Source organism: Dendrobates tinctorius, unplaced genomic scaffold (genome assembly GCF_039654945.1).
Source record: "Dendrobates tinctorius isolate UK_male_01 unplaced genomic scaffold, ASM3965494v1 ptg000063l, whole genome shotgun sequence".
Taxonomy (NCBI): domain Eukaryota; kingdom Metazoa; phylum Chordata; class Amphibia; order Anura; family Dendrobatidae; genus Dendrobates; species Dendrobates tinctorius.
Window position 1 is genome coordinate 11,241,201 of NW_027361731.1, and position 261,449 is coordinate 11,502,649.

General features: G+C 46.9%; 2 protein-coding genes across 6 annotated transcripts; both read right to left on the reverse strand.

Annotated features, from left to right (window-relative positions):
• Positions 1-100,293: 100,293 nt before the first annotated feature.
• Positions 100,294-224,800, reverse strand: LOC141094197 (uncharacterized). 5 transcript variants are annotated; one of them, XM_073579966.1, is made up of 12 exons: positions 224,759-224,800; positions 215,851-216,000; positions 215,542-215,721; positions 215,335-215,458; positions 215,154-215,251; positions 187,659-187,808; positions 187,350-187,529; positions 187,143-187,266; positions 186,962-187,059; positions 186,673-186,763; positions 167,188-168,249; positions 100,294-101,885 (listed from the first exon to the last, which is right to left on the reverse strand). In XM_073579966.1, exons 1-12 carry the CDS (start codon positions 224,783-224,785, stop codon positions 100,414-100,416), a joined length of 3,756 nt encoding a protein of 1,251 aa, XP_073436067.1. In that variant the 5' UTR covers positions 224,786-224,800; the 3' UTR covers positions 100,294-100,413. The 5 variants fall into 5 exon arrangements, with proteins under 5 accessions (XP_073436067.1, XP_073436065.1, XP_073436063.1 ...); XM_073579964.1 differs by lacking the exons at positions 167,188-168,249; positions 186,673-186,763; positions 186,962-187,059; ... (1 more) ...; positions 187,350-187,529; positions 187,659-187,808 and adding exons at positions 114,980-115,070; positions 115,269-115,366; positions 115,450-115,573; positions 115,656-115,835; positions 115,965-116,114 and having other exon boundaries at positions 100,294-102,272; XM_073579962.1 differs by lacking the exons at positions 167,188-168,249; positions 186,673-186,763; positions 186,962-187,059; ... (1 more) ...; positions 187,350-187,529; positions 187,659-187,808 and adding exons at positions 114,980-115,070; positions 115,269-115,366; positions 115,450-115,573; positions 115,656-115,835; positions 115,965-116,114 and having other exon boundaries at positions 100,294-102,275.
• On the reverse strand, positions 119,431-126,027 carry LOC141094346 (gastrula zinc finger protein XlCGF66.1-like). Its single transcript, XM_073580183.1, has 5 exons — positions 125,816-126,027; positions 125,510-125,686; positions 125,303-125,426; positions 125,122-125,219; positions 119,431-119,527 (listed from the first exon to the last, which is right to left on the reverse strand). The coding sequence occupies exons 1-5, from the start codon at positions 125,891-125,893 to the stop codon at positions 119,495-119,497; spliced, it is 510 nt and encodes a 169-aa protein (XP_073436284.1). The 5' UTR covers positions 125,894-126,027; the 3' UTR covers positions 119,431-119,494.
• Positions 224,801-261,449: the final 36,649 nt, after the last annotated feature.

Below are 261,449 nucleotides of genomic sequence, written 5' to 3' on the forward strand. Positions count from 1 at the left end.
TTGACAAAACTCTATCACATTGCATAGGTTCAGACATTTCTTCAAAAGGTGGCAGCGCCTCCCGTGTAGTCTTGCGTTCACGTAAACGCCGATCAACTTGAATGGCTAATTACATAGAATCGTCAAGACCAGAGGGAACAGGATATCCCCCCATAGTATCCTTTAAAGTTTCAGACAAACCCTTCCATGTAGTAAGGACCGCCACTTTTGGAATTTCTGACAGTATAACTCTGCAGGATCCTGGCCCATGGTTCAATGCCAATAGGGCTCTCTCAGCTTGATCAATAGCATTAGGTTCATCATATAACAACCCCAAGGCTTGAAAAAATGCATCCACATTAGTCAAAACAGGATCTTCAGGTGTCAAAGAAAACGCCCAATCCTGGGGATTGCCGCACAGCAAGGAGATGACATTTTTAACCTGCTGCGCAGAGCTCCCCGATGAGTTAGGCTTCAAGGCAAGAAATAATTTACAATTATTCTTAAAATTCAAAAATTTAGACCGATCCCCAAAAAACACATCAGGAGTAGGGATCTTTGGTTCAACAGCATGTGAATGAGTGAGATAGGCGGAAATTCCCCGCACTTCAGCAGCGAGCTGCTCCACACGATAAAATAATTGCTTAATCTCCATCAAGGAGAAAGAAAAAAAAATCCTCCTACGGCCCCAGAGAAAAAGAGGAGAAAATATACATATAAAAATAAAAAATTCTGACACTTTTTTTTTTTTTTTTTACAATTCTCTCTTGCTTTTGAGTACCCTAGAATCTGCGGCATGGCTGGTGATTCTCTTATGAATGAGTCACCGAGGAGGAAAAAACAAAAAAGCAAGCTAAGCCCAGAAAACCAGAGAGGTTGGTAACTAGTGGATTGCAGACCCCTGATCCTATCACACAACTAGCAGTAGCCGTGGAGCGTGCCTACGGTGGTTCTAGATGCCTCGTCACGGCCGGAGAACTGAATAAGCCTAAAGAAAGAAAGGGAAAATCTAAACTGCCCCAGAGCAGACCCCAAAGCAATAGACAGCCCCCAACATGTATTGTCGGTGAAACAAGATGAAAACACAAACACAGATAGAAAAATAGGCTGAGCAAACGATGGGGCCCTCACTAACTAGAAAGGACAGGAAAGAAAAGCTGCTGTCTGCAATTACGCAAAAAACCCTGCCAAAAAATGTCCAACACGTCTGATAGAAAAAGGCCCTGAAGTCGCTAGACTTCAATTCCCTATATCAGCACTCAGGTATATTCTGAAGACAGAGCAAAGAGATCAACTGATCAGAGACAAAATGGGGATTCAGCCCAGTCCCAGCCAGGGCTGGCTGAACACAAAAACTAAGTAAACCAGACAAACCCATATGAACAATAGCAGAGAAAACTTAGCTTTAAGAAGGCAGGAACCAAACTGGAAACCAGAAGCCACAGTCAGGAGAAATCACCAGCAAGAAACTAGGGAGTCAGCTGCCTTAAATCTAATCAGAAACTCCTGATGTCCAATCACAATCCTCTTCCTCAGGTGGCCGGTCTCTGCCATTTAGATCAGCTTCATTACCTCCCTTCACCAACAGAGGGAGTCCAGATAGAGAACTCACTACTCCTCTGTCAGCACAGCCAGCTCCATAACCCTCACCAGAAGCCAGAGGCAAACCCGAAAGTGAGCTCACAACAGTATTTTTACTGAGTACTGTGACCTCAACAGACTCAGTCCTTTTGTATTTATGTTTATTTGGCATTCCTGTGACTTAACAGAGATTGCTTTGCGCACCTGGGTGACGTTAACCCTGCGCGTTACCGCCATATTGCTCCTGCCACTACTTAGCAGCGGTTATATCACCTACTGCACGGTGGACCCCGAGCGGCGAATGCACTTTATTATTATTTTTATTTAGTGCGCTCTGCCGTTCCTAACACTTTGTTTATAAGCCACTCCAGTGTCAGGAATTGATAGCATGTGAAAACACGGGTATTACATACCTGGTAATGTGTTTTTTCATGAGAAATGACGGCACCACGAGAGAGGGAATCCACCCTTCAAGGACAGGAAACCTTCAATGTCAAAGGGGCGGCTCTCTCTCCGCATCAGTTGTTTTACAGAGCACGAGGGGAACTCTGCAGATTAGTGTATATATAAATAATACATCCTTTATACTCCTAATTACCAACACCCAAGGGAGTGCCTAATGCTAATAATGCACCAAACTAATATTGTCATCAATAGGGAGGGAATATAAGGGTGCCGTCATGTCTCATGAAAAAACACATTACCTGGTATGTAATAACCGTGTTTTTCCATCATCCATGATGGCACCACGAGAGAGTTACAGAGATTTGTAGTGGGCTTTTAGACCCTCTGGAATGGCTCTGCCTGCACTACTATACGCTAGCATAATGGCCTCTCTCACCCATCTAGCTATTGTCTGTTTAGAGGCTTTAAGGCCCTTTCTTGACCCCTGGAACGAGATAAATAAGTCCCTCTGCTTTATCCAAGGTCTCGTTACCTCTAAATACTGCAAGAAACCTCCTAACATCTAGGCAATGAAGCCTCTCCTTCTTCTGGTTACTAGGGTTAGAACAAAAAGATGGTAAGATTATTTCCTGAGCCCTATGAAACCTTGACACCACCTTGGGGAGATATGCTGGATCTAAAGCCCCCGTTACACTAAGCGATGTCCCAGTGATCCCACCCCAATGATTCGACATGATGGGATCGCTGGGACATCGTTAGACAGCCCCAGCGATTAGGACCAGTGACGCTGGACGCTGCTTTCCAAGGTAAACATCGGGTATCTAGGAGCCACGCGACTCCTGGATACCCGATGTTTACCTTGGAAATCAGCGTGTACGCCGGTTTCCAAGGTAAACAACGGGTATCCAGGAGCCGCGGCTCCTGGATGCCCGACGTTTACATTAGAAACCAGCGTCCAGCGTCGCTGATCGCTGGTCTCTCGCTGCCACACGCAGGGAGGCCGGTCACTTATCCCCGTCACACACAGCTATCTCGCTGGCGTGTCACAAAATCAGCAATCTCGCTAGCGAGATCACTGTGTGTGACGGGGCCCTAACTTTAATACAACGCTATCGTCCATGACCTGAGTGTAGGGAGGGCCTGCTGATAATGCGTGTAAATCCCCAATCCTACGGGCCGACGTGACTGCCACTAACAAGGCTGTTTTTAATGTTAATATTCTATCTGATGTCATGTTTAACGGCTCAAAGGGACTTTCTGTCAAAGACAATAAAACTAAATTTAGATCCCAAGGAGGGGGAGTAGGAGATGGGACAGAGTCAGCTCTACTACAGGCTCGGATAAACCTGGTCACCCACATATTGTTTGCCAGGTCACAGTTAAATAATGCTGCCAGGGCTGAGACGTGTACTTTGAGGGTACTGACGGCTAACCCCAACTCAAAACCCTTCTGTAGGAGTTCCAGTATTGCCACTATTGGGACCTCCTCTTCCCGTATTGTCCAGAGACAGATAAGAATTTCCTCCATATCCTCTCGTAAATCTTGGTAGTTACTGGCTTCCTGCTACTGAGTAAAGGGGATATTAACCCAGCTGAGAATCCCTTTTTCTCTAGTAGTGACCTCTCAAATTCCAGGCTGTCAAATGCAGCCTGGACTTCTGAGGGTGACTGAAGGGACCCTGCGTTAGAAGGTCCTGGTCCTCTGGGAGCACCCATGGATCCGTCACTGACATCACTCTCAGCCAGTGGAACCATGGTCTTTTCGGCCAAAAAGGGGCTATCACAATCACCCTGGTTTTGTCCTCCCTGATCTTCCTCAGAACTGCTGGTATGAGGCATATTGGAGGGAAGGGGTACAGGAGACCTGATGTCCACTCTATCCTGAAGGCATCTACTGTCAATGGCCTGTCCGCTGGAATTAGGGAACGGAATTTCTGAACCTTCCTGTTGGTTCTTGAGGCAAAGAGATCTATTTTGAGTTTGCCCCACATGTGCACTATCTGATGAAATATGGACTCTTTTAGGGACCATTCTCCTTGCCTCAAGTTATTCCTGCTCAGAAAATCTACCTTCAGGTTGTCTACTCCTCGGATATGCAGGGCTGACAATGAGAGGAAATGGTGTTCTGCCAGAGTCATGATCCTTTCCATTATCTGCATCAGTGTCCGAGAACAGGTGCCCCCCTGGTGATTTACATACGTGACCGCTGTTTGGTTGTCCAATAGAACTCTTAGATGGTGTCTTCTTAAGTGTGGTAACAACCCCTTTAGCGCCCTTTCGATTGCCAGGAGTTCCCAATCATTTGAGGATAGATTTCTTTCCTCTTGGACCCAGGGATCCTGGAGAGAAAACGTGTCTAGGTGAGCTCCCCACCCCCAAGGACTGGCATCTGGTGTGACTACTTTGGAGGCCATGTACGCCCAGGGTACTCCTCTTGGGGCTGAATTGATCTGTAACCACTAGAGTTGAGCGACTTTTGGTTTTTTAGGGTCGCGTTTCGTTTCGTGAAACCCGACTTTTCCAAAAGTCGGGTCGAGCAAGATCGTCCGATTATAGGGAAAAGTCGGGGTCGTCCCGAAACACGAAACCCAATGTAAGTCAATGGGGAATAAAAGTCGGCAGTGAGAGGAGGACAGGAAACACACCTACAGTGCCCATTTGAATGCCAAAAGCATCAATTTTTCTTTCTTAAGCTTGTCAACCTTAATTAACTTCATAATACAAGTTACGCACTGAAAAATGGGGGTTATTTGGCTACAAACTGTGGGGGGGGAGGGCTGGCTCCAGGTTTTCATGTGCCCTGGGCGAAAGAGCGCCCCTTTAACACATACCACAACTCATCATGCTCCGATACGGCAGAGAAATAGCGGTATAGTACAATGAAAAATACCTCACTTTTTACATCTCATGACGAGGCCCATCTATTTCTCCATACAGAATCATTGGTCCCATATAATGTTTGAAACAGTATATGATGAGCTCCACATAATGCTACAGTATATGTTGGTCCCCATGGATGAAGCTCCACTGTCTTATGGGCCCAAATAATGCTCCAAACATAATGGGCCCCATTTCTAATGCTCTAGTGTATAATGGGCCCTGTAAATGCTGCTCCAGTGTCTGATGTCCACCTTTGGAATGTTCCAGTGTATGGTGGGCCCCATCTATCATTCTCCAGAGTATAGTGCTCCCCAAAAATTGCTGTCCCAACATTGAAAACAATCAAATAAGTCTCCTCGCTAGGGAATCCCTGTACTTGTCTGGACAGGTGCTGAAAAAAGCAAATCTGTGCATGGCCTGCATACCCAATGCTAAAGATAGGGTACGCAGGTCGCATGCAGCGTCATGCGCCCATAGCTGGAGCTGACCGGAGGAGGCGTGGCAGGAGGCGGAGCTTCACAGCGAGCGTCCGCTGCGCCTCCAAACGCTAGTGTGAAACTAGCCTTACCGGATTCTGAGCCTACCTGGGGGCATGTCTACCGTTTATCTCTCCCAGATACTAAGGCTATGTCCCAATACATCAAGGAGAATTTGGACAGACGGTTTATTAGGATGTCAGTGTCTCTTGCTGGGGCTGGGCTCTTCTTTGTTCAGAAGAAGAACGGGGAACTTCATCCGTGTATTGATTATAGGGGGTTAATGCTATCACCATCAAGAATAAATACCCTTTGATGTTCATCTCAGAGCTCTTTGACAGACTGCGAGGGGCAAGGGTATTTTCCAAGTTAGATATGCGTGCTGCCTATAATCTGATTCGTATTCGTGAAGGTGATGAATGGAAGACCTTGTTTAACAGGCGGGAAGGTCATTATGAGCATCTGGTAATGCCGTTTGGTCTCTGTAACGCTCCCACCGTCTTCCAAGACTTCATTAATTGCATCTTTTGGGAGTTACTATCCTCCTCGGTAGTAGTGTATCTGGATGATATACTTATTTACTCTCCAGATATTGACAATCACCGAAGAGATGTCTGTAAAGTCTTTGAGCTGTTACGTGCTAATTCCCTTTACGCTAAGTTAGAGAAGTTGTTGTTTGAGCAGGAATTTTTGCCTTTCCTTGGGTATATTATCTCGGCCAAAGGGTTGGCTATAGATCCTGCCAAACTGGAGTCTGTGATGAACTGGCAAGAGCCGCATTCCCTTAAAGTGGTGCAGCGCTTTATGGGATTTATCAACTACTATCGCCAGTTCATTTAAGAGCAGTCCTGAAGAAATTTGGACTGTCGGGCCCTATATTATCCGCAATCTGTGCCATGTACTCGACCCCCTGCTCCAGGGTTTTGATGTCTGGCTTCTTGTCCGGCCCGTTCCAGATCACGAACGGTACGAGACAGGGGTGCCCGCTCTCGCCTGTTATTTTTGCGCTGTGCATGGTGCCGCTTGCCGAGCGCATTAGAATGTCGGCGGGCATTTCTGGGATTAGGGTTGGACAGGTGGAGCACAAAGTCTGTCTATACGCCGATGATGTCATTCTATCCTGTGTAAATTTAGAATCTTCGTTTTCTGCGATTATTTGTGAACTTGGGGAATTTAGCAAGATCTCATACTATAAACTGAACCCCACAAAATCCCTGTTGTTTCCGGTGGTGGTTCCTTGTGCGGCAAAGACAAGGCTGGAGGCCATTTTTCCGTTTAAATGGATGAGAGAGGGTATTCCATATTTGGGCATTACACTGACGGGTTCTGAGCAGATTGTGGATAGGAACTTTACTAATTTGGAAATACAGCTTAAGAAACAATTGGAGCAGCTTCATGCTGTCCAGACCTCCTGGATTGCAAGGATTAATGCCTTCAAGATGATTGTCCTACCTAAAATATTGTACCTACTCCGGTGCATACCAATGATAATCCCTAAAAAAAGAATTCTAAAATTACAAACTATGGCATATAGTTATATTTGGTCATATAAAAAGTCTAGGATCTCCAGGGCCCTAATGTATTTCCCGTATAAAAAAGGGGGACTGGGGGTACCAAACTTGTTAAAGTATCATAAAGCCGCTATAATGACGGGACTGAGAGACTGGTGGCAAGCGGACAGAGACCATAAATGGCTTCAAATAGAAAACTATTATGCTACCGCCAGGTCTACCCGATATGTTTTGGAGGCTGAAGCTATTAAAACTACTAAATATTCCCCACTTTTGCCAACTATGAAAGCTGCGCTACATCATTGGAGGACAGTGGTCCCATCTCTTATTAAACTATCATGCCACTCCATATCATTAAAGGCCCTTGAGATGCATATTCCATACCTTAATCTTCAGTCATGGGTTGCTGCCGGAATTGTGAGTCTGGGAGACCTAGTGGGGAGTGGTGGGTTAATCCCGTTTGACCAACTGGCTGCTGAGTTTCCGGCCACCCGGAGGTGTTTTTACCAATACCTACAAATATGTCATATGTTGCATAATTCACCGGACTCGGTTTTTTTCAATTCACAACTAAATAACACAGTTAACGGTTATTTTCTGCTGCCTGATTCTGGCCCGAGAGGTATCTCATTATTATATAGAGCCCTGAATGACCCACCGGATAATACAAAACTGCCCTATATGATCAGGTGGGAGCGGGATCTGGGTTTTCTCTCTGAACCTGTTGACTGGGAGGAAGGATTGTGTGAAGTTGTACGGATCTCTTCATGTGTGAACCATCTGGAGCAGTTGAAAAAGACGCACCTGAGATATACCAGTTCCCGGTCCGAACGGCACATTTTGGAGCTGGTGGGTCTGGTGAATGCTGGAGAGGGTGTGGGATGAGGGGTACTCTTGAGCATACTTGGTGGTCCTGTCTGGTGCTCCAGCCTTGGTGGAGGGGTGTTGATTTATTGATCTCACAAGTCTTGGGTATCCAGATGACTCTGACCCCAAGCCAGGCCATTTTACACATTGGCCTGAACGAAATTCCTCATATTCTTAGAGGTACGCTGTCACATATTTTGATAGCTGCTAGAGTGTTGACAGCGGCTAGATGGAAAGATCCCACCCCCCCAGAGGTTGCAGGACTAATTGATAGAATTAACACTCACTGCCAGCTTGAACTAGCACTAGCTCACTCGATGACTGCCATAATAAAAAGACAGAACATTTGGCACCCCTGGATACATAGTAGACACTCCACGGTTGCCCCGCTCCAGCCTGCTTAGCCGTATATAATTAAGATGCCGGATATTAGATATTGGATGTTGTTTGTTTTCTTTCCTTTTTGGAATATATTACTGTACTGCAGAACACTGAGACTTATTGTGTGTACTTGCTGTTACACATAGTTCTATCGATGCCACTAATGCCTGTTCCTCCCCTCACCCCTTCCCCTCCCCCCCTTCCTTTCCTGTTTTTTCATTTGTCGGTCCCCACTTTCTGCTCCTTATTTTCTCCTCTCGGTCCCCTAGTTTCATATATATGGTGGTTGTAACTATGGCTGTCATTGTTTTGACTTGTTTTCTTGTTCAACCTCAATAAAAATAATTGAGAAAAAAAAAAAAAAGGGTCACGTCGAAGCACTAAGATCCTTTATGCTTTAACCGAGCAGGTACTATTGCACACTTTCCACACGGAGTGACCTTTTTACGATCCTTTCTCGCAGCATTGCTCCGCCATTGTTTATTAGCTGTGGTTCCTCCATCACCGCACAGTGGACCCCGGGTTGCGATCTGACCTTCTCAAAATTTATATTTGGTGCGATCGCAAACCCTAACATCATGTTATCCGAAACAGTCAGAAAATTAACCACATATTTTCAGATCCAAGACTTCAAACTATATACTTTGTGTTAGGCGTCGGATTTCTGCGTTTACTCTGCAGGGATCCAGACCCTCATATTCTGCAGTCTCCTGCTGTTTATCTACTGCAGAGGAGATTGCAGAGGAGATTGCCTTGCAGCAAATCTCTCCTGAGGCTAAGTCCTTCTGTCCTCCTACTGAGAATGCTCATGGGACGATCTCCCATTGGAGATCGGGAGTCATGTGCTCAGGTCCTGCTCCAGATCTCATTGGTCCATCTCAGAGATCTGGAAGCTTGCAGAAGGTCCCGGCTGCTATAAAAGGTGTGCATGGCTGTTGCGCCATGTGCTAGTATAGTCTTACTTGCTGCTGTGTGTATGAGGACGGATGTATGATTCTGGTGAATGACTTATTATGAAACCCCTTCCCTCTGATATTACGTATGTGGTTAGGGACTGAGTCTAGAATCAGCGCCAGCGCTCCTCTGCTGCACCATCCACAGCTGCTAGCGTCCGACATTGCGCATGCGTCATAGCCTTGTCATTTAGCGGCAGTGTCCACGCCCCGCTACACTAGCAGCCCTCGTTAGCGTCCACAGCTGCGATGCCGCACACACGGTAGGTCTAGACGGACGTAGTGCCGCCATCTTGGGCTACTCCTGTGACCTTTTATCGTGTGTATTTGTTATAAATGAGTCACCGAGGAGGAAAAAACAAAAAGCAAGCCAAGCCCAGAAAACCGGAGAGATTGGTAACTAGCGGATTGCAGACCCCTGATCCCATCACACAACTAGCAGTAGCCGTGGAGCGTGCCTACGGTGGTCCTAGATGCCTCGTCATGGCCGGAGAACTAAATAAGCCTAAAGAAAGAAAGGGAAAATCTAAACTGCCCCAGAGCAGACCCCAAAGCAATAGACAGCCCCCAACATGTATTGTCAGTGAAACAAGATGAAAACACAAACACAGAGAGAAAGATAGGCTGAGCAAACGATGGGGCCCTCACTAACTAGAAAGGACAGGAAAGAAAAGCTGCTGTCTGCAATTACGCAAAAAACCCTGCCAAAAAATGTCCAACACGTCCGATAGAAAAAGGCCCTGAAGTCGCTAGACTTCAATTCCCTATATCAGCACTCAGGTATATTCTGAAGACAGAGCAAAGAGATCAACTGATCAGAGACAAAATGGGGATTCAGCCCAGTCCCAGCCAGGGCTGGCTGAACACAAAAACTAAGTAAACCAGACAAAAACCCATATGAACAATAGCAGAGAAAACTTAGCTTTAAGAAGGCAGGAACCAAACTGGAAACCAGAAGCCACAGTCAGGAGAAATCACCAGCAAGAAACTAGGGAGTCGGCTGCCTTAAATCTAATCAGAAACTCCTGATGTCCAATCACAATCCTCTTCCTCAGGTGGCTGGTCTCTGCCATTTAGATCAGCTTCATTACCTCCCTTCACCAACAGAGGGAGTCCAGATAGAGAACTCACTAATCCTCTGTCAGCACAGCCAGCTCCATAACCCTCACCAGAAGCCAGAGGCAAACCCAAAAATGAGCTCACAACAGTACCCCCCCTTGAGGAGGGGTCACCGAACCCTCATCCATGCCACTGGGCCGATCAGGATGGGCCCGATGAAAAGCATGAACCAATCTATCGGCATGAATATCAGAGGCAGAGACCCAAGAATTGTCCTCCTGGCCATAACCCTTCCACTTGACCAAATACTGGAGTCTCCGTCTAGCCAGACGAGAATCCAGTATTTTCTCTACCTCATATTCCACATTACCTTTAACCAATACAGGGTCAGGAGGTGCCGCCATAGGAACTACTGGCTCAACATATCTCTTCAACAGCGACTTATGACACACGTTATGGATCTTAAATGTAATAGGAAGAGCCAATCAAAAAGAAACCAGATTAAAAATCTCCAAAATCTTGTAAGGTCCAATAAACCTTGGCTTGAACTTTGGAGAAGCCACCTTCATAGAGATATTCTTTGATGACAACCAAACCATATCACCCACTTTTAACCAGGGACCTATGGTCCTATGCCGGTTAGAAAACCGCTGGGCCTTTTGCTGGGAGAGAGACAACTTATCCACTACTTGGTCCCAAATCTGCTGCATTCTCTCTACCACAGTGTCAACACCTGGGCAGGCTGAAGATTCCACTTGCCCTGAAGAAAATCGAGGATGAAACCCAAAGTTACAGAAAAAGGGGGACATCAAGGTGGCAGAACTAGCTCTATTATTTAAAGCGAATTCGGCCAAGGGCAAAAATGAAACCCAATCATCCTGATCAGCAGATATAAAACATCTCAAATAGGACTCCAAAGTCTGGTTTGTTCTCTCCGTCTGCCCATTGGTCTGAGGGTGAAACGCAGAGGAGAAGGACAACTGAATTCCCAGCTTGGAACAAAAGGCTTTCCAGAATCTGAAAACAACTGAACTCCTCTGTCCGATACAATGTTCTCAGGAATCCCATGCAACCGAACCACCTGTTGTAAAAACAAGGGTACCAACTCTGAGGAAGGTGGCAACTTTGGGAGTGGTACAAGATGGACCATCTTAGAGAATCTATCACAAATCACCCAGATAACAGTCATTCTCTGAGAGACATAAAGATCAGAAATAAAATCCATTGAAATATGGGTCCATGGCCTCTTAGGCACCGGCAAGGGCATCAACAACCCACTAGAGCGAGAACAGGATTTAGACCGGGAACAAGTCCCACAGGACTGCACAAAATTCCTGACATCACGAGATAAGGCAGGCCACCAAAAATACCGACTCACCAAATCTCTGGTACCAAAAATACCTGGATGACCAGCCAATGCGGAGCAATGAACTTCAGACATCACTCTCTTCCTCCACTGGTCAGGAACATACAATTTTCCCATAGGACAACGCTCAGGTTTGTCCTCCTGGAATTCTTCCAGAGCACGTCTCAAATCGGGAGAGATGGCAGAAAGAACTACCCCCTCACCTAGGATGGTAGTAGGCTTGGTCACAATAGGAGAATCAGCAAAGAAACTCCTAGAAAGGGCGTCTGCCTTAACATTCTTAGTGCCTGGAAGAAAGGAGACCACAAAATCAAAACGCGTAAAAAACAAGGCCCATTTAGCCTGTCTAGAATTCAACTCAAGGTAAATCAAATTCTTGTGGTCAGTGAGGACCACAACTTGATGTCTAGCTCCCTCCAACCAATGTCTCCACTCCGCAAATGCCCATTTCATGGCTAACAATTCCCGATTCCCCACATCATAGTTGCGTTCAGATGGGGAGAACTTTTGGGAAAAGAAGGCACAGGGATTCATTTTAGACATCACTGGATCTTTTTGGGACAAAACAGCTCCTGCACCAATCTCTGAAGTGTCTACCTCCACCTGAAAAGGAAGTGAGACATCAGGTTGCCGCAAAACCAGAGCAGTAGCGAACCTCCGCTTCAGCTCCTGAAAGGCCGAAACAGCCTCTGAAGACCAATTCAGCACATCAGCACCCTTCTTAGTTAAATCAGTCAGTGGTTTAGCAATACCAGAAAAATTAGCTATAAATTTCCGATAAAACTTAGCAAAACCCAAAAACTTCTGGAGAGCCTTCAAAGAAGTGGGTTGAACCCAATCATAAATGGCCTGTACCTTGGCCGGGTCCATTTCAATAGTTGACAGAGACAAAATAAATCCCAAAAATGAAATCCTCTGTACACCTAAAAGGCACTTCGATCCCTTAACATACAAGGAATTCTCCCTCAAAATCCGGAACACAGTCCGAACATGTTCCACATGAGAATCCCAATCCCTGGAAAAGATCAAAATATCATCCAGATAGATGATCAAAAACTTATCCACAAAGTCCCGGAAAATATCATTCATGAAGGATTGGAAGACAGAAGGGGCATTAGTGAGCCCAAAAGGCATCACCAGGTACTCAAAATGTCCCTCCGGAGTATTAAACGCCGTCTTCCATTCATCCCCATGCTTGATGCGAATAAGATTATACGCCCCCCTGAGGTCAAGCTTAGTAAACCAGCAAGCACCTTTAACTCTGGAGAATAAATCAGAAATCAGGGGTAACGGATACTGATATTTAACCGTAATTTTGTTGCGGGAACGATAGTCAATACAAGGCCTTAATGAACCATCTTTCTTGGCCACGAAAAAAAACCCAGCACCTAAAGGCGAAGAGGATGGTCTATTATGACCCTTCTCCAATGACTCCTTAATATAAGATCGCATAGCCTCGTGTTCGAGTACAGATAAATTGAAAAGTCGACCCTTGGGAAATTTACACCCAGGTCTCAACTCAATTGCACAGTGATAACTCCTATGAGGAGGCAAAGACGCAGACTTGCTCTCACTAAATACATCATAAAAATCAGCCAAATAGTCAGGAACATCATGCGACTGGGGAGAGGTGGAGAAAACAGGAGTGTCGCCAAGAGCACACCGACAACCCCATCTCACCACAGACACAGATTTCCAATCCAAAACCGGATTATGGATTTGCAACCAGGGAAAACCCAGAACAATGGTATCATGTAAATTATGCAACACCAAAAATCTGCAGTTTTCTTGGTGGTCTGGTCTGGGTGGTCTGGGGTGACCCGCATTATCACCTGGGTCCAAAACTGAGGTTTATTCTTCGCCAAAGGAGTAGCATCAATACCCCTCAAAGGAATAGGCGTCCGCAGAGGTGTCATAGGAAAAACACAACGTTTAGCAAAATCCAAGTCCATCAGATTCAAGGCCGCTCCTGAATCCACAAAAGCCTTCATGGAAAATGTAGATAAGGAGCAGATCAGAGTAATTGCCAAAAGAAACTTAGGTTGTACACAACCCACAGCAAATGTGTGTGCAAAACATTTCTCTCGTTTAGGGCAGACAAAAATAACATGAGAGGCATCTCCACAGAAAAAACACAGCTTATGTGCCTTCTAAACTCCTGACGTTGCGCCCTTGACAAAACTCTATCACATTGCATAGGTTCAGACATTTCTTCAAAAGGTGGCAGCGCCTCCCGTGTAGTCTTGCGTTCACGTAAACGCCGATCAACTTGAATGGCTAATGACATAGAATCGTCAAGACCAGAGGGAACAGGATATCCCCCCATAGTATCCTTTAAAGTTTCAGACAAACCCTTCCATGTAGTAAGGACCGCCCACTTTCGGAATTTCTGACAGTATAACTCTGCAGGATCCTGGCCCATGGTTCAATGCCAATAGGGCTCTCTCAGCTTGATCAATAGCATTAGGTTCATCATATAACAACTCCAAGGCTTGAAAAAATGCATCCACATTAGTCAAAACAGGATCTTCAGGTGTCAAAGAAAACGCCCAATCCTGGGGATTGCCGCCCCACAAGGAGATGACAATTTTAACCTGCTGCGCAGAGCTCCCCGATGAGTTAGGCTTCAAGGCAAGAAATAATTTACAATTATTCTTAAAATTCAAAAATTTAGACCGATCCCCAAAAAACACATCAGGAGTAGGGATCTTTGGTTCAACAGCATGTGAATGAGTGAGATAGGCGGAAATTCCCCGCACTTCAGCAGCGAGCTGCTCCACACGATAAAACAATTGCTTAATCTCCATCAAGGAGAAAGAAAAAAAAATCCTCCTACAGCCCCAGAGAAAAAGAGGAGAAAATATACATATAAAAAAAAAAAATTCTGACACTTTTTTTTTTTTTTTTTTACAATTCTCTCCTGCTTTTGAGTACCCTAGAATCTGCGGTATGGCTGGTGATTCTCTTATGAATGAGTCACCGAGGAGGAAAAAACAAAAAAGCAAGCTAAGCCCAGAAAACCAGAGAGGTTGGTAACTAGTGGATTGCAGACCCCTGATCCTATCACACAACTAGCAGTAGCCGTGGAGCGTGCCTACGGTGGTTCTAGATGCGTCGTCACGGCTGGAGAACTGAATAAGCCTAAAGAAAGAAAGGGAAAATCTAAACTGCCCCAGAGCAGACCCCAAAGCAATAGACAGCCCCCAGCATGTATTGTCGGTGAAACAAGATGAAAACACAAACACAGATAGAAAAATAGGCTGAGCAAACGATGGGGCCCTCACTAACTAGAAAGGACAGGAAAGAAAAGCTGCTGTCTGCAATTACGCAAAAAACCCTGCCAAAAAATGTCCAACACGTCTGATAGAAAAAGGCCCTGAAGTCGCTAGACTTCAATTCCCTATATCAGCACTCAGGTATATTCTGAAGACAGAGCAAAGAGATCAACTGATCAGAGACAAAATGGGGATTCAGCCCAGTCCCAGCCAGGGCTGGCTGAACACAAAAACTAAGTAAACCAGACAAAAACCCATATGAACAATAGCAGAGAAAACTTAGCTTTAAGAAGGCAGGAACCAAACTTGAAACCAGAAGCCACAGTCAGGAGAAATCACCAGCAAGAAACTAGGGAGTCAGCTGCCTTAAATCTAATCAGAAACTCCTGATGTCCAATCACAGTCCTCTTCCTCAGGTGGCCGATCTCTGCCATTTAGATCAGCTTCATTACCTCCCTTCACCAACAGAGGGAGTCCAGATAGAGAACTCACTACTCCTCTGTCAGCACAGCCAGCTCCATAACCCTCACCAGAAGCCAGAGGCAAACCCGAAAGTGAGCTCACAACAGTATTTTTACTGAGTACTGTGACCTCAACAGACTCAGTCCTTTTGTATTTATGTTTATTTGGCATTCCTGTGACTTAACAGAGATTGCTTTGCGCACCTGGGTGACGTTAACCCTGCGCGTTACCGCCATATTGCTCCTGCCACTACTTAGCAGCGGTTATATCACCTACTGCACGGTGGACCCCGAGCGGCGAATGCACTTTATTATTATTTTTATTTAGTGCGCTCTGCCGTTCCTAACACTTTGTTTATAAGCCACTCCAGTGTCAGGAATTGATAGCATGTGAAAACACGGGTATTACATACCTGGTAATGTGTTTTTTCATGAGACATGACGGCACCACGAGAGAGGGAATCCACCCTTCAAGGACAGGAAACCTTCAAGATCAAAGGGGCGGCTCTCTCTCCGCATAAGTTGTTTTACAGAGCACGAGGGGAACTCCGCAGATTAGTGTATATATAAATAATACATCCTTTATACTCCTAATTACCAACACCCAAGGGAGTGCCTAATGCTAATAATGCACCAAACTAATATTGTCATCAATAGGGAGGGAATATAAGGGTGCCGTCATGTCTCATGAATAAACACATTACCTGGTATGTAATAACCGTGTTTTTCCATCATCCATGATGGCACCACGAGAGAGTTACAGAGATTTGTAGGCTTTAAGGCCCTTTCTTGACCCCTGGAACGAGATAAATAAGGCCCTCTGCTTTATCCAAGGTCTCGTTACCTCTAAATACTGCAAGAAACCTCCTAACATCTAGGCAATGAAGCCTCTCCTTCTTCTGGTTACTAGGGTTAGAACAAAAAGATGGTAAGATTATTTCCTGAGCCCTATGAAACCTTGACACCACCTTGAGGAGATATGCTGGATCTAAAGCCCCCGTTACACTAAGCGATGTCCCAGTGATCCCACCCCAATGATTCGACATGATGGGATCGCTGGGACATCGTTAGACAGCCCCAGCGATTAGGACCAGCGACGCTGGACGCTGCTTTCCAAGGTAAACATCGGGTATCTAGGAGCCACGCGACTCCTGGATACCCGATGTTTACCTTGGAAATCAGCGTGTACGCCGGTTTCCAAGGTAAACAGCGGGTATCCAGGAGCCGCGGCTCCTGGATGCCCGACGTTTACATTAGAAACCAGCGTCCAGCGTCGCTGATCGCTGGTCTCTCGCTGCCACACGCAGCGATGCGTGCTGGGCAGCAGGATACCTGCGATCGAAAACAGCCCTGGCCGCTCGAGCACGATCAGCGATAACCAGCAGGGAGGCCGGTCACTGATCCCCGTCACACACAGCTATCTCGCTGGCGTGTCACAAAATCAGCAATCTCGCTAGCGAGATCACTGTGTGTGACGGGACCCTAACTTTAATACAACGCTATCGTCCATGACCTGAGTGTAGGGAGGGCCTGCTGATAATGCGTGTAAATCCCCAATCCTACGGGCCGACGTGACTGCCACTAACAAGGCTGTTTTTAATGTTAATATTCTATCTGATGTCATGTTTAACGGCTCAAAGGGACTTTCTGTCAAAGACAATAAAACTAAATTTAGATCCCAAGGAGGGGGAGTAGGAGATGGGACAGAGTCAGCTCTACTACAGGCTCGGATAAACCTGGTCACCCACATATTGTTTGCCAGGTCACAGTTAAATAATGCTGCCAGGGCTGAGACGTGTACTTTGAGGGTACTGACGGCTAACCCCAACTCAAAACCCTTCTGTAGGAGTTCCAGTATTGCCACTATTGGGACCTCCCCTTCCCGTATTGTCCAGAGACAGATAAGAATTTCCTCCATATCCTCTCATAAATCTTGGTAGTTACTGGCTTCCTGCTACTGAGTAAAGGGGATATTAACCCAGCTGAGAATCCCTTTTTCTCTAGTAGTGACCTCTCAAATTCCAGGCTGTCAAATGCAGCCTGGACTTCTGAGGGTGACTGAAGGGACCCTGCGTTAGAAGGTCCTGGTCCTCTGGGAGCACCCATGGATCCGTCACTGACATCACTCTCAGCCAGTGGAACCATGGTCTTTTCGGCCAAAAAGGAGCTATCACAATCACCCTGGTTTTGTCCTCCCTGATCTTCCTCAGAACTGCTGGTATGAGGCATATTGGAGGGAAGGGGTACAGGAGACCTGATGTCCACTCTATCCTGAAGGCATCTACTGTCAATGGCCTGTCCGCTGGAATTAGGGAACGGAATTTCTGAACCTTCCTGTTGGTTCTTGAGGCAAAGAGATCTATTTTGAGTTTGCCCCACATGTGCACTATCTGATGAAATATGGACTCTTTTAGGGACCATTCTCCTTGCCTCAAGTTATTCCTGCTCAGAAAATCTACCTTCAGGTTGTCTACTCCTCGGATATGCAGGGCTGACAATGAGAGGAAATGGTGTTCTGCCAGAGTCATGATCCTTTCCATTATCTGCATCAGTGTCCGAGAACAGGTGCCCCCCTGGTGATTTACATACGTGACCGCTGTTTGGTTGTCCAATAGAACTCTTAGATGGTGTCTTCTTAAGTGTGGTAACAACCCCTTTAGCGCCCTTTCGATTGCCAGGAGTTCCCAATCATTTGAGGATAGATTTCTTTCCTCTTGGACCCAGGGATCCTGGAGAGAAAACGTGTCTAGGTGAGCTCCCCACCCCCAAGGACTGGCATCTGGTGTGACTACTTTGGAGGCCATGTACGCCCAGGGTACTCCTCTTGGGGCTGAATCGATCTGTAACCACTAGAGTTGAGCGACTTTTGGTTTTTTAGGGTCGCGTTTCGTTTCGTGAAATCCGACTTTTCCAAAAGTCGGGTCGAGCAAGATCGTCCGATTATAGGGAAAAGTCGGGGTCGTCCCGAAACACGAAACCCAATGTAAGTCAATGGGGAATAAAAGTCGGCAGTGAGAGGAGGACAGGAAACACACCTACAGTGCCCATTTGAATGCCAAAAGCATCAATTCTTCTTTCTTAAGCTTGTCAACCTTAATTAACTTCATAATACAAGTTACGCACTGAAAAATGGGGGTTATTTGGCTACAAACTGTGGGGGGGGAGGGCTGGCTCCAGGTTTTCATGTGCCCTGGGCGAAAGAGCGCCCCTTTAACACATACCACAACTCATCATGCTCCGATACGGCAGAGAAATAGCGGTATAGTACAATGAAAAATACCTCACTTTTTACATCTCATGACGAGGCCCATCTATTTCTCCATACAGAATCATTGGTCCCATATAATGTTTGAAACAGTATATGATGAGCTCCACATAATGCTACAGTATATGTTGGTCCCCATGGATGAAGCTCCACTGTCTTATGGGCCCAAATAATGCTCCAAACATAATGGGCCCCATTTCTAATGCTCTAGTGTATAATGGGCCCTGTAAATGCTGCTCCAGTGTCTGATGTCCACCTTTGGAATGTTCCAGTGTATGGTGGGCCCCATCTATCATTCTCCAGAGTATAGTGCTCCCCAAAAATTGCTGTCCCAACATTGAAAACAATCAAATAAGTCTCCTCGCTAGGGAATCCCTGTACTTGTCTGGACAGGTGCTGTAGCTTGCTTAACAGCTCGCCAGCCGTTCTCACGCCCAGTATGGATTACACGTGATTGCACAAAGGTGAGAAAGGGTACCGTATCCCCAGATAACATGTATGGATAGCGTACACATTCAAAATATATGTCTCAGGAGGCAGGCTCAGACGGTGTTAGGCCCAGTATGGATTGCACGTGATTGCACAAAGGTTAGAAAGGGTACCGTATCCCTGGATAACATGTATGGATAGCGTACACATTCAAAATATATGTCTATACAGCATGAGGCAGGCTCAGACGGTGTTAGGCCCAGTATGGACTGCACGTGATTGCACAAAGGTTAGAAAGGGTACCGTATCCCTGGATAACATGTATGGATAGCGTACACATTCAAAATATATGTCTCAGGAGGCAGGCTCAGACGGTGTTAGGCCCAGTATGGATTGCACGTGATTGCACAAAGGTTAGAAAGGGTACCGTATCCCTGGATAACATGTATGGATAGCGTACACATTCAAAATATATGTCTCAGGAGGCAGGCTCAGACGGTGTCAGGCACAGTATGGATTTGACGGCCCAGATTACACAGCGGAGGAGCAGGGAGAGGTAAAGATTGCAAATGCTGGGGCCCTGCCCAAGCAAGGGGGGCCCACTCGTGGGCGTCGGTACTGGCACTGGGCCCCTCATAGTACAGCGGTGTGTCTGACGGCGGGTGTGCACCACCACTGTCAGAGACACTTGATTGCACTATGAGGGACCCTGTGCCAGTGCCCGCGCCCAAGAGTCAGCCTACCCACCTGTCCAGGGCAACGGCACTCGCACGGTGTCATGCGGTAGGTGGTGACCCCGGCCATGGGGGGGGAGGCAGCACAATTAAGGAGTTTTAGAAAGTGGCATATGTTGATGTTGGACATTCAGCTGATGCAAAAGGCGAAATAGGTGAAGTACCAGGAAGAGGTGGACCAAAGCAAGCCATTTTTCTGTCACCCTATGTGTCATCAGGGGAAGGTGGGACAAAATCCTTGGAAACCCATGCGTGGTTCATTTTAATGAAGGTTAGATCATCCACATTTTGGGTTGACAGACGGGTCCTTTTTTCTGTCAGGATTGATCCAGCTGCACTGAAGACTCTTTCCGATAGCACACTTGCAGCTGGGCAAGCGAGCTCCTGTAAGGCATATTGGGCCAATTCAGGCCAGGTGTCCAGTTTAGCGGCCCAATAGTCAAAGGGGAATGACCTGTGTGGGAGAACATCGATATGGGAGGAAAAGTAGTTTGTTACCATAGTTGACAACTGCTGTCTCCTGTCACTTTCCATCGATGCAGTATTACCAGTTGTGTGAGCGGTATTTGAAAAATCAGTCCACAACATTGTCATGAAACCCCTGTCTCCAACGCCACTTCTGCTGTGTGCACCACGAACACCTCTGCCAAGCTGCCCCCGGCCCGTACGGCTCGTGTGAGAACCATCACTGCTGCTGTGTGCTGGGAATGCCTCAAGCAACCGATTTACCAGAGTTGCTTGTTTATTAGCCAATATTAGGTCAAGGTTCTCCTGTGGCATGATGTTTTGTAATTTGCCTTTACAGCGTGGATCCAGGATGCTGGCCAACCAGTAGTCGTCATCGTTCATCATTTTGGCAATGCGGGGGTCCCTTTTTAGGATCCGGAAGGCATAATCTGACATGTGGGCCAATGTTCCCGGTGTCAATGATGCACTGCGAGTGCTGGGTGGAGGAGCACTTTCTGGCAAATCCACATCCCTCCAGTCACGCACAAACCGTGTACCAGACCTTGCCACGCCAACATTTTCACTTGCCCCACGAGATGCATCCTCCTCCCCTAAGTAATCATCCCCATCATCCTCCTCCTCCTCCTCTTCTTCCTCCACCTCGTCCAGGAGAGGTCCCTGAGCAGACAATGGCTGAATGTCATCAAGGATTCCCTCCTCCTCTTCCTCCTCATCAACATTGGCTGCAGACGCCTGCTCCTTAAGGTGCGTCAAAGTTTGCATGAGCAGACGCATAAGTGGGATGCTCATGCTTAGGATGGCGTCGTCTGCGCTTACCAGCCGTGTGCATTCCTCAAAACACTGAAGGACTTTACAAAGATCTTTCAGCTTCGACCACTGCACACCTGTCAACTCCATGTCTGCTCTCAAAGTGCCTGGCCATGTATCCTCCCACAAATGCATTATGGCCTGCCTCTGCTCGCACAGCCGCTCCACCATGTGCAGGGTGGAGTTCCACCTTGTTGCAATGTCGATAATGAGGCGGTGGTTGGGAAGGTGGAGCAATCGCTGCAGCTTCTGCATACGAACGGAGTGTACAGGCGACCGGCGGATGTGCGCGCACAGTCTTCGCACCTTCTGGAGCAGGGCTGTTAACTCCGGATAATTTTTGAGGAAGCACTGCACCACCAGGTTCAAGGTGTGAGCCAAGCAAGGTATGTGGCTGAGTTTTGAAAGGGCTATGGCTGCCACAAAATTACGGCCGTTATCACTAACTACCTTGCCTGCCTCAAGATGTACACTGCCCAGCCATGACTCAGTTTGTCGCTTCAAGTACTCGGCCAGCACCTCGGCGGTGTGTCTGTCGCCCAAAAACATCATCTGCAACACAGCCTGCTGACGCTTTCCACTAGCTGCTCAATAGGGGGAAACATCGTGTGCAACAGTGGCAGCTGCAGATGGAGTGCTCGTACGACTGCGCTCTGTGGACGAGCTTTCGCTTCTGGAGGAGGTGGAGGAGGAGGAGGGTCGAACGCCTACAGCCAACTGTTTCCTATACCGTGGGCTAGGCAGCACTGTCCCACCACCGCTGTCCCCTGTGGACCCTGCATCCACCACATTAACCCAGTGCGCAGTGATGGACACGTAACGGCCCTGGCCATGCCGACTGGACCATGCATCAGTTGTGAGGTGCACCTTTCCACTCACTGACTGCTTGAGTGCATGGACAATGCGGTCTTTCACAAGATGGTGGAGGGCTGGGATGGCTTTGCGAGAGAAGAAGTGGCGACTGGGTAGGTCATAGCGTGGTACTGCATAGGCCATGAGTTCACGGAAAGCTGTGCTTTCCACCAACCGAAAGGGCATCATCTCAAACGAGATTAGTTTGGCAATGTGGGCGTTCAAACCCAGTGTACGAGGATGAGAGACTGAGTACTTTCTTGACCTACTCATAGTGTCTGGGAGGGTGAGCTGGACTTGAGAGCTGCATATGGTGGAAGTAGCGGTGGACAGGGCGGACTGAGAGAGGGTTGATGATGGTGATGGAGTTGGTGTTCTTTCTGATGGCCTAGAATCAGTATTTCGTTGATATAACAGTGGGATTCCCTGACTGCTGTGGTCTTGCAACGACACCTCAACATTTGCTGCTGTGCTAACCGGTGGGCTTACAGTGGGAGAAACAATGTAGCGTTGCTGACTACCTTCGTTGTGATCAGTTGCACATGTGGCACTTGAGGTTTGGTGTTGTGTCCACGCTTGCAAGTGCATGCTGGTTAAATGTCTAAGCATGCAACTGGTATTCAAATTTTTCAGATTTTTCCCTCGGCTAAAGGTCTTTGCGCACTTCTTACAGATAACCTTGGCCTGATCATGAGGATTTTGTTCAAAAAAGTGCCACACTGCACTCTTCCTACTTTGGCAGACATTTTGCGGCCTAGCACGCTGTGATCTTTTGACCCTCTGGACAAGCTGTCCAGCAACTCTTTTGATGTTTGGAACCTGTCTTTGGAGTGCTCCGGGCCTGCCAGATAACAGCTGTTGCGATGTCGATGTCTGCTGTGGATGCTCCTCATCTGAGCTATTGGAAGCAGCACCCTCTTCCCCCAATGGATGCCAATCTGGGTCAACAACTGGGTCATCCATCACCTCCTCTTCTATGTCATGTGCACCTTCCTCTGTGTCACCGTGTATGGTGGTATAGTGTGCGGGAAGGGGCACCTGAGTCTCATCAGGGTCAGAATCTGGCTCTGTACACTGCGAGGACAATGTAGTGCTCTGAGTGAATGTACCAGCAGAATCATCCATCAGCGGCTGTGCATCAGTGCACTCCATGTCAGATTCATCTTGGCCTGGGTAATTCACCATTTCACTTGATAATCCAGGCATGGTATGTGAAAACAGCTCCATGGAGTAATCAGTAGTATGGCCTGCGTCATCCTTCAATCTTGGTTGGGGTGAAGGACACAAGGAAAGGTGTGGTTCATGAACATGAGCCTCCAATGACGACTCAGTGCTTTTACTTTTTACAACTGAAGAAGAGGAGGCGATAGAGCTGGAGGCTGAGTCAGCAATGTAAGACAAAACTTTTTCCTGATGCTCTGGCTTTAAAAGCGGTTTGCCAACTCCTAGAAAACTAAGCGTTCGAGGCCTTATGTAGCCAGACGATGACGCAGGGTCAGCACCTCCTGCATTCGGTCCTATTTTGCTCTTGCCACTACCATCAGATCCACCACCAACACCATCATTACCAGCTGCCAACCCCCGCCCAATTCCACGGCCTCTTCCACCAGCCTTCCTCATTTTTGGTAGAAATGTAGACAAAATCCAACAAACTATATAGTAATGTAAAACAAGGTACAAGGTGTCTATAGGGCAGGGGAGATTTTGAATTTCTGCACACACTTGTGGACAGTGGACACTTTTGGATTGTGTGAGGCCCACTGATATCTGAGCGCTATGTGACAGGCTCGATGGCACTGCTGTGACAAAAGTGACTAGAGGATAAGGGAGATTTTGAATATCTGCACACACTTTTGGACACTGGACACTTTTGGATTGTGTGAGGCCCACTGATATCTGAGCGCTATGTGACAGGCTCGATGGCACTGCCGTGACAAAAGTGACTAGAGGATAAGGGAGATTTTGAATATCTGCACACACTTTTGGACACTGGACACTTTTGGATTGTGTGAGGCCCACTGATATCTGAGCGCTATGTGACAGGCTCGATGGCACTGCTGTGACAAAAGTGACTAGAGGATAAGGGAGATTTTGAATATCTGCACACACTTTTGGACACTGGACACTTTTGTATTGTGTGAGGCCCACTGATATCTGAGCACTATGTGACAGGCTCGATGGCACTGCTGTGACAAAAGTGACTAGAGGATGGGGGGGCGTGGCCTGGATCTCACACAGGGAGGACGTGTTTTATGGCAGCTCCCGCTTCCAGCCACAAATCCACCTTATTTGGCCCAGACGAAAGTGGCAAAAACGATTTTTGAAGTACCCCGGGCTTGGAGGAGAAGGTGATGGGCGGTGGGGAGAAGAGAGGGGCTGCTGATCTCTGCCGTGACACCGGAGCGCAGAGCGGCCTCGTGGAGGGTGCTGCAGCGCTGGAGAGAGACGGGCGCCATCTTTACATACCCCTGAGCACAAGGCCTGGAAACCGGACCGCAGGAGACTCTCGATAGAGGCGTGAGACCGCGGAATAAGGAGCGGTCTCGCCCGTTGGAGTAAAAAGGCGGTGAGAGGGAGCCCCCGGTGAGCTGTCTGTGGGACCTGCGGGGATCATTAGCGGTACGTGCGGTGGAGGAGGGTGCTGGCTCTGGGCCAGACGGGTTGTTGACGGCCCCCTACTTTCACTGAGACATTTCCCAGGGACTGAGTTGTTTTTTGAACAAGGGATATCGCTCTCCCCATATAGAGGAGCTGCTGTCAGCAGATTTATGAGCCATTGGTGAGGAGGACATTGTGTCTTTTCTGAAGCGCCACGGTGGGGAGTTGGTGTTACCTTATCCCTACCGGCTCCAACAGATCCCCACGGATGTTTCCATATATTAACCCCTCGCCCTCCAAGTTGCATGGGGCTATTTTCATATAGAAAAATGCACTACTAGACTTTTCTTGACGCACGGGTGGTAAATTAAAGGCGCGCTTTAATCAAGCAAAATGGTCAAAACTAACAAAGAGCATGCAAAACCGTTGGCTGCAGAGGCGTATAGAAGCAAACAGGGTGAAATGGATAAATTTTTGCAAAATAAATCTGCTTCGTCTAAGCCTAATGCTAAAAGGCTCCCTGCAGAGGTTGTGGAGGAGGAGCATGTCGAGGACTCAGACTCCAGTGATGATGCTTCAGGCAGCGATGTCACTCAATCAGATTCTGGGAAGCTTTCTAGATCATTTTTTTAAAAAATTATTAGCACAAGCTATAAAACCATTAGTTAATGAGATATCTGGTATGAGAGCGGACTTGCTACACATTGGTAATAGAGTGGAGTCTTTGGAGTCCTCTCAGTCCTCTATCATTAGCCACTCCAATGCCATGAGAGAGCATCTGGACTACCACAGAGCACAGCTTAACAACTCTTTTCTGGCTCTCGAGGATCAGGAAAATCGGAGTCGCAGGAAGAACATACGGATAAAAGGCTTACCTGAAAGTGTTTCCACAGAAATATTGGAAAAATCTACGAAGGAGATCTTCGCCCTCTTAATCCCACAAGAAACATGTGATCGAATTATAATAGAGAGGGTGCATAGATCACTTAGACCAAAGCCGAAACCAGCGGAACCTCCGAGGGATGTGATTTGCGGCCTATTGAGCTATTTGGATACAAATGCTATTTTGTCTGCCTCAAGAGACATTAAAAATCTTTCTTATGAGGGATCTGCTATTCATCTTTATCAGGATGTTGCGCCGTCAACCCTTGCAAAAAGAAGAGTCCTGAGGCCCCTCCTGGAGGTGTTACGCTCACGTAAAATCTTATACAAATGGCTGTTTCCGTTTGGTATATCTATACATGGAGATGGTAGGCAAATAATGGTTCGGACCCCTGAAGATTTAACCAAAGTATGGGACACTTTTGGCATTGCCCCTATGGATATTCCTTCCTGGCTACCTCTGGACATGGATCATCGCACACCTCCCCCTGTCCATGCCTTTACCGGAGGGCAGGGTAATTGGGTCTTGGGAAAGAAACGCTCGACTCCTAAAAGAGGGAAATCTGGAATGGAAAAGGAGATACCCCCCTGAGCTTTCTTGTGCTTCTCTCGGTTGCATTTTTCCAATACTGGAGCCAGACCTCTTGGTCCACTCGGACATGATCTATCTTATTTCAGCTTGCTAAGCTTGACATTTACTCATGTGTTGATATCATTCAATTGCCGTATAAGTTAATATGTGCCACTTGTGTGTCGGAAATGTTATTTCCTGCTCTGTTATGGGAGGTATGTTTGACCCCCTACCTCTGCTACAGGCAGGTAGTTGGTTCTTGTTATATTTCTCTTGTTTTATCTTAATAATTTTTAAGGTTTTTGTTTTTTTTTCATCTCTTTATTTTTTTTTAATTTCGGTGGTTTGATGACAGAGGAATCTTTATTATTACTTCCTTTACCAAACTATGGGTGACAAAGTAACCTTCGCTACTATGACAGTGGCCTCGTATAATGTAAAGGGCTTACGATCCCCAAGTAAGAGAAGCCAAGTAATGAATCTTTTGCATTCAAAGAAGTCTAGTATAGCTTTCCTGCAGGAGACACATTTTAAAAAGGGGAGAGTCCCAGATATGTCTAGATCTCGCTACCCGACCTGGTATCACAGTGCGGGCGGTTCAGCGTCATGTGGAGTGAGTATTGCTATAAAGAAAAATGTTCCCTTTATTTTGAGTGATTGTTTATCGGATTCAGAAGGCAGGTACATTATAATTAAGGGCTTTTTGGCCAACACTAAGATTACCCTATGTAATTTATATGCCCCAAATAGGAACCAGATAGGTTGGCTGTGTAAAACATTGAATGTTCTAGAACTTTTTGCTGAGGGTCTGTTGTTGGTGGGAGGGGATTTTAACGTATCTTTAACCCCTTCACCCCCAAGGGTGGTTTGCACGTTCATGACCGGGCCAATTTTTACAATTCTGACCACTGTACCTTTATGAGGTCATAACTCTCGAACGCTTCCATGGATCCCGGTGATTCTGACATTGTTTTCTCGTGACATATTGTACTTCATGTTAGTGGTAAAATTTCATTCAAATAACTTGCGTTTATTTGTGAGAAAAACGGAAATTTGGCAAAAATTTTGAAAATTTCGCAATTTTCCAACTTTGAATTTTTATGCCCTTAAATCACAGAGATAAGGCACACAAAAAACTTGATAACTAACATTTCCCACATGTTTACTTTACATCAGCACAATTTTGGAACCAAAATTTTTTTTTGTTAGGAAGTTATAAGGGTTAAAAGTTGACCAGCGATTTCTCATTTTTACAACACCATTTTATTTTTAGGACCACATCACATTTGAAGCCACTTTGAGGGGTCTATATGATAGAAAATACACAAAAGTGACACCATTCTAAAAACTGCACCCCTTAAGGTGCTCAAAACCACATTCAAGAAGTTTATTAACCCTTTAGGTGCGTCACAGGAATTTTTTTGAATATTTAAAAAAAAATGAACATCTAACTTTTTTTCATAAAAAAAATACTTCAGGTTCAATTTTTTTTATTTTACCAAGGGTAACAGGAGAAATTGAACTGCAAAAGTTATTGTGCAATTTGTCCTGAGTACGCAGATACCTGATATGTGGGGGGGAACGACTGTTTCGGCGCATGGCAGAGCTCAGAATGGAAGGAGCGCCGTTTGACTTTTTCAATGCAAAATTGGCTGGAATTCAGATTGGACGCCATGTCACGTTTGGAGAGTCCCTGATGTACCTAAACAGTGGAAACCCCCTACAAGTGACCCCATTTTGGAAACTAGACCCCCCAAGGAACTTATCTAGATATGTGGTGAGAACTTTGAACCCACAAGGGCTTTACAGAAGTTTATAACGTACAGCGGTACAATTAAAAAATCATATTTTTTCCACAAAAATGATCTTTTCACCCCAATTTTTATTTTCCCAAGGGTAACAGGACCCTAAAAGTTATTGTGCAATTTGTCCTGAGTACGCTGATACCCCACATGTGGGGGTAAACCACTATTTGGGCGCATGGCAGAGCTCGGAAGGGAAGCAGCGCCATTTGACGTTTTTGGCTGGAATTGAGATCGGACACCATGTCGCGTTTGGAAAACCCCTGATGTACCAAAACAGTGGAAACCCCCCACAAATGACACCATTTTGGAAACTAGACCCCCTAAGGAACTTATCTAGATGTGTGGTGAGAACTTTGAACCCCCATGGGCTTCACAGAAGTTTATAACATAAAGCCATACTATTAAAAAATCATATTTTTTAAACAAAAATGATCTTTTCACCCTCAATTCTTATTTTTCCAAGGGTAACAGGACCCTAAAAGTTATTGTGCAATTTGTCCTGAGTACGCTGATACCCCACATGTGGGGGTAAACCACTATTTGGGCGCATGGCAGAGCTCGGAAGGGAAGCAGCGCCATTTGACGTTTTTGGCTGGAATTGAGATCGGACACCATGTCTCGTTTGGAAAACCCCTGATGTACCAAAACAGTGGAAACCCCCCACAAATGACACCATTTTGGAAACTAGACACCCTAAGGAACTTATCTAGATGTGTGGTGAGAACTTTGAACCCCCATGGGCTTCACAGAAGTTTATAACATAAAGCCATACAATTAAAAAATAATATTTTTTCCACAAAAATGATCTTTTCACCCTCAATTCTTATTTTTCCAAGGGTAACAGGACCCTAAAAGTTATTGTGCAATTTGTCCTGAGTACGCTGATACCCCACATGTGGGGGTAAACCACTATTTGGGGGCATGGCAGAGCTCGGAAGGGAAGCAGCGCCATTTGACGTTTTTGGCTGGAATTGAGATCGGACACCATGTCGCGTTTGGAAAACTCCTGATGTACCAAAACAGTGGAACCCCCCACAAATGACACCATTTTGGAAACTAGACCCCCTAAGGAACTTATCTAGATGTGTGGTGAGCACTTTGACCCCCCCAGTGCTTCACAGAAGTTTACAACGCCCGGGCGTGAAAATAAAAAATTCGTATTTTTTCCACAAACATGATCTTTTAGTCACCATTTTTTTATTTTCCCAAGGGTACCAGGAGAAATTGGACCCCAAAAGTTGTTGTCCAATTTGTCCTGAGTATGCTGATACCCCATATGTGGGAGAAAACTACTGTATGGGCACACGTCGGGGCTCGGAAGGGAAGTAGTGACGTTTTGGAATGCAGACTTTGATGGAATGGTCTGCGGGTGTGATATTGCCTTTGGAGAGCCCCTAATGTACCTAAACAGTGGAAACCCCCCACAAATGACACCATTTTGTAAACTAGACCCCCCAAGGAACTTATCTAGATGTGTGGTGAGCACTTTGACCCCCCCAGTGCTTCACAGAAGTTTACAACGCCCGGGCGTGAAAATAAAAAATTCGTATTTTTTCCACAAACATGATCTTTTAGTCACCATTTTTTTATTTTCCCAAGGGTACCAGGAGAAATTGGACCCCAAAAGTTGTTTTCCAATTTGTCCTGAGTACGCTGCTACCCCATATGTGGGAGAAAACTACTGTATGGGCACACGTCAGGGCTCGGAAGGGAAGTAGTGACGTTTTGGAATGCAGACTTTGATGGAATGGTCTGCGGGTGTCATGTTGCCTTTGGAGAGCCCCTAATGTACCTAAACAGTGGAAACCCCCCACAAATGACACCATTTTGTAAACTAGACCCCCCAAGGAACTTATCTAGATGTGTGGTGAGCACTTTGACCCCCCCAGTGCTTCACAGAAGTTTACAACGCCCGGGCGTGAAAATAAAAAATTCGTATTTTTTCCACAAACATGATCTTTTAGTCACCATTTTTTTTATTTTCCCAAGGGTACCAGGAGAAATTGGACCCCAAAAGTTGTTTTCCAATTTGTCCTGAGTACGCTGCTACCCCATATGTGGGAGAAAACTACTGTATGGGCACACGTCAGGGCTCGGAAGGGAAGTAGTGACGTTTTGGAATGCAGACTTTGATGGAATGGTCTGCGGGTGTCATGTTGCCTTTGGAGAGCCCCTAATGTACCTAAACAGTGGAAACCCCCCACAAATGACACCATTTTGTAAACTAGACCCCCCAAGGAACTTATCTAGATGTGTGGTGAGCACTTTGACCCCCCCAGTGCTTCACAGAAGTTTACAACGCCCGGGCGTGAAAATAAAAAATTCGTATTTTTTCCACAAACATGATCTTTTAGTCACCATTTTTTTTATTTTCCCAAGGGTACCAGGAGAAATTGGACCCCAAAAGTTGTTGTCCAATTTGTCCTGAGTACGCTGACACCCCATATGTGGGAGAAAACTACTGTATGGACACACGTCGGGGCTCGGAAGGGAAGCAGTGACGTTTTGGAACGCAGACTTTGATGGAATGGTCTGCGGTTGTCATGTGCGTTTGGAGAGCCCCTGATGTACCTAAACTATTGAAACTCCCCACAAGTGACCCCATTTTGGACAGTAGACCCCCCACGGAACTTATCTAGATGTGTGGTGAGCACTTTGAACCCCCAAGTGCTTCACAGAAGTTTATAACACTCGGACGTGAAAATAAAAAAATCATTTTTTTTCCACAAAAATGATATTTTTGCCCCCAATTTTTTATTTTCCTAAGGGTAACAGGAGAAATTAGACCCCAAAAATTGTTTTGCAATTTGTCCTGAGTAGGCTGATACCCTACATGTGGGGGTAAAACACTGTTTGGGCGCATAGCAGAGCTTGGAAGGGAAGGAGCACCATTTGACTTTTTCAACTCAGAATTGGCTGGAATTGAGATCAGACGCCATGTTGCATTTGGAGAGCCCCTGATGTGCCCAAACAGTGGAAACCCCCAATTCTAACTCCAACCCGAACCCCAACACGCCCCTAACCCTAGCCCTAACCCTAGCCCTAACCCTAGCCCTAACCCTAGCCCTAACCCTAGCCCTAACCCTAACCCTAACCTAACCCTACCCCAACACACCCCTAGCCCTAACCCTAGCCCTAACCCTAATGGAAAAATGGAAATAAATACATTTTTTTTATTTTATTATTTTTCCCTAACTAAAGGGGTGATAACGGGGGGTTTGATTTACTATTTATGGCGGTTTTTATGTTTGGCGGCTGTCGCACGCTAAAAGACGCTTTTTATTGTAAAAATAGTTTTTGCATCACCACATATTGAGAGCTATAATTTTTCCGTATTTTGACCCACCGAGTCATGTGAGGTCTTATTTTTTGCGGGACGAGTTGACGTTTTTATTGGTACCATTTTCGGGCACGTGAAATTTTTTGATCGCTTTTTATTCCGATTTTTGGGACGCAGAATGAACAAAAACCAGCGTTTCATGAATTTCTTTTGGGGGGGGTGCGTTTACACCGTTCCGCGTGCGGTAAAATTGATAAAGCGCTTTTATTCTTCGGGTCAGTACGGTTACAGCGATACCTCATTTAGGTCTTTTTTTATGTTTTTGTCGGTTTTATGCAATGAAAACTATTTTATATAAAAAATAATTATTTTTGCATCGCTTTATTCTGCGAGTTATAACTTTTTTATTTTTTTGCTGATGATGCTGTGTGGCAGCTTGTTTTTTGCGGGACAAGATGACGTTTTCAGCGGTACCATGGATATTTATATGCGTCTTTTTGATCTCGCGTTATTGCACTTTTTGTTTGGCGGTATGATAATAAATCATTATTTTTTGCTTCGTTTTTTATTTTTATTTTTTAAGGGGTTCGCTAAAGGGGTTAACTAATGGGACAGTTTTATAGGGCAGGTCGTTACGGACGCGGCGATACCTAATATGTGTACATTTATTGTTTTTTTTTTTTATTATTTTAAAAAAATGAATTTATTGGGGAATATTTTTTTTTTTTTTTACTAATTTATTTGGCGATTTTTTTTAATTTATTTTTACACTTTTTTTTTAATTTTTTTTTACTTTATTACATAGTCCCAGGTGGGACATCACTGTCCTGTGACAGATCGCTGATCTGTCACATCACAGATCACTGTGACAGATCAGCAATCTGTCACAGGCAGTGCACAAGGCTTCCTCATGCCTGCGCTTTGCAGGCACTGAGGAAGCCAGCTTCCCCAGGCCCCCGAAGGCCCCCGTCGCCATCTTGGATTCGGGGGCCTGGGGGATAGGAGTCCCCCGCAGCAGCGCTGCACATTGCGCTGCCGTGGGGGGCTCAGGGAAGCACGGAGGGAGCCCCCTCCCTGCCGATGCTTCCCTTTAACTCCCGGTACACCGCGATCGCGTTTGATCGCGGTGTGCAAGGGGTTAATGTGTCGGGGGCGGTCCGTGACCGCCCCTGACACATTGTGCCGGGTGTCAGCTGTGATAATCAGCTGACACCCGGCCGCGATCAGCGGCGCTCACCACGTGGGCGCCGCTGATCGCGGTAGACGTACTATCCCGTCCCCGGTCATACGGGCCCGGGTACCGTGGACGGGATAGTACGTCTCATGTCAGGAAGGGGTTAAACCCAACTTAAGATACTTCAACGGGCAGGTCGGCTCTTTCTCAAAGGGCGCTGAGAAGATTACACCTTTCGCTACAAAAATTGCATCTGATAGACCCTTGGAGAACACTTTTTCCTTCGGGCAGAGATTACACTTTTTATTCCCATCCGAATAATAGCTATCACAGAATTGATTACCTATTGATACAAGCAGCTAATCTCCAATTAATTAAAAAAGCTAATATAGATATCATCTCTCTCTCAGACCACGCTCCCATTTTTCTAGACATAGAGATAAAAACTTTACCACGGCCGGCTGGGTCATGGTCACTGAATGAGACACTGTTGGACTCGGATTCACACATTGAAAAACTGACAAACACTCTTGACTTCTTTTTTCAAAATAATTTGCACTCAGGCCCGCCTTTGCCTATGGTATGGGAATCACATAAAGCAGTAATGAGAGGGGAATTTATAGCCCTAGGCTCCCATTTGAAAAAAGAGCGAACAAAAAAGGTTGTGTCTATTCTACATCAAATTAGTTCCTTCGAGAGATTACATAAGAGATCTCAGGTAAATAAAACATTATCTGAACTGACAGATTTGAGAACCTCATTAAAAAACCTTTTAAACATTCAATCAGCAAAAATCTACATGAGAAGTAAGCAGAAGTTTTATCTCCATGGCAATAAAAGTAGTAAGCTTATGACATACCTACTTAAGAAACAAAAAGAAAAAACGTTTATTAGACAACTCAGAGCTTTAGATGGCTCTTCAATTCTCGGGACTGCAGATATTGCCAGGGAGTTTAAAACCTTTTACGAAAATTTATACAATTTAAATACACCGGATAGCATGCAGGAGCCAGTCACAGCCTTGGCAAAAATAAAAGAATTCTTGACCTCACTACATCTCCCTAAAATAACTCTTGAAGGCCAGTCCTTGCTGACTGCTCCAGTTACCCCCAAAGAAATTTTAGACACTCTTTCTACTATTCCGAACGGAAAGGCACCAGGTCCAGATGGTCTTCCCATTATCTATTATAAAAAGTTTATAAAACCACTGTTGCCTCGCCTGGTGTCTCTGTTTAATTCCTATCTAGAAGGCTCCAGCTCCCTCCTAGACAATCCTTAGAGGCATACATCACAGTCCTCCCTAAGGAGGGTAAAGACCCCAACCAGTGCGCTAGCTACAGACCAATATCACTGCTTAATGCAGATATTAAGATGTGGGCTAAAATATTAGCGGGCAGATTAAGTAATTTCTTACCTAAGCTAATTCATGCAGATCAAGTTGGTTTTGTAAGAGGCAGGGAAGGGAAGGATAATTCTACTAAAGTCATTCAGTCTATAATGTTTGCTAAGACTCGGGGAATACCTTTGATGCTTCTGTCGACGGATGCTGAGAAGGCTTTCGACAGAGTGAGCTGGAGGTTCATGGAACAAGTAATGATTAGGTTTGGCTTCCCCCCTCAATATATAACAGCGGTTCTCTCGCTTTATTCCCAACCGACGGCCAAGGTTAGAGTCAACGGTACCCTGTCAGATAGTTTTGGGATTAATAACGGGACTAGACAGGGTTGTCCCTTGTCACCATCTTTGTTCATTTTAGTTGTAGAAACTTTGATACAAAGCATCAGACAAGACCAACGTATAGAGGGGTTGTCGGTGGGTCAAGGGTCACTCAAAACTCTAGCTTTCGCGGATGATCTGCTTTTCCTTATCTCCAATCCATCCCGAGCATTCCCAATTATCCTTCAGGCCTTTCATCATTTTGGTCTCCTTTCTAATTTTAAAATTAATTTGTCAAAGTCTGAAGTGCTGAGCGTTGGTCTCCCTCACTCTCAGACCTCCCCTATTCGTACGCAGATTCCATTTTCTTGGGCTACTAGTTCTATTAGATATTTGGGAATAACGATAACTAGAGATCCCGCCAACCTATTCCAAAATAACTACATTCCCTTAATTCAAAAGGTCAAAGGCCTGATGCAGAAGTATAGCATACCCACTTTATCCTGGATGGGTCGTATTAATGTGTTTAAGGCATATATAATGCCTACTATACTATATACCATGAACATGGTTCCGATTCGGATTCCCCTGGCATTTTTTGGAACGTTAAAATCCCTTATTGGAAGATTTATTTGGAAATCTAAAAGGGCTAGGTTGCCATATGCAGAAAGGTACAAACAATTCAGCAAAATGCCTCAAGAAAAGAAGGGATAGCAAACACATACAGTCATGGCCAAAAGTATTGACACCCCTGCAATTCTGTCAGATAATATTCAGTTTCTTCCTGAAAATGATTGCAAACACAAATTCTTTGGTATTATTATCTTCAATTAATTTGTCTTAAATGAAAAAACACAAAAGAGAATGAAGCAAAAAGCAAAACATTGATCATTTCACACAAAACTCCAAAAATGGGCCGGACAAAAGTATTGGCACCCTCAGCCTAATACTTGGTTGCACAACCTTTAGCCAAAATAACTGCGACCAACCGCTTCCGGTAACCATCAATGAGTTTCTTACAATGCTCTGCTGGAATTTTAGACCATTCTTCTTTGGCAAACTGCTCCAGGTCCCTGATATTAGAAGGGTGCCTTCTCCAAACTGCCATTTTTAGATCTCTCCACAGGTGTTCTATGGGATTCAGGTCTGGACTCATTGCTGGCCACCTTAGAAGTCTCCAGTGCTTTCTCTCAAACCATTTTCTAGTGCTTTTTGAAGTGTGTTTTGGGTTATTGTCCTGCTGGAAGACCCATGACCTCTGAGGTAGACCCAGCTTTCTCACACTGGGCCCTAAATTATGATGCAAAATTTGTTGGTAGTCTTCTGACTTCATAATGCCATGCACACGGTCAAGCAGTCCAGTGCCAGAGGCAGCAAAGCAACCCCAAAACATCAGGGAACCTCCGCCATGTTTGACTGTAGGGACCGTGCACTTTTCTTTGAATGCCTCTTTTTTCTCCTGTAAACTCTATGTTGATGCTTTTGCCCTAAAAGCTCTACTTTTGTCTCATCTGACCAGAGAAAATTCTTCCAAAATGTTTTAGGCTTTTTCAGGTAAGTTTTGGCAAACTCCAGCCTGGCTTTTTTATGTCTCCGGGTAAGAAGTGAAGTCTTCCTGGGTCTCCTACCATACAGTCCCTTTTCATTCAGTTGCCGACGGATAGTACGGGTTGACACTGTTGTACCCTCGGACTGCAGGGCAGCTTGAACTTGTTTGGATGTTAGTGGAGGTTCTTTATCCAACATCCGCACAATCTTGCGTTGAAATCTCTTGTCAATTTTTCTTTTCCGTCCACATCTAGGGAGGTTAGCCACAGTGCCATGGGCTTTAAACTTCTTGATGACACTGCGCACGGTAGACACAGGAACATTCTGGTCTTTGGAGATGGACTTGTAGCCTTGAGATTGCTCATGCTTCCTCACAATTTGGTTTCTCAAGTCCTCAGACAGTTCTTTGGTCTTCTTTCTTTTCTCCATGCTCAATGTGGTACGCACAAGGACACAGGACAGAGGTTGAGTCAACTTTAATCCATGTCAACTGGCTGCAAGTGTGATTTAGTATTGCCAACACCTGTTAGGTGCCACAGATAAGTTATAGGTGCTGTTAATTACACAAATTAGAGAAGCATCACATGATTTTTCGAACAGTGCCAATACTTTTGTCCACCCTCTTTGTTATGTTTGGTGTGGAATTATATCCAATTTGGTCTTTAGGACAATTCTTTTTGTGTTTTTTCATTTAAGACAAATTAAATGAAGATAATAATACCAAAGAATTTGTGTTTGCAATCATTTTCAGGAAGAAACTGAGTATTATCTGACAGAATTGCAGGGGTGTCAATACATTTGGCCATGACTGTATAAAACCTCCCAAAATGCGCATATTATTAATAATTACTTGAGGGCTAGGAAATATACAAAAATACCTCCCAAAACCAACATAGCCTGTACTACCATAGTTCATATGTGTACCAGTAAATAAACTATAAAGTGCATAGTGCAAATATAAATAACTTGAATATATCAATGTGCCAATGGTGAAAAACAGGCAAAATAGATCTTAGTGCCTGGGGGAAGAAGCCTTAGCTGTGAAACGCGCGTCGGGTTTAGAGGACGGGATGAAAGCTCCACATAAGGTGAATTGCTCTCCCATTCTAAAGCTTATTTGGTGTTAACACTTTCTTTTATTATTCTAATGAGCATATACTCACCATTCTTAGTCTTAGCACTATTGTGGCATTTATACTTGGTCTTTTGTCCCCCTTGGCTAGGATCTATTATGCCTTGTTTACCATGGGCCTATTGATATATCTGTATCTGCACTAAGATCTACCGTATTTTGCCCCTTTTTACCACTGACACATTGATATATTCCAGTTATTTATATTTGCACTATGCTTTTTATAATTTACTGTACACATATGATCTATGAATAAAAGAAAAAAAAGAAAAAAGTAGCACACACCAGCATAACTGCCATATGGGGAAAATATCATAATATAAGCAATATAGCAATAAATTGCCCCATAATACAGTACTGTGGACTGTAAAGAGACCAATTGTCAAACTGACATAGGGGGAGGGGGAAGATAAACAACTTCCTGACGACATTAAAGGTCAAAATGTAAAATTGCTTTATTGGACACAGGGCAAGGAACAATACAGATTTAAAATAATAGCTGATAGCTTGTCACAGAGAGGTCAAAAACACCGTAGTCCACACATGCTGCTTCAATGTATCCCATATAGGGAGGACAAGAAAGTGAGACCATCATTCAATATAATATATAGAGGCATAGCCTACTCAATTTAACAGTGGTAACACATAAATACACTACAAATGACCATGTAAGAAACAGTAAATACATCCTACATTACCTAATATGTGCTTGTGCCCACAGACAAGTGGAAAGACCCGGTGCCCGCCCCAACGCGCGTTTCGGGAACCTTCGTCAGGGGGCGCTATGACAGAGTGGTAATAGGTGCTATAAATAGTACAGAGACCGGAAGGGCCAATCAGTGTACAGGCTGGATGTAAATCAACGCTGCCCAGGCAACCAGAAATCCGCCCCCCCGCACAGCAAATGCCCGGCTGTGACGTCCGGATGACGCGGGGCCCCACGTGACCGGACGCCCAAAGCCGCCATGCGCCGGCCAGGATGAGGGATCACCTAGTCACTTTGAACAGGATAAACCGCACATGCGCATAAGATACATACGAGTGTGGCCGCCATATTAACTAAGGGCACCAGTGCCCTGGAAGAGTGGAGAAACACTGACCGCTGAAATTCATGTCAGTATACTTATACTACCCACACTGAAACAAAATAGGGTTACTGGTGCCTTAGAGGAGAGGACAAATACCCTATAGGCAATACAGAAAATCCACAGAGGCATCACACATGCATTATAATAATAAAAAACAACAGACATGTAGCTACATAAAAATAAATATTGCGGACAAAAGAGACAGTATATATGTATACACACACATGGAACATAAATATTAGATACATCTGACCAAAGCCCACAAAGGAAGGATAACAAATAAGTATACAAAAAAGTTACATAGACAAGGTACATGTTAGCAAAAGATGTTAGTTATGTCATCATAGCAAGTTAAAGAGAATGTACATAACATCAATAATAATAATATGGAAACAAAAAAGTAGAATATTATTGCATAAATAGAGTATGGCAGAAAATCATCAAATATCAACAACAACAAAAAATATATATATACTGTATATATATAAATACTGCCCTATTCAAGATGGTCAGTACAATATGCAAAAAGTCAATTACATACAAGTCTCCTCTTATAAAATGGCATGGATAGCTGTGTAAGAGCCAGTCATACCATACAATAAAACATATCAAGCAAACATGTATCAAGTCATAACAATTCACGAAATATACAGATGTGACATTCGCCTAATAGCATATCCACAATATCTGAATCATACAAATGACACATTATTAATGGAGTAGCACTCTTCAGGAATTCCATAGATCTAGATGAGAAAACAAATCTAGGTTCACTTCATCCGTGGGCCAACGAACACTCAGGACTCCAAAAGTACTCATAAAGACAAATACTAAAAGAGATAAAAAATAATAATAATTAAAAACATGTGTCAAGAGAACAGCTATAAGTGGAAAAACCACAAAATGGATTCCTACTCCAAAAATGGGGCGAAGCTCAAATTTTCATTTAACCCATGAGGGTGCACAGTTTTTAAAGTCCAGATCCACCTGGATTCGAGGCGCGCTAGCCTGGAGGACAATTTACCACCCCTAATACCAGCATCGATCATATCAATGCCTCTGAAACAAATCAATTTACTATCACAGTTATGAAACAGCTTAAATTGCCGTGGAATTGTCTTTAACGTGGATGCGTCCGTGTGGTCAGCTGCCGCCTCAATACCCAAGATGTGTTCTCGCACACGCACCTTGAATTGGCGCGATGTCAGTCCTACATAGATGAGCTTACAAGGACAAGTGGCATAGTATATAACATGACGGGTCTCACAGGTCATGGTTTTTTTAATCCGATAGACCCTGCCGTTTGAATCCACAAAGGTAGAAGCTCGATCTATGTTTGGACAGGCGACGCAATGACCACAGGGACAACACCCACGTCGGTTGGATCCAAGATCCAAGAATGTAGTTTTTGGTTCTCCTACATACAAGCTATGAGTTAAATGATCTTTTAAATTTTAAGCTCTCCTAAAGGACATAGATGGCTTTTCAGGTATTATTTTTGAAATGATAGGGTCTACTTGTAAGATGGGCCATGATTTTAGGACGGCCTTACGTATACTATCAGCTCTAGAATTATAATTAGTCACAAATCTAATCTGCTGTGACTTCGCCGCCAGGGCTCCCTGTCTATTACCATATAGAAGGGAGGCTCTGAAGGGATTTAATTCAGCACCTGGATCTGACAAATCGTGGATCGGGTCTGGAGATGAGATTCCACAACTGGCCGCCACAAAGATATATGCTGTCTGGAAGAGGAAGTAATCTCGCTTCTGGACAAACATGTCCTGGAAGAGGTTCCGGTGAAGGAAAGAAAGGAAGGTTTTTACTCCCCTCTATTTCTTATAAAAAAAAGCCGGACAATTCCTGGAGAACGATTACAAATCTGAAGGGCCTCAACAGGTATTTGACAATTTCGTCATTCAAGATGGAGACGATAAGATCAGCAGTGAAGCTCCTCTTTCCTCAGTGTTATATGGCAGTCCTGGACCTCAGGGACGCTTTATTACCACGTCCCGATCCGGCAGCAGGATCACAGGTTTCTCAGGGTAACAGTACGAATGGGGTCACAGTTACATCACTCTCAGTACAGGGCTCTGCCCTTTGGATTAGCGATAGCCCCTTGAGTATTCACAAAGTTGATTTCAGAGGTCACAGCGCATGTCAGAGCAAAAGATACTCTGATAACACCATATCATCAAATTGATGTCCAAAGAATATATACAAAAGAATGTCACTTCAACTCAGAATATATAGCAAATCCTTACTTATAATAAAGAGGACAAAACGAAGAGATCCAAAAAATAATTATTTTATTTAAGATTCAAAAATATAAAAACCAGACAAGGTACAAACAATTCAGCAAAATGCCTCAAGAAAGGACGGGATAGCAAACACATATACATCCCCCAAAATGCTCATATTATTAATAATTACTTGAGGGCTAAGAAATATATAAAAATACCTCCCAAAACCAGCATAGCCTGTACTACCATAGATCATATGTGTACAGTAAACCTAATATATAAAGCTCAAGTGTGTGTCTGTATGTATGTGTGTATGTCCGGGATTGGCATCCGCACCGTCGCAGCTATAGCCACAAAATTTAGCACAGTCACACGTCTGGACCCCGAGAGTGTCCTAAGCTATGTTGTGAGGTGAAATTTTAACCCTGCGTGTTCCAATTCACCAAACAATTTTGCCCCTATCTACATAATAGGGAAAAAGTGTGTGTGTATCAATATATATGTATATGTATGATGGGTATATGGGCACGGGACTATGGGATGGAGGATATGTATGATGGGTATATGGGCACGGGCCTATGGGATCGTGGATATGTATGATGGGTATATGGGCACGGGACTATGGGATGGAAGATAATTATAATTTGCTATAACTAACCACAGTTAGTTACTATGCCCGGGCAGCGCTGGGCTCTTCAGCTAGTAAACTATAAAATGCATAGTGCAAATATAAATAACTGGAATATATCAATGTGCCAATGGTAAAAAAGGAGCAAAATAGATCTTAGTGCAGATACAGATATATCAATAGGCCAATGGTAAACAAGGCATAATAGATCCTAGCCAAGGTGGACAAAAGACCAAGTATAAATGCCACAATAGTGCTAAGTCTAAGAATGGTGACTATATGCTCATTAGAATAATAAAAGAAAGTGTTAACACCAAATAAGCCCTAGAATAGGATTCACCTTATGTGGAGCTTTCATCCCGTCCTGTAACCCCGACCTGCATTTCACCGTTAGGCTTCTTCCCCCAGGCACTAAGATCTATTTTGCCAGTTTTTCACCATTGGCACATTGATATATTCAAGTTATTTATATTTGCACTATGCACTTTATAGTTTATTTACTGGTACACATATCATCTATGGTAGTACAGGCTATGTTGGTTTTGGGAAGTATTTTTATATATTTCCTAGCCCTCAAGTAATTATTAATAATATGCGCATTTTGGCGGGATTTATATGTGTTTGCTATCCTTTTCATTCTTGAGGCATTTTGCTGAATTGTTTGTACCTTGTCTGTTTTTTATATTTTTGAATCTTAAATAAAATAATTTTTTTATGGATCTCTTCATTTTCTTCTCTTTATTATAAGTAAGGATCTGATAATACCATACCTGGACGACTTCTTGATAGTGGGAAGAAATTTCCCTCACTGTCAAGAACAAGTCAGAAGAGTGAAGGAAACATTACAGACACTGGCAGGGGCATACCGTCAATAGTAGCAGACCACGCAGCTGCAATGGGACCCGGAGAGGTGAGGGGGCCCGTGACGGCCGCTGCGGTTTGGCAGCTGTGCTGTGCTGACACAGTACTATCTCCTTTAATTAAATGTAAGCGACGGCCACTGTATACCCCCTGGTTGGGCCCCTTGAAGCTCCCCTTTCCTTGTTTCCTGGTCAGCAGTTGGCTGAAGCCTCTGGCTGGATTTGCATAAGAATGCCACGCCTCCTGGCAGCCAGAGAGCAGCATGCATTTCAGGAAGCAGGAAGCAGAAAACATTCATCATGAGCCTCTCTAACTCAGGGACAGGGACACACACAAGACGGTGACTCAGTGAGCCCCGCTGGGGTGGATTTTTTAAATTAAATGTGTCCCCTCACTGTGCTGTGTGCGATATACAGCGTCCTCTGTGTGATATACAGCATCCTGTCCTGTGTGCGATATACAGCGTCCTGTGTGCGATATACAGCGTCCTGTGTGCGATATACAGCATCCTGTGTGTGATATACAGTGTCCCGTGTGCGATATACAGCGTCCTGCGTGCGATATACAGCGTCCTGTGTGCGATATACAGCGTCCTGTGTGCGATATAAGCATCCTGTGTGCGATATACAGCGTCCTGTGTGCGATATACAGCGTCCTGTGTGCGATATGCAGCGTCCTGTGTGCGATATACAGCGTCCTGTGTGCGATATACAGCATCCTTTGTGTGATATACAGCATCCCGTGTGCGATATACAGCGTCCTGTGTGCGATATACAGCGTCCTGTCCTGTGTGCGATATAAGCATCCTGTGTGCGATATACAGCGTCCTGTGTGCGATATACAGCGTCCTGCGTGCGATATATGCGTGCGAGCGATATACAGCATCCTGTGTGCGATATACAGCGTTCTGCATGCGATATACAGCATCCTGTGTGCGATATACAGCGTCCCGTGTGCGATATACAGCATCTTGTGTGTGATATACAGCATCCTGTGTGTGATATACAGCGTCCCGTGTGCGATATACAGCGTCCTGTGTGCGATACACAGCGACCTGTGTGTGATATACAGTGTCCTGTGTGCGATATACAGGGTCCTTTGTGTGATATACAGCGTCCTGTGTGCGATATACAGCGTCCTGTGTGCAATATACAGCGTCCTGTGTGTGATATACAGCGTCCTGTGTGATATACAGCATCCTGTGTGTGATATTCAGCGTCCTGTGTGCGATACACAGCGTCCTGTGTGTGATATACAGTGTCCTGTGTGCGATATACAGCGTCCTGTGTGCGATATACAGCGTCCTGTGTGCGATATACAGCGGCCTGTGTGCGATATACAGCGGTGTCCTGTGTGCGATATACAGCGGTGTCTTGTGTGTGATATACAGCGTCCTCTGTGCGATATTCAGCATCTGCTGGCAGCCTGGCACTTTACATTTACAATGGCTCTGGCTGCACTTTGCACCTTAGGGAGGGGGCCCTGCATGCACTGCAGGTGTGTGTGTGTGTGTGTATATATATATATATATATATATATATATACACCACTGAGCCACCAATGATTTATTCTGCCTTGCTAAATGTCTGTGATATATATTGACAATCAATCAGCTACTTGTTGGCCAATAGCTGATAGCCCATTTTGGCATTTCTTATGCTCAGAGGATGATCAGTATAGATTGTTTGTGTGGATAGATTATTATTGTTCTCCGCAGCACATACATGCTGAGAACTGAAAAGAATCAAAGACTAGCTATAAAATTAATTGTTTGACCTACAACATGCAGGCCTGGAGTTAAGAGCACCTGTTGATTTTTTTTTTTTTTTAGGTGGGGGGCCCCATTCAGACTTTTGCTATGGGGCCCCATGATTTCTATGTATGCCCCTGGACACTGAGATGGCAGCTGAACCTCAAAAAAATCCAAGCTGGAACCAGCAATGATACAGAATTTCTTGGGGCTAACAGTGGATTCAGTGGTGCAGGAGTGTCACCTCCCAGAGGAGAAAGAGGAGAAAATCAAACAGTTAATTGTGACAACAATCAAAAAGCCAGAAATGACTCTAAGAAGAGCAATATCGTTGTTAGGGTCTCTAACATGCATACCAGCGGTAAAATGGGCTCAGTTCCATGCAAGGGAACTGCAATGGTGTGTTATGCAGAATGACCTAAAACTTCAGAAGCGAAAGCTTATCCTCCCGGACTCTGGACTCCAGTTACTCATGTGGTGGTTACAGATCAATTCAGCCCCGAGAGGAGAACCCTGGGCATACACGGCCTCCAAGGTAGTCACACCAGATGCCAGTCCTTGGGGGTGGGGAGCTCACCTAGACACGTTTTCTCTCCAGGATCCCTTTGCCCCGGAGGAAAGAAATCTATCCTCAAATGATTGGGAACTCCTGGCAATCGAAAGGGCGCTAAAGGGGTTGTTCCCACACTTAAGAGGACACCATGACAACCAAACAGCAGTCACGTATGTAAATCACCAGGGGGGCACCCGTTCTCGGACACTGATGCAGATAATGGAAAGGATCATGACTCTGGCAGAACACCATATCCTCTCATTGTCGCCCCTGCATATCCGAGGAGTAGACAACCTGAAGGTAGATTTTCTGAGCAGGAATAACTTGAGGCAAGGGGAATGGTCCCTAAAAGAGTCTGTTTTTCATCAGATAGTGCACATGTGGGGCAAACTCAAAATAGATCTCTTTGCCTCAAGAACCAGCAGGAAGGTTCAGAAATTCTGTTCCCTAAGTCCAGCTGACAGACCATTGGCAGTAGACGCCTTCAGGTTCGAGTGGACATCAGGTCTCCTGTACCCCTTCCCTCCAATATGCCTCATACCAGCAGTTCTGAGGAAGATCAGTGAGGACAAAGCCAGGGTGATTGTGATAGCCACTTTTTGGCCGAAAAGACCATGGTTCTACTGGCTGAGAGTGATGTCAGTGACGGATCCATGGGTGTTCCCAGAGGACCAGGACCTTCTAACGCAGGGTCCCTTCAGTCACCCTCAGAAGTCCAGGCTGCATTTGACAGCCTGGAATTTGAGAGGTCACTACTAGAGAAAAAGGGACTCTCAGCTGGGTTAATATCCACTTTACTCAGTAGCAGGAAGCCAATAACTACCAAGATTTATGGGAGGATATGGAAGAAATTCTTATCCATCTCTGGACCAATATGGGAAGGGGAGGTCCCAATAGTGGCAATACTGGAATTCCTATAGAAGGGTTTGTAGTTGGGGTTAGCCGTCAGTACTCTCTAAGTACACGTCTCAGCCCTGGCAGCATTATTTAACTGTGACCTGGCAAACAATATGTGGGTGACCAGGTTTATCCGAGCCTGTAGTAGAGCTGACTCTGTCCCATCTCCTATTCCCCCTCCTTGGGATCTAAATTTAGTTTTATCGTCTTTGACAGAAAGTCCCTTTGAGCCGTTAAACATGACATCAGATAGAATATTAACATTAAAAACAGCCTTGTTAGTGGCAGTCACGTCGGCCCGTAGGATTGGGGATTTACATGTATTATCAGCAGGCCCTCCCTACACTCAGGCTCCTGGATACCCGCTGTTTACCTTGGAAACCGGCTTACATGCTGGTTTCCAAGGTAAACGTCAGGTAACCAGGAGTCGCGCGTCTCCTAGATACCCGATGTTTACCTTGGAAACCAGCGTGTACGCCAGTTTCCAAGGTAAACAGCGGGTATCCAGAAGTCGTGCTGCTCCTGGATACCCGACGTTTACATTAGAAACCAGCGCCCAGCGTCACTGGTCCTGATCGCTGAGGCTGTCTATGTGACAGCTCACCAGCGATCAGCCTAACGATGTCCCAGCGATCCCATCATGTCGGATCGTTGGTGGGATCGCTGGGACATCGTTTAGTGTAATAGGGGCTTTAAATCCGGCATATCTCCCCAAGGTTTCATAGGGCTCAAGAAATAATCTTACCATCTTTTTGTTTTAACCCTAGTAACCAGAAGGAGGAGACACTTCATTGCCTAGATGTTAGGAGATGTCTCCTGCAGTATTTAGAGGTAACGAGACCTTGGATAAAGCAGAGGGCCTTATTTGTCTCGTTCCAGGGGTCAAGAAAAGGCCTTAAAGCCGCTAAACAGACTATAGCTAGATGGGTGAGAGAGGCCATTATGCTAGCGTATAGTAGTGCAGGCAGGGCCATTCCAGAGGGTCTAAAAGCCCACTCCACGAGAGCCATGGCGACATCATGGGCGGAGAGAGCAGAAGGTTCTATCGACCAAATCTGTAAGGCGGCCATTTGGTCCCCTCTGTCTACCTCCTTCAGGCATTATAGGTTAGACCTGTCTGCTGCCTCTGATCTCACATTCGGGAGAAGGGAGACTACAAATCTCTGTAACTCTCTCGTGGTGCCATCATGGATGATGGAAAAACACGGTTATTACATACCTGGTAATGTGTTTTTTCATGAGACATGACAGCACCCTTATATTCCCTCCCTATTGATCACAATATTAGTTTGGTGCATTATTAGCATTAGGCACTCCCTTGGGTGTTGGTAAATAGGAGTATAAAGGATGTAATATTTATATGTACACTAATCTGCGGAGTTCCCCGCGTGCTCTGTAAAACAACTGATGCGGAGAGAGGAGCCGCCCCTTTTATCTTGAAGGTTTCCTGTCCTTGAAGGGCGGATTCCCTCTCTCGTGGTGCCGTCATGTCTCATGAAAAAACACATTACCTGGTATGTAATACCTGTGTCTTCACATGCTATCAATTCCTGACACTGGAGTGGCTTATAAACAAAGTATATAGTTTGAAGTCTTGGGTCTGACAATAGGTGGCTAATTTTCTGACTGTTTCGGGTAAAATGATGTTAAGGTTTGCGATCGCACCAAATATAAATTATGAGAAGGTGCGATCGCAACCCGGGGTCCACCGTGCGGTGATGGAGGAACCGCAGCTAATAAACAATGGCGGAGCAATGCTGCGAGAAAGGATCGTAAAAAGGTCACTCTGTGTGGAAAGAGTGCAATAGTACCTGCTCGGTTAAAGCATAAAGGATCTTAGTGCTTCGACGTGACCCTTTTAAATGCTCCACTTAATCCCAGTCAGACAGGACCTTGCTCGTGGACCAATCTGGAACTGCATCACCTGAGCAGTTGACAACCGCCCACTAATGAGAGGATGCCACCCCATGAGCATGCTCAGTAGAGCAATTTCTGAACATAGCCTCCGGAGTGTCTGCTAGCCGCTGCTTATTGCTGGTTACCATAGCTTTGGCTGGAAGGCCAGCAGTAACCAAGAGAACTGCACGGGTCTGAGCAAGATGCTGACACTGACGTCTTTGCTGAGCAGCCTCCACTGCAGCCGAAGAAGAATGGGAGACCACAGAGGCAGACAAAGCTTGGGATCTACCCTGTGCAGCGATAGAATCCCAGCGTCTAACATTACCCCCCACTAGGCTCCCCCACCAGCGATGTTTGTCACGTTCAAAAGCTGCAATAAGCTGGGAGCACGAATGTGCTCAATTGGCTCCCCGGTCCTATCCTCTGGCCCATGACCCTTTCAGTCTACCAAAAATAATTATTTGTCACGCACTACCTTGGGCACAAAAATGTCATTGACCTTGAAATCATTTGAGGACGTATCCGAGTTCCTAGCAGTAGTCCCGGACGACCGGGCCATATATACGGGCTTCAACAGAGAGACATGGAAGGTGATGGCGATGTTCAGATATGGAGGAATGCTGAGTCGATATACCACAGGATTCACCTGTTCCAGGACCTTGAAAGGACCCAAATAGCAGGAAGCAAATTTAGTGGACTCTACACGCAGCCTGATGTTACGAGCAGAGAGCCACATTAAATCGCCAGGGGCAAAATCCAGAGCGGGACGACGATGAGCGTCGACGGAGACCCTCATTCTCTCCTTAAAGACCTTAATAGCATCCTGCGTACGATCCCAGATGTCATGCGCCTCCACAGCCCAATCCACCACCCTAGGATTGGAAGACGACATGGACACAGGTACACGCTGGTGCTGACCGTAATTAGTCATTACGGAGGAACGGCGTCTGCCCAGTGGAATCACCGACAGAGTTATTCAAAGCAAACTCCTCCCAGGGCAGCAAGAATGCCCAGTCAGAATTTCCTGGCAGAAACAAAGTGCTGTAGGTACGTGATAAGAGTCTGGTTGGCCCTCTGCACCAGCCCATTTGTCTCGTGATGGTATGCTGAAGAGATATTGAGCTCTATGCTTAACAGCCAACAAAGCTCCCTCCAGAAACAAGATGCGAATTGGGCCAATGTAGCACAGGAGCTCTAATGAAATGGGACTTCACTGAAGCAAAAGCCTTGGAGATCTCCTCTGACCACTGTTTGGGATTAGCTCCCTTTTTGGTGAGGGCTACCAACGGAGCTACCAGGGTAGAGAAGTGAGGGATGAACTGGCGATAGTAGTTGATAAATCCCATAAAGCGCTGCACCACTTTAAGGGAATGCGGCTCTTGCCAGTTCATCACAGGCTCCAGTTTGGCAGGATCTATAGCCAACCCTTTGTCCGAGATAATATACCCAAGGAAAGGCAAAAATTCCTGCTCAAACACCCACTTCTCTAACTTAGCGTAAAGGGAATTAGCACGTAATAGCTCAAAGACTTTACAGACATCTGTTATGAATGAGTCACCGTAGGAGGCAAAAACAGAAATACTAGCTAAGTCCAGAAAATCAGAGAAGTTGGCAGCTATCGGATTGCAGACCCCTGAACCTATCAACAACAACTAGCAGTAGCCGTAGGGGGTTCCTACGGTGCCCTAGACCCCTCGATCACAGCCGAATAACTAAATAGCCTAAAGACAGAAAGGGAAATCTAAACTGCCCCAGAGCAGACCCCAAAGCAATAGGCAGCCCCCAACATATAATGACGGTGAAGCAAGATGAAAAAACACTCACAGATAGAAAGATAGGCTGAGCAAAAGATGGGGCCCAAGCTAACTAAATAGGACAGGATAGAAAAGCTGCTGTCTGCAATCCGCCAAAACCCTATCAAAACAAGGGCCAACAGGCTGATAGGGAAAAAAGCCCTGAAGACGCTAGGCTTCAAAAAGACTATATCAGTACTCAGGTATTTTCTGAAGACAGAGCAAAAAGGAATTCAGCTCACCCCAGCAGGAAATGGCAGAAATCCAGAAAAACAAGGCAAAACAAAACCAAAACACAAATGCAAAAAGCAGAGCAGAAAAGTTAGCTTTTGAGGAGCAGGAATCAGACTGGTCTCCTAGAATCCCTCAGAGAGGTCACCAGCAAGGCAGAAGGGCGTCGGCTGCCTTATATCCAGTCAGCAATTCCCGTCACCCAGTCATCATCATCCAGCTCAGGTGCTTGGTAATCAGCCTCACTACCTTCCTTCACCAGAAGAGGGAGTTCATCAGACCTCAATGATGAAGGGGAAAATGAACTCACAACAGACATCTCTTTGGTGATTGTAAATATCTGGAGAGTAAATAAGTATATCATCCAGATACACTACTACCGAGAAGGATAGTAACTCCCAAAAGATGTAATTAATGAAGTCTTGGAAGATGGTGGGAGCGTTACAGAGACCAAACGGCATTACCAGATACTCATAATGACCTTCCAGCCTGTTAAACGCGGTCTTCCATTCATCACCTTCACGAATACGAATCAGATTATAGGCACCACGCATATCTAACTTGGAAAATACCCTTGCCCCTCGCAGTCTGTCAAAGAGCTCTGAGATGAGCGTCAAAGGGTATTTATTCTTGATGGTGATAGCATTTAATCCCGTATAATCAATACATGGATGAAGTTCCCCGTTCTTCTGCTGAACAAAGAAGAGCCCAGCCCCAGCAGGAGACACTGAGTTCCTAATAAACCCTCTGTCCAAATTCTCCTTGATGTATTGGGACATAGCCTTAGTATCTGGGAGAGATAAACAGTAGCCATGCCCCCAGGTAGGCTCAGAACCCGGAAAGGCTAGTTTCACACTAGCGTTTGGAGGCGCAGCGGACGCTCGTCATGAAGATCCGCCCCCTGCCCCACCTCCTCCGGTCAGTTCTACCTATGGGCGCATGACGCTGCCTGCGACCTGCGTATCCTATCTTTAGCATTGGGTATGCAGGCCGTACGCAGATATGCTTTTTTCAGCGCATGCGTCCTTTTGACGGTGCGCCGGCCGGCACCAAAATACAATACTTTGCGTTTGGCGCTGCGCCTCCAAACGCTAGTGTGAAACTAGCCAAAAAGGTCTATAGGACAGTCATATGGGTGATGAGGCAGAAGAGTCTCCGTGGCTTTTTTTTGAGAACATGTCTGTGTTGTAACGAAAGGAAGTGGAGGCACAGATCGTGAAGTGCACATTCGTTTATTGCTATATTTGTGGAACCACGGGACCACGGTCCAGGGGGCTCCGAAGGGGGCATGACTATGTGAGCCCTGGTCACCCGTAGTAAGACCCCTCAAACAAGATCAGAATGGATTGACCGAGGGACACAGTTGCTACCTCCAGTTAGACCCCGGACACGTGGAAGCTGGCCCAGCAGAATTGGTGCACAGACAAGGATAACAAGTAGCAGATAACTTCACAGACAAGAAGCGGCAGGATGGGATGGAGCTGTCTCAGGCAGTGCAGACGTCATCATGGGTAACTGAGTGATGGACGGCTGAGCAGGATAGTACTTGCACAGGCAGCACCGGTATCGTCCCAGGTGTGGAATAGCAAGCCGCTGATAGTCTAGGAAGACAAACAGGATTATCAGGGATACTGGCTGGACACTGGAAAGACACAGCTGGTCACAGTCACGTCAGAACACTAAACCGGAACTAGCAACAGGAAACACTTGTTGCTCCAGTGCCCTCTCCAAGGCAGAGGGGCCAGAAATAACACACACAAGAATACCATTAGTTATCAACTTTTTTGAAAAATGCTCGCTGTCTCTTTAAGAGACCTCGAGCGAGCACGCGCGACCTAAGCGTCATACCTGGTGATGTGCTGGCTGCCCGCCAGGAAGCAAGAGCAGGGGAGAGAGCCAAGGTAGGGCAGCAGGGAGCAGACTGAGAGCGGGGATCCCGATGGGGGCCCTGCGGAGGTATGGGTGACACAGCGAGGGGACAGGGACCCCGCGCGGGCACAGGTGTTACAGTATCCCCCTTCTTACGCCCCCTCTTTTTCAAGCCTGCGTAAAATCTCTCCAATAGGAGAGGAGCCTGGATGTTTTCTTTGGGCTCCCAAGACCTCTCCTCTGGACCAAAGCCCTTCCAATCCACCAAGAAGTAGGTTTTACACCTTACTTTGTGGCCAAGATATCTTTTACCTCAAAGACATCCTCTTCACGAACAAGATCAGGAGTGGTACCCAGGTCCTTAAAGAAGTAGCTCAGAACTACAGGTTTGAGGAGGGAAACATGGAAGTTAGGCTGTGACTCGGTGAAAGCTTCCTGCTATTCTAATCCCTTCAGGGACCAAGGCTTCCCGGAGTTTAGAACTTCCAGTATAGCCACTACTCGCTGTGTTTTCCTCCTCTGGCAGCTTGCAGCTTGGATCCTGTGTGAAGCTCAAGTTCCTTCTTGCACAATCCTTCATTGATCCTAATTTGCTGCAGTCTTCCTGGGGGAAAACACTCTGCTGTTGGTTGTATAAACTCACACAGTCTCTCAGCTTACCACCCTGCTCTGAAAGCATGGAAGGCCTAGGGGCTGATTCCCTGATTCCTCTTAGCTTTGCTCCTGGAGCAAGCACATGTCATGGCTTCCAGGAGCGGTCTCCATTTTCTCCTTCACCTTCTTCTTCACTGAAAACAGCAACTTGACTCCTCCCTCTCCCAGTTAGGGCATGTCTGCAAATCTCTAAGCTTCAGACATGTAAGGGAATGAGGTAAATTGTGTGTGTGTTGTGGCCTCTAGCAGAGAAAGCATAACTCTGATTGCTTACAAAACACATGCAAAACAGTACATATTTAACCCTTTTGTGGCAGTAAAGACATAGGGTGCCACATTCCCCCTAGTTAAAGGTAGCACGTCCTCGGGCTACACACGGAACATAAGCATATAACAAAATGACAACATTTAACCTGAGTTGAGTGAACAGTCCCAGTAACTGAGTTGAGTCGTGGATTACAGCCCAAAACCACATCTGATTGTTTGGATCTCCCTGAGTGCAGCTGCAGGGCACACAGACCATAAAAGAAAATTCACTGCACTGGCTGTTTTAGATGGCTTCCTGCCAAGGCACGATAAACAGATTTTTCTTTTCAAGTTTAAGAGTCTTTACAAGAGTTCTTATAGTTGAAGAAGGCATAGTAACTACTGAAATCTCACATTAGTCCATGTGGGCACAACTTCTTTAACATTTTCAATAACGTTACCTAAGGCAAAGTTCAATGTAAGTACAACTCAAAACTAAATTATTAATCTTAGTCTATTTTACAAATCATTTCTACAGCGAGAAAGGTTTTGGTCCTGTGTGCTACGCTGTGATCTGTGCATGATAGGAATACTAGGCAACTTTCTACGAATCTTTGAACCTACCATGGGTACAACAGGTTCACTGCTGACTGTGGGCAAGTTTTCTGATTCTTCCTCATGCAAAGCGTTAGTGGTTGGCATTAGCGACTCATTGCTTCCAGAACAATTTGGTGTCTCTGGTAAAGACCTTTGTGGGAACACCATCACTGGAACTACCAATGCATTGCTAACTTGTAGCCAAGAACTAGGGAATTCACCTAGAACAGTGCGAATCTTTGTATCAGTCTTTTCCTTTAACTGAGGATCTTCCTTAGTCTCAACTCTTTCACGCAATTGTGCTGGACATACTTTCAGATTGTCTCTGGATACGGTAGTACACGTTTTTGGAGATAGTACACACTTTGCTGTTGTCATAGCTAGATGGTTGAATAGTGTAAGGCTGAGCCTCCCATTGGTCATCTAACTTGTGGTTTGTTCTCTTTTTCTTTAGCACTTGTTCACCTGTTGGTAAGGGGGTTGCCACAGCATGTCTATTGAAGTTCCTTTCCTGTTTTTGCCTAGCTTGAGCAAGACCTTCTTCTACACATTGCTGAACTTTTTGATACTGCAGTTGTCTTTCTGTATTCCAATCCATGTCCAATTGGCTGGATATGGTTTCAGGAGTTAGGACTCCCATTTCCAGGTGGATGGGGAGTTTACCTGGATGTGCACGCATCAAGTAATGTGGGACATATCCTGTTGCACTGGTTGGGATATGGTTGTACATTTCAATCAAATCAGGTAATTTCTCAGACCATTGGTTCCTTTCTTCCAGTGGTAGGATCTGCAATAAATTGATCACCAGATGATTCAGTTTTTCGCAAAGACCATTGCGTTGTGGATGTTATGGTGTAGTTCTGATCTTTTTACATCCATAGAAGGAGCAAAATTATTGGAAGACCTCTGCTTCGAAGGCTGGACCTCTGTCTGTCAGCACTTGACCTGGGTAGCCATGGGGTCTGCAGAAATATTCTGAGTCCCTAATCTGTGATGATAATACCAGCAACCGGCTTTGGAAAAAGATGATATTCCCCTCCCTCCAGTAAATAGAGGAAAGTGCACTACATTAAAGAGCTTATATTTATCTGCTGCCTTAGCATTGTATGAGACTTTTCTGAGTCATCTACCAGGACATCAAGCTTGTCCTCGGACGAGTACGAGGTGAGCGCCATCGTGGGGTGTTAGGTGGTATATGGCAAAAGGTATTACCTGGTGAACTGGAAGGGTCATGGCCCAGAGGATAGGACCTGAGAAGAATATTCGTGCTCCCCTGCTCATTGCGGCCTTTGAGTGTAGCAGGAGTGAGGGGGCCCTGGGGGGGTAATGTTAGGTGTCGGATTCTGACCTCTGCACAGGAGGAATCCCCAGCCTTGCCTTCTGTGGTCTCCCATTCAGTCCCAACCACAGAGGTGGCTGCTCAGCAAAGGCGTCGTTTCTGTCGTCTTGCTCAAGCTAGTGCGGTCAGGTTGGTTGCTGCTGCCACATCTGGTCCAGCTCTAGCAATCGGCACTAGTCAGCAGCGAGCAGTTCCAGAGTCTAAGTCCTTTTTGCAGCCTACTGAGCATGCCCTTGGGAAGACCTCTCATTGGAGGTCGGAGGTCACATGCTCAGGTCCTCAAGCAGCTCGGATTGGACCATCAGGAAAGTCCCGGAAGGACGCTGCTATAAAAGGTTCGCATGGCCGTTCGGCCATGCGCTAACATAGACTCTGATGGTTAGTTCTGTGTGTGATGACGGATGTATGAGACTGGTGACTGACTCATTATGAAACTCCTACCCTTGGTTGTGTATGAGTTAGGATTTAGGAAGATAGAGTAAGCGCCAGTAGTGGCATATTCTATGTGCCACAGATCATCCTGTTCTCCACACGAGTGTTAGCGCCAGTCAGCACAAGGCACCACTGGACGCATGTGCAGCAGCGTTCCTCGAAGCGGCGCCATGCGCAAGTCAAGCGCTTACCTCCCCGCTCTGGGTGATTAGTGGCATCTGCTAAACTGGTTCAGTGTGTACGTGGTGCGATTATATTATTTAGTTCAGGCATTGCGGTTGCGGTATCGAACGCTAATGGGACTAGAGGGACTCTAACCCTGCGTCCTTCTTGGGGCAGAGTCCTGTGTCTCTCTTAACCAGTGTTCACCTTGCCAAGCCCTGTGGGGTTAACAGGCTCCGGCACTTGTATTCTGCGGCTCTGTGCAGTAACAGAGTTCGCTTCTGTACACACCGGGTCCGCGGTTACCCTGCCGGTGTTCAGTCTGAGTTCACCATTACCGAGCAGCAGTATACCATCTCTTCACGGTGGACTCCAGGTTGCGAACGCACCTTATTATTATATTTTATTTGGTGCGTTCCGCCAACCCTAGCAATAACTTAGCTTGTAATATGCGATACATTATTGACTGGCTGCACAACAGACATTCATATACAGACACCTCACTAGATGCTGATTTTGCCCACCCCCTAAATTTGTCGGCTATTTTACATACGCGCTTCTCCTCCCTACCCCATTGGTTTAAGACAATCAGTTTTATTCAGGGCTACTATCTCAACCTGGAAAGCGGTGAGGAAAAAGTATAGCCTCTCTTTTAGAATATCCAAGTATTTACCTTTGTGGTCAAATCCCGAATTCCCTCAGGGTATAGAAAATAAATTGTTTATTGACTGGAGACAAAAGGAGATTGTTAACGTCCCATACCTTCTCCACCCAACGGAAGCTAGATGGTTGACATGCTCTGAAGTGCTTGAGAAGTATCATCTGCCGCCATCTCACGCCCTTCAGTAAGAGCAAATCAAACGCTCAGTTATGTCTAATCTACAAGATGTTACATTTGAATCGAGCCACAATATGCTCGACGAGCTACTCCAATACCCTACTGGGACCCCCTCCATCTAGGGACTGTGTGATGGTTAACACAGGAGGAAGAAGCCACCCATCATCATCATCACAAGGGATTCACAATTATAAAGCTTGGACTACTGTCCTTGTTGTTCTACTGTCACTGCCCAATGTGTAGGCATAGACATAGTATCTTCAAAACATTAGCCCTAGGGGCTGTATCATGGTTGACGCAGGAAGGAAGCCTCAAGAGCCAGACAATTATGAAAGTACTAGCATGGTAGTTCCATTGCCCAATGTGCAGGCATAGACATAGTGTCTTCAAAACATTAGCCCAAGGGGCTGTATCATGTTTGATGAAGGAAGCAGGGCAGGTCTGAAGGGCCAAACGATTATGATGAAGCTAGGTCTACTGGCACAGTAGTTGCATTGCCCAGTGTCCAGGCATAGCCAGTGTCTCCAAAAATTAGCCCAAGGGGCTGTATCATATTTGATGAAGGAAGAAGGGTCTCATCACCAGTGCCTCCGTTGGGAAATATTAATGAACGGAACATTGTTTTTAGCTTATTCACCATGAGGTACATGTGGCAGAAGCAGGATTTCAAAACTTGTATAAGAAGAAGAAAAGGGGCTTAATAATAATAATAATAATAATCTTTATTTATATAGCGCCAACATATTCCGCAGCGGTATAAAGTTTAACAGTTTGAAAACACAAGTCATAAGTAACAATGTTAACAATACAATAATTAAAGCAAAATAAGACGAAATAAGACGACCCTGCTCGTGAGCACTTACAATCTACCATGAGGTGAAGGAGATACAAAGTACAGGTGTGTATTTGCAATTGTATATTTACAATGAAGGTCCAGCCATCTTGAGGGAGTGAAGGATGGATGGAGATAGTGAATGGGCTATACACGCACACTTACACATAGAATGACTTTGATTAGTGAACGTGATAAGCCGCTCTGAACAAATGAGGGAGCGCCTAAAACTATGCAAATTGTGGTTAGTCCTAATTTCTTGGGGTAGAGCATTCCAAAGGATAGGAGCAGCATGGGAGAAGTCTTGGAGTCGGGAGTGGGAGTTACGGATTAGTGCAGAGGTTAGTCGAAAGTCGTTTGCAGAGCGCAGCGATCGGCTAGGCTGATAGACAGAAATGAGGGAGGAGATGTAGGGGGATGCCGCACCGTGGAGAGCTTTGTGGGTGAGAACAAGTACTTTGAATTGGATCCTATAATAAATGGGCAGCCAGTGTAAAGACTGACGAAGAGCGGACACGTCCGAGTTCCGATTAGCCAGATGGACGACCCTGGCTGCTACATTAAGTATGGACTGGAGAGGGGATAGTCAAGTAACAGGGAGGCCAATTAATAGAGCGTTGCAGTAGTCCAGGCGGGAGTGGATCAATGCTACAGTGAGGGTTTTTGTTGTTTCTATGGTGAGAAAAGGGCAGATTCTAGAGATGTTCTTTAGGTGTAAGCGGCAAGAGCGGGCAAGAGATTATATATGGGATGTGAAGGAGAGATTGGTATCAAACATAACACCCAGACAGCGCGCCTGCTGCCGGGGAGTTATTGTGGTACCACCCACGGAGAGGGAAATGTCAGATTTAGGGAGGTTAGTAGACGGCGGGAGCAGAAGAAGTTCAGTTTTGGAGAGGTTGAGTTTCAGATAGAGAGTGGACATGATATTGGAGACTGCGGACAGACAGTCACTGGCGTTCTGTAGTACAGAGGGGGTAAGGTCGGGGGAAGACGTATATAGTTGTGTGTCATCAGCATAAAGATGGTACCGAAAGCCAAATCTGCTGATGGTCTGTCCAATTGGGGCTGTGTAGAGAGAGAAGAGAAGGGGGCCAAGGACTGAGCCCTGAGGTACCCCGACAGCAAGAGGAAGAGGAGATGAAGTGGAGCCAGAGAACAAAACACTGAAGGGATGGGAAGGGATGGACGAGATCAGCAATTGCAAAAAAATAAAGTTTTGGGTGACTTTAGGTTGGGATACTGTCATCTGGAGGGCTTAAATACTGATGTGAAATCGAGTCCTTGTTAAATTTTATCAGAGTCAACCTGTCTGCATTCTCTGATTGAAAACGAGATGCAAAAAGGAGCAATAAACCTCTATTCAATAATAAACAATGCAATATTTTATTATTTCAATTATAAAAATATATAAAAAAAATATTCTATAAAATTTACATCATATGGACACAAAATATATAAATTGTTGAAGGACACAGACAATAAAAATCTGAGGCAACAGAATTATATATAAATGACCAGGTAATAAGACCAATAATTCAAATCCAAGCTATAACAATTAGAACATAAGTTTGTATATAAATATACCGTATATACTCGAGTATAAGTCGACCCCCCTAATTTTGCCACAAAAAAAATGGGAAAACTTATTGACTCGAGTATAAGCCTAGGGTGTAAAATGCAGCAGCTACTGGTAAGTTTCAAAAATAAAAAGATACCAATAAAAGTAAAATTAATTGAGACATCAGTAGGTTAAATGTTTTTAAATAGCCATATTGAATCAGGAGCCCCATATAATGCTCCATACATTTCATGATGGCCTCATAAGATGCTCCATACAAAATACACCCCATATAATGCTGCACAAAGGATAATAAAGGCCCCATAAGATGCTCCATAGAATAATATGCTCCATATGCTGCTCCATAAAGGTTATGGCCCCATAAGATGCTCCATAGATTATGCCCTCATATGCTGCCCCGATAAGATGCTCCATAGATTATTCCCCATATGCTGCCCCATAAGATGCTCCATAGATTATGCCCCCATATGCTGCTCCCATAAGATGCTCCATAGATTATGCCCCTATATGCTGCCCCATAAGATGCTCTATAGATTATTCCCTCATATGTTGCCACCATAAGATGCTCCATAGATTATGGCATCATGTGCTGCCCCCATAAAATGCTCTATAGATTATGCCCCTATATGCTGCCCCATAAGATGCTCCATAGATTATGCCCCTATATGTTGCCCCCATAAGATGCTCCATAGATTATTCCCCCATGTGCTGCCCCCATAAGATGCTCCACAGATTATGCCCCCATATGCTGCCCCCATAAAATGCTCCATAGATTATGGCCCCATATTCTGCCCCCATAAGATGCCCAATAGATTATGGCCCCATGTGCTGCCGCTGCTGCTGCATTTAAAAATAAAAAAATGACATACTCACCTCTCCGTTGCTGGGTGTCTGGTGTCGGTGTCGCTACTGGCACGTGAGACACTCACCTGTCCTGCATTCATGGCTGCTTGCTGCTGTCTGGCACGTCATCTGTCAGTGACGTTCAGACTGCAGGGGGCACGGCGCGCACTAACCACGTCACCGCGCCCACTGCTGTCTGAACGTCACTGACAGATGATGTGCCAGACAGCAGGAAGCAGCGATGGATCGGGGGACAGGTGAGTATCGTTATACTTACCGGTCCTGGCGCTGTCTTTTCAGCCCCCAGCTTCGCCGCAATCTCCCTTCCTTCCTTTAGCGGTCACGTGGTACCGCTCATTAAAACTCATGAATATGTGCATATTCATGAGTTTTAATGAGCGGTACCACGTGACCGCTGCAGGAAGGAAGGGAGATCGCTGTGAAGCTGGGGGCTGAAGAGACAGCGCCTGGACCGGTAAGTATGACCTGACACCCCCGCCCCCCCGGTGTATATGACTCGAATATAAGCCCATAAAAATGGGCTGAAAATCTCGCCTTATATTTGAGTATATACGGTATCTACTGCATAAAGCAACCAGTGCACTCACACATATATATTATCCTGCACAATGTCCTTTTTTAGTTATATGTTCAATCTTCTTTTTGAAATTTGGTTCCTATATCCCCTTTGAATGTAAAAGTATATTCTTGGTGCCATGATGACATAGATGATATGGCTGCACAACTTGAGAGATGGAGTGAAAAATTGAAAAAAGGAGAAAAAAAGAAAAACAGAAAAAAAGTCCTGTGATGAAGAAATCTTTTCCTACATACTATATAACTTACTAGCTGAAGAGCCCGGTGCTGCCCGGGCATAGTAACTAACTGTGGTTAGTTATAACAAATTATAATTATCCTCCATCCCATAGTCCCGTGCCCATATACCCATCATACATATCCTCCATCCCATAGTCCCATGCCCATATACCCATCATACATATCCTCCATCCCATAGTCCCATGCCCATATACCCATCATACATATTCTTCATTCCATAGTCCCATGCCCATATACCCATCACACATCCTCCATCCCATAGTCCAGTGCCCATATACCCATCATACATATTCTCCATCACATAGTCCCATGCCCATATACCCATCAGACATATTCGCCATCCCATAGTCGAGTGCCCATATACCCATCACACATTCTTCATCTCATAGTCCCATGCCCATATACCCATCATACATATCCTCCATCCCATAGTCCCGTGCCCATATACCCATCATACATATCCGCCATCCCATAGTCCCGTACCCATATACCCGTCATACTTATCCTCCATCCCATAATCCAGTGCCCATATACCCATCACACATCCTCCATCCCATAGTCCCGTGCCCATATACCCATCATACATATTCTCCATCCCATAGTCCCGTGCCCATATACCGGTCATACATATCCTCCATCCCATAGTCCAGTGCCCATATACCAATCACACATCCTCCATTCCATAGTCCCGTCCCCATATACCCATCATACATATCCTCCATCCCATAGTCCAGTGCCCATATACCCATCACACATCCTCCATCCCATAGTCCTGTGCCCATATACCCGTCATACATATCCACCATCCCAAAGTCCCGTGCCCATATACCCATCATACATATCCTCCATCCCATAGTCCAGTGCCCATATACCCATCACACATCCTCCATCCCATAGTCCCGTGCCCATATACATATCCGCCATCCCATAGTCCCGTGCCCATATACCCATCACACATCCTCCATCCCATAGGCCCGTGCCCATATACCCATCATACATATCCTCCATCCCATAGTCCCGTGCCCATATACCCATCATACATATCTTCCATCCCATAGTCCCGTGCCCATATACCCATCATACATATTCTCCATCCCATAGTCGAGTGCCCATATACACATCACACATCCTTCATCTCATAGTCCCATGCCCATATACTCATCATACATATCCGCCATCCCATAGTCCCGTGCCCATATACCCGTCATTCATATCCTCCATCCCATAGTCCCGTGCCCATATACATATCCGCCATCCCATAGTCCCATGCCCATATACCCATCAAACATCCTCCATCCCATGGGCCCGTGCCCATATACCCACTACAAGTCCCATCGGGCGATGCCTGCTACCATGACGGTGATTGACACATTAGCCAATGATGGGACAGTAGTAGTCCCATCATCCGGCCTATGTGTTGAATGTAAAAAAAAAAAAAAAAAATACATACTACATACATACTAAATACATACTACATGCTACATACAACATATATACTACATGCATGCAACATACATACTGCATATATACCACATGCATGCAACATGCATACTACATATATACCACATATATACTACATGCATGCATACTACATATATACCACATATACCGGGGGACTGTGCCGACTGCCCGGGGGTCTGTGCCGACTGCCCGGGGGTCTTTGCGGACTGCCGTGGGTCTGTACCGGCCTGCCGGGGGGCTGTGCTGGCCTGCAGGTGGTCTGTACCGACTGTCCGGGGGTCTGAACGGCCTGCCGGGGGTCTGTACTGGCCTGCCGGGGGTCTGTACCGGCCTGCCGGGGGGCTGTACTGGCCTGCCGGTGGTCTATACCGACTGTCCGGGGGTCTGAGCAGGCTGCGGGGGTCTGTGCAGGATCGTCCGATGGGACTACAAGTCCCATCGGGCGATGCCTGCTACCATGACGGTGATTGACACATTAGACAATGATGGGACAGTAGTAGTCCCATCATTCGGCCTATGTGTTGAATGTAAAAAAAAATAAAAATACATACTACATACATACTACATACATACTACATACATGCTACATACATACTACATGCATACTACATGCATGCAACATACATACATACTACATGCAACATGCATACTACATATATACTACATATATACTACATGCATGCAACATACATACTACATATATACTACATATATACTACATGCATGCAACATACATACATACTACATGCAACATGCATACTACATGCATGCAACATACATATATACTACATACAGTGGGGCAAAAAAGTATTTAGTCAGTCAGCAATAGTGCAAGTTCCACCACTTAAAAAGATGAGAGGCGTCTGTAATTTACATCATAGGTAGACCTCAACTATGGGAGACAAACTGAGAAAAAAAAATCCAGAAAATCACATTGTCTGTTTTTGTTTCATTTTATTTGCATATTATGGTGGAAAATAAGTATTTGGTCAGAAACAAGCAAACAAGATTTCTGGCTCTCACAGACCTGTAACTTCTTCTTTAAGAGTCTCCTCTTTCCTCCACTCATTACCTGTAGTAATGGCACCTGTTTAAACTTGTTATCAGTATAAAAAGACACCTGTGCACACCCTCAAACAGTCTGACTCCAAACTCCACTATGGTGAAGACCAAAGAGCTGTCAAAGGACACCAGAAACAAAATTGTAGCCCTGCACCAGGCTGGGAAGACTGAATCTGCAATAGCCAACCAGCTTGGAGTGAAGAAATCAACTGTGGGAGCAATAATTAGAAAATGGAAGACATACAAGACCACTGATAATCTCCCTCGATCTGGTGCTCCACGCAAAATCCCACCCCGTGGGGTCAGAATGATCACAAGAACGGTGAGCAAAAATCCCAGAACCACGCGGGGGGACCTAGTGAATGAACTGCAGAGAGCTGGGACCAATGTAACAAGGCCTACCATAAGTAACACACTATGCCACCATGGACTCAGATCCTGCAGTGCCAGACGTGTCCCACTGCTTAAGCCTGTACATGTCCGGGCCCGTCTGAAGTTTGCTAGAGAGCATTTGGATGATCCAGAGGAGTTTTGGGAGAATGTCCTATGGTCTGATGAAACCAAACTGGAACTGTTTGGTAGAAACACAACTTGTCGTGTTTGGAGGAAAAAGAATACTGAGTTGCATCCATCAAACACCATACCTACTGTAAAGCATGGTGGTGGAAACATCATGCTTTGGGGCTGTTTCTCTGCAAAGGGGCCAGGACGACTGATCCTGGTACATGAAAGAATGAATGGGGCCATGTATCGTGAGATTTAGAGTGCAAACCTCCTTCCATCAGCAAGGGCATTGAAGATGAAACGTGGCTGGGTCTTTCAACATGACAATGATCCAAAGCACACCGCCAGGGCAAAAGAAGGAGTGGCTTCGTAAGAAGCATTTCAAGGTCCTGGAGTGGCCTAGCCAGTCTGCAGATCTCAACCCTATAGAAAACCTTTGGAGGGAGTTGAAAGTCCGTGTTGCCAAGCGAAAAGCCAAAAACATCTCTGCTCTAGAGGAGATCTGCATGGAGGAATGGGCCAACATACCAACAACAGTGTGTGGCAACCTTGTGAAGACTTACAGAAAACGTTTGACCTCTGTCATTGCCAACAAAGGATATATCACAAAGTATTGAGATGAAATTTTGTTTCTGACCAAATACTTATTTTCCACCATAATATGCAAATAAAATGAAAAAAAAACAGACAATGTGATTTTCTGGATTTTTTTTTCTCAGTTTGTCTCCCATAGTTGAGTCTACCTATGATGTAAATTACAGACGCCTCTCATCTTTTTAAGTGGTGGAACTTGCACTATTGCTGACTGACTAAATACTTTTTTGCCCCACTGTATATACTACATGCATGCAACATGCATACTACATATATACCACATATATACTACATGCATGCAACATACATATATACTACATGCAACATGCATTCTACATGCATGCAACATACATACTACATATATACCACATGCATGCAACATGTATACTACATATATACCACATATATACAACATGCATGCAACATATATATAATACATATATACTACATGCAACATACATACTACATATACCACATGCATGCAACATGTATACTACATATATACCACATATATACAACATGCATGCAACATATATATAATACATATATACTACATGCAACATACATACTACATATACCACATGCATGCAACATGCATACTACATATATACTACATGCATGCAACATATATATAATACATATATACTACATGCAACATACATACTACATACATACTACATATATACCACATGCATGCAACATACATACTACATATATACCACATATATACCACATGCATGCAACATACATACTACATATATACCACATATATACTACATGCATGCAACATGCATACAACATATATACTACATGCATGCAACATACATATATACTACATGCAACATGCATACTACATATATACTACATGCATGCAACATTTTATTCACAAATTTGCCCATACATGTATATTTAACCAGTCTGATATATACCATAACTATATAGACATTATTCACACAGTTGGATACCCCAAAAAAATATTTTTGACTCCAAAATATGGTATTAAAATTATTTTATTATTTATTAAACAACATATTAAAAATATATATTAATACATTATTGAAAAGGGAAAAGTACATCTAAAATGAGGAACTAACAGAAGCCATAGGTTTATCCACAAAACCACCATAATTCAATATTAATGTTATTAACATATGCTCCTAAATCACTGTTGTGCAATGCAGGTAATCATACAGATTTGTAACAGCATGAGGCTACAGCGGCTGTAATTGCTATGAATTCAGTGCAATACTCAGAAAGCTACCAGTTAAACCCTCTTGACCGCCACTTAGTGCACTAAAAAGAGGACTAGACGCTGACCCTATAACCACATGTATAAGGCTGCCAAACCGACAAGCCACAATAAGTATATATATAACAGCGTACCATCCTCCCCAATCGAGCACCAACCTTAAGCACCGTGTCCTTAAGTGAGCATACCTAATGGTGTGTGGAATCCCCCGGGCGTTCCTCTGCCCCGACGCACGTTTCGCTACCGCTTCTTCGGGAGGCGCAGTCATAAAGGGGGTGTGCTAGTTTAAATAGTCAGACTCTCTATCATGATTGGAGGAATGATGTGGGCTACAGCGCATGTCCAAATTCTTCAGTATCAACCCAAGACTAAACGTCCAATCATCATTTCAGATCATTACGGCACATGCGTCAGTTTGCCGTCCCTGCTCTCAAACAGGGGAGGTATCCGGCGATCACGTGATCCGTGATGCCGCGTCATCAATTAAGATGACGCGGACCTCACCTAAGAGCACTAAGGAACGCCTTCTACCTCTCCAGCTGGGATCCGAACCACGCATGCGCACCACTAAGATGATGATAGATGGACAGAATGTAAACTCCATTAACAAATACATTATGTGAACCTTACTAATTTATAAAACGGGTGCAATAGTGTTGTATATCAATAGGTATATTAAAATAGTATAATAGTATATATACATCATGAACTCTGTTTAGTACATATAAATTATTATCACCATATGAATTATTACTAAATATTTTATATGGGACAGTGCAATTAATACAAATAACAATCAATCATTTTTTTCATAAAAACTATACAGTGAATATATGTGAAAATAAACAGACACACTATAGAAGAATTTTCACACAATGTTAGCCCAAATCAATATAATACATATAAAATATCAATATTAGTGTAGCACAACGGAAGGGTTTTATTTTCTTGATTGACGCGGATTAGCCAATTTCTTGTCTCTAACCACTCTTTCTTGAAGAGAAATATCAGTCTCACAAACAAATGCCATAACAGCTGATCTTCTTCACTAAAAACTTAATAAAAAACAGAACAAGTTAAAATCAATAAGAAAAACAAACAAAAAACAAAATCTAAGACCCCCTACTCCTCAACTCCAATGGAACCCAAGATACAATATCTATTACAAGAATGCTCCAAAACCAAAACTTTCATTGAGCCCTTGTGGGGCCAGTGTACCCAATCTGTATATCCATTGACATTCTTTTTTCGCTAACCTTTTACTGATGTCTCCCCCCCTCGGACCAAGATCCATAGAATCAATACCCTTAAAGCACAATGACTTAGGATTACTCTGATGAAATTTTTTAAAATGCTTGGGGAGGGTTTTTAAAGAGACAATGTCATTGTTATTTTTGGCCTTCTCAATGTCCAGACAATGCTCTCGCACCCGCACTCTAAGCTCTCTACTAGTCAGGCCAATGTAAATCTTTTTACATGGGCACTCTGCAAAATAAATTACTCCTTTGGATGAGCAAGTTATATGAGTTCTAATTTCAAAATTCCTTGTATCATCAGAGTTGCGAAAGTGTAAACTTTTTTTCATGTTTGCACATCCTTTACACATCCCACATGGGAAAAAACCTTTGCGTTCATTCTTTCTTTTAGTTATTTCTTTTCTTTTAGGATTATATGAACTATGTGTTAACATATCCCTCAAATTTGGGGCTCTTTTTGCGACAAAAGAAGGGCCTGAGGGTAAAATATTTTTAAGAACTGAGTCAGTCATCAGAATTTGCCAATGTTTTTGAATAATATTTTTGACATCAAACCATTTATTATTGTAATTTGTAATGAATCTTACCTGCTGTTCATCATTCCTATTATCTTTTAATGGAACATTTTAAGTAAAAGTTGCTCCCTAGGGGTGTTTTTAGCTCTTATATATCCCTTCTGAATGGCTCTTCTTCCATAACCTCTATCTTGAAATCGCTTCTTCAAAATGGTAGACTGTTCTTCAAAAAGGCCCTCTTCCGAGCATAATTCGCAAAAATTGTCCGATAGGTATCCCATTAATAGTTGTTTTGGGATGTGCCGAGGCTGCATGCAGCAATGAATTCATTGCAGTAGGTTTTCGAAATGCCGTTGTAGACAATTGCCCATTTGGTAAAACTGTAATGGATAAGTCCAAGAAATCAATCGTACGTCCGTATTTGTATGTTAATTTGATATTTTGGTCATTATTGTTTAATTGGCACATTAAAGACATCAATTCATCAATCGGACCATCCCATATGAACATTATATCATCTATGAAACGGATCCAATTGTGGATCCGTTCCACTCCCCTGATTTCCTCTTCTTGGAATATTGTCCTTTCCCACGCTCCCATAAATAAATTGGCATATGAGGGGGCACAAGATGCCCCCATAGCCGTACCTTGTTTTTGTAGGTAAATTTTGCCATTGAACATGAAGGCATTATGGGTAAGGACATATTCCAGCAATTTCAAAACAAAACCAGCCAAATCTTTATCCAAATTACTATGGAGTAGATGTTTATTAACAGCCCTTAGTCCATCCTGGTGTCTAATGGAGGAGTATAAAGCTTCAACATCTGCTGTGACTAAAATCATTCCTTCAGTAATCTGCATATTCTCTAAATGGCCAAGGGCTGCAGTGGTATCCTTTATATAAGAGGGCAACTGTGTCACAAGAGGTTTGAGAAAAAACTCAATCACATTACAAATAGTTTCACAGAGCCCTTCATTAGCAGCCACTATGGGTCTCCCTGGAGGGTCCAAGGAATTCTTATGTATTTTTGGAATAAGATACAATGTTGCCAATCGTGGGTTGATTTTAAGATGGATATCCAACAATTTCTTAGGGACGATGTTGTTTTCAACAGCTTCAGTAAGAATATCTATCAATTCTATTTTAAATTTATGAACTGGATTAAAGGTAAGCAACTGATATTCTTGAACATTACTTAACAATTTGTTTGCTTGTGCCTCATACATTTTGTTGGGCCAAATGACTATGTTGCCCCCTTTGTCTGCCATCTTGAAAACAACATCATCCCATTCTTTTAATTCTTTCAAAGCTTTCCTTTCCTGTAAGGATAAATTATTATATCCAAATTTATTTGACAATTTTAATTTTTCAATGTCAGATGACACTAATTTGGTAAAAGTATCTATCGCTGGTACAATTGTCAATGAAGGAAACTTGGTAGATTTATTGATCAATTTAGTTGGAAATCTACTTACATTAGAGGAATTTTCATCAATCAAGGACTCTAAAATCTCCAATGCCTCATTTTCCTCCCTACTGGAAAAATCATCATAGATGTCTTTCTTATGATGTAGCTTTTTTAATACCAATTTTCTCAAAAATAGGTGAGGTCCGCGTCATCTTAATTGATGACGCGGCATCACGGATCACGTGATCGCCGGATACCTCCCCTGTTTGAGAGCAGGGACGGCAAACTGACGCATGCGCCGTAATGATCTGAAATGATGATTGGACGTTTAGTCTTGGGTTGATACTGAAGAATTTGGACATGCGCTGTAGCCCACATCATTCCTCCAATCATGATAGAGAGTCTGACTATTTAAACTAGCACACCCCCTTTATGACCGCGCCTCCCGAAGAAGCGGTAGCGAAACGCGCGTCGGGGCAGAGGAACGCCCGGGGGATTCCACACACCATTATGTATGCTCACTTAAGGACACGGTGCTTAAGGTTGGTGCTCGATTGGGGAGGATGGTACGCTGTTATATATATACTTATTGTGGCTTGTCGGTTTGGCAGCCTTATACATGTGGTTATAGGGTCAGCGTCTAGTCCTCTTTTTAGTGCACTAAGTGGCGGTCAAGAGGGTTTAACTGGTAGCTTTCTGAGTATTGCACTGAATTCATAGCAATTACAGCCGCTGTAGCCTCATGCTGTTACAAATCTGTATGATTACCTGCATTGCACAACAGTGATTTAGGAGCATATGTTAATAACATTAATATTGAATTATGGTGGTTTTGTGGATAAACCTATGGCTTCTGTTAGTTCCTCATTTTAGATGTACTTTTCCCTTTTCAATAATGTATTAATATATATTTTTAATATGTTGTTTAATAAATAATAAAATAATTTTAATACCATATTTTGGAGTCAAAAATAATTTTTTGGGGTATCCAACTGTGTGAATAATGCATGCAACATGCATGCTACATATATACCACATATATACTACATGCATGCAACATACATATATACTACATATATACTACATGCATGCAACATACATATATACTACATGCAACATGCATACTACATATATACTACATGCATGCAACATACATATATACTACATATATACCACATGCATGCAACATGCATGCTACATATATACCACATATATACTACATGCATGCAACATACATATATACTACATGCAACATGCATACTACATATATACTACATGCATGCAACATACATATATACTACATGCATACTACATATATACCACATATATACTTCATGCATGCAACATACATATATACTACATGCAACATGCATACTACATGCATGCAACATACATACATATATACTACATGCATGCAACATACATACATATATACCACATGCATGCAACATGCATACTATATATATACCACATATATACTACATGCATGCAACATACATATATACTACATATATACCACATGCATGCAACATGCATACCATATATATACCACATATATACTACATGCATGCAACATATATACCGTATAATACATATATACTACATGCAACATACATACTACATACTACATGCATGCAACATACATACTACATATATACCACATGCATGCAACATACATATATACTACATACTACATATATACCACATATATACTACATGCATGCAACATACATATATACTACATGCAACATGCATACTACATATATACTACATGCATGCAACATAAATATATACTACATGCATGCAACATGCATACTACATATATACCACATATATACTTCATGCATGCAACATACACATATACTACATATATACTACATGCATGCAACATACATATATACTACATGCAACATGCATACTACATGCATGCAACATACATACTACATAAATACCACATGCATGCAACATGCATACTATATATTCCACATATATACTACATGCATGCAACATACATATATACTACATGCATGCAACATACATATATACTACATATATACCACATATATACAACATGCATGCAACATATATATAATACATATATACTACATGCAACATATATACTACATACATACTACATATATACCACATGCATGCAACATGCATACTACATACAGTATATACTACATATATACTACATGCATGCAACATACATACATGCTACATATATACCACATGCATGCAACATACATACTACATATATACTACATGCATGCATACTACATATACAGTGGGGCAAAAAAGTATTTAGTCAGTCAGCAATAGTGCAAGTTCCACCACTTAAAAAGATGAGAGGCGTCTGTAATTTACATCATAGGTAGACCTCAACTATGGGAGACAAACTGAGAAAAAAAAATCCAGAAAATCACATTGTCTGTTTTTTTTTCATTTTATTTGCATATTATGGTGGAAAATAAGTATTTGGTCAGAAACAAGCAATCAAGATTTCTGGCTCTCACAGACCTGTAACTTCTTCTTTAAGAGTCTCCTCTTTCCTCCACTCATTACCTGTAGTAATGGCACCTGTTTAAACTTGTTATCAGTATAAAAAGACACCTGTGCACACCCTCAAACAGTCTGACTCCAAACTCCACTATGGTGAAGACCAAAGAGCTGTCAAAGGACACCAGAAACAAAATTGTAGCCCTGCACCAGGCTGGTTAGACTGAATCTGCAATAGCCAACCAGCTTGGAGTGAAGAAATCAACTGTGGGAGCAATAATTAGAAAATGGAAGACATACAAGACCACTGATAATCTCCCTCGATCTGGTGCTCCACGCAAAATCCCACCCCGTGGGGTCAGAATGATCACAAGAACGGTGAGCAAAAATCCCAGAACCACGCGGGGGGACCTAGTGAATGAACTGCAGAGAGCTGGGACCAATGTAACAAGGCCTACCATAAGTAACACACTACGCCACCATGGACTCAGATCCTGCAGTGCCAGACGTGTCCCACTGCTTAAGCCTGTACATGTCCGGGCCCGTCTGAAGTTTGCTAGAGAGCATTTGGATGATCCAGAGGAGTTTTGGGAGAATGTCCTATGGTCTGATGAAACCAAACTGGAACTGTTTGGTAGAAACACAACTTGTGTTTGGAGGAAAAAGAATACTGAGTTGCATCCCTCAAACACCATACCTACTGTAAAGCATGGTGGTGGAAACATCATGCTTTGGGGCTGTTTCTCTGCAAAGGGGCCAGGACGACTGATCCGGGTACATGAAAGAATGAATGGGGCCATGTATCGTGAGATTTTGAGTGCAAACCTCCTTCCATCAGCAAGGGCATTGAAGATGAAACGTGGCTGGGTCTTTCAACATGACAATGATCCAAAGCACACCGCCAGGGCAACGAAGGAGTGGCTTCGTAAGAAGCATTTCAAGGTCCTGGAGTGGCCTAGCCAGTCTCCAGATCTCAACCCTATAGAAAACCTTTGGAGGGAGTTGAAAGTCCGTGTTGCCAAGCGAAAAGCCAAAAACATCACTGCTCTAGAGGAGATCTGCATGGAGGAATGGGCCAACATACCAACAACAGTGTGTGGCAACCTTGTGAAGACTTACAGAAAACGTTTGACCTCTGTCATTGCCAACAAAGGATATATCACAAAGTATTGAGATGAAATTTTGTTTCTGACCAAATACTTATTTTCCACCATAATATGCAAATAAAATGAAAAAAAAACAGACAATGTGATTTTCTGGATTTTTTTTTCTCAGTTTGTCTCCCATAGTTGAGGTCTACCTATGATGTAAATTACAGACGCCTCTCATCTTTTTAAGTGGTGGAACTTGCACTATTGCTGACTGACTAAATACTTATTTTCCCCACTGTATATAGTCGTTGACCATCTTGTTCAACTTCTCCCTCCTTGACATTGTTACTGTTCCAGCTAGTCCCTATTGAAGAGCCAGTTTATTGAAGATGACCCAGTTTGTGGAAATTTTACCACCACCTCTTTTGAACCTGCTTCGTGTGTCTCTCCTCATCAATGCATGCTGTTGCACACAGCTGGTACCTCTGCTAGCAGTGGTGTCTGAGGGTGCTGTTGCCATCAAATGATCGACAACGGCCCTTTTGAAGGATTCAATTGTGAAACCCCTAGGTGACTGCAACAGTAGCGAAGGAAATTTGTCCATGTACCGTGGGTCTTGAAAGGTGGCCAACCAGTATAGGTTGCTATTGAAAATGTGGATTACGCGAGGGTCTTAGCACAGACAGTCAGATACGAAGTGTGCCATGTGTGCTAAGCTGCAAAGAGGCAAATCTTCTGTGACCTCAGAAGGAGGAACAATACCCATCCTCTCCTCACATTGACTCTCCTCCTCCACCTCCTCCTCTCCAGCCCACCCATGCTGGACAGACATGAAGCTGGGGTTGGGATTCCCCTCTGTAGCATGAGGTGTCCCCTTGGTTCCAGTGCAAAAGAAGTCCTCTCCCTCCTCGTTTTCATCATCTTCATCCCCCAATGTTGCCTGATGATATTGGCTGGGTAGGATCACCCATTGTGAAATCTTGCTCCATACGCAGCTGCTGGGCACACAAAGATTCCATTTTTAGATTCTGCAGTGATTTTTTCAGCAGACATAGGATAAGGATGGTTGCGGTGATAATAGCCTGATGACCGCTCACAAGCTTGGTGCAGTACTCAAAGTTATCAAGCACCACACAAATATCAGCGATCCACACCCACTCGACAGTTGCTTTGTGTCTTGGCTGAATCTCAGTGTGACGGGCATGTTTAAGCTGGCATTCAGCAAGTGCCCTCTGCTGCTCACTTATCCTTGCCAACATATGATATGTTGAGTTCCGCCATGTTGGCAGGTCACAAATGAGTCAGTGGTTTGGCAAATTAAATTGCTTTTGAAGCGCTGCAAGACCGACAACAGCGTTTGAGGAATGGCAGAAATGGGCGCAAATACAGCGCACCTTCTTAAGTAGGTACAGCAAGTCTTGGTAGGTTTTTATAAATTTCTGCATCACTAGGTTCAGCACGTGAGCCATGCATGGCACGGGGACCAGCTTCCCGAGCTTTAAAGCCGCCAGGTTACGCCCATTGTCGCAGACAACCAGACCAGGTTGGAGTTGCAGTGGGGAGAGCCACTGATCAGTCTGTTGTTTTAGTCCTTGCCACAGTTCTGCTGCAGTGTGTGGTGTTTCACCTAAGCAGATCAGCTTGAGCAGAGCATGTTGCCGCTTTGCCGATGCGCTGCTGCACAGCGCCCAACTTGGGAGTGATGTGGAGGGTAATTCAGCATAGGATGATGAGGTGGAGGAGGAGGAAGAGGGGAGACAGGATGTCAGGATCCTAGGACTTTCCGGTCTGTTTTGAATGAACTTTTGCCCTTGGTTAAGATGGAGTTTTCGGTCCTGTCGCATCACTTCCTCTTAGCTGCCCTTAGTTAAGATGGAGTTTTCGTTTACATCACTTCCTCCCCAGCTGCATAAAAACCCGCCCCTAAGCACAAGCAAATCGCTTGAGTATATTGATTCCTGGTGTGCTCCTGCCCTGCCACTCTCCCAGATCTTGTGACTCTGGAACAACCCTGCTTCCTGCTTGAGACTTCACCTCTCTGGACCTCTGGATACCGCTGGACTTCTGGCTACCGTACCCGGTTAGTGTTTGTGCCCACTGAAGGTCACCTTACTGGATCTCCACCGGACTCATCATACCAGAGGCTCGCTACAACTGGACTTCTGTTTGCTAAACTGGTTAGTAGTTGTTACCCGGTGCCCGCTGAACATTATCCTGCTGGACATTTGTTATACTCTGGACTTTGCCTGCAATACCCAGTTATATTCCGTACTCAGTGACTCTTAATAACTTACCATCCTTGCTTCACTAAGCGTGTCTCTGCCGTCATTGCCCTACGCCATTGAAGTCCTTATACCATACATAAGTATTATATTATACTCAAGCCATTTTTAGAGGACTTCGCTGGGGCAATGTCAGAGGCACGATTAGATCAGCTATACTCCATGATCCACTCCTTACAGCAGGACATGGATGCTGTGCACGCCAGGCTTGGAGATATCGAGGGACGGCTGAATCATGACCACCAGTTCCTGGGTACAGCTATGCAGGAGCTACAAGGCAAGGTGGAGGCTCAGGTGACCGACCGTACCTCGCCCGGATTTGCTCCCAGTATGCCTAAATTACCTCCCTTCCGCTTTAATGGTGAGCGCAGTCAGTTCCGTGGCTTCATTAATCAGTGCATGCTATTCTTTGATGTGAATACTGACTATTACCGATCGGATCGATCTAAAGTATTATGCATAATCATGCTGCTGACTTCACGTGCCCTGGCCTGGGCTAACCCGATGATTGAGACCAGGGACGTGCGGTTGAACTGCTTAGAGGATTTTCTAACAGCTATGGCACTGATGTTCGACGATCCGAACCGCCGTAATACTGCTGAAACGGCCCTCCTTTCTTTACGGCAAGGCAAGCGGCCAGTGATTGAATATGTCACCGACTTCAAAAGACTGGTGGTGGACACTGACTGGGGTAACAATGCGTTGTTGTCGGTATTTAAAAAGGGACTGTCCGGTGCCATCAAGGACGAGTTAGCCCATGCCGAATCACCCGATGATCTTGACCTGTTCCTTCAACACTGTGTGCGCATTGATACCCGTTTAACAGAGCGCAGACAGGAAAGATGGGCAGCACTTAACCGGGTACCTGACTTTCCGTCACCTACCAGGGAACCTGTTCCTAAGACACCACGAGAGCCTGCGGAGGTTCCCATGCAAGTGGACTCTGTACAAAACCGAGAGAACCAGGAACGCCGCGAACATCGGCTCCGTGAACGGCTATGTTTTTATTGCGGCAAATCAGACCATTTCCTTATTGACTGTCCAAGGCGTCCTAAACGTTCCAATAAGATCTTGGCGGCTGTAGCCGAATATGATAATACCGACATAGAATCTGAAGCCTCCGAAGCTAGTTCCCACCTGGATGCGGTATTTCCCTCCACAGTATTATCCACTGCAGCTAAGGACTCTGAAGGGAGATCCACCCACTGCTCGCTCCATATACAAATAAAATGGAAGAAACAGCTAATTTCTACGGCTGCAATGATTGACTCTGGGGCTGGGGGGAATTTCATGGATCTCTCTTTTGCTAGGAAACACGGTATCCCGTCTCAACAGAGAGCATCACCAGTTACCATGGAAACCGTGGACGGGTCCCCATTGACTTCCGGACCCGTGGATAAAGAGACTGTACCCCTCGAATGTATGATCAAACCAGGTCAGCAGCAGACCCTTGTCTTTATGTTAATTTCATCTCCACATTTTCCAGTCATTTTAGGAATCCCCTGGCTTCGGGCTACCAATCCAGTCATCAACTGGGAGACAAAAGAGATTTCCTTCCCATCCCAGACTGCTCCTGCCGTAAAACCAACTGAACCGGCTCCAACAACGCATGCTATGGAGGACAATGTACAGGTACCCGTTCTGCCCCCGGTCTATCATGACTTTCTCGACATCTGCAATAAACAGAATGCTGATCAGCTCCCCCCACATAGACCTTACGATTGTCCTATAGACTTATTACCCGGAGCGGAGATACCGTTTGGACATGTGTACCCGTTGGCGGCCCCAGAACTACACGCCCTAAAAGAATATATTGATGAGAATCTTGCCAAGGGTTTCATTCGTCCCTCTACCTCACCCGCAGGGGCACCTATCTTCTTTGTAAAGAAGAAGGACGGAACTCTGCGCCCTTGCATAGATTACCGGGAGCTCAACAAGATCACCATCCGGAACCGGTACCCATTGCCCCTGATCCCCGAATTATTAGAAAGGGTCCAACAGGCTACAATTTTCACCAAGTTAGATCTCCGAGGGGCGTATAACCTGCTCCGTATCCGTCCAGGGGACGAATGGAAGACAGCATTCAGGTGTAGATACGGACATTTTGAGTATTTAGTCATGCCCTTCGGCCTTTGCAACGCCCCCGCAACATTCCAACACTTGGTGAACGATATATTCAGGGACATTATGGACCAGTTCATGGTCATCTACCTGGACGATATTTTGATTTATTCTAATTCTTTACAGGAACATCAAGAGCATGTCAAGACGGTCCTTGCTCGCCTACGTGATAACCGCCTGTACATCAAGCTTGAGAAATGTGAATTTCATTGTACTAATATTCAATTTCTAGGGTATGTCATGCCCTTCGGCCTTTGCAACGCCCCCGCAACATTCCAACACTTGGTGAACGATATATTCAGGGACATTATGGACCAGTTCATGGTCATCTACCTGGACGATATTTTGATTTATTCTAATTCTTTACAGGAACATCAAGAGCATGTCAAGACGATCCTTGCTCGCCTACGTGATAACCGCCTGTACATCAAGCTTGAGAAATGTGAATTTCATTGTACTAATATTCAATTTCTAGGGTATGTCATTTCTCCACAGGGTCTAAATATGGAAACCAGCAAGATAAAAGCAATACTGGAATGGCCGGTACCAGGTACCATCAAAGAGGTGCAACGATTCGTCGGATTTGCCAACTTCTACAGGCGTTTCATCCGTAATTTCTCAGAAATTGTCCGCCCTATTACCGCATTAACCAAGAAGGGTCAGAGGTTTGTGTGGTCCGTCCAGGCTCAGGAGGCTTTTGACCATCTCAAGGTTTGTTTTACATCAGCACCAATTCTGATTCACCCAGACCCCTCACTTCCGTTCCTTGTAGAAGTCGATGCCTCTGATTATGCTCTGGGAGCAGTTCTGTCCCAGAGAACTGGGGACAAAGCTTTACTGCACCCATGTGCTTTCTTTTCTCGACGGTTGTCCCCTGCGGAGAGGAATTATGATGTTGCAGACAAGGAGTTGCTGGCGATCGTGTCTGCTTTCAAAGAATGGCGGCACCACTTACAGGGAGTGGCACAACAAGTGGTGGTACTCACAGATCACCGCAACCTGGAATTTCTGAAATCTGCCAGATGTCTGTCCCCACGGCAAGCCAGGTGGAGCCTTTTTCTTAATCAATTTAATTTTGTTGTCACATATCGACCAGGTTCCCGTAACGGAAAGGCTGATGCCTTATCCCGTCTCCACACCTCGGACCCTGTGCCTTCATCATCATCATCTCAAACCGTGTTGTCTGATTCCAACTTCATCGGAGTGATCCAGGACCAGGACTTATGGAAGGACATCAAGCAGGCCTATGATGGTGATGTATTCCTTGCTGCCCCCCCGAGCGACGTGGCACTTGTTCTTCGGAATGGTGTGTGGTTACGAGAACGTCGCCTGTATGTCCCGGAGGCTGTAAGACTTCGAGTCCTTAAATTGGTTCATGACTCCATGGTGGCAGGACATAGGGGGGTACAAAAAACTCAGGAGTTCTTGACCCGGTTCTTCTGGTGGCCTACCTGTATGAAAGACGTGAAAGACTACGTCACATCATGTGTGATCTGTGCCCGGTGCAAGGTCCCTCGTATGGCTCCTACAGGCCTCCTCCAGCCTTTACCCGTGCCGTCTCGCCCCTGGGGGTCCATCTCCATGGATTTTATTGTGGATCTGCCTCCATCAAGTGGCAGCACTACTATCCTTGTAGTGGTAGACCGGTTGACCAAAGCCGCCCATTTCATCCCCTGTACTGGCCTCCCCTCGGCCGCAGAGACTGTTGACCTGGTAGTACGGAACGTATTTCGTTTACACGGGGTCCCGGATCAGATCATCTCTGACCGAGGTGTTCAATTCACCTCTAGGTTCTGGAAGGGGTTTTGTTCTGCACTCCAAATTAATGTGTGTCTGTCTTCTGCCTACCATCCTCAGACGAATGGACAGACGGAACGGACCAACCAGACCCTGGAACAATACCTGAGATGTTACGTGAGCCATCTACAGGACGATTGGGTGAAGCTCCTTCCTCTGGCAGAATTCTCCTACAACAACACCCAGAGTAGTTCCACGAAGGTAACACCCTTTTTTGCAAACCTGGGTTACCATCCAAGTATTCTGCCTAGGTCACCGGTCGCAGTCCCTATACCCGCGGTTGGAGACAGGGTGACGGAGTTGCAACGAGTTCAGGAGGTCCTGAAAGACACCTTGACAACTGCTCAGCGACGTTACAAGGACTCGGCAGACGCTCATAGGCGACTGGCACCCTCGTACCAGGTAGGGGACTCTGTTTGGTTGTCCACCAAAAACCTGAAGCTTGGTGTCCCTTCACAGAAGCTCGGGCAAAAATACATCGGCCCATTCAGGATCTCCGGGATTGTGAACTCCGTGGCCTGTCGGCTGAAGTTACCACGGACTATGAAGGTACACCCGGTCTTTCATGTTTCTCTGCTCAAACCGGTAACTCCTAATACCTTTCAGGGACGTGTTGTACCACCTCCTCCCCCGGTGATGGTAGATGGCCAAGAAGAATTTGTCGTTGAGGCCATTCTCGACTCCCGTCTCCATCGGCGACGGCTGCAATACCTGGTTCGCTGGCAAGGCTATTCACCCGAGGACGACTCCTGGGAACCCGTTGATAACATCAACGCATCTAGGAAGATTGCTCAGTTCCATCGGAGGTACCCGGACAAGCCCGGTCCTGTTCCGTCCTGAGGCCGTTTTTTGGGAGGGATGTACTGTCAGGATCCTAGGACTTTCCGGTCTGTTTTGAATGAACTTTTGCCCTTGGTTAAGATGGAGTTTTCGGTCCTGTCGCATCACTTCCTCTTAGCTGCCCTTAGTTAAGATGGAGTTTTAGTTTACATCACTTCCTCCCCAGCTGCATAAAAACCCGCCCCTAAGCACAAGCAAATCGCTTGAGTATATTGATTCCTGGTGTGCTCCTGCCCTGCCACTCTCCCAGATCTTGTGACTCTGGAACAACCCTGCTTCCTGCTTGAGACTTCACCTCTCTGGACCTCTGGATACCGCTGGACTTCTGGCTACCGTACCCGGTTAGTGTTTGTGCCCACTGAAGGTCCCCTTACTGGATCTCCACCGGACTCATCATACCAGAGGCTCGCTACAACTGGACTTCTGTTTGCTAAACTGGTTAGTAGTTGTTACCTGGTGCCCGCTGAACATTATCCTGCTGGACATTTGTTATACTCTGGACTTTGCCTGCAATACCCAGTTATATTCCGTACTCAGCGACTCTTAATAACTTACCATCCTTGCTTCACTAAGCGTGTCTCTGCCGTCATTGCCCTACGCCATTGAAGTCCTTATACCATACATAAGTATTATACAGGACTTATATGATGAGGCAGAAACCCTGATTGAGGTTCAGCCGGCTATTCGTGGCGTGGGTAGGATATGTGATGGTCCAGTTTGAGACTTTGTCCCACCCTCCACCAGGTTGAGCCAGTGTGCCGTGACAGATGTATCTGTCCCTGGCCACAAGTACTTGTCCACATGTCTGATGTAAGGTGGACCTTCCCGGTTACGGCACTGGTGAGAGCACGCTTTAGATTGTTTAAGACGTGCTGGTGTAACGCAGGGATGGCACACCGGGAAAAATAGTGCCGGCTGGGAACCGAGTATCGTGGGGCAGCCACAGCCAACACATCACGGAAAGACTGTGTCCCCACCAGCCTAAATGGCAACATCTCCATGGCTCGCAACTTGGCAATGTGCACGTTCAGTATTTGTGCTTGTGGGTGCATGGCTTGGTATTTACACCTCCTTTCATACATCTGGGGCACAGACAATTGGACGCTTTCCTGGCACAAACAAGTGGATGAGCTTGTTGTGTCCTGTGTCTGTGCAACCACACCTTGTGAGCAAGAGGTATGATGATCACCTGCTTCCTGGCCAGCAGATTGGGAAGGACGGGTCACAGGCGACGTGGCAATGGTTTGACCCTCAGACACTGATTTGGTACTCTGTTGTTCAACCCACCGACTAGGGTGCTTGGCTGCCATGTGTTTCCACATACTGGTGGTGATTTGGTTGCCTTGGCCTCTGCTCAGCTTCCTATGGCAGATGCTACAGATGACATTTGGTTCAGAAGGACTACGGAAAAAAATTTCCTGCCAGAGGCTGAACGCACCCTTGCCTTGACTTGGGGTGCAGAGGGATTGCTCTTGGCAACAGTTGACACACTTCGCACTCTGCTCACACCAGTAGCCCTTGGTGCCTTTGTTGGTGCTACGTATCCACCTTCTTCCTCTGTGCTGGCTATGCGTGCCAACGGTTCAGGTCAGATCGGTGGTCTCATCAACTACCTCGTAGTCCATGTCATCCTCCTTACGTGTTGATATTGGTGACTGCCCAGATGGCAACTGTGTGTCATCACCATCATCCTCCATCTCTTCACCCGGTATATCATGTGGATGAAAGTGGCTTTCTTCTGGCCGTGGGATTTCAAATATTTGGCCATCATCAACAGACGATACCTCACGTTCCTCTTCAATGACGCGCAGTGAGAGGCCAGAGGCAACAAAAGGAAATGGCCCAAACAGATCCTCAGAGTGGCCAAGGTTGGGGTCAAATGTTTCCTGCGACTGTTGATGGGGTGATGAACTAGGAACAGGTTGAGAATAGGCTGTCCCAGAGTTCGCTGTATGGACAGGAGACTGTTTTGTCATGGATGATAGGGTGCAGCTAGAAAATTGCGTTGAGGCCTTATCAGCCATCCAAGACAGTATCTGCTCTTGTTCTTCTGGCTTCCAGACCCGTTTACGTTCCAGACAGGAAAATTTCGTTAGGAACCTAGATGCATCAACCTTCTTTGGTCTGTTATGGTTGTCCCACTCGGGTGAGACCCTTCTTAATTGTCTGTTGCCAAATTATAAGTGAGAGCATGTACATGCAAGAAAGAAATACACCAGATGTGTTAGTGTCTAAAATGGGTTCATCTCCTTTATTACAGGAAAATACAGTCGGTTTTTAAAGAGAAAAAAACAAGGTGCTTGACAAGTTATTGCCTCATGGCTTATCGGTACAGGAACAATGGCTTTTAGTCACAATATAATGCCTAGAACTTTCGCTATTTGTTCTTAGCAGCTGCAAGCTGGTTATGCAAATATCCATTACAGGTCAAGTTATTGGCAAGCGTAGCAAACAATACACCAAGAATTACTGAATCATAACGTGTTAGCAGAAATAGCTTTTAAGATCTAATTTTCAGTATAGTATAGTACAGTATTCTGCCTAGTACTGCTTTGTGTTTTTCAAACAGCACCACAACAGCACAAAAATATTGCCCTGAGGTTCAAGGCGAGATTACACCCCCCAGTAACCACACAAGACAGCGGTGCTGCCACTAAAAAATTGCCCTGAGGTTTAAGGCGAGATTACGCATCCCAGTAAGCACACAAGACAGTGGTGCTGGCTGCGTGTCAGTTGTGCAGTATTGTGCGTCCTATTCACTGTGAACACAGCATTGAAACAGCACAAAAAAACAAACCAAAAAACTGCCCTGCAGGGGTAAATGCGACCCCAAAAATAGCTGGGAAAACTATCACTACTCAGTCCCTGACCTTCTACTTTCAACCCTGAAAAGCTTTTGGGTTTTACAGAGGATTTCTGGATTTGCACAAACAAACACAACTCTCCCTAGCAGCTGCTCACACTCCCTACACTAGCTGTATTCTACCACCAGGTTTCATACCTTTAAATGATCATCACTAGTGTTGAGCGATACCACCCGATACTGAAAAATATCGTATCGGAATGGATCGGCCGATCTAAAAAAAGTATCGGTATCGCCGATTCCGATCCCGGAGGTCCCATTCAAGTAAATGGAACAGAAATATTGGAATTAAAAAAAACCCTTTCTTTCCCTGTCGGTTAAATCTACATGGAGAAAAACAACTAATAATAATAATGTAGAATGTATTGTGGGAGGTGAAGGAGACATTAAAGCCATAGAGCTTTAGCCCAATCAAATGGAATAGCAAGATTTTTTTTTTTTAAAGACGTTCGTAGTTACAAAGATATTGACTATGTTAAAGTCTTTAATTTTTTGTCAGATATGTATGTTTCACTACTTCCATGCTCTTCACCTTTTTTACTTCTCCCACACTTTCTCCTTCATCATCTTCAGCAGCAGCAGTATATTCTTCTTCTTCTTTTATTCTTCTTCTTTTATTCTTCTTCTTTTATTCTTCTTCATATTCTACTTCTTCATCTTCTTCCTATTCTTCTTCATCATATTCTTATTTGTGTCAGGCATTCCTGTAGTAGTTATCTATAAAAGTTTGAAGATTACACCTTCCGTTCAGCCTGTCACAAAAGATTTACAACAGGATTTGTCCGCGTTCAGTTTGGCCTGCAGCAGCAGGCCTTTTCCAGAGCACCACGAGGAGGAACGGACTCACCCCCATACACTGCTGTGATGGTGTGATATGTTATGTGGATGTCATTTTTTGTATATTTCTATTTTTAACAATTCGAGATATTTTCATAGTGTTTTTCTTATTACATTGTAAGCCTACAGCCTCACTGTATCTGTCTCTTGATGACCCCCTGTAGTGCATTAATCCCTAAGGCCTTTTGTTCTCCTCTGGGAGGTAACTTGTTTGACTACCCCTGGACAAGGAAAGGGGTGGGGGAAAGAACAGCAGCTGGACAACAAGTCAGTTCTGGTAGAGACAAGATGGTGAAAAGGCTGCTTTTCAGAGAGAAGGATCCATTATTATCCTCTGGTGCTAGAGTGTTTTGGAATCTCGTTTCCCTGGACATTTTATCCTGATACTGCACTGCATTCTTATTCTGGACTATCTTATCCTTTGTGTGGTGGACTGAATATGGACCTTTTCGTATTTTTGCCTGTAATAAAGGTCTTGGAATTGTTCACTCTTCGCTTGCTCTGTTGATTGTGTGATACCAGAGAAGGACCCCGTGACAACTGGTGGCAGCAGTGGGATCAACAGAGCGTCACCCAATGGAGAACCACCCACAGAGTGAATACAGAAATTGGACTGTATGCAGTTTACAGGAGAGAGCCAGAGACCTGGGCCTGAACTACCAGGGACTGACTAAAGAGGCCTTAATCGATCTACTGGTGGGCGCTAGCCCGGCCACCTCCTCCCAGATGTCTGAAGGACGAGCACTGGAGACAGGGATCCCCATCCAGAAAAGCCAGTGGTTGGTGTGGTATGAAGAAGAGATGGCGGTTCTGAGCCCCGGCGTCTCTCAGGAGTACAAGGAGGAGGCTGCCCGCCGGGCACAGTGGAGACAGGAAGCAATGGAGCTTGAAAAAGGGAGTAACGCAATGTGGAGTGTAACCCCAACAATCCGGGAGCCTGTACGGATCACCCGGACAGAGTTTAAGCCATTTGATGAGGCTTCTGGAGATGTGGAGGGGTTCTTCAAAGACTTTGAGCAGCAGTGTGCTGTGATGGAGGTGCCCCACTCTAGCTGGATGCGTTTGTTAGTGTGGCTCCTGAACGGAAGCATGGCACTGCGGAATCGGGATTATAACATTGTAAAGCGGACTATCCTGGATTACCATGCTATCACCCCAGACTCATATAGGGCCAAGTTCCTAGACCTCCCATGCACCACGGGGGGATCGTTTAGGATGTATGCACATAAGATGTCCGAGGCATGTCGGAGATGGCTGGAAGCAGAAAACGCCTTTACTGTGGAAGATGTTATACAGGCGTTCCTTATAGAACAATTTCTTGCCAAGTGCCCTGCAGAGGTACGGGAATGGGTCCGGGAGCGCACGCCATGTACCGTGGATAGAGCTGCAGCCCTGGCCGATGAAGCCCTTACTATCCGGCCGCAATGGAGGAGGCTTCTGGACAATGAACCACGGCCTGCTCCCGCGCCCCGTCCCCCTCCAATTATATCTGCCCTTCCACCTAGTCGCAAGCCGATGACAATCACGCCTCACAATCCTAGGCCCCAACAGTTCCGACCACGACCTGGGGGTATCACAGAGAGGAGGTGTTATGGGTGTGGGCAACCTGGACATTTGCAGTCTGGCTGTCCCTCCAGGATTCGGAGGGAGCCCCACGCAGCCCCACCTCATCCAGTGCATCTTGTACATTCCACCACACCTGAGGAAGAGCTAACACCACCCCCACCAGAGTGGACCACCGACCACGGCACCATAGATACCCCTCCTGGAGTGTATGGACTCCGGGCTCTGTCCTTTAGCTACTCAGAGCAACGGCAACTCCACCTGCAGGATGTCTTTATTGATGGGTACAAAGTGTCAGGATTTAGAGACACGGGGGCATTCTTGACTATCGCTGACCCCCGTGTGGTTTGACCCGAGGCAATTTACCAGGGTCCGGGAATTCCCATTGTCCTGGCGGGCAGTGCCCGCAAATATATACAGCGAGCTTCTGTGCGTTTGGATTATGGTTGTGGAGAAAAACTGTGTTGGATTGGAGTTATGGGAGAACTTCCTGCAGATATCCTCCTTGGGAACGACATTGGGGAGTTACAGTGCCAATTTGTGGGAGCAGTCACCCGACTACAGGCCCTTCAAGCACTACGTCATCCGGACCCCACCGGGGAGCAACCACCACGAACCGCATCAGAGTCGGTAAGCAATACTTTCGCTGCTACTACATTGGGAGAGTCTTGGGACAGAGAGGAGTTTAGGAGTGAAATAGAGGGTGACACTACCTTAGCAGCCCTTAGGCGAAAGGCAGAAACTGGGCACATGGGAGATAATGGGGATGGCTTCACTCGAGAAAACGGACTGTATTATCGTGTAACAAAGGGCAGTGACCAGGGCAACCCTGACGCAACGACCAGGCAACTCATTGTCCCTCAGAAGTACAGGGCACAGCTACTTCAACTGGCCCATGACATCCCCTTGGCTGGGCATCAAGGGAGAAAAAGGACTGAAAAGAGACTCACCCAAAGTTTTTACTGGCCGGGCGTCTCGCAGTCGGTAGCCCATTATTGCCGCACCTGCGATGTGTGCCAGCCAATGCGGCATCCAGGAGCTCGACATAAGGTACCCCTGCAATCCCTGCCCATAATTGAGGAACCATTTCAACGTGTAGCCGTCGACATCATAGGTCCTCTGGCCCACTCCAGCAGGTCAGGGAAAAAAATATATCCTGACCGTGGTGGATTATGCCACTAGGTTTCCTGAAGCTGTGGCCCTGTCCAGTATTACAGCAGTAAAGGTAGGCGAGGCCCTTGTTACCATATTTACCCGGGTAGGGTTTCCTAGTGAAATATTGTCGGATCAAGGCACTCAGTTCATGTCAGATCTGGTCCAGTCCCTATGGCATACCTGTGGTGTTCGAGCCATTCGCACCACCCCATACCACCCGCAGACCAACGGACTATGTGAACGCTTTAATGGAACCCTAAAAAATATGCTGAGGGCTTTTGTTGACGTTGAAAAAGACTGGGAAAAGTACCTGCCACATCTCCTCTTCGCCTATCGGGAGGTTCCCCAAGAGTCCACAGGTTTCTCTCCCTTCAAACTACTGTTTAGCCGGAAGGTCCGTGGGCCTCTCACTCTTCTGAAAGAACATTTGGAGGGAGACATCTCAGATACCGGAATGCCCATCGTTCCCTATGTTCTAGAGCTCAGAGACCGTCTCGCCCAGCTAGCTAACTTCGCTAAAGAACATCAGCGAATGGCCCAGTCCAGACAAAAAACCTGGTATGACCGTAATGCCAGGAACCGGGAATTTATGGAAGGACAGCAAGTGCTCATGATTACTGCTTCCCCTGCCAACAAGCTTCAAGTAGTGTGGGAAGGCCTTTATCAGGTTGTCAAGAAAATTAATGACACTAACTATGTTATTGCCCTGGACTCTAGTGGTCGACGACAGAAAACCGTCCACATTAACATGCTGAAAGACTACCACGACCGATCTCTGCCTGTTCTAGCTGTCTGCCACCCCCTAGTGATACCGCCGACGACGAGTATCTCCCAGATCTCCTCCAGGTTGCCCAAGCGGGAGGATCACTGGAACAAGTGCCCCTGGGCTCCCATTTATCGGATATACAAAAGGACGATATTGTCGCCGTACTAAGGCCGAGGGCTGCTGCTTTCTCCTCAAAGCCGGGGAAGACTACTCTCACCAGTCACCATGTGGAAACCCCTGGACAACGCCCCATCCAGCAGGCTGCCTACCGGGTTCCAGAGGCTGTTCAAGGCATGATAAAGAACGAACTGGAGATGAAACAACTGGGAGTTATTCAGCCATCTCACAGTTCTTGGGCCTCTCCAATCGTCCTGGTCCCCAAGAAGGATGGTACAACACGATTCTGCGTTGATTACAGACGACTAAATGATGCCACCAAGAGTGATGCTTATCCCATGCCCAGGATTGATGATCTATTGGATCGTCTGGCCAGTGCCCAATTTGTGACCACGTTAGACTTGAGCAAGGGGTACTGGCAGATACCCCTAACGGAGGACGCTCGGGAGCGCTCAGCCTTCATTACTCCATTTGGGCTTTATGAGTTCCTAGGAATGCCCTTTGGGATGAAAACTGCCCCCGCTACTTTCCAGAGACTGGTGGATCGACTGTTACAACAATGTCAGGACTTTGCCTGTGCTTACTTAGACGACATCGCCATTTTTAGCACAACCTGGGAGGAACATCTTAAACACTTGGGCATAGTGCTGGACTGTATCCTTACTGCAGGACTGACCATTCGCCCTGATAAGTGCCAAATAGGGATGGCTGAGGTGCAGTACCTCGGGCATAGAGTAGGGGGTGGGACACTAAGGCCAGAGCCTGCCAAGGTGGAAGCCATTAGCAACTGGTGTAGACCCCAGACTAAAAAGCAGGTACTTGCATTTTTAGGAACTGCTGGTTACTATCGCAAATTTGTTTCTAACTTCAGCACCTTGGCCAAGCCCCTAACCGACCTGACCCGCAAGAACATGCCTAGGAATGTGACATGGACGCCTGCATGCGAAGATGCCTTTTCAGCGTTAAAGACTGCCCTCGTCACTGCTCCTGTCTTGGCTGCCCCGGATTATAAACGCAGGTTCCTCGTGCAGACAGATGCATCCACCTTTGGGATTGGGGCAGTACTTAGCCAAGTGAACGCCGCCAGAGAAGAACATCCTGTTGCTTTTGCCAGTCGGAAACTACTGGATCGGGAAGTTGCCTATGCCACTATTGAAAAGGAGTACCTTGCCATCGTATGGGCGCTAAAAAAATTGCAGCCCTACTTGTATGGCAGAGACTTTACGATTGTTACAGACCACAACCCCCTCACATGGTTGAATCGCGTATCAGGGGACAAAGGAAGATTATGGATGAACTCTTTATGCATCAGATGGCCAAGTTCTCCAAAAAATATGACATAGTTGTCATGGGAGATTTCAACTATCCAGACATTTGTTGGGAATCTCTCTCAGGCAAAACTAACAGGTCAAGGAAATTCTTATCCTCTCTTGCTGACAACTTTATCTTCCAAAAGGTAAGGGAGAAAACAAGGGGAACTGCTACCTTGGATCTAATCCTTATAAACAGGGAGGAAATGGTTGAGGAGGTAAAAGTGGCTGGGACCCTAGGAGGTAGCGACCATGCTATTTTAGAATTTTGGATAACTAGAGGTGGAAGACCTGTGAAGACTCAGACGTCAAGGTTAGATTTCAGAAAGGCAGATTTTAAGGGATTCAGAAAGAGAATTGGAGGGATCCAATGGCTGGATATCCTTAAAGACAAAAATGTCCAGGAAGGATGGGAAATCTTGAAAAATGAAATTCTCAAAGCACAGTTGTTAACAATTCCGAAAAGAGGGAAGAATAGGAAGCATTTAAGGAAACCAGGATGGATGAACACAGAACTTAAGCACATGCTAAAAAGGATGAAAAAAATGTTTATAAAATGGAAAGAGGGAGGCATATCTAAAGAAGAATATAATGCTGTCTGCAGAACCTGCAGGGCACAAATCAGATTATCTAAAGCTGAAAATGAACTGAGGCTTGCAAGAGATGTCAAAAGCAATAATAAAGGATTTTGGGGATATGTCAAAAGTAAAAGAAAAGTCAAAGATGCTATAGGATTTTTACAGGATGAAAATGATGAAATGGTAAGACAGGATGTTGAGAAGGCTGAACTTTTAAATCCCTATTTTGCATCTGTTTTCTCTCAGAAAGGAAAAGCAACATCAACTGTTATTCACTGTCCTATTAAGGGAATAGAAGAATCCAGGATATCTATAAACAGAAAGATAGTGAGGAAACACTTAGCTAACCTAAATGAATTCAAGTCTCCAGGTCCAGATGAATTACACCCCAGAGTACTGAAGGAGATAGCAGAAGAAATTTTTGAACCCCTCTCCATAATCTTTGAAAATTCTTGGAGAACAGGAGAAGTGCCAGAAGACTGGAGAAGAGCAAATGTTGTTCCTATCTTCAAAAAGGGGAAGAAGGTGGACCCAGGCAACTATAGGCCGGTGAGTCTGACTTCTATACCAGGAAAGATCTTTGAACAAATTATTAAACAACATGTATGTCAATACCTGGATAAGAATGAAGTGATTAAACAGAGTCAGCATGGGTTTGTAACTAATAAGTCATGTCAGACTAACTTAATTTCCTTCTATGACGGTATCACTGATTGGGTGGATCAAGGAAATGCTGTAGATATAGTATATCTTGACTTCAGCAAAGCATTTGACAAAGTCTCTCATACAATCCTTATTGAAAAAATGACTAAGTATGGAATGGACAAGGCAACTGTTAGGTGGATTCATAACTGGCTTAGTGATCGGACCCAGAGAGTGGTCGTAAATGGCTGCACATCCAGTTGGAAGAATGTCTCAAGTGGGGTACCACAGGGCTCTGTCCTGGGCCCTGTATTGTTCAACATCTTTATCAACGATTTAGATGAAGGAATTGAGGGTAAACTGATTAAATTTGCTGATGACACAAAGCTAGGAGGAATAGCTAATACTAGAGAAGAGAGAGAGAGGATTCAAAAAGATTTAAATAAACTGGAGAAGTGGGCAGCAACTAACAGAATGGTTTTTAACAGGGAGAAATGCAAAGTACTACATCTGGGCAATAAAAATGAAAAAAGCATATATAGAATGGGAGGAATAGGGCTAAGTGACAGCACATGTGAAAAAGACTTGGGTATACTAATAGATCACAGACTGAATATGAGTCAACAGTGTGATGCAGCAGCAAAAAAGGCAAATGCAATTCTAGGATGTATTAACAGTAGCATACAGTCTAGATCACGTGAAGTCATTATTTCCCTCTACTCCTCTTTGGTCAGACCTCATCTGGAATATTGTGTCCAGTTTTGGGCACCACATTTTAAAAAAGACATCAACAAACTGGAGCAAGTTCAGAAAAGAGCGACCAGAATGGTGACCGGTCTGCAAACCCTGTCTTATGAGGAAAGGTTGCAGGATTTGGGAATGTTTAGTTTGCAAAAGAGAAGACTGAGAGGAGACTTAATAGCTGTCTACAAATATCTAAAGGGCTGTCACATTGTAGAAGGATCAACTTTATTCTCATTTGCACAAGGAAAGACTAGAAGCAATGGGATGAAACTGAATGGGAAGAGACACAGATTAGATATTAGAAAAAACTTTTTGACAGTTAGAGTGATCAATGAGTGGAACAGGCTGCCACGAGAAGTGGTGAGTTCTCCTTCAATGGAAGTCTTCAAACAGAGGCTGGACAGACATCTGACTGGGATGATTTAGCGAATCCTGCTTTGAGCAGGGGGTTGGACCAGATGGCCCAGGAGGTCCCTTCCAACTCTATGATTCTATGATTCTATGATTCTGCGGTGGAGCTTGTCCTTACAACCCTACAGCTTCTCCATCCAATACAAGCGAGGAAGCCAACACCAGAACGCCGATGGACTGTCTCGACAAGAAGAACCATAGGCTCCCCAGGCCGACCTACCCCTGCCACTGTACAAGGAATTATAAATAACTGAGCAATATGGACTAAAGTGAGCAGACCAGAGGTCTGTGTAGACCTCATGGCGTGCTCACTTATTATGGGGGGGGGGGGGGGGGTTGTGATGGTGTGATATGTTATGTGGATGTCATTTTTTGTATATTCCTATTTTTAACAATTCCAGTTATTTTCATAGTGTTTTTCTTATTACATTGTAAGCCTACAGCCTCACTGTATCTGTCTCTTGATGACCCCCTGTAGTGCATTAATCCCTAAGGCCTTTTGTTCTCCTCTGGGAGGTAACTTGTTTGACTACCCCTGGACAAGGAAAGGGGTGGGGGAAAGAACAGCAGCTGGACAACAAGTCAGTTCCGGTAGAGACAAGATGGTGAAAAGGCTGCTTTTCAGAGAGAAGGATCCATTATTATCCTCTGGTGCTAGAGTGTTTTGGAATCTCGTTTCCCTGGACATTTTATCCTGATACTGGACTGCATTCTTATTCTGGACTATCTTATCCTTTGTGTGGTGGACTGAATATGGACCTTTTCGTATTTTTGCCTGAATAAAGGTCTTGGAATTGTTCACTCTTCGCTTGCTCTGTTGATTGTGTGATACCAGAGAAGGACCCCGTGACAACTGCTTAGTCTTCTTCTGCTTATAAATGAGATAATATCATTTGCTCTGATTTTTAGTCTTATGCTTCATGTTCTTCTGCTTTTGGTTTTTATGCTTCTTGGTCTTCTGTCTCTTGTTGTTCTGCATCTTGGTGGTTGTCTTCCTGTTCTTTGTCCTCTTAGTCATCTTCTCCAGGGTCATCTTTTAGGTATTCTTCTGTGTGGTCTTCAAGGTCGTCGTCTTCAGGGTCATTGTCAGGGAGATCCAGAGTGAGAATCAAAAACCATTTCCACAAGCTTGAACTTGGAAAAGTAGCAGAAGGTACAAGAAGGCTGAGGAACTGCCGAGAACCAGCTGATGGTACTGGAACCCGGAGGGGCAGCAGAATGAACAAGAGCCAATGGCACAACCGTGGACCAGCTGACATTGCTGGAACACGGTTACTAAGCAGGAGGTACCTGTGCTCCAAAGCACTACCAAGGACCAGCAGACGTTGCTGGAACTTGGATACCGAGAAGGAGGTACCTAAGCCAAAGGCTCTGCCGAGAGCCAACTGACGGTGCTGGAACCCAGAGGGGCAGCAGAAGGAACAAGAGCCAATGGCACAACCGTGGACCAGCAGATTTTGCTGGAACTCGGATACCAAGAAGGAGGCACCTAGGCCAAAGGCACTGCCGAGAACCAGCTGACGGTGCTGGAACCCGGATGGGTAGCAGAAGCTGCAAGAGCAAATGACACTAGCGAGGACCAGCTGACGGTGCTGGAACCCGGTGGGGCAGCAGAAGGAACAAGAGCCAATGGGAGAACCGTGGACCAGCTGACGGTGCTGTAACACGGTTTCTAAGCAGGAGGTACCTGTGCTACAAAGCACTACCAAGGACCAGCAGACGTTGCTGGAACTCGGATACCAAGGAGGCACCTAGGCCAAAGGCTCTGCCGAGAAACAACTGACGGTGCTGGAACCCGGAAGGGTAGCAGAAGGTACCCAGGAAAAAAACAAAGTTGCAAGGCCGTGAGCCGGCCGCAGTTACCGAAACGCACAGTCCTACAAGGGGTGCTTGTCCTATTGGCACTACGGAACCAGCCTTTATTACCAGAACCCGCAGCCCACATAGGAAGCACCGAAACTGCAGGCACCATAGACTCGGCTAACCCGACCGCAACACGACAGGACAACGTATTGGTGGCAAAGTGACATTGACACTACCTGGAAACAGCAGGCGTGCTGGAACCAGGCTGGGCAGGAGGGAGTGCCCGTGCCAAAGACACTTCCGAGAACCAGCTGACGGTGCTGGAACCCGGATGGGTAGCATTAGCTACAAGAGTCAATGGAACTACCGAGAACCAGCTGACGGTGCTGGAACCCAGAGTGGCAGCAGAAGGAACAACAGCCAATGGCACAACCGTGGACCAGCTGATGGTGCTGGAACACGGTTTCTAAGCAGGAGGTACCTGTGCTAAAAAGCACTACCAAAGACCAGCAGACGTTGCTGGAACTCTGATACCAAGAAGGAAGCACCTAGGCCAAAGACACTGCTGAAAACGAGCTGACGGTGCTGGAACCCGGAGGGGCAGCAAAAGGAACAAGAGCCAATGGCACAACCGTGGACCAGCTGACGGTGCTGGAACACGGTTTCTAAGCAGGAGGTACCTGTGCTAAAAAGCACTACCAAGGACCAGCAGACGTTGCTTGAACTCGGATACTGACAAGGAGGCACCTAGGCCAAAGGCTCTGCCAAGAAACAGCTGACAGTGCTGGAACAGGAGGGAGTACCCGTGGCAAACACACTTCTGAGCAGCAACATGAGATGTTGAAGCCCAGGGGTCAATCATGCAGCAGGCTGAGACCAACTTGGAGAGAGTTTTATATTGGTTGTACACAACTACTGATTGTAACCGTGCTCCACTTTGGCCTCTGGCTCTACTGTCTCTAGTATTTCCCCTGGCCTCCAACAACGCCAGTTGCTGCTCTGCAGTGTTGTCTGCACAATCCACACTTGTTCCTGAGTTAATTGGGGCTCAGTCACGTCAGTTGATCCCCTGATGTGTGTCCGGCAAGGTGTCCTGCTCTGTCCACATTCCCACAACTATTAATGGGAATGGGGACAGAGCAGGAGACATTGCCGGACACACATCAGGGGATCAACTGACGGGACTGAGCCCCAGTAACACAGGAACAAGTGTGGATTGTGCAGACGGCACATCAGAGCAGCGACTGGCAGGGTTGGAGGCCAGTGGAAATACTAGAGACAGTACAGCCAGAGGCCTAAGTGGACCACGGTTAGAAGTCAGTAGTAGTGTGATGTTGGAGGCAGCAGTAGACTTTGCCATCCGCACAGCAGGGGAACAGCTGGCGTTACTGAACCCCACAGACACAGGAGCAAGTGTATCTATCTGTACAGACGGCACTTCCAAGCTACAACTGGCTGTGTTGAAGCCCAGGATCAATGCTCCAAGCAGGCTAAGACCTACTTAGAGCAAGTGGAAAATAACATGTAGTGTGATGTTGGAGGCAGCAGGAGACTTTGCCATCCGCACAGCAGGGGAACAGCTGGCGTTACTGAACCCCACAGACACAGGAGCGAGTGTTTCTATCTGTGAGGCCGGCACTTCCAAGCTACAACTGGCTGTGTTGACGCCCAGGATCAATGCTCCGAGCAGGCTGAGGCCTACTTGGAGCAAGTGGAAAATAACATGTAGTGTGATGTTGGAGGCAGCAGACTTTGCCATCCGCACAGCAGGGGAACAGCTGGCGTTACTGAACCCCACAGACACAAGATCGAGTGTTTCTATCTGTGCGGACGGCACTTCCAAGCTACCACTGGCTGTGTTGAAGCCCAGGATCAATGCTCCGAGCAGGCTGAGGCCTACTTGGAGCAAGTGGAAAATATCATGGAGTGTGATGTTGGATGCAGCAGGAGACTTTGCCATCCGCACAGCAGGGGAACAGCTGGCATTACTGAACCCCACTAACACAGGAGCTAGTGTGTGTTTCTCTGTTAAGACGGCACTTCTGAACACCAACTGGCATTGGAGGAGCCCAGGATGAGGCATGGAGTTGGCTGAGGCCAACTTGCAGCACATCTTATAGAGGTTGTAGACTACTACTGATTGTAACCGTGCTCCATTTAGACCTCTGGCTCCACTGTCTCTAGTATTTACCCTGGCCTCCAACCCCGCCAGTGACAGCTCTGAAGTGGCGTCAGCACAATCCACACTTGTTCCTGTGTTACTTGGCCTCAGTCCTGTCAGTTGATCCCCCGATGTGTGTCCGGCAAGGTTTCCTGCTCTGTCCTCATTCACACTACTAGTAATGGGAATGTGGACAGAGCAGGAGACCTTTACGGACACACATCAGGGGATCAACTGACGTGACTGAGGCCAAGTAACACAGGAACAAGTGTGGATTGTGCAGACGCCACTTCAGAGCTGTCACTGGCGGGGTTGGAGGCCAGGGGAAATACTAGAGACAGTGGAGCCAGAGGCCTAAGAGGAGCAGGGTTAAAAATCAGTAGTAGTTTGAATGTGGATGGAGCAGGAGACTTTGCCATCCACACAGCAGGGGAACAGCTGGCGTTACTGAACCCCACTAACACAGGAGTGAGTGTTTATATCTGTGCGGATGGCACTTCCAGGCTACAACTGGCTGTGTTGTAGCCCAGGATCAATGCCCCGAGCAGGCTGAGGCCTACTTGGAGCGAGGAGAAACTGCGATGTAGTGTGACTGTGTAGGCAGCAGGAGACTTTGCCATCCACACAGCAGGGGAACAGCTGGCGTTACTGAACCCCACAGACACCGGAGCGAGTGTTTCAATCTGTGTGGACGGCACTTCCAGGCTACAGCTGGCTGTGTTGTAGCCCAGGATCAATGCACCGAGCAGGCTGAGGCCTACTTGGAGCGAGGAGAAAAAGCATTGTAGTGTGAGTTTGGAGGCAGCAGGAGACTTTTCTGTCCACACAGCAGGGGAACAGCTGGCGTTACTGAACCCCACTAACACAGGAGCGAGTGTTTATCTGTGCGGACGGCACTTCCAGGCTACAACTGGCTGTGTTGTAGCCCAGGATGAAGCATGCAGCAGGCAGAGGACAACTTGCAGCTGGTTTTATAGAGGTTGTAGACTACTACTGATTGTCACCGTGCTCCAGTATGGCCTCCGGCTCCACTGTCTCTAGTATTTCCCATGGCGAACAACCCCACCAGTTACAGCTCTGAAGTGGCATCTGCACAATCCACACTTGTTCCTGTGTAACTGTGGCTCAGTCCCGTCTGTTGATCCCCTGATGTGTGTCTGGCAAGCTCTCCTGCTCAGTCCTCATTCACACTACTAGTAATGTGAATGTGGACAGAGCAGGAGACCTTGCCGGACACACATCAGGGGATCAACTGACGGGACTGAGCCACAGTAACTCAGGAACAAGTGTGGATTGTGCAGACGCCACTTCACAGCTGTAACTGGCGTGGTTGTTGGCCAGGGGAAATACTAGAGACAGTGGAGCCAGAGGCCTAAGTTGACCAAAGTTACAAATCTGTAGTTTGCATGTGGATGGAGCAGGAGACATTGCCGTCTACACAGCAGGGGAACAGCTGGCATTACTGAACCCCACAGACACAGTAGCGAGTGTTTTTCTCTGTGAAGACGGCACTTCTGAACACCAACTGGCGTTGTTGGAGCCCAGGATGAGGCATGGAGCAGGCTGAGGCCTGATGGTGCTGGCATGTGGAGGCAGCACTAGACTTTGCCATTTACACAGTAGGGGAACAGCTGGCATTACTGAACCCCATAGACACAGTAGCGAGTGTGTTTTTCTCTGTGAAGACAGCACTTCTGAACACCAACTGGCGTTGTTGGAGCCCAGGATGAGGCATGGAGCAGGCTGAGGCCTGATGGTGTTGGCATGTGGAGGCAGCACTAGACTTTGCCGTCTACACAGCAGGGGAACAGCTGGCATTACTGAACCCCAGACACAGTAGCGAGTGTGTTTTTCTCTGTGAAGACAGCACTTCTGAACACCAACTGGCGTTGTTGGAGCCCAGGATGAGGCATGGAGCAGGCTGAGGCCTGATGGTGTTGGCATGTGGAGGCAGCAGGAGACTTTGCCGTCTACACAGCAGGGGAACAGCTGGCATTACAGAACCCCACAGACACAGTAGCGAGTGTGTTTTTCTCTGTGAAGACGGCACTTCTGAACACCAACTGGCGTTGTTGGAGCCCAGGATGAGGCATGGAGCAGGCTGAGGTGTTGGCATGTGGAGGCAGCAGGAGACTTTGCCATCTACACAGCAGGGGAACAGCTAGCATTACTGAACCCCACAGACACAGTAGCGAGTGTCTGTGGGATGCCCAGGATGAGGCATGGAGCTGGCTGAGGCCAACTTGCAGCACGTTTTATAGAGGTAGTAAACTGCAACTGATTGTAACCGTGCTCCACTATGGCCTCCGACTCCACTGTCTCTAGTATATCCCCTGGCCTCCAACCCCGCCAGTGACAGCTCTGAAGTGGCGTCAGCACAATACACACTTGTTCCAGTGTTACTTGGCCTCAGTCACGTCAGTTGATCCCCCTGATGTGTGTCCGGCAAGGTCTCCTGCTCTGTCCACATTCCCATTACTAGTAGTGTGAATGAGGACAGAGCAGGAGACCTTGTCGGACACACATCAGGGGATCAACAGACGGGATTGAGCCCAAGTAACACAGGAACAAGTGTGGATTATGCAGACGTCACTTAAGAGCTGTCACTGGCGGGGTTGGAGGCCAGGAGAAATACTAGAGACAGTGGAGCCAGAGGCCTAAGTGGAGCAGGGTTAAAAATCAGTAGTAGTTTCAATGTGGATGGAGCAGGAGACTTTGCCGTCCACACAGCAGGGGAGCAGCTGGCGTTACTAAACCCCATTAACACAGGAGCTAGTGTTTTTCTCTGTGCAGACGACACATCTGAGCGACAACTGGCTGTTTTGAAGCCCAGGGATTATAGTTCAGGTGGTAGAAACATGAACACAACAGGAGACTTGGATACAGTTGCCAACCAATTATTTAGTCGGGAAGAGGACTGGCAAATTCTGGGGAGATCCAGGCCTTGTTCATTTTCAGAAAAGTAAGCCAGTCGACGTTATCGGAAGAAAGTCGCGTACGACTTAGTACACCACCTGCGGCACTAAAGACGCATTCCGATAATACACTGGCAGCAGGGCGAGCCAGCACCTCCAATGCATACTGGCTAAGCTCTGGCCATGTATCCAGCTTAGAGACCCAAAACTTGAAGGGTTAGAGCCATCTGGGAGTACACTCACAGGGAAAGACATGTAGTCTGTCACCATCTGATGGAAACGTTGCCTCCTGCTGACTGGAGCCGTCAGTGATGGTGTAGATAATTGTGGCGAACACACAAAACTTTGCCACATTTGGGCCATAGTGGTCTTGCCTTGTGCTGAGGCGCTGCCTCTGCTCCCTCTTTGTGCCGAGTTTCCTCCACTGGCTCGATGCACAGAGGTGCTTTGTAAATGCTTGATGACATTCCAGAGCTCCTGCGCTGTGTGGCTTCGATTCCCCAATTAAATTAATTTCAGTACGGCCTGTTGACATTTGGCCACGGCTGTGCTCATATCGGTCGTAACAGGCTCCTGCTGCGCTGTTTCAGAGGAACTGGAGTAGGAGGAGCAGTCAATATGTACAGACTGGATTCCTGCAATCCGTGGAGTTGGCAGAACACGTAGAGCGCCACTCTCCAGATCTGTACCCGGCTCCACAACATTGACCCAATGGGCAGTGAGGGAAAGGTATCGTCCCTGTCCATGGTTACTGGTCCACGCATCAGTGGTCAGGTGGAACTTGCTACAGACGGCGTTTAGTAGCGCATGTTTTAGGTTTGCCTCCACATGTTTCTGCAGGGCAGGGACTGCCAATGCCATGAAGTCCCGGAAGGTGTCAGTCTCCACCAGCCTGAATGACAGCATTTCAAGGGCCAGTAGTTTGGCAATGCCAGCATTCAGAGCCTGTGCTCGGGGATGGTTTGCCGAGTATGGCCGCCTTTTCTCCCATGCCTGTGCTACCGATGGCTGCCGAGTGGCCTGGGAGTGTGAGAATGACTTGGAACGTGGTGCTGTGGGTGGAATGTCACAGGGTCTCCGGCCAACAGTGCCAGAGGTTCTTCCTTGGCAGTCCTGTGAGGAAGCTGAACCAGCTGTGTGTGAGCTGGAGGAAGAGGCCCCAACACGAGCTGAAGAGGTGGTAGGTGGTGCTGTACGTTGGCCTACGTCTTCAGTGTGTCTGTGTAACTCCAGCTCGTGCTTGGTCCGCACATGTTTCCACATATTAGCGGTATTGAGGTTGCTGACATTTTTCCCTCTTTTGACTCTCTGATGACAGAGCTTGCATTTGACAAAGCAAATGTCATCTGCAACTGTGTCAAAAAAGGACCACGCACTGCAAGTCTTGGGAGCGCCCGTTTTGCCTTTTGAAAGTGGAATGCTCCTAATGGGTGCCGAAGTGGAGGCTACAGGCAACCAAGTCTGCCCCCTACCTCTCCCTCCAGTTTTGGCCGTTCGGGGAATCTCTTCCTCAGAGCTGCTCCCACCACCTTCCTGTTCCTCACACCATGATGGGTCAAGGACCTCATCATCTACACTCCCCTCTTCAAACACCTGCTTCTCCTGGGTTGTCTCGCCAGCACCGTACGCACCAGAAAGTGGTAACCGAGTCTCGTCATCATCTGATGCGTACTGAGGTGTGCTGACCATAGGCACTGGCCCACCCGCCTCTTCAGATTCAGAGGGACAAAGAAGTTGCGCATCACTGCATACTCCCTCTTCTTCACATTCTGGAATGCTGCTTGGCTGCCCCCCTCTTTCCAAACCAACAGATTCCGAGAACAGAAGTAGAGACTGTGATGGCTCCTGTCCAGGGCTCTCTGACTGCCTGGGCAGTTTGGCATGTGGTGAAGAGACAGATGGTTGCTCTTCGGTGCTCTGGCCCTGAGAGGATGTGGAAGTAATTGAAGTCGATGCGTTAGCTGCCATCCATCCGACAACGGCTTCAATTTGTTCCTCCCGCAGCAGTGGGGTACGGTGAGGTCCTACAAAGCTGCGCATAAAGGACTGTTAAAACTGGGGGATGCTGACTCACTGGTGCCAACAGCAGGCACAGAATCCCCAAGTCCTCTCCCTGCAGAATCCCCACGTCCTCTCCCTGCAGAATCCCCACGTCCTCTCCCTGCAGAATCCCCACGTCCTCTCCCTGCTGAAACTCCACACCCACGGCCACATGGCTTACTCCCTGCCTTCTTCATCTTGCTAGACTGAGAAAGATAGGCAGAAAAGTACAAAGGGGGCCTTAGTGTGCTTATTCCTGAACAGCTGGTTACAGGTATAAGAAACACAAATTTTATGAAGTGTGTGTGTGTCGACTACACTTTAATGGGAGCTAATGTGGCCTACACAACTTTCAAATGTAGTGTTTGGTGAACTTTGTTGTTTTTTTTGGGGGGGGAAAAAACTAAAAGGATGTGACCAAAGATTTGAAAGTCAGAGTATCACCAACTTTCTGGAGCTATTACAATGCAGGCAGGTAACCTACAATGCAAAAGAGGAGGCTCCAAAAAAATTGGGTAATACTAATCTGGCTGCAGCTGAAGGGCACAAGCCAGTAAAAAGGCTCCTCTATCTACTCCTATATAGTGTTTGCAACCAACCAATGTAGATGGATATGGATGGATGCACACTAATAGGAGAAGAAAAAAGGAGCTGCACTCAAAGACAAATATGTGTGAGGCAGTGACGCACGCTGAGCAGCCTACAACCGGACGTAGCTGCAGGACACACTACTCAGCGTGAGCTGCACTCACACACAGTCAGAGACCTCTCAGACAGCCGTGAACAGTGCCGATAAGTGGGCACTAGCACTGACAGGCTGCAGAAAGGCTCCGCTGTGTACTCCTAGAGTGTTTGCAACTACCGTATATGGATACGGATGTGTGCAAACTAATAGGAGAAAAAATGAGCTGCAATAAAAGAAAAATGTGTGAGGCAGTGACACGCTGAGCGGCCTACAACCAGACGTAGCTGCTGGACACACTACTCAGCGTGAGCTGCACTCACACACAGTCAGAGACCTCTCAGACAGCCGTGAACAGTGCAGCTAAGTGGGCACTAGCACTGAAAAACTGCAGAAAGGCTCCACTGTCTACTACTAGTGTTTGCAACCAACGTATATGGATACGGATGGAAGCACACTAGATAGAATTTTTTAAAAATAAGCAGCTCAAAAAGAAAAATATGTATGAGGCAGCAGTGAGGCACGCTGGGCGGCCTACAACCAGACGTGGCTGCAGGACCCACTCCACAGCGTGAGCTGCACTCACACAGCCCTTGCAGACAGCTGTGAACACTGCTGCTAGGGAAAAGCAAGCTACAGTGGTGGTTTATGTAGCCTGGGTAAAGCACAACATTGTTTTGAGAATTGCTATTTCTAACTGTCCCTCACAGTCTTCAACAGCAGCCTGTCCCTAACTGAATTCACAGCAGTGACCAGAAATGGCGGCGGCAGTGGCTTTTATAGTGCATCATGACATCATTTCAGCAGCCAATCACAGTCATGCCAATAGTTAACATGCCTACATGCCTAACAGGATGTGCCCACACTTCTGAGGATTCCCATAGGCTGAATCAAGCGAGCGGGCTCATAGCATTATGGGAACTTCCGATTCCGGTATCCGATATGAAAAAAGTATCGGAAGTCATTATCGGAATTCTGATACAGCTAATATCGGCTGATACCCAATACTTGCGGTATCGGAAAGCTCAACACTAATCATCACATTAAATTCAGAAAATATGTAATCGGGCAACTCCTTAATACAAGCAAACCTACAAAAAGCCACATGAGTTCACAACAATGCCCATCAGTGAAAAATTACTCTTTTTATAAACCGTTCAAATACACAAAAACCATGCAGTGTTTGGTTGTAATTTGATTGTGTCAAGTGGCTATGCCGCTCAGTCTTCCACCTTATATACACTCACTGGTTTTGCACTTGTATAAATATTTTTTTTATTATAAAACCACATACAAGTGCAAAACCAGTGAGTATATATAAGGTGGAAGACTGAGCAGCATAGCCACTTGAAACAATCAAATTACAACCAAACACTGCAAGTTTTTGGGCTTTTGAACTTGTTTTTGTGTGGTTTATAAAAAGAGTAATTTTTGAATGATGGGCATTGTTGTGAACTTATGTGGCTTTTTGTGGGTTTACTAGCTGTATTCTGCATGCAATGTGCAGAAAATGGCGGCAGCAGGGCTTAGATAGAGCCAGGCTATGAGTCATGTATGACGCTGGGCGGCCAGCCAATCATAGTAATGCCGCCCACAAGCAAGAAGGGTGCGGAATTACTGTGAATGGCAAATGCTGGGCGGGACATTCGAATAGTGCGAGGCGAGTAGTGAATTACTTGCTATGTACCGAGTACCGAGAGTACTTCATTACTCGCTGAGTACCGAACACCCACGACTGTGCTCGCTCATCCCTACCTAGGGCCCCACTTTGCCTAAAACCTGCCCTGTCTCCCAGACATTATGATTTCACAAATCCCTAGCCTTTATAATGAAATTGCACTAACTCCCTGACAGACCGCAGCATGGCCACTAGTTACAAGCTGCTAATGATCTTTGGAGCAGGTAAGTTTTCCCTGAGTGGTAGATATTGGGTGGTCTGAAAACTGAGTTTAGTCTAGGACAATTTGTCCGTACTACTAATTGACTGCTCTTACAATACGAAACTAGGGCAATCCCTATAGGAGAAAAAACACAATAAATATTCTGTATTTTCACATACTTTCTATTCCTGACCACCACTGGAGTGGCTTATAAACTTACAAAGTATATAGTATGAAGTCTGGGATCTGCTATATAAGACTAGTTTTCTGACTGTTTTGGATAACACAATACGAGTTTTTTTTGTCTAGTCTCACTTGCATATAGGTCAGTATTAAATAGTCTCTTAATGAGTTGCCTTTGGTGAGGATGATGAAACCCGTAGAAATGAGAGGCTTGGCGAGTGAGTGTATATACACATCACCTCACCCTATATACTGAGACGTGGGGTATATGTTTTTTCTATAAGTCACCTTCTGACTAACCTTCAGGGGGTGAATTATTGGTATAGTTTTACATTTGGAAGTTAAAGCTTTATCATTCTGTCAGCAAACATGAGGAATGACAGGAGACAACCCCTTTAAGACAATCCAATTTTGGTTAAAACAATTCCAACAATCTGAACATAAAAAGGCTTCTCCCCATGTGTTATCTCTGATTATTATTAACAGTTGATTTCCAAATAAAATGTTTCCCACATTAAGAAAATGAAAAAGGCTTCTCCTTTGTGTGACTGCTCTGATGTCTCACAAGAAGCGCTTTCCGGTTAAAACATTTCCCACATTCTGAACAGGAAAAAGGCTTCTCCCCTGTGTGACCGCTCTGATGTCTAACAAGATGCGCTTTCCGGTTAAAACATTTCCCACATTCTGAACAGGAAAAAGGCTTCTCCCCTGTGTGAGTTCTACAGTGGTTATCAAGATGTGCTTTCCAGTTAAAACATTTCCCACATTCTGAACAGGAAAAAGGCTTCTCCCCTGTGTGACCGCTCTGATGTCTAACAAGAAGCGCTTTCCGGTTAAAACATTTCCCACATTCTGAACAGGAAAAAGGCTTCTCCCCTGTATGAGTGATCCCGTGGCTATCAAGAAGCGCTTTCCGGTTAAAACATTTCCCACATTCTGAACAGGAAAAAGGCTTCTCCCCTGTGTGACCGCTCTGATGTCTAACAAGATGCGCTTTCTGCTTAAAACATTTCTCACATTCTGAACAGGAAAAAGGCTTCTCCCCTGTATGAGTTCTCCAGTGGTTATCAAGAAGCTCTTTCCGGTTAAAACATTTCCCACATTCTGAACAGGAAAAAGGCTTCTCCCCTGTATGAGTTCTCCAGTGGTTATCAAGATGCGCTCTACAGTTAAAACATTTCCCACATTCTGAACAGGAAAAAGGCTTCTCCCCTGTATGAGTTCTCCAGTGGTTATCAAGAAGCTCTTTCCGGTTAAAACATTTCCCACATTCTGAACAGGAAAAAGACTTCTTCCCTTTATGAGTTCTCCAGTGGTTATCAAGAAGCTCTTTCCGGTTAAAACATTTCCCACATTCTGAACAGGAAAAAGACTTCTCCCCTTTATGAGTTCTCCAGTGGTTATCAAGAAGCTCTTTCCGGTTAAAACATTTCCCACATTCTGAACAGGAAAAAGACTTCTCCCCTGTGTGAGTTCTCCAGTGGTTATCAAGATGACCTTTCTGGTTAAAACATTTCCCACATTCTGAACAGGAAAAAGGCTTCTCTCCTGTGTGAGTTCTCCAGTGGTTATCAAGATGACCTTTCTGGTTAAAACATTTCCCACATTCTAAACAGGAAAAAGGCTTCTCCCCTGTGTGAGTTCTCCAGTGGTTATCAAGATGACCTTTCTGGTTAAAACATTTCCCACATTCTGAACAGGAAAAAGGCTTCTCCCCTGTGTGAATTGTCCAGTGGTCATCAAGATTCCCTTTCTTGTTAAAACATTTCCCACATTCTGAACAGGAAAAAGGCTTCTCCCCTGTGTGACCGTTCTGATGTTTAACAAGAACCGATTTCTGGTTAAAACGTTTCCCACATTCTGAACAGGAAAAAGGCTTCTCTCCTGTGTGAGTTCTCCAGTGGTCAACAAAATGACCTTTCTTGTTAAAACATTTCCCACATTCTGAACAGGAAAAAGGCTTCTCCCCTGTGTGAATTATCTGGTGTCTATAAAGAATCGATTTCTTGCTAAAACATTTCCCACATTCTGAACAGGAAAAAGGCTTCTCCCCTGTGTGAATTCTCTGGTGGTTAATAAAATATGATTTCTGTGTAAAACATTTCCCACATTCTGAACACGAAAATGACTTCTTTGCTTTAGGAGCAATTTGTTTTTTAATGTCTCTTTCGTGACCTTGATTTTCCTTAGTACTCGGTAATGAGTCAGAAGATGGGACCTGTTTCATAGGGTCAGATGACAGATCTTTGCTGTGAATGGATGATGGCATATCAGTAATAGCATTCACTTCAGTTGTATCTTGTAGGATCTCAAGATCATCAGATTTAAAAATTGAAGATATCAGCTGTCCCTCTGATGTCCTGGTACAGTCATCTGCTAAGACAAAAACAATTATTTTCTTTTTAATAAAATATCCATGAATTTTATATTTTTGAACATTTCTACTTAAACTATCCATAAAAATGGCAAGCTAAGTAAAAAAAATTAATTTACCAACACAATGACAGTTCACAGTCTAATAGAAAACCTTATAGGATGAACCAGTAGTGTGAGTTGTTCAACTGTTTGTTCATTCTGCCTCCCAAATATTGAATAAAAAGAAAGCAACCAATGTTAGTTAGGTGAAAATGAATATTTATATAACGTCATTGATTCCATGGTGCTGTACATGAGAAAACAAGGGCGGGGGCGCAGACATAGGGCTTCACCTGGTATAAATCAATTAAAATATAAAAGTACTCTGGAGTACTCACCCTTTATGGGTTGTGTTCAGACACAACCACTCTCAACGTTTGTTGCAGTCATCTAGCTGCTGCAGAGCTCGTGCAGGTGGACAGCGTCCACTAGGTATCATAAGTTGAGGATCCAAGAAAAGCACTTATGAGCATCCGCGCTGCTTTAGTGATAAGAATTCTTCAGAAATCCATATAAATCTTTCAAGTTCTTTATTATATGTACTACAGAAACTACGCGTTTCGAGGTGACAAACCGCACCTCTTCTTCAGGTTACAGTACAGAGTTGTCAACTCTTATCACTAAAGCAGCGCGGATGCTCATAAGTGCTTTTCTTGGATCCTCAACTTATGATACCTAGTGAACGCTGTCCACCTGCACGAGCTCTGCAGCAGCTAGATGACTGCAACAAACGTTGAGAGTGGTTGTGTCTGAACACAACCCATAAAGGGCACTATGTGTTGAGTAATAAAATGGCAAATGTGTAATTTTCACTCTACAACATCCACTGCATGTTAATTTCTGGAAAGTGGCTGTGGAGAAAAAATATTCACTCCTCCTAAGTATTTTGACTGTTCTGGTTTTCTGTCATTTGGTTATATTAGGGCTTCTGCATATGGTGTATCCAATCTCATCTGGGGTCTGTTCCTGGTGTCCAGCTGGAGTAATCTGCTCCCTACTTCAGCCAATTGGAAAGGACCACACCCTACTAAAGCTCACAGCATATTGCCGGAATCTGCCAGATACAGCGTTGTTCTCCTCTGGTTCAGTCCTCTGTGCTCCGCTTGCAGCTCGTGTATTTGTTTCCTGTTGTGACCGTGGCCCGTTTACTGACTACTCTTGTGTCTTCTGATTCTGTCCTTCTGATTCTGACTCAGCTACATGAGTATTCTTCTTGTCATCTATCACCATAGCTTAGAAGGTAACACCAAGGTACAAGCCTAAGGGGCCCTGTGTAAGTCCAGATTCCATGTAAGGGTGTTAAAAGAGCGATGAGCAAGGCAGTTCTTGGGATATGGAAAGCAGAGAAAGTAGTGCCAAGCATGTTCATGGTGGACATCGTCTGAGGTGCCAGGTGACCACGAACAGTGCTCCCAATACATTGTGTCCACAAACAGGGATGCCACTAGGAATTTTGGGGTCCCGTACTGGCAAAATTTTCGGGCCTGCTTGAGACTCTGCCCAGGCTCCACCCCAGTCCCACCCTCCACCCCTCAAACTGTCCACAGCTCCCCCGCGCTCTCTTGGAAAAACTCCACTTCTCACCAATCACACATTAACAGTTCCCATCTCCAGATCACACACATAGCCAGCAGCTATTGTTTTGGCCACAAGATTTTTTAAATCTGCCACCACGACAAGGTTGCCTCTTTTGGCCAGGCCCTACTCTATTCTATCATATTAAACACTAGTTAAAATATCCAATAAAATGTAGGTATACCGTATCTTTCGGACCATAAGACCATAAGATCTCGTCCCCCGAGATTTCGGGACGAGATCTGAAGCCGCACATGCGCCGTCCCCGGACCGGCGGCCATCTTCCCGGCGCCCATGTTCCCGGAGGCCACCGCAACATGGCGGCGGCCAGCAAGAAATGTGCGGGGGGGCCTCCGGGCTTGGAGGAAATGCCGGCGGAGCTGCTGCCCCTGCACCGGAGCACAGCCCGCCGCCACCACCGCCCTGCAGAGGCCCACCTGCCCCAGCAAAACTGCCCCAGCCTCAGGACAGCTGCCCCAGGACAGCTGCCCCAGCCTCAGGACAGCTGCCCCAGGACAGCTGCCCCAGCCCCAGGACAGCTGCCCCAGCCTCAGGACAGCTGCCCCAGCCTCAGGACAGCTGCCCCAGCCTCAGGACAGCTGCCCCAGCCTCAGGACAGCTGCCCCAGCCTCAGGACAGCTGCCCCTGCCCCAGCACAGCTGCCCCAGCCTCAGGACAGCTGCCCCAGCACAGCTTCCCCTGCCCCAGCACAGCTGCCCCAGCCCCACACAACTGCCCCAGCCTCAGGACAGCTGCCCCAGCACAGCTGCCCCTGCCCCAGCACAGCTGCCCCAGCCTCAGGACAGCTTCCCCAGCACAGCTGCCCCTGCCCCAACGCAGCTGCCCCAGCACAAGGAACCTGCCCCAGCACAGAGCCGCCACCGCACAAGCCTGGACCACTGAATGACCCCTGTGACTACTCCTCCACCTGTGCCGGATCCCTTCCCAGGTAAGCTGAATTCGGACTGTAAGACGGACCCCCATTTGACACATTATTTTTTTCCCAATTTTCCTTCTGAAAATTGGGGTGCGTCTTATGGTCCGATGCTTCTTATAGTCCGAAAAATACGGTAATTTTTTTCTTTATTTTTCAATTTTACAAATGACCAATAATATCACATCCAAAAGGGACAAATACCACTGCATATCAATATAGAAGAAAAAAAAAAGTATTCAGCTCACCATTAGATGAATTTCTGTGGCTTTGGGTGTGGACTTCAGGATGGTGCTCGGAAAAAGCGGCTGTGGTAATCAAACAAAAAAGTTCCAGCAACATCCAAATCAGATTGTTGAATAGACGTTAAAACTTCATCTTTATTGCAATGCCTTTAAAAACATACTGTTAAAATTGTAAATCCAGGGGATTACGCTTCCGAGCAAAAATGTTCCTCGTCATAGCCATGTCTGTGATCAGTACAAAAAGCAGAGTAAAATAGAAAAGGAGGAAGGAAAAGGAAATGAAGTGAGCAATTAATCATGCAAATAAGACAATTATACTAATGACACAGAGAAAAAAAAAAAAAAAAACATGAATTCAATAATAATACATAATATCCGTTCTGTTATTCAATCCAGGAGGGACTCTGCAATTAAACTTAAAAATAAATTGCGCTTCTTTGAAATGCAATGCTTTGTCTCTGTCACCGCCTCGATCACTGGTAAGAACTTCCTCTAATGCAGGAACATGAAAAAAGTCTAAACAACCTTTATGGACAGACGAAAAATGATAAGAAGCTCCTGATAAACTTCCTGTCCTGACATTTGTAGCCTCATATATGTGTTCCGCCGGTAAGATTTCATATCGGATGCTACTTGGTTTCTGTTGAAAAATAATTATTTCAAATTTTCCGACAGGTTCTTTCTCCAACAGCAGGGCTGCTGTGTGGGAGTGAAATTCTCCCCCTCTATTGCTGTCATCTTCATGGATTGGTGGGAGGACAACTCTATCTATACAGAACTGAATCCATTCCAATCTTCTCTGCATTGTTGTATGAGATATATAGATGATGGCTTAATAATAGGGGCCGGTTCTGACGAGTCAGTTTATGATTTTGGCCAATACATTAATAATAACCCATTTAATATTTCTTTCACCTTCCAACATGGAAAAAAGGTCAATTCCATATCTGGACATTAATCTAAAAGGGTCAATCATAACGGGCAAAACTGATTGCTCTTTATTTCGCAAACCCACCGCTGGGAACTCTGTATTGCCTGCTAATAGCTGCCATCCCAGGCATGTAGGGAATAATGTTCCCACTGGAGAATATATCCGAGATAAAGGATGCTGTACTCACAGAGAGGGGTTTTTGATGGAGCGCGCTGTTATTGACCGCAGATTTAAAATCCGTGGCTATTCAACTAATGTACTAGAAAAGGCAAAGATTAAGGCTGATAGTAAAAGTAGGGCAGAACATTTACAGCAGAAAAAAACTGCAGGAAAAAATCTGCCTAATTTACCCTTTACAACCACATATAGCGATAATATTTACCAAGTAATTGATGTGATTAAAAAATCCCTTCCTGTGTTACATGCTGATGACCGCTTGAAAAAGCTGCTAGAAAAAGGAGTACATTTTGTATCCAGGAGAGGTACTACTATCGGCAACGTGATATCTCCTTCTGACCACACAGCAAGACAGAAGGTCAAAGCAAAACACAACTGGTTATCTGTGTCTGGGTCACACAAGTGCGGTAAACGCCAGAGCGGCTTATGTCGGTATATGGATACTTCACATGAAATCAGAGCCACGGCTGCTCCATACACAGAAGATCCGCACGTTTATCAATGGCAGCACAACCTATGTGGTTTATGTTATCACGTGCACACAGCGCAATCTTCAATATGTGGGATGCTCCACGCGACCTCTCAGGGCGAGAATTGCGGAACATATATATGAGGCTACAAATGTCAGGACAGGAAGTTTATCAGGAGATTCTTAGCATTTTTCGTCTGTCCATAAAGGTTGTTTAGACTTTTTCATGTTCCTGCATTAGAGGAAGTTCTTACCAGTGATCGAGGCGGTGACAGAGACAAAGCATTGCATTTCAAGAAGCGCAATTTATTTTTAAGTTTAATTGCAGAGTCCCTCCTGGATTGAATAAGAACGGATATTATGTATTATTATTGAATTCATGTGTTTTTTTTTCTCTTTGTGTCATTAGTATAATTGTCTTATTTGCATGATTAATTGCTCACTTCATTTCCTTTTCCTTCCTCCTTTTCTATTTTACTCTGCTTTTTGTACTGATCACAGACATGGCTATGAGTATGAACATTTTTGTTCGAAACGCGTAATCCCCTGGATTTACAATTTTAACAGTATGTTTTAAAGGCATTGCAATAAAGATGAAGTTTTAACGTCTATTCAACAATCTGATTTGGAGGTTTGTTGCTGGAACTTTGAGTACAAATACCACCGCACCATTACCAGACAACATATTACCACAACATGGTGACCAATAATACCATATACAAGGAACAAATACAGCCACACCATGACCAGACCACATATTACCACCACAGTGACAGAATAATAGCACATACAAGGAACAAATACTGCCACACAATGGCCAGACCATATATTACCACCACAGTGACAGAATAATAGCACATACAAGGGACAAATACCACCGCACCATGGCCAGACCACATATTACCACCACATGGTGACTGAATACTACAATACTGATCATTAATAAAAAACATAATATTAGCACCATAAGTGCCATTATACAAAGGAGATCTGTACTTGGTATGCAGTGTCTGTGTACAGGTAATCCTGTGATCACCAGTGACATTATATACAGGAGCTCTGTATATAGTGTCAATGTACAGGTAATACAGTGATCACCGGTGACATTATACACAGGACCTTGGTATAAAGTGTATAGTGTCAGTGTACAGTTAACACACTGACTCACCAGTGACTTCTCTAGGTGAAGTCCTGTTTCTTTGCTTTTCATCTTTCATCCAGCACAGACCGCCAATACATCTTCCAGCCAGGGCTCATCTCTGCAGGAAATTACACAGTTATCTAGAGCTCCACTTGCAGAACACATTACTTAATTTTTCCCAACTTCTACACTACACCAGATGAAGAAAAAAAGGTGACACAGTGTCACTCTGCACAGTAACAGGACCTCCCCCCATTTAAAATAGTATCCTCAAAAAAATAAAATAAATACATTACTGCAGTAATAGTATCCCTTAATTAGCCCCTATGGTAATAATATCCCCCATCCTGGCCCCCGTGTGTCTCATTCCTGGCTCCAGCCATATGTTCTCTCAGCCTGCCCTCATGAGTATCCATTCTGCCCCATATGATCTCCCGATCCTGCCCCATCTGTCTACATTTAATTATTGTATTGTTAGCGTTGTTACTTATGACTTGTGTTTTGAAACTGTTAAACTGTAAAGCGCTGCGGAATATGTTGGCGCTATATAAATAAAGATTATTATTATTATTATTATTATTGTATCCAATCTGCCTCATGATCCTGCACCATGTTTCTCCCATCCTGCCCCCTCCTGTATTTCACTGTCACATTCTGCCCAGAGTCCATTCTGCCCTCATGTCTCACATTCTGCCCCATGTCCATAATGCCCCCTGTTATGAATGGGTCACCGAGGAGGATAACAGGACCAGGCCAAGCCACAGAAAACCAGAGAGGTTGGTAACTAAGCAGATTGCAGACCCCTGATCCTATCCACACAAGTAGCAGTAGCCGTGGAGAGTACCTACGATGCCCTAGATGCCTCGGCATGGCCGGAGAACTAACCCAGCCTAAAGCAAGAAAGGTGAAATCTAAACTGCCTCAGAGCAGACCCCAAAGGAATAGACAGCCCCCAAACATATATTGTCGGTGAAACAAGATGAAAACACATATGCAGGCAGAAAAATAGACTGAGCAAATGATGGGGCCCAAACTGACTAGACAGGACAGGAAAGGAAAGACACTGTCTGCAATCACGCAAAAAACCCTGAAAAATCCAACACGTCTGATGCACAAAAAACACTGAAGTCACACGACTTCGCCCCCACTATATCAGCACTCTGGTATATACTGAAAGCAGAGCAAAAAGAGACCAATATAACAGGGGACAAAACAAACTGACACAAGCAGTAACATATGGGCGGTGATCCAGCACAGCCCCAGCAGGAGCAAGCTGAACCGCACAAAGCAGAGATAGACAAAACCAGATCAAATGCAAAAAGTTTAGCAAATGAGCCACTTAGCTGAACCATGCAGGAACAGAGCAGGAGACATCAGACCTCAGAAGGCACAGGGAGACAATCACCAGAAGGGATTTAAGGAAGTCAGCTGTCTTAAATACACCAGTCAGAAACCCCAGATCTTCAATCGTCATCATCATTATCAGGTGGCAAGCCTCTGTCAATCTAATCAGCTCCACTACCTCCAGTAACCACCAGAGGGATCCCAGAAAGAGAACTCGCAACAGCCCCCGTGTCTCACATAATGCCCCCGTGTCTCACATTCTAACGTACCAGGGATGAGACAGAACGGATGGTCGGGGCCAAGCAGGGGTCAAAACCAAACAGACATAGAAGTTACCAAGCAGAATCCAACAAGCAATATCCAGAGAACAGACCGAGTCATACACAAAGAATCAAGCAACCAGAACACAGCACAAAACACACTCAGGGGTCAAAACAACTCTGCCAAGGGCGAAAGTATAACTGACGCGGGATGGGAGCTTCCTGAGGCTATAAGAAGCTTTCCCAGAACCAATGAGAGGCCACCATAATAAGTCCCAGGTGTGCAGGTAAGAGTCTGCACTGAGATCAAAACATTAACCCTAGAAGTACAGGTCCACCAGCACTGGTATCATGACAGTACCCCCTCTGGACCCCCAGGCTTGCCCGAGTACCTAGCATGGAAATCCCGAACCAGGTGATCCGCATGCATCAACCGGGCCGGCACCCAGGACCTGTCCTCCGGCCCATACCCCTTCCAATGAACTAGGTACTGTACTGACCGCCGTACCAACCTGGAATCTACGATATGACCAATCTCATATTCCACATGTCCCTCAACCGAAACCGGAGGAGCAGCGGACTCGGATTCTCCCCGGACTGCTTCAGAAGGTTTCAGTAGAGATCTATGGAAGACGTTAGGGATCTTGAAAGAGGGTGGAAGGCACAGTCTGTACGCCACTGGATTGATTTTTTCAACAATCTCGTACGGGCCAATGAATTTGGGGCCCAACTTGGCTGACGGAATCTTTAATTTAATGTTTCGCGTGGAGAGACGAACTTTCTCTCCAACCTGAAACATGGGACCAGGTGTTCGTTTCCTGTCCACAAAAAACTTATACCTGCCTTGAGACCTAGATATACGCCGCTGGACTTCTGCCCATGTATCTTTTAACCAATGAACAGAGTCCTCAGCCCCGGGACACCCTGAATCCAGACGAGAAAACTCACCAAAATGAGGACTGAACCCATAGTTGATCAAGAAAGGGGACATACCAGTGGATTGACTCATCCGTCTATTGAAGGCAAATTCAGCCAACGGCAGTATATCACACCAGTCATTCTGTCTAGCAGAAGTCAGACATCTGAGGATCTGTTCCAGAGACTGATTTGTGCGTTCCCTCTGACCATTACTCTCGGGATGGTATGCAGACGAAAAGGACAGAGACATCCCTAGTTTTTTGCAGAAAGCACGCCAAAACTGCACACAACGATCAGACACCACATTCAGGGGTACTCCATGCAAGCGGACCACATGCTGCACAAACAATCTGGATAAGGTCTCAGCTGAAGGTAATGCGGACAGGGGTACAAAATGAGCCTGCTTAGAAAATCTGTCCACCACTACCCATACCACTGTATTACCCCTGGAAGAGGGAAGATTGGTAATAAAATCCATGGACAGGTGGGTCCATGGTCTTTTGGGAACTGCCAAGGGCATCAGCTCCCCTGCCGGCCGGCTATGAGAGATCTTAGAACGAGTGCTGACTCCACAACCAGAAATTAATTTCTTTATATCAGAACCAAGGGTAGGCCACCAGAAGATAATAGCCACCGCCAGACGCGTGGCTGATATACCAGGGTAAGTACTCAGCTTGGATTCATGGAACTCTTGCAAGAGTTTATGGCGAAGTTGCTCTGGAACAAACAACTTGCCCTCCGGCTTTGCCGCAGGAGCCAGCGACTGGGCCCCCTCAATTTCCCGTTCCAATTCAGAAGATATCTCTTTTCCACTGGTGAACAATGATGTCTCCACCTGCATCACCCCTCTGGCCTGAGCCTGCGGTCCATCTGGACGGCCTGGGTCATGGCGTCCTCGAGAGAGTTAGGTGGGGGATGTAATGCCAAGGCATCCTGCAGCCGCTCGGACAAGCCTCTGCAAAAGAGACCTCGAAGCGCAGCGTCGTCCCAAGAGATCTCTGCAGCCCAGCAGCGGAATTCAGTACAAAACTAACTCAGCCAAGTGTTTCCCCTGACAGACGCTCATCACCATGTCCTCTGCCAATTGCACTCGGTCAGGCTCATCATATATGTGCCCGAGGGCCTCAAAGAATGCATTCACAGACACTCTCTCAGGGGCAGTGGAAGAAAGGGGGAAAGCCCAAGCTTGTGGGGACCCTCTTAATAAGGACATAATGACCCCTACCTACTGGTTTTCGTCCCCAGAGGAACGTGGTCTCAAACTAAAAAAAAGTTTGCAACCCTCCATGAAGATCCTGAACTCCTTTTTGTTCCCAGAAAAGAAGTCAGGCAGTTTAACAGGTGGTTCCAGGGACACCAGAACAAAATCCCTCACCCCAGCCCCCAGAGACCCAGGACTGTCAGCAGATAAAGCCCTCGCACTGTCTCAGAAACCTGCTGCTGAGAACGAGCAAAAGCTTGCTGCTCCAGAGATAAACCCTGAAACATCTGACTCAGATTTTGCATCTGGTCAGCCAGAGACTGTATGGAATCCATAATTCTCTGCACAAAAAAACCCCAAAAACTTACTGGTCAGTTATAATGTCAGGGTCCTGTCAGCGCCGGCGTGCAGCCTCCACCACACTATAGACAGTAGTGTACAAGCGTATATAGGGTATTGTGCAAAGTTGGAAAATAATTTATAACATCCATTTGTTTTCTATTATCCTTTGTGAAGAATTCCAAAGTTATCACCACATAAAGTGACACATGTCTGATTTTAATAATGGGGCCTGATTAGCAACACAAAACTGGCTGCAGGAAGAGGTTACATCAGAGTATTTTGGGCAGTAACTACTGTAGTTGAAAACTGTGAGTATAGACAATAACATCTACTGAAATGATCAAACTCCAGTCTTCATCAGTAATAAATGAGTAACTAGTGGTGAAACCTCTCTGGGGTAATTAGCATATGGGTCTCGGTGACTTCACAATCTAAACTATCGTAAGCGCCAATATATTCTGTCAGATGACTTTCAAGAAGAAATATTGGGCATTTAAAGAGAACTGTGTATAATAGTGCAGAGCTGAGATGTCTTAAAGGGAACCTGTCAGCAGGATTGTGCACAGTAACCTACAGACACTGTCAGGTCGGCGCCGTTATACTGATTACAATGATACCTGGTGATGAAATCCGTCTTGTGGTTGTTGTTTAATCTGTATTTGTAGTTTTCAGTTAATGAGATTCTCGTGCTTCGGGGCGGGGCTGTGGGCGGGGCTTTATGTGGTGCTCTGATTACATATGCATCTGTATTGGCTTATGACAGATCACTGATCCCTCACTGACCTGCCCCCCACTGTTACATAATACATATAATAACATTGATATTATTGCTGATAATGCCTATAATAATGTCGCTAATGTGAGGCTTAGAAAAAAATTACATCCAGCAAAATGTCACCAGTGATGGCGGCGCCTGCGCAGTAGCATCTATAAGTATCTATAAGTAAGAGATAGAGGATACTGGACAGGTGCTGCCGGTGTCATTTTGCTGAATGTAATTTTTTTTCTAAGCCTCAACATTATAGGCATTATCAACAATAATATATCAACACTATTATTTCATCACCAGGTATCATATAATCAGTATAACGGCGCCGACCTGACAGTGTCTGTAGGTTACTGTGCACAATCCCGCTGACAGGTTCACTTTACATTTAGATCTTAGGCATTTGGAAGAGGCGATGGAGCTTTTTTTAAGACTATCGGGGAGTTACAGACTCACATAAGTGACGCAGGACAATCCCACCACAATCAGACTATCATACAGAATGAACAGGTAAAAAAATACATTTTTTATTCTATGTTACATCCCCAACAACAACGTATGTATGAGGGGAGAACTCCAACAGTAAGCGGGAGTTGCACTCATTTATGGTGGACCATTGGAGCTACTATGGGTCCTGTCAAGAAGATTAGAGAAAATAATATTGCTAATATTGTTTTTCAAGTGATTTTCTAACTTGTCAGCACATTCTACGTACGGTCTCATTTGGCTTTGTAGTTTACAGATCTGGGCAGGTAATGGTCAGCATCTTCTATTCCCAGGGGGTAGATGGATCCTCCAGGTGGTAAGTTCTATAGAAAAGGGCTTTCAATGCCCAAAGTCATTTGAACAGTTTTGGGAGGAGGAGAATGTTGTGGCCTAGAGGCAAAATGGTGATCACACGATCGTGATACGGCCGGACTACACCACCGACAAAGCAGTCACAGCCGGTGACTGAGAAGAATCTCAATGCAGGAATGAATGTGTCTCATGGATATATGTCTTTTTACATCAGTTAAGGAATTTGTTCCCCAGACCTTGTGAGGGCATCACAACACAGAACCAGACCCCAATCAGAGGAGAATAAAACATTCACACTCCTTATCTATGAACTGTTCCAATATTTATGGCCACAACTGTTTATCACTCTCCCATAATGATAGCTCTGCTTCACGTCACTTGTCTTATCAGTTGCATTATTTCTTTCTGTGTTGTGTATAAATACGTGATTCTTCAGATTTTGTATTAGTCTATGCCTGATGAAGAGACCTGAGTAGTCTCAAAAGGTTGCAATTTGTTACCATCTTTTCAGTTAGCCATTAAAAGGAATCAACTGGTGAGAACTCTCAATCTTCTAATATATAAAGCTCAGTGTGTGTGTGTGTGTGTGTGTGTGTGTGTGTGTGTGTGTGTGTGTGTGTGTGTGTGTGTGTGTGTGTGTGTGTGTGTGTGTGTGTGTGTGTGTGTGTGTGTGTGTGTGTGTCCGGGATAGGCATCCGCACCGTCGCAGCTACAGCCACAAAATTTGGCGCGGTCACACGTCTGGACCCCGAGAGCGTCCTAGGCTATGTTGTGAGGCGAAATTTTAACCCCACGCGTTCCAATTCACCAAACAATTTTGCCCCTATCTACATAATGGGGAAAAGGTGTGTGTGTATCAAGTCCCACCCCTCATTATGATGTCATAATGGTTGCCATGGCGACATTGATGTCATCATAGGTTGCAAGCCCAGCCGCTCATTACGATGTCATAATGGTTGACTATGGGATGGAGGATGTGTGATGGGAGTATGGGCACTGGACTATGGGATGGAGGATATGTATGACGGGTATATGGGCACGGGAATATGGGATGGAGGATATGTATGACGGGTATATGGGCACGGGACTATGGGATGGAGGATATGTATGACGGCCGGGTATATGGGCACGGGACTATGGGATGAAGGATGTGTGATGGGTATATGGGCACTCGACTATGGGATGAAGGATATGTATGATGGTATATGGGCATGGGACTATGGGATGGAGGATGTGTATATGGGCACTCGACTATGGGATGGCGAATATGTATGATGGGTATATGGGCATGGGACTATGGGATGGAGAATATGTATGATGGGTATATGGGCACGGGACTATGGGATGGAGAATATGTATGATGGGTATATGGGCACGGGACTATGGGATGCAGGATAATTGTAATTTGTTAAAACTAACCACAGTTAGTTACTATGCCCGGGCAGGGCCGGGCTCTTCAGCTAGTTCTTAATATATTTGTATCTACTGGCTAACGCGGTACAAAGACACATATCTTTTCTGTGAGAGGAATCTGACTTCTCTGCATTTAGTGGTTACTACTCACCTGGGTAGTCATATGTATGAATCTTCTCTTTACACCGCTCATCACCCCTCACATATGTCTCTGTAGTATTAATATGGGTCAGATCTTCACCCTGAAACAAATATTGTAAAAGTCACAGACAGATGGAGAAGTCGCATCTATGATCAGCTCTAATCCTGCCATCTCCACCGCTCTCATTACACAAGTATAAAACATATAATACTGGTGGATAAAACAAGACTGAGCACAAGACCTTCACAGCCGTCTACACATCATAGGGGAGATCTCATGGCACCTTCTCTCCATCTACCTGATGATCCTGAGGAACATTGGGATCTCCTTGTTTACAGTCCTGTGGAAGAAGAGGATGGGGACATCTCTCTGGTGTTGTCCTCTTACTGGATAGATCTGGAGGAAACACATACAGGGACTGAATTCATTCTTTACATACAGATAATTATAGGCCGTGTGTATTTAGTCCTGTCTATTACCTGGAGATGTGAGGGGCTGGGGAACCTCCATCATGACGTCCTTGTACAGATCTCTGTGTCGCTCTAAATACTCCCACTCCTCCATGGAGAAATACACAGCAACATCCTGACACCTTATAGGAACCTGACACATACAATGATACCATCATCCCCCGATCCCTTCATAGCGTTACTGTATAATGTCCCAGCATTCCCAGCAGTGTCACCTCTCCAGTCAGCAGCTCAATCATCTTGTAGACGAGTTCTAGGATCTTCTGGTCATTGATGTCCTCATGTATCAGGGGGTGAGGTGGAGGCCCCGTGATTGGGCTCAGGGGTCTTCCCCATCCCTCAGACACAGGGGTCTGACAGCGCTCACTAGGGGTCTTGTTCACTACTGTGTAATCCTGGTTATGGAGAGACACATTAATAAATCTCACTACAGACATTTCCAGTGTCCTCACCTCTCCAGTTCTGTCCATCTGTTATTCCCATAGATAAGAATGATGTAATGTGACGTCATCAGAATCTCTCACCTCTCCAGTAAGCCGGAAGAGGATCTCTAGGGTAAGGTGTAATATCCTCTCCGCCATCTTGTCTCTGTCCATATCCATCCTTGATGGGTAAATCAGGAAAATTATCTTATGTAGAAGATCTTCACTGAGAGGATCCGATATTGTAGAGACCTGAATGAGAAGATGAGACGATGTAACATCATAAAAATCCTGTGTAATACAATTACTGGAGATAATAAGGGAAACATATGAGGAGATTTATTATTTTACAGTATTTAGTTTTCTTCTTTACATCTACTAATAAAACCTATATGGAGTCCTGGGTTCGAATCCCACCAAGGACAACATCTGCAAGGAGTTTGTATGTTTTCCCCGTATATGCGTGGATTTCCTCTTGGTCTCCGGTTTCCTCACACATTCCAAAGACATACTGATAGGGCATTTAGATTATGAGCCCCATAGGGGACAGTGATGATAATGTGTGCAAACTGTAAAGCGCTGCAGAATATGTTAGCGCTATATAAAAATTAAAGATTATTATTATTATTATATTTTAGGCCACAGACAACAAGCAGTTTCTTCCTCGGAGTCGGCAGCTGAATATGTTTCTCATAGACTCATCTTCCATAACGCTAATTCTCGTCTCATTTAGGCTTGTTTCACATTTGCAGACGGAGGGCTGTACACTTCCCTTGTGAAGCCCCCCCTGCCACGCCTCCTCCGGTCAGCTCCACCTACTTATGCATGCTTCTTGCGTACCCCATCTTTAACATTGGGTACGCAGGCCGTGCCGCAGTATGCATCGTTTTGATGGCGCGGTGACCCGCTTAGAACCCGCTTACAACGCATCATGTTGGAATTTTATGCGGGGGCGGCTTCCACATACTGCGGCACAGCCTGCGTACCCAATGTTAAAGATAGGTTACGCAGGCCGCATGAAGCCGCATGCATAAATAAGCAGAGCTGACCGGAGGAGGCGCGGCAGGGGGCGGCGCTTCACGAAGGAAGTCCGCAGCCCTCCGTCCGCAAATGTGAAACCAGCCTTACCGACACTGGAATCGGCATTAGCAATACTACAGGAGATATTCATTACATGTGACATGAAAAATAACTATTTCATGATGAGGACGACATCTTCATCTTCTACTACGGCTCTTGAAACATATTAGGCCAGAGTCCGTCACTGACTCCATCCCCACCGGCCGTCTATATGATGGTTTCCCGTCTTCCCCGCACTGTAATCTTCTATTACGTTAGATCTCATGTCTGATTCACACTCAGAAGTTTGAGGCTTTTATACAGTATAAGATTTTTTGTTCCTACAAACACCAAGGACAGAAATGATCTGATCCCAAAGTCTCCATGTACAGTGATTTATGGGGGTTTATTTCTGGCCTTAGACTTTCCTATATTACAAGAAAAACACCAGAAATAAAGCAGATATAAAAATGTTTCTAAAGAAAATTGGCTCCAACAAATCTTGTAAAAAGAAAAAAAAACATGGAAAAAGCAGAAGACACATTTTATTTTTTCACACAATAAACAATTGTTTAAAAAAAATTAGCCCTTTTGGGCTCCAGAACATAGATGTACACCGCAGGGATGGCACAGGTGCGGCTGCAATAAAAATCCTGGCAGTTTAACCCCCCAACCTCAACTGTGGGTAAAATCCTGGAGGGTTTTCTAAGAGATGCTATACTGGAGTATCTGAAGAAGAATAACCTCATGACCCAATATCAACATGGGTTTATGAGGGACCGTTCCTGTCAGACTAATCTGATAAGCTTTTATGAAGAGGTAAGTTCTGGACTGGACCAAGGAAATGCAGTGGACGTGGTGTACATGGACTTTTCAAAAGCTTTTGATACGGTGCCACACAAAAGGTTGATACTTAAAATGAGAACAATGGGGATAGGGGAAAATATGTGTAAATGGGTTAAGAGCTGGCTCAGGTATAGGAAACAAAGGGTAGTTTTTATGGAGCACACTCGGACTGGGTCGCGGTTCGCAGTGGGGTACCACAGGGGTCAGTATTGGGCTGCTTCTTTTTAACATATTTATTAATGACCTTGTAGGGGGCATAGAGAGTAGAATTTCAATATTTGCAGAGGACACTAAACTCTAAATAACACAGTTATCTAGAGCTCCACTTGCAGAACACATTACTTAGTGTTTTCCCCAACTTCTACACTACACCAGATGAAGAAAAAAAGGCAATATAGTATCACTCTGCACAGTAACAGGACCTCCCCCCATTTAAAACAGCATCCTCAAAAAAATAAAATAAATACATTACTGCAGTAATACTATCCCTTAATTAGCCCCTATGGTAATAATATCCCCCTCCTGGCCCCAGTGTGTCTCATTCCTGGCTCCAGCCATATGTTCTCTCATCCTGCCCTCATGAGCATCCATTCTGCCCCATAAGTCTACATTGTATCCATCCTGCACCATGTTTCTCCCATCCTGCCCCCTCCTGTGTCTCAAATTCTGCCTCCTCCTGTGTTTAACTGTCACACATTCTGCCCCATGTCCATTCTGCCCCCGTGTCTCACATTCTGCCCCATGTCCATTCTTCCCCCGTGTCTCACATTCTGCCCCATGTCCATTCTGCCCCCGTGTCTTACATTCTGCCCCATGTCCATTCTGCCCCCGTGTCTCACATTCTGCCCCATGTCCATTCTGCCCCCGTGTCTCACATTCTGCCCCATGTCCATTCTGCCCCCGTGTCTCACATTCTGCCCCCGTGTCTCACATTCTGTCCCATGTCCATTCTGCCCCCGTGTCTCACATTCTGCCCCATGTCCATTCTGCCCCCGTGTCTCACATTCTGTCCCATATCCATTCTGTCCCCGTGTCTCACATTCTGCCCCATGTCCATTCTGCCCCCGTGTCTCACATTCTGCCCCATATCCATTCTGCCCCCGTGTCTCACATTCTGCCCCCGTGTCTCACATTCTGCCCCCGTGTCTCACATTCTGCCCCAGCCTCCATGTCCATTGTGCCCCTTGTCTCACATTGAGCCCCCGTGTCGCACATTTTGCCCCCGTGTCTCACATTGTGACCCCGTACTTCACATTGTGCCCCTGTATCTCACATTGTGCCCCAGTCCCATGGCCATTCTGCCCCTGTGTCTCACATCCTGCCCCCCGTGTCTCACATTCTGCCCCCCCGTGTCTCACATTCTGCCCCAGCCCCCCATGTCCATTCTGCCCCGGGTTGCCGGCTCTGCTTTCAATAAAAATAAAAAAAAAAAAAAAAAAAAACCCATGTTCTCCTTAACTGGCCACGCTCCTGCAGCAAAACTCCCTCCACGCAGCTGAAGCGCGCACTCGGCGGCGAGCGACAATGACGCCAGACGGCGGTGACATGTGCGCTGCGGCTGATGTCAGCTACCAGCCTCCGATTGGCTGGCAACTGTTAACTATTGACGTGCGGGCCCGGGCGCATTTATTATTGAAAAATGCTCAGCTACTTACCGGTAGCGGTGTTTTTCAGGAGCCCATGACGGCACCACGAGAGAGGGGATCCGCACTTCGGGGACAGGAAACCTACAGACATATAAAGGGCGGCCGTCTCTCCCGCTTCAGTTGGATTACAGAGCATGAGAGGACCTCCCTGGTTAGTAGCAACTTAAATATGTACAGTCAACTACATGTCTCTACTACTGTGACTAATTTTTTAAACAAAGTAAAGGTGCTGACCCAATATGTGAAAGCAGAGGGAGGGAATGTGAAGGTGCTGTCATGGGCACCTGAAAAACACCACAACCGGTAAGTAGCTGAGCATTTATTCAGTCGCCATGACAGCACCACGAGAGATTTACAGAGATGAAGAGAACTCTAGGGAGGGATAGCTGCCTCAAGCACCTTTCTCCTGAACGTGACCTAAATCTAATCTATAGTGGTTGAAAAAAGTTGATGGAGAGGACCATGTGGCCGCCTTACATATGTCCTCGATGGATACTTCCGATCTCTCTGCCCATGATGCTGCCATGGCCCGAGTAGAGTGCGCTCTTATGCCTTCCGGAATCTCCAGCCCACCTGCTGTAAAAGCAAAAGAGATAGCCTCCCTAATCCACCTAGCTAGGGTGTTCTTGGACACTAAGTCCTTTTTTAGCTCCCTGAAAAGATACAAATAGGGCATTGTCCCTTTTCCATGGCTCCGTGGCCGAAATGTAACTATGAAGGCACCGTATCACATCAAGGGAATGGAGCTTCTGCTCGGACAGGTTAGAGGGGTTTGGGTAGAATTATAGAATCGTAGAGTTGAAAGGGACCTCCTGGGCCATCTGGTCCAACCCCCTGCTCAAAGCAGGATTCGCTGGATGGGAGGTCTATTTCTTGAAGCCTGTGGAATTTCAAGGTGACTTTGGGTAGATATAAGGGGTCTGGCTTTAAGGTGACCCTATCTTCCCCAAACTGGGTGTATGGTGGTATTCTAGAGAGGGCCTGCAGGTCACTAACCCTCCTGGCCGATGTTAGGGCAACCAACAGGGCAGTTTTGAATGACAGGATCTTTATGAGAATGGAATCAATAAGTTCAAAGGGGCGCTCTGTTAGTGCTGATAAGACTAAGTTGAGGTCCCATGGGACCAGCCTGTCTTTAATGATGGGTCTGGATCTTGCTGCTGCTTTAATGAATCTTGACACCCAGTAATTGCTCGCTAAGTTACAGTTGTAAAAGGCCCCTAGCGCCGAAACCTGGACTCTAAATGTATTCAGGCTAGACCCATATCCAACCCCTTCTGAAGAAATTCCAGAATCTGATCAATTCGGATTTTCTGACCGACTTCTGCTCCTGACACTGCCAAAAACCTTTTCCAGATTCTAGCATAGATATTTGTTGTGGAGACTTTCCTACTTTTTAGGAGGGTATTAACTAGCCCCCGGGAAAACCCAGCTCCCCCTCAAACTCCATGCCGCTAGATGTAAGTTGGAGACTCGTGGGTGGTATACTGGACCCTGGGATAGAAGGTCCGGGAGCTTGGGGAGAATCCATAGCTGGGACACAGACATCTTCCACAGCCAAGGAAACCATGACCTCCTGGGCCAGAATGGGGATATCAAGATAACACTGGCCTTGTCCTCTCGGATTTTCCTTAGCACCATTGGAATCAGATTCAGAGGGGGGAAGGCATATGCTAGGCCAAAGCTCCACCGAACCAGGAAAGCGTCCACCGCGTACGGGTTTTCTCTAGGATCCAGAGAGCAGAACAGAGGGAGTTGACTGTTCTTTCTGCTGGCGAACAAGTCTATCTCTGGAAGCCCCCACCTGTGTACAATCTGTTCGAAGATGGCCTTTTTAAGTGTCCATTCTCCCTGTTTGAGCCTGTTGCGACCTAAGAAGTCGGCTGTTAGATTTTGCTTTCCCTTTATGTGTAGAGCTGTGAGGGATAGGAGGTGTAGTTCGGCAATCTGGAAAATACGATTTGCTACATCCATTAAGGGTCTGGACCGGGTTCCCCCGTGGTGGTTAATGTAGGCTACAGTTACCTGGTTGTCTGAGAATAGTCTGACGTGTTCGCCCGCTCTACTGCTAGCAACTCTTTAAGGTTAGAGGAGAAACTTTGGTCGGGCGGAGACCATACTCCATGGACCCAGTTATCCCACATATGAGCCCCCCAACCTTTGGGGCTAGGGCCCGTGGTTAGAATTCGGGAGATTCGGTTTATCCAAGGGACACCCCTACGCAGATTCGATCCCAGGGACCACCAATGAAGGGACTGAACAGTAACATCAGATAAGGTGACTCTAGCCTCGAGGCAACCCTCCAACCGATGGGTGTTGTGTAGGATGTCCCACTGTAGGGTTCTTGTGTGGAGTTGTGGCCAGAGTACTGCCGGAATGCATGCCGTAAGAGAGCCTAAAAGTGACATAGCCCCTCTAAGGGTAATTGACGGATTATCCATTACCCTACGTATGTGATGTTGAGTTTTCAGAACCTTAGACTCTGGCAATCGACATTCCTGTAAATCAGAGCCTATAGTAAGGCCTAGGAATTGTTGTACTTTTGTGGGTTGTAGTCGTGATTTTTTAAAGTTAATGATCCAACCCAGATTTTGGAGGCTGGCTATTACCTTCCCTAATTGGGTGGCACAATGAGACTCCGAGTTCCCCACAATCAGGAGATCATTTAGATAGGGAACTACAAGAATGTTTTGTTCATGCAGATGGGCCATAACCTCCGCCACTAATTTTGGAAAGACCCGGGGTGCCACCGCCACCCCAAAGGGAAGTGCTGTATACTGAAAATGGCTTATTTTTCCTTCCAGCGAGACGGCTACCCTTAAGAATTGCTGATGTTCTGCATGTATCGGAACATGATAATAGGCATCTTTAAGGACTACCATAAAGCACCCCCCAAACAGTAGTTTAATCGCCGATTTTACAGACTCCATTTTGAAAGAGTAGATTTTGATGAATTTATTAAGGCATTTGAGATTAATTATGGTGCGATAAGAGCCATCCGACTTTCTGACTAGAAAGAGAGGGGAGTAAAACCCCTTACCTCTTTGTAGCTCAGGAACTTTAATCAATACTCCTTTCCGGAGAAGATCGTAGATCTCCGCCTCCAACGCCTTCTGTTCTGTGGGTGAAGAACGGATGGGAGTTAGGATAAACTTGTCGCCCAGAGTCTGCTGGAGCTCGAATCTTAGTCCCGTTCTAATGATGCTCCGTATCCAAGGACTATTTGAGATATGTGACCAGGCTAGGTAGAAGGACAGCAACCTTCCTCCCACCTGGTCCGACAGTCATTTGGGATCATTACGGTCACAAGGGGTGTTAAACATATACCCCCTACCTCTTCTCCTGGTGTCATATCTGGGTCTTTCTCTGGAGGGTCGCCTACGGTCAAACCACCTTCTGTAGGAGCCCCTTCTGAAAGGCGGTCTACCTAAATATGGGAAGCGTTTCTTGCTATCGCCTGCCTTCTCCAACTGTTCGTCCAGAACTTTGCCAAACAAGTAAGTTCCCTCACACGGGACACCGCATAATTTAGATCTGGCCTGCAAATCACCCGGCCAACATTTAGGCCATAAGGCCCTGCGGGCCTCATTGGATAGGGCCGCGGATCTGGCTGACAATTTAACTGAGTCCGCTGATGCATCCGAGAGGAAGGCCGCTGCTCCTTGAGCTGTAGAGAGGGAGGAAAGAATGTCCTGTCTTGGGACTTTATCCCTAATTTGTCCTTCTAGCTGGTCTAACCAAACCGTTAGGGATCTGGCGGTGCATGTGGCCGCAATTGCTGGTCGAAGGGCTCCAGCTGATGTCTCCCAGTTTCCCTTGAGGAAAAGCATCGGCTTTCCTATCCAAAGGGTCTTTTAAGCTACCCAGATCCTCAAAGGGAAGAGAAGTCTTTTTGCAAGCCTTTGCTATAGCCGCATCCAATCTTGGGGCGTTATCCCATGATGCTGAATCTGTCCTCAAATGGATGCCTTCTTTTCAAGACCGGAGATAGGGAGCCCTTCCTCTCAGGTTTTTTCCATTCTCTAGTGATAAGAGCATTAACTTTGTCTATTAGAGGGAATGATGTTCGATTTTTTCGGCCCAAACCCCAAAACATAGAATCCTGTATCGACTTCTCTGTTGGGGTTACCTCAATTCCCATTGTAGTATTTACCGCCTTTATTAGACGATTGACCTGCTCCAGTGGGAAACAGGAACGTCCTGATCTGGTCTCAGGTGACGAGGACGATGATGATGATGAATCTGATCTTAGCTCCTGCGAATCACTATTGGAGAGTAATGGTCTAGGGGAGTTGTCTCTAGATTTTGCCGGAGACCGAGATCCAGCCGAACTCCTAAGTTCCTGCCTGACTATCTCCCTTATACTGACGGAAAAGTCAGCCATCTCTAACGAGACCAGGTGGTTAATACAGGGTCTACAGAGATTCCTTCCCTGACCATCCGGGAGGGGGACTCCACACTCGGCACACTGTCTGTGCTTGCTTTTCCCCAAACTCTTTTTCCCCTGGCAGAAAGGGAGAGAGGGAACATAAGGGGAACAGATCATCACCCACTGAACTTTCTCGAAGCTCACGTACCCTGGCATATGACAGCGCAGTGCCAGTTTCTGCGGTGGGTCCATCGGAGCCACCACACTCTTACGGCTCGTGGACTTCTCAGGTCTCGCCTTCTGAGTAGACTTGTGTTTCTCAGAACGGCTGCTGCTACTAGAACGCTGCTCCGGCTTCTCTGAGGACTGAGGCTGCGTCTCTTCCAGAGGCTCTGGCTGCTCCTGCAATGCCATTATGGGCTACTACAGGGCCAGAAGCAGCTCTCCCGGTCACCTGAGCCCTTAAATAGACCCGGCACCGCCCCCTCTGGGGCTCACAGGTGCCTTCCATCAGCGCCCGTTACCTACTTCACCTCCACGCATCCTCCACCCCCCCGACCGAATCCCCGGCTGGGTCGGCGAGACACTCCCCTCCCCCAGCCGGCCGAGGCCTGCAGTGCGCGCCCGCCGCATCACCTGGCCCGACCAGGCCGCGTCATCAGTCCGCACCCGCACGCCGTCAGCTGCCCCCTGAAGGGGAAGTAGGCGGTGGTAATGGCGCTGACACCTCCGGGCCCACCCGCCACCCGGTAGAGAAGGACAGCATTCACCCCCGGGCCTGGCAAGGAAAAGGAGGGAATGAAAGGGAGCCGGGTTTTTACTTACCCGATACCGGCGTGGGCCCTCCTGTAGTGGACGCTCCCCCTGGAGGCCACCTACAGCTGCACCGCCTGCACCGACAGTTCCCCTGCCGTGCGGCGCCTCCATGGTCCTGGTCAGGCCGAGGTAGGGGACCCCCGATGCCTGAATCGGCCACCAGACCCGGGCATCCGTGACTCCTAAGACACTGCTCCTGCTTCAGGTATGTCTGCAGGGGTCCCCTGTCAGGGACAGGAAACCAACTGAAGCGGGAGAGAGGGCCGCCCTTTTTATGTCTGCAGGTTTCCTGTCCCCAAAGGGCGGATCCCCTCTCTCGTGGTGCTGTCATGGCGACTGAATAAAGTCACAGACAGATGGAGAAGTCACATCTACGATCAGCTCTAATCCTGTCATCTCTACCGCTCTCATTACGCAAGTATAAAACATATAACACTGGTGGATAAAACAAGACTAAGCACAAGACCTTCACAGCCGTCTACACATCATAGGGGAGATCTCCTGACACCTTCTCTCCATGTACCTGATGATCCTGAGGAGCATTGGGATCTTCTTGGTTACAGTCCTGTGGAAGACGAGGACTGGCACATCTCTCTGGTGTTGTCCTCTTAATGGATAGATCTGGAGGAAACACATACAGGGACTGAATTCATTCTTTACATACAGATAATTATAGGCCGTGTGTATTTAGTCCTGTCTATTACTTGGTGATGTGAGGGGCTGGGGAACCTCCATTATGACGTCCTTGTACAGATCTTTGTGTCGTTCTAAATACTCCCACTCCACCATGGCGAAATAGACGGCGACATCCTGACACCTTATAGGAACCTGACACATACAATGATACCGTCATCCCGCCGATCCCTTCATAGTGTTACTGTATAATGTCCCAGCATTCCCAGCAGTGTCACCTCTCCAGTCAGCAGCTCAATCATCTTGTAGGTGAGTTCTAGGATCTTCTGGTCATTGATATCCTCATGGATCAGGTGAGGTGGAGGCCCTGGGATTGGGCTCAGGGGTCTTCCCCATCCCTCAGACACAGGGTCCTGACAGCGTTCACTAGAGGTCTTCTTCACTACTGTGTAATCCTGGTTATGGAGAGACACATTAATAAATCTCACTACAGACATTTCCAGAGTCCTCACCTCTCCAGTTCTGTCCATCTGTTATTCCCATAGATAAGAATGATGTAATGTGACGTCATCAGAATCTCTCACCTCTCCAGTAAGCCGGAAGAGGATCTCTAGGGTGAGGTGTAATATCCTCTCCGCCATCTTGTCTCTGTCCATATCCATCCTTGATGGGTAAATCAGGAAAATTCTCTTATGTAGAAGATCTTCACTGAGAGGATCAGATATTGTAGAGATCTGAATAAGAAGAAGATGAGCCGATGTAACATCATAAAAATCCTGTGTAATAATACAATAACTGGAGATAATAAGGGAAACATATGAGGAGATTTATTATTTTACAGTATTTAGTTTTCTTCTTTACATCTACTAATAAAACCTATATAGCGCTGGAGTCCTGGGTTCGAATCCCACCAAGGACAACATCTGCAAGGAGTTTGTATGTTCTCCCCGTATATGCGTGGGTTTGCTCCGGGTTCTCTGGTTTCCTCCCATATTCCAAAGACATACTGATAGGGAATTTAGATTGTGAGCCCCATCGGGGACAGTGATGATAACGTGTGCAAACTGTAGAGCGCTGCGGAATATGTTAGCGCTATATAAAAATTAAAGATTATTATTATTATATTATAGGCCACAGACAACAAGCAGTTTCCTCCTCGGAGTCGGCAGCTGAATACGTTTCTCATAGACTCATCTTCCATAACGCTAATTCTCATCTCATTTAGGCTTGTTTCACATTTGCAGACGGAGGGCTGCGGACTTCCCTCGTGAAGCCCCGCCCCCTCCGGTCAGCTCCACCTATTTCTGCATGCGGCTTGCATAAGTATATGAACCGGTAAGGTCAAAAACTTCAATTGTATTTACAAGGAGCCTTATAAAAGTATAGATATAGAATATAAAAACCAACCTTTATTAAAGTCTAGATAAAAGACAAAACAACCACACAAAAACACAAACAACCGTGTCACCTACTGAACCCTAATGGGGGGTCCTGATATCAAACTGCCTACCAGCAGAGGTTGGCACCCTAAACATAATCGAGATTGGCGCCCCCGCTCAACGACGGCTGTACCCTAAATCTCCTAGATGACCCTGGATAAGTGCAGCATGCGATCACTCAAATAACCAGGAAAGGAGTGTATAGGAATTGCCAAAAAAGTAGTAGTTGCGTAGGCAACAATAGAATAAAATTGCAAAAACAGAGCAATTGACAAAGACAATAAAGTGACATGTGCAGAACAAATGAGCACCTAACTACCTGTTCCCTGTAACGGTGTACCTTCCTATCAGCGGTGGTTGGCACCCTACTGGTCAGTGGAAAGGTGCCCCCGCTCCACGACAGTTCACCCTCTGCTCCTTTCCTTCCCAGCAGCTCCAGCTCACAGGGAGCTGCTGCATATATGTCCTCTCACTCCATCCCTCTCTGGGGAACTGATCCTGACTTCCTATCAGTTCTCCCGCTCTCTAGTGCAACCTAAGCTCCACCCACCTCTCCTGTCTTCCATAGTTGGGTCGTATGTATCTATTATAGGAAACAGAACAAAAAAGTGCGTATATATATATATATATATATATATATATGCATGTATGTGTTTATCAGCTACGCCCACTCCACATAGCCCCACCTAATCTCTAAGCATCTTTCTTTTCACCAGAGCTGTTTAAAAGAAGCTGAGCGTGATTGGTTGCTATGAGCAACAGTTTTCCCACTCCACAACACCTCAGCAGACACTGACCGGGTGAGAGAAATCTAGCATCCCCGGGAACATAAGCTCTCAGCCATTGTCTGCCCCCCAGAAAGGAGCAGAGAGCACATGATAGAAATGAATCCCCCCTCCTCTATTACTGCCAGGCTCTATTTTTACCAGCGTAGAAAATCACATCAGCGGCCGCACACAGAGCAGCACTGCCAGGTTACATTACAGCACATCTCCAGGAATTCCCTGTTTAGCGCCACCCAGCTCGGGACTATGGGATGGAGGATGTGTGATGGGTATATAGACACTGGACTATGGGATGGAGAATATGTATGATGGGTATATGGGCATGGGACTATGGGATGGAGGATATGTGTGATGGGTATATGGGCACTGGACTATGGGATGGAGGATATGTATGATGGGTATATGGGCATGGGACTATGGGATAGAGAATATGTGTGATGGGTATATGGGCATGGGACTATGGGATGGAGGATGTGTGATGGTATATGGGCACAGGACTATGGGATGGAGGATGTGTGATGGGTATATGGGCATGGGACTATGGGATGAAGGATATGTATGATGGTATATGTGCACAGGACTATATGATGGAGGATATGTATGATGGTATATGGACACTGGACTATGGGGAGGAGAATGTGTGATGGGTATATGGGCACTGGACTATAAGATGGAGCAGAGGCATAGCTAGGGCTTCAGCTCAGGGAGAGGGGCAAAAATCTGAGTGGGCCCATAACCGGTAACACTGATTACAACTCAGGTGGTACACCCAGTGCCAGTAGCTCTGGGTGGGCCCCTACAGCAAGGGGCCCGGGGCAACTGCACCCTCTGCCCCCCTGGCAGCTACGCTACTGGGATGGTGGATATGTATGAGGGGTATATGGGCACTGGACTATGGGATGGAGGATAATCGTTATAATTTGTTATAACTAACCACAGTAAGTTACTATGTCCGGGCAACGCCGGGCTCTTCAGCTAGTGATTCTTACAAAGTGGCAACAAACCCCCCCAAAAAGTCTCTGTGCTGAAGGGGTTAATGTCCCCCCCGCGCTCAGTAATGGGGAATCTCCAGCACCTACCTCCACCCGCAGAGCCGCACTCCACATAGAGAATAATGGAGCCTCCGGCACCGACCTCCACCCGCAGAGCCGCACTCCACATAGAGAATAATGGAGCCTCCAGCACTGACCTCCACCCGCAGAGCCGCACTCCACATAGAGAATAATGGAGCCTCCAGCACCGACCTCCACCCGCAGAGCCGCACTCCACATAGAGAATAATGGAGCCTCCAGCACCGACCTCCACCCGCAGAGCCACACTCCACATAGAGAATAATGGAGCCTCCAGCACCGACCTCCACCCGCAGAGCATCACTCCACATAGAGAATAATGGAGCCTCCAGCACCGACCTCCACCCGCAGAGCATCACTCCACATAGAGAATAATGGAGCCTCCAGCACCGACCTCCACCCGCAGAGCCGCACTCCACATAGAGAATAATGGAGCCTCCAGCACTGACCTCCACCCGCAGAGCCGCACTCCACATAGAGAATAATGGAGCCTCCAGCACTGACCTCCACCCGCAGAGCCGCACTCCACATAGAGAATAATGGAGCCTCCAGCACCGACCTCCACCCGCAGAGCCGCACTCCACATAGAGAATAATGGAGCCTCCAGCACCGACCTCCACCCGCAGAGCATCACTCCACATAGAGAATAATGGAGCCTCCAGCACCGACCTCCACCCGCAGAGCCGCACTCCACATAGAGAATAATGGAGCCTCCAGCACCGACCTCCACCCGCAGAGCCGCACTCCACATAGAGAATAATGGAGCCTCCAGCACCGACCTCCACCCGCAGAGCCACACTCCACATAGAGAATAATGGAGCCTCCAGCACTGACCTCCACCCGCACTCCACATAGAGAATAATGGAGCCTCCAGCACCGACCTCCACCCGCAGAGCCGCACTCCACATAGAGAATAATGGAGCCTCCAGCACCGACCTCCACCCGCAGAGCCGCACTCCACATAGAGAATAATGGAGCCTCCAGCACTGACCTCCACCCGCAGAGCCGCACTCCACATAGAGAATAATGGAGCCTCCAGCACTGACCTCCACCCGCAGAGCCGCACTCCACATAGAGAATAATGGAGCCTCCAGCACCGACCTCCACCCGCAGAGCCGCACTCCACATAGAGAATAATGGAGCCTCCGGCACCGACCTCCACCCGCAGAGCATCACTCCACATAGAGAATAATGGAGCCTCCAGCACCGACCTCCACCCGCAGAGCATCACTCCACATAGAGAATAATGGAGCCTCCAGCACCGACCTCCACCCGCAGAGCATCACTCCACATAGAGAATAATGGAGCCTCCAGCACCGACCTCCACCCGCAGAGCCGCACTCCACATAGAGAATAATGGAGCCTCCAGCACTGACCTCCACCCGCAGAGCCGCACTCCACATAGAGAATAATGGAGCCTCCAGCACCGACCTCCACCCGCAGAGCCGCACTCCACATAGAGAACAATGGAGCCTCCAGCACCGACCTCCACCCGCAGAGCCGCACTCCACATAGAGAATAATGGAGCCTCCAGCACCGACCTCCACCCGCAGAGCATCACTCCACATAGAGAATAATGGAGCCTCCAGCACCGACCTCCACCCGCAGAGCCGCACTCCACATAGAGAATAATGGAGCCTCCAGCACCGACCTCCACCCGCAGAGCCGCACTCCACATAGAGAATAATGGAGCCTCCAGCACCGACCTCCACCCGCAGAGCCACACTCCACATAGAGAATAATGGAGCCTCCAGCACCGACCTCCACCCGCACTCCACATAGAGAATAATGGAGCCTCCAGCACCGACCTCCACCCGCAGAGCCGCACTCCACATAGAGAATAATGGAGCCTCCAGCACCGACCTCCACCCGCAGAGCCACACTCCACATAGAGAATAATGGAGCCTCCAGCACCGACCTCCACCCGCAGAGCATCACTCCACATAGAGAATAATGGAGCCTCCAGCACCGACCTCCACCCGCAGAGCATCACTCCACATAGAGAATAATGGAGCCTCCAGCACCGACCTCCACCCGCAGAGCCGCACTCCACATAGAGAATAATGGAGCCTCCAGCACTGACCTCCACCCGCAGAGCCGCACTCCACATAGAGAATAATGGAGCCTCCAGCACTGACCTCCACCCGCAGAGCCGCACTCCACATAGAGAATAATGGAGCCTCCAGCACCGACCTCCACCCGCAGAGCCGCACTCCACATAGAGAATAATGGAGCCTCCAGCACCGACCTCCACCCGCAGAGCATCACTCCACATAGAGAATAATGGAGCCTCCAGCACCGACCTCCACCCGCAGAGCCGCACTCCACATAGAGAATAATGGAGCCTCCAGCACCTACCTCCACCCGCAGAGCCGCACTCCACAGAGAATAATGGAGCCTCCGGCACCGACCTCCACCCGCAGAGCATCACTCCACATAGAGAATAATGGAGCCTCCAGCACCGACCTCCACCCGCAGAGCATCACTCCACATAGAGAATAATGGAGCCTCCAGCACCGACCTCCACCCGCAGAGCATCACTCCACATAGAGAATAATGGAGCCTCCAGCACCGACCTCCACCCGCAGAGCCGCACTCCACATAGAGAATAATGGAGCCTCCAGCACCGACCTCCACCCGCAGAGCCGCACTCCACATAGAGAATAATGGAGCCTCCAGCACCGACCTCCACCCGCAGAGCCGCACTCCACATAGAGAATAATGGAGCCTCCAGCACCGACCTCCACCCGCAGAGCCGCACTCCACATAGAGAATAATGGAGCCTCCAGCACCGACCTCCACCCGCAGAGCATCACTCCACATAGAGAATAATGGAGCCTCCAGCACCGACCTCCACCCGCAGAGCCGCACTCCACATAGAGAATAATGGAGCCTCCAGCACCGACCTCCACCCGCAGAGCCGCACTCCACATAGAGAATAATGGAGCCTCCAGCACCGACCTCCACCCGCAGAGCCGCACTCCACATAGAGAATAATGGAGCCTCCAGCACCGACCTCCACCCGCAGAGCCGCACTCCACATAGAGAATAATGGAGCCTCCAGCACCGACCTCCACCCGCAGAGCATCACTCCACATAGAGAATAATGGAGCCTCCAGCACCGACCTCCACCCGCAGAGCCGCACTCCACATAGAGAATAATGGAGCCTCCAGCACCGACCTCCACCCGCAGAGCCGCACTCCACATAGAGAATAATGGAGCCTCCAGCACCGACCTCCACCCGCAGAGCCGCACTCCACATAGAGAATAATGGAGCCTCCAGCACCTACCTCCACCCGCAGAGCCGCACTCCACATAGAGAATAATGGAGCCTCCGGCACCGACCTCCACCCGCAGAGCATCACTCCACATAGAGAATAATGGAGCCTCCAGCACCGACCTCCACCCGCAGAGCATCACTCCACATAGAGAATAATGGAGCCTCCAGCACCGACCTCCACCCGCAGAGCATCACTCCACATAGAGAATAATGGAGCCTCCAGCACCGACCTCCACCCGCAGAGCCGCACTCCACATAGAGAATAATGGAGCCTCCAGCACTGACCTCCACCCGCAGAGCCGCACTCCACATAGAGAATAATGGAGCCTCCAGCACCGACCTCCACCCGCAGAGCCGCACTCCACATAGAGAATAATGGAGCCTCCAGCACCGACCTCCACCCGCAGAGCCGCACTCCACATAGAGAGTAATGGAGCCTCCAGCACCGACCTCCACCCGCAGAGCCGCACTCCACATAGAGAATAATGGAGCCTCCAGCACTGACCTCCACCCGCAGAGCCGCACTCCACATAGAGAATAATGGAGCCTCCAGCACCGACCTCCACCCGCAGAGCCGCACTCCACATAGAGAATAATGGAGCCTCCAGCACCGACCTCCACCCGCAGAGCCGCACTCCACATAGAGAATAATGGAGCCTCCAGCACCGACCTCCACCCGCAGAGCCGCACTCCACATAGAGAATAATGGAGCCTCCAGCACCGACCTCCACCCGCAGAGCCGCACTCCACATAGAGAATAATGGAGCCTCCAGCACCGACCTCCACCCGCAGAGCCGCACTCCACATAGAGAATAATGGAGCCTCCAGCACCGACCTCCACCCGCAGAGCCGCACTCCACATAGAGAATAATGGAGCCTCCAGCACCGACCTCCACCCGCAGAGCCACACTCCACATAGAGAATAATGGAGCCTCCGGCACCGATCTCCACCCGCAGAGCCGCACTCCACATAGAGAATAATGGAGCCTCCAGCACCGACCTCCACCCGCAGAGCATCACTCCACATAGAGAATAATGGAGCCTCCAGCACCGACCTCCACCCGCAGAGCCGCACTCCACATAGAGAATAATGGAGCCTCCAGCACCGACCTCCACCCGCAGAGCCGCACTCCACATAGAGAATAATGGAGCCTCCAGCACCGACCTCCACCCGCAGAGCCGCACTCCACATAGAGAATAATGGAGCCTCCAGCACCGACCTCCACCCGCAGAGCCGCACTCCACATAGAGAATAATGGAGCCTCCAGCACCGACCTCCACCCGCAGAGCATCACTCCACATAGAGAATAATGGAGCCTCCAGCACCGACCTCCACCCGCAGAGCCGCACTCCACATAGAGAATAATGGAGCCTCCAGCACCGACCTCCACCCGCAGAGCCGCACTCCACATAGAGAATAATGGAGCCTCCAGCACCGACCTCCACCCGCAGAGCCGCACTCCACATAGAGAATAATGGAGCCTCCAGCACCTACCTCCACCCGCAGAGCCGCACTCCACATAGAGAATAATGGAGCCTCCGGCACCGACCTCCACCCGCAGAGCATCACTCCACATAGAGAATAATGGAGCCTCCAGCACCGACCTCCACCCGCAGAGCATCACTCCACATAGAGAATAATGGAGCCTCCAGCACCGACCTCCACCCGCAGAGCATCACTCCACATAGAGAATAATGGAGCCTCCAGCACCGACCTCCACCCGCAGAGCCGCACTCCACATAGAGAATAATGGAGCCTCCAGCACTGACCTCCACCCGCAGAGCCGCACTCCACATAGAGAATAATGGAGCCTCCAGCACCGACCTCCACCCGCAGAGCCGCACTCCACATAGAGAATAATGGAGCCTCCAGCACCGACCTCCACCCGCAGAGCCGCACTCCACATAGAGAGTAATGGAGCCTCCAGCACCGACCTCCACCCGCAGAGCCGCACTCCACATAGAGAATAATGGAGCCTCCAGCACCGACCTCCACCCGCAGAGCCGCACTCCACATAGAGAATAATGGAGCCTCCAGCACCGACCTCCACCCGCAGAGCCACACTCCACATAGAGAATAATGGAGCCTCCGGCACCGATCTCCACCCGCAGAGCCGCACTCCACATATATGGCTGCTGTGTGCGCACAGGACCTGTGATGAGGTCACAGGGGGGGAGGAGTCAGGGGTCACATGATCTCCGGAGTGCTGACGCTACATGGAGACTTCTCCTCAGTCAGTGACCTTCCCGCCATTATTCCCCCTCACTACTGGCACAATTACCCCGCGCCGCCTTTTCTACACAGTGTTGTGTGTGGAATGTAACGTGTGATTTCTCTGGAGGGAAATAGACCCCACACATGAGGGAATTATCACCAGTTACCGGACGGCTACTATATGGCGGCATATGATTGTGCTATCGACTCCCCTCCAGGAGCTAAAATGCCGAAATCTCGTTTATTTAACCCCTTCCAGAGTCCGGCTGAGGCTCATATTCGGCCATCCACCTCTCCAGTCACCGAGGGGTTTTTTGGTAAAAGGATGGAGGGCTGCGTCTGTTCTTGGATTTTAGAGGGAATCTGTCACCTATTTGTAGCCCTATAAGCTGCGGCCACCGCCATCAGGGGCTTATCTACAGCATTCTGTAATGCATTATGTAATGCTGTAGCTAAGCCCCGATGTAACCTGAAAGATAAGAAAAACGAGAAATATTACACTCATCCAGGGGCTGTCCGGGTCCGATGGGTGTCGCGGTCCGGTGCCTTCCATCTTCTAGCGATGACATCATCTTCTTTGCTTCCCGTCGCGGCTCTGGCCCGGGCATACTGCTCTGCCCTGTTGGGAAAGATCAGAGAGGTCCGTCACTTGCGCACTGCAGTACTCTGCTCTGCCCTCAACAGGGCAGAGCAGTACGCCGGAGCCGTGACGGGAAGCAAAGAAGAGGACGTCAACGCTAGAAGATGGGAGGCGCCGGACAGGACCGTCCCTGGGTGAGTATAGTCTACTGTAACTCGTTTTTCTTATCTTTCAGGTTACATCGGGGCTTATCTACAGCATTACAGAATGCATTACAGAATGCTGTAGATAAGCCCCTGATGGCGGTGGCCGCAGCTTATATGCCAAAAAATAGGTGACAGATTCCCTTTAATAAAATCACGGTTCACAGTCCCTATCCTTTACCCCTTACACCTGACCTGTTTGACCAATTTATCTGTAGGTAAATGGTCATATATATAATTTGGTGATGCCATTCTGGATAACCAATGCTCCAGCAGTCTTTGAAAATTTCATAAATTGTATTTTTTTCTCACTGGTGAGTAGATTTATGGTAATTGACCTGGACAACATATTAAGACACTCACATACTCTGGAGGAGCTCCTGGATGCCCGCCGTTTACATTAGAAACCAGCGTCCAGCGTCGCTGATCGCTGGTCTCTCGCTGCCACTGTGGCGCCTGGAGGCTTCAGTTACCAAAGAGGTACTGCAGCTTCTCCTAAGGTGTAGTGCTCCACCATCCAGGTATGGTGGGAACTCCTCACCATGCTCCACACCTGCATTCCACACACAGGATAGTTCAGTGGGGCCACCTAACCGCTTCAGGCTGGGGGTTAGCAGTGCACCCCTCGTGGAACCCTGCTTCGTAACACGAGATGTGCTGGGAGGCGGGTGGAGAGAGATGATACAAAAGAGAGGGAAAGCGTAGGATTTGAGGTCAGTCAGTCTGGGGTGAGTCCCAGAGAAGGTCGGTCAGACGAGGGTCTGAGAGAGAGAGAGCAGGCTAACAGCAGGTCAGCCTGAGAGAGGCTCAAGGCGGAGGAAGACAGTCAGGAGAGGCTGAGGACTGGTCTTAGTGGAACGAGCTCCTCAGGGAAGAGAAGGAGAAAGAGACATAGACTGAAGACTACAGATTCCATAAGAGAGATAGAACAGATCGTAATGAAGGAGAATAGAAGGACGGTGGAAAGCAGGTTGAGAAAGAGAGAGAACCCTTCCTGTCCAGAGCGCAAAGGCCGGGGCCCGGTCCCCGAGGTTGATTGGAACTTTATGTCCGGCAACAGACACCGTCGGAGTAGTGAGCTGCTAACGCCTTGCTCCCATCATAGACTTGGGACACAACAGCAGCCGATTTGCGAGCCAGGACTCTGAGAGGAGTCCCCGATAGAGGCTACAGCTGTCTGTCATACAAGTAAAGACTAGGAACACATAGAGAGAGGCATTCCAGGGTAACTAAGTACTGGAGTGTTTCGCACCTAAAGGCGCATTGGAGGAGTCGTTCAGTAAGGTACATGTTGGCGGAGTGTGGAAGGGAGAATCCTATCCTGCCTGGAGGTTGGCTGGAGCCCTGACCTGGAGAACACAGTACGGAGGCAGGCAGTGGTGAAAAAGCAGGCAGGCAGTGAGTAAAGCTTTGGAACCGCATACTCTGGTGTCCTCCAGTTATTCCCGCACCGCTACATCTGGGTACCATCATCCCTACCAGTCTGCGCCTCTCCACATCCATTGCACCTACACTGCCCTGGGACTACAGCTCTACCTGTGGGGAGCTACACCATCTTTGCTGCACCACACCATCAGTCCCAGCGGATCTGTATGCAGCGTTGGCTGAACATCTTACTTGCCAAACACCACGGGTGGCATCACGAACTACACTAATAAACTCTAACACCATTAACATCACCGCCATTGATATTGGGCGCCCAGGGCCACGGACCGGGTCACCGCTGCTGTGACACGTTCCCGCCTGACACCGGTCCGGTACCGAGTAATCCCGCAGCCCTGAGTGTGCGGCGCCGCGAGGGGCGACCCAATTTTGACGTCACGAACAGGATGACGAGACCCGATGTTGTCGGGTTCTGTGTGCCTTAGATTTACAACTTTTGAAAATGTGCAGAAGACCAAATTTAATAGACTGTAAAATGGACATTAGAAATGGGCGCTGGCGCGGAGAAGAAGGCCGTGAAGAGATGGGAGGTCCTAAGAAAAGACCGCGAAGAGTCTTGGGTCATCCCTGCCTGAATTACTATGTGACAGATGCATGGCCCACCCCCCGAGGGGTTCGTATACTGGCTTGGTATGGAGGCGCGGGAAGAAGATGTCGCCCCTCGAAGGAGGGGCAGAGAAAGCCAGTGGCGAGCAGAAGGGTGGAGCAAGAAGAAGAGCGCCAGAACGCCATCTTGGAGAGCAAGGGAAGGAGGCCTGCGGATCACGGGGAACTGAATCTCCCCAGCGCCATGGCTGACGGCTCCAGCCCTGATTCCGGAATGAACTGCCGGCAATTAGCCGAGGAAATTATGGAACTAACCACCCGGCTGCGGCTGAGGCAGGAGGCCTTGGGGAGACTGAGCCGGCAGCGCACCCAGGAGGGGCCTACACCTGCGGTACCCGCGACACCGGTACCCGCCGCTGCTGCACCGGATCTTTTCCTGGCAGACCCCATGGAGCTTGGAGCTGCTGCCATGCCACCAGCAGCGTACTCTGTCCCTTCTCTGCCGCTGATACCGGAGGAGTTGTATGCAGCCGAGGGAGCCGAAGCAGAGGAAGAGAAGCTAAAAATAATTTCAAATCTCGTACCCAGGAGGGGTTTTTTTTGCACCAGTTGTGCCTTTTTCTATTTTTGCTATCATGTTTTTACGGTAGCACTTTTGTTGCCTGTTTTGATTGGCAGTGTTTTTCTAAAATGGAACTGAGGAAATCATGAACGCTCTATGATCCAAAACTTTCTTGTAAATAGTTTGCACCTCTTTAGGTGCCCTTTCTTGGTTTTACATACAAAGGCTCTTTGCGAAGATAATGTTTTTGCATGGACACTTTTCGAAGAATGAAGTCTACCTCAAGGGACACTGCAAGAAATCCCGGCTGGGAGCAGTGTTCAGCACCTTACAAGAATTTTGAATGTTTTATGATAACGTATTTGATAATGTTGTGTCTTATGAAAAGTAAATGTCTTTTATAGAATATTTGATACAGAGAATTAGAAAAATTTTGAGATAGAATGTGAGAATTGAATAAAGACTGAAGAATTGAAAGAGACAGGTGACAGGCCAAGTGTAGATGGTCACTGTCTTGCATCCAGTAGAAAGAAAGAAAGAGAAAAAGGAAAAGAGAATAATTGATAGAAAATGTAATAAAGAAAATGTGTTGAATATAGCACTTTGAATTGAGAATTGCACTTAAGCAAACTTTTGATATTTAGATTGGAAGTTAGCCTGTTTGTAACGTTTAAGAAATGTGCCTTCTATAATAGGAAGATTAGATAAGTATTGTTAGACAGCATGTAAAATTTTTGTGTGTTCCTTACTGTACCTTTTGTTGTCTTACAGCCCGTAGACGTGCTGTGTTTAACGGGGGGGTATGTGGCGCCCCTGAGGCTTCAGTCGCCACACAGGTACTGCACCTTCTCCTAAGGTGTAGTGCCCCACCATCCAGGTAAGGTGGGAACTCCTGACCACGCTCCACACCTGCATTCCACACACAGGATAGTTCAGTGGGGCCACCTAACCGATTCAGGCTGGGGGTTAGCAGAGCACCCCTCATGGAACCCTGCTTCCTAATGCGAGATGTGCTGGGAGGCGGGTGGAGAGAGATGATACAGAAGAGAGGGAAAGTGTAGGATTTGAGGTCAGTCAGTCTGGGATGGGGTATAAATAACTTGAATATATCAATGTGCCAATGGTGAAAAAGGGCAAAATAGATCTTAGTGCCTGGGGGAAGAAGCCTAGCTGTGAAATGCGCGTCGGGGTTACAGGACGGGATGAAAGCTCCACATAAGGTGAATCGCTCTCCTATTCTAAGGCTTATTTGGTGTTAACACTTTCTATTATTATTCTAATTGTGGCATTTATACTTGGTCTTTTGTCTCCCTTGGCTAGGATCTATTATGCCTTGTTTACCATTGGCCTATTGATATATCTGTATCTGCACTAAGATCTACGGTATTTTGCCTCTTTTTACCATTGACACATTGATATATTCCAGTTATTTATATTTGCATTATGCATTTTATAATTTATTTACTGTACACATATGATCTATGGTAGTACAGGCTATGTAGGTTTTGGGAGGTATTTTTATATATTTCCTAGCCCTCAAGTAATTATTAATAATATGAGCATTTTGGGGGGATTTATATGTGTTTGCTATCTCGCCTTTCTTGAGGCATTTTGCTGAATTGTTTGTACCTTGTCTGGTTTTTATATTTTTGAATCTTAAATAAAATAATTATTTTATGGATCTCTTCATTTTCTCCTCTTTATTATAAGTAAGGATTTGCTATATATTCTGAGTTGAAGTGACATTCTTTTGTATATATTCTTTGGACATCAATTTGATGATATGGTGTTATCAGAGTATCTTTTGCTCTGACAAGCGCTGTGACCTCTGAAATCAACTTTGTGAATACTCAAGGGGCTATTGTTAATCCAAAGAGCAGAGCCCTGTTCTGAAAGTGATGTAACTGTGACCCCATCCGTACTGTTTCCCTGAGAAACCTGCGATCCTGCTGCCGGATCGGTACATGATAATAAAGCGTCCTTGAGGTCCAGGACTGCCATATAACACTAAGGAAAGAGGAGCTTCACTGCTGATCTTATCGTCTCCATCTTGAATGATGAAATTATCAAATACCTGTTGAAGCCCTTCAGATTTATAATCGTCCTCCAGGAATTGTCCGGCTTTTTTATAAGAAATAGAGGGGAGTAAAAACCTTCCTTTCTTTCCTTCACCGGAACCTCTTCCAGGACATGTTTGTCCAGAAGCGAGATTACTTCCTCTTCCAGACTGCATATATCTTTGTGGCGGCCAGTTGTGGAATCTCATCTCCAGACCCGATCACACGATTTGTCAGATCCAGGTGCTGAACGAAATCCTCTCCCAGGCTGGGAGGAAGGGAGAGAGCCTCCCTCTCACCTGAGAAGGACAGTCACTGGGAGAATTTTTTGGTCTCTCGGAAGGGCTTGCTGAAGTAGAAGCCTCTCAATCCCTGGGATGGCTTGTCAGAGTTGTTTCTGTCTCGATCTCTATATTGCGGTCTTCTGAACTTCTGGCCCTTCTGAAAGGAGCGCCGAAAGGCCTGAAATGTTTAGCTACTTACTGGTAGCAGTGTTTTTTCAGGAGCCCATGACAGCACCACGAGAGAGGGGATCCGCCCTTCAGGGATAGGAAACCTACAGACATAAAAAGGGCGGCCCTCTCTCCCGCCTCAGTTGGATTACAGAACATGAGAGGACCTCCCTGGTTAGTAGCAATTTATGAATATATATCCAAACTAAATATTCTTCACCCCCATGACTAAGGACTAACTCACGAAAGAAAGGTGCTTATCCATACGTGAAAAAAGGGAGGGAATGCAAACGTGCTGTCATGGGCTCCTGAAAAAACACTGCTACCGGTAAGTATTCAGTCTCCATTACAGCACCTCAAGAGATTTACAGAGATGAAAAGAGCTTAGGGAGGGACAGCTGCCTCAAGCACCTTTCTCCCAAACGTGAGATCGGAGGAATCACCTAAATCCAATCTATAGTGGTTAAAGAACGTGGATGGAGAAGACCACGTAGCTGCCTTACATATGTCCTCAATGGATACTTCCGAACTTTCTGCCCAGGATGTTGCCATGGCCCGAGTGGAGTGTGCTCTGTGAGAGTCATGTGGGAATAGTGGATGAGGGCAGGTATATCTCGCCCAGATTCCTTTCCTATGTGGCCTAGTCTGGTCAGTATCGCACCTGCTTGCTAATGAATAATGGGAGGTGGATATAAAAGGATGCCAGGTGGTTGTGTGAGTGTCTCAGCCTGGGAACACAGAGAGCCTGTCAGTGTGAGAGGCACACGTGAGTGAAAGCAGTGCCCACTGCAACTGTGGTTTGGCTGGACGGGAGAAGCCCGCCAGTTGGTAGTTAGGGTGTCCATTGTTTAGTTAGTGCTGGACAGGCAAGGATTTGTTTTATGTTTTATTTCCTTTTGCATTGCTTTCACCGTTAATAAACCTGACCCAGGGTCAGTTACACCCGAATCCCAGCTCTGCGCCTGAGTTTCATGCTGAACGCACGTGACCTTTGACCCCAGCAAAACCGATCCCGGAGTGTTTTATCACAGCTCCTATACCTTCCGGGATTTCTGCACCACCTGTTGTATAAGCCAAAGAAATTGCCTCCCTAATCCACCTGGCTAAAGTGTTTTTGGACACTCTAAATCCTTTCCTAACTCCCTGAAAGGATACAAAAAGGGAATTGTCCTTTTCCCATGGATCTGTGGCCGAAACATAGCTAAGGAGACACCTTCTTACATCTAGGGAATGAAGTTTTCTCTCTGACTGGCTAGCAGGATTTGGGCAGAAGGAGGGAAGGACTATCTCTTGTAATCTGTGAAACTTTGAAGCAACCTCGGGCAGATACAAGGGGTTTGGTTTTAGTATGACTCTTTCTTCCCTAAACTGAGTATACGGGGGTAGTCTAGAGAGAGCCTGCAGATCACTAACCCTTCTAGCAGACAGTAGTGCAACCAGCAGGGCAGTTTTAAAGGATAGGATTCTAATGGGGGCAGAATCAATAGGCTCAAATGGGGCTACTGTTAAAGCTTATAGCACCAAGTTCAGTTCCCATGGAACTAGCTTCTTTTTAATGGTGGGCCTGGACCTAGCCACTGCTTTTATGAATCTGGATATCCAGTAATTGCCCGCTAGGTTACAGTTGTATAGTGCCCCTAGGGCCAAAACTTGGACTCTAAGCGTATTCGTGGCTAGACCCATCTCTAACCCCTTCTGTAGGAATTCCAATATCTGGTTAATGAGAATTTTCTGACCAACCTCCGCCCCAGAGGTCGACAAGAATTTTTTCCCAAATTCTGACATAGATAATTGTGGTGGAAGGTTTTCTGCTTTTCAATAGGGTGTTGAGTAGCCTCCGAGAGAACCTCTACCCACTCAGTAGTGCCCCCTCAAATTCCAAGCCGCTAGATGCAGATTGGACACTCGCGGATGGAATACTGGATCTTGGGAGTGGAGATCCGGGAGGTCCGGCAGAATCCATGGCCAAGTCACAGACCTCTTCCTCAGCCAAGGAAACCACGGTCCTCTGGCCTGAATGGGGCTATCATGATTATACGAACCCTGTCTTCTCAAATCTTCCCCAGCACTATTGGTATTAGATTCTGTGGGGGGAGGCGTAGGCCAGGCCAAAGATCCACGAGATTAGGAGAGCGTCCCCTGCGTACGGGTTTTCTCTGGGATCCAAAGAACAAAACTGATGTAGTTGCCTGTTCTTTCTGTTGCCAAACAAGTCTATTTCTGGGGCCCCCACATGTGCACGGTCTGATTGAATATGGTCCTGTTCAATACCCACTCTCCTTGTTTTAGGTTTGAGCTTGTTGCGGCTCAGGAAATTGGCCATGATATTGTGTTTCCCTTATATATAGAGGGATGTAAGAGATAGTAAATGAACCTCAGCTATCTTATTGTCTGAGAGAAGCCTGACGTGTCGGCCCTGTAAGGACATAAGGAAACTACTTAGGGCCCGCTCCACAGCTAATAGCTCTTTTTAGATTAGATGAGTAATCTTGCTCAGATGGTGTCCATACCCCCTGGACCCACATATCCCCCATATGCGCCCCCCCAGCTCCTGGGACTAGCATCCATGGTTATGACTCGGGAGCAGTGGCAGATTATAATAAGGTCAATCTGGGCGGTAGCCCAGGGCCCAGTGGTGTGGGGGGGCCCACCATCCCAGGATCAATTGCCCAATTATAATCTGCCACTGGTCTGGACACTGGTTCTGTCCATCCAGATGTGGAGGTTGTTTGGGTCCCTCCTCTGTCCTGGCTGCCCCCTCCTCTCAGCTGCTCCATACAGCTGGCTCCTCCGCTCCCGACGCCTGTGTGCCTCCTCCCCCTCTCGCTCTCTCCATCTCTCCCTCCTCCAGAATTGGCTGCCATTCTCCTCTCTCCCTCCATCTCTGTCCAGCTTCCCACTCTCAACCCCACCGGACCGGGACCTCAATGACCACATCATGATGACAGGCAGGGGTGCAGGCTGCAATCTTCTGTAAGCACAGGACCTGTGATGAGGTCGCTGGAGGGGAGGAGTCAGGGGTCATATGATCTGGGTCCTCGTTGTGTGCAGAACTCTGCTGTGCCGATCTTCATCATGGTGCTGGATGAGGGACGTTTCTGTGTGAGGTCAGGAGAGGTTTACAGGGTGGATGTACCAGAGCTATGTGTGTACAATTTTGGACATAGCAGAGCCGTGTGTGTACGAGGTATACGGAGCGGAGTCGTGTGTGTACAAGGCGTACGGAGCGGAGCTGCGTGTGTACGAGGTGTACGGAGGGGAGCCGCGTGTGTAGCGGTGTATGGAGCGGAGCCGCGTGTGTACGAGGTGTACAGAGCGGAGCCGCGTGTGTATGTGGTGTACGGAGCGGAGCCGTGTGTGTACGAGGTGTACGGAGCGGAGCTGCGTGTGTATGTGGTGTACGGATGGGAGCAGCGTGTGTACAAGGTGTACGGAGAGGAGCCTCGTGTGTACGTGGTGTACAGAGGGGAGCCGCGTGTGTACATGGTGTACGGATGGAAGCCGCGTGTGTACGTGGTGTACGGAGAGGAGCCGCATGTGTACGAGGTGTACGGAGCAGAGCCGCGTGTGTATGAGGTGTACGGAGCGGAGCCGCATGTGTACGTGGTGTACGGAAGGGAGCCGCGTGTGTACATGGTGTACGGATGGAAGCCGCGTGTGTACGTGGTGTACGGAGCAGAGCCATGTGTGAACGAGGTGTACGGAGCGAAGCCACGTGTGTACGAGGTGTACGGAGCGGAGCCACGTGTGTACGAGGTGTACCGTGCGTGTACAAGGTGTACAGAGAAGAGCGGCGTGTGTACAAGGTGTACGGAGCGGAGCCATGCATGTACGAGGTGTATGGAGTGGAGCCACATGTGTTCGAGGTGTACGGAGCAGAGCCTTGTGTGTATGAGGTGTACCGTGCGTGTACAAGGTGTACGGAATGGAGCCGCGTGTGTACGAGGTGTATGGAGAGGAGCCACGTGTGTACGAGGTGTACGGAGAGGAGCCGCATGTGTACGAGGTGTACGGAGCAAATATATGCGTGTATTTTGGCTTGGGGAGGGCTCCTTTTGAATGTTCGCACCGGGGCCCATAACTTTGTAGTTACGCCACTGATTGACAGGCATTGCTGCTGCCTCCTTCTTCTCCAATGCCTGTGGACTCCACTTTACCACCCTGGCCGAGCTGATTGAGCACATCGAAGACAACCATATCGGTGAGTACCCGTGGTCGGTGCACCCCCAGGTCAGGTGCACACCTCTCACCCTCTGACCAGTGCAGAATGCAGGGGCTGCACTGGTGCATTGCTCCGGACATGTTCGGGCTCCCAGGGCTGCAGGCAGCTGCCCATTAGGTTGGCAGCTCTGTGCCGGGCACCCCGAAGAGTATGCATGCAGGAGGTATGAAGAGAGCAGTCGCAGCCGTGGCCACGCAACACATGCACTCACCTAGGCACCGCTGGACACCCTGTCTACGCCCTGCTGAGATGCAAGGTCCACCCCCGTGGGTGGGGGGTTTACCGATGCTGCGGCTTCCCCCGGGCCCCTGTAATTGGTGGCAGCCAATAACCTCGCTGTGTCCTGTCAGCTGTGGCATTAAGTCAGCTGGAGTGTACAAAGTATAATGGATGTCCTATGTCCCCCCATGTAACCCCCGGCACATAAGAGCAGGGCCATGGGTGCAGGCAGTTGCCAGGAGGAGCTATGAGAGGGGAAGAGGCAGTGAGCAGGCGGGGAGTGGCTGCCTAATGTTTCTTTAGGCTGTGTGCACATGTCCAAAATTCCTGCGTATTTTATGCGTTTTTGCCGCATTTTTTCGCCACGAAAACTAAGCGCATAAAATAAGCAAGCCATTGTATTCAATGGCATTCCACACATGCTGGGCTAATGCTGTGTATTTTTCTGGGTCGCCCTCCCAGGGCTGTGGGGCACTCGGTACTAGTCCGGTGTCAAGGGGATGTGCTGCTGTGGCGGTGACCCGGTCTGTGGCCCTGGGCGCCCAATAAAGTGGAGGGTTGTGGAATAGTTTATAGGAATAGTTTGTGATGACACCCGTGGTGTTTTGCAAGTATGATGTTAGGCCAACGCTGCACACAGATCCACTGGGACTGATGGTGTGGTGCAGCAAGATGGTGTAGCTCCCCACAGGTGGAGCTGTAGTCCCAGGGCAGTGTAAGTGTAGCTGGCACGGTGATGTAGCAGTGTCGGAAGGGTAGGAAGCAGACAAAGACACAGCGGTTGCAGTTTCTGTACCTTTACTTGATATAGACAGTCCGGGGTCCTGATTACAGGTGGTATTGGAGCTGGTTAGCCTGGAATCAGATCAGGATTCTCTCTCAGCAGAAGGGCTGTGCAGTCTCCTTCCTAGCGCTTTGTAATGTGAAGCACTCCAGTACTTAGTTACTCTGAAATGCCTCCTGACAGATGTTCTCAGAACCTCACTTGCACAGCAGACAGCTGTAGCCTCTCTCGGGGACTCCTCTCCTGAGTCCTGGCTCTCTATCCAAGCTGCTGTTGTGCCCTCAAGTCTTAGATGGGAGCAGGGCATTTACAGCCTCCTATTCCTCTGGTATCTGTGGCAGGACCGTTAGTATCTTTACCACCGTGTAGACCAGGCTCCAGTTCTTGCGCTCTTGCGGTGAGGGAGCTCTGCACCCGGAGCTCAACCTCCACTTCTCTCCACACGTCTGCACACGTGGACCTCCTTCAACTAACTGATCACTCCTTCCTCTTGGCCCTCAGAGAGCACTCCTCCCCTCAATTCCTGGTGCAGAGTTCCCCCTGCTGGCCTGGAGTGGAACTGTGTTGCATGCGTTAGGTAAACTGCTGGAGAGGCCCATCACTGCTTCCAAGCCTGGCATTACCCTCCCCTGGAGGAAGGCAAAGCCAGCGTAGCGACCATACTCCTGAGGGCGCCACATTCCCCCCTAGTGCAAGTCAGCACTCCTGGGCTGAACAAAACCATGAAAAACAATATATGAACATTTAACAATAATAGTTGTACAAGATTTAAAAATGAAAAATGTAGAAAAACCAAGAGCTCAAAAATGGTCCTATGATGATAAGTCCAGCATCAATGTCCATGGTCCATTCCTGGCCAAAGGTGAAATTATATACAAGAAAGTTTTTGACCAGACTCAAGTCCTGTGGTTCAGTGTCCATATAAAACAAACTGGCAAACTCCAAAGGAAACTCTTACAGGTTACCTGTAGGCACAAAACTTGAAAAACAATTATATATTTACATTCAATTTCAATATTCACATTTACTTTATATGCGGAACCTAACTGGTAGTACACCCTGTGTGGTACGAGTGGATCTGCGTAACACTGGTGCTGTAGTAGCCCTTACCGATTATCTGGTTCTAACTAGCGGTGTAGTGTGTGATGCTCTGGACACACTACTGGGGGTTCTACGTAGCACAGGGATACCTGATGGTCTGTGAACTCTTGGACTCACCATGGGCACTACAGGTTCACCACTGGCAGGGCGAGGGTTCTCTGGCTCCTCTGCTGGTGTGGCAACTGCTGCCTGATTCTCCTGGTCTTCAGAGTTTTCTTGAGTCTCATCTTCCTGTGCTACCACTTGGGGGATCAACAACACCGGCACCACGATTGCATCATTAACTTTAGTCCAATTCGCAGGGAACTCCCCAAGCACTGTACTGACTGTCTTTTCTTCCTCTACGGGTTGGATATTATCTGAGTCTTCCCCTTTTTCTTTCAGCTGTTCAGGGCATAGCTTCAAATGATCCCTGGATACCGCTGCTGAGATCTCTCCTCCATCTTTACTAACAAGGCATACTTTAGTATTATCAAAGTTTGAGGGCAGAATGGTATAAGGCTCAGCTTCCCATTGATCATCCAGCTTGGGCAATCTTCTCTTCCTTTTCAAGACTTGTTCTCCGGGCGAAAAAGGGAACAGCAGGTGCATTTTGATTGTAAAGCTTCTCCTGCTTCTGTCTTGCCTGGGCCAGACTCTTCTCCACACACTCCTGTACTCTTCTGTACTGCTGCTGCCTCTCCTTGTCCCAGTCAGCATCTGGTGACGTTACTTCAGGCGGCAGGACTCCCATTTCCACGTCAATAGGCAGCTTACCAGGTCTTGCTCTCATCAGGTATGCTGGAGTACAGTTGGTAGAGTTCACTGGGATATGGTTGTAGAGGTCTACCAGATTAGGCAACTTTTCTGGCCACAGATTTCTCTCCTCCAAGGGCAATGTCTTCAGTAAATCAATCACTACCTGGCTCATCTTCTCGCACATGCCGTTGGTCTGTGGGTGATAAGGGGTTGTCCGGAACTTCTTACAGCCATACAAGTTGCAGAACTCATGGAACACTTCTGCCTCAAAAGCTGGACCTTGATCAGTAAGCACTCTCTCAGGGTACTCATGTGGCCTACAGAAATGCAGTTAGAACGCTCTGGCTGCTGTCCTGGCAGTTTGATCTTTGACAGGCACAATTACCAGGAATCTTGAATAGTGGTCCACAATGGTAAGGGCATAGAGGTAGCCTGACCGGCTTGGAACCAACTTCACATGGTCCAGGGCTACCAACTCAAGTGGCTGTTTGGTGATGATTGTCTGTAGGGGAGCTCTCTGGCTGTCTCGATCATTTTTGCGCAGGTTACACTGTCCACACACACAGCACCACCTCTCAATGGCTTTCCTCATGCCAGTCCAGTAGAACTTCTCTCGGAGCAATGTTTCCAACTTCTTCCACCCGAAGTGTCCAGCTCCATTGTGGTATGCTTCCAGGACCATTGGTGCTTCTCTCTTTGGGACTACCACCTGCCAGACCAGCTCATGTGTGCGGGCAATGATACTCTCCGACACAGCTTCCCTTCATAAATGAACAGCCGACCTCTTCCTTCCACAACTGCTGAGTTTCTTCAGGAGCATTCGACTAGGTGTGAGTCAGCTTGTGTCAACAGCTGCTTCACCAGGCGGACTGCAGGGTCACTATCTTGCGCTCCTGCCCAATCATCATGGGACAAAGGATTCAGGGTGACTTCCTTCAAGCCAGACCGTCTGTTTCTCACTCCTTGAGCACGCTAGGCCTCAAGTGGCCGGTGGAAGGGAGGCAACTCTATCTCTTCAAGAGCCTCAGGGTCTTCTCCTGCATCTGGCAGATTAGGCATTCTGGACAGCGCATCAACATTGGCATTCTTGTGCCCTGCCCGGTACTTGATGGTAAACTCATAATTGGATAACCGAGCCATCCATCGCTGCTCCAGTGCTCCTAGCTTGGCAGTGTCCAAGTGGGTCAACGGATTGTTGTCCGTGAAGATAGTAAATTTGGCAGAGGCTAGGTAATGCTTGAATCTTTCGGTGACAGCCCAGACTATTGCAAGGAACTCCAGCTTGAAAGAACTGTAGTTATCAGGGCTCCTCTCTGTGGGACGCAGCTTCCTGCTGGCGTAGGAGATCACTCTCTCTTTTCCATTCTGTACCTGCGACAGTACTGCTCCTAATCTCACGTTGCTGGCATCCGTGTACAACACAAAGGGTTTGTCATAATCTGGGTAAGCCAGAACTTCATCACCTGTGAGGGCCATCTTCAATCTGGTGAAGGACCTCTCCAACTCCTCAGTCCATTCAAATGTGGAATTCTTCTGCTTGCTTTTCTTGGACTGCCCCACCAGGAGATTCTGCATAGGAGTGGCTATTTCGGTGAAGCCTTTGATGAACCTTCGGTAGTAGCCTACCAGTCCAAGGAATTGGCGTTCCTCATGGAGATTGCTGGGCTTCGTCCAGTCCCGGATGACTGTGACCTTGTCAGGATCTGGTGCCACACCTTCTGCACTGACCACATGACCGAGGTACTGTACCTTGGGCTTCAGGAGGTGGCATTTGGAAGGCTTCACCTTCAGGCCAAAATTGGACAAAGCTTCAAACACTTCAGCCAGGTGTTCCAGATGCTCTTCATAGGTTTTGGAGAAAATGATGACATTATCCAGGTACAACAGGACTGTCTCAAAGTTCATGTGTCCCAGGCAGCACTCCATCAGCCATTGAAATGTCCCTGGAGCAGTGCAGAGGCCAAATGACATAAAATTGAACTCACAGAGACCCATTGGAGTGGTAAATGTGTTTTTTTCCTTGTCTGCCTCTGCCACGGGAACCTGCCAATACCCACTGGTGAGATCCAAGGTGGAAAAATAATTAGCAGTTTTAAGTGCAGCTAATGATTCCTCAATTCTAGGCAATGGGTAGGCATCTTTATGTGCAATACTGTTAATTTTCCTGTAATCAACACACATTCTCATGATACCATCCTTTTTCTTTACAAACATTATTGGGGATGCCCATGGGCTACAACTGTCCCTAATGACCCCTGCTTCCTTCATCTCTTTCAACATACTCTTAGCACATTGGTACTGTGTTGGGGGCAGAGGTCTGTACCTCTCCTTAATGGGTGGATGGTTCCCAGTGGGGATATGATGTTGAACCCCTTTTGCCTGCCCAAAATCTAGTGGGTGTTTGCTGAATACCCGCTCATACTCTTGTGTCACTCTGTAAACCCCATTTCTCTGGTATGAAGGTGTAGAGTCATTTCCCACCTGCAGTTGCTTGCACTACTCTTCTAGCTGCTTTACAGGGCCATTGTCCTCCACCTGATCGGATGAGACCAAAGGCTCTGCTGCCTGCAATGAGTTGTTATTAACAGGGAGCAGCTTAGCAACTGAGGTGTACCGAGGTATTGTGGCTTCCTCCTCCCCACAATTCAAAAGGCGTACAGGTAATCTCCCCTTTCGCACATCAACCACCCCTCTGGCTGTCAGGACAGTGGGCCTGCTATCAGAATATACTGGCTCTACCAATGCCTGGTAATCCTGCCCTCTGAGACCTATGGCCGCCCGACACCAAACCAGCATTTCACATCTGGGGGGTATTACAATGGGGAATGCATCACTCACTCTGACGCTGCCAATCTCTCCACCGGAGAGTTCTACCTGTTGTCTTTGCATCAGGGCTCGGATCTCCTTCTGCAGGACTCGTGGTTCACTGGTACAAGCAGTCTCAGCCACCTGTTGCAACAAGACAATAACCTCGGAAAGACAGTTTTCAAATACATTTGTACCAAGAGTCATCATGGGATTACATTCACGTCGATCAATATCCACTACTATCAGACCTTGCGATTTCAACTCCACCCTCCCCACTTTAACAGCAATTTCCTTGCATCCTATCTGCGGCAAAGTCTGACCATTACTGGCAACTACTGTCAGTTCATCAGTGGGGCCACGGGTGAGTTCAGAATCAGCCCAGTACCTCTTGTAAAGAATGTACGGCATAGTGATCACTTGGGAGCAAGTGTCCAGCAAAGCGTTCATGGGGATACCATCAATCACCACAGGAAGGATTGGTCTCCCTCCCACATACTTGGCTCTCCAGTTCCTTGGGCCTGGTGATCCTACTCCTGGGGGTTGGCCCTCTGCCCCAGGGTTTGCTCGTTTAAAGGACAGTACCTTGCAAGATGACCTGCCTTGTAACAGCGGCGACAGATGGGACATCTGTCCTGGTCATAGCGATCGTTGTTCCTTCCTCGAAGTGGCAGGGTTCTCCTCCTCCGGAGCCACGGAACATCCTCTGGACTGGAAGCAAGCTGGATCTTTTCTTTGGAGGACATCTGTAGTGACTGCACGGTCTTGGTAAGTGCAGCCATCCCTTTGGTCAACTCCTGGTCCTGAAGACGCAGCTCCTCTGTTGGATCTTTATCCAGGGTCTGGGCATCAGCCTCCACAGGAATGGAAGGAAAAGGCGTTGTTTCCTGGTGGTAGGTGATCGCTAGGTGCCTTTGGGGCACTGGACGGCTGTCAGTGGGTTCCTGCAGTACCCGAATAGCCCTGTCCTTGAAATCAGCAAAGTTCAGATCAGGGTCTTGCAGGGTTAGGATGTGTAACTGCCCCCTGTGGGTACTGGACAGGAGTCCTTCAATGAACTGCTCCTTCAACAGTTTGTCTTCTTCCTTCACACTGTCAGAATCAACTTGCTTGACTGCTCACAGCGCCTCCTGCAGGTTGAGGACATAGTCTCTGATACTGTCTTGTGCCCTCTGTATACAGCCAAAGAACCTGCATCTTGATCTCAGCTGCAGTACAGGTGTCAAAAGTGCTTCTCAGCTTGGCCAGGACCATTGCAACAGTCTCTTTATCGGTGGCCTGCCAGGCTTTCACCTCCCTCAGTGCTGCACCCGTTAGCTGGCCAATCAGGAAATTCACTTTCTGGTCTTCAGACAGAGGGTAAACCTTAAACAAGCTGTACAGTCTTTCTTTAAATTCACTCAGGGTATGTGACTCACCCGAGTTCTGCGGCAGCCAGGCCGCTCCCGGTATATAGGGCATAGACAGCGGCATTATGGGGACCGGTGCGGCAGGCGCTCCTCCTCCTGGCGGTGCTGCAGGGTTGGCGGCGGCGCCCGCCCCTGCATTGCCGCTCGGATCGGATATCCTCTCTCCCCCCTAGTTAACATTAGCTAGGGCCGGGGGGTTGCGTGAGTTCTCTGGCGGCCGCTTCACAGGCCCGATGCTCTGGGCTGTAGACCTCAGCTCCTCCCCCTCTCGCCTGCTGTCCTCTCTTCCCGAGCGGCACTTCTCCTCTTCGCGCTCTGCAGCAGGCTCCACCCACGAAGGCCACCCCTCTTTCTTCCCGCGCGCGCCAATCAGCGTGGCAATGGCGGCAGCTGGCGCCAAATTCAACACACAGTCTTTTCACAAACACAGTCTATGTGTTGTGAGTTCATTTTCCCCTTCACCGTCGATGTCTGATGAACTCCCTCTTCTGGTGAAGGAAGGTAGTGAGGCTGATTACCAAACACCTGATCTGGTAGATGATGACTGGGTAAGGCTGGAGTCACACTAACCTGCGTAAAATACGGTCAGTATTTTACATGCGTAATACGGATGACAGACCCCTAAACAGTGCTCCGTATGTCATCCGTAATCAAGGTGTGGTCGTGTATTTTGCGCATGTCAGCATCCGTATGGAATCCGTATGGCATCCGTATGGTGAGATTTTCTCGCAGGCTTGCAAAATGGACATATAATGGAGCCCTATGACAGTTTTAATAAAGAAATGAAAGAATAGATATAGACACATAGAATGCATATATATATATATATATATATATATATATATGTGTATTCTATGTGTCTATATCTATTCTTTCATTTCTTTATTAAAACAGTCAGTGTGAGTTTACTGTATCGTGCACTGAATTGCCGGCTTTGCTAAAAGACACCGGGTGCGTATTTCTCGCAGGTCACATGTGTGGTCCGTGTGTAATCCGTATTTTTTGCGCACCCATAGACTTGCATTGGCGTACTACGGCATGCTGCGATTGGCACGGAGCGTAGGATACGGAGGAGAAATATACGGCTGGTGCGAGGTACCCCATAGAGAATCATTGGTCCGTGTCTAAAGCGTGCTTTTTGCGCCTCTCACGCACCCGTATTCCTCACCAGTGTGACTCCAGCCTAACAGGATATTCTGACTGGATATAAGTCAGCCGACGCCCTTCTGAGTCACTGGTGATTTCTCTGCTGGATTCTTGGAGACCAGTCTGATTCCTGCTTCCCAAAGATAAGTTTTTGCTCTGCTATTGAACTTATTAGTTTTGTTTTGTTTACCTTGTTTTTTGGAGTTCAGCCATCCCCGGTCTGGGGTATGCTGAGTTCCATTTTTGTCTCTGATCAGTTTGTCTCTTTGCTCTGTCTTCAGAATTTACTTGAGTGCTGATATAGTCTTTTTGAAGTCCTAGCAACTTCAGGGCCTGTTTTTCCTATCAGACGGTTGGGACATTTTTTTGGTAGGGTTTTTTATGTATTGCAGACAGCAGCTTTTCTGTCCTGTCCTTTTTAGTTAGCTTGGGCCCCATCGTTTGCTCAACCTATCTTTCTATCTGTGTTAGTGTTTTCATCTTGCTTCACTGTCATTATATGTTGGGGGCTGCCTATTGCTTTGGGGTCTGCTCTGGGGCAGTTTAGATTTCCCCTTTCTTTCTTTAGGCCTATTTAGTTCTCCGGCTGTGATCGAGGGGTCTAGGGCATCGTAGGAACCCCCCACGGCTACTGTTAATCGTTGTGGATAGGATCAGGGGTCTGCAATCCGATAGCTACCAACCTCTCCGGTTTTCTGGACTTAGCTTGTATTTTTGTTTTTTCCTCCTTCGGTGACTCATTCATAACACTATGGCACACAGGACACGGGGATACCGGGCTCCGTAATCCTGTTCATGACGCCAAGTTGGGTCACCCTCCCAGGGCTGTGGGGTGCTCGGTACCGGGCCTGTGTCAGGGGGTTGTGCTGCAGTGGCGGTGACCCGATCCGTGGCCCTGGGCGCCCAATAAAGTGGAGGGTTGTGGAATAGTTTATAGGAATGGTTCGTGACGCCACCCATGGTGTTTGGCAAGTATGATGTTAGGCCAACGCTGCACACAGATCCGCTGGGACTGATGGTGTGATGCAGCAAGATGGTGTAGCTCCCCACAGGTGGAACTGTAGTCCCAGGGCAGTGTAAGTGTAGCTGGCACGGTTATGTAGCAGTGCCGGAAGGGTAGGAAGCAGACAAAGACACAGCGGTTGCAGTTTCTGTACCTTTACTTGATATATGCAGTCCAGGGTCCTGATTACAGATGGTATTGGAGCAGGTTAGCCTGGAAGCAGATCAGGATTCTCTCTTATCAGAAGGGCTGTGCAGTCTCCTTCCTAGCGCTTTGTAATGTGAAGCACTCCAGTACTTAGTTACTCTGAAATGCCTCCTGACAGATGTTCTCAGAACCTCACTTGCACGGCAGACAGCTGTAGCCTCTCTCGGGGACTCCTCTCCTGAGTCCTGGCTCTCTATCCAAGCTGCTGTTGTGCCCTCAAGTCATAGATGGGAGCAGGGCATTTACAGCCTCCTACTCCTCAGGTATCTGTGGCAGGACCGTCAGTATCCGGACCACCGTGGAGACCAGGCTCCAGTTCTTGCGCTCTTGCGGTGAGGGAGCTCTCCACTCTCCACCCGGAGCTCAACCTCCACTTCTCTCCACACGTCTGCACACATGGACCTCCTTCAACTAACTGATCACTCCTTCCTCTTGGCCCTCAGAGAGCACTCCTCCCCTCACTTCCTGGTTCAGAGTTCCCCCTGCTGGCCTGGAGTGGAACTGTGTTGCATGCATTAGGTAACCTGCTGGAGAGGTCCATCACTGCTTCCAAGCCTGGCATTACCCTCCCCTGGAGGAAGGCAAAGCCAGTGTGGCGACCATACTCCTAGGAGCGCCACATTTCCGTTGCTATATCACATCGTGGAAAAATATGCAGCAGGCTCATTCTTTTTGTGGAAAATGTGCGGATGGTACCCAGGGTCTGGAGGAGAGGAGACTGTCCTCCAAACTCTGGGTACCTTATCCCTGGCAAAAAAAAGAATTAAAATAAAAAATCGTTGATATTCTCACCTTCCGGTGTCCCCAGGTCTCAGTGATGCTCCCGGCAGCTCCCATTCCCAGTGATGCCTTGCGCGGCAATGACCTGTGATGACATAGCGGTCTCGCGTGATGCTACATCATCAGAGGTCATTGTCGCGCAAGGCATCACTGGGACCGGGAGCTGACAGGAGCATCGCGATGATCGGGAACGCTATGGGAGACGCCGGAAGGTGAGAATATCACGATTTTTTTTAAATTATTTTTAACATTATATATCTTTTACTACTGATGCCGCATAGGCAGCCTCAATAGTAAAAAAAAGTTGGTCACGCTTGTCAAACACTATGCTTGACGAGTGTGACCAACCTGTCAATCAGCATGCAAATTTTTTTGGGTATTTCCCGCGGCAGGGAGTTGCGGAATTGCCGCGGAAAATTCCACGAAAAATCCGCACGTGTGCACATAGCCTAACTCTCTCCTTGTTTCCTGGTCTAGTTTTGTGTGATCGAGCAGCAGCGCAGAAATGACAGTGAGCGGCGGCCAGGACTAGCTGTCATACATGTCCTCTCCGCATCCGGAAATCATCATCACAAGCTCAGTAATACAGCAAATCTCTTCCTGCTGCCAAACTTTCTGCCCCCTGAAATCTCTGCTGCTCCCAGACTGGCACGGAGAGGGGCGCCCAGGCGTGCAGGAGGGATCCCCGCCTCTGTGTGGAGCGCAATTCAAGGACTGTGCAGAGGGATCTGGTGTACAGCAGGATGAGTCAGTCCCCAGGGCTGCCCGGCCTGCCGGGGGTGCAGGTAAGACCTGGCTCCTCCATGCTTCTCAGGGGGCGGTAGCTGCAAGTTCACTCACTTCATGCAGGGATACTTCTTGCAATACTACTCTTCTAGGGTGTATCTCAGCCGAGTTATGGCGGTACCTCAGTGTGGAATAGCATTATCCAGGGAGTCCAGTCATCTCCATAGTGGGTGGTGGGGAGGTCCTGGGGTCAGTAGTAGCTGGTGACACTTAGGGGTCGTAACATTGTTACATTGTAGCCATGATTTAACCCTTTCTATGGGAAGGTGTCCATACACAGACAGCCGGTAACCAATCATCATAGTGAAAGTCGTCTGTTTCCATCAACTTTGTTATATGTGGGCAGTGGGCGCCTCTAGTAAGGTGGGCAAGAGATGGCGGGTCTTGTCACCTCTGCCTCACACATAAGTTACTATGAGGTGTAATTTATTCCTGCCACATTTCTTTCTTGGCCTACTGAGAGAAATATTTTCACCAGTTGAACGTTATACAACCTGAGGATTGTGCATGTGTGAGCTGCCCGCATGTAGTAATATGTGTGTGTGTGTGTGTGTGTGTGTGTATATATATATATATAATTTACTTACTCCGTCCCCTATATAAACCCTTCCCCTCTGACCGCCATCCACTTTCCCATGCTTCTGTTCCAATCCTGGGGTCTTTTTTGTTCCCCCTTGGTCCTCCACATGCTGAACATCTGGGACATGACTAACATTGCGCATTGTGCGCTTGTTCGTCACCAGATGCAGCGTCGTGTCCAGTGTGTGAGGAGACGGTGACTTGTCTGTGGCGTTAACCCCTCTGCTGCCATGTTGGGCACAGCCTGTGACAAGGAGCGTCTCTTTCTGCGTATCCGGCCACAGGCTGCACATCGTAGGCTGCTTCTTCTGGGAAGTTCATGAAGCAGAAGCTTCTGTGTGACCCATGTGAAGTAACTTATCTAACAGGTCATGGGTCCAGGTCAGCAGGTGATGGCAGACTATTAGCTGGTTTAAATGTTAGGTACAGGTGAGTCAGAACTAGATGTTGGGTGGAAGCCTTCCAGTATTTGTAAGGCCTCGTGCACACGCTGAGTGTTTGGTGAGCTTTTACCTTAGTATTTATAAGGCCGCGTGCACACGCTGAGTGTTTGGTGAGTTTTTTGCTCAGTATTTGTGAGACCTCATGGACACACATTTGGTGTTTTTACCTCAGTATTTGTGAGGCTTCGTGCACATGTTGTGTATTTGCTGAGTTTTTTACCTCAGTATTTAACCCCTTCCTGCCCCTTGACGCACTGTATGCGTCATGAAAACTAGTGACTTTCCCGACCCCGTCACAAGACCGAGGGGCCCACAGAGTCTGAACAGCCCGGGGCCCTGGCTACCCTTAATCCACCTCTGCTCGGGAGATATGATTTACCCAGGGAACCTCTCTACGCAGGTATGGTATGTGTGTCCACATTCGTTGTGATTGATCTGAGGATAATTTATCTCTCTAGGGGACCTTCTAGCCAACAAGTGTTGTGCAACATGTCCCACTGCAGGGTTCTGGTGTGGTATTGGGCCCAGAGAACCGTGGGTATACATGAAGTGAGTGAGCCTAGTAGTGACATTGCCCCCCTTAGAATGACCGAAGGGTTATGTATTGCCCCGAGTGTTTGTCGCGGAATACTGTCCACTTTTGTCTCTGGTAACCAATATTCTCGTATCTTGGAATCGAGGACAAGGCCAAGGAACTGCTGCAGTTCCAGGGGCTGCAACTGTGATTTTTTGAAATTTATAATCCATCACAGCTCATGAAGGCTGGATATTAATTTTCCTAATTGTGCGGTGCAATGTAATTCCGCGTGTCTCACAATTAGCAGATCATCTAGATAAGAGATCACAAGAATATCCTGTTCATGTAAATGTGCCATAACTTCTGCCATTATCTTAGTAAAAACTCGAAGTGCAACAGCAACCTCGAAGGGAAGTGCTCCGAATTGGAAATGGCTTACTATTCCACCTAATGAAACCGCTACGCTTTGAAACTGCTGGTGGTCTGCGAGTATCGGGACGAGATAGTAAGTGTCATTAAGGTCTAAGACCACCATGAAACCTCCGTTGAATAATAGCTTTATGGCAGATTTAACTGACTCTATCTTGTAGGAGCGAATTAAAATAAAATTATTGAGGCCTTTGAGATTTATGATAGTACGGAAGGAGCCATCTGGCTTCTTGACCAAAAAGAGGGAGGAGTAGAATTCCTTACCTCTTTGTACCCTTGGAACTTCCACCAGGACTCCCCTCAAATTTTAACCCTTTAGCCCCGTCTTAATGACGCTCCGAATCCAATGGCTATTTGAAATATTTGTCCAGGCCGGATAGAAGTGTAAAAGCCTGCCTCCGACCTGGTCCGTCAGTCATTGCGGCTTTCTGCGGTCACGGGAGGAATTGAACATACATCCTCTACCTTTCTTCCTGCTGCTGTCGTATCTGGTTCCCTCTATTCGACCTTCTTTGGTCAAACCACCTTCTATTAGAGTCCCCCCCCGTATGGGGTCTTCCCAAGTAAGGGAACCGTTTTTTTGCCATCGCCCGCTTTTTCCAATAACTCATCAAGCACCGAGTCAACTAGATGTCCCCTTTCGCATGGGATATTGCACAGCTTTGATCTAGCCTGCATGTCCCCTGGCCAACACTTCAGCCATATGGCTCTGCGGGCAGCATTAGACAGGGCCGCCGATCTGGCCGCTAGTTTTACAGAGTCCGCTGATGAGTCTGAAAGAAACGCCGCTGGATCATAGGAAGGGAGGATAAATTTCTTCCTTGGGAACCTTGTCCCTGAGCTGTTCCTCTAGGCGGTCTAACCACACCATCAGAGACCGGGTTGTAGACGTGGCTGCAATAGCTGGCCTAAGAGATCCTGCTGAAGTTTCCCAAGACCCCTTAAGGAACACATCAGCCCTTCTGTCTAGCGGATCTTTTAAACTACCTAAGTCCTCGAATGGTAGAGAGGTTCATTTACAAGCTTTGGCCACCGCTGCATCAAGCTTTGGGGCTTTATCCCATGCGGCTGATGCTGTTTCCTCAAACGGGTACCTCCTTTTAAATGCTAACGGTAAGGATCCCTTTCTTTCGGGTTTTTTCCATTCCCGAGTAATTGGGGAATCTATTTTATCAACGACTGGAAAGGATCTGCGAGTCTTCTCGTCTAGTCCTTTAAACGTAAGATCCTGCATTGATCTTTCTGACTGAGGCGCCTCAATCCCCATAGTACTGATCACTGCTTTCACCCGCCGATTTATCTGATCGAGCGGAAAGCATGAGAGACCTCCTCTGGCCTCTGAAGACGACGAGGATGAAGGGGACGAATCTGATTTTAGTTCCCCTGAGTCGCTCCCTGAATCTGAAATCGGGAGCCTGGGTTCTACCTTCGTAACCCGTCTTTCCTATGATAGGGCTTTAACTGTACCCCTGCCTCCTGTCTGACTAACTCCCTCAGAGTGGTGGTCAAGTCTAGAGTCTCTTCCGCTACTAAGTTCTGGATGCACGGGCTGCACAGCCTTTTCCCGTGGCCATCAGGGAGTGGAACCCCACATTCAGCACACTCCGTGATTGGTTTTTGCGGAACCTGAGGGGAGACAATATATAGCCAAGTGAACTTTCAAGGAGATCACTTACCCACGGTCTGTAAGTAAGTGAGTGGTACCATAATCTGTGGGGGGTCCTTCCCAGCCGATGACTCTGCAGCCTGAGGACTTGCCGGACTTAGAATTCTGACTGGACTTAGCTCCTGTAAGGCGGCTACTGCCACTAGACTGCCATTGGGAAGCTGATCCATAAGGCTTCTTAGAAAGAAGCTGTCTGCATTCTCTGTAGTCAACTGTGTGCGTGTATCTGTGATGATTGCCCCAGCGGCACTGAAAACACACTGACATCACACTAGCAGCAGGGCAGGCCAGCACCTCCAAGGCATATAAGGAGATGTCTGGCCAACTATGCAGCTTGGATACCCAGTAATTAAACGGAACAGAAGCATCAGGAAGGACACAGGTATGGTCACTTAGATAGTCGTTGACCATCTTGTTCAACTTCTCCCTCCTTGACATTGTTACTGTTCCAGCTAGTCCTTGGTGATGAGCCGGTTTATTAAAATGGCCCAGTTTGTGGACATTTTACCACCACCTCTTTTGGACCTGCTTGGCGTGTCTCTCCCCATTAATGCATGCTGTTGCACAGAGTTGGTACCTCTGCTAGCAGCGGTGTCTGAGGGTGCTGTTGCCATCAAATGATCAACAACGGCCCTTTTGAAGAATTCAATTGTGAAACCCCTTGGTGACTGCAACAGTAGCGAAGGAAATTTGTCCTTGTACCGTGGGTCTAGAAAGGTTGCCAACCAGTATAGGTTGCTATTGAAAATATGGATTACGTGAGGGTCTTGGCACAGACAGTCAGATATGAAGTGTGCCATGTGTGCTAAGCTGCAAAGAGGCAAATCTTCTGTGACCCCAGGAGAAACAATACCCATCCTCTCCTCATACTGACTCTCCTCTACCTCCTCCTCTCCAGCCCACCCATGCTGGACAGACATGAAGCTGGGGTTGGGATTCCCCTCTGTAGCATGAGGTGTCCCCTCGGTTCCAGTGCAAAATAAGTCCTCTCCCTCCTCGTTTTTATCATCTTCATCCCCCAATGTTGTCTGATGATATTGGCTGGGTAGGATCACCCATTGTGAAATCTTGCTCCATACCCAGCTGTTGGGCACACAAAGATTCCATTTTTAGATTCTGCAGTGATTTTTTCAGCAGACATAGCATAAGGATGGTTACGATGATAATAGCCTGATCACCGCTCACAAGCTTGGTGCAGTACTCAAAGTTACCAAGCACCACACAAATATCAGCGATCCACACCCACTCGACAGTTGCTTTGTGTCTTTGCTGAATCTCAGTGTGACGGGCATGTTTAAGCTGGTATTCAACAAGTGCCCTATGCTGCTCACTTATCCTTGCCAACATATGATATGTTGAGTTCCGCCATGTTGGCAGGTCGCAAATGAGTCAGTGGTTTGGCAAATTAAATTGCTTTTGAAGCGCTGCAAGACCGACAAGAGCGTTTGAGGAATGGCAGAAATGGGCGCAAATACAGCGCACCTTCTTAAGTACAGTAGGTACAGCAAGTCTTTGTATGTTTTTATAAATTTCTGCACCACTAGGTTCAGCACGTGAGCCATGCATGGCACGTGGACCAGCTTCCCGAGCTTTAAAGCCGCCTCCAGGTTACACCCATTGTCACAGACAACCAGACCAGGTTGGAGTTGCAGTGGGGAGAGCCACTGATCGGTTTGTTGTTTTAGTCCTTGCCACAGCTCTGCTGCAGTGTGTGGCGTTTCACCTAAGCAGATCAGCTTTAGCAGAGCATGTTGCCGCTTTACCGATGCGCTACTGCACAGCTCCCAACTTGGGAGTGATGTGGAGGGTAATTCAGCATAGGATGACGAGGTGGAGGAGGAGGAAGAGGGGAGACAGGACGTATATGATGAGGCAGATACCTTGATTGAGGTTGGGCCCTCTATTTGTGGCGTGGGTACTGGGTAGGATATGTGATGGTCCAGTTTGAGACTTTGTCCCACCCTCCTCCAGGTTGAGCGAGTGTGCCGTGACAGAGATGTAACAGTCCCTGGCCACATGTACTTGTCCACATGTCTGTTGTAAGGTGGATCTTCCCGGTTACGGCGTTGGTGAGATCACGCTTTAGACTAAGACGTGCTGGTGTAACGCTGGGACATCACATCGGGAAAAATAGTGCCGGCTGGGAACCGAGTATCGTGGGGCAGCCACAGCCAACAGATCACAGAAAGACTGTGTCCCCACCAGCCTAACCGGCAACATCTCCACAGCTAGCAACTTGGCAATGTGCGCGTTCAGTATTTGTGCTTGTGGGTGCGTGGCTTGGTATTTACACCTCCTTTCTTACATCTGGGGCACAGACAATTGGACGCTTTCCTGGTACAAACAAGTGGATGAGCTTGTTGTGTCCTGTGTCTGTGCAACCACACCTTGTGAGCAAGAGGTATGATGATCACCTGCATCCTGGCCAGCAGATTGGGAAGGACAGATCACAGGCCACATGGCAGTGGTTTGACCCGCAGACATCGATTTGGACCCTGTTGTTCAACCCACCGACTAGGGTGCTGGGCTGCCATGTGCTTCCACATAGTGGTGGTGCTTTTGATGCCTTTGCCTTGGCCTCTGCTCAGCTTCCTATGGCAGATGCTACAGATGACATTTGGTTCAGAAGGACTACGGAAAAATTTTTTCCTGACAGTGGCTAAACGCACCCTTGCCTTGACTTGGGGCGCAGAGGGATTGCTCTTGGCAACAGTTGACACACTTCACACTCTGCTCAAACCAGTAGCCCTTGGTGCCTATGTTGGTGCTACGTATCCACCTTCTTCCTCTGTGCTGCTGTGATGGCTCTGCGTGCCAACGGTTCAGGTCAGATCGGTGTTCTCATCATCAACCACCTCGTAGTCCATGTCATCCTCCTTACATGTTGATATTGGCGACTGCCCAGATGGCAACTGTGTGTCATCACCATCATCCTCCATCTCTTCACCTGGTATATCATGTGGATGAAAGTGGCTTTCTTCTGGCCGTGGGGTTTCAAATATTTGGCCATCATCAACAGACGATACCTCACGTTCCTCTTCAATGTCGCGCGGTGAGAGGCCAGAGGCAACAAAAGGAAATGGACCAAACAGATCCTCGGAGTGGCCAAGATTGGGGTCAAATGTTTCCTGCGACTCTTCACAGGGTGATGAACTAGGAACAGATTGAGATTAGGCTGACCCAGCATTCCCTGTATGGACAGGAGACTGTTTTGTCATGGATGATTGGGTGCTGCTAGTGTGGTAGGGGGCTGAATTGGCGGGTGGTCCACTGCTTACCACGACCGGATGATGCAAAGACGAGACGGAGGCAGAATTCAGTTGTAACAGATCTGGGTTTGTTGGCCATCCTCCTGATGACCTTAGCCATGCACCGCAGTTTCTTTGCAGCTCTCCATTTCCAGGCCCGGGTACCTTTCACCTTTCCTTTGGTCGTGATGACGTCCCTCATGGATCTTTCGCTGGGGCTGTCGTAGACCAATCTACCGCCAGCGCTTCACCTGCCCGAGGTCGTCGTCCAATCGGTACCCCCGGGGCCTCATCTGTCCTGCGGTATGTTGTGTCAGGGCCACCCCCCTGACTGTCTTCTCCTGTCAGTCCCCTGGTCGAGCTCATCACCGTTTCCCATCTTCTGTCCTGAGTCTTCATCTGTTGAGCTCCTCCCATGACTAGCCTCTCTGAAACCCCAACCAGTCCTATTTATCCCCTCTCTCACTGGGAATTCCCCTCCTGGGTTCCTATCTCCCCGCCCCCATGACTAAGCAGTTTCTATAGCCGCAAGCTGATGTTAAGTCCTGAACTACACTCCCCCTGCCATCTTGTGGTCAAATTTCGGTACTGCACTCCCTTTTCTGTCTCTCCCTGCTGTTACCTTTCTGTCATTGCCAATCTCCGTCTGTAGCGCACACATCGTCCCCTCCTACTTCTAGTCAAGTCTGTCCATCAAGTCACCTTCCCCACACTAGAAACTTGCGTTGAGGCCTTATCAACCATCCAAGACAGTATCTTCTCTTGTTCTTCTGGCTTCCAGACCCGTTTACTTTCCAGACAGGGAAATTTTGTCAGGAACCTAGATGCATCAAAATTCTTTGGTCTGTTATGGTTGTCCCACTAGGGTGAGACCCTTCTTAATTGTCTGTGGCCAAATTATATGTGAGAACATGTACATGCAAGAAAAATACACCGGACGTGTTTGTGTCGAAAATGGGTTCATCTCCTTTATTACAGGAAGATCAGTCGGTTTTTAAAGTGAAAAAATAAGGTGCTTGCCAAGTTGTTGCCTCATGGCTTATCAGTACAGGAACAATGGCTTTTGGTCACAAGATAATGCCTAGAACTTTCATTATTTGTTCTTAGCAGCTGCAAGCTGGTTATGCAAATATCCATTACAGGTCAAGTTATTGGCAAGCGTAGCAAACAATACACCAAGAATTACTGAATCATAACGTGTTAGCAGAAATAGCTTTTAAGATTTAATTTTCAGTATATACTTAAAGGGTCCATGACTCAAATATAGCATTTATATATACAGTGGGGCAAAAAAGTATTTAGTCAGTCAGCAATAGTGCAAGTTCCACCACTTAAAAAGATGAGAGGCGTCTGTAATTTACATCATAGGTAGACCTCAACTATGGGAGACAAACTGAGAAAAAAAAATTCAGAAAATCACATTGTCTGTTTTTTTTTCATTTTATTTGCATATTATGGTGGAAAATAAGTATTTGGTCAGAAACAAGCAATCAAGATTTCTGGCTCTCACAGACCTGTAACTTCTTCTTTAAGAGTCTCCTCTTTCCTCCACTCATTACCTGTAGTAATGGCACCTGTTTAAACTTGTTATCAGTATAAAAAGACACCTGTGCACACCCTCAAACAGTCTGACTCCAAACTCCACTATGGTGAAGACCAAAGAGCTGTCAAAGGACACCAGAAACAAAATTGTAGCCCTGCACCAGGCTGGGAAGACTGAATCTGCAATAGCCAACCAGCTTGGAGTGAAGAAATCAACTGTGGGAGCAATAATTAGAAAATGGAAGACATACAAGACCACTGATAATCTCCCTCGATCTGGTGCTCCACGCAAAATCCCACCCCGTGGGGTCAGGGTGATCACAAGAACGGTGAGCAAAAATCCCAGAACCACGCGGGGGGACCTAGTGAATGAACTGCAGAGAGCTGGGACCAATGTAACAAGGCCTACCATAAGTAACACACTACGCCACCATGGACTCAGATCCTGCAGTGCCAGACGTGTCCCACTGCTTAAGCCTGTACATGTCCGGGCCCGTCTGAAGTTTGCTAGAGAGCATTTGGATGATCCAGAGGAGTTTTGGGAGAATGTCCTATGGTCTGATGAAACCAAACTGGAACTGTTTGGTAGAAACACAACTTGTCGTGTTTGGAGGAAAAAGAATACTGAGTTGCATCCATCAAACACCATACCTACTGTAAAGCATGGTGGTGGAAACATCATGTTTTGGGGCTGTTTCTCTGCAAAGGGGCCAGGACGACTGATCCGGGTACATGAAAGAATGAATGGGGCCATGTATCATGAGATTTTGAGTGAAAACCTCCTTCCATCAGCAAGGGCATTGAAGATGAAACGTGGCTGGGTCTTTCAACATGACAATGATCCAAAGCACACCGCCAGGGCAACGAAGGAGTGGCTTCGTAAGAAGCATTTCAAGGTCCTGGAGTGGCCTAGCCAGTCTCCAGATCTCAACCCTATAGAAAATCTTTGGAGGGAGTTGAAAGTCCGTGTTGCCAAGCGAAAAGCCAAAAACATCACTGCTCTAGAGGAGATCTGCATGGAGGAATGGGCCAACATACCAACAACAGTGTGTGGCAACCTTGTGAAGACTTACAGAAAACGTTTGACCTCTGTCATTGCCAACAAAGGATATATCACAAAGTATTGAGATGAAATTTTGTTTCTGACCAAATACTTATTTTCCACCATAATATGCAAATAAAATGAAAAAAAACAGACAATGTGATTTTCTGGATTTTTTTTTCTGTTTGTCTCCCATAGTTGAGGTCTACCTATGATGTAAATTACAGACGCCTCTCATCTTTTTAAGTGGTGGAACTTGCACTATTGCTGACTGACTAAATACTTTTTTGCCCCACTGTATATATTTGGATACCTTCACAACTAAATATTGATTTCATATCCTTAACAGGTCTCCCAGACTCTGTGCCTTGTTGGGTACAAATGACAACCCCATGTCCCTGTCCCTGTCCCTTCACAACAGCCTTTGTAGGATTTTGTGATTTTTCTGCCATAGTTGCCGATGTTCACATGCAGATATTGGGGAACAAGGAGCTGTTAGTACTTTGTGGAAGGTAGCACTACAGCCTAGTACTGCTTTGTGTTTTACAAACAGCACCACAACAGCACAAAAATTTTGCCCTGAGGTTCAAGGCGAGATTACACCCCCCAGTCACCACACAAGACAGCGGTTTGGCCACTAAAAAATTGCCCTGAGGTTTAAGGCGAGATTACACACCCCAGTCACAACACAAGACAGCGGTGCTGCCACTAAAAAATTGCCCTGAGGTTTAAGGCGAGATTACACACCCCAGTAAGCACACAAGTAAGTGCTGGCTGCGTGTCAGTTGTGCAGTATTGTGCGTCCTATTCACTGTGAACACAGCACCGAAACAGCACAAAAAAAAAAAAAAACTGCCCTGCAGGGGTAAATGAGACCCCAAAAATAGCTGGGAAAACTATCACTACTCAGTCCCTGACCTTATACTTTCAGCTCTGAAAAGCTTTTGGGTTTTACAGAGCATTTCTGAATTTGCACAAACAAACACAACTCTCCCTAGCAGCTGCTCACACTCCCTACACTAGCTGTATTCTAGCACCAGGTTTCATACCTTTAATTGATCATCACATTAAGTTAAGAAAATATGTAATCGGGCAACTCCTTAATACAAGCAAACCTGCAAAAATCCACAAGTTCACAACAATGCCCATCAGTCAAAAATTACTCTTTCTATAAACCACACAAAAACAAGTTCAAAAACACAAAAACCATGTAGTGTTTGGTTGTAATTTGATTGTGTCAAGTGACTATGCTGCTCAGTCTTCCACCTTATATATACTCACTGGTTTTGCACTTGTATAAATATTTTTATTATTATAAAACCACATACAAGAGCAAAACCAGTGAGTATATATAAGGTGGAAGACTGAGCAGCATAGCCACTTGACACAATCAAATTACAACCAAACACTGCATGGTTTTTGTGTTTTTGAACTTGTTTTCGTGTGGTTTATAAAAAGAGTAATTTTTGAATGATGCTCATTGTTGTGAACTCATGTGGCTTTTTGTGGGTTTACTAGCTGTATTCTGCATGCAATGTGCAGAAAATGGCGGCAGTAGGGCTTAGATAGAGCCAGGCTATGAGTCATGTATGACGCTGGACGGCCAGCCAATCACAGTAATGCCGCCCACAAGCAAGAAGGGTGCGGCGTTACTGTGATTGGCAAATGCTGGGCGGGACATTCGACTAGTGCGAGGAGAGTAGTGAAATACTCGTTATGTACCGAGTACCGCGAGAACTTCATTACTCGCCGAGTACCGAACACCCACGACTGTGCTCGCTCATCCCTACCTAGGGCCCCACTTTGCCTAAAACCGGCCCTGTCTCCCAGACATTATGATTTCACATATCCATAGCCTTTATAATGATATTGCACTAACTCCCTGACAGACTGCAGCATGGCCATTAGTTACAAGCTGCTAATGATCTTTGGAGCAGGTAAGTTTTCCCTGAGTGGTATATATTGGGCAGTCTGAAAACTGAGTTTAGTCTAGAACAATTTGTCCGTACTACTAATTGACTGGTCATACAATACCAAACTAGGGCAGTCCCTATAGGAGAAAAAACACAATAATTATTCTGTATTTTCACATACTTTCTATTCCTGACTGACCGCCACTAGAGTGGCTTATAAACTTACAAAGTATATAGTTTAAAGTCTGGGATCTGCTATATAAGATTAGTTTTCTGACTGTTTTGGATAACATGATACATATTTTTTTTTTTGTCTAGTCTCACTTGCATATAGGTCAGTATTAAATAGTCTCTTGATGAGTCGCCTTTGGTGAGGATGATGAAATCCGTAGAAATGAGAGGCTTGGAGAGTGAGTGTATATACATCACCTCACCCTATATACTGAAATGTGGGGTATAGGTTTTTTCTATTAGTCACTTTCTGACTAACCTTCAGGGGGTGAATTGGTATAGTTTTACATTTGGAAGATAAAGCTTTATCCTTTTGTCAGCAAACATGAGGAATGACAAGAGACAACCCCTTTAAGACGATCCAATTTTGGTTAAAACAATTCCAACAATCTGAACATAAAAGGCTTCTCCCCATGTGATATCTCTGATGTTTATTAACAGTTGATTTCCAAATAAAATATTTCCCACATTAAGAAAATGAAAAAGGCTTCTCCGTTGTGTGACTGCTCTGATGTCTAACAAGATGTTCTTTCCGGTTAAAACATTTCCCACATTCTGAACAGGAAAAAGGCTTCTCCCCTGTGTGAGTTCTACAGTGGTTATCAAGATGCGCTTTCCGGTTAAAACATTTCCCACATTCTGAACAGGAAAAACGCTTCTCCCCTGTGTGACCGCTCTGATGTCTAACAAGATGCGCTTTCTGGTTAAAACATTTCCCACATTCTGAACAGGAAAAAGGCTTCTCTCCTGTGTGAGTTCTCCAGTGGTTATCAAGATGCGCTTTCTTGATAAAACATTTCCCACATTCTGAACAGGAAAAAGGCTTCACCCCTGTGTGAGTTCTCCAGTGGTCATCAAGATAACCTTTCTGGTTAAAACATTTCCCACATTCTGAACAGGAAAAAGGCTTCTCCCTTGTGTGACCTCTCTGATGTCTAACAAGAATCGATTTCTGGTTAAAACATTTCCCACATTCTGAACAGGAAAAAGGCTTCTCCCCTGTGTGAGTTCTCCAATGGTTATCAAGTTGAACTTTCTGGTTAAAACATTTCCCACATTCTGAACATGAAAAAGGTGTCTCCCCCGTGTGAGTTCTCCAGTGGTCATCAAGATGACCTTTCTTGTTAAAACATTTCCCACATTCTGAACAGGAAAAAGGCTTCTCCCCTGTGTGACTGCTCTGATGTCTAACAAGAACTGATTTCTGGTTAAAACATTTCCCACATTCTGAACAGGAAAAAGGCTTCTCCCCTGTGTGAATTATCTGGTGTCTAACAAGAACTGATTTCTGTGTAAAACATTTCCCACATTCTGAACATGAAAATGACTTCTTTGCTTGAGGAGCAATTTGTTTTTTAATGTCTCTTTTGTGACTTTGATTTTCCTTAGTACTTGGTAATGAGTCAGAAGATGGGACCTGTTTCATAGGGTCAGATGACAGATCTTTGCTGTGAATGGATGATGGCATATCTAGAGTAATAGCATTCACTTCAGTTGTATCTTGTAGGATCTCAAGATCATCAGATTTAAAAATTGAAAATATCAGCTCTCCCTCTGATTTCCTGGTACAGTCATCTGCTAAGACAAAAACAATTATTTTCTTTTTAATAAAATATCCATGAATTTTATATTTTTGAACATCTCTACTTAAACAATCTATAAAATGGCAAGCTAAGTAAAAAAATGTAATTATTTACCAACACAATGACAGTTCACAGCCTAATAGAAAACCTTATAGGATGAACCAGTAGTGAATGTGTTGTTCAACTGTTTGTTCATTCTGCCTCCCAAATATTGAATAAAAAGAAACCAACCAATGTTAGTTAGGTGAAAATACCAATTCTCATTTTTATTATTAATATTTATATAACGCCATTGATTCCATGGTGCTGTACATGAGAGGGGGTTACATACAAATTACAGATACCACTTACAGTAAACAAACTAACAATCACAGACTGATACAGAGGAGAGAGAGGACCCTGCCATTTCAGGCTTACGTTCTATGGTGGGGAAGGAGACAGACAAACAAGTCCCTACTCAGGTCCATCATCTGTCAATGGAAAAACAGAGGTTCCCACACTATTAGTGGCTCAAAGGCTGTTAAAAGCAATAAGGTTTCCATAAAACAATCCTGCAAAATCTGCTCTCACTTCTGAGTCTTGCAGTGTGCTCACACAACATTTAGGATCCCTGTATTTAGCAATATTATAGTGAGAAGAATCCACTTAATTTATGGTGTGTGTCTCCTGGAGTACAATCTGGGCACTATGTGTTGAGTAATAAAATGGCAAATGTGTAATTTTCACTCTCCAACAACCACTGTGTGTTAATTTCTGGAACGTGGCTGTGGAGAAAAAATATTCAGTCCTCCTAAGTATTTTGACTGTTCTGGTTTTCTGTCATTTGGTTACCTTAGGGCTCCTGCATACGGTGTGTCCAATCTCATCTGGGATCTGTTCCTGCTGTCCCGCTGGAGTAATCTGCTCCCTACATCAGCCAATTGGAAAGTACCACACCCCACTAAAGCTCAAAGCATATGGCCGGAATCTGCCAGATACAGCGTTGTTCTCCTCTGGTTCAGTCCTCTGTGCTCAGCTCGCGGCTTGTGTATTTGTTTCCTGTTGTGACCGTGGCCCGTTTACTGACTACTCTTGTGTCTTCTGATTCTGTCCTTCTGATTCTGACTCAGCTACATGAGTATTCTTCTTGCCATCTATCACCATAGATTAGAAGGTAACACCAAGGTTCAAGCCTAAGGGGCCCTGTGTAAGTCCAGATTCCATGTAAGGGTGTTAAAAGAGCGATGAGCAAGGCAGTTCTTGGGATATGGAAAGCAGAGAAAGTAGTGCCAAGCATGCTCATGGTGGACATCTTCTGAGCTGCCAGGTGACCAAGAACAGTGCTCCCAGTACATTGTGTCCGCAAACAGGGCTGCCACTAGGAATTTTGGGGCCCCATAGTGGCAAAATTTTCGGGGCCTGCTTGAGACTCTGCCCAGGCTCCACCTCTCGAACTGTCCACAGCCCCACTGCTCTCTCTTGGAAAAACTCCACTTCTCACCAATCAGACATTAACAGTTCCCATCTGCAGATAACACACATAGCCAGCAGCTATTGTTTTGGCCACAAGATTTTTTTAAATCTGCCACCACGACAAGGTAGACTCTTTTGGCCAGGCCCTACTCTATTCTAACCCATTAAACAGTGGTTAAAATATCCAATAAAATTTAGGGTTTTTTTTATATTTATTTTTCAGTTTTAAAAATGACCAATAATATCACATCCAAAAAGGACAAATACCACTGCATATCAATATAGAAGGAAAAAAAAAAAGTATTCAGTTCACCATTAGATGAATTTCTGTGGCTTTGGGTGTGGACTTCAGGATGGTGCTCGGAAAAAGCGGCTGTGGTAATCAAACAAAAAAGTTCCAGCAACAAACATCCAAATCAGATTGTTGAATAGACGTTAAAACTTCATCTTTATTGCAATGCCTTTAAAAACATGCTGTTAAAATTGTAAATCCAGGGGATTACGCGTTTCGAACAAAAATGTTCCTCGTCATAGCCATGTCTGTGATCAGTACAAAAAGCAGAGTAAAATAGAAAAGGAGGAAGGAAAAGGTAATGAAGTGAGCAATTAGTCATGCAAATAAGACAATTATACTAATGACAAAAAGAGAAAAAAAAACACATGAATTCAGTAATAATACATAATATCTGTTCTCTTATTCAATCCAGGAGGGACTCTGCAATTAAACTTAAAAATAAATTGCGCTTCTTTGAAATGCAATACTTTGTCTCTGTCACCGCCTCAATCACTGGTAAGAACTTCCTCTAATGCAGGAACATGAAAAAAGTCTAAACAACCTTTATGGACAGACGAAAAATGATAAGAAGCTCCTGATAAACTTCCTGTCCTGACATTTGTAGCCTCATATATGTGTTCCGCCTGGAAGATTTCATATCGGATGCTACTTGGTTTTTGGTGAAAAATAATTACCGTATATACTCGAGTATAAGTCGATCCGAGTATAAGTCGACCCCCCTAATTTTGCCTCAAAAACCTGGGAAAACTTATTGACTCGAGTATAAGCCTAGGGTGGGAATTGCCAAAGATACTGGTAAATTTCAAAAATAAAAAAAGATAAGAATAAAAGTAAAATTAAGTGAGACATCAGTAGGTTAAATGTTTTTGAATATTTATTTAAAAGAAAAACATTAAACAAGCCCTGTAAGTTGAAAAGAGGGTCAACAAAACCAATAGGGCAACAACAATGACTTTAAAAGTACAAAAACCTCAGCTCAATGTAAAACACAAGAGTTAAAATCCTTCAAAGTCACTGGATTCCTCATCATCTGTATGTCCAAACAGAGCTTCAGCTTCAGCTGGTAAGAGGTTATCAGCATAGACATTGTCGTCATCATCACTGAGTTGGTCATCACCGCCACTGCTGTCGTCTTCATACAAAGCGCTGTCTTCACTGCCATCCATAGCATTACTAATGCCACATTTCTTGAAGGCGCGTTGCACCATGTCCTCTGGAATCTCTTCCCATGCATCACGAACCCATTTTGCTATTAATTCTATGTCCGGCTTCATCAGATTTCCAAGTTTTGTTAGTCGGGCTTGACCAGATGACATCCACTCATGCCACATCCTCCGCACACGGTCTTTGAAAGGTTTATTTAAACACACATCTAGGGGCTGCAATACAGATGTAAGTCCACCTGGAATAACCGCCAAAGTAACTTCAGAAGACTTTGCCAATTTTTTGATGTCATCACATGTGTGGGCTCTGAACATATCCCAAACTAGCAATGATGGTTTTTTCTTTAAGGCTGTTCCTGGTCGTCCATTCCAAATTTCTTCCAGCCATTTTTTTGTTCCATCTTCATCCATCCAGCCTTTAATATGAGCGCGCACTGTAATTCGTGGTGGGAATTGGACCTTTTTAGGCAGGGTCTTTCTTTTAAAAATAATGACAGGTCGCAGCTTAGTTCCATTAGCCAAACAAGAAAGAACGACTGTGAAATGATTTTTTTCATTTCCTGTGGTTCTGAGTAGAATAGTTTTTTCTCCCATATTTGCCACAGTTCTGTTGCTGGGAAGATCAAAAGTCATAGGTGTTTCATCCATATTTCCAATATCTCCCAGGTCATAGTTATGGATCCTTCTTTGTTTTATGATGAATGAATGGAATGACATCACTTTTTCATCAAGGTCTTTTGGCAACTTCTGTGAAATCTTTGTTCTTTGTCGCAAACATAGGCCAAATCTATTCATGAAATGGGTACACCATCCTGCTGATGCAACAAATTTTTCAATTCCTGGTGCTTTCAATTGATCTTCTTTAGCCATTTGAAGGGCACGTAAGCGAATTCCCATGCGTGTTACGCAGTAGCCATTTTGACGACACGCCATAACCCATTTATGCAATTCAGTCTCTAGAGCCCCATACGACACCTTCAAACCACGTTGAGCTTTCTTTGCCTTTGGAGTCTTTTCCAAGTCCGCTTTCATTTTCCGCCAATCCCTTACTAGTTTTTCGTTAACACAAAATTCCCTACTAGCAATACTGTTATTGCTTTCTTCTGCTCTTGACACAACCTTAAGTTTGAAACCAGCTTCATACGACCTGCGTTTTTGCTTTGGTCCGGGATTTGAAGTACTGGGATCCATTTCTAACAGGATAAAAAAAAACGCTCCGTCCAAATACAGTAATGCTGCACAACATATGCCCCCCATAAATACTGCACAGTGAGTAATGGTGGCCCAAATACCGTAATGCTGCACAACAGGTATGGCCCCATAAATGCTGCACAGTGAGTAATGGTGGCCCAAATACCGTAATGCTGCACAACAGGTATGCCCCCATAAATGCTGCACAGTGAGTAATGGTGGCCCAAATACCGTAATGCTGCACAACAGGTATGGCCCCATAAATGCTGCACAGTGAGTAATGGTGGCCCAAATACCGTAATGCTGCACAACAGGTATGGCCCCATAAATGCTGCACAGTGAGTAATGGTGGCCCAAATACCGTAATGCTGCACAACAGGTATGGCCCCATAAATGCTGCACAGTGAGTAATGGTGGCCCAAATACCGTAATGCTGCACAACAGGTATGGCCCCATAAATGCTGCACAGTGAGTAATGGTGGCCCAAATACCGTAATGCTGCACAACAGGTATGGCCCCATAAATGCTGCACAGTGAGTAATGGTGGCCCAAATACCGTAATGCTGCACAACAGGTATGGCCCCATAAATGCTGCACAGTGAGTAATGGTGGCCCAAATACCGTAATGCTGCACAACAGGTATGCCCCCATAAATGCTGCACAGTGAGTAATGGTGGCCCAAATACCATAATGCTGCACAACAGGTATGGCCCCATAAATGCTGCACAGTGAGTAATGGTGGCCCAAATACCGTAATGCTGCACAACAGGTATGGCCCCATAAATGCTGCACAGTGAGTAATGGTGGCCCAAATACCGTAATGCTGCACAACAGGTATGGCCCCATAAATGCTGCACAGTGAGTAATGGTGGCCCAAATACCGTAATGCTGCACAACAGGTATGGCCCCATAAATGCTGCACAGTGAGTAATGGTGGCCCAAATACCGTAATGCTGCACAACAGGTATGCCCCCATAAATGCTGCACAGTGAGTAATGGTGGCCCAAATACCGTAATGCTGCACAACAGGTATGGCCCCATAAATGCTGCACAGTGAGTAATGGTGGCCCAAATACCGTAATGCTGCACAACAGGTATGGCCCCATAAATGCTGCACAGTGAATAATGGTGGCCCAAATACCGTAATGCTGCACAACAGGTATGGCCCCATAAATGCTGCACAGTGAGTAATGGTGGCCCAAATACCGTAATGCTGCACAACAGGTATGGCCCCAAAAATGCTGCACAGTGAGTAATGGTGGCCCAAATACCGTAATACTGCACAACAGGTATGGCCCCATAAATGCTGCACAGTGAGTAATGGTGGCCCAAATACCGTAATGCTGCACAACAGGTATGGCCCCATAAATGCTGCACATTGAGTAATGGTGGCCCAAATACCGTAATGCTGCACAACAGGTATGCCCCCATAAATGCTGCACAGTGAGTAATGGTGGCCCAAATACCGTAATGCTGCACAACAGGTATGGCCCCATAAATGCTGCACAGTGAGTAATGGTGGCCCAAATACCGTAATGCTGCACAACAGGTATGGCCCCATAAATGCTGCACAGTGAGTAATGGTGGCCCAAATACCGTAATGCTGCACAACAGGTATGCCCCCATAAATGCTGCACAGTGAGTAATGGTGGCCCAAATACCGTAATGCTGCACAACAGGTATGCCCCCATAAATGCTGCACAGTGAGTAATGGTGGCCCAAATACCGTAATGCTGCACAACAGGTATGCCCCCATAAATGCTGCACAGTGAGTAATGGTGGCCCAAATACCATAATGCTGCACAACAGGTATGGCCCCATAAATGCTGCACAGTGAGTAATGGTGGCCCAAATACCGTAATGCTGCACAACAGGTATGCCCCCATAAATGCTGCACAGTGAGTAATGGTGGCCCAAATACCATAATGCTGCACAACAGGTATGGCCCCATAAATGCTGCACAGTGAGTAATGGTGGCCCAAATACCATAATGCTGCACAACAGGTATGGCCCCATAAATGCTGCACAGTGAGTAATGGTGGCCCAAATACCGTAATGCTGCACAACAGGTATGTCCCCATAAATGCTGCACAGTGCATGATTTATTGGCCAAGTGATAGGATTACGGTACCGGTAATCCTATCATGTTGCTGCTGCCCCTGCTGGAATTTAAAAAAAACAAACAAACAAAAAAAAAAACACTATATACTCACCTCCGTTGCTGACAGCTGCTCCTGAGCGTCGCCGGCTCTTCAGTGACTCAGGCAGAGGGCGCGTGCTATCCACGTCATCGCGCCCCCTGCACGTCACTGCCGGAGGACGGGAGAGAGCGGCGCGCTGGGAGAGAGCGGCGCACAGCGATTTGTAACGCCGCCGCCGCCGGGACACTGACAGGCTGCAGGGGACCGCAGACACATACCGGGGAACGCGGAGACGACGGGGACCAGGTAAGTTTGAACCGTGACCCGAATATAAGTCGAGGGGGGTCTTTTTCAGCCCAAAAAGGGGGCTGAAAAACTTGACTTATATTCGAGTATATACGGTATGTCAAATTTTCCGACAGGTTCTTTCTCCAACAGCAGGGCTGCTCTATGGGAGCGAAATTCTCCCCCTCTATTGCTCTCATCTTCATGGATTGGTGGGAGGACAACTCTATCTATACAGAACTGAATCCATTCCAATCTTCTCTGCATTGTTGTATGAGATATATAGATGATGGCTTAATAATAGGGGCCGGTTCTGATGAGTCAGTTTATGATTTTGTCCAATACATTAATAATAACCCATTTAATATTTCTTTCACCTTTCAACATGGAAAAAAAAGGTCAATTCCATATCTGGACATTAATCTAAAAGGGTCAATCATAACGGGCAAAACTGATTGCTCTTTATTTCGCAAACCCACCGCTGGGAACTCTGTATTGCCTGCTAATAGCTGCCATCCCAGGCATGTTGGGAATAATGTTCCCACAGGAGAATATATCCGAGATAAAGGATGCTGTACTCACAGAGAGGGGTTTTTGATGGAGCGCGCTGTTATTGACCGCAGATTTAAAAACCGTGGCTATTCAACTAATGTGCTAGAAAAGGCAAAGATTAAGGCTGATGGTAGAAGTAGGGCAGAACATTTACAGCAGAAAAAAACTGCACGAAAAAATCTGCCTAATTTACCCTTTACAACCACATATAGCGATAATATTTACCAAGTAATTGATGTGATTAAAAAAATCCCTTCCTGTGTTACATGCTGATGACCGCTTGAAAAAGCTGCTAGAAAAAGGAGTACATTTTGTATCCAGGAGAGGTACTACTATCGGCAACGTGATATCTCCTTCTGACCACACAGCAAGACAGAAGGTCAAAGCAAAACACAACTGGTTATCTGTGTCTGGGTCACACAAGTGCGGTAAACGCCAGTGCGGCTTATGTCGGTATATGGATACTTCACATGAAATCAGAGCCACGGCTGCTCCATATACACAGAAGATCCGCACGTTTATCAATGGCAGCACAACCTATGTGGTTTATGTTATCACGTGCACACAGCGCAATCTTCAATATGTGGGATGCTCCACGCGACCTCTCAGGACGAGAATTGCGGAACATATATATGAGGCTACAAATGTCAGGACAGGAAGTTTATCAGGAGCTTCTTATCATTTTTCATCTGTCCATAAAGGTTGTTTAGACTTTTTTCATGTTCATGCATTAGAGGAAGTTCTTACCAGTGATCGAGGCGGTGACAGAGACAAAGCATTGCATTTCAAAGAAGCGCAATTTATTTTTAAGTTTAATCGCAGAGTCCCTCCTGGATTGAATAAGAGAACGGATATTATGTATTATTATTGAATTCATGTGTTTTTTTTCTCTTTATGTCATTAGTATAATTGTCTTATTTGCATGATTAATTGCTCACTTCATTACCTTTTCCTTCCTCCTTTTCTATTTTACTCTGCTTTTTGTACTGATCACAGACATGGCTATGACTAAGAACAATGTTGTTTGAAATGCGTAATCCCCTGGATTTACAATTTTAACAGTATGTTTTTAAAGGCATTGCAATAAAGATGAAGTTTTAACGTCTATTCAACAATCTGATTTGGAGGTTTGTTGCTGGAACTTTTTTGTTTCAGTACAAATACCACCGCACCATGACCAGACACCATATTACCACCACATGGTGACCAATAATACCACATACAAGGAACAAATACAGCCACACCACGGCCAGACCACATATTACCACCACAGTGACAGAATAATAGCACATACAATGGACAAATACAGCCACACCATGGCCAGACCACAATACCACCACAGTGACAGAATACTACAATACTGATCATTAAAAAAAACATAATACTATGACAATAAGTGCCATTATACAAAGGAGATCTGTACTTAGTATGCAGTGTCTGTGTACAGGTAATCCAGTGATCACCAGTGACATTATATACAGGAGCTCTATATATAGTGTCAATGTACAGGTAATACAGTGATCACCGGTGACATTATACACAGGACCTCGGCATATATAATGTATAGTGTCATTGTACAGGTAACACACCGACTCACCAGTGACTTTTCTAGGTGAAGTTCTTTATCTTTGCTTTTCATCTTTCATCCAGCACAGACTGCCATTACATCTTCCAGCCAGGGCTCATCTCTGGAGGAAATTACACAGTTATCTAGAGCTCCACTTGCAGAACACATTACTTAATTTTTCCCAACTTCTACACTACACCAGATGAAGAAAAAAAGGCGACACAGTGTCACTCTGCACAGTAACAGGACCTCCCCCCATTTAAAATAGTATCCTCAAAAAAATAAAATAAATACATTAATGCAGTAATAGTATCCCTTAATTAGCCCCTGTGGTAATAATATCCCCCATCCTGGCCCCCGTGTGTCTCATTCCTGGCTCCAGCCATATGTTCTCTCAGCCTGCCTTCATGAGTATCCATTCTGCCCCATATGATCTCCCAATCCTGCCCCATCTGTCTAAATTGTATCCAATCTGCCTCATGATCCTGCACCATGTTTCTCCCATCCTGCCCCCTCCTGTATTTCACTGTCACATTCTGCCCAGTGTCCATTCTGCCCTCATGTCTCACATTCTGCCCCCATGTCAATTCTGCCCCCGTGTCTCACATTCTGCCCCCGTATCCATTCTGCCCGTATCTCACAACCTGCCCCCATGCCTCACATTCTGCCCGATGTCCATTCTGCCCGTGTTTCACATTCTGCCCGTGTCTCACATTCTGCCCCAGCCCTCATGTCCATTCTGCCCCAATGTCTCACATTCTACCCCGTATCTCGCATTCTGCCCCCATGTCTCACATTCTACCCCGTATCTCACATTCTGCCCCCATGTCTCATATTCTGCCCCAGTCCACATGTTTCACATTCTGCCCCCATGTCTCATATTCTGCCCCATGTCTCACATTCTGCCCCATGTCCATTCTGCCCTGTATCTCCCATTCTGCCCCCGTGTCTCACATTCTGCCCCAGCCCCCATGTCCATTCTGCCCCCGGGTTGTCAGCGCCACTTTCAATAAAAATTAAAAAACAAAACAAAACACATTCTCCTTACCTGGTCACGTTCCTGCAGCAAAGCTCCCTCCACGCAGCTGAAGCGCGCACTCGGCGGCGAACAACAGTGACGTCAGATGCTGGCGACGTGTGCGCTGCGGCTGGCATCAGCTGCCAGCTGTCAGGGTCCTGTCAGCGCTGGTGTGCAGCCTCCGCTGAGCAGGGACTCACCCGCACTGTAGGGGGGCCCGGGGTCAGGTACGGGCGGAAAGTACTGACAAACAGGAGCTGGGGACACTGAAGTTTAGCAAGCAGTGAAGGACCTACGGTCATGTGACTGCAAGGGGGCGGGGCTTAGCGCCCTGCTTCCAGAGATCAGCAGGACACTATACAGAAATACTCAGAGTCAGGCAAAATGGAGGTCATACACAGAGATAGCAGTAACGTACCAGGGATGAGACAGAACGTATGGTCGGGGCCAAGCAGGGGTCAAAACCAAACAGACATAGAAGTTACCAAGCAGAATCCAACAAGCAATATCCAGAGAACAGACCAAGTCATACACAAAGAATCAAGCAACCAGAACACAGCACAAAACACACTCAGGGGTCAAAACAACTCTGCCAAGGGCGAAAGTATAACTGACGGGGATGGGAGCTTCCTGAGGCTATAAGAAGCTTTCCCAGAACCAATGAGAGGCCACCATAATAAGTCCCAGGTGTGCAGGTAAGAGTCTGCACTGAGATCAAAACATTAACCCTAGAAGTGCAGGTCCACCAGCACTGGTATCATGACAGTACCCCCCTCTCAATGGGGGGCCTCTGGACCCCCAGGCTTGCCCGAGTACCTAGCATGGAAAGCCCGAACCAGGTGATCCGCATGCATAAACCAGGCCGGCACCCAGGACCTGTCCTCCGGCCCATACCCCTTCCAATGAACTAGGTACTGTACTGACTGCCGTACCAACCTGGAATCTACGATATGACCAATCTCATATTCCACATGTCCCTCAACCGAAACCGGAGGGGCAGCGAACTCGGATTCTCCCCGGACTGCTTCAGAAGGTTTCAGTAGAGATCTATGGAAGACGATAGGGATCTTGAAAGAGGGTGGAAGGCACAGTCTGTACGCCACTGGATTCATTTTTTCCACAATCTTGTACGGGCCAATGAATTTGGGGCCCAACTTGGCTGACGGAATCTTTAACTTAATGTTTCGCGTGGAGAGCCGAACTTTCTCTCCAACCTGAAACGTGACCAGGCGTTCGTTTCCTGTCCGCAAAAAACTTATACCTGCCTTGAGACCTAGATATACGCCGCTGGACTTCTGCCCATGTATCTTTTAACCACTGAACAGAGTCCTCAGCCCCGGAACACCCCGAATCCAGACGAGAAAACTCACCAAAATGAGGACTGAACCCATAGTTGATCAAGAAAGGGGACATACAGTGGATTGACTCACCCGTCTATTGAAGGCAAATTCAGCCAACGGCAGTATATCACACCAGTCATTCTATCTAGCAGAAGTCAGACATCTGAGGATCTGTTCCAGAGACTGATTAGTGCTTTCCGTCTGACCATTACTCTCGGGATGGTATGCAGACGAAAAGGACAGAGACATCCCTAGTTTTTTCAGAAAGCACGCCAAAACTGCACACAATGATCAGACACCACATTCAGGGGTACCCCATGCAAGTGGACCACATGCTGCACAAACAATCTGGATAAGGTCTCAGCTGAAGGTAATGCGGACAGGGGTACAAAATGAGCCTGCTTAGAAAATCTGTCCACCACTACCCATACCACTGTATTACCCCCTGGAAGAGGGAAGATTGGTAATAAAATCCATGGACAGGTGGGTCCATGGTCTTTTGGGAACTGCCAAGGGCATCAGCTCCCCTGCCGGCCGGCTATGAGAGCTCTTAGAACGAGTGCAGACTCCACAACCAGAAATTAATTTCTTTATATCAGAACCAAGGGTAGGCCACCAGAAGATCCTAGCCACCACCAGACACGTGGCTGATATACCAGGGTAAGTACTCAGCTTGGATTCATGGAACTCTTGCAAGAGTTTATGGCGAAGTTGCTCTGGAACAAACAACTTGCCCCCTGGCTTTGCCGCAGGAGCCAGCGACTGGGCCCCCTCAATTTCCCTTTCCAATTCAGACGAGATCTCTTTTCCACTGGTGAACAATGGAGTCTCTACCTGCATCATCCCTCTGGCCTGCAACCTGCGGTCCATCCGGACAGCCTGGGTCATGGCATCCTCGAGAGAGTTAGGTGGGGGATATAATGCCAAGGCATCCTGCAGCCGCTCGGACAAGCCTCTGCGAAAGAGACCTCGAAGTGCAGCGTCGCCCCAAGAGATCTCTGCAGCCCAGCGGCAGAATTTAGTACAAAACCACTCAGCCAAGTGTTTCCCCTGACAGACGCTCATCACCATGTCCTCTGCCAATTGCACTCGGTCAGGCTCATCATATATGTGCCCGAGGGCCTCAAAGAATGCATTCACAGACACTCTCTCAGGGGCAGTGGGAGGAAGGGAGAAAGCCCAAGCTTGTGGGGGCCCTCTTAATAAGGACATAATGACCCCTACCTTCTGGTTTTCGTCCCCAGAGGAACGTGGTCTCAAACTAAAAAAAGTTTGCACCCTCCATGAAGATCCTGAACTCCTTTTTGTTCCCAGAAAAGAAGTCAGGCAGTTAAACAGGTACAACATCCCTTGCCCCAGCCCCCAGAGACCAAGGACTGCCAGCAGATAAAGCCCCTCGCACTGTCTCAGAAACCTGCTGCTGAGAACGAGCAAGAGCTTGCTGCTCCAGAGATAAACCCTGAAACATCTGACTCAGATTTTTCATCTGGTCAGCCAGAGACTGTATGGAATCCATAATTCTCTGCACAAAAAACCCCAAAAACGTACTGGTCAGTTATAATGTCAGGGTCCTGTCAGCGCCTGCGTGCAGCCTCCACCACACTATAGACAGTAGTGTACAAGCGTATATAGGGTATTGTGCAAAGTTGGAAAATAATTTATAAGATCCATTTGTTTTCTATTATCCTTTGTGAAGAATTCCAAAGTTATCACCACATAAAGTGACACATGTCTGATTTTAAAAATGGGGCCTGATTAGGAACACAAAACTGGCTGCAGGAGGAGCATAAATCAGAGTATTTTGGGCAGTAACTACTTTAATCGAAAACTGTGACTATAGACAATAACATCTACTGAAATGATCAAACTCCACAGTCTTCATCAGTAATATATGAGTAACTAGTGATGAGACCTCTCTGGGGTAATTAGCATATGGGTCTCGGTGATTTCACAATCTAAACTATCGTAAGGGCCAATATTTTCTGTCAGATGACTTTCAAGAAGAAATATTAGGCATTTAAAGAGAACTGTGTATAATAGTGCAGAGCTGAGATGTCTTAACCCCTTAGCGACAGAGCCAGTTTGCAGCTTAATGACCAGGCCAATTTTTACAATTCTGACCACTGTCCCTTTATGAGATTAGAACTCTGGAACGCTTTAATGGATCCCGCTGATTCTAAGACTGTTTTTTCGTGACATATTGTACTTCATATTAGTGGTAAAATTTCTTCGATAAGTCTTGTGTTTATTTATGAAAAAAATGGAAATATGGCGAAAATTTTGAAAATTTTGCAATTTTAAAACTTTACATTTTTATGCCCTCAAATCAGAGAGATGTGTTACACAAATTTCTTAATAAATAACATTTCCCACATGTCTACTTTACATCAGCACAATTTTGGAAGCAAAATTTTTTTTTGTTAGGAAGTTATAAGGGTTAAAAGTTGTACAGCAATTTCTCATTTTTACAACAAAATTTACAAAACCATTTTTTTTAGGGACCACATCATATTTAAAGTTATTTTGAGGGGTGTACATGACAGAAAATACCCAAAAGTGGCACCATTCTAAACACTAGACCCCTCAAGGTGCTCAAAACCACATTCAAGAAGTTTATTAACCCTTTAAGTGCTTCACAGGAACTAAAGCAATGTGGAAGGAAAAAATTAATATTTAACTTTTTTTGCAAAAAATTTACTTCAGAACCAATTTTTTTTATTTTCACAAGTGTTAAACGAGAAAATCAACCACAAAATGTGTTGTACAATTTCTCCTGAATACGTCGATACCCTATATGTGGGGGTAAACCACTATTTCAGCACACGGCAGAGCTCGCAAGGGATGGAGTGCCTTTGACTTTTTCAACGCAGAATTGGCTGGAATTGAGATCGGATGCCATGTTGCGTTCGGAGAGCCCTTAATGTGCCTAAACAATGGAAACCTCCAACAAGTGACCCCATTTTGGAAACTAGACCCATTAAGGAACTTATCTAGATGTGTGGTGAGCACTTTGAACCCCCAAGGGCTTCACAGAAGTTTATAACGTAGAGCCGTGAAAATAAGAAATCTATTTTTTTCCACAAAGATGATCTTTTCGCCCCCAAATTTTTAGTTTTTACAAGGGTAACAGGAGAAATCATACCCGCACAGTTGTTATGCGATTTGTCCTGAGTACGCCGATACCCCATATGTGGGGGGGAACCACTGTTTGGGCGCATGGGAGAGCTCGGAAGGGAAGGAGTGCCATTTTGGAATGCAGACTTTGATGGAATGGTCTGCGGACATCATGTTGCGCTTGCAGAGCCCCTGATGGGCCTAAACAGTGGAAACCCCCCACAAGTGACCCCATTTTGGAAACTAGACCCATTAAGGAACTTATCTAGATGTGTGGTGAGCACTTTGAACCTTCAAGTGCTTCACAGAAGTTTATAACGTAGAGCCGTGAAAATAAAAAATCCATGTTTTTTCCACAAAAATGATCTTTTCGCCCACAAATTTTTATTTTTACAAGGGTAACAGGAGAAATCATACACGCACAGTTGTTATGCGATTTGTCCAGAGTACGCCGATACCCCATATGTGGGGGGGAACCACTGTTTGGGCGCATGGGAGAGCTCGGAAGGGAAGGAGTGCCATTTTGGAATGCAGACTTTGATGGAATGGTCTGCGGGCATCATGTTGCGCTTGCAGAGCCCCTGATGGGCCTAAACAGTGGAAACCCCCCACAAATGACCCCATTTTGGAAATTAGACCCCTAATGAACTTATCTAGATGTGTGGTGAGCACTTTGAACCCCCAAGCGCTTCACAAAAGTTTATAAACGCAGAGTCGTGAAAATAAAAAGTCTTTTTTTATTTCCCCAAAAGTGATTTTTTAGACCCCAATTTTTAGACCCCCAAATTTGGCAAATAGTGGAAACCCCTCAATTCTTGCTCCAACCCTAACCCCAACACACCCCTAACCCTAATCCCAACCCTAACCCTAATCCCAACCCTAATCCCTAATCTTAATTCTAACCCTAATTCTAGTTCGCCCTAACCCTAATTCTAACCCTAGTCGTGACCCGAGCCCTAACCCTAGCCATAGCACAACCCTAACCCTAGCCTAACCCTAGCCCTAACCCTAGCCCAACCCTAACCCTAGCCCAACCCTAACCCTAGCCCAACCCTAACCCTAACCCTAGCCCTAACCCTACCCTAACCCTAACCCTAGCCCTAACCCTACCCTAACCCTAACCCTAGCCCAACCCTAACCCTAACGGAAAACTGAAAAAAAAAATATTTTCTTTATTTCATTATATTGGCCTATATAAGGGAGTGATAAACGGGGGGGTTATGTACTATTTTTTTTATTTTGATCACTATGATCGTTTATCATAGTGATCAAAATAATGAATGGAATCTGCCAGCCGGAGCCGGCAGATACCCGGCAGGCGCACTGCGCATGCGCCCGCCATTTTCAAGATGGCGGCGCCCATCGGAGGATGCCGGCGGGACGTGGGACCACCGGGAGGGGACAGAGGGCCACGGAGAGGTACCGGGGGGGGATCGGGGACCCTATTTCTCTCTCCTCTGATGTGCGATCACATCAGAGGAGAGAGAAATTAAATGTAAAATCGCGGCTTTTTTTTTTTTTTTTGCGGTCGCCGTTATAGGGTTAATAACGGCGATCGCAAAAGCGGGGGTCGGTAAAAACCGACCGATTCATGTTCTCTGGGGTCTCGGCTACCCCTGGCAGCCGAGACCCCGGAGAAAATCCGACACTGGGGGGCGCTATTCACTTAAATCACAGCGCCGTGAATTAACGGCGCTGTGGTTTTAGTACCCTTAATTACCGCCGTTAAAAGGCGTATCGGCGGTCGTTAAGGGGTTAAAGGGAACCTGTCAGTGGGATTGTGCACAGTAACCTACAGACACTGTCAGGTCGGCGCCGTTATACTGATTACAATGATACCTGGTGATGAAATCCGTCTTGTGGTTGTTGTTTAATCTGTATTTGTAGTTTTCAGTTAATGAGATTCTCGTTCTTCGGGGCGGGGCTTTATGTGATGTTCTGATTACATATGCATCTGTATTGGCTTATAACAGGTCACTGATCCCTCACTGACCTGCCCCCCATTTTTACATAATACCTATAATAGCATTGATATTATTTGCTTATAATGCCTATAATATTGTGGCTATTGTGAGGCTTAGAAAAAAATTACATCCTTTAAAATGTCACCGGCAATGGCAGCGCCTGCGCAGTAGCATCTATAAGTAAGAGATAGATGATACTGGACAGGTGCCGCCGGTGTCATTTTGCTGAATGTAATTTTTTTACTAAGCCTCAACATTATAGGCATTATCAACAATAATATCAACACTATTATTTCATCACCAGGTATCATATAATCAGTATAACGGCGCCGACCTGACACTGTCTGTAGGTTACTGTACACAATCCTGCTGACAGGTTCACTTTACATTTAGATCTTAGGCATTTGGAAGAGGCGATGGAGCTTTTTTTAAGACTATCAGGGAGTTACAGACTCACATAAGTGACGTAGGACAATCCCACCAGAAACTATCATACAGAATGAACAGGTAAAAAAATACATATTTTTATTCTATGTTACATCCCCAACAAGATCGTATGTACGAGGGGAGAACTCCAACAGTAAGCGGGAGTTGCACTCATTTATGGTGGACCATTGGAGCTACTATGGGTCCTGACCAGAAGATTAGAGAAAATAATATTGCTAATATTGTTTTTCAAGTGATTTTCTAACTTGTCAGCACATTCTACGTACGGTCTCATTTGGCTTTGTAGTTTACAGATCTGGGCAGGTAACGGTCAGCATCTTCTATTCCCAGGGGGTAGGTGGATCCTCCAGGTTGTAAGTTCTATAGAAAAGGGCTTTCAATGCCCAAAGTCATTTGAACAGTTTTGGGAGGAGGAGAATGTTGTGGTCTAGAGGCAAAATGGTGATCACACGATCGTGATACGGCCGGACTACACCACCGACAAAGCAGTCACAGCCGGTGACTGAGAAGAATCTCAATGCAGGAATGAATGTGTTTCATGGATATATGTCTTTTTACATCAGTTAAGGAATTTGTTCCCCAGACCTTGTTGGGGCATCACAACACAGAACCAGACCCCAATCAGAGGAGAATAAAACATTCACACTCCTTATCTATGAACTGTTCCAATATTTATGGCCACAACTGTTTATCACTCTCCCATAATGATAGCTCTGCTTCACGTCACTTGTCTTATCTGTTGAATTATTTCTTTCTGTGCTGTGTATAAATACGTGATTCTTCAGATTTTGTATTAGTCTATGCCTGATGAAGAGACCTGAGTAGTCTCAAAAGCTGCAATTTGTTACCATCTTTTCAGTTAGCCATTAAAAGGAATCAACTGGTGAGAACTCTCAATCTTCCAATATATAAAGCTCAATGTGTGTATGTGTGTGTGTGTGTGTGCGCGCGCGCGTGTGTGTGTGTATGTGTGTGTGTGTGTGTGTGCATGTATGTGTGTGTGTGTGTGTGTGTATGTGTGTGTATGTGTGTGTGTGTGTGTGTGTGTGTGTGTGTATGTGTGTGTGTGTGTGTCCGGGATAGGCATCGACACCATCGCAGCTACAGCCACAAAATTTGGCACAGTCACACGTCTGGACCCCGAGAGCGTCCTAGGCTATGTTGAGAGGTGACATTTTAACCCCGCGCGTTCCAATTCACCAAACAATTTTGCCCCTATCTACATAATGGGGAAAACGTGTGTGTGTATCAAGTCCCACCCCTCATTATGATGTCATAATGGTTGCCATGGCGACATTGATGTCATCATAGGTTGGAAGCCCAGCCGCTCATTACGATGTCAAAATGGTTGACTATGGGATGGAGGATGTGTGATGGGAGTATGGGCACTGGACTATGGGATGGAGGATATGTATGACGGGTATATGGGCACGGGAATATGGGATGGAGGATATGTATGACGGGTATATGGGCACGGGACTATGGGATGGAGGATGTGTGATGGGCATATGGGCACTCGACTATGGGATGGCAAATATGTATGATGGGTATATGGGCACGGAACAATGAGATGGAAGATATCTATGACGGGTATATGGGCACTGGACTATGGGATGGAGGATATGTATGACGGCCGGGTATATGGGCACGGGACTATGGGATGGCGGATATGTATGACGGCCGGGTATATGGGCACGGGACTATGGGATGCAGGATAATTGTAATTTGTTATAACTAACCACAGTTAGTTACTATGCCCGGGCAGCGCCGGGCTCTTCAGCTAGTTCTTAATATATTTGTATCTACTGGCTAACACGGTACAAAGGCACATATCTTTTCTGTGAGAGGAATCTGTGACTTCTCTGCATTTAGTGGTTACTACTCACCTGGGTAGTCATATATAGGAATCTTCTCTTTACACCGCTCATCACCCCTCACATATGTCTCTGTAGTATTAATATGGGTCAGATCCTCACCCTGAAACAAATATTGTAAAAGTCACAGACAGATGGAGAAGTCCCATCTATGATCAGCTCTAATCCTGCCATCTCCACCGCTCTCATTACACAAGTATAAAACATATAATACTGGTGGATAAAACAAGACTGAGCACAAGACCTTCACAGCCGTCTACACATCATAGGGGAGATCTCATGACACCTTCTCTCCATCTACCTGATGATCCTGAGGAACATTGGGATCTTCTTGTTTACAGTCTTGTGGAAGAAGAACACGGGGACATCTCTCTGGTGTTGTCCTCTTACTGGATAGATCTGGAGGAAACACATACAGGGACTGAATTCATTCTTTACATACAGATAATTATAGGCCGTGTGTATTTAGTCCTGTCTATTACCTGGTGATGTGAGGGGCTGGGGAACCTCCATCATGACATCCTTGTACAGATCTCTGTGTCGTTCTAAATACTCCCACTCCTCCATGGAGAAATAGACAGCAACATCCTGACATCTTATAGGAACCTGACACATACAATGATACCGTCATCCCCCCGATCCCTTCATAGCGTTACTGTATAATGTCCCAGCATTCCCAGCAGTGTCACCTCTCCAGTCAGCAGCTCAATCATCTTGTAGATGAGTTCTAGGATCTTCTGGTCATTGATGTCCTCATGTATCAGGGGGTGAGATGGAGGACCCGTGATTGGGCTCAGGGGTCTTCCCCATCCCTCAGACACAGGGTCCTGACAGCGATCACTAGAGGTCTTCTTCACCACTGTGTAATCCTGGTTATGGAGAGACACATTAATAAATCTCACTACAGACATTTCCAGAGTCCTCACCTCTCCTGTTCTGTCCATCTGTTATTCCCATAGATAAGAATGATGTAATGTGACGTCATCAGAATCTCTCACCTCTCCAGTAAGCCGGAAGAGGATCTCTAGGGTGAGGTGTAATATCCTCTCCGCCATCTTGTCTCTGTCCATATCCATCCTTGATGGGTAAATCAGGAAAATTCTCTTATATAGAAGATCTTCACTGAGAGGATCCGATATTGTAGAGATCTGAATGAGAAGATGAGCCGATGTAACATCATAAAAATCCTGTGTAATAATACAATTACTGGAGATAATAAGGGAAACATATGAGGAGATTTATTATTTTACAGTATTTAGTTTTCTTCTTTACATCTACTAATAAAACCTATATAGCGCTGGAGTCCTGGGTTCGAATCCCACCAAGGACAACATCTGCAAGGAGTTTGTATGTTCTCCCCGTATTTGCGTGGATTTCCTCTTGGTTCTCCGGTTTCCTCCCACATTCCAAAGACATACTGATAGGGCATTTAGATTGTGAGCAGGGCCGGCGTTAGGGGCAGGCAGACCAGGCAGATGCCTAGGGCCCCCGCCCCCCCAGGGGCCCCAGCCACTATGGTGCCCGTGGGTCAGGAAGGCCCGCCTGCCCCCAGCGCCGACTCCCCCCGCCACTGCATTGAAGGAGGCAATGATGGAGGAGAGAGTGTCAGTTGACGCTCCCTCTCCCAGCATTCCCCTCTGCCACACAGCGGGTGCGTGATGACGTCATATCATCGTGCGTCCGCTGTGTGCCGGGCCCAGGCAGTACAGCATCTGCACAGGTGATGGCGGCCGCCATATTGGCAGAGCCTGTGGCTGCAGCAGGGACCATAAACAGGCAGCTACGGAGGGGGTATTCTCATCTCTCCGCTCCCCCTGGCGGGGGGCCCACATATACGAAGAACGCGACACTCGGGGAGCGCAGACATCATGTACAGATGAGGTCACGGACACAGTCCCCGGGGTCTGCTGAGGAGGGGAGAATCTGATAAAGGTACTGCAGCCACCATGCTGAACAACAACAAATATGTATGAATATATGTGGGTGTCAATTTATATATAGTGTGTGTATGTTTGTACATATCAGTGCATATGTGTATATATATATACAGTATATATGTTATATCTGTGTATGTATGTTATACGTGTATGTTTGAATGTAATGAATAAATATATACACTGTGTGTATATATAAATATTTATATACTTAGTGTGTGTGTGTGTATATATAATATATATATTATATTATGTGTGTGTATATCTTAATACATATGTATGTGTGCTTGGCTATATAGCAATGTAACTTCTGTAGCTGTCCTGTGCAGCATTATATACACTGGACCAATGACTTTGTATTACATGATACATGTAATTTTGCACACACGGTGAATACATGCTTTCTGATACCCGGGGCATTCATGTGTCTCTATATGCCCCTGTGACACAAGCCCCGTTTCCCCCATGCTCTGCCCTTGCTCCATGCTCCCTCCTGTTCCCCATGTCCTCATAAGTCTCCAGGTTCAGGTCATTGTGCTCCTCCGAGTCCCGGTACATGCATTGTCCCTCCTCCCCTGGTCCCCCAATGCTCCCCATCTCTCATGCCCTGAGTCCTCCTGCACCCCCCATGCATTCCCTGCCTCTTGTCACCGTGTGACCCGTCTGACATGTTCGCAAGTCTCCCCTGCATCCCCTTGTTCCCTCATCTCTCTTCCCCTTGCGACCCTTTCTCACCGTGTCCCCATCTACCCTGTCCTTGTAATCCCTGTGCTCCCTTCTTCCCTGCTCCCAAGTTTCCCCCCGTCTTCCCATATCCCCTTGCAGCCCCGTCTCCCCGTACATCCCTACCTACTCTGCCCTCAGAGTCCCCTTGTGTCCTCGTGTGCCTGTCTCCCTAGCCACCTAGTCCCTGTGTGTCCCCTTGCGCCCTTATCCCCTTCCTTCATGTCCCTGTGTATCCCCTTGTGCCTGCCTCCCTTGCTCCCTAGTCCCCCTATGTCACCCTTGTGCCTGTCTCCCTTGCTCCCTAGCCACCCTATGTCACCCTTGTGCCTGTCTCCCCTAGCCCCCTTGTGTCCATCAAATCTACCAGGAAAAAATAAGCAGATCTTGCATCAGATTTAAGAAATCCCAATCACTCTGTTAGAATAGGAAACCTACGGTAACTTTTTTCTGGACAAAAGTGTAAGAACATTCTCTCTTGGAAGAAGGGGTATTATATTCTATGGGGAGGTAAATTATTTTCTATGGGGAGGTAATTTATTTTCTATGGGGAGGTGGGCTGTATTATATTCTATGGGGGCATATTATATTCTATGGGGGCTGCATACTCTGGAGTGGCTACATTATACTCTGTGGGGTGGCTGCATTATATTCTGTGGGGTGGATGAATTATGCTCTGTGAGGTGGCTGCATCATGCTATATGTCGGCTGCATTATACTGAATTGAGGACTATGGGGAATACATTATACTGTATGAATACTTATGGGGTGCATTATAATATGGGAAATGAATTGTACTACATGGATAACTATGGCGGTGCATTATGCTATATGGAGCACTATGATGAGTGCATTATACTGTATGGAGGACTGAGCAGTGTATTTTAATATATGGAGGACTATGAGGAGTGTATTATACTATATGGAGGACTGCAGAGTGTATTTTAATATATGGAGGCCTATAGGTAGTGTATTATACTATATGGAGGACTATTGGGAGTATATTATACTATATGGAGGATTATGGGGTGTATTACACTAAACAAGAAAAATGCTGCATATTCATCAAGTGATTGGATTGTTTATGCCGGAACAAAAATCATTGTTCTCAACAGCACATCGCCGGTGTAAGGCTAGTTTCACACTAGCGTAACTGGGCGCAGCGCACGGCTGCCTCTAAGCTCCGCCCCGGCTGTGCCCCCTCCGGTCAGCTCCTCCTCTGACCGCATGACGCTGCATGCGATCAGCATACCCTATATTTAGCATTGGATACTCTGGTCATGCGCTGGCACACTTTTGCCGGCGCATTCGCCCTTTTGGCGCTGCGCTGACGTGCGCCTTATCGTGATTGTTCGATTCCCATCATTCTTTCTCAGTTGGTGTAAAGAGGCCGGGAAACAAGCGAACAACTTCAATATTGTTGATCACACTCGCTTAGCGGCCTGAACACAGTGCACATAACTACAACCGAAATGCTTCTGGGTGATTTGCAATATGTTAGCATTTGGGGCCCCATTTTAAACTTTTGCCTAGGGCCCCACTTTGCCTAAAACCAGCCCTGATTGTGAGCCCCATAGGGGACAGTGATGATAATGTGTGCAAACTGTAGAGTGCTGCGGAATATATTAGCGCTATATAAAAATTAAAGATTATTATTATTATTATATTTTAGGCCACAGACAACAAGCAGCTTCTTCCTCGGAGTCGGCAGCTGAATACGTTTCTCATAGACTCATCTTCCATAACGCTAATTCTCGTCTCATTTAGGCTGGTTTCACATTTGCAGACGGAGGGCTGTGGACGTCCCTTGTGAAGCCCCGCCCCCTGCCACGCCTCCTCCGGTCAGCTCCGCCTACTTATGCATGCGGCCTGCGTACCCCATCTTTAACATTGGGTACGCAGGCCGTGCCTCAGTATGCGGATGCCGCCGCATGCGTCGTTTTGATGGCGCGGTGACCCGCTTAGAACGCATCATGTTGGAATTTTATGCGGGGGCGGCTTCCACATACTGCGGCACAGCCTGCGTACCCAATGTTAAAGATAGGTTACGCAGGCCGCATGAAGCCGCATGCATAAATAAGCAGAGCTGACCGGAGGAGGCGCAGCAGGGGGCGGGGCTTCACGAAGGAAGTCCGCAGCCTTCCGTCCGCAAATGTGAAACCAGCCTTACCGACACTGGAATCGGCATTAGCAATACTGCAGGAGATATTCATTACATGTGACATGAGACATAACTACTTCATGATGAGGATGACATCTTCATCTTCTACTGCGGCTCTAGAAACATATTAGGCCAGAGTCGGTCACTGACTCCATCCCCACCGGCCGTCTATATGAAGGTTTCCCGTCTTCCCCGCACTGCAATCTTCTTTCACGTTAGATCTCACGTCTGATTCACACACAGAAGTTTGAGGCTTTTAGAAAAGATTTTTTGTTCCCACAAACACCAAGGACAGAAATTATCTGATCCCAAAGTCTCCATGTACAGTGATTTATGGGGTTTATTTCTCGCCTTAGACTTTCCTATATTATGAGAAAAACACCAGAAATAAAGCATATATATAAAATGTCTCTAAAGAAAATTGGCTCCAACAAATCTTGTAAAAAGAAAAAAACATGGAAAAAGCAGAAGACACATTTTATTTTTTCACACAATAAACAATTGTTTAAAAAAAATTAACCCTTTTGGGCCCCAGAACATAGATGTACACTGCAGGGATGGCACAGGTGCGGCTGCAATAAAAATCCTGGCAGTTTAACCCCTAACCTCAACTGTGGGTAAAATCCTGGAGGGTTTTCTAAGAGATGCTATACTGGAGTATCTGATGAAGAATAACCTCATGACCCAATATCAACATGGGTTTATGAGGGACCGTTCCTGTCAGACTAATCTGATAAGCTTTTATGAAGAGGTAAGTTCTGGACTGGACCAAGGAAATGCAGTGGACGTGGTGTACATGGACTTTTCAAAAGCTTTTGATACGGTGCCACACAAAAGGTTGATACTTAAAATGAGAACAATGGGGATAGGGGAAAATATGTGTAAGTGGGCTAAGAGCTGGCTCAGGTATAGGAAACAAAGGGTGGTTTTTAATGGAGCACACTCGGACTGGGTCACGGTTTGCAGTGGGGTACCACAGGGGTCAGTATTGGGCTGCTTCTTTTTAACATATTTATTAATGACCTTGTAGGGGGCATAGAGAGTAGAATTTCAATATTTGCAGATGACGCTAAACTCTAAATAACACAGTTGTCTAGAGCTCCACTTGCAGAATACATTACTTAGTTTTTTCCCCAACTTCTACACTATACCAGATGAACAAAAAAAAGGCAACATAGTATCACTCTGCACAGTAACATTTCCTCCCCCCATTTAAGACAGCATCCTCAAAAAAATAAAATAAATACATTACTTCAGTAATAGTATCCCTTAATTAGCCCCTATGGTAATAATATCCCCCATCCTGGCCCCCGTGTGTCTCATTCCTGGCTCCAGTAATATGTTCTCTCATCCTGCCCTCATGAGTATCCATTCTGCCCCATATGATCTCCCGATCCTGCCCCATCTGTCTACATTGTATCCATCCTGCTCCATGATCCTGCACTATGTTTCTCCCATCCTGCCCCCTCCTGTGTCTCAAATTCTGCCCCTCCTGTGTTTAACAGTCACACATTCTGCCCCATGTCCATTCTGCCCCGTGTCTCACATTCTGCCCCATGTCCACTCTGCCCCCGTGTCTCACATTCTGCCCCATGTCCATTCTGCCCCCATGTCTCACATTCTGCCCCATGTCCATTCTGCCCCCATGTCTCACATTCTGTCCCATGTCCATTCTGCCCCCGTGTCTCACATTCTGCCCCATGTCCAATCTGCCCCGTCTCTCACATTCTGCCCCATGTCCATTCTGCCCCCGTCTCTCACATTCTGCCCCGTCTCTCACATTCTGCCCCCGTGTCTCACATTCTGACTCCGTGTCTCACATTCTGCCCCAGCCTCCATGTCCATTGTGCCCCTTGTCTCACATTGAGCCCCCATGTCGCACATTGTGCCCCCGTGTCTCACATTGTGCCCCCGTGTCTCACATTGTGCCCCAGCCCCATGCCCATTCTACCCGTGTCTCACATTCTGCCCCCTCGTGTCTCACATTCTGCCCCCGTGTCTCACATTCTGCCCATCGTGTCTCACATTCTGCCCCCGTGTCTCACATTCTGACTCCGTGTCTCACATTCTGCCCCAGCCTCCATGTCCATTGTGCCCCTTGCCTCAGATTGAGCCCCCATGTCGCACATTGTGCCCCCGTGTCTCACATTGTACCCCCGTGTCTCACATTGTGCCCCAGCCCCATGCCCATTCTACCCCTGTGTCTCACATTCTGCCCCCTCGTGTCTCACATTCTGCCCACCGTGTCTCACATTCTGCCTCAGCCCCCCATGTCCATTCCGCCCCGGGTTGCCGACTCTGCTTTCAATAAAAATGAAAAAAAAAAAACAAAAAACAAAAAAAAAGTTCTCCTTAACTCTTAACTGGCCACGCTCCTGCAGCGAAGCTCCCTCCACGCAGCTGAAGCGCGCACTCGGCGGCGAACGACAGTGACGTCAGACGGCGGTGACGTGTGCTGCGGCTGACGTCAGCTGCCAGCCTCCGATTGGCTGGCAACTGTTAACTATTGACGTGCGGGCCCGGGCGCATTTATTATTGTAAAATGCTCAGCTACTTACCGGTAGTGGTGTTTTTCAGGAGCCCATGACAGCACCACGAGAGAGGGGATCCGCACTTCGGGGACAGGAAACCTACAGACATAAAAAGGGCGGCCCTCTCCCCCGCTTCAGTTGGATTACAGAGCATGAGAGGACCTTCCTGGTTAGTAGCAACTTAAATATGTACAGTCAACTACATGTCTCTACTACTGTGACTAATTTTTTAAATAAAGTAAAGGTGCTGACCCAATATGTGAAAGCAGAGGGAGGGAATGTGAAGGTGCTGTCATGGGCTCCTGAAAAACACAGCTACCGGTAAGTAGCTGAGCATTTATTCAGTCGCCATGACAGCACCACGAGAGATTTACAGAGATGAAGAGAACTCTAGGGAGGGATAGCTGCGTCAAGCACCTTTCTCCCGAACGTGAGGTCGGCGGACCTACCTAAATCTAATCTATAGTGGTTGAAAAAAGTTGATGGAGAGGACCATGTGGCCGCCTTACATATGTCCTCGATGGATACTTCCAATCTCTCTGCCCAGGATGTTGCCTTGGCCCGAGTAGAGTGCGCTCTTATGCCTTCCGGAATCTCCAGCCCACCTGCTGTATAAGCAAAAGAGATAGCCTCCCTAATCCACCTAGCTAGGGTGTTCTTGGACACTCTAAGTCCTTTTTTAGCTCCCTGAAAAAATACAAATAGGGCATTGTCCCTTTTCCATGGCTTCATGGCTGAAATGTAACTATGAAGGCATCAAGGCAGGGCCGCCATCAGGGCATGACAGCCCTTACTGCTGTATGGGGCCCGGTGAACAGCAGTACAGAAGGGGGCCCCGCTCCTGTGCTACCAATCATCGGGCCCCAAGTGCTGTGTGTCATAGGGGCGCCGGGCGGGCCCCAAGTGTGCAGCGCACACATCAGCAGAGCCGCCACAGCGCCCGACAACCGAAAGTTAGAGAAGTGCTGAAGGACCTGTGGTGACGTCATTATCACAGGCCTTCAGCATTGATCAGCTCCGCCCCCTGATCACATGACAATGACGTCACCACAGGTCCTTTCAGCTCACACAGCAGCAGCTCCATCTTCAGCGCAGGAGCGAGGTCACATAAGAAGAAAGTTTTTATTTTATTTTACTATTCAAAAGGACAATATGTTTCCCTGGCAGAATGGAGACACGGGGACAGGATTGGAGACACACAGGGGCAAATATGGAGACAGGGTGCAGGATTGGAGACACAGGGGCAAATATGTAGACACGGGGCAAAATGCAAGACATGGGGTAGAATGCAAGACATGGGGGCAGAATGCGAGACATGGGGGCAGAATGCAGACATGATGGGGGCAGAATACAGGACATGGGGGCAGAATGCAGATATGATGGGGGCAGAATGCAGATATGATGGGGGCCGAATGCAAGACATGGCAGAATGCAGACATGATGGGGGCAGAATGCAAGACATGGCAGAATGCAGACATTGGGGCAGAATGCAAGATATGGGGGCAGAATGCAAGACATGGGGGCAGAATGCGAGACATGGGGGCAGAATGGACATGAGAGCAGAATGCAGAACGTGGGGGCAGAATACAAGACATGTAGGCAGAATGCAATACATGGAGGCAGAATGCAAGACATGGGGGCAGAATGCAAGACATGGGGGCAGAATGCAAGACATGGGGGCAGAATGCAAGACATGGGGGCAGAATGCGAGACATGGGGGCAGAATGCAGACATGATGGGGGCAGAATACAAGACATGGGGGCAAAATGCAGATATGATGGGGGTAGAATGCAAGACATGGCAGAATGCAGACATGATGGGGGCAGAATGCAAGACATGGCAGAATGCAGACATGGGGCAGAATGCAAGACATGGGGACAGAATGCAAGACATGGGGGCAGAATGCAAGACATGGGGGCAGAATGTGAGACACGGGGCAGAATGTGAGACACGGGGCAGAATGCAGAACGTGGGGGCAGAATACAAGACATGGAGGCAGAATACAAGACATGGAGGCAGAATGCAAGACATAGGGGCAGAATGCAAGACATGGAGGCAGAATGCAAGACATGGAGGCAGAATGCAAGACATGGGGGCAGAATGCAAGACATAGGGGCAGAATGCAATACATGGGGGCAGAATGCAAGACATGGGGGCAGAATGAAGGACATGGGGGCAGAATGCAAGACATGGAGGCAGAATGCAAGACATTGGGGCAGAATGTGACAGTGAGACACAGGAGGGGCAGAATGCAAGATATGGGGGCAGAATGTGACAGTAAGACACAGGAGGGGGTAGAATATGACAGTGAGACACAGGAGGGGGCAGAATGCGAGACATGGGGGCAGAATGTGAGACATGAGGGCAGAATGCAAGACGTGGGGGCAGAATGCAAGACATGGGGGCAGAATGCAAGACGTGGGGGCAGAATGCAAGACGTGGGGGCAGAATGCAAGACGTGGGGGCAGAATGCAAGAAATGGGGGCAGAATGCAGACATTGTGGCAGAATGTGACAGTAAGACACAGGAGGGGGCAGAATGTGACATTGAGACACAGGAGGGGGCAGAATGTGAGACATGGGGCAGAATGTGACAGTGAGACACAGGAAGGGGCAGAATGTGAGACATGGGGGCAGAATGTGACAGTGAGACACAGGAGGGGGCAGAATGTGACAGTGAGACACAGGAGGGGGCAGAATGTGACAGTGAGACACAGGAGGGGGCAGAATGCGAGACATGGGGGCAGAATGACCATGGGGCAGAATGTGAGACACAGGGTCAGAATGGACATGGGGGCAGAATGTGACAGTAAGACACAGGAGGGGGTAGAATATGAGAGTGAGACACAGGAGGGGGCAGAATGTGACAGTTAGACACAGGAGGGGCAGAATGCGAGACATGGGGCAGAATGTGAGACATGAGGGCAGAATGCAAGACATGGGGGCAGAATGCAAGACGGGGGCAGAATGTGACAGTAAGACACAGGAGGGGGCAGAATGTGACATTGAGACACAGGAGGGGGCAGAATGTGACAGTGAGACACAGGAAGGGGCAGAATGTGAGACATGGGGGCAGAATGTGACAGTGAGACACAGGAGGGGGCAGAATGTGACAGTGAGACACAGGAGGGGGCAGAATGTGACAGTGAGACACAGGACAGAATGTGACAGTGAGACACAGGAGGGGGCAGAATGCGAGACACGGGGACAGAATGACCAGGGGGGCAGAATGTGAGACACGGGGTCAGAATGGACATGGGGAAATATGACAGTACGACACAAGAGGGGGCAGAATGTGACAGTGAGACACAGGGGACAGAATGTGACAGTGAAACACAGGAGGGGGCAGAATGAGAGGCACGGGGGCAGAATGTGACAGTGAGACACAGGAGGGGGCAGAATGTGACAGTGAGACACAGGAGGGGGAAGAATGCGAGACACAGGGGGCAGGATGGGAGACACATGGTGCAGGATCATGGGGCAGGATGGATACGATGTAGACAGATGGGGCAGGATCTGGAGATCATGTGGGGGCAGAATGGATACTCATGAGGGCAAGATGAGAGAAAATATGGCTGGAGCCAGGATGGGGGGTATTATTACCATAGGGGCTAATTAAGGGATATTATTACTGCAGTGATGTAGTTATTTTAATTTTTTGAGGATACTGTTTTAAATGGGGGGAGGTTCTGTTACTGTGCAGAGCGTCAATATGTCACCTTTTTTTCTTCATCTGGTGTAGTGTAGAAGTTGGGAAAAAAATTAAGTAATGTGTTCTGCAAGTGGAGCTCTAGATAACTGTGTTATTTCCTGCAGAGACGAGCCCTGGGTGGAAGACGTGATGGCGATCTGTGCTGGATGAAAGATGAAAAGCAAAGATGAAGGACTTTACCTAGAGACATCACTGGTGAGTCAGTGTGTTACCTGTACAATGATACTGTACACTATATACAGAGTGCCTTTGTACAATGTCACCAGTGATCACTGTATTACCTGTACACTGGCACTATATACAGAGGTCCTGTGCATAATGTCACCGGTGATCACTGTATTACATGTACACTGACTAGAGTTGAGCGATACCAGCCGATACTTGAAAATATCGGATCGGAATGGATCGGCCGATCTTAAAAAAAAGTATCGGTATCGCCGATTCCGATACCGGGAACCAATGCAAGTCAATGGGGCCAAAATATCGGAATTAAAAAAAAACCTTTCTTTCCTTGTAGGTTAATTCTACATGAAGAAAAACAACTAAGAATAATGTAGAATGTATTGTGGGAGGTGGAGGAGACATTAAAGCCATAGAGGTTTAGCCCAATCAAATGGAATAGCAGGAATTAAACTTTTTTTTTAAAGATGTTAGGAGTTACAAAGATATTGACTATGTTAGCCTCATTTATATTTTGCCAGACATGTATGTCTTCTTCTTCTTCCTTTTCTTACATTCTTCATATTCTTCTTATTCAACAATTATTATTCTACATATTCAGCTTCTTCATCTTCTTCCTATTCTTCTTCATCATATTCTTGTTTGTGTCAGGCATTCCTGTAGTTGTTATCTAGAAAAGTTAGAAGTTTACACCTTCCGTTCTGCCTGTCACAAAAGATTTACAACAGGATTTGTCCGCGTTCAGTTTGGCCTGCAGCAGCAGGCCTTTTCCAGGGGCACCACGAGGAGGAACGGACTCACCCCCATACACTGCTTAGTCTTCTTCTGCTTATAAATAAGATAATATCATTTGCTCAGAGTATTAGTCTTATGCTTAATGTTCTTCTGCTTTGTTTTTTTTATGCTTCTTTGTCTTCTCTCTCTTGTTGTTCTGCATCTTGGTGGTTGTCTTCCTGTTCTTTGTCCTCTTGAACCAGCTGACGGTACTGGCACCCGGAGGGGCAGCAGAAGGAACAAGAGCCAATGGCACTACCGAGGACCAGCTGACGGTGCTGGAACCCGGTTACTAAGCAGGAGGTACCTGTGCTACAAAGCACTACCAAGGACCAGCAGACGTTGCCGGAACTCGGATACCGAGATGGAGGCACCTAGGCCAAAGGCTCTGACGAGAACCAGCTGACGGTGCTGGAACCCGGAGGGGTAGCATAAGCTGCAAGAGCAAATGGAAATAGCGAGGACCAGCTGACAGTGCTGGCACCCGGAGGGGCAGCAGAAGGAATAAGAGCCAATGGCACAACCGAGGACCAGCTGACGGTGCTGGAACCCGGTTACTAAGCAGGAGGTACCTGTGCTACAAAGCACTACCAAGGACCAGCAGACGTTGCCGGAACTCGGATACCGAGATGGAGGCACCTAGGCCAAAGGCTCTGATGAGAACCAGCTGACGGTGCTGGAACCCGGAGGGGTATCAGAAGTTACCCCTGAAAAGCAAAGTTGGCATGCCGCAAGCTGGCCGCAGTTACCGAATCACACAGTCCTACAGGGGGTGCTTGTCCTACTGGCACTATGGAACAAACCTTTCTTACCAGAACCCGCAGTCCACATAGGAAGCACCTAAACTGCTGGCACCCTAGCCTCGGCTAACCCAACCGCAACACGACATGGCAACTTGGGGTGGCAAACTGACATTGACACTTCCCGGAAACAGCAGGCAGGGCTGGAACCAAGGTGGGCAGGAGGGAGTACCCGTGCCAAAGTCAGTTATGAGCAGCAACTGGCGATGTTGGAGCCCAGGACAAGCACTTAGCAGGCTGAGGCCTGATGTGCTGTCAATTGGGAGGCAGCAGGACAGATTGCCATCAAAACAGCAGGGGAACAGCTGACGTTACTGAACCCCACAAACACAGGAGCTAGTGTTTTACTCTGTGAAGACGGCACTTCTGAGCAACAACTGGCTGTGTTGAAGCCCAGGGACAAGCACGGAGCAGGCTGAGGCTGCATTGAAGAAATTTTAAGATCGGTTGTAGACTACTAATTTGAACCAAGCTCCACTTAGGCCTGTGGCTTCACTGATTTTCGTATTTCCCCTGTCCTCCAACCCCGCCAGTTACAGCTCCGAAGTGGCGTCTGCACAATCCACACTTGTTCCTGTGTTACAGGTGTTCAGTCCGGTCAGTTAATCCCCTGATGGGAATGTGGACAGAGCAGGCGACATTGCCGGACACACATCAGGGGATTAAATGACCGGACTGAACACCTGTAACACAGGAACAAGTGTGGATTGTGCAGACGCCACTTCGGAGCTGTAACTGGCAGGGTTGGAGGACAGGGGAAATACGAGAGACAGTGGAGCCACAGGCCTAATTGGAGCACGGTTAAAAATCAGTAGTGGTACGACTGTGTAGGCAGCAGGAGACTTTGCCATCCACACAGCAGGGGATCAGCTGACATTACTGAACCCCACTGAGACACGGGAGCAAGTATCTCTTTCCGTGTGGACGGCACTTCCGAACTACAACTGGCTGTGTTGAAGCCCAGGAAATAGGAGGGTGTAGGCAGAGGCCTACTGTATTTTGAATGAGGTGACAGCAGGAGAGACTGCCATCCACACAGCAGGGGATCAGCTGACATTACTGAACCCCACTGAGACACGGGAGCAAGTATCTCTTTCCGTGTGGACGGCACTTCCGAACTACAACTGGCTGTGTTGAAGCCCAGGAAATAGGAGGGTGTAGGCAGAGGCCTACTGTATTTTGAATGAGTTTACAGCAGGAGAGACTGCCATCCACACAGCAGGGGATCAGCTGACGTTACTGAACCCCACTGAGACACGGGAGCAAGTATCTCTTTCCGTGTGGACGGCACTTCCGAACTACAACTGGCTGTGTTGAAGCCCAGGAAATAGGAGGGTGTAGGCAGAGGCCTACTGTATTTTGAATGAGGTGACAGCAGGAGAGACTGCCATCCACACAGCAGGGGATCAGCTGACATTACTGAACCCCACTGAGACACGGGAGCAAGTATCTCTTTCCGTGTGGACGGCACTTTCGAACTACAACTGGCTGTGTTGAAGCCCAGGAAATAGGAGGGTGTAGGCAGAGGCCTACTGTATTTTGAATGCGGAGACAGCAGGAGAGACTGCCATCTCCACAGCAGGGGATCAGCTGGCAATGATGAACCCCACTAACACTTGAACGAATGTGTTTGGCTCTGTGGAGACGACACTTCTGAACACCAACTGACGCTGTTGGAGCCCAGGATTAGGCGAGGAGCAGGCTGGGGCCTACTGGATTTTGGCAGGTGAAGGCAGCAGGAGACTTGCCATCTCCACAGCAGGGGAACAGCTGGCAGTGCTGAACCCCACTAACACTCTAACGAAGGTGTTTGGCTCTGTGGAGACGACACTTCTGAACACCAACTGACGCTGTTGGAGCCCAGGAATAGGCGAGGAGCAGGCTGTGGCCTACTGGATTTTGGCAGGTGAAGGCAGCAGGAGACTTGCCATCTCCACAGCAGGGGAACAGCTGGCAGTGCTGAACCCCACTAACACTCTAACGAAGGTGTTTGGCTCTGTGGAGACGACACTTCTGAACACCAACTGACGCTGTTGGAGCCCAGGAATAGGCGAGGAGCAGGCTGTGGCCTACTGGATTTTGGCAGGTGAAGGCAGCAGGAGACTTGCCATCTCCACAGCAGGGGAACAGCTGGCAGTGCTGAACCCCACTAACACTCTAACGAAGGTGTTTGGCTCTGTGGAGACGACACTTCTGAACACCAACTGACGCTGTTGGAGCCCAGGAATAGGCGAGGAGCAGGCTGTGGCTTACTGGATTTTGGCAGGTGAAGGCAGCAGGAGACTTGCCATCTCCACAGCAGGGGAACAGCTGGCAGTGCTGAACCCCACTAACACTCTAACGAAGGTGTTTGGCTCTGTGGAGACGACACTTCTGAACACCAACTGACGCTGTTGGAGCCCAGGAATAGGCGAGGAGCAGGCTGTGGCCTACTGGATTTTGGCAGGTGAAGGCAGCAGGAGACTTGCCATCTCCACAGCAGGGGAACAGCTGGCAGTGCTGAACCCCACTAACACTCTAACGAAGGTGTTTGGCTCTGTGGAGACGACACTTCTGAACACCAACTGACGCTGTTGGAGCCCAGGATTAGGCGAGGAGCAGGCTGTGGCCTACTGGATTTTGGCAGGTGAAGGCAGCAGGAGACTTGCCATCTCCACAGCAGGGGAACAGCTGGCAGTGCTGAACCCCACTAACACTCTAACGAAGGTGTTTGGCTCTGTGGAGACGACACTTCTGAACACCAACTGACGCTGTTGGAGCCCAGGATTAGGCGAGGAGCAGGCTGGGGCCTACTGGATTTTGGCAGGTGAAGGCAGCAGGAGACTTGCCATCTCCACAGCAGGGGAACAGCTGGCAGTGCTGAACCCCACTAACACTCTAACGAATGTGTTTGGCTCTGTGGAGACGACACTTCTGAACACCAACTGACGCTGTTGGAGCCCAGGATTAGGCGAGGAGCAGGCTGGGGCCTACTGGATTTTGGCAGGTGAAGGCAGCAGGAGACTTGCCATCTCCACAGCAGGGGAACAGCTGGCAGTGCTGAACCCCACTAACACTCTAACGAAGGTGTTTGGCTCTGTGGAGACGACACTTCTGAACACCAAATGACGCTGTTGGAGCCCAGGATTAGGCGAGGAGCAGGCTGGGGCCTACTGGATTTTGGCAGGTGAAGGCAGCAGGAGACTTGCCATCTCCACAGCAGGGGAACAGCTGGCAGTGCTGAACCCCACTAACACTCTAACGAAGGTGTTTGGCTCTGTGGAGACGACACTTCTGAACACCAACTGACGCTGTTGGAGCCCAGGATTAGGCGAGGAGCAGGCTGGGGCCTACTGGATTTTGGCAGGTGAAGGCAGCAGGAGACTTGCCATCTCCACAGCAGGGGAACAGCTGGCAGTGCTGAACCCCACTAACACTCTAACGAATGTGTTTGGCTCTGTGGAGACGACACTTCTGAACACCAACTGACGCTGTTGGAGCCCAGGATTAGGCGAGGAGCAGGCTGGGGCCTACTGGATTTTGGCAGGTGAAGGCAGCAGGAGACTTGCCATCTCCACAGCAGGGGAACAGCTGGCAGTGCTGAACCCCACTAACACTCTAACGAAGGTGTTTGGCTCTGTGGAGACGACACTTCTGAACACCAACTGACGCTGTTGGAGCCCAGGAATAGGCGAGGAGCAGGCTGTGGCCTACTGGATTTTGGCAGGTGAAGGCAGCAGGAGACTTGCCATCTCCACAGCAGGGGAACAGCTGGCAGTGCTGAACCCCACTAACACTCTAACGAAGGTGTTTGGCTCTGTGGAGACGACACTTCTGAACACCAAATGACGCTGTTGGAGCCCAGGATTAGGCGAGGAGCAGGCTGGGGCCTACTGGATTTTGGCAGGTGAAGGCAGCAGGAGACTTGCCATCTCCACAGCAGGGGAACAGCTGGCAGTGCTGAACCCCACTAACACTCTAACGAAGGTGTTTGGCTCTGTGGAGACGACACTTCTGAACACCAACTGAAGCTGTTGGAGCCCAGGATTACGCATGCCGCATGCAGAGGCCAATGGGCAGCGGTTTTTATGGAGGTTGTGGACTACTACTGATTCTAACCATGCTCCACTTAGGCCTCTGGCTCCACTGTCTCTACTATTTACCCTGGCCTCCAACCCCGCCAGCTACATCTCTGAAGTGGCGTCAGCACAATCTACACTTGTTCCTGTGTTACTGGTGCTCAGTCCCGTCAGTTGATCCCCTGATGTTTGTCCGGCAAGTTCGCCAGCTCTGTCCTCATTCCCACTACTGGTTATGGGAATGTGGACAGAGCAGGAGACCTTGCCGGACACACATCAGGGGATAAACTGATGGGACTGAGCCACAGGAACACAGGAACAAGTGTAGATTGTGCTGACGCCACTTCAGAGATGTAGATGGCGGGGTTGGAGGTCAGGGGAAATAGTAGAGACAGTGGAGCCAGAGACCTAAGTTGGGCACGGTTAAAAATCAGTAGTGGTTTGAATGTTGATGGAGCTGGTGACTTTGCCGTCCACACAGCAGGGGATCAGCTGGCATTACTGAACCCCACTAACACAGGAGCTAGTGTGTTTCTCTGTGCAGACGACACATCTGAGCGACAACTGGCTGTGTTGAAGCAAAGGGATTATAGTTCAGGTGGTAGAAAAATGAACACACCAGCAGACCTGGATACAGTTGCCAACCACTAATTTAGTCTGTAAGAGGAATGGCAAAGTCTTTGGAGATCCAGGCCTTGTTCATTTTCAGAAAAGTCAGCCGGTCAACATTATCGGAAGATAGTCGCGTGCGACGGTCTGTTAGTACACCACCTGCGGCACTAAAGACACGTTCCGATAATACACTGGCAGCAGGGCAAGCCAGCACCTCCAATGCATACTGGCTAAGCTCTGGCCATGTATCCAGCTTAGAGACCCAAAACTTGAAGGGGGAAGAGCCATCTGGGAGTACAGCGACAGGGCAAGACATGTAGTCTGACACCATCTGACGGAAGCGTTGCCTCCTGCTGACTCGAGGCGTCGCTGATGGTGTAGACAATTGTGGTGGACACACAAAACTTTGCCACATTTGGGCCATAGTGGTCTTGCCTTGTGCTGCGGCGCTGCCTCTGCTCCCTCTTTGTGCAGAGTTTCCTCCACCGCCTCGACGCACAGAGCTGCTTTGTAAAGCACTAGCAACAATGCTGTCGGGTGGAATGGAAAACATTATGGACTGCACCAGTAACTCTTCGTACTCCCGCATTTTACGCTCCCGGTTCAACGTTGGTATGAGCCTTTGTACGCTGTCCCGGTAGCGAGGATCTAGGAGGGTGTACACCCAATAATCAGCCGAGACGAGAATGTGGGCGATGCGGCGGTCGTTTCTCAGGCACTGCAGCATGAAATCAACCATGTGCTGCAGACTCCCAACTGCCAAAGAACCGCTGTCCCCTGTTTGAGGCGTGACCTCGGCCTGCTCTGCATCACCCCACCCTCGCTGTACATACTGAGTAGAGGTTTGTGTACCTCCCTCCTCTGGAGAGATGTCTTCCTCCTCCATCGACTCCTCCTCATCCTCCTCACAAAGTGTCCCCTGCCTAGGCCTTTGTGAGGAAACACGTAGCGCAGACTGTCCAGAAGCAGATGGCATTTGGGACTCCTCATCCTCCACCTCTTCTGAAACCTCATCCCTTAGTGCTTGCAGTGTTTGTTGAAGCAGGCAGATAAGGGGGACAGTCATGCTGACTAGTGCATCATCTGCACTCGCCATCCGCGTGGATTCATCGAAGGCACGCAAAACGAGGCAGATGTCCTTCATAGAGGCCCACTCAATGGTGCTGAAGTGTGAACGGCGCACAGTGCGACTTGTTTGCGCCTGATGCAGCTGGTACTCCATGACTGCTGCCTGCTGCTCACACAACCGCTCCAACATATGTAACGTTGAATTCCACCGGGTGGGTAGGTCACATATGATGCGATGTTCCGGAAGGCCAAATCGTCGCTGCAGAGCAGCGAGGCGCGATCTTGCCGTGCTGGAACGTCGCAAGTGAGCGCACTCTATGCGGACCTTGTGCAACAGTGCAGCAAGATCCGGATAGTCCCTCAGAAAGCTCTGCATGACCAAGTTAAGAACATGTGCCAGACATGGGATGTGTGTGAGGTTGCCTAGGCCAAGAGCTGCCACCAGATTTCGGCCATTGTCACACACTACCAAGCCCGGCTGGAGATTCGCTGGCCCAAACCACACATCGCTCTCCAGCTTGATAGCATTCCAGAGCTCCTGCGCTGTGTGGCTTCGATTCCCCAAAGAAATTAATTTGAGTACAGCCTGTTGACGTTTGGCCACGGCTGTGCTCATATCGGTCGTAACAGGCTCCTGCTCTGCTGTTTCTGAGGAACTTGAGTAGGAGGAGGAGTCTATGTGTACAGACTGGAGTCCTGCAATCCGTGGCGTTGGAAGAACACGTACAGCGCCACTCTCCAGATCCGTACCCGGCTCCACAACATTGACCCAGTGGGCAGTGAGGGAAAGGTATCGTCCCTGTCCATGGTTACTGGTCCACGCATCGGTGGTCAGGTGGACCTTGCTACTAACGGCGTTTAGTAGCGCATGTTTTATTTTGCCCTCAACATGTTTCTGCAGGGCAGGGACGGCTCGCCTGCTGAAATAAAAGCGGCTGGGCACGTTGTATTGGGGGACTGCCAATGCCATTAAGTCCCGGAAGGTGTAAGTGTCCACCAGCCTGAATGACAGCATTTCAACTGCCAGAAGTTTGGCAATGCCAGCATTCAGAGACTGTGCTCGGGGATGGTTTGCCGAGTAAGGGCGCCTTTTATCCCATGCCTGTGCTACCGATGGCTGTGATGGATGGGAACGTGCTGCTATGGGTGTAATCTGACAGGGTCTCCGGACAACAGTGGCAGAGGTTCTTCCTTGGCGATCCTGTGAGGAAGCCGAACCAGCAGTGTGTGAGCTGGAGGAAGAGGGCCCAACACGAACTGAAGAGGTGGTAGGTGGTGCTGTACGTTGGCCTACGTCTTCAGGGTGTCTCTGCAACTCCAACTCGTGCTTGGTGCGCACATGTTTCCACATATTTGTGGTATTGAGGTTGCTGACATTTCTCCCTCTTTTGACTCTCTGATGACACAGCTTGCATTTGACAAAGCAAATGTCATCTGCAACTGTGTCAAAAAAGGACCACGCACTGCAACTCTTGTGAGCGCCCGGTTTGCCTTTGGAAGGAGGAATGCTCCTAACGGGTGCCGAAGTGGAGGGTACAGGCAACCAAGTCTTCCCCCTCCCTCTGCCTCCTGTTTTGGCCGGTAGGGGAATCTCTTCCTCCGAGCTGCTCCCACCACCTTCCTGTTGCTCACGCCATGATGGGTCAAGGACCTCATCATCTTCCCTCCCCTCTTCAAACAGCTGCTTCTCCGGGGTTGTCTCGCCAGCACCGTACGCACCAGAAAGTGGCAACTGAGTCTCGTCATCATCTGATGCGTACTGAGGTGTGCTGACCATAGGCACTGGCCCACTCGCCTCTTCAGATTCAGAGGGACAAAGAAGTTGCGCATCACTGCATACTCCCTCTTCTTCACATTCAGGAATGCTGCTTGGCTGGCCCCCTCTTTCCAAGCCAACAGATTCCGAGAACAGAAGTAGAGACTGTGATGGCTCCTGTCCATGTCTCTCTGACTGCCTGGGCACTTTGGCAGGTGGTGAAGAGACAGATGGTTGCTCTTCGGTGCTCTGACCCTGAGAGGATGCGGAAGTAATTGAAGTCGATGCGTTAGCTGCCATCCATCCGACAACGGCTTCAATTTGTTCCTCCCGCAGCAGTGGGGTACGTTGAGGTCCTACAAAGCTGCGCATAAAGGACTGTTGCCTGCTAAAACTGGGGGATGCTGATCCACTGGTGCCCGCAGCAGGCCCAGAATCCCCACGTCCTCTACCTGTAGAATCCCCACGTCCTCTCCCTGCAGAATCCCCACGTCCTCTCCCTGCTGAAACTCCACGCCCACGCCCACGCCCACGCGCCTTACTCCCTGCCTTCTTCATCTTGCAAGACTGCTTAAGATAGGCAAAAAAGTACAAAGGGGGGCCTTAGTGTGCTTATTCCTGAACAGCTGGTTACAGGTACAAGAAACACTAATTTTATGAAGTGTGTGTGTGTGTGGACTAGACTTTAATAGGAGCTGATGTGGCCTACACAAGTTCAAAATGTAGTGTTTGGTGAACTTTTTTTGTGGTTTCTTTGTTGGAAACAAACTCAAAGTATGTGAACAAAGAATTGAAACTGATAGTATCACCAACTTTTTGGAGCTATTACAATGCAGGCAGGTAACCTACAATGCAAAAGATGAGGCTCCAAAAAAATTGGGTAATACTAATCTGGCTGCGCCGGCAGGGCACAAGCCAGAAAAAAAGGCTCCTCTATCTACTCCTATATAGTGTTTGCAACCAACCAATGTTGATGGATACGGATGGATGCACACTAATAGGAGAAGAAAAAATGAGCTGCACTCAAAGACAAATATGTGTGAGGCAGTGACGCACGTTGAGCGTCCTACAACCAGACGTAGCTGCAGGACACTCTACTCAGCGTGAGCTGCACTCACACACAGTCAGAGGCCTCTCAGACAGCCGTCAACAGTGCAGCTAAGTGGGCACTGGCACTGACAGGCTGCAGAAAGGCTCCGCTGTGTACTCCTTTATAGTGTTTGCAACCACCGTAGATGGAGACGGATGGATGCACACTAATAGAAGAAAAAATGAGCTGCACTCAAATAAAAATATGTGTGAGGCACTGACGCACGCTGAGCGTCCTACAGCCAGACGTAGCTGCAGGACACACTACTCAGCGTGAGCTGCACTCACACACAGTCAGAGACCTCTCAGACAGCCGTGAACAGTGCAGCAAAGTGGACACTAGCACTGAAAGGCTGCAGAAAGGCTCCGCTGTCTACTACTAGTGTTTGCAACCAACGTATATGGATACGGATGGAAGCACACTAGATTGAAATTATGTTAAAAATGCAGCTCAAAAAATAAAAGATGTATGAGGCAGCAGTGATCACACTGGGTGGCCTACAGCCTGACGTGGCTGCAGGACCCACTCCACAGCGTGAGCTGCACTCACACAGCCCTTGCAGACAGCTGTGAACACTGCTGCTAGGGCAAAGAAGGCTACAGTGGTGGTTTATGTAGCCTGGGTAAAGCACTAGATGTTTGGTGGAATCGCTATTTCTAACTGTCCCTCACAGTCTTCTACAGCAGCCTGTCCCTAACTGAATTCACAGCAGAGTGACCAGAAATGGCGGCTGCGGTGGCTTTTATAGTGCATCATGACATCATTTCGGCAGCCAATCACAGCCATGCCAATAGTTAACATGCCTACATGCCTAACAGGATGTGCCCACACTTCGGAGGATTCCCATTGGCTTAATCAAAGCAAGCAGGCTCATAGCATGATGGGAACTTCCTATTCCGATTCCGATTCCGGAATACGATATGAAAAAAGTATCGGAACTAAGTATCGGAATTCCGATACCGCTAATATCGGCCGATACCCGATACTTGCGGTATCGGAATGCTCAACACTAACACTGACACTATATACAGTGCTCCTGTGTATGTCACTGGTGATCGCTGTATTACCTGTACACTGACACTATATACAGAGTTCTTGTGTATAATGTCACTGGTGATCACTGTATTACCTGTACACAGACACTACATACTAAGTACAGATCTCCTGTGTATAATGGCACTTATGGTGATAGTAATATGTTTTTATTAATGATCAGTATTGTAGTATCCAGTCACCATGTGCTGGTAATATGTGGTCTGGTCATGGTGCGGTGGTATTTGTCCCATGTATGTGCTATTATTCTGTCACTGGTGGTAATATGTGGTCTGATCATGGTATGGCTGTATTTGTTCCCTGTATGTGGTATTATTGGTCACCATGTGGTGGTAATATGGTGTCTGGGCATGGTGTGGTGGTATTTGTCCCATGTATGTGCTATTATTCTGTCACTGGTGGTAATATGTGGTCTGATCATGGTATGGCTGTATTTGTTCCCTGTATGTGGTATTATTGGTCACCATGTGGTGGTAATATGGTGTCTGGGCATGGTGTGGTGGTATTTGTCCCTTTGGATGTGATATTATTGGTCATTTTAAAAATTGAAAAATAGATCAAAAATATACCTAAATTGTATTGGATATTTTAGCAAATGTTTAATAGGTTAGAGTAGAGTAGGGCCCAGCCAAAAGAGTCTAACTTGTGGTGGCAGATTTAAAAAATCTTTTGGCCATAACAAGAGCTGCTGGATATGTGTGTGATCTGTAGATGGGAACTGTTAATGTGTGATTGGTGAGAAGTGGAGTTTTTCCAAGAGAGAGCGGTGGGGCTGTGGACAGTTCGAGGGGTGGAGGGCGGGGCTGGGGTGGAGCCTGGGCAGAGTCTCAAGGGGGCCCCAAAATTTTGCTTGTATGGGGCCCCGAAATTCCTAGTGGCAGCCCTGCATCAAGGGAATGGAGCTTCTGCTCGGACAGGTTAGAGGGGTTCGGGTAGAAGGATGGGATTTCTATTTCTTGAAGCCTGTGGAATTTTGAGGTGACTTTGGGTAGATATAAGGGGTCTGGCTTTAAGGTGACCCTATCTTCCCCAAACTGGCTAGACCCATCTCCAACCCCTTCTGAAGAAATTCCAGAATCTGATCAATTCGGATTTTCTGACCGACTTCTGCTCCTGAGACTGCCAAAAACCTTTTCCAGATTCTAGCATAGATATTTGTTGTGGAGACTTTCCTACTTTTTAGGAGGGTATTAACTAGCCCCCGGGAAAACCCTCTCCCCCTTAGCAGCTCCCCCTCAAACTCCATGCCGCTAGATGTAAGTTGGAGACTCATGGGTGGTATACTGGACCCTGGGATAGAAGGTCCGGGAGCTCGGGGAGAATCCATGGCTGGGACACAGACATCTTCCTCAGCCAAGGAAACCATGACCTCCTGGGCCAGAATGGGGCTATGAAGATAACACTGGCCCTGTCCTCTCGGATTTTCCTTAGCACCATTGGAATCAGATTCAGAGGGGGGAAGCATATGCTAGGACAAAGCATCCACCGCGTACGGGTTTTCTCTGGGATCCAGAGAGCAGAACAGAGGGAGTTGACTGTTCTTTCTGCTGGCGAACAAGTCTATCTCTGGAAGCCCCCACCTGTGTACAATCTGTCCGAAGATGGCCTTTTTTAGTGTCCATTCTCCCTGTTTGAGCTTGTTGCGACTTAAGAAGTCGACTTAAGAAGTCGGCTGTTTGATTTTGCTTTCCCTTTATGTGTAGAGCTGTGAGGGATAGGAGGTGTAGTTCGGCGATCTGGAAAATACGATTTGCTACATCCATTAAGGGTCTGGACCGGGTTCCCCCGTGGTGGTTAATGTAGGCTACAGTTACCTGGTTGTCTGAGAATAGTCTGACGTGTTCGCCCTGTAGGGACACAAGGAAAGCATTCACCGCCCGCTCTACTGCTAGCAACTCTTTAAGGTTAGAGGAGAAACTTTGTTCGGGCGGAGACCATACTCCCTGGACCCAGTTATCCCCCATATGAGCCCCCCAACCTCTGGGGCTAGCGTCCGTGGTTAGAATTCGGGAGATTCGGTTTATCCAAGGGACACCCCTACGCAGATTCGAGCCCAGGGACCACCAATGAAGGGACTGAACAGTAACATCAGATAAGGTGACTCTAGCCTCGAGGCAACCCTCCAACCGATGGGTGTTGTGTAGGATGTCCCACTGTAGGGTTCTTGTGTGGAGTTGTGCCCAGAGTACTGCCGGAATGCATGCCGTAAGAGAGCCTAAAAGTGACATAGCCCCTCTAAGGGTAATTGACGGATTATCCATTACCCTACGTATGTGATGTTGAGTTTTCAGAACCTTAGACTCTGGCAATCGACATTCCTGTAAATCAGAGTCTATAGTAAGGCCTAGGAATTGTTGTACTTTCGTGGGTTGTAGTCGTGATTTTTTAAAGTTAATGATCCAACCCAGATTTTGGAGGCAGGCTATTACCTTCCCTAATTGGGTAGCACAATGAGACTCCGAGTTCCCCACAATCAGGAGATTGTCTAGATAGGGAACTACAAGAATGTTTTGTTCATGCAGATTGGCCATAACCTCCGCCATTAATTTTGTAAAGACCCGGGGTGCCACCGCCACCCTAAAGGGAAGTGCTGTATACTAAAAATGGCTTATTTTTCCTTCCAGCGAGACGGCTACCCTTAAGAATTGCTGATGTTCTGCATGTATCGGAACATGATAATAGGCGTCTTTAAGGTCTAGGACCACCATAAAGCACCCCGAACAGTAGTTTAATCGCCGATTTTACAGACTCCATTTTGAAAGAGTAGATTTTGATGAACTTATTAAGGCATTTGAGATTAATTATGGTGCGATAAGAGCCATCCGGCTTCCTGACTACAAAGAGAGGGGAGTAAAACCCCTTACCTCCTTGTTGCTCAGGAACTTTAATCATTACTCCTTTCCGGAGAAGATCGTAGATCTCTGCCTCCAATGCCTTCTGTTCTGTGGGTGAAGAACGGATGGGAGTTAGGATAAACTTGTCGCCCGGAGTCTGCTGGAACTTGGATCTTATTCCCGTTCTGATGATGCTCCGTATCCAAGGACTATTTGAGATATGTGACCAGGCTAGGTAGAAGGAAACAAAAAACAAGGAAGAAAAGATCATGCAACAAAAATAGGATCACCACACTGACTGGTTCCCCGACTTACACTTTTAGAGGGTGACGTATTCATCTCGATTGTCCGGCATTTAGGATGCATTTGGCAGTATTGTGTATTGATTTTACAATCTAACAATTCTTTATTTTTGGCATTAGCCATTTTGGCCTATGTGATATTCAAGTTTCAATCTTTGTACTGAATACCTCATGTCTGTGGACTACATTGTCACACAATCTTGGATTGTTGGGTGTATGCTAGCAGAATTTATTCAGAGTTATTTTTCTCTGTGTATTATTTAGGACTTGTGGTCTATTGGTATACTATTTTAATGTTTCAGATTTACCATTTGTCATCTATTGGAGAGTCAATACATGGTCCTATGGATTTTTAATTGTTTTTAATATGTGTGTGTTTTTTAGCTTGTTAACAATAAAATTTATTCACATTTTGTACCTACTGATACTGTGTGGTGATCCTATTTTTTTGCATGATCTTTTCTTCCTTGTTTTTTGTTTCCTAATTATGTCATACAAGTGATCTCCCAGTGACCATAGATTTTATTATTATTGTGATAGTGCCCGCTTGCTCCCTTTCATACAGGCTAGGTAGAAGGACTACAACCTTCCTCCCACCTGGTCCAACAGTCATTTGGGATCATTACGGTCACGAGGGGTGTTAAACATATACCCCCTACCTCTTCTCCAAGTGTCATATCTGGGTCTTTCTCTGGAGGGTCGCCTACGGTCAAACCACCTTCTGTAGGAGCCCCTTCTGAAAGGCGGTAAACCTAAATATGGGAAGCGTTTCTTGCTATCTCCTGCCTTCTCCAACAGTTCGTCCAGAACTTTGCCAAACAAGTAAGTTCCCTCACACGGGACACCGCATAATTTAGATCTGGCCTGAAAATCACCCTGGCCAATATTTAAGCCATAAGGCCCTGCGGGCCGCATTGGATAGGGCCGCAGATCTGGCTGCCAATTGCACTGAGTCCGCCGATGCATCCGAGAGGAAGGCCGCTGCTCCTTGAGCTGTAGAGAGGGAGGAAAGAATGTCCTGTCTTGGGACTTTATCCCTAATTTGTCCTTCTAGCTGGTCTAACCAAACCGTTAGGGATCTGGCGGTGCATGTGGCTGCAATTGCTGGTCGAAGGGCTCCAGCTGATGTCTCCCAGGTTCCCTTGAGGAAAAGCATCGGCTTTCCTATCCAAAGGGTCTTTTAAGCTACCCAGATCCTCAAAGGGAAGAGAAGTCTTTTTGCAAGCCTTTGCTGTAGCAGCATCCAATCTTGGGGCTTTATCCCATGATGCTGAATCTGTCTCCTCGAATGGATACCTTCTTTTAAAGGCCGGAGATAGGGAGCCCTTCCTCTCAGGTTTTTTCCATTCTCTAGTGATAAGAGCATTAACTTTGTCTATTACATGACGAGGAGGATGATGATGATGAATCTGATCTTAGCTTCTGCGAATCACTATCGGAGACTAAGAGTAATGGTCTAGGGGACTTGTCTCTAGATTTTGCCAGAGACCGAGATCCAGCCGAACTCCTAAGTTCCTGCCTGACTATCTCCCTTATACTGGAGGAAAAGTCAGCCGTCTCTTCCGAGACCAGGTGGTTAATACAGGGTCTACAGAGATTCCTTCCCTGACCATCCGGGAGGGGGACTCCGCACTCGGCACACTGTCTGTGCTTGCTTTTCCCAGAACTCTTTTTCCCCTGGCAGAATGGGAGAGAGGGAACATAAGGGGAACAGATCATCACCCACTGAACTTTCTCGAAGCTCACTTACCCTGGCATACGACAGCGCAGTACCGGGTTCTGCGGGGGTGTCCATCGGAGCCGCCACACTCTTACGGCTCGTGGACATCTCAGGTCTCACCTTCTGAGTAGACTTGTGTTTCTCAGAACGGTGCTGCTACTAGAACGCTGCTCCGGCTTCTCTGAGGACTGAGGCTGCGTCTCTTCCAGTGGCTCTGGCTGCTCCTGCGATGCCATTATGGGCTACTACAGTGCCAGAAGCAGCTCTCCTGGTCACCTGAGCCCTTAAATAGACCCGGCACCGCCCCCTCTGGGGCTCACAGGTGCCTTCCATCAGCGCCCGTTACCTACTTCACCTCCCCGCATCCTCCACCCCCCCGACCGAATCCCCGGCGGGGTCGGCGAGACACTCCCATCCCCCAGCAGGTGCACGCCCCCTGGGACGCCACACGCACACCCGCCGCCACCGTCCATCCCTCCAGAGGCGCGCCCGCGACGCCAGGGCCGCGGCCTGCAGCGCGCGCCCGCCGCGTCACCCGGCGCGACCAGGCCGCGTCATCAGTCCATGCCCGCATGCCGTCAGCTGCCCCCTGAAGGGGAAGTAGGCGGCAGTAATGGCGTGGACACCTCCGAGGAGAAGGAGGGAAGGAAAGGGAACGGGGTTTTTACTTACCCGGTACCGGCGCGGGCCTTCCTGTAGTGGATGCTCCCCCTGGAGGCCTCCTACAGCTGCACCGCCTGCACTGACAGTTCCCCTGCCGTACGGCGCCTCCATGGTCCTGGTCAGGCCTAGGTAGGGGACCCCCACTGCCTGAATCGGCTGCCAGGCCTGGGCATCCGTGACTCCTAAGACGCTGCTCCTGCTTCAGGTATGTTTGCAGGGGTCCCCTGTCAGGGACAGGAAACCAACTGAAGCGGGAGAGAGGGCCGCCCTTTTTATGTCTGTAGGTTTCCTGTCCCCGAAGGGCGGATCCCCTCTCTCGTGGTGCTGTCATGGCGACTGAATAAAGTCACAGACAGATGGAGAAGTCACATCTGCAATCAGCTCTAATCCTGTCATCTCTACCGCTCTCATTACACAAGTATAAAGCATATAATACTGGTGGATAAAACAAGACTGAGCACAAGACCTTCACAGCCGTCTACACATCATAGGTGAGATCTCATCACACCTTCTCTCCATCTACCTGAAGATCCTGAGGAGCATTGGGATCTTCTTGGTTACAGTCCTGTGGAAGAAGAGGACGGCGAAATCTCTCTGGTGTTGTCCTCTTACTGGATAGATCTGGAGGAAACACATACAGGGACTGAATTCGTTCTTTACATACAGATAATTATAGGCCGTGTATATTTAGTCCTGTCTATTACCTGGTGATGTGAGGGACTGGGGAACCTCCATTATGACGTCCTTGTACAGATCTTTGTGTCGTTCTAAATACTCCCACTCCTTCATGGAGAAATAGACGGCGACATCCTGACACCTTATAGGAACCTGACACATACAATGATACCGTCATCCCCCCGATCTCTTCATAGTGTTACTGTATAATGTCCCAGCATTCCCAGCAGTGTCACCTCTCCAGTCAGCAGCTCAAACATCTTGTAGGTGAGTTCTAGGATCTTCTGGTCATTGATATCCTCATGTATCAGGGGGTGAGGTGGAGGTCTTGTGATTGGGCTCAGGGGTCTTCCCCATCCCTCAGACACAGGGGCCTGACGGCGCTCACTAGAAGTCTTCTTCACTACAGTGTAATCCTGGTTATGGAGAGACACATTAATATATCTGACTACAGACATTTCCAGAGTCCTCACCTCTCCAGTTCTGTCCATCTGTTATTCCCATAGATAAGAATGATGTAATGTGACGTCATCAGAATCTCTCACCTCTTCAGTAAGCCGGAAGAGGATCTCTAGGGTGAGGTGTAATATCCTCTCCGCCATCTTGTCTCTGTCCATATCCATCCTTGATGGGTAAATCAGGAAAATTCTCTTATATAGAAGATCTTCACTGGGAGGATCCGATATTGTAGAGACCTGAATGAGAAGATGAGCCAATGTAACATCATAAAAATCCTGTGTAATAATACAATTACTGGAGATAATAAGGGAAACGTATGAGGAGATTTATTATTTTACAGTATTTAGTTTTCTTCTTTACATCTACTAATAAAACCTATATAGCGCTGGAGTCCTGGGTTCGAATCCCACCAAGGACAACATCTGCAAGGAGTTTGTATGTTCTCCCCGTGTTTGCGTGGGTTTATTCCGGGTTCTCCGGTTTCCTCCCACATTCCAAAGACATACTGATAGGGAATTTAGATTGTGAGCCCCATCGGGGACAGTGATGATAATGTGTGCAAACTGTAGAGTGCTGCGGAATATGTTAGCACTATATAAAAATTAAAGATTATTATTATTATATTTTAGGCCACAGACAACAAGCAGTTTCTCCCTCGGAGTCGGCAGCTGAATATTTTTCTCATAGACTCATCTTCCATAACGCTAATTCTCGTCTCATTTAGACTTGTTTCACATTTGCGGACGGAGGGCTGCAGACTTCCCTCGTGAAGCCCCGCCCCCTCCGGTCAGCTCCACCTATTTCTGCATGCGGCTTGCATAAGTATATGAACCGGTAAGGTCAAAAACTTCAATTGTATTTACAAGGAGCCTTACAAAAGTATAGATATAGAATATAAAAAGCAACCTTTATTAAAGTCTAGATAAAAGACAAAACAACCACACAAAAACACAAACAACCGTGTCACCTACTGAACCCTAATGGGGGGTCCTGATATCAAACTGCCTACCAGCAGAGGTTGGCACCCTAAACATAATCGAGATTGGCGCCCCCGCTCAACGACGGCTGTACCCTAAATCTCCTAGATGACCCTGGATAAGTGCAGCATGCGGTCACTCAAATAACCAGGAAAGGAGTGTATAGGAATTGCCAAAAAAGTAGTAGTTGGGTAGGCAACAATAGAAAAAATTGCAAAAGCAGTGCAATTGACAAAGACAATAAAGTGACGTGTGCAGAACAAATGAGTACCTAACTACCTGTTCCCTGTAACTGTGTACCTTCCTATGAGCGGAGGTTGGCACCCTACTGGTCAGCGGAATGGTGCTCCCGCTCCACGATGGCTCACCCTCAATAGGCCCTGATATAACTGATAGTAAAACATTAGGGTGACATAATAATATATCTGGAAGGCATAATTCATGACAAAATCAATAAAATATAATCAAAGATTGCCAACACATGTTGATAACAGTAGAAACGGGTACTCAAGTTTTGAGGATGGATAGGCAAAACATCAACGCGTTTCTCCTAACAGGATCATCAGGAGGTAGAAAGTTAGATGTAGGTTCCCGAGGTGAACTGCTCCAGTCTGTGCACTGTGAGTACTAAGGCTCCATACTACAGGTCTGATGTAGTGACGCCATTGTACCTGCAGTGCACGAAGTCTCAGACTTACAAGCGAAGGGCTGAATGGTGGATCAAGAGCTTCTGACTCCCTGATTCACTATTCTATTCAGTGGTATCACCGTCATGAGAGTGTGGATATCCCTGAAATTGTGATGATGGGAAGAAGAGGGTGACCAATACCAAACCCCACTGAGCCCTGTTAATTCATAGGCACCATAGCAACAAAGTGGGCTTCTGTTTTGGATGATACACTCCTGCCTATCCAACTATCGTGTGGTAAATATCTCATAGTGTGACGCCCCTGAGGGTTCAGTAACTACAGAGGTACTGCACCTCCTCCTGAGGTGTAGTATCCCACTACCCAGGTAAGATGGAGACACCTGACCAGACTCCAACACCTGCATCCAGCACAGACACCTTAGAACAGCAGAGCACCCTCTATGACCCCTGCTTGGTTCATGAAGGGTGCTGCGAGGTGGGTGGAGCTTAGGTTGCAATAGAGAGCGGGAGAACTGATAGGAGATCAGGATCAGTTCCCCAGAGAGGGATGGAGTGAGAGGACATATATGCAGCAGCTCCCTGTGAGCTGGAGCTGCTGGAAAGGAAAGGAGCAGAAAGAGTTCTCCAGAAGGAAAGAATGGGACGTGTGGAGGAAAGCTGGGGACTGGGGCTGGATCAGAGCCCTTCTCCAAACTTCTCCAGAGCCGTTCTCCAAGCTTATGTGCCAGAGGCCTGGCGCCGGTATCCGAGGCTGCGTGGATGCTAATGATCCTACAGCAGAAACCGGAGTAATAGAATCTGTGAACGCTTTATTCCCAACTAAGACTCGATGACACTGTAGCAACATGTGTGAGCCAGGACATGATTGTAAGGAGTCCCTGAAGTAGGCTACAGCTACCTGTCATGCGAGGGAGTTCTAAGTAACAGCAAGAAAGAGGAACTAGAGTGTAATTCATAACTACAAGTACTTCAGATTAGCGCTAGTAGGGAGATGTCTAGAAAAGGCACATACGGACAGGAGTGCTGGAAAGGTGTACATTACTTGCCTGGGAGTTGGCCGAGCCCCTCACCTGGAGGGCACAGCACTGAAGCGGGCATCTATGAGCATCAGAAAACAATGAGAAAAGCTTTGGAACTGCATTCAACTGTGTCTCTGCCTTCTTTCTGCACCATCTACTTCAACATCTACCATCACTGCCCTGGGACTACAGCTCTGCCTGTGGAGAGCTATTACACCTCTGCTGCATTATACCAACTGTCCCAGAGGATCTGCACTGCAGCGCTGGTCACCTCTGAACAGATACCACAGGTGGCGTCACAAACTTATCTACACATAAACTTTATTCAGCATCTATCCTCTTATTTTATATGGACACTCACAGCCACGGACCGGGTCACTGCCACCGTGACACATCCTTTTAATACACCAGCCCAGGACCAAGTAAACCCACTACACTGGGGGTGCTCCAATAGATCCTGGGTTCATTAGTATTTGCATCAAGAATGAGGCTGAGTATTAATTGTTGGTGGTCGGTACTATATTGTGTATGTAGGGAGCAGTACTGTGGGAACATTAGAAAGTGGGGGATTGCAGTACTGTGGAAACATTATCCTGTGTGTGTGCGAAGCTGATATTGTGGGAGCATTATATAGTGTGGAGGGAATGGCGGTAGTGTGATAAGATTACACCGTGTGTGGTGGGATGGTGTTACTGTGGGAACATTATACTGTGTGGGGGATGGTGGTACTGTGGGAACATTATACTGTGTGTGGGGGTATGGCGATACTATAAGAAGATTATACTGTGTTTGGTGAACTGGTGGTACTATGGGAACATTATAGTGTGAGGAGGGAATGGCGATACTGTGAGAAGATTATACTATGTGTGGGGGTATGGCGATACTGTGGAAATATCTTTTGTGTGAGAGATGCCAATACTGTGGAAACTTTATACTGTGTGAGGGGCATCATATATACTGCACAAGGGTTGTAAAAAGGTGTGTCATAAAAAAGATTCCTCAGGTCTGTGCTACATTTGTACAAAAAGACTGCCATATGCCGTCCACACGGGACCCTGTGGAATCAATGGGAAGAGTATAGATGGTACACCAGCTCAGGTGACCTTGATGATGCAGTTTCCTCATATTATAAAGACCATAGCCCCAAAGGCAGAACAGATTTGGTGCCAAGCAAAGGAATGGGGTGACAGATAAAAATCTGCTGTACCAGGCAATGGAAAAGTGCCCAAGGCAACTGGTTGTGGCGGCAGAACCCTGCTTACAGGGGCAAAATGGGGGCATTACACTGTGTGGGGCCAAGAAAGGGGCTCTGTACTATGAGAGCAATCAGTTTCTTCACTTCCTGTCTTCCATAGTTGGGTCGCATGTATCTATTACAGGAAACAGAACAAAAACATGCGTATATACAGTGGGGAAGAAAAGTATTTAGTCAGTCAGCAATAGTGCAAGTTCCACCACTTAAAAAGATGAGAGGCGTCTGTAATTTACATCATAGGTAGACCTCAACTATGGGAGACAAACTGAGAAAAAAAAATCCAGAAAATCACACTGTCTGTTTTTTTTTCATTTTATATGCATATTATGGTGGAAAATAAGTATTTGGTCAGAAACAAAATTTCATCTCAATACTTTGTGATATATCCTTTGTTAGCAATGACAGTGGTCAAACGTTTTCTGTAAGTCTTCACAAGGTTGCCACACACTGTTGTTGGTATGTTGGCCCATTCCTCCATGCAGATCTCCTCTAGAGCAGTGATGTTTTTGGCTTTTCGCTTGGCAACACGGACTTTCAACTCCCTCCAAAGGTTTTCTATAGGGTTGAGATCTGGAGACTGGCTAGGCCACTCCAGGACCTTGAAATGCTTCTTACGAAGCCACTCCTTCGTTGCCCTGGCGGTGTGCTTTGGATCATTGTCATGTTGAAAGACCCAGCCACGTTTCATCTTCAATGCCCTTGCTGATGGAAGGAGGTTTGCACTCAAAATCTCACGATACATGGCCCCATTCATTCTTTCATGTACCCGGATCAGTCGTCCTGGCCCCTTTGCAGTGAAACAGCCCCAAAGCATGATGTTTCCACCACCATGCTTTACAGTAGGTATGGTGTTTGATGGATGCAACTCAGTATTCTTTTTCCTCCAAACACGACAAGTTGTGTTTCTACCAAACAGTTCCAGTTTGGTTTCATCAGACCATAGGACATTATCCCAAAACTCCTCTGGATCATCCAAATGCTCTCTAGCAAACTTCAGACGGGCCCGGACATGTACAGGCTTAAGCAGTGGGACACGTCTGGCACTGCAGGATCTGAGTCCATGGTGGCGTAGTGTGTTACTTATGGTAGGCCTTGTTACATTGGTCCCAGCTCTCTGCAGTTCATTCACTAGGTCCCCCCGCGTGGTTCTGGGATTTTTGTTCACCGTTCTTGTGATCATTCTGACCCCACGGGGTGGGATTTTGCGTGGAGCACCAGATCGAGGGAGATTATCAGTGGTCTTGTATGTCTTCCATTTTCTAATTATTGCTCCCACAGTTGATTTCTTCACTCCAAGCTGGTTGGCTATTGCAGATTCAGTCTTCCCAGCCTGGTGCAGGGCTACAATTTTGTTTCTGGTGTCCTTTGACAGCTCTTTGGTCTTCACCATAGTGGAGTTTGGAGTCAGACTGTTTGAGGGTGTGCACAGGTGTCTTTTTATACTGATAACAAGTTTAAACAGGTGCCATTACTACAGGTAATGAGTGGAGGAAAGAGGAGACTCTTAAAGAAGAAGTTACAGGTCTGTGAGAGCCAGAAATCTTGATTGCTTGTTTCTGACCAAATACTTATTTTCCACCATAATATGCAAATAAAATGAAAAAAAAACAGACAATGTGATTTTCTGGATTTTTTTTTCTCAGTTTGTCTCCCATAGTTGAGGTCTACCTATGATGTAAATTACAGACGCCTCTCCTCTTTTTAAGTGGTGGAACTTGCACTATTGCTGACTGACTAAATACTTTTTTTCCCCACTGTATATATATATATGAATGTATGTGTTTATCAGCCACGCCCACTCCACATAGCCCCCCTAATCTTTAGGCATCTTTCATTTCACCAGAGCTGTTTAAAGATGCCTTCTAGGGGGCACGTGTGCGGGTCAGGCACGTGTGTCTCCCTGCAGCATAAGTATCACGGCAGCAAAAGTATCTCGAAAATGCAGTTATTACTATGGCAGTTAGTCTCGGCAGGAGTCAGGACCCCACACTATCTACCTGTCTCTTTTGGGTATGTCTACTGAGTAAGCCCTTCTTATTACTTGGACCTAGCTTCTCTCAACCTATCTTATTTCTTCACCATGTTTACATATGCCCTCACAGTGTTTGCTCCTTTAGTCCTCACTCTCCTTCGCTATCCCCAAACCCCAACACCCTCTAACCAAATAAGGGGAACTTAATCGCCTCTTCTCCAAATCGCACCTCACAACATGTGCACTTGACCCCATCCCATCCCACCTCCTCCCCAACCTCACCACCACACTTATCCCATCCCTAACCCACCTCTTCAACCTATCACTAACATCTGGTACCTTCCCTTCTGCTTTCAAACATGCCACAATCACGCCTATCCTTAAAAAGCCAACCCTCGACCCAACCGCTATGTCCAGCTATCGCCCAATATCGTTGCTCCCATTCGCTTCCAAACTCCTGGGACAGCACATCCACGCTGAACTTTCCTCCCACCTATCATCTAACTCGCTCTTTGACAATCTACAATCTGGTTTCCGCCCCCATCACTCCACTGAGACAGCCCTGACCAAAATTACTAACAACCTACTTACAGCCAAATCAAATGGACAATACTCTATACTCCTGCTTCTAGACCTGTCAGCTGCATTTGACACAGTTGACCACTGGCTCCTACTACAGATCCTCTCCTCCTTCGGCATCAAAGGCCTTGCCCTATCCTGGATCTCCTCATACTTTTCCAACCGCACATTCAGCGTCTCCCACTCCCACACCACCTCCTCATCCCACCCTCTCTCTGTTGGAGTCCCCCAAGGCTCTGTTTTAGGACCCCTACTAATCTCAATCTATACACTTGGTCTGGGGCAACTCATAAAGTCCCACGGATTCCACTACCACCTTTTTGCTGATGACACTCAGATCTACCTCTCTGGCCCAGACGTCACCTCTCTGCTGTCCAGAATCCCAGAGTGTCTATCAGCCATATCCTCCTTCTTCTCCTCTCGCTTCCTCAAACTCAATGTAGACAAATCTGAACTCATCATCTTTCCTCCATCTCACAGATCTTCTTTACCCGACCTAGCTATAACAATTAATGACATCACACTTTCCCCAGTACCAGAAGTCCGCTGCCTCAGAGTAACCTTTGACTCTGCCCTGTCCTTCAAACCGCACATCCAAGCTCTTTCTACCTCCTGTCGCCTCCAGCTCAAAAATATTTCCATAATCCGTCCTTTCCTCAACCCTCAATCTACTAAAATGCTTGTTCATGCCCTCATCATTTCCCGCCTCGACTACTGCAACATCCTTTTCTGTGGTCTCCCTGCTAACACCCTCGCACCTCTCCAGTCCATCCTTAACTCTGCCGCCCGACTAATTCATCTCTCTTCTCGCTACTCCTCCGCTTCTCCCCTCTGCAAATCTCTTCACTGGCTCCCATTCCCTCAGCGTATCCAGTTCAAATTACTAATTCTGACCTACAAGGCCATCTATAACCTGTCTCCCCCATATGTCTCTGAACTAATCTCCCGATACCTTCCCTCACGTAATCTCTGGTCCTCCCAAGACCTCCTTCTCTCCTCCACACTTATTCGCTCCTCACCCAACCGCCTCCAAGACTTCTCCCGAATAGCCCCTATTCTCTGGAATTCTTTGCCCCAACAAGTCCGACTATCAACCACATTTGGATCCTTCAGACGGAACCTGAAAACCCACCTCTTCAAGAAAGCCTACAGCCTGCAATGACCCCCGCTACCTCCTTCTCTCTCACCACTATCGGTGATATCACCTCAACCAACACCGGAACTGCTGCAACCCACCAACCTACTGTCTCCTTCCCCACCATCCTGTAGCATGTAAGCCCGAAAGGGCAGGGTCCTCTCTCCACTCTGTATCAGTCTGTCATTGTTAGTTTGTTTACTGTAAGTGATATCTGTAACTTGTATGTAACCCCTTCTCATGTACAGCACCATGGAATCAATGGTGCTATATAAATAAATAATAATAATAGTAATAATAATAATAATAAAAGATGCTGAGCTGTGATTGGTTGCAATGAACAACAGTTTTCCCACTCCACAGCACCTCAGCAGACACTGACCGGGTGAGAGAAATCTAGCATCCCCGGGAACATAAGCTCTCAGCCATTGTCTGCCCCCCAGAAAGGAGCAGAGAGCACATGATAGAAATGAATCACCCCCTCCTCTATTACTGCCACGCTCTATTGTTACCAGCGTAGAAAATTGCATCATCAGCGGCCGCAGACAGAGCCACACTGCCAGGTTACATTACAGCACATCTCCAGGAACTCCCTGCTCAGTGCCACCCAGATGGGGATTATGGGATGAAGGATGTGTGTTGGTTATATAGGCACTGGACTATGGGATGGAGAATATGTGTGATGGGTATATGGGCACGGGACTATGGGATGGAGGATGTGTGATGGGTATATGGGCACGGGACTATGGGATGGAGGATATGTATGATGGTATATGGGCACTGGACTATGGGATGGAGGATGTGTGATGGGTATATGGGCATGGGACTATGGGATGGAGGATATGTATGATGGGTATATGTGCACAGGACTATATGATGGAGGATATGTATGATGGTATATGGACAATGGACTATGGGATGGAGGATATGTATGATGGGTATATGGCACGGGACTATGGGGAGGAGGATGTGTGGTGGGTATATGGGCACAAGACTATGGGATGGAGCAGAGGCATAGCTAGGGCTTCAGATCAGGGAGAGGGGCAAAAATCTGAGCGGGCCCATAGCCGGTAACCCTGATTACAACTCAGGTGGTACACCCAGTGGCAGTAGCTCTGGGTGGGCCCCCACAGCAAGGGGCCCAGGGCAACTGCACCCTCTGCCCCCTGGTAGCTACGCTACTGGGATGGAGGGTATGTATGATGTGTATATGGGCACTGGACTATGGGATGGAGGATAATCATTATAATTTGTTATAACTAACCACAGTAAGTTACTATGTCCGGGCAACGCCGGGCTCTTCAGCTAGTGATTCTTACAAAGTGGCAACAAACCCCCCCAAAAAAGTCTCTGTGCTGGAGGGGTTAATGTCCCCTGCGCTCAGTAATGGGGAATCTCCAGCACCTACCTCCACCCGCAGAGCCACACTCCACATATATGGCTGCTCTGTGCGCACAGGACCTGTGATGAGGTCACAGGAGGGGAGGAGTCAGGGGTCACATGATCTCAGGAGTGCAGACGCTACATGGAGACTTCTCCTCAGTCAGTGACCTTCCCGCCATTATTCCCCCTCACTACTGGCACAATTACCCCGCGCCGCCTTTTCTACACAGTGTTGTGTGTGGAATGTAACGTGTGATTTCTCTGGAGGGAAATAGACCCCACACATGAGGGAATTATCACCAGTTACCAGACGGCTACTATATGGCGGCATATGATTGTGCTATCAACGCCATTCCAGGAGCGAAAATGCCGAAATCTTGTTTATTTAACCCCTTCCAGAGTCCGGCTGAGGCTCATATTCGGCCATCCACCTCTCCAGTCACCGAGGGGTTTTTTTGGTTAAAAGGATGGAGGGCTGCGTCTGTTCTTGGATTTTAAAGAGATTAAAGGGAATCTGTCACCTATTTTTTGGCATATAAGATGCAGCCACCGCCATCAGGGGCTTATCTACAGCATTCTGTAATGCATTCTGTAATGCTGTAGATAAGCCCCCGATGTAACCTGAAAGATAAGAAAAACGAAAAATATATTCATCCAGAGACAGTCCGGGTCCGATGGGTGTCGCGGTCCGGTTCGGCGCCTTCCATCTTCTAGCGATGACGTCATCTTTGCTTCCCGTCGCGGCTCTGGCCCGGGCATAGTTCTCTGCCCTGGTGGGAAAGATCAGAGAGGTCCGGCGCTTACGCACTGCAGTACTCTGCTCTGCCCTCAACAGGGCAGAGTAAGTACGCCTGCGTCGGAGCCGTGACGGGAAGCAAAGAAGAGGACGTCATCGCTAGAAGATGGAAGGCGCCGGACAGTACCGCCCCTGGGTGTGTATAATCTACTGTAACTCGTTTTTCTTATCTTTCAGGTTACATCGGGGCTTATCTACAGCATTACGGAATGATGCAGATAAGCCCCTTATTTGGTGGTCACAGCTTATATGCCAAAAAAATAGGTGACAGATTCCCTTTAATAAAATCTCAGCTCACAATCCTATCCTTTACCCCTTATACCTGACCTGTTTGACCAATTATCTGGAGGTAAATGGTCATATATATAATTTGGTGATGCCATTCGGGATAACCAATGCTCCAGCAGTCTTTGAAAATTTCATAAATTGTATTTTTTTCTCACTGGTGAGTAGATTTATGGTAATTGACCTGGACAACATATTAAGACACTCACATACACTGAAGGAGCTCCTGGATGCCCGCCGTTTCCGTTAGAAACCAGCGTCCAGCGTCGCTGATAGCTGGTCTCTCGCTGCCACTGTGGCGCCCCTGAGGCTTCAGTCACCACAGAGGTACTGCACCTTCTCCTAAGGTGTAGTGCCCCACCATCCAGGTATGGTGGGAACTCCTCACCATGCTCCACACCTGCATTCCACACACAGGATAGTTCAGTGGGGCCACCTAACCGCTTCAGGCTGGGGGTTAGCAGAGCACCCCTCGTGGAAACCTGTTACGTAACACGAGATGTGCTGGGAGGCGGGTGGAGAGAGATGATACAAAAGAGAGGGAAAGTGTAGGATTTGAGGTCAGTCAGTCTGGGGTGAGTCCCAGAGAAGGTCGGTCAGACGAGGGTCTGAGAGAAAGAGAGCAGGCTGACAGCAGGTCAGCCTGAGAGGGGCTCAAGGCAGAGGAAGACAGTCAGTCAGGAGAGGCTGAGGACTGGTCTTAGTGGAACAAGCTCCTCAGGGAAGAGAAGGAGAAAGAGACGTAGATTGAAGACTACAGATTCCATAAGAGAGATAGAACAGATCGGAACCAAGGAGAATAGAAGGACGGTGGGAAGCAGGTTGAGAAAGAGAGAGAACCCTTCCTGTCCAGAGCGCAAAGGCCGGGGCCCGGTCCCCGAGGTTGATTGGAACTTTATGTCCGGCAACAGACACCGTCGGAGTAGTGAGCTGCTAACGCCTTGCTCCCATCATAGACTTGGGACACAACAGCAACCGATTTGTGAGCCAGGACTCTGAGAGGAGTCCCCGATAGAGGCTACAGCTGTCTGTCATACAAGTAAAGACTAGGAACACCTAGAGAGAGGCATTCCAGGGTAACTAAATACTGGAGTGCTTCGCACCTAAAGGCGCATTGGAGGAGTCGTTCAGTAAGGTACATGTTGGCGGAGTGTGGAAGGGAGAATCCTATCCTGCCTGGAGGTTGGCTGGAGCCCTGACCTGGAGAACACAGTACGGAGGCAGGCAGTGGTGTGAACTGCAAACAGTGAGTAAAGCTTTGGAACCGCATACTCTGGTGTCCTCCAGTTATTCCCGCACCGCTACATCTGGGTACCAGCATCCCTACCAGCCTGCGCCTCTCCACATCCATTGCACCTACACTGCCCTGGGACTACAGCTCTACCTGTGGGGAGCTACACCATCTTTGCTGCACCACACCATCAGTCCCAGCGGATCTGTATGCAGCGTTGGCTCAACATCTTACTTGCCAAACACCACGGGTGGTATCACGAACTACTCTAATAAACTCTAACACCATTAACATCACCGCCATTGATATTGGGCGCCCAGGGCCACGGACCGGGTCACCGCTGCTGTGACACGTTCCCGCCTGACTCCGGTCCGGTACCGAGTAATCCCGCAGCCCTGGGTGTGCGGCGCCGCGAGGGGCGACCCAATTTTGACGTCACGAACAGGATGACGAGACCCGATGTCGTCGGGTTCTGTGTCCCTTAGATTTACAACTTTTGAAAATGTACAGAAGACCAAATTTAATAGACTTTAAAATGGACATTAGAAATGGGCGCTGGCGCAGAGAAGAAGGCCGTGAAGAGATGGGAGGTCCTAAGAAAAGACCGCGAAGAGTCTTGGGCCGTCCCTGCCTGAATTACTATGTGACAGATGCATGGCCCATCCCCCGAGGGGTTCGTATACTGGCTTGGTATGGAGGCGCGGGAAGAAGATGCCGCCCCTGGAAGGAGGGGCAGAGAAAGCCAGTGGCGAGCAGAAGGGTGGAGCAATAAGAAGAGTGCCAGAACGCTATCTTGGAGAGCAAGGGAAGGAGGCCTGCGGATCACGGGGAACTGAATCTCCCCGGCGCCATGGCTGACGGCTCCAGCCCTGATTCCGGAATGAACTGCCGGCAATTAGCCGAGGAAATTATGGAACTAACCACCCGGCTGCGGCTGAGGCAGGAGGCCTTGGGGAGACTGAGTCGGCAGCGCACCCAGGAGGGGCCTACACCTGCGGTACCCGCAACACCGGTACCCGCCGCTGCTGCACTGGATCTTTTCCTGGCAGACCCCATGGAGCTTGGAGCTGCTGCCATGCCACCAGCAGCGTACTCTGTCCCTTCTCTGCCGCTGATACCGGAGGAGTTGTATGCAGCCGAGGGAGCCGAAGCAGAGGAAGAGAAGCTAAAAATAATTTTCAAATCTCGTACCCAGGAGGGTTTTGTTTGCACCAGTTGTGCCTTTTTCTATTTTTGCTATCATGTTTTTACGGTAGCACTTTTGTTGCCTGTTTTGATTGGCAGTGTTTTTCTACAATGGAACTGAGGAGATCATGAACGCTCTATGATCCAAAACTTTCTTGTAAATAGTTTGCACCTCTTTAGGTGCCCTTTCTTGGTTTTACATACAAAGGCTCTTTGCGAAGATAATGTTTTTGCATGGACACTTTTCGAAGAATGATGTCTACCTCAAAGGACACTGCAAGAAATCCCGGCTGGGAGCAGTGTTAAGCACCTTACAAGAATTTTGAATGTTTTATGATAACGTATTTGATAATGTTGTGTCTTATGAAAAGTAAATGTCTTTTATAGAATATTTGATACAGAGAATTAGAAAAGTTTTGAGATAGAATATGAGAATTGAATAAAGACTGAAGAATTGAAAGTGACAGGTGACAGGCCAAGTGTAGATGGTCAGTGTCTTGCGTCCAGTAGAAAGAAAGAGAAAAAGGAAAAGAGAATAATTGATAGAAAATGTAATAAAGAAAATGTGTTGAGTATAGCACTTTGAATTGAGAATTGCACTTAAGTAAACATTTGATATTTAGATAGGAAGTTAGCCTGTTTGTAACGTTTAAGAAATGTGCCTCCTATAATAGGAAGATTAGATAAGTATTGTTAAACAGCATGTAAAATTTTTGTGTGTTCCTGTACTGTACCTTTTGTTGTCTTACAGCCCGTGGACATGCTGTGTTTAACGGGGGGGTATGTGGCGCCCCTGAGGCTTCAGTCGCCACAGAGGTACTGCACCTTCTCCTAAGGTGTAGTGCCCCTAGCTGTGAAATGCGCGTCGGGGTTACAGGACGGGATGAAAGCTCCACATAAGGTGAATCGCTCTCCTATTCTAAGGCTTATTTGGTGTTAACACTTTCTATTATTATTCTAATGAGCATATACTCATCATTCTTACTCTTAGCACTATTGTGGCATTTATACTTGGTCTTTTTTCCCCCTTGGCTAGGATCTATTATGCCTTGTTTACCATTGGCCTATTGATATATCTGTATCTGCACTAAGATCTACGGTATTTTGCCTCTTTTTACCATTGACACATTGATATATTCCAGTTATTTATATTTGCACTAGGCATTTTATAATTTATTTACTGTACACATATGATCTATGGTAGTACAGGCTTTGTAGGTTTTGGGAGGTATTTTTATATATTTCCTAGCCCTCAAGTAATTATTAATAATATGAGCATTTTGGGGGGATTTATATGTGTTTCCTATCTCGCTTTTCTTGAGGCATTTGGCTGAATTGTTTGTACCTTGTCTGGTTTTTATATTTTTGAATCTTAAATAAAATAACTATTTTATCGATCTCTTCATTTTCTCCTCTTTATTATAAGTAAGGATTTGCTATATATTCTGAGTTGAAGTGACATTCTTTTGTATATATTCTTTGGACATCAATTTGATGATATGGTATTATCAGAGTATCTTTTGCTCTGACAAGCGCTGTGACCTCTGAAATCAACTTTGTGAATACTCAAGGGGCTATTGTTAATCCAAAGGGCAGAGCCCTGTACTGAAAGTGATGTAACTGTGACCCCATCCGTACTGTTACCCTGAGAAACCTGCGATCCTGCTGCCGGATCGGTACATGGTAATAAAGCGTCCTTGAGGTCCAGGACTGCCATATAACACTGAGGAAAGAGGAGCTTCACTGCTGATCTTATCGTCTCCATCTTGAATGATGAAATTATCAAATACCTGTTAAAGCCCTTCAGATTTGTAATCGTCCTCCAGGAATTGTCCGGCTTTTTTATAAGAAATAGAGGGGAGTAAAAACCTTCCTTTCTTTCCTTCACCGGAACCTCTTCCAGGACATGTTTGTCCAGAAGCGAGATTACTTCCTCTTCCAGACAGCATATATCTTTGTGGCGGCCAGTTGTGGAATCTCATCTCCAGACCCGATCACACGATTTGTCAGATCCAGGTGCTGAACGAAATCCTCTCCCAGGCTGGAAGGAAGGGAGAGAGCCTCCCTCTCACCTGAGAAGGACAGTCACTGGGAGGATTTTTTGGTCTCTCGGAAGGGCTTAGTGAAGTAGAAGCCTCTCCCTCCCCTGGATGGCTTGTCAGAGTTGTTTCTGTCTCGATCTCTATATTGCAGTCTTCTGAACTTCTGGCCCTTCTGAAAGGAGTGCCGAAAGGCCTGAAATGCTTAGCTACTTACCGGTAGCAGTGTTTTTTCAGGAGCCCATGACAGCACCACGAGAGAGGGGATCCGCCCTTCAGGGATAGGAAACCTACAGACATAAAAAGGGCGGCCCTCTCTCCCGCCTCAGTTGGATTACAGAACATGAGAGGACCTCCCTGGTTAGTAGCAATTTATGTATATACATCCAAACTAAATATTCTTCACCACCATGACTAAGGCCTAACTCACGAAAGAAAGGTGCTTATCCATACGTGAAAAAAGGGAGGGAATGCAAACGTGCTGTCATGGGCTCCTGAAAAAACACTGCTACCGGTAAGTATTCAGTCTCCATTACAGCACCTCAAGAGATTTACAGAGATGAAAAGAGCTTAGGGAGGGACAGCTGCCTCAAGCACCTTTCTCCCAAACGTGAGATCGGAGGAATCACCTAAATCCAATCTATAGTGGTTAAAGAACGTGGATGGAGAAGACCACGTAGCTGTCTTACATATGTCCTCAATGGACACTTCCGACCTTTCTGCCCAGGATGTTGCCATGGCCCGAGTGGAGTGTGCTCCTATACCTTCCGGGATTTCTGCACCATCTGTTGTATAAGCCAAAGAAATTGCCTCCCTAATCCACCTGGCTAAAGTGTTTTTGGACACTCTAAATCCTTTCCTAACTCCCTGAAAGGATACAAAAAGGGAATTGTCCTTTTCCCATGGATCTGTGGCTGAAACATAACTAAGGAGACACCTTCTTACATCTAGGGAATGAAGTTTTCTCTCTGACTGGCTAGCAGGATTTGGGCAGAAGGAGGGAAGGACTATCTCTTGTAATCTGTGAAACTTTGAAGCAACCTCAGGCAGATACAAGGGGTTTGGTTTTAGTATGACTCTTTCTTCCCTAAACTGAGTATATGGGGGAAGTCTAGAGAGAGCCTGCAGATCACTAACCCTCCTAGCAGACAGTAGTGCAACCAGCAGGGCAGAATATAGGATAGGATAGGATTCTAATGGGGGCAGAATCAATAGGCTCAAATGGGGCTACTGTTAAAGCTTATAGCACCAAGTTCAGTTCCCATGGAACTAGCTTCTTTTTAATGGTGGGCCTGGACCTAGCCACTGCTTTTATGAATCTGGATATCCAGTAATTGCCCGCTAGGTTACAGTTGTATAGTGCCCCTAGGGCCAAAACTTGGACTCTAAGCGTATTCAAGGCTAGACCCATCTCTAACCCCTTCTGTAGGAATTCCAATATCTGGTTAATGAGAATTTTCTGACCAACCTCCGCCCCAGAGGTTGACAAGAATTTTTTCCCAAATTCTGACATAGATATTTGTGGTGGAAGGTTTTCTGCTTTTCAATAGGGTGTTGAAATAAACAGGAAAAAGACATAATATATGTGGGGGCAAGAAGTAACTAGCCTAAATAAATACAAAAAATCATATTCCCACATACACATAAATATATTATATATATTAGGACTTGAATAGGAAAACTGCACAATTTTGAAATAGCACCAAGGAAAAAAGCAGTCAAAAATCCATAAAATTAACAATTTTATTGAAATCACATATATAAAAAAGGACACAACAGTACATGGAATGGGGAGGAGAAATATCAAAACGTGCACAGTGGTGCAAAGGATCAGAAGACACCGTATCCACAATCCCAGGATTCACCTAGAGTATATACATAGTCAATATATATCCCTGGTAAGGGGTTAAAGGCAGCTTATCATGGGCACACCAGTGTATGATCAATATCTATCCCTAGTAAGGGGTTAAACAACTCATCATAAACACACCAATACGTAGGCTAAAAGCTCAACCCTCACTGTTGCCCATAAATCCCTAGCAAGGCATAATGAAGAAATTTACAGAGCAAATGCTCAAAAGAAGCGCCCTAACAGCATCATCAGTATTAAGGCAGCGTCAGTTGCCTAAGTCCCTAAAGAAAGGACTCCTATAAAGCAAGTGCTAAAAATAAGCATCACAGTACAGATGCTGCTATGGCATCATTACCCGAGTCTAGTGAAGGCAGTGTGGTAGATCCAGTCCCCAACGCGCGTTTCGGAGCCGCAGCTCCTTCCTCAGGGGGCGTGGTAAGTGGGCGCAACCACCCAGTTTAAGTAGCGCGCCCACCGGAAGTCCCACCAGCTTGCACGCTGCCCGCCAATCAGAGGTCGACTCATTACCACGGCGACGCTGAATACACGCGGGCCCACATGATCAGACGCCGCCGGGTGGGAGGAGTTAACCAGCCGATCAACAGACAGCGCACACGCGCAATGGATGTGGCTATGAAGCCACCAATTTGATTGAGGGCAAAATGAAGGGCAGAAATCGACAATGTAATACAACAAGACAAAGACCATGTAGAAATAGAGCCGTGTAGTGCCTACAAAATGAAGAACAGTATAGCCACTATGCAGAGCAATAATTAAAATAGAACAAGAGGCACATACATAATAGGGTATAAAAAGAATCTGCACTGAAGGGACATATAGGAATTAGAAAGAACTAGAACCTATACCCACAGTTAGTAATGGTACATGCAATCATATAGAGCGTACAAAATTATATTAACAGCAAGGTTCTATAAGGTACAGCGTGCATATGCCAAATATAGACACCTATATACATGTTAGTAAACTTGAATAATCTAACATGCAAAATATACACTATTACATTACCATATTAAAGCAGAATATATGTGTATGTGTAGCACCTCTTAGACACACAAAAGATATATAAGACAAACATTGATGATGTAATGAATATATATTAACGCATCATACTACATCAACAGAATATGTAGGTCAATTTAGGCCAATTGTCTTCAATATCTTGAAACAGACTCCGAACTTCATCCACATTCTCCAAGCAAATAGATGATGTATATAAAGCTACAGGGATAAAAAAATAAAATGAATAAAACAGCAAAAGCCACTGTGATCACATGGACGCACAACAGACCATGACTACAAGAATGGGACATGTGAAATATTTTCGTTCAATCCATATGGTTGGATAGTACCTAATGTCCAGATCCACCTAGTTTCGGACCTGGCTAAACGATTGAACAATTTACCTCCCCTTATATTAATGTTAAGGGCATCAATGCCCCGAACACTAAGTAGCGTGGCATTACACCCATGATATTCCTTAAAATGTCTAGGCAGAGTTTTCAAACTCGAGTTGTCAGTGCAGGCAGAGGCGGCCTGTATACCCAGGACATGTTCTCTTGTACGAACCTTCAATTGCCGTGTTGTCATACCCACATAGATTAAACCGCAGGGACACATGGCATAGTATATCACGTACCGAGTGGTACATGATATACGATGCTTGATGGTAAATGTCTTAGTACCATCATAGTTAGTGAATGAGGTACTCCGTACAATATTGGGGCAGGCCACACATCTGCCGCATGGAGCACATCCCTGCCTAGCCGGAATATCATCCAAAAAGGTGTGCGCTCGATGGTCGACATAGTGACTGGCTACCAATTGATCCCTCAAATTTCTAGCCCTCCTAAAGGTGATGGATGGATATTCCGGGAGAAATTTACTTAGAACTGAATCAACCTTAAGGATGGGCCAAGCTCTTGCCATAGCATCACGCATCAACCCATGTTGCGAGTGAAAGGAAGTGACAAAGCGAACCATGTCATTCCCTTCAGATCTCTTATGATTCCTGTAGAGCAGGTCATTGCGAACTGCATACTTCGCACGTTGATAGGCCCTTTTGACACTCCGTCTACTATAGCCGCGTGTCAGAAAACGTGTTTTCAATTCGTTAGCTCTAAATTCGAAATCCGCATCGGTGGAACAAATGTGGCGTAGTCGCAAGAACTGCCCCACCGGAATGGCCTTGATGAGATGATGCGGATGGCAAGAGGAGGCATGAAGTAGGGTATTAGTAGATGTTTCCTTACGGAAAATATCCGTTTGGATTATACCTCCCACATCCTTTCGAATAGACACATCCAAAAAGTTGATTTTAGTCGGATCCCATACCAACGTAAGTTTGATATTAAGATCATTACTGTTCAAGGTGGACACAAATTGCTGAAGGTCGATGGAGCTGCCCTGAAAGATAAAGAAGATATCGTCAATTAGCGTGCCCATAACTGGACACGCTCAATCAACCCCTCTCCATCAGACAGGAAGAGGTCCCTTTCCCACAGCCCCAGGAAGAGGTTAGCATAGGACGGCGCAAAGGCCGCACCCATGGCAGTCCCCTGGAGCTGTAGGTAGAATGACCCCTTAAACACAAAAAAATTGTGTGTGAGAGTGAACTCCAAGAGCTCCAGGATGAGGTCTCTAAGTCCTGTTGAAAGAGTAGATGTTGTAAGAAAAAACCGGACTGCACGCAATCCATCCACGTGCTTAATGCTGGTATATAGAGACTCAACATCAACTGAAGCAAAAAGAGAATCACTCTCCATGCAGAGTCCATCGACCTTCCTCAATAGATCCCCTGTGTCCTTAAGGAAAGAGGGAAGACTGGATACTAGCAGCTGAAGATGATGATCTATCCATTTATTGATATTTTCAAGAAAATTCCCTCGTCCAGATATAATAGGTCTACCTGGTGGTGACTTGATGTCCTTATGGACTTTAGGCAAAAGATACAGTGTTGCTATAGTGGGCTCTTTAACGATAAGTGCCGAAGCCAGCTGTCTGGTGACAATGCCGTTGATCACGGCCTTATTCACAATCCGGTCTAACTTGTCAGCAAATGCAGAGAGGGGGTTATATGTCAATTTTATATAACATTCCAAGTTGTTTAACTGGCGGAACGCTTCCCTCTCATACATTGCTGTAGGCCAGACCACCACATTGCCACCCTTATCAGCTGGCTTCAATATCACATCAGGAAGATTTTGTAAATATCTCAGCCTCACTCTCTCATTTTTAGTCAAATTGTCCACCTTGCTGAATCTGGGGATTTTCATAAATTCATCAGTCACCACACGTACAAATAGATCGATGTTAGGATATGAAGTGAAAGGAGGGAACTTCATTGACCGTGGACGGATAGATGGGGGAATCTTACCTCCCTCTTCATCATGTTCAGCCGCCAGTTCCTCCAGGGTTCTTATAGCCTCCTGTTCCTCCTCTGTGGGAAAAAGATGTTGGAGATCATTGTTAAAGAAATAACGTTTGAACAGTAATGATCTAGCAAACAAATTGAGATCCTTCACAGCAGTGAAGGTATCAAAATTGGAAGTTGGTGAGAAAGTAAGGCCTCTTCCCAATAAAGACAGGTCTACCTCGGTGAGGTTGTGGCTACTTAGATTAATCACCTTATTATCTCTCTGATTCATATCAGACTGGTTAATTAGATGTCTTTTATAAGGATGGAACTAGTGATCACGTAGCCTACGAGACCCACCATTACCATGGGATGAGGCTGAAGTTTGAGATATATCCGACTGTCCACTCATGGAGGTGACTGAGGCACTGGAAACCGTACGGTGTAGATTGGAAGCCTTCCTCCATAATTAGACCTTCTTGGTCTGATAATCTTTAAGATCTCTATTGAATTTGGTCAGCTGGTTATTCTGAATCTTTTTAACCACCATATCCATAGTTTTATCTAATTCAACTTCAAAGGATTGAATTCTGGTAGGTGGACATCCTTTCCGCAGTTTATCTTGGACCAAATCAATAGACTTATCTAGTGTCTCAATGTTTGTAGAATAGAAATTCACAAGGAGCTGTAGGAACGTTAGAGAGCATTGATTAGATGCTTCCTCCCACTTTGAAATGAACGTATCATCTTCAATCGGAAATGTGGGGATGACTCTCACTCTCAGCCCCCTGGGAATCATATTGTTAGATATATATTTCTCCAGGAATAGCCTGTTCAACCACACTCTGGATCTTTTGAGGAGTAATGTCTTAGGCCGGTTTCACACTAGCGCATTTTCAGCGCGCGCACGGCCGGGGGTAGCTCCGCCCCCGAGCCGGCTCTCTGCCCGGCGTGCCCGCCCCTTCCTTGTAGCGCCGCCTCCTAGCGGACAGCGGCGCCTGCGATCGGCGCACCCTATCTTTAGCATAGGGTGCGCCGATCGTGCGCAGGTCGTGCGCTAGTTGCGCTTTGACCTGCGCTGCGCACTTTTGACGGTGCGCCGTGCGCACCAAAATCGAACTTTTCGGATTTTGGCGCGCACGGCGCACCGTCATAAGTGCGCAGCGCAGGTCAAAGCGCAACTAGCGCACGGCCTGCGCACGATCGGCGCACCCTATGCTAAAGATAGGGTGCGCCGATCGCAGGCGCCGCTGTCCGCTAGGAGGCGGCGCTACAAGGAAGGGGCGGGCACGCCGGGCAGAGAGCCGGATCGGGGGCGGAGCTACCCCCGGCCGTGCGCGCGCATAAAATGCGCTAATGTGAAACCGGCCTTAATATGTTGTAACTTCACATCCCAACTAGAGTCACCCGTCTGCGGAACATCACTCCCCCCGAACCAAAAACCTGGTCCACTTGATCGAGCCAAACTTTATCTTTCGCTCGAAAGTCCATCTTGTCCAGAACCAAGATACATGTGCATAACACAGCAAAAACGTAATGTAATAAACAGGAAAAAGACATAATATATGTGGGGGCAAGAAGTAACTAGCCTAAATAAATACAAAAAATCATATTCCCACATACACATAAATATATTATATATATTAGGACTTGAATAGGAAAACTGCACAATTTTGAAATAGTACCAAGGAAAAAAGCAGTCAAAAATCCATAAAATTAACAATTTTATTGAAATCACATATATAAAAAAGGACACAACAGTACATGGAATGGGGAGGAGAAATATCAAAACGTGCACAGTGGTGCAAAGGATCAGAACACACCGTATCCACAATCCCAGGATTCACCTAGAGTATATACATAGTCAATATATATCCCTGGTAAGGGGTTAAAGGCAGCTTATCATGGGCACACCAATGTATGATCAATATCTATCCCTGTAAAATCATCCTTAAAACCCATCCTTCGTGATAATATATATGAATCTAATGAAAATGTAGAGTCCCTGTGGGTAGAGATAAGGGGAGGGGAAAAATAATAAATTACTGATAGGGGTTTGTTATAAGTCTCCAAAAATAATGGAAGCAACAGAGAATATCCTCATAAAGCAAATAGAGGAAGCTGCGACTCAAGGAGAAGTCATTATTATGGGGGACTTCAACTACCCTGAAATACATTGGGGATCAGAGACATGCAGCTCCAGCAAAGATAATGGGTTTTTGACAACTATGAGAGACAATTACCTTTCACAACTGGTTCAGGACCCAACAAGAGGGGGGGGCACTGCTAGACCTAATATTAACCAACAGGCCAGACCGCATATCAAATGTAAGGGTTGGGGGTCACTTGGGTAATAGTGATCACAAATTAATAAGTTTTCATGTGTCCTTTAATAAGATCTGTAGTAGAGGGGTTACAAGGACACTAAACTTCAGGAAGGCAAATTTCCAACGGATGAGAGATGATCTTGGTGCAATTAACTGGGACGATATCCTGAGACATAAAATACACAAAGAAAATGGGAGACGTTTATTAGCATCCTGAATAGGACCTGTGCACAATATATACCGTATGGGAATAAACATGCGAGAAATAGGAGGAAACCACTATGGCTAAATAGAGCTGTAAGGGGCGCAATAAGAGATAAAACTAAAGCATTTAGAGAATTAAAGCAAGTAGGTAGTGATGAGGCATTAAATAAATACAGAAGATTAAATAAATTCTGTAAAAAGCAAATCAAGACAGCAAAGATTGAGACAGAGAGACTCCTTGCCAGAGAAAGTAAAAACAATCCCAAAATATTCTTTAACTACATAAATAGTAAGAAGCTAAAAAATGATAGTGTTGGTCCCCTTAAAAATAGTCTGGGTGAAATGGTGGATGAGGAAAAAGCCAATATGCTAAATGACTTTTTTTCAACAGTATTTACACAAGAAAATCCCATGACGGATAACATGATCAGGGATAAAAATTCTCCGTTAAATGTCACCTGCTTAACCCAGCAGGAAGTACGGCGGCGTCTAAAAATCACTAAAATTGACAAATCCCCAGGCCCGGATGGGATACACCCCCGAGTACTGCAGGAATTAAGCACAGTCATAGATAGACCACTATTTTTAATCTTTAAAGATTCCATAATAACAGGGTCTGTACCACAGGACTGGCGTATAGCAAATGTGGTGCCAATATTCAAAAAGGGGAAAAAATCTGAACTTGGAAATTATAGGCCAGTAAGTTTAACCTCAACTGTGGGTAAAATCCTGGAGGGTTTTCTAAGAAATACTATACTGGAGTATCTGGAGAAGAATAACCTTATGACCCAATATCAACATGGGTTTACAAGGGACCGTTCCTGTCAGACTAATCTGATAAGCTTTTATGAAGAGGTAAGTTCCGGTCTGGACCAAGGGAATGCAGTGGACGTGGTGTACATGGACTTTTCAAAAGCTTTTGATACGGTGCCACACAAAAGGTTGATACATAAAATGAGAACAATGGGGATAGGGGAAAATACAGTGGGGAAAAAAAGTATTTAGTCAGTCAGCAATAGTGCAAGTTCCACCACTTAAAAAGATGAGAGGCGTCTGTAATTTACATCATAGGTAGACCTCAACTATGGGAGACAAACTGAGAAAAAAAAATCCAGAAAATCACATTGTCTGTTTTTTTTTTTTCATTTTATTTGCATATTATGGTGGAAAATAAGTATTTGATCAGAAACAAAATTTCATCTCAATACTTTGTGATATATCCTTTGTTGGCAATGACAGAGGTCAAACGTTTTCTGTAAGTCTTCACAAGGTTGCCACACACTGTTGTTGGTATGTTGGCCCATTCCTCCATGCAGATCTCCTCTAGAGCAGTGATGTTTTTGGCTTTTCGCTTGGCAACACGGACTTTCAACTCCCTCCAAAGGTTTTCTATAGGGCTGAGATCTGGAGACTGGCTAGGCCACTCCAGGACCTTGAAATGCTTCTTACGAAGCCACTCCTTCGCTGCCCTGGCGGTGTGCTTTGGATCATTGTCATGTTGAAAGACCCAGCCACGTTTCATCTTCAATGCCCTTGCTGATGGAAGGAGGTTTGCACTCAAAATCTCACAATACATGGCCCCATTCATTCTTTCATGTACCCGGATCAGTCGTCCTGGCCCCTTTGCAGAGAAACAGCCCCAAAGCATGATGTTTCCACCACCATGCTTTACAGTAGGTATGGTGTTTGATGGATGCAACTCAGTATTCTTTTTCCTCCAAACACGACAAGTTGTATTTCTACCAAACAGTTCCAGTTTGGTTTCATCAGACCATAGGACATTCTCCCAAAACTCCTCTGGATCATCCAAATGCTCTCTAGCAAACTTCAGACGGGCCCGGACATGTACAGGCTTAAGCAGTGGGACACGTCTGGCACTGCAGGATCTGAGTCCATGGTGGCGTAGTGTGTTACTTATGGTAGGCCTTGTTACATTGGTCCCAGCTCTCTGCAGTTCATTCACTAGGTCCCCCCGCGTGGTTCTGGGATTTTTGCTCACCGTTCTTGTGATCATTCTGACCCCACGGGGTGGGATTTTGCGTGGAGCACCAGATCGAGGGAGATTATCAGTGGTCTTGTATGTCTTCCATTTTCTAATTATTGCTCCCACAGTTGATTTCTTCACTCCAAGCTGGTTGGCTATTGCAGATTCAGTCTTCCCAGCCTGGTGCAGGGCTACAATTTTGTTTCTGGTGTCCTTTGACAGCTCTTTGGTCTTCACCATAGTGGAGTTTGGAGTCAGACTGTTTGAGGGTGTGCACAGGTGTCTTTTTATACTGATAACAAGTTTAAACAGGTGCCATTACTACAGGTAATGAGTGGAGGAAAGAGGAGACTCTTAAAGAAGAAGTTACAAGTCTGTGAGAGCCAGAAATCTTGATTGCTTGTTTCTGACCAAATTCTTATTTTCCACCATAATATGCAAATAAAATGAAAAAAAAAAACAGACAATGTGATTTTCTGGATTTTTTTTTCTCAGTTTGTCTCCCATAGTTGAGGTCTACCTATGATGTAAATTACAGATGCCTCTCATCTTTTTAAGTGGTGGAACTTGCACTATTGCTGACTGACTAAATACTTTTTTTCCCCACTGTATGTGTAGGTGGGTTAAGAGCTGGCTCAGGGATAGGAAACAAAGAGTGGTTATTAATGGAGCACACTCGGACTGGGTCACGGTTAGCAGTGGGGTACCACAGGGGTCAGTTTTGGGCCCGCTTCTTTTTAACATATTTATTAATGACCTTGTAGGGGGCATAGAGAGTAGAATTTCAATATTTGCAGATGACACTAAACTCTGCAGGGTAATCAATACAGAGGAGGACAATTTTATATTACAGGAGGATTTATGTAAACTAGAAGCTTGGGCTGATAAATGGCAAATGAGCTTTAATGGGGATAAATGTAAGGGCATGCACTTGGGTAGAACGAACAAGATGTATAATTATGTGCTTAATTGTAAAACACTGGGCAAAACAGTCACTGAAAAAGACCTGGGTGTATGGGTGGACGACAAACTCACATTTTGCGGCCAGTGTCAGGCAGCTGCTGCAAAGGCAAATAAAATAATGGGATGCATTAAAAGAGGCATAGATGCTCATGAGGAGAACATAATTTTACCTCTATATAAGTCACTAGTGTGACCACGCTTAGAATACTGTATACAGTTCTGGTCTCCAGTGTATAAGAAAGACATAGCTGAACAGGAGCGGGTGCAGAGAAGAGCGACCAAAGTTATTAGGGAACTAGGGGGTCTGCAATACCAAGACAGGTTATTACACTTGGGGTTATTTAGTTTGGAGAATCGAAGGCTTAGGGGTGATCTTATTACAATGTATAAATATATGCGGGGACAATACCAAGACCTTTCTAATGATCTTTTTACTCAGACCTGTGACGGGGACAAGGGGGCATCCTCTACGTCTGGAGGAAAGAAGGTTTAAGCATACTCACAGACGCAGATTCTTTACTGTAAGAGCAGTGAGACTATGGAACTCTCTGCCATATGATGTTGTAATGAGTGATTCCCTACTAAAATTTAAGAAGGGACTGGATGCCTTTCTTGAAAAGTATAATATTACAGGGTATATACACTAGTGTCCTTAATATTGCGTTGATCCAGGGAGATAGTCTGATTGCCGTATGTGGAGTCGGGAAGGAATTTTTTTCCCCAATGTGAAGCTTACTGTTTGCCACATGGGGTTTTTTTGCCTTCCTCTGGATCAACATGTTAGGGCAAGTTAGGATAGGATATGGGTTGAACTAGATGGACTTAAAGTCTCCCTTCAACCTTAATAACTATGTTACTATGTTAGTAAGGGGTTAAAAAACTCATCATAAACACACCAGTATGTAGGCTAAAAGCTCAACCCTCACTGTTGCCCATAAATCCCTAGCAAGGCATAATGAAGAAATTTAAAGAGCAAATGCTCAAAAGAAGTGCCCTGACAGCATCATCAGTACTAAGGCAGCGTCAGTTGCCTAAGTCCCTAAAGAAAGGACTCCTATAAAGCAGGTGCTAAAAATAAGCATCACAGTACAGATGCTGCGATGGCGTCATTACCTGAGTCTAGTGAAGGCGGTGTGGTAGATCCAGTCCCCAACGCGCGTTTCGGAGCCGTAGCTCCTTCCTCAGGGGGCGTGGTAAGTGGGCGCCACCACCCAGTTTAAGTAGCGCGCCCACCGGAAGTCCCGCCAGCTAGCACGCTGCCCGCCAATCAGAGGTCGACTCATTACCATGGCGACGCAGAATACACGCGGGCCCACGTGATCAGACGCCGCCGGGTGGGAGGAGTCAACCAGCCGATCAACAGACAGCGCACACGCGCAATGGATGTGGCTATGAAGCCACCATTTTGATTGAGGGCAAAATGAAGGGCAGAAATCGACAATGTAATACAACAAGACAAAGACCATGTAGAAATAGAGCCGCGTAGTGCCTACAAAACGAAGAACAGTATAGCCACTATGCAGAGCAATAATTAAAATAGAACAAGAGGCACATACACAATAGGGTATAAAAAGAATCTGCACTGAAGGGACATATAGGAATTAGAAAGAACTAGAACCTATACCCACAGTTAGTAATGGTACATGTAATCATATAGAGCGTACAAAATTATATTAACAGCAAGGTTCTATAAGGTACAGCGTGCATATGCCAAATATAGACACTTATATACATGTTAGTAAACCGGGGTCCTGATTACAGATGGTATTGGAGCTGGTTAGCCTGGAATCAGATCAGGATTCTCTCTCAGCAGAAGGGCTGTGCAGTCTCCTTCCTAGCGCTTTGTAATGTGAAGCACTCCAGTACTTAGTTACTCTGAAATGCCTCCTGACAGATGTTCTCAGAACCTCACTTGCACGGCAGACAGCTGTAGCCTCTCTCGGGGACTCCTCTCCTGAGTCCTGGCTCTCTATCCAAGCTGCTGTTGTGCCCTCATGTCTTAGATGGGAGCAGGGCATTTACAGCCTCCTATTCCTCTGGTATCTGTGGCAGGACCGTTAGTATATTTACCACCGTGTAGACCAGGCTCCAGTTCTTGCGCTCTTGCGGTGAGGGAGCTCTGCACCCGGAGCTCAACCTCCACTTCTCTCCACACGTCTGCACACGTGGACCTCCTTCAACTAACTGATCACTCCTTCCTCTTGGCCCTCAGAGAGCACTCCTCCCCTCAATTCCTGGTTCAGAGTTCCCCCTGCTGGCCTGGAGTGGAACTGTGTTGCATGCATTAGGTAAACTGCTGGAGAGGCCCATCACTGCTTCCAAGCCTGGCATTACCCTCCCCTGGAGGAAGGCAAAGCCAGTGTGGCGACCATACTCCTGGGGGTGCCACATTCCCCCCTAGTGCAAGTCAGCACTCCTGGGCTGAACAAAACATGAAAAGCAATATATGAACATTTAACAATAATAGTTGTACAAGATTTAAAAATGAAAAATGTAGAAAAACCAAGAGCTCAAAAATGGTCCCATGATGATAAGTCCAGCATCAATGTCCATGGTCCATTCCTGGCCAATGGTGAAATTATATACAAGAAAGTTTTTGACCACACACAAGTCCTGTGGTTCAGTGTCCATATAAAACAAACTGGCAAACTCCAAAGGAAACTTTTACAGGTTACCTGTAGGCACAAAACTTGAAAAAAATTACGTATTTACAGTACATTCAATTTCAATATTCACATTTACTTTATATGCAGAACCTAACTGGTAGTACACCCTGTGTGGTACAAGTGGATCTGCGTAACACTGGTGCTGTAGTGGCCCTTACCGATTGTCTGGTTCTAACTAGCGGTGTAGTGTGTGATGCTCTGGACACACTACTGGGGGTTCTACGTAGCACAGGGATACCTGATGGTCTGTGAACTCTTGGACTCACCATGGGCACTACAGGTTCATCACTGGCAGGGCGAGGGTTCTCTGGCTCCTCTGCTGATGTGGCAACTGCTGCCTGATTCTCCTGGTCTTCAGTTTTCTTGAGTCACATCTTCCTGTGCTACCACTTGGGGGAACAACAACACCGGCACCACGATTGCATCATTAACTTTAGTCCAATTCGCAGGGAACTCCCCAAGCACTGTACTGACTGTCTTTTCTTCCTCGACGGGTTGGATATTATCTGAGTCTTCCCCTTTTTCTTTCAGCTGTTCAGGGCATAGCTTCAAATGATCCCTGGATACCGCTGCTGAGGTCTCTCCTCCATCTTTACTAACAAGGCATACTTTAGTATTATCAAAGTTTGAGGGCAGAATGGTATAAGGCTCAGCTTCCCATTGATCATCCAGCTTGTGCAATCTTCTCTTCCTTTTCAAGACTTGTTCTCCGGGCGAAAAAGGGAACAGCAGGTGCATTTTGATTGTAAAGCTTCTCCTGCTTCTGTCTTGCCTGGGCCAGACTCTTCTCCACACACTCCTGTACTCTTCTGTACTGCTGCTGCCTCTCCTTGTCCCAGTCAGCATCTGGTGACGTTACTTCAGGCGGCAGGACTCCCATGTCCAAGTCAATAGGCAGCTTACCAGGTCTTGCTCTCATCAGGTATGCTGGAGTACAGTTGGTAGAGTTCACTGGGATATGGTTGTAGAGGTCTACCAGATTAGGCAACTTTTCTGGCCACAGATTTCTCTCCTCCAAGGGCAATGTCTTCAGTAAATCAATCACTACCTGGCTCATCTTCTCGCACATGCCGTTGGTCTGTGGGTGATAAGGGGTTGTCCGGAACTTCTTACAGCCATACAAGTTGCAGAACTCATGGAACACTTCTGCCTCAAAAGCTGGACCTTGATCAGTAAGCACTCTCTCAGGGTACTCATGTGGCCTACAGAAATGCAGTTAGAACGCTCTGGCTGCTGTCCTGGCAGTTTGATCTTTGACAGGCACAATTACCAGGAATCTTGAATAGTGGTCCACAATGGTAAGGGCATAGAGGTAGCCTGACTGGCTTGGAACCAACTTCACATGGTCCAGGGCTACCAACTCAAGTGGCTGTTTGGTGATGATTGGCTGTAGGGGAGCTCTCTGGCTGTCTCGATCATTTTTGCGCAGGTTACACTGTCCACACTCCCAGCACCACCTCTCAATGGCTTTCCTCATGCCAGTCCAGTAGAACCTCTCTCGGAGCAATGTTTCCAACTTCTTCCACCCGAAGTGTCCAGCTCCATTGTGGTATGCTTCCAGGACCATTGGTGCTTCTCTCTTTGGGACTACCACCTGCCAGACCAGCTCATGTGTGCGGGCATTGATACTCCTCCGACACAGCTCCATTCATAAATGAACAGCCGACCTCTTTCCTTCCACAACTGCTGAGTTTCTTCAGGAGCATTCGACTAGGTGTGAGTCAGCTTGTGTCAACAGCTCCTTCACCAGGCGGACTGCAGGGTCACTATCTTGCACTTCTGCCCAATTATGATGGGACAAAGGATTCAGGGTGACTTCCTTCAAGCCAGACCGTCTGTTTCTCACTCCTTGAGCACGCTGGGCCTCAAGTGGCTGGTGGAAGGGAGGCAACTCTATCTCTTCAAGAGCCTCAGGGTCTTCTCCTGCATCTGGCAGATTAGGCATTCTAGACAGCGCATCAGCATTGGCATTCTTGTGCCCTGCCCGGTACTTGATGGTAAACTCATAATTGGATAACCGAGCCATCCATCGCTGCTCCAGTGCTCCTAGCTTGGCAGTGTCCAAGTGGGTCAACGGATTGTTGTCCGTGAAGATAGTAAACTTGGCAGAGGCTAGGTAATGCTTGAATCTTTCGGTGACAGCCCAGACTATTGCAAGGAACTCCAGCTTGAAAGAACTGTAGTTATCAGGGTTCATCTCTGTGGGACGCAGCTTCCTGCTGGCGTAGGAGATCATTCTCCCTTTTCCATTCTGTACCTGCGACAGTACTGCTCCTAATAATAATAATAATAATCTTTATTTTTATATAGCGCTAACATATTCCGCAGCGCTTTACAGTTTTGCACACATTTTCATCACTGTCCCCGGTGGGGATAACAATCTATATTCCCTATCAGTATGTCTTTGGAGTGTGGGAGGAAACCGGAGTACCCGGAGGAAACCCACGCAAACACGGGGAGAACATACAAACTCCTTGCAGATGTTGTCCTTGGTGGGATTTGAACCCAGGACTCCAGCGCTGCAAGGCTGCAGCGCTAACCACTGAGCCACCGTGCTGCCCCTAATCTCACGTTGCTGGCATCCGTGTACAACACAAAGGGTTTGTCATAATCTGGGTAAGCCAGAACTTCATCACCTGTGAGAGCCATCTTCAATCTGGTGAAGGACCTCTCCAACTCCTCAGTCCATTCAAATGTGGAATTCTTCTGCTTGCTTTTCTTGGACTGCCCCACCAGGAGATTCTGCATAGGAGTGGCTATTTCGGTGAAGCCTTTGATGAACCTTCAGTGTAGCCTACCAGTCCAAGGAATTGGCGTACCTCATGGAGATTGCTGGGCTTCGTCCAGTCCTGGATGACTGTGACCTTGTCAGGATCTGGTGCCACACCTTCTGCACTGACCACATGACCGAGGTACTGTACCTTGGGCTTCAGGAGGTGGCATTTGGAAGGCTTCACCTTCAGGCCAAAATTGGACAAAGCTTCAAACACTTCAGCCAGGTGTTCCAGATGCTCTTCATAGGTTTTGGAGAAAATGATGACATTATCCAGGTACAACAGAACTGTCTCAATGTTCATGTGTCCCAGGCAGCACTCCATCAGCCATTGAAATGTCCCTGGAGCAGTGCAGAGGCCAAATGGCATAAAATTGAACTCACAGAGACCCATTGGAGTGGTAAATGTGGTTTTATCCTTGTCTGCCTCTGCCACGGGAACCTGCCAATACCCACTGGTGAGATCCAAGGTGGAAAAATAATTAGCAGTTTTAAGTGCAGCTAATGATTCCTCAATTCTAGGCAATGGGTAGGCATCTTTATGTGTAATACTGTTAATTTTCCTGTAATCAACACACATTCTCATGATACCATCCTTTTTCTTTACAAACACTATTGGGGATGCCCATGGGCTACAACTGTCCCTAATGACCCCTGCTTCCTTCATCTCTTTCAACATACTCTTAGCACATTGGTACTGTGTTGGGGGTATAGGTCTGTACCTCTCCTTAATGGGTGGATGGTTCCCAGTGGGGATATGTTGAACCCCTTTTGCCTGCCCAAAATCTAGTGGGTGTTTGCTGAATACCCGCTCATACTCTTGTGTCACTCTGTAAACCCCATTTCTCTTGTATGAAGGTGTAGAGTCATTTCCCACCTGCAGTTGCTTGCACCACTCTTCTAGCTGCTTTACAGGGCCATTGTCCTCCACCTGATCGGATGAGACCAAAGGCTCTGCTGCCTGCAATGAGTTGTTATTAACAGTGAGCAGCTTAGCAACTGAGGCGTACCGAGGTATTGTGGCTTCCTCCTCCCCACAATTCAAAAGCCATACAGGTACTCTCCCCTTTGGCACTTCAACCACCCCTCTGGCTGTCAGGACAGTGGGCCTGCTATCAGAATATACTGGCTCTACCAATGCCTGGTAATCCTGCCCTCTGAGACCTATGGCCGCCCGACACCAAACCAGCATTTCACATCTGGGGGGTATTGCAATGGGGAATGCATCACTCACTCTGACGCTGCCAATCTCTCCACCGTAGAGTTCTACCTGTTGTCTTTGCATCAGGGCTCGGATCTCCTTCTGCAGGACTCGTTGTTCACTGGTACAAGCAGTCTCAGCCACCTGTTGCAACAAGACAATAACCTCGGAAAGACAGTTTTCAAATACATTTGTACCAAGAGTCATCATGGGATTACATTCACGTCGATCAATATCCACTACTATCAGACCTTGCGATTTCAACTCCACCCTCCCCACTTTAAAAGCAATTTCCTTGCATCCTATCTGCGGCAAAGTCTGACCATTACTGGCAACTACTGTCAGTTCATCAATGGGGCCACGGGTGAGTTCAGAATCAGCCCAGTACCTCTTGTAAAGAATGTACGGCATAGTGGTCACTTGGGAGCAAGTGTCCAGCAAAGCGTTCATGGGGATACCATCAATCACCACAGGAAGGATTGATCTCCCTCCCACATACTTGGCTCTCCAGTTCCTTGGGCCTGGTGGTTGGCCCTCTGCCCCAGGGTTTGCTCGTTTAAAGGACAGTACCTTGCAAGATGACCTGCCTTGTAACAGCGGCGACAGATGGGACGTCTGTCCTGGTCATAGCGATCGTTGTTCCTTCTTCGAAGTGGCCTGGTTCTCCTCCTCCGGAGCCACGGGACATCCTCTGGACTGGAAGCTAGCTGGATCTTTTCTTTGGAGGACATCTGTAGGGACTGCACGGTCTTGGTAAGTGCAGCCATCCCTTTGGTCAACTCCTGGACCTGAAGACGCAGCTCCTCTGTTGGATCTTTAGCCAGGGTCTGGGCATCAGCCTCCACAGGAATGGAAGGAAAAGGCGTTGTTTCCTGGTGGTAGGTGATCGCTAGGTGCCTTTGGGGCACTGGACGGCTGTCAGTGGGTTCCTGCAGTACCCGAATAGCCCCTGCCCTTAAAATCAGCAAAGTTCAGATCAGGGTCTTTCAGGGTTAGGATGCGTAACTGCCCCCTGTGGGTACTGGACAGGAGTCCTTCAATGAACTGCTCCTTCAACAGTTTGTCTTCTTCCTTCACACTGTCAGAATCAACTTGCTTGACTGCTCGCAGCGCCTCCTGCAGGTTGAAGGCATAGTCCCTGATACTGTCTTGCGCCCTCTGTTTACAGCCAAAGAACCTGCATCTTGATCTCAGCTGCAGTACAAGTGTCAAAAGTGCTTCTCAGCTTGGCCAGGACCATTGCAACAGTCTCTTTATCGGTGGCCTGCCAGGCTTTCACCTCCCTCAGTGCTGCACCCGTTAGCTGGCCAATCAGGATATTCACTTTCTGGTCTTCAGACAGAGGGTAAACCTTAACCAAGCTGTACAGTCTTTCTTTAAATTCACTCAAGGTATGTGACTCACCCGAGTTCTGCGGCAGCCAGGCCGCTCCCGGTATATAGGGCGTGGACAGCGGCATTATGGGGACCGGTGCGGCAGGCGCTCCTCCTCCTGGCGGTGCTGCAGGGTTGGCGGCGGCATCCGCCCCTGCGTTGCCGCTCGGATCGGACATCCTCTCTCCCCCCTAGTTAACATTAGCTAGGGCCGGGGGGTTGCGTGAGCTCTCCGGCGGCCGCTTCACAGGCCCGATGCTCTGGGCTGTAGGCCTCAGCTCCTCCCCCTCTCGCGTGCTGTCCTCTCTTCCCGAGCGGCAGTTCTCCTCTTCGCGCTCTGCAGCAGGCTCCGCTCATGAAGGCCACCCCTCTTTCTTCCCGTGCGCGCCAATCAGCGCGGCAATATCGGCAGCTGGCGCCAAATTCAACACACAGTCTTTTCACAAACACAGTCTATGGCACACAGGACCCGGGGATACTGGGCTCCGTAATCCTGTTCGTGACACCAAGTTGGGTCGCCCTCCCAGGGCTGTGGGGTGCTCGGTACCGGGCCTGTGTCAGGGGGATGGCTGAGGTGGCGGTGACCCGGTCCATGGCCCTGGGCGCCCAATAAAGTGGAGGGTTGTGGAATAGTTTATAGGAATGGTTCGTGACGCCACCCGTGGTGTTTGGCAAGTATGATGTTAGGCCAACGCTGCACACAGATCCGCTGGGACTGATGGTGTGATGCAGCAAGATGGTGTAGCTCCCCACAGGTGGAGCTGTAGTCCCAGGGCAGTGTAAGTGTAGCTGGCACGGTGATGTAGCAGTGCCGGAAAGGTAGGAAGCAGACAAAGACACAGCGGTTGCAGTTTCTGTACCTTTACTTGATATATGCAGTCCAGGGTCCTGATTACAGATGGTATTGGAGCAGGTTAGTCTGGAAGCAGATCAGGATTCTCTCTCATCAGAAGGGCTGTGCAGTCTCCTTCCTAGCGCTTTGTAATGTGAAGCACTCCAGTACTTAGTTACTCTGAAATGCCTCCTGACAGATGTTCTCAGAACCTCACTTGCACGGCAGACAGCTGTAGCCTCTCTCGGGGACTCCTCTCCTGAGTCCTGGCTCTCTATCCAAGCTGCTGTTGTGCCCTCAAGTCATAGATGGGAATTTACAGCCTCCTACTCCTCAGGTATCTGTGGCAGGACCGTTAGTATCCGTACCACCGTGGAGACCAGGCTCCAGTTCTTGCGCTCTTGCGGTGAGGGAGCTCTCCACTCTCCACCCGGAGCTCAACCTCCACTTCTCTCCACACGTCTGCACACGTGGACCTCCTTCAACGAACTGATCACTCCTTCCTCTTGGCCCTGAGAGCACTCCTCCCCTCAATTCCTGCTTCAGAGTTCCCCCTGCTGGCCTGGAGTGGAACTGTGTTGCATGCATTAGGTAACCTGCTGGAGAGGCCCATCACTGCTTCCAAGCCTGGCATTACCCTCCCCTGGAGGAAGGCAAAGCCAGTGTGGCGACCATACTCCTGGGAGTGCCACATTTCCGTTGCTAAATCACATCGCAGAAAAATACGCAGCAGGCTCATTCTTTTTGTGGAAAATGTGCGGATGGTACCCAGGGTCTGGAGGAGAGGAGACTGTCATCCAGGCTCTGGGTACAGCTCCCGTTCCCAGTGATGCCTTGCGCGGCAATGACCTGTGATGACGTAGCGGTCTCGCGTGATGCTACATCATCAGAGGTCATTGTCGCGCAAGGCATCACTGGGACCGGGAGCTGACAGGAGCATCGCAATGATTGGGAACGCTGTGGGGGACACCGGAAGGTGAGAATATCACGATTTTTTTAAAATTATTTTTAACATTATATATCCTTTACTACTGATGCCACATAGGCAGCCTCAATAGTGAAAAAAAGTTGGTCACGCTTGTCAAACACTATGTTTGACGAGTGTGACCAACCTGTCAATCAGTATGCAAATTTTTTTGGTTTTTTGGGTATTTCCTGCGGCAGGGAGTTGCGGAATTGCTGCGGAAAATTCCATGAAAAATCCGCACGTGTGCACATAGCCCAACTCTCTCCTTGTTTCCTGGTCTAGTTTTGTGTGACCGAGCAGCAGCGCAGAGATGACAGCGAGCGGCGGCCAGGACTAGCCGTCATACATGTCCTCTCCACATCCGGAAATCATCATCACAAGCTCAGTAATACAGCAAATCTCTTCCTGCTGCCAAATTTTCTGCTCCCTGAAATCTCTGCTGCTCCCAGACTGGCACGGAAAGGGGCGCCCAGGCATGCAGGAGGGATCCCCGCCTCTGTGTGGAGCACAAGGCAAGGGCTGTGCAGAGGGATCCGGTGTACAGCAGGATGAGTCAGTCCCCGGGTAAGACCTGGCTCCTCCGTGCTGCTCAGGGGGGCGGTAGCTGCAAGTTCACTCACTTAATGCAGGGATACTTCTTGCAATACTACTCTTCTAGGGTGTATCTCAGCCGAGTTATGGTGGTACCTCAGTGTGGAATAGCATTATCCAGGGAGTCCAGTCATCTTCATAGTGGGTGGTGGGGAGGTCCTGGGGTCAGTAGTAGCTGGTGACACTTAGGGGTCGTAACATTGTTACATTGTAGCCATGATTTAACCCTTTCTCTGGGAAGGTGTCCATACACAGACAGCCGATAACCAATCATCATGGTGACAGTCGTCTGTTTCCATCAACTTTGTTATATGTGTGCAGTGGGCACCTCTAGTAAGGTGGGCACGAGATGGCGGGTCTTGTCACCTCTGCCTCACACATACGTTACTATGAGGTGTACTTTATTCCTGCCACATTTCTTTCTTGGCCTACTGAGAGAAATGTTTTCACCAGTTGAACGTTATACAACCTGAGGATTGTGCATGTGTGAGCTGCCCGCATGTAGTAATACGTGTGTGTGTATATATATATATATAATTTACTTACTCCGTCCCCTATATAAACCCTGCCCTTCCGACCGCCGTCCACATTCCCATGCCTCTGTTCCAATCCTGGGGTCTTTTTTGTCCCCCCTTGGTCCTCCACATGCTGAACATCTGGGACATGACTAACATTGCGCATTGTGCGCTTGTTCGTCTCCAGATGCAGCGTCGTGTCCAGTGTGTGAGGAGACGGTGACATGTCTGTGGCGTTAACCCCTCTGCTGCCATGTTGGGCACAGCCTGTGACAAGGAGCGTCTCTTCCTGCGTATCCGGCCACAGGCTGCACATCGTAGGCTGCTTCTTCTATTTGGGGAAGTTCATGAAGCAGAAGCTTCTGTGTGACTCATGTGAAGTAACTTGTCTAACAGGTCATGGGTCCAGGTCAGCAGGTGATTGCAGACTATTAGCTGGTTTCGATGTTAGGTACAGGTGAGTCAGAACTAGATGTTGGGTGGAAGCCTTCCAGTATTTGTAAGGCCTCGTGCACACGCTGAGTGTTTGGTGAGCTTTTACCTTAGTACTTATAAGGCCGCGTGCACACGCTGAGTGTTTGGTGAGTTTTTTGCTCAGTATTTGTGAGACCTCATGGACACACTGAGTATTTGGTGTTTTTTACCTCAGTATTTGTGAGGCCTCGTATTTGTAACCCCTTCCCGCCCCTTGACGCACTGTATGCGTCATGAAAGCTAGTGACTTTCCTGACCCCGTCACATGACCGGGGGGCCCACAGAGTCTGAACAGCCCGGGGCCCTGGCTACCCTTAATCCACCCGTGCTCGGGAGATATGATTTACCCAGGGAACCACTCTACGCAGGTATGGTATGTGTGTCTACAATCGTAGTGATTGAACTGACTCGGAGGATAATTTATCTCTCTAGGGGACCTTCTAGCCAACAAGTGTTGTGCAACATGTCCCACTGCAGGGTTCTGGTGTGGTATTGGGCCCAGAGAACCATGGGTATACATGAAGTGAGTGAGCCTAGTAGTGACATTGCCCCCCTTAGAATGACTGAAGGGTTATGTATTGCCCCGAGTGTTTGTCGCAGAATACTGTCCACTTTTGTCTCTGGTAACCGATATTCTCGTATCTTGGAATCGAGGACAAGGCCAAGGAACTGCTGCAGTTCCAGGGGCTGCAACTGTGATTTTTTGAAATTTATAATCCATCCCAGCTCTTGAAGGCTGGATATTACTTTTCCTAATGGTGCGGTGCAATGTAATTCCGCGTGTCTCACAATTAGCAGATCATCTAGATAAGGGATCACAAGAATATCCTATTCATGTAAATGTGCCATAACTTCTGCCATTATCTTAGTAAAAACTCGGAGTGCAACAGCAACCCCGAAGGGAAGTGCTCCGAATTGGAAATGGCTTATTATTCCACCTAATGAAACCGCTACGCTTTGAAACTGCTGGTGGTCTGCGTGTATCGGGACGAGATAGTAAGCGTCATTAAGGTCTAAGACCACCTTGAAACCTCCATTGAATAATAGCTTTATGGCAGATTTAACTGACTCTATCTTGTAGGAGCGAATTAAAATAAAATTATTGAGGCCTTTGAGATTTATGATAGTACGGAAGGAGCCATCTGGCTTCTTGACAAAAAAGAGGGAGGAGTAGAATGCCTTACCTCTTTGTACCTCTCGAACTTCCACCAGGACTCCCCTCAAATTTTAGCCCCGTCTTAATGACGCTCTGAATCCAATGGCTATTTGAAATATTTGTCCAGGCCGGATAGAAGTGTAAAAGCCTGCCTCCGACCTGGTCCGTCAGCCATTGCGGCTTTCTGCGGTCACGGGAGGAATTGAACATACATCCTCTACCTTTCTTCCTGCTGCTGTCGTATCTGGTTCCCTCTATTTGACCTTCTTTGGTCAAACCACCTTCTATTAGAGTCCCCCTGTATGGGGTCTTCCCAAGTAAGGGAACCGTTTTTTGCAATCGCCCGCTTTTTCCAATAACTCATCTAGCACCGAGCCAACTAGATGTCCCCCTTCACATGGGATATTGCACAGCTTTGATCTAGCCTGCATATCCCCTGGCCAACACTTCAGCCATATGGCTCTGCGGGCAGCATTAGACAGGGCCGACAATCTGGCAGCTAGTTTTACAGAGTCCGCTGATGCGTCTGAAAGAAACGCCGCTGCACCCTGGATCATAGGAAGGGAGGATAAATTTCTTCCTTAGGAACCTTGTCCCTGAGCTGTTCCTCTAGGCGGTCTAACCACACCATCAGAGACCGGGCTGTACATGTGGCTGCTATAGCTGGCCTAAGAGATCCTGCTGAAGTTTCCCAAGACCCCTTAAGGAACACATCAGCCTTTCTGTCTAGCGGATCTTTTAAACTACCTAAGTCCTCGAATGGTAGAGAGGTTCATTTACAAGCTTTGGCCACCGCTGCATCAAGCTTTGGGGCTTTATCCCATGCAGCTGATGCTGTTTCCTCAAACGGGTACCTCCTTTTAAATGCTGACAGTAAGGAACCCTTTCTTTTGGGTTTTTTCCATTCCCGAGTAATTGGGGAATCTATTTTATCAATGACTGGAAAGGATCTACGAGTCTTTTCGTCTAGTCCTTTAAACGTAAGATCCTGCATTGATCTTTCTGACTGAGGCTCCTCAATCCCCATAGTACTGATCACTGCTTTCACCCGGGGATTTATCTGGTCGAGCGGGAAGCATGAGAGACCTCCTCTGCCCTCTGAAGACGACGAGGATGATGGGGAGGAATCTGATTTTAATTCCCCTGAGTCGCTCCCTGAATCTGAAATCGGGAGCCCGGGTTCTACCTTCGTAACCCGTCTTTCCTATGATAGGGCTTTAACTGTACCCCTGCCTCCTGTCTGACTAACTCCCTCAGAGTGGTGATCAAGTCTGGAGTCTCTTCCGCTACTAAGTTCTGGATGCACGGTCTGCACAGCCTTTTCCCGTGGCCATCAGGGAGTGGAACCCCACATTCAGCACACTCCGTGTTTGGTTTTTGCGGAACCTGAGGGGAGACAATATATAGCCAAGTGAACTTTCAAGGAGATCACTTACCCACGGTCTGTAAGTAAGTGAGTGGTACCATAATCTGCGGGGGGTCCTTCCCAGCCGATGACTCTGCAGCCTGAGGACTTGCCGGACTTAGAATTATGACTGGACTTAGCTCCTGTAAGGCGGCTACTGCCACTAGACTGCCGTTGGGAAGCTGATCCATAAGGCTTCTTAGAGAGAAGCTGTCTGCATTCTCTGTAGTCAACTGTGTGCGTGTATCTGTGATAATTGCCGTAGCGGCACTGAAAACACACTCTGACATCACACTAGCAGCAGGGCAGGCCAGCACCTCCAAGGCATATAAGGAGATGTCTGGCCAACTATGTAGCTTGGATACCCAGTAATTAAACGGAACAGAAGCATCAGGAAGGACACAGGTTTGGTCACTTAGATAGTCGTTGACCATCTTGTTCAACTTCTCCCTCCTTGACATTGTTACTGTTCCAGCTAGTCCTTGGTGATGAGCCGGTTTATTGAAGATGGCCCAGTTTGTGGACATTTTACCACCACCTCTTTTGGACCTGCTTGGCGTGTCTCTCCCCATTAATGCATGCTGTTGCACAGAGTTGGTACCTCTGCTAACAGCGGTGTCTGAGGGTGCTGTTGCCATCAAATGATCGACAAAGGCCCTTTTGAAGAATTCAATTGTGAAACCCCTTGGTGACTGCAACAGTAGCGAAGGAAATTTGTCCTTGTACCGTGGGTCTAGAATGGTTGCCAACCAGTATAGGTTGCTAATGAAAATGTGGATTACGTGAGGGTTTTGGCACAGACAGTCAGATATGAAGTGTGCCATGTGTGCTAAGCTGCAAAGAGGCAAATCTTCTGTGACCCCAGGAGGAACAATACCCATCCTCTCCTCATACTGACTCTCCTCTACCTCCTCGTCTCCAGCCCACCCATGCTGGACCGACATGAAGCTGGGGTTGGGATTCCCCTCTGTAGCATGAGGTGTCCCCTCGGTTCCAGTGCAAAATAAGTCCTCTCCCTCCTCGTTTTCATCCTCTTCATCCCCCAATGTTGTCTGATGATATTGGCTGGGTAGGATCACCCATTGTGAAATCATGCTTGATACCCAGCTGTTGGGCACACAAAGATTCCAATTTTTGGATTCTGCAGTGATTTTTTCAGCAGACATAGCATAAGGATGGTTACGATGATAAAAGCCTGATCACCGCTCACAACCTTGGTGCAGTACTCAAAGTTACCAAGCACCACACAAATATCAGCGATCCACACCCACTCGACAGTTGCTTTGTGTCTTTGCTGAATCTCAGTGTGACAGGCATGTTTAAGCTGGTATTCAACAAGTGCCCTATGCTGCTCACTTATCCTTGCCAACATATGATATGTTGAGTTCCGCCATGTTGGCAGGTCGCAAATTAGTCAGTGGTTTGGCAAATTAAATTGCTTTTGAAGCGCTGCAAGACCGACAAGAGCATTTGAGGAATGGCAGAAATGGGCGCAAATACAGAGCACCTTCTTAAGTACAGTAGGTACAGCAAGTCTTGGTATGTTTTTATACATTTCTGCACCACTAGGTTCAGCACATGAGCCATGCATGGCACGTGGACCAGCTTCCCGAGCTTTAAAGCCGCCACCAGGTTACGCCCATTGTCGCAGACAACCAGACCAGGTTGGAGTTGCAGTGGGGAGAGCCACTGATCGGTCTGTTGTTTTAGTCCTTGCCACAGCTCTGCTGCAGTGTGTGGCGTTTCACCTAAGCAGATCAGCTTTAGCAGAGTATGTTACATAGTAACATAGTAACATAGTAATTAAGGTTGAAGGGAGACTTTAAGTCCATCTAGTTCAACCCATATCCTATCCTAACTTGCCCTAACATGTTGATCCAGAGGAAGGCAAAAAAAACCCATGTGGCAAACAGTAAGCTTCACATTGGGGAAAAAAATTCCTTCCCGACTCCACATACGGCAATCAGACTAGCTCCCTGGATCAACGCAACACTAAGGAAACTAGTGTATATACCCTGTAATATTATACTTTTCAAGAAAGGCATCCAGTCCCCTCTTAAATTTTAGTAGGGAATCAATCACTACAACATCATATGGCAGAGAGTTCCATAGTCTCACTGCTCGTACAGTAAAGAATCCACGTCTGTGAGTATGCTTAAACCTTCTTTCCTCCAGACGTAGAGGATGCCCCCTTGTCCCCGTCACAGGTCTGAGTAAAAAGATCATTAGAAAGGTCTTGGTATTGTCCCCGTATATATATATACATTGTAATAAGATCACCCCTAAGCCTTCGATTCTCCAAACTAAATAACCCCAAGTGTAATAACCTGTCTTGGTATTGCAGATCCCCCAGTTCCCTAATAACCTTGGTCGCTCTTCTCTGCACCCGCTCCAGTTCAGCTATGTCTTTCTTATACACCGGAGACCAGAACTGTACACAGTATTCTAAGTGTGGTCGCACTAGTGACTTATATAGAGGTAAAATTATGTTCTCCTCCTTAGCATCTATGCCTCTTTTAATGCATCCCATTATTTTATTTGCCTTTGCAGCAGCTGCCTGACACTGGCCACTAAATGTGAGTTTGTTGTCCACCCATACACCCAGGTCTTTTTCAGTGACAGTTTTGCCCAGTGTTTTACAATTAAGCACATAATTATACATCTTGTTCATTCTACCCAAGTGCATGACCTAACATTTATCTCCATTAAAGCTCATTTGCCATTTATCAGCCCAAGCTTCTAGTTTACATAAATCCTCCTGTAATATAAAATTGTCCTCCTTTGTATTGATTACCCTGCAGAGTTTAGTGTCATCTGCAAATATTGAAATTCTACTCTCTATGCCCCTTACAAGGTCATTAATAAATATGTTAAAAAGAAGCGGGCCCAAAACTGACCCCTGTGGTACCCCACTGCCAACCGTGACCCAGTCTGAGTGTGCTCCATTAATAACCACCCTTTGTTTCCTATCCCTGAGCCAGCTCTTAACCCACCTACACATATTTTCCCCTATCCCCATTGTTCTCATTTTATGTATCAACCTTTTGTGTGGCACCGTATCAAAAGCTTTTGAAAAGTCCATGCACACCACTGCATTCCCTTGGTCCAGTCCGGAGCTTACCTCTTCATAAAAGCTTATGTTGCCGCTTTACCGATGCGCTGCTGCACAACTCCCAACTTGGGAGTGATGTGGAGGGTAATTCAGCATAGGATGACGAGGTGGAGGAGGAGGAAGAGGGGAGACAGGACATATATGATGAGGCGGAAACCCTGATTGAGGTTGGGCCCTCTATTTGTGGCATGGGTAGGATATGTGATGGTCCAGTTTGAGACTTTGTCCCACCCTCCTCCAGGTTGAGCGAGTGTGCCGTGACAGAGATGTAACAGTCCCTGGCCACATGTACTTGTCCACATGTCTGTTGTAAGGTGGATCTTCCCGGTTACGGCGTTGGTGAGATCACGCTTTAGACTAAGACGAGCTGGTGTAACGCAGGGACGTCACATCGGGAAAAATACTGCCAGCTGGGAACCGAGTATCGTGGGGCAGCCACAGCCAACAGATCACGGAAAGACTGTGTCCCCACCAGCCTAACCGGCAACATCTCCACAGCTAGCAACTTGGCAATGTGCGCGTTCAGTATTTGTGCTTGTGGGTGCGTGGCTTGGTATTTACACCTCCTTTCATACATCTGGGGCACAGACAATTGGACGCTTTCCTGGTACAAACAAGTGGATGAGCCTGTTGTGTCCTGTGTCTGTGCAACCACACCTTGTGAGCAAGAGGTATGATGATCACCTGCATCCTGGCCAGCATATTGGGAAGGACAGATCACAGGCCACATGGCAGTGGTTTGACCCGCAGACATCGATTTGGTACCCTGTTGTTCAACCCACCGACTAGGGTGCTTGGCTGCCATGTGTTTCCACATACTGGTGGTGCTTTGGTTGCCTTTGCCTTGGCCTCTGCTCAGCTTCCTATGGCAGATGCTACAGATGACATTTGGTTCAGAAGGTCTACGGAAAATTTTTTTACTGACAGTGGCTAAACGCACCCTTGCCTTGACTTGGGGCGCAGAGGGATTGCTCTTGGCAACAGTTGACACACTTCACACTCTGCTCAAACCAGTAGCCCTTGGTGCCTATGTTGGTGCTACGTATCCACTTTCTTCCTCTGTGCTGCTGTGATGGCTAGGCGTGCCAGCGGTTCAGGTCAGATCGGTGGTTTCATCATCAACCACCTCGTAGTCCATGTCATCCTCCTTACATGTTGATATTGGCTACTGCCCAGATGGCAACTCTTTGTCATCACCATCATCCTCCATCTCTTCACCCAGTATATCATGTGGATAAAAGTGGCTTTCTTCTGGCCGTGGGGTTTCAAATATTTGGCCATCATCAACAGACGATACCTCACGTTCCTCTTCAATGTCGCGCGGTGAGAGGCCAGAGGCAACAAAAGGAAATGGACCAAACAGATCCTCGGAGTGGCCAAGGTTGGGGTCAAATGTTTCCTGCGACTCTTGACAGGGTGATGAACTAGGAACAGATTGAGAATAGGCTGACCCAGCATTCCCTGTATGGACAGGAGACTGTTTTGTCATGGACGATTGGGTGCTACTAGTGTGGTAGGGGGCTGGATTGGTGGGTGGTCCACTGCTTACCACGACCGGATGATGCAAAGACAAGACGGAGGCAGAATTCAGTTGTAACAGATCCGGGTTTATTGGCCGTCCTCCTGACGACCTTAGCCATGCACCGCAGGTCCTTTGCAGCTCTCCATTTCCAGGCCCGGGTACCTTTCACCTTTCCTTTAGTCATGATGACATCCCTCGCGGATCTTTCGCTGGGGCTGTCGTAGACCAATCTACCGCCAGCGCTTCACCTGCCCGAGGTCGTCGTCCAATCGGTACCCCGGGGCCTCGTCTGTCCTGCGGTACGTCGTGTCAGGGCCACCCCCCGTCTTCTCCTGTCAGTCCCCTGGTCGAGCTCGTCACCGTTCTCCATCATCTGTCCTGAGTCTTACTCTGCTGAGCTCCTCCCGGGACTAGTCTCTCTGAAACCCCAACCAGTCCTATTTATCCCCTCTCTCACTGGGAATTCCCCTCCTGGGTTCCTATCTACCCGCCACCCATGACTAAGCAGTTTCTATAGCCGTAAGCTGATGTTAAGTCCTGAACTACACTCCCCCTGCCATCTTGTGGTCAAATTTCGGTACTGCACTCCTTTTTCTGGTCTCTCCCTGCTGTTACCTTTCTGTCATTGCCAATCTCCGTCTGTAGCGCACAAATCGTCCCCTCCTACTTCCAGTCAAGTCTGCCCATCAAGTCACCTTCCCCACACTAGAAAATTGCGTTGAGGCCTTATCAGCCATCCAAGACAGTATCTGCTCTTGTTCTTCTGGCTTCCAGACCTGTTTAAGTTCCAGACAGGGAAATTTTGTCAGGAACCTAGATGCATCAACCTTCTTCGGTCTGTTATGGTTGTCCCACTAGGGTGAGACCCTTTTTAATTGTCTGTGGCCAAATTATATGTGAGAACATGTACATGCAAGAAAAATACACCAGACGTGTTAGTGCCTAAAATGGGTTCATCTCCTTTATTACAGGAAGATCAGTCGGTTTTTAAAGAGAAAAAAACAAGGTGCTTGCCAAGTTATTGCCTCATGGCTTATCGGTACAGGAACAATGGCTTTTGGTCACAAGATAATGCCTAGAACTTTCGCTATGTGTTCTTAGCAGCTGCAAGCTGGTTATGCAAATATCCATTACAGGTCAAGTTATTGGCAAGCGTAGCAAACAATACACCAAGAATTACTGAATCATAACGTGTTAGCAGAAATAGCTTTTAAGATTTAATTCTCAGTATATATATATATTGGATACCTTCTCAACTAAATATTGATTTCATATCCTTATCAGGTCTCCCAGACTCTGTGCCTTGTTGGGCACAAATGACAACCCCACGTCCTCGTCCCTTCACAACAGCCTTTGTAGGATTTTGTGATTTTTCTGCCATTGTTGCAGATGTTCAGATGCAGATATTGGGGAACAAGGTGCTGTTAGTACTTTGTGGAAGGTAGCATTACAGCCTAGTACTGCTTTGTGTTTTACAAACAGCACCACAACAGCACAAAAATATTGCCCTGAGGTTCAAGGCGAGATTACACACCCCAGTCACCACACAAGACAGCGGTGCTGGCTGCGTGTCAGTTGTGCAGTATTGTGCGTCCTATTCACTGTGAACACAGCACCGAAACAGCACAAAAAAACTGTCCTGCAGGGGTAAATGAGACCCCAAAAATAGCTGGGAAAACCATCACTACTCAGTCCCTGACCTTCTACTTTCAGCCCTGAAAAGCTTTTGAGTTTTACAGAGGATTTCTGGATTTGCACAAACAAACACAACTCTCCCTAGCAGCTGCTCACACTCCCTACACTAGCTGTATTCTAGCACCAGGTTTCATACCTTTAATTGATCATCACATTAAATTCAGAAAATATGTAATCGGGCAACTCCTTAACACA

Coding starts and splice junctions, on each gene's coding strand:
- LOC141094197 (XM_073579966.1), bottom strand. CDS start 224,785: ATGTGGAGTGTGGCTCTGCGGGTGGAG. Junction 215,252..215,334: donor CCAGTCCCTCACATCACCAG/GTAATAGACAGG, acceptor TGTTTCCTCCAG/ATCTATCCAGTAAGAGGACA. Junction 186,764..186,961: donor ATGTTCCTCAGGATCATCAG/GTAGATGGAGAG, acceptor TATTTGTTTCAG/GGTGAGGATCTGACCCATAT.
- LOC141094346 (XM_073580183.1), bottom strand. CDS start 125,893: ATGGATATGGACAGAGACAAGATGGCGGAGAGGATATTACACCTCACC. Junction 125,427..125,509: donor TTGAGCTGCTGACTGGAGAG/GTGACACTGCTG, acceptor TGTATGTGTCAG/GTTCCTATAAGGTGTCAGGA. Junction 119,528..125,121: donor ATGCTCCTCAGGATCATCAG/GTACATGGAGAG, acceptor ATCCAACTGAAG/CGGGAGAGACGGCCGCCCTT.